We start from the raw sequence: 288358 nt of genomic DNA, 5'->3' as shown, positions 1-288358 counted from the left end.
AAAAATCAAGAACAAATCGTTTTACAAAATTTATGTGTCCTAAAAATGATTGCATTGATTTCTTGTTATGTGGCAAAGGAAGATTAGAAATCTCTTTTATTCTATCATGATCTATATATATGCCATCTTTGGATACAATAAATCTTAAGAGTTTTCCTTCATTTAGAGCAAATAATGATTTCTTGGGATTTAGAGAAATCCCATACCTTTTACATCGCTCAAAGATCTGTTTTAAATCATGTAGATGATTGGCCCTTTTCTTGGAAAAGATAGTTATGTCGTCTAAGTAAACAACAACAGACCTATTGATCAAACCTTTGAAGGCTATATCCATGGCTCGTTGGAAAGTAGCTCTAGCATTTATCAAACCAAAACGCATTTTTTGATAAGCATATGTTCCCCATTTAGTTCTGAATGTAGTTTTTAGTCTATCATCTGGATGCACCAGTATCTGGTTGTATCCTATAAAACCATCAAGAAAGGACATTAACTCTGAACTAGCTACTGATTGAAGTATCTGTTCCATTGTTGGTAATGGGAAATTATCTTTTTGACATGCCTCATTGAGATTTCAAATCTATGAAAATTCTAATATCACCATTCTTTTTTCTTACAGGTACCAAGTTTGAAACACATTTAGAATGTCTAATCGGGAAAATTATCTTAGCTTTGAGAAGTTTATTCAACTCTGCTTTGATTTGACTTTCCAGATTTGGGTGAATTTTCCTTAACTTTTGTTGTACAGGTTTCTCATCAGAAATCATTGGAATTGTGTGTTGAACGATTGAAGTATCATAGGTTTTCAGATCTTCATAATCCCAAGAAAAAAAAAAATTGTACTTGTTTAATAATCTAATGAAAGCGAATCTTTCTTCTGATGTGAGTTCAAGCCTAGATTGACATTTTGTGGTTTGGCCTCAGTGCCAAGGTTTACTAATTCAAACTTTAAAGTAGAACTGTGAAGTTTTGCATTAGTGACTTTTTTGAATCTACCTTTGATATCATAGAGTCTTCTAGCTTAACCACATATTTAGGAATAGAATTCTCATTTAGTATTTGTTTTAGCTGAAGATCATGATCGGTTTCATAAACGATCTGATCATTATAATTTTTTTCAGAAGTCGAGAAATTTAAAATGTCTTCATCATGATTAAATACTTGCCAATTGGTGACATTTTCTGGGACAAATGGCCGAAAAACTAATTTAATTGAAAACCTATCTGGACTATAATCCTCGGATGGAAGGAGCTCAGAAGCAACATTAGACAATAAATCAGCTGTTGCATTTTGAGATCTAGGAATAAGAGAAATATTAAATGCCAGAAAATGAGTTATGAGATCTTGAATAAGGGATTGATAATGTTTGAGACGACGTGAGAGACAATGAATAGTGTTCCTTACTTGTTTGATGACAATTTCGGAATATTGAATATTCAGGCCTATTGCTTTATAGAGCCCTTAGATCAATGCCTCGTATTCTGCAGTGTTATTAGTACACTCAAATTCTAGTCTGCATGATAGCATAGTTTTTTCCCCTTCTCAACTAACAAAAATACACCCTGCTCCTGCACCGTCATTGGATTTTGATCCATCAAAATATAAAGACCAAAATAAAGGCTTATCTACAGATTTATTTACAAATTCATCAGTAATACTAACACATCTTGAGGTATCAGTATGAGGGAAGTTTTCAATTTGTGATGTGATACTATTAACAGGAAAATGCGCTTGTTGAACATTAAAATTTCCAAAGAATGACTCAAATGAGTAATTTCCAAGAATGTTGTTATTGAAAGCTACAAGTTGGTTTTCTTGTTCAAACTCCGTTACTGTATGGGTCATGTGATTTTCCCAATCTATTTTGACTTGATTAGGTTTCCCTTTATAGTGTTGAAAATAGCAACAAGAAATGCTAAAAATAGAAGTGCTAAAAATAGCATTGCTAAAAATAGCAGTTTGGGTACGAGTGCTGGATTGGGCAACAGGGAATGAAAAATGGAAGTGCTAAAAATAAAATTTCTATTTTTAGTAGTTCGGAATGGATTCCTATTTTTAGTCAGTCCCTGGACTAAAATAGGAAGTAAAATTCGAATTTGAACTTAGCAGTGGTTTGAAAATAAATAAATTAATTCTCCATGAGTCAATTAGTTGTGAAAAATCAAACATGAAGTCTATGTGAGGACATGCAACAATTTATCTATTAATTGAGGAATTTATCCATCAGTTAAAAAGATAAGGATGAGTTCTAATTTGAGATGTAATTAGTTGGCTCAATTATCTAAGTCAAGTCTATTTATAATTGATTTAAACAATTTGTTTAAATTAATGTGAGTTCAGTTAGTTAATGCTTGCATGCAACTATTGCACTTCAGATAACTGAATATTCTCTCATAAATAACTCATGCATGTCAGTTCAGAGAAAGACCCAGTTGAGATCAGAGGAGGGACAATGTACTATCAGTTGGATGGATTTTTCCTATAAAGGAAAATCATCCAAGCAGAAGGATTAAGGTTCCTTGAGGTTTGTACAGTTTTACAGGGTGTGAGATCAGTGTTACACTAACAGGAGGATCACCCAGGAAAAACTGCGCAAGGAAATAGGAGGCTTGGAGGGTAGAGGAGAAGGCTTAGGAGAAGTCTTTATTTCCTGTGAGCATCCAGGAGGATTGCACTGAGAGCTGGCTAGCTGTGAGAGTTAAGGCTTTGTGTAATCTTGATGTATTTCCGCCTTCATCTGTGAGGATTGTGCTGAGAGCTGGCTAGCTATGTGAGAGCTAAGGCTTTGTATAAATCCTATGTGTGATAATACAGAGAGTGGGGTTTTATGCTAAGGCCTTCCCCGGGTTATATCTTCTGTGTTATGTGTGATTGATTCCTTCTTATCAGTTATATGTGTTCTTATTGATGTTGCTCATGTTCGATTAAGCTTCCGCTAAATTGGTTGTAGAAGTAGATCAAGTATTTTGCTTTAGTATACTACATTATCAGGTGATCTACAGGTGGGAAATTCTACATATAGGGAAGCCACATGTGAGACCAATCAGTGGAAATGTAACCATGGAGTTTCTCAGACCAATCCTTGCTTAGAATTAAACCATAGAACTCAGGGATATCAGCAATCAATATATCAATTCTTTGAACTACTCTAGGATCAGCTGATAGCCTAATGGTAACTGAATTAATCTCTCCTAAAACTTGAACTTTAGTCTAATCTAATTGAACAATATGAACTGCATATTTCTAGGGCTCAATGTTTAATTTAGAGCAAACTCAGGCTGGCATTATGTTTGAGGAAGCCCCTGAATCTATTAGACAATTATGTAGATTTCTATTATAGATCTCATAAGTCAAGAGAAAAGGAGTATGAGAATTAGACCTATCTCTGATCAAAACAACATCAGTAGCATCTACTTTATCTGATGGTGGTTTACCTGATCCTTTAGCTACCTTGGATAATACATTGGTTGCAAGAGGAGAAGAAGGTACTACATTTAACTTTTTAAGTAACAATTTTTGTTGAGTTTTTAGCTTGCTAAGTTCGTGTAAAGAAATATTTGCTCGGGTCTTCTTCATGTCCTCCACAATGTTGTAATCCATAGAATCAGGGAATACTAATGTTTTAGATGATGAGGGTGGATTGGAGGATGATGGCTGATTTTGGGTAGGCACAACTAGAGTTTTCTTCATGGGAGCTTTGTCTTTAGTAACAAGGCTTGAATTTTTCTTCTTTGGATTTGTTTGAATAGGATTTGATGTATTTTTACTTCTAGTATTTACTGGGAGAGCTTCCTGTTCACTTTCATTGTCATAGTTGGGTAAGATAAAGTCCCACATCCCATGACATTCAATTGTTTCCTCTTCTTCCATTTCCTCTGATGATAAAACTATGTCTTCATCTTCATCATCATCTTGATCTGATTCTGCATTAGATATAGCATTAGGTGGTTTTGGTTCAGTTGACTGATTTCTTCTAAAGTTTCTAAATGGTTTTTTAGTAGAAGTTTCAGCTACCTGCCTTTTTATTTCCACCATTTCATTAGACATAGTTTTCAAAACCTTTTGTAAACCTTCCATGTCATATGGGTATTTAACTGTTTTCTTTTCTGGATCATCTTTGAAAGTAACCTTTTTGTATTTTCTTTCTTCAAGAGCGTTTTTTTTTTTCCAAAGCGATGATACGTTTCTTAACAGCAATCGCTTCCTTCATATTTTTTGTTAATGTGGGTTTGGCAGTCCTATCAACTAAACTGGCTATGTTTGAAGGTAAAGCATATATATACAATTTGCTTCGGACTTCTTCACTAGGCTTGGATGTTGCGGGAATTTTATTCAGCAGTTTATTAAATCGGGAGTTGAAGTGTTTGATGGGTTCCTTTGATTCAGATTTCAGATTGGAGAGGTCATTAATCAAAGTTGTTGTGGACCTATCATCTCCAAACTTGGTTAAAAACTGCTCCTGAAAAGCATCCCAGCTATTATGGATCTTGGTGGTAATGAAAAATACCACGATCCAGCTACTCCTTGTAGAGTGCATGGAAATAGCCTAGCAACAAAATCTTCTTCTGTTACCCCATTAAAGTTTATTAACAACATGAAATTGTTTATATGTTCTTCAGCTAATATGCCAATGTCTGGATTAAATTTTGGTAACCATTTTTCAGGATGAGCTGGTAATTGACTCAAGGGTGCAGGCATAGTGACAGCTCCTGGATTTGTCCATGGCCTTGGTTGAGGTTGATTATGTGCCATTGTCGCACTAACATCAGAAGAGGGTGAAGAGGCAGTTGAAAGTGATTGGGTAGAGGATGTTGAAGTACATGTACCCTTATGGACTATGATCTTGAGTTGGGGAATCAATGGATGACTTTGCAATGGTTTAGATGGAATCGATGATGATGAAGATAGAGTCTTATTATCAGACTCTAAAGGTGTCTTCCTAGCTCTTTTTCTACTTGGAAGAGGAAATTCAGTTGGTGGAATGCCAAGCTTTTCACTCTGGGATCCTGTAAGAGGCTGGGATGGAATATATTGCAAAGTCACACTGCCTTGGGATAACTCAGACTGTTCCTAGGATATTGAAAACCCTTGGAGTTTATGAATTAAGGTCTGTACTTCAAGGGGTTCAAGAGAAGAATTGTCAGGTGTGTTTAAGTTTTCAGCAGCAAGTGTTGTATTTTCCTTTTCAACTTCTTGCTTAAAAATAGGAGATTTAGATGCGAAGGAGAAGTTGGAGGAGATGGTGAGGGGATTTTACTCTTAGAATTGACTATGGATTTGGATTTACTTACCATTCATAGCTCAGGCCCTCCTTCTAGCACCGAAAATGTTGATGCCTCTAAAATCTTAGCACCAACATCGGGAATAACCACCCAATCCGGACCTTAGTACAACTCCTTTTTCGTTTGGTGTGGTGGTTCCAACTGGATATTATGGGACCAGTTTCCCATATAATGAATGGTTTGATGGATGATTGGTTTATAATTTATAATAAGGATAGTAAGTGCTTTAACCTATGACTCCAAAATATACAAATATGCTTATCTAAACTCGGGTAATGTATTAACAATGCGATTTCTGATTATTTCGAACAGACAAATAGTCATATAGATGAATTATTAATCAATAGAAAGATGCATTCATAGATAATGATTACTTTGTTTAAGAAATTAAACAAAGTAATTATTAATAAAACATATCGCATTCATAACAATGTATATCGCTGACATATATCTTTTAAAATATAACAATTCTAAATCTTCAGAAATGACATGATAAAGAATTATTTGAAAAGCATACATATATCAACAATAGCAACTTTTAAAAGAAATGCTTCATTACATAAGGAAACAAGACAAAAGAACAGTGATAAAAATATCGCATGCATTTGAGTCTTTCTGATGTAAATAACATTCTGATTCCACCTTCCAAGAGATACAAAAATGCAGGTCTTGAAAAAGTTTCTTCACAAAATTCTAGAACCTTGATCCACTACTCATAAAAAATATATTCAGAAGTACAAAAGTGAAACTTCTCAAGTCAAATCTTATACAAGTTGAGGACCCTTTCTTTAAAGACATGAAAGGGTTTAAATAATAAAATAAAAACTAATTGTCAATAAAAAGCGCCTTGAGCTGTTGAAACTACAAACATGAAAATCTGGGATTTAATTTATGAAAATATCAATGCGATAGCCTTTTAACTGATTCATTGTATCTGCTTTTGCTCTTGCATTTGCAACTGACAAATTGAGAGCATTTGCTAAATTTTCGGAGGGTGACTCAACCTAGAATGTAGTTGAGCTGTGTATGTAGCATTTGAAAGTTCGGGAACCATGAGATTGACAGCGTCGGCAAGGCATTTGGTGGCCATCTGCTGACTATGAAGCTTTTCTAGGAAAAACCAAAATGCATCCCAAGTCAAGTTTTGAACTTTACCGATTTGTTATTCTCTGCTGGCCAAATCCTGTTTCGATTGATCTTCTAGGGCTTTTGCTTTTGGGAGCTTTCCTGGAGAGCAATCGGAGATCAAGTTAGTTAGATATAAGCTGTCATTTACGAACTCGATCAGACTGTTCCTTGTAGCCCTGGCTTTAGAAGTAGCTCTTTTGGCCTTAATTAACTGTGATTCCCACTCTGAAAACAAGATTTCTTTGTGCGATTCTTGGATTTTCGGTAGATTAGCAGCTATGCCTTCTTCTAAACTTTGCCAAGAGAGAAATTTTGTTACCTTATCATCTGCATTTTCAAATTCTAGCCTGGTATCAACTGCTTGTTCAATGAGTGATGCAATGATAATGCACAATGGGTCAACCAATGATATCTTATGGCAAAGGATATTTAGTTTCTAAGATAAGGCTTTAGTCACTTCCAAGGCTTCTTTCTTGAATTCATCAACTTTCAGATAACTCTTGAAATTTTCTACCTGTAATTGCAGCTGTGAAATTTGTTCTTCTTTAGTTTTATTTTCATGTTGAATTGTCGCTTGAAGCTTAATGAGTTATTCATATAACTTTTGTTGTTTCTGAAGAGCTTGCTGATTGATCTTTTGCTTCTCCAGACTTAGCTGTTCTTTTAGTTGCTCATTCTGTTATTTTTTCTCTGCTAGCTGTTGCTCAAGTTGTCCAATCTTCTACTGTTCCAATGTCGTTTGCTCTTCAAGTTGGGTGATCCTTAGATCCTTTTCCTTGATCATTTGGCTAACTTCGGAAGCCTTGTCCATTGTAGTGGCTATATAGGCACCTGCATACTGAGACAAATTTGTTAAATCCTCAGAAGGGTTGACTTCTGAGTCTTTCCATACCACATTCATTAGTTCAGCTTGAGGAGTTGAGAGTGTTCCCTAGTCAATTTTCCTCCTTTTCCTTTGTCTTTTGACCACAACCCTATGCTTTGGACTGTAAAATACATCCAGGGGTGGTATTTCCTCTACCTTCAATACAATTTCTTCAGAAGGATTCTTTGGAATTATTTCAATGTCCTGTTGAGTGTTCACTGTGCCAACTACCCCTTCAATTGTAGTATTAGTAACAATAGGCTCCTGTGTTGTGGTCGATTATGGTGTAACGATGTTTTGGGAGTCATTCTGGTTCTTGATCATTTGATCGAACTGCTCCCATTCCTTGATTAAGCTGGAATCAATATTTACATCGGAATCTAGGAGCTTGCTTGTCTTTTCATTTGTCTGCTCCTTTTCGGGACTCTTATCCTTTTCAAGACTTTTCTCCTTTTCAGGATTCTTCTCTTTTTCAAGACTCTTCTCAGTAGTTTGTTCTTCACTATGGCCTTCTTGCTACACCATAGGGGTAGTGGCCAATAAATATAAAGGTAGTGTTTGTAACCTCTGTGCCCTGAACTGCATAAACTTATCTCTCCCCCCTTCTCCTAATTTGATTTTTGCTATATGTTTCACCCGTGAAAATAACTCAGCCGAAGTGAACAAGTAATCATATTCATCTGTCTCATGTTCAAATTTGGCAAGTTTCACCTGACTGGTGAAGTTGTAAGCCACTGCTCTTGGATGATACTATCTCTTAGGAATGACTGCTAACATCAAAATTTTTATCTTCTCCATTTCTTTCTCTGCATGTTTGAAATCATGCAGTGTGTAGGTACCACAGCAGAGGGGAAATGGAGGCCACAATTGTTTCTTGGACTCTTTGAGGTTCCTTGACATTCCTGTTTCTGTTATTTGGTAAGCTATTTCTCTGGCCAATAGTTTATCAGGAATGTACAAGGGTAGAACATGTGGATCTATAGTGCTGCCAAAAAGTCTGACATAGGTGAACATTTCTTCATCGAACCAACTGCCGATTGATGTTAGGTCAATGTTGGCCTCATTGAATAATCGAGGAACATGTTTGTTGAATATAGCCTGATGGACGGGTAAAACAAAACCATGGAAAATTCTATATATATGATCTTTATAATGGGCCTTCCACAAATACTTATGATAAATGTGAATAAGGGTTGGGTCTTGAGGCATCCATTTCCAACCTAGAATGGGGTAATCAGAATTGAAACAGATGGTATCCATGATGTAGGCACTCATATAGAAGAAATAGGTTTGTAGGCGTAGTTACAAACCTATTTCTTCTATAATCAAGGATTTGGTTGGCCATTTTATCTAATAAAATGGTTGCCCAATCCATTATATAAGAGTTGATTTTTGCTTCCATTAAAGGCGCCATTTCTATGGAAAACCTAACTGAATCAGAGACTCCAAGGAGTCTACATATCATAACACCAACATAGAAATAGGGAGATGCTAAGGAGTCTACGGAGTACATACCAGTGGATTCATGCTTATGCTTGCTTGGGAAATGCCTCCATTTCCTGATAGGGTCCGACTCTACATCATTCTCCTTAGCGAAAGCTTCTAAAAATGCTTTGTTGTAATGTTTCTAGGGGTCCAGAAAATGATACATCTTATTGACATCTTCTGCCCTAAATGTCCTGAACATCCTTCCATTGGTTGTATAGAATTCTTTGTCAGTTACGTTGATACTTCGATAACCCATCTCACTAGGTCATTGTATGGTAACACTTTCGCACGGGCTGGTATACTTTTGGAGGAAGGAGCTGGCTAAATCGTAAAGAGTATTTTATGATTTATCAGTTGAACCAGTTGTTGCTCCTTCTTCTTCAACTTTGCTTGGATTGTCAGGTTCGAGTAAATTATAAATACCCTCCCATGAATTCTTGTCGAGGCCTGCACAGGTAGTGTCAGCTATCAGTACCAACTTTGCTAGTTCATCTTTTCTTACGACGCGGGCCTTTTCTTTCTGAGCTCTCTTAGACATTTTTTTTGGATTGATGATTTTGGATTTGCTCTACAAAACGAAACAGAAGGACGTAACAGTGGAAAAACTTGTTCAAAGCTAATACGCAACACACAAGGGTAACAACAATTAAGCGCAATAGATGCTACAGATCTATGATATATTAAGTCACCATGGATGAAATCCTTGAAATATTCAACCATAACTGCTTCTTAATGATTTCCCCGTAACTTCCAACGTGAAACTTTAATGTCGTAATGATATGTCGCTTCACAAATTTATAACGGTCCTTTTTAGAATGGGTATCGTGACTTCCCAATCAACGATTAGCGCTAATCACATATCGTAGATAGGGAGTTACAAGTTTCGTGCTTAAATGGTTCCTTTGCATAATTGCAATTGTGATCAGCGATGAGCTGGCATGGGGAGGCGGCATGCTTTAAAACTTAATAAATTGTTTAAATTTTATTTATAATGATTTATAACTTTAAGCGCACATGTTCGCGATATTTCGTGTTTTTCCTTTTATCAAAAGTGTGCTTTGTGATAATAAAATCACATCAGAATATTTCAAAGGAGCTTTTTGGGATGTGTCTTATGATTTTAGCAATGCGCGATTGTGATCGGTTTATCGCATCGAAGGTTTTATATGGAAGACTTGGAGCGATTTGTTGATGAGAAGCGATATGCGATTTTCCAATAGAGTTATCACATCGGCGGATCTCAATGGAACACTTTAAGTCCATTATTGAAATAAAGGATGTGCGCGATGCGATATTTTCCCTTTATAATTGATTTCGTTTGATAAAGCTTTATGATAAGGTTTTATTATAATTCAAATTGGATCAAACCTTATCAAGAGGACTTTCATGTGTTTGATATATTTACAAATTGCAACTGTGGTTTAACCTACCCTAAAAGCGAGTTTTTATATGACTTATTCTAAGTTTAATTTTCAAACATTTTATTGCTTTATTTATATTCTAATGGGTACCCATTTCATATTAAAGTTTTTTATGAAAAAATTTGAAATGGGGAGGGTTGTTGTATAGCACAACAAAAGGATAGCCAGGAAAAGGTGAAGAGAAGACAACTATAAGGAGCCTCTAGTGTAGTGAAGAAGGAGAAGTCTAGACCGAAGTCAAAAGGATTCTTTCTAAGGTGGAAAACAGTCACACATGTGAGAAACAGAGGCATATTTACAATCATAACAACAACATTACAGTCCTATATTTATCTTTATTTGGGCTAGAAATTTCGGCCTACAAGACCTCCTAGTCAAGTGAAGAAGACTCTCTCTCAAGCGAAGGTGAAAGGACCCTAATTGAAAAGGATACCTTCCACGCGTGTGAAAATTTAAGGATGTTGTATAGTCACACCAAGTCTACATCTACATCTCAAGAAGGATCTCGATTGGTCAAAAAAAGGAAGATGTTTACATGAGTAAAGGATATCACTAAGCATAGAAGAGAAGAATCTCATCTAGCTCACATAATCTAGGTATATCTCCAGTCAAAGAACGAAGAAGGAGGACAAAGTGTCAAGGAGAAAAGTGTGAGAAGAAGGAAGACTAAGTGCCGGGAAACAAAGTGCAGAAAGGAGGAAGGACTTGACTTGTGCTTGGAGGACATTCTAGTCAAGGGTCTAGGGTTTGGAATTGATCAATAAGAGGCTTCAACAAGAGAAACTTACCAAAGGGTTTTCCTCTCTAAGAGAGAGAGGTTTTGGCCCAGGTAGAGAGCCAACATCTTGTGTTCTTGTTCTTACGTTTTTGGTAGCAGTTTGATGAAGTAAACACACATGAATTAATAATAATAAGAATAAGATTAAGCTAACAAGATAAATAAAAAAGAGCTTCACAAACTATTATCAAGTCAAGAAGAATCTCACTATACATAACTACTCTTGATTCTTCAACATAATTGATATTACCTTTTTTCTAAAGGATGAATATAAAGATAGACCATGGAAGTTGGAGCTACAAATATCATAGCTGAAAGACAAATGGCACCTGAACCTGAGGATTACATAATTGTATTTAATTTATGAAGGACGCTTCAACAGATTCAATATGTATCATTTCCGCTTCCTCCCTCACATTATTGGACATGTCAGGATGAATAGCCATTTATTTTATTGATGAGTTTTAAGCATATGTATGTGTGAGTTAGGGAAATACCATATGCTTCATCCAACTTTATTTATCACAAAGGTTTGATTAAATTATTAATTGAATTTCATTTAATAAAAATCAACAAAACGTGGGAGCATTTTCTCATTTTGGGGGGTTTTGTAGACACTGTCTTACCAAAACCTAAAGCCACTGATAAAAAGAAAAGGAACAAGTAATCTGTTGAACAACCCTAGACCCTAGAGCAAGGGACTTCATCTTTCCAAACTATAATCTAGAAGAAAAAAGTGATGATAGATACTCCACAATCTATTTTTGTATGATTAGTTTTGCTATGCTAATAACAATTACATATTTTTACACATATGCTTGCTTATTGCTTCTTGTGCTGAGGTTTCATTAATTGTTTGTGCATACAATCAGGTAAATTTCCTTAAGTTTAAAATGACATTCATGAGAAAAATAGCTTCAAACACAAATACTGAACAATAGACATTCAAAGTACAACAAAACATCAAAGAGACACTTTAACACAGTGTTTTGATGAAGGAGTTCACCCCTCCTGGGCTACATCTCCTTGGTCCAACTTCCATGGCTTGGGCCTCTATATTAGCTCAATGTGGAAAAATTCTATTTTACAAAGCTCTATGGCTCCTGATACCTGCACCACTGTGTTAATAATGTCCAAATTAGCCAAGAACACCTCCTCCTGAGCTCAGTTTGGTCAAAAATTGACTTCTCTATGACTCAAAGAGTCTTTTCCTAGAAAAGCTCCGCTAAATCTAGAATGACTCCAGTTAGCACGCTAAATTTGGAGGTAGGCCCGAATTTGGGGGCACCGCTAAACTAAACTCAGAGTTAACTGGTTTTTAAACTGTGCTTAATTGCTTTAAACATGGATTGATTAATTTAAATCCCACGATTAGTGTTAACTGCAACCCTTATATCCGACAATTTTTGGTGGGCTGTCACATGTGACGTTAAATAACCCGCGTAGTTTTGGAACCGCCACCTAACCATTTTATGTTACCACCTTTGTGTTCACATGTGGTGCATTAAACCATCGTGGATTTGGTTTGGATAGCCGCCAAATGTCACTGTCCAATGGCGATCTTGGCAAGTACCCTTATCGATGTCACTGTGACCATCGATGGTGACATGTTTCTCAAAGATGAAGTCCAATAGCAATCTTGGCAAGTACCCATAACATGCCTCAAATGACGACGTATTTGTGGAAGAATGCTTTGCCCTATTGTATGTATGGTGTATGTAATGCAACTGGTCATCCCACAACTTGGGTTGTTTGTTGCAATATCCTCTAAGAAGATGAATAACTGTTCGATTGACCACCTTGGTTTGTCCATCTGTTTGTGGATGAAAGGATATACTCTTCTTCATCTTTGTGTCCATCATGTCCCACAAATTTGACCGAAAATTCCCAACAAATCGAGAATCTCAATCACTTACAATAGAAGTAGGAAGACCAAAATGAACCCAAATTTTTTGGAAGAAAGATGAAATGTTTGTTCAGTTGTAATTTTCTTTTTACATGGTGTTAGTATGCACATATTATTGATCCTGTCTATAACTACATACAAGTAATCATGACCTTTCCTTGAAAATGGAAGACCTCCTACAAAATCCATTGAGATGCTCTCCCATGGACATGAAGGTAACGGAAGTGGAGTGTATAAACCAAGTTTCTTATTGCTAGGCTTACTTGTAGAACATAAAGAACATCCTCTTATAAAACGAGAAACATTATCCAACATGCGTGGCCAATAACAATACCTTTGAAGATTCGCTATTGTCTTGCCTACACCAAAGTGTTCAACAATCAATGAAGTGTGCACCTCCCTTATGATACTATTTCTTTCTCCCTGTGGAATACACAACTTTCCCAAGTGATACAACAAATTGTTATGTACATGATAATCCAACTCTTCAATTTGATTTCCTTGACTCAAGCTTGCATATACTTCTTGAAAGTCACTATCATTTGCATATTGTTCTATGTAAATTTCATGCAAAACAGAATTATGCTTGAGTATAACGGATGAATTTGCAATAGGCCTTGAAAGCATATCAACTACCTTATTGTAGATTCCCTTTTTATACCTGATAACCAAATGAAATTGTTGTAGAAAACCCATCCATCTGAAATGTCGTGACTGCTGCAACTTTGACTGTGACTGTAAATACTACAATGGTTGATGGTCGGTATGGATGATGGTCTCCTTCCCCATCAAATAGTGCTTCCATTTCTTAACACTTTGTACCAATGCATAAATTTCTTTGTCATATGTGGGATAGTTAGTTACAACTCCATTAAAGATTTCAGAATTAAATGAAATGGGCTTACCATGCTGCAATAGAACTGCTCTCATGGCATAATTTCTTGCATTCGTTTGAATCTCAAATGGCTGTCTAAGATCCGAAAGAGCCAATACCGGTGCTGAACTTATCTTTTGCTTCAAATCATCAAATTATTTATGTTGTACATCTCCCCAATGGAATACTTTCTTTACACTTGTCAATGCATGTAATGGAGCTGCAATGGAAGAAAAATTAGTAATAAACTTTCTCCAATATTGTGCTGCCCCTAAAAAGCTTCTTGTGGAGCTATAAAAAGGGTCTCTTTCACCTCTAATTATCTCACATTAGTATGTCAATCTGGGAGTGTTTGGTTATTACAAAGAGTGACTCAATCCGAGGCTATTTGTCAGAGTAATGCTAGTAGTACAGTGTTCTTAAAAATACAAGAGTAAACGGATGCTTGCCTATAACTAAATTACTTCAAATGACTAAAGCACACACTCTTAAAACTAGGCACCGATCAGTCAAGGGTTTGGTGATGATAACCTATCCCTTTGGAAACTGACGGAAAGGAAATAGAAGCAAGGAAAATCACACATTCAGAAAACCAAGCAACTTACCAGTCAAGGGTTCGGCAGCAATAGCCCATCCCTTTGGAAACTGATGGAAAGGAAATTAGAGCATGGATCACGGGTCTGGGAGTGAGGCAATGAATGTCAAGGCTCACTACAGCCTTGGATCATCTCTCACACCAAAATAACAAATGCAAGTAAATGGAACAACAAATAGCAAAATGGAACAGCAAATAAAGAATTGAACGGCAAATCTGGAATGGAACAACAATAATAAAATGGAACAGCAATCAAACAACTAAGTCTCGCGAGTCATAACCAAACTTAATCTATTAACCCAAATGCACTCTTCACAATCAAATATCAATCTCTCACTCTTAAGGCAAATCAAGCAGAACTCACTAATGGAACAGCACTAACTATTGATAAGTTATGGAACAACGCTAATAGATCATACACACGTAACAATAATATGATCAATCTTAATTTAACAACATTATTTCTGAATACAACTTCGAATGAATCTATAACGTAAATGTTCAGTACAAGAACTCTGTAACGAGACAGTAATAATATTCGGCCAAGACTAATAATCATTCAATCAACTCTGAAAGGATCAGTAATATAATGCAGAGTCAATACACAATTCTATCTGTAAAAACCTTAATGGATTAATCTTAACAGAGCATGTAATGGCGATTCATAAAGCATATCATATTACCAGATAACAACAATAAGCAAACCACGCAGAAATCAAATTGTAGTGGTACAGAAGCAAGTTTCCTCCAGGGCCGGGCCCTTAGCCTCAAGGGTACACCGCTTTGAGTTAATCCAGATGCAGAGATAAGGTAATCACCAAGTTTATATTAACGCATAAGACAAAAGTACAATGAACCAGTTCTCAACGAGACTCGATGATCAAAGTTGATCTTTTACAGAAAATTACATAAAAGTATATATCTCTCCTAGGTTAACGGTGCTGTCCCTTTATATAAAGGTGACGGCGGAGATGTCCAAGTAACAAGATAAATAAAGAAACGATCCCTCAGGATCAAAGATCCTGAGGGATTCGCCAAACTATCAATCCTTAATCTTTTCTTTTCTTCTCCGCCGAGCTGGTGTCTTCTCCTCCTTTTCCGGGCTGATTTGCTTTGATCTGCTTAGCCTTGTTTGTATTTGGTTTCCCTTCAAAGGGATAGCAGTTATCTCGTCTTTATCTTTTCCTTTGGAACGACAACTCTTCGTTTTCACCCTTTACTGCACAGAAGAATAACAATTATCAGTGATTAAGTCTTACATATTAATTCACATGTTTTGTTATAATTCTTTATTGTTTTCCAGATTCATGATGCAAAAAGGTTTACAAATTCTACTGAAAAGCTATTGAAATGATCATCAAAAGCATACCTTTTTGGTACTCCACACACCCCCCTGCTTACCCTGTTTCATGCCCTCATGAAAACATTGTAGTTGACATGCAAGGCAGTGAGAGAATAGGCTGGAGAAGGAATCTCATGCGGAGGCCTACAACCATGATGAGTGACTAGATAGTCAAAGAACTGACCTGTTTGACCCTCAGGCATCTCATACAGGGCTTGATATCCGGGTGCAGGGTGCCAAATAATTGGACTGCGAAATCTATATCCTAACCAGGATGGCCCTGCTTTCAAAATGCTCTCGCCATAGAGGTTCAAACGGTTGGCATCTAATTCAAAATTCTCATACTTAAACGGTTCCCTGAGCTGGATGTTTGGATTAGAGATTTGGTACCGAAATTTGGCTACATCAATGGCGAGGTCTTTGATAGAAAGAAAATACTCTAAACTTTGTCGAATGAGTGCCTCATGCATAGGTCCTAACGTTTCAATGACACCCGGAGTTCTCATAAGGTTTCTATGTGCTTTCCATAACTGCACTGGGTCCCTAGGCTCAGCCCTTACCCACAAGTCTAGGCCATTTTCCTGCCTCTGGAAAGTGTTATAGGCTTTGAGCCATTTAATCTGATTAACCCCGAATGAGATGAATGCTTGCAACTGAATATCCCCAACAAAAGGACCAGGGTCCAATTCAATCTCCTGATCTAGCACGAGGTTATGCAAATAAAATTCACACAGCAATCTCTGGACCTTCACCCCATAATGTTTACAACAGTCTATAAAGTCATTGACAGTGTTGATTTGTATAGGGGCGCCTGCTTTAACAGCTTTTATTTTTAATTGTAAATATCGTTCTAGTAGAAACAAAGCATAGTTTTTGGCAGGGGCCCTACATGATAAAACGTCATTGTATAAAGAACACAAGGTATCCATCTGCTTGATAACAGTATCTAGCCTACGGGTTACCTTTGCAGCTTTCTCTTGTTCCTTTCACCACCCTTCAAAGGCCTGGCTTTCAGATTGATTGACGTTCCTTAATTGCTGCTGTAACTCTTCATATTTCACACGGGGGACCGTTTGCTTTCTAAGTTGTTCAGCTTCTTGCTGGGCTTGCTTCATCATCTTATGCAAGGTTCTTGTCTTCAGATCTCTTTTCCATAGGTCAGTGGAGGCCGGGATTTTTACCTGAACTTTCTTATTACGTTGTTTGGAGTTCAGAACCCTTATTACCCCTGAGGGTGGTGCCTCTGTCTGGATTTCCTTGTTATCCTTTTCTTTTTTAACACGAATATCAGCTTGCTGCTGTTCCTTTTCAAATGGAACAGCAGTCTGTTCCTCAACATTATTTGGAACAGTCGTCTGTTCTTCAGCAGGGTTTGGAACAACAGGGCGATCGTTGGTCCTTCGCCTTTTTTCCTTGCGGGATTTTACTGCAGTGGCCCTCTTTTTCTTCCCTGCAGTCTTCCTTACCTTCTGGTTTGCTTTCAGAATTCTAATTTGCTATCGGAGCTGGACTATTGTATTTAATAATTTCTGTCGTTCCTTTCGCAATTTCTTAATTTCCAGCATTTCGTTAGAAGGGGTAGCAGGCTGTCTACTGCGGTCTGGACTAGTCTCTAGATCTTTCTCCTGGGGTGCTTCTTCGCTGTTCTGTTCTGGCTGTTCTGGGGTAGGAACCTTAGCTGGTTCCGTCTCTTCCTGGACAACTGCTTGTTCTGCTCCTACTCCCTCCAGAATTTCCTCTGGTGACTTGGGGACAGAGTGTTCCCGTTCAGTATCTCTTATCTCTGCTTCATCATGACCAGGCAGTTTTCCTTCTTCTGCCTCTACTGCATGTGATTTTTCAGACGCATTTTCTTCTTGGGGTTCGCCGTGGAGGTCTGCTGGACTGGAAGGTTGGCCATACTCACCCATATTGGCCAAAACTGCGGCCAATTCGTCTTCTCCCACTGGATCTTGTGGTGGGCTACCTTCCTGCTGTCCTATTTCCTCCTCTTGCTTAGATTCGGAATGCTCAGCTTCTGTTTCTGTTTCGGAATTCTCAGCTGCTTCCTCATTTTCCTTTTCGGATTGCTCAGCCCTCTCTTCAGATTGCTCGGCCTCCTTTTCAGATTGTTCTATCTCTACTTCTAGTCGTGAGGGTTGCTCGTCCTCGATTACCACTGGCTGGCTGGTGCTCCCCTGGAGCTTTTCCAGCCTTCCTCTTATTCGAGCTAACCGGGCTGATTTTCTGGGCCTCTCTGGCTGTTCGGGTGTATCGGTGACATGCTTACGCTTTGCCGATTCCTGGTGTATTTCTGGTTGTTTAGATGCACTAGCAACATGTTTTTGTTTTACCAATTCTCTGCGTTTTTCCGGACGTTCTGGTGTGCTTGTAGAATGTTTTCGTTTTGGGGATGGTGCTGTCACTCCCCCCTCAATCATTGCAATCAGTTCATCCCAGCTGCTTTGCTGCTGGGTAAGACTATGACTAACTACTAATCGAATTAATCCATGGTGACTGACGACTGACTCTACATGCTGTGCCTTTTTTAGGCTTCGTGCAGCATCATGCAGTAATGAATTCAGAAGTGCAGGTAGATTTACAGAGCATTTTTGCTTTAAAACAGCTAAGAGCTTAAGATGTCGTGGCCTTACCACGTCTTTCCTCCCTTCGCAGGTAATGTAACTCTGAACTGTTCTTGCTAATTCGATCCAGGGTTCTCCAAGGGTTGCTGGCAGAACTCCCTTCCCCTTAATTGTCAAGCTCTGGCCTTCGTCCTGGAAAATTTCCATGATCTTCTGTAATCTTTCCTTCTTTAGTGTCCATACTGGTCCGGTGGCCGGTAGTCCCGAGACTTCTGCAATTATATCGTCGGTGACTGCTATCCGCTTCCCCCTTATTGTGGAGTGGTTCTCTTGCAGGTTCTGCATAAATTCCGTCGCTACTGTTTCATTAGACTCCTGCAGCCGACTGAGATAATTCAGCCACCCTGCTCTTTCCAGGATCTCCTGGGCAGCAGCAAAGACTGTCAACTTTTGAGGTTCGCTTCTAATTGCCCTTCCTCCCATGGTTTCACTATGGATCCTCAATGGAACAACAACTGCTTGTGCTGTTTCAAACACAGAGAGGGTGCTAATCGCAAGCTTTGGAAAAAAAGAAACACAAAGTATGCAAAAAAAAAGGATTATGAACAACAGCTTGCGTAAAAATAGAAATGTCATGCCGTTAAGCCATGCCATGTCGTCGTACGCTATCTTTCCCGAATAGTGAGCTGACACGTAGTTCAGGGAATAATGAGGTTAACCTCCCCCCCGCAATGTGATAGGCTGTCCCAGCCGTCAAATAAAGGAGCAGCACCCGATCTACAACCAAGTCATAAAGGAACAGCGTGTGGAATTATGCCATGTTTTAGAAAGACAACGAATTACCGAAATCGAGGCGGAGAGTTGATCGCATATTACGTAAGAGGCTGCTGTGATATGATATGAGGCTAGGGGATAGGACGTCTGTCGTACTTGCCAAATCTCAAGTGGTCATTGTCACTTCCTTTGCCATGATTGGTGGTAATAAATGTTCATGCGATGTATAAATCAGGAAATAATATATGATTAGTTCCTTAGGATATAAGAAACAAAAGAGTATTAGTATCTTACCCATTGGAATAACTAATGTGACTTCAATACCATTAACAGTGCTCTGCTGCCGACAGGTGTCCATAACCTTGGCAGAGTTGTTTCTTTTGCCCCTGGAACCATGATCCTTTGTGTATACTTAGGAATGTTGTTATGTCAAAGTGTAGGCCATTACGCTGGCTTGATGACCAGTTAATCATAATGCCATTCACGAGAAAGGAGTGAAAGATGGGCAGGCCGGCTCGTGATGAGACCTCCTGTTCCAAGGTTCAAATTTATTTTTTTTGATATACCTTTTGGACCATATCCCTGGTGTGGTGGCCATAGTGGGAATGCCACTTCACTTTTATCCTCATGATCATGGTAAGCTGGCTCTTGATGAGACCCCCTATCTTGCATTTGACATCTCATAAATCATGTTCACACACATTTTTTTCTTTTTCATAGAGTCTTTTCCTTATTTATACACAAAGGGTGGTTCAACACTCCTTAAGAGTAGGAATGGTGGAAGAAGTCTTATCATCTCATTAGGAATATATAAGCCCTTTGCTCTTATTCCTAAATAATAATCAAAGAGGGTTAAAGGGATCAGCATTATAAAGATAACCAATCAGAGCAAAATTAGTAAAACAATGACAACAAAAGATAAGAAATAAGTGTATCCTTCCTTTTGTCCTCTTACCAATGCAAAGCCTTATAAATATAGCGATTTATGATTTGCGGATTTCGGTATGTTGTGATTTTATATTCATTGCATAAGTGCATAGCTGTATTTTAAAGATTTGAAAGAATATGGGCAAGAAGCATCCTCTTATTGAGATCAGCAAAAGGAGTAAGTTGTTTCACAAAGAGAGCAAAAGTATGCTAGTGGTGTTCCTCTTGGAAAAAGACGAAGAATGTAAATGCAAATGCCGTTCCTTTTGAAAAAGGAACAAAAAAAATAAAAAATGGTATGAAAAAAACACTCAAAATGTCGTTCCTTTGAAAAAGGAACAACAACAACCAAAAATGTTGTTCCTTTGAAAGAGGAACAACAAAAGAGGCAAAAATGTCGTTCCTTTGGAAAAGGAACAACAGAAACCAAAATATGTTGTGCCTTTAGAAAAGGGACAGCAAACACACCGCAGCGTCGTTCCTTTTGAAAAAGGAACAGAAAAAATCCAAAATGTTGTTCCTTTAGAAAAGGAACAGCAGAACAAGCAAAGCCGTTCCTTTTGGAAAAGGAACAGCAGAAAATCAAAGATGTTGTTCCTTTGGAAAAGGAACAGCAGAAAATCAAAGATGTTGTTCCTTTGAAAAAGGAACAACAAAAATCGAAAGTGTTGTTCCTTTTGAAAAGGAACAGCAGAAAATCAAAGATGTTGTTCCTTTGAAAAAGGAACAGCAGAAATCGAAAGTGTTGTTCCTTTTGAAAAGGAACAGCAGAAATCAGAAAATCAAGAATGTTGTTCCTTTTGAAAAGGAACAGCAAAAAAATCCAGAATGTTGTTCCTTTTGAAAAGGAACAGCAAAACACGCAAATGCCGTTCTTTTAGAAACAGAACGGCAAAAATCAAAATTTTGAGAAAGCAAAAAAAACATTGAGTTCAAACATATATACAAGAACATCTTGAAAAAAAGAACTTATGTACAGACTGTAAAAAAAGAAAGGAGTGAATTCCTTAATGAATTACAGGTGAGGAAGATTTCTCTTCCTCTCCTAAAATCTCCATATCAGTGTCTCGACGTAGCTGCTGGCAGAAGGACTCCCGAGTAAGTGGTTTGCGATAGAGACGAACTCGGTGGCCATTCACTTTGAAGGCGTATCCAGAACCGTCAATGGTGATTAACGTGATGGTCCCATTGTCATGCACCTTCTGGATTTCATATGGTCCCAACCAACGAGTCTGGAGTTTCCCAGGGAAGTCCTGAAATCGAGAGTCGTATAACAGAGCCCAGTCTCCCTCATGGAAGACTTTGTTCTTGATGAGCGCATCATGCCATTTAGCCCGCTGCTGTTGAATCAGTGCTGTATTTTGTAGTGCAGAGAGCCTAATTTCGTCCAATTCGTTGATCTGCTGTAGTCGATTGATTTGTGCCTCGCTTAGATCTAGGCCAACTTCCTGTGTGGTTCGTAAGGTTTGGATTTCAAATTCTATGGGAAAAATAGGTTGTTTTCCAAACACTAATTGATAAGGTGAGTAACCAGTGGTGCTTCTCCATGTTGTTCTGTAAGCCCACAGTGCTTCAGGTAGTCTAGCAGCCCAATCACGCCTATGTGACGCAATGGTTTTCGTTAGGATTGATTCTATTATCTTATTGCTGCTTTCTACCTGCCCATTCGCTTGTGGATGATATGGAGTAGTAATTTTATGTTGGACATGATAATTGTTGAGTGTTGCAGCTAATTTATTTCCAATAAATTGTGGTCCTCCATCTGTAATTATTTCCCTTGGAAGGCCATAACGTACAAATAGATGGAACAGGAACTGTATTACAGAGTCCTCTGTGGCTCTTGGCAATGCTTCTGCCTCAACCCATTTGGTGACATATTCTGTTGCCACCAAGATATATGTTTTCTGATTTGATGATGGGTTGATGGGGCCAACGAAATCAAGAGCCCAATGCTCGAATGGTTCAATGACTAATTGTGGCTTCAGAGGCATCTCGTCGGCTTGACCAAGTCGTCCTGCTCGCTGGCAGCTGTCACAGGCTTGGACAAATTTCTTTGCATCTTTGAAAATCGTGGGCCAATAGTATCCTGTCTGCAATACTTTATGTCCAGTTCTACACTCAGCGAAGTGTCCACCACACGGTCCATCATGACAGGCTTTTAGGATGTCAAAGATTTCATCTTCTCGAACACATCTCCTGATATGCATGTCTACCCCTGTGTGAAACAAATAGCCCCCAATCCACAAAAATCGAGTACTCTTCTGAACAATCCGCTTGCGCTCATTAGGGGTTAAGTGTTTTGGTAGCTTACCTACTGCAAGGTAATTGGAAACATCAGCATACCAGGGTGTTTGAACAGCAACAGCAAACAGGTGCTCATCTGGAAATTGATCTTCAACTGCTGCTGCATCGATTGGTTTTGGTATTCTTGAGAGGAAATCGGCTACAGGGTTTTCTTTGCCAGGCCGATCCTTGATTGTGATGTCGAATTCCTGCAATAAAATCAACCATCTAGTTACTCTGGCATTTGTGACAGGCTTATTTGCTAGATATTTAATGGCAGAATGATCTGTATATAAAATAACAGGATAGCCTGTAATATAATGTCTAAACTTATTGACAGCATGTATCACAGCTAGGAATTCTTTTTCGGTAACAGTGTAATTTAATTCAGCAGGGGATAAATTTTTGCTGATGTAATAGATGGCATATGGTTTTTTATCCTCTTCCTACCCAAGGACTGCACCAATGGTTGTATCTGAGGCATCAGATGATATCTGGAATGGTAAATCCAAGTTTGGTCCTCGAAGTACTGGGGCTGTAGATACGAGCTTCTTTAGATCCTCGAAAGCATAGTCACATTTTTCTATCCACAGAAAATCAACGTTACCAGTTAGTGCATATAAAGGTGCAGCAATGTGCGAATAATGTTCTATAAATCGTCTATAATAACCAGAAAATCCAAGAAAGCTGCATACCTCTGTTTGAGTAGTAGGAGTGGGAATAAGCAAAAGTATTTGAATTTTGGCCGGGTCTACCTGAATGTCGGCTGCTGAAACATAGTGTCCTAGGATAAGTCCTTCGATCATCATCATGTAGCATTTTTCGTGGCTTAAGCAAAGCCTGGTAGCAATGCAGCGTTGTAGGACTTTTTCTAGGGTGTCTAGTGCTGGATCAAAATCATCTCCATATGGTGTAAAATCATCCATATATACTTCAAGTCCATCATTTATTAAATCTGCAAAAATGCTAAGGATAGCCCTTTGGAATGTGGCAGGAGCATTACATAGGCCAAAGGGTAGAACTCGATAGGCAAATGTTCCCCAAGGACAAGTAAAAGTAGTTTTGTCCTGGTCTTCAGGGGCAATCTGAATCTGATTGTATCCACTGAAGCCATCTAGGAAAGAAAAGAATTTATTTCCTGCTAAAGTATCTAATACTTGGTCTATGAATGGGAGAGGAAAATGATATTTTTGTGTTGCTTTATTTAGTTCCCTGTAATCCACACAAATTCTCCATTTTCCATTCTTTTTTGGTACCACCACAAGCGGAGAGACCCATTTACTATCAGAAATAGGATAGATAAAATTGACATCTAAAAGTTTCTGAAGTTCAGCTTTTACCACATCCTTTAGATGAGGATTAAGTCTTCTTTGCGGCTGACGAACAGGTCTGGCATCTTTTTCTATATAAATGTGATGTGTACATAATTGGGGATCAATTCCTTTCATATCAGGGTAATCCCATGCAAATGCTTCTTGATATTTTGTTAACAGATGGATGAGCTTCGTTTCTTGTTCAGGTGTGAGATTGGCATTGATGTTTAAAGTTTTTCCCGGTTCAATTTCCACAATTTTACTATTTGTAACAGAAGTAACGGGTATCGTTTGGTCATGTGTATCTTTCAAAGGATCTTCTTCTAATTCATTATCAAATGCTGCTTCTATCATGTGACACTGTGCGCGGGATCTAGATTCAGTTTGACTGATAAAATTATTAATGGCATCATCTTCTGTTTGATCTTTAAAATCAAGTGCCTCTTGTATAGTCAATGGAGATCTAATGTTATCAATAAGGTATGATACAGGGTGTTTATTAGTTTTGATTATTGTGACACTTGGCTGCGCTGGAGGATATAAAACTAAATTTTTGATATTCGGTCCTCTGGTTATAGTCATATTTCCCTGCCGGCAGCCAATGTAAGCATTGGCAGTGGCGAGCCAAGGTCTACCTAGAATTAACAGGTGTCCATCAAGTCGGGTCTTTGGATTGATTATCAAGAAATCGGTTGGATATTCCCAGGAGTCTACAGAGACCATGACATCATGTAGAGTACCCTCTGGTCTCACCACAGATCGGTCAGCTAGTTCTAACATAGTAGAAGTGGGTTCTACCGATGTAATGCCAAGCTTTTGGCAAGTAGCGGCTGTCAAAATATTAATTGCGGCTCCTAGATCAACTAAGTCATTAGACAAAGTCTGACCATAAATTTGAACAGTTACAATTGGATTTCCTGGGTCTTCATATTTAATGGGTGTTTCTTTCCCGGACAGTAAATCAGATAAAGTACCGACTACTTGGACCCTTGGATTAGTTGTTGTATTCCTCCTCGGTTTCTTGATGCACAATTCTTTGATAGTTTTTGCATATATAGGAATGTCTTGAATGGCTTGGAGGAATGGGATTTTTATGTACAGATTTTGTAATTCTCCCAGAATGTCAAAGTCGGGATATTGTATGGGTCGAGGGATGACCAATCGTTCTGGGAATGGAGGAGAGGATGTGGTTGCTTGATTATAAGTTTGCTGCTTGTTTACATCCTCTTGTTGTGACTGTTGTTCTCTAGGTAACTGATCTTCAATATGAACTGTTTTATCTCCCTCAGTTCCAATTATACGTCCAGATCTTAACTGAAGATCATTGCACTCCCTCAGATCGGGTCCTATTTCTGGTGATTCGATGATTTGGAGAGATTGGACCGGTCTGTTATTTGGATTGGGATTGGGTTGAGCTGGGAGTTGCGGTCTCAAATTAGACTGGGGATTTTGTTGTAAGGCTGGCAGAGTAGGTTGAGGGAGCGGAATAGTTCCTGTTGGCTGGTGCATCGGTCTTTGCCAGTTTGTCTGCCAGGGTGAACTTTGTGAAGTAGGGGGAGTCCATTGTGGAGGATATGGGCCATTTTGCCAATATGGTGGAGTGTAAGGAAAATTCGGCCAACCAGATTGGCTTGTCTGATTCAGCCATGGGTTTGAAGAAGGAAACGATTGTGGTGACCAGTTTGAAAATGGGGGTTGAGATTGATTTTGCCACATACCATATTGTTGAGCATTATACTATGGAGGCTGAAAAGAAGAGGTTGGGTCTGGAAACATACCAGATTGTCTCGGCTGCCACTAGCGACGCTGGTTGGTCAAGTACACCAATTCTGGTTCTTCTTCCGCTTCCTTATATACCGCTTTCAATCCAGGAAGTGAGGGGCAGCTCTCTGTAAGGTGATCTTTTGTACAGATGGCGCATGTTTGGACTGTATCCAACGGACATTCTCTGTGGCTATGTTTTTTTCTGCATCGGGGGCAGAAGATCGCCAAATTCTGTTCTGCCTCCATCTGCTTCTGTTTAGCCTGCACAATATCAAGTTGTGTAGTTAGTGTCCCCAGAATATCAGTTTTAAAATTTTCTAATAAATTTTTGATTTCTACACGTGTTACTCCTTTTGTTGATACTTTGTTATCTCTTGCAAACCGATCATATTCTGCCGGTTTTATTCTTGTGCTGCCTCTCGAACTCCTGATACATAAGTCAATGATGTCAGCAAAATTCTCTTGATAAATATCCCCTTTTCCCATGATGTTTAGTGTTTCTATCCATTGTTCCTTCATGCCCCTTATCAATTCAGTTTTTAATACATTATCAGGTAAAGGTAGTGATGCATAAGGGGATCTTTGTAGATTGTACTGAAAGCGTTCCACATATTCCTCTAATGTCTCATTCGGTTTAGCGGTCATTTGAAATATTTCATCTTTTAATTCTCTGGACCTACAATAATCCTGATATTTCTTTAGGAAGGATTCTTTCATTTGATCCCAATTGTTGATAACCCCACCACCTAATCCCATGAACCATCTTAAAGCAGCCCCTTTTAATGTAGAGGGAAATAGTTTCAATTTCTGGGGATCGGTGGTGTAATCATATCCCCTGCATAACACATCGAATTCGAATAAAAATGCATCCGGATCTTCTGATGTGAGACCGTGAAATGTAGGGATATGCTGAAGAGGGATAGCTTTCATGGGCGCATTTGCTGCAGAATCCACTATAGGATATTGTAATGTAGAGGTTTGAGCATTTGGCTGGTTTTGAGCCATAGGATCAAATATATGCCAATAACCTTCTGGGATGTCTAGGAGGGTATTCCTAGGTTGAGAGGGAATGGTTGGGGTAGTTTTAATAGCACTTCCCTTATCTGGGATAATGAGAATACCTGATGTCTGAGGAGATTGGATTCCTTCAACAATGATTTTTGCAGCACTCCCCTTATCCAGGCTATTTAATGGCTGATTTGTTTCAATAGGAGATTTTGGTTCCTCGGTTTCCCCTGTTTCTCCTTCTCCTTCACAAAAGTTGCTGAAATTCCCTTCCTGCAATAGTTCTGGAGCAGAATTTTCAATTTCTTGAAAGTCCTGTTCTTCAATTTGACTATGCACCTCAGCAAAGGCTACAGATGGTGATCCTGTGGCCTGAAGGGAACTAGTAGGCTGTTTAGAAATGATTTTCCTAGGGCCTACTGATGGCTGAGATTCTGTTTTCTTATAGATTTCGTCTATGAAGGTCGTTCGGCCAAGGGTCACCGGCCCCTTAGCTTTTTCGGGTTTGGATGGAGGTTTGATATTCTTTTCTATTTTTTTCTGCTTAGTCATGCACTCAAATGAACTACTATTCAAACAAAGCAAAAACAAATCTGTTAGGAAAGCGGACAGTGGAGCAGGGCTTTTACATGCTCCGCACGCAGGTTCTTACCTTCCGTTTTTAAAATCCAACTCTTCCCTAGCAGGTTTGTACACTACTCTGAAAAAAACAAATGGCTACACTCTTTTCCCCGGCAACGGCGCCAAAATGTGGAGCTATAAAAAGGGTCTCTTTCACCTCTAATTATCTCACATTAGTATGTCAATCCGGGAGCGTTTGGTTATTACAAAGAGTGACTCAATCTGAGGCTATTTGTCAGAGTAATGCTAGTAGTACAGTGTTCTTAAAAATACAAGAGTAAACAAATGCTTGCCTATAACTAAATTACTTCAAATGACTAAAGCACACACTCTTAAAACTAGGCACTAATCAGTCAAGGGTTTGGTGATGATAACCTATCCCTTTGGAAACTGACGGAAAGGAAATAGAAGCAAGGAAAATCACACATTCAGAAAACCAAGCAACTTACCAGTCAAGGGTTCGGTAGCAATAGCCCATCCCTTTGGAAACTGATGGAAAGGAAATTAGAGCATGGATCACGGGTCTGGGAGCGAGGCAGTGAATGCCAAGGCTCACTACAGCCTTGGATCATCTCTCACACCAAAATAACAAATGAAAGTAAATGGAACAACAAATAGAAAAATGGAACATCAAATAAAGAATTGAACGGCAAATCTGGAATGGAACAGCAATAATAAAATGGAACATCAATCAAACAACTAAGTCTCACGAGTCATAACCAAACTTAATCTATTAACCCAATTGCACTCTTCACAATCAAATATCAATCTCTCACTCTTAAGGTAAATCAAGCAGAACTCACTAATGGAACAGCACTAACTATTGATAAGTTATGGAACAACGCTAATAGATCATACACACGTAACAGTAATCTGATCAATCTTAATTTAATAGCATTATTTCTGAATACAACTTCGAATGAATCTATAATGTAAATGTTCAGTACAAGAACTCTGTAACGAGACAGTAATAATATTCGGCCAAGACTAATAATCATTCAATCAACTCTGAAAGGATCAGTAATATAATGCAGAGTCAATACACAATTCTATCTGTAAAAACCTTAATGGATTAATCTTAACAGAGCATGTAATGGCAATTCATAAAGCATATCAGATTACCAGATAACAACAATAAGCAAACCACGCAGAAATCAAATTGTAGTGGTACAGAAGCAAGTGTCCTCCGGGGCCGGGCCCTTAGCCTCAAGGGTACACCGCTTTGAGTTAATCCAGATGCAGAGATACAGTAATCACCAAGTTTATATTAACGCATAAGACAAAAGTACAATGAACCAGTTCTCAACGAGACTCGATGATCAAAGTTGATCTTTTACAGAAAATTACATAAAAGTATATATCTCTCCTAGGTTAACAGTGTTGTCCCTTTATATAAAGGTGACGGCGGAGATGTCTAAGTAACAAGATAAATAAAGCAGCGATCCCTCAGGATCAAAGATCCTGAGGGATTCGCCAAACTATCAATCCTTAATCTTTTCTTTTCTTCTCCGCCGAGCTGGTGTCTTCTCCTCCTTTTCTGGGCCGATTTGCTTTGATCTGCTTAGCCTTGTTTGCATTTGGTTTCCCTTCAAAGGGACAGCAGTTATCTCATCTTTATCTTTTCCTTTGGAACGGCAACTCTTCGTTTTCACCCTTTCCTGCACAGAAGAATAACAATTATCAGTGATTAAGTCTTACATATTAATTCACATGTTTTGTTATAATTCTTTATTGTTTTCCATATTCATGATGCAAAAAGGTTTACAAATTCTACTGAAAAGCTATTGAAATGATCATCAAAAGCATACCTTTTTGGTACTCCACACTTCTTACCTCTGTAACTGTATTGGGCTTGGGCCAATTCAGAATGACCTCAACCTTAGAGGAGTTGATCTTCAGCTCATCTCCTCCAACAATGTGTCTCAAATATACTAAATAAATCTTGCCAAATTCACACTTCGACATCTTTCAAAACCATTATTCTTTTCTCAAGACATCAAGTACTTTGTTACATGCATGACATGTTCATCTCTGGATTTGTTGATTATGAGAATATAATCTAAGTAGACAATGACAAAATCATCTATAAATGGTCTCAACACATCATTCATTACCCTCATGAAAGTAGCTGGATCATTTGTACGACCGAAAGGCATAAAAATCCACTCAAACAATCCTTGTTTAGTTTTAAATGTGGTTTTCCAAATGTATTCTTCAGCTATCATAACTTGATGATAACCACTTCGTAAATATAACTTAGTGAAACACTTTTCATACCTCAACTGATCAAGAAAATCATCAATTCTTGAGAGTGGATAATGATTCTTTACTGTGATTTTGTTCAGTGCACGGAAATCCACACACATGTGCCAAGTTCCATCCTTCTTTGGCACTAAGACAATGGGCGAATGACATGGCGAACTAGATGGGCATATGATACCTTTGTTCAACAATTATTGAATTTTCTTTTTGATTTCCATGCTCTCCGTAATAGACATGCGATACATGCCAATGTTCAGAAGTGGAACATCCTGTTGCAACTGAATCTCATGATGAATTCCCCTCTTGGGAGGTAACCCCTTTGGTTCTTGAAACATCTTGTCATGCTTGCGTACCACATCAAACAAATCAGATTTCAATTTATCATCACAACCTTCAAAAGATTCATAATCAATATCATTCTTTTTCTTGATCATGAGAAGCACAAAATTTTTACTTGCATTTACTAGTCTCTTCATCTGGCCTGCATTAGCCATAGAAATGTTCAACCTTTTGCGATGGGCTCTCACTATGTACTCCACCCCATTCTTGAGCAATATGTATTTGTTGTCATGGTGATAAAGTATGGCTTTTCTATCATACAAATAAGGACTACCCAAAATGATTCCTGAGATGTCAAGTGGAACTAAATCTAACTCAACTTCATCAATGAAACTTTTCAGTAATGGCAAACTTGAATAAACACTTTCTTGTAACCTGTAAGTTTGCATTGTTAACTATCCAACCCAATGGATATGGCTTATGATGAGGTACAGTTTCAAGGTTTAGTTTTTAAACCAAGTCTTCTAAAATCAAGTTTGATTGTGACCCACTATAAAATAATGCATCAATCTTTGTACTATTTGAAATCACTCTTACATGAAACAACTCTATTCTTTACTCTTCATTTGGAGTGTTGTTTTGACTATGTGATGAACTAGTGCTTGCAACCATTTCTTTTCCTTTTGTAACCATGGCTGAAATCTTGGTTTCATCACTAAAATATGAACCAAGGTCATGTTGTGTGGTAGCGGTCATCTTTTGTTTTCCCTTATTTTTTTGTTTCTTAGGCCTTAATTCGGGATGAAATTTCCAGCAATAGGCTTCATCATGCCCCTTTTTGGAACAATGTTTGCATGTGATTTTCTCCCCTTCTTTCTTCACACTTGAATTGTTCTTTCCGTTCCATTTTCCTCCCTTCTCTTTCTCCTTTTCCATGAGTGGATTCCTCTTACTACCCTCTTCCTGAATGTTCTTTCCTCTAGATTCAAGGTACGTGGCTTGCACTCATACCTTATTATATTGTTTGGATTGAACATAAGGATAGTATGTTTTAGATAGGAATGTAAACCCCCAATATATTTCAGCAGTGTATCTTGAGAATTCAAATTCACTCCTAACAAAAAATCCCTTTTCCTAAACTCTTGTATATAATCTTGGACTGTTTGGCCTTTAAGTTGCCTAAAATTTTTCCAACTCATAATGGCTTTTTGCATATAGGCTAAAGGATAAAACTGTATTTTAATTGCAGAAACAAATTCAATCCAAGTAATGGATATCTTACCATGGATTCACATTTCCTCTTGAGTCTTTGATTCCCACCAAACTAGTGCATCTCCTTCTAACCTTGATGAAGCCAACTGGATCTTTATGTTATCTTCTTGAAGGTTTCGAAATCTGTAGTATACCTCCAACTGTCGAATCCAATTATCCAACTTTTCTGCATTCACCTCTCCATTGTACATGGGAAGTTTGAATTTTATGTCCAATTTAAGTAAGGGAGTCTTTCCTTTTGGGGTTTTTGAATGAGTATGGACATTTTCAGTGGTGGTAGTGGAAGATGATGTTGTGTGAGATGATGAGCCTTAGTATTGCAAGACGAATGCTGCAACTCCCAAGGCTAACAAGTTGAATTATCAACCCAGGGTTCATACAAACTTAAGAGGTATCAACACTATATGTGCAACATACAATGTGTCATTCATTTGTTGTCATGAGAGAAAAGAAATGTTGCCTATTTGCAGGAATGAAAGACTGAATTTAAAATTCTTGTAAAGTAACATGAAATCCTCTATCTACTTATTAACACACTTTGCTTGCAAAATAACCCTATTTTAACCCTATTTGTCACATGTGATGTTTTAAGTAATATAAGCATGAAATCTGATCTAAAGAGTACTAACTGTTGTGTGCATGTGTAAATATAAAAAACTCATTTTATTAATCTTTTTGCTTTATAAATGCAAATGTTAATCTTTCCTTGATCTTTGGCAATGGAGACATGTGTGGAGGTAGAGGGGTACAATGATTTTGATGGCTTGGAGGTCAAGTAGGGGCCTAATCCCAGCTTCAATGATGATTTTATTCAATTCGGGTTCAAAATAGGCCATTGCAGGATTTCATACAAGATGTACTAGTTCTCCTACAGGATGTCCTAGTTCTCCTACAAGATGTCCTAGTTCTCCTACAGGATCCCCTGTTTTACTACAAGATGTTACATATTTAATATACAAAATTATAACTCATCGAATGACCATGCAAATCAGATCCAAATTGGATGGGACAAATTTTTTTGTTGACTATGATGTCTTAGGTCCCCATTCCAAGTGGAATCACTCAAAAATACCTCTGTTAACCCATGCTACAAAATAGCAGAAAATTACTAGTCGAAAATCTATAAATTTGAGAACTAGTGAGCTAGTAAATCTATAAAATGCCTAACCTAATCAAGTGAAAATTCAATGGGGTAATTTTTGTTATGAAATATAATGTTTTTTTCATCAAATGCAAGTGGAACCAACTCGATTGAAGCTCATTAGAATGCTCTAAAAAATAGTAGAAATTTATTGTTCTTTTGCTAAAAAGGAGGTCCAAAAATCTAGATTTGGGAATAAGAAGACTAATCCAAGCAGCTCAATGATTACTATGAAATTCCAAAGCTTTTCAAAGGATGAAACAATTTTTGTGATCTTGTAAAAGAAATTACATCAACCATTTAAATCAATCTTACAACAAGAAATCATTAATACTAAATGCAGAAATAGAAAGAAATAAAAAACAAGAGATGCATGTGATTAAGAAGTGAAAAGAAGGAAAGAAAATGATACAAAAGGGATCTGAGGCTCCTGGGATGGCCAAGCCCAAGGAAACTTAGAGACCTGTGGAGGAGAAAAATATTTAGAAGCTGAAAAATGACACCAATATTCATTACTTTCATCAATACAATTACATTCCTGTAAGAAAATACAATGGAACTGCAAAAATACAAGTTCTCTCCACAATAACACGAATGAAAATCTCCCGCTATAGGCAAATTCAACTTGGTACTTATAATCATTCCCCATGAATGGAGGAAGCTTTCCCCACCAAAATCCCTTGATTAGTGGATTGGTCCCCAATACTAGGAATCTGTATTAAATGGCAGGGAACACATTCCTAGATTTTCTCAATCATTGGAGTTCCATAATCTGTGCCATAATTCCATAACATCTTGTTGATTTATTATTTATTATTGCTCCTCCTATAGTAGAGAGAAAGTCCCTAAATTATATCCTCCTCCAAATCTTCATAATCTGCGCAATATTCTCATAATATTCCACAAAAATAAATAATACTAGGCACAAATATCCAATTATTCATAAACCTTCCTAGTGAATATATTAAAGTTAAAAATACATTATCTAATGCAGAAAGAGAGGTTTAATGTGTTGAAGGATGGTCATAGGACTTAATTTATTTCTAATTTAGAGGCCCATCATGAGATGATGAAGATGATGAGGAATATGATGAGGATGGGGGAGATGGAGGTGGTTTTCCAACATTCCCTTTGGAATCCTCATTCTCATATTTTTTATCCTCTGAGCTTATTTCTCCATGTGGAGGTTTAGAACTCTCTCCAACCATTGTAGTGTTCCTCTTTTCATAGAGGACTTTAACCATCTCAGTTAAAGTGAAGAAACCTTTTTTGAATTATTCCTCTTCTAAAGAAGGACCTCTAGGCTCTCTTTCTCCAGATATAATGGCTATGGATTCAATCTCAGAAATTGGTTCTGCTTGTACCTCTTCAATCTCAGTTGAAAGCAAAGCTTGAGGAGTTTCAAATGCAACTGGAATTGGAACTTTGGGTGGTGGAGATTGTGGCCTTGTGGTTCTCCTTCTTCTGGGCATTACCTCAGGAGTTGCAGCCAATAGATTCCCTTCTCCTTTCTACAACTTTAACCTTGTAAACATCACAATTTTTCAACCATTAAAACCCTAATTGCACAAACTCAAGCAATCAAGAAATTCAACCTTTGCTATGATACCAACTTGATCTGTTTTTATATGATTAGTTTTGTTGTGCTAATAGAAATTACATATTTTTAAACATATGCTTGCTTATTGCTTCTGGTGTTGAGGTTCCTTTAATTGTTTGTGCATACAATTAGGTAAAATTCCTTAAGTTTAAAATGACATTCATGAGAAAAATAGCTTCAAACACAAATACTAAACAATAGACATTCAAATTACAACAAACCATCAAAGAGACACTTTAACACAATATTTTGATGAAGGATTTCACCCCTCCTAGGCTACATCTCCTTGGTCCAGTTTCTATGGTATGGGCCTTTGTATCAGCTAAATGTGGCAAAATGATGCTTTACAAAGCTCTATGGCTCCTGAAACCTACACCAATGTGTTCAGAATGTCAAAATTAGCTAATAACACCTCCTTCTGAGCTCAATTTGGTCGAAAATTGACTTCTCTATGACTCAAACAGTGTTTTCCTAGAAAAGCTTCGCTAAATCTGGAATGACTCCAGTTAGTGCGCTAAATTTGGAGGCAAGCCTGAATTTGGGGGCACCACCAAACTTCCGCCAAAATAGACTGAGTTAACTTGTTGTTAAACTGTGGTTAATTGCTTTAAACACAGATTAATTAATTTAAATCTCGCGATTAGTGTTAACTGCAACCCTTATATCCTGAGGTTTTTGGTGGACTGTCACATGTGACGTTAAATAACCTGTGCAATTTTGGAACCGCCGCATAACCGTTTTATTTTACCACCTTTGTGTTCACATGCGATGCATTAAACGGTCGTGGAGTTGGTTTGGATAGCCGCTGGATAAACCACAAGGGTTTGCAACGTTGTGTTCACATGCGAAAACAACAAACCATCACAGAGTGGTGTGGTTAACTAACCATCGAGTTAATCATAGTCGTATGTGGTTAACGAATTTGCATTCACATGGAGGGGAGGGATGGCCTACGGGCTGGCCCTCCCCTAACTGCCCAACTCTATACCACTTAACTTTAAATATAAACCGCAAACCTATGGGGTAAGAAACACCCAGTAGCGAAGGTGGTTAAGGCGTATGGTTTGTGTGCAGGAGGTCGTGGGTTCGACCCTGACTTTCCACCAAATTTTTGTTGAAGTGAACTCTGTTTAGGCTGTTGGGAGGTGCCACATGGCGGCCTCCAGGCTTGCCATATGGCATTCTTCCATTGGTACAAAATAAACCAATAAGAATGTGCCAACACACCACCTGTACAACCCAATAAAATGATGCCACTTGTCTAGCTGTGATTTGTCTTTGACCAGGCCTAGTCACCTGCCACGTCAGCAGTACGAACTGTTGACTCTGCAATGACTGGGATTTTTTTTGCAAATTTCGCCTCTTTAGCAAAGCGATCAGAACACTATAACTTTCACATACGAACTCGGTTTTCGACGAAACGAGTTGCGTTATGATCATTTTTCTGAGACAAATGTGTTAGTTTAGGTTTTTATCCATTCTAAGAAATTTGATTTTTGAGCTAAATACTAAGCACCTGATCACTCCCGCTCCTCTAGTTCCTGAATTGGAAAGGGTTTATACGAGAAGAAGTGGAAGACTTAGAGAAAAGAAGAACTTGTCCCCTCCCCATATGCCTTCTCCTATAGAGGCTGAAGCCACTAAACCAACAGAGAAAACAGAGGTTGAAGCTACTGAACCTGAGACAGAGAAAGCAAAAACTGATAGGGAACCTACTTTAGCTAATATTTATGGAGGAAGAAGGCCACATACTAGACCATTGAACAAACTAAGGCTGAAATTTAAGCTTAAACAAAACCCTAAGTTGGCAGAGTAAATCATTGAGGTAGATGATACACCTAAAAAATATTTGATCATAAACAAAGAAAAACCTGCAAGTTCTAAGAGACCTAGGGGTCAAGGTAAGAAGCCTGTTGCACAGGCTAAGAAAACTAGGAAAGAGAGACAAAGTAAGGTTGATATCTTATTAGAGGCAACTAGCAGACTTAGCTAAACTCTTTAGAGCAGAGTTTTGTTTTGCCAACATTTTTCGAGGGAATTTTGATTGGGCGTTGATCCTAAACTGCCGTAGATATTCCATTGGACAATTTGTCACAATAGATCTGATAATATTATATTAAAAATATGAGATTTACACTATTACAGTTTCATTAAACTTTAATATATGTAGATTTAACTATAATTAGTGCATTCATGCGAATGTAAATTATGCATAAAAGTAGATAATGACAAAATAAACTCACACACACACATAAGACAAAATATATGCTCTCTTGGAAACCCTTTCGGGAGAAAACCCAGCTGGAAGGTGAGGTTGCTTCTCTCTCTTTCTCTGTCTGGAAATATGGTTGCAGGTACAAAAAATTAATGCCTATGGCTTGTGGGATGCTACAATGTACAAATCCTCTCTATGTGATCTACCTGCTATCTCTCATGGCTATCTTTACTTAGCTATGGAACAAATTTCTCTTGAAAGAATGGAATGCCTCTTCCTCATAGTGGCTCGGTTATAACACAACCCGATAGCCTACAAGTAGTTAATTTTGACTACATCAACTCTTACTATAGCATTACAATATTGAATCTTCTAGAGTATTTTACTTCGTAATCACATGGCTAGCCTCTTTCCCATGAATAATGGGGGCCGGCGCAGCATCCTCCCAAACTATAGGTGTTAAAACAGGAAGGTAAACTTCTGAGTGGCATAACTTTTGTATACAAAATCCGATTAATGCGCTTCTTGTGCCATTGGAAAGGTACTTGTGTGTAGAATAACATGAAGTGGTGCAGCGCTAAAGTGACAAAGTTTTACCCCCCAAAAACCGTCGTTTGATGCCTTGGAACACTCTTGGAAGGTTTCAGACCTCGTTTTACCAAACTGCGTCTCGCTGGAAAAAACAGTCCCGTGAGTTGATTCCTACACTTTTCTACTCCAAATGCATCCATATGGATGAAAAAAAATATAATGATCCAATCCAGATCAGGCACTAACAATTAACTTGTCAACATTTTTCTACTTCAAATTTGATGAGCATTGACAATTTTATTGTTAGAGCGATTTTGCCTCTATTTTTAAGAAGTGTTGATAGTTAGTTCGTGAGTGATCCCAGTTTTCTCCCAATTTCATGTATGCAGTTAGTTCATCAACATTTGGGAGAAAACTATTTTTGGAGGCAACAAGGAGCAATTTGGAGCAAATGTAGCCCCGAATGAAGGATTTCAGTACCAGATTCCCTTTTTTGCAGATCAAGGCCATATTTCAAGGAAGAGATTACCATACTAAGCATGATGATGAGGTAGGGATTTCAGAAAATATGGGCAAGGTATCAGTCATCTATTTTGATCCTTAGTTTCAACCATGTAGCATGATCTTCAGATACATAATATTTTTTTGTTTTTTGTTTTATGATGGAATGATGTAATGTATTTGGTTTTAATTAGATATTTGCTCATTTATTTTAGATTTTGTAATTAATTTTTTGCTAAAAACTTCGTTATAGTTTTATAAGTACTCTATAAAGTCAATGATTTTGAAAGAAGGGTTGGGAATTTTTGAAGAAGAAATATTGTGTGTTAGCCTTGATCAATATATTGCTATATACAGTGTTACATATTCATTTTTACAGAGATTCATGTGTGTATAACTTTTGATCTATTTTACCTCGTGGTATTTAGTTTCTTGTTATGCTAGATCTCTTGATCATTAAGTCTCCAGTACTTTGGATACAGAATTATAAACTGGAATTCCTTATAAATGCTCTAATTTATGTTATCAAATACTTTCCATGTCTTCTACTCTTATACTTATAACATAATTCTTAGTGCTTTGTTGTGAGATTCATTTTCCATATTTTGTCTCCACATCTTGATGGTATCCTGTCTAAGAAGTTATATTCTATCTTGCCTTTGTTAAGGGTTGTTTATGTATCCTGTAGTTAGCATCCTATACACCAGACTCCATGCCCAACAATCCTTGTTCTCCTCTTTCCTAACCAATTTCATTCTACAATTAAAATTTGGTCAGTGAGCTTAATGACCTGCTACTAAAGTGACCGTGAGTGGTAGAGTTTTAAAGAGAGATCCCCCTTTCAGGTTATAAGGGCTAGCTTTTAGACTCCAAAGTGGTTTGAGGTTACCTTAGATTTTTCCCTCTACAACCACAATTTCTTCTAAGTGATAACAAAATGTATAGATACAACATAGGTGGATTGTATGAATTGTTTTGAGTATATTCATTTCCTTCAGTAAAAAAATCTTTCTTCCTCCCCAGGGTAATTAGAACTATTATTTTATATATTCATTATAATTTGCACATATATATATCCATTTTTAATTAATAAACAAATTCAATGATATTTTGTATATTTTAGAATTTATATTTTTATGTTTAAAAGTTTAATATAATTTTGGAAAAATATTAAATTTGTGAACAATATTTATAAAACAATCAAAATTATTTCATCCTCTGCTTTAACATCATTTTAAAATCGTTTAGCTATACAAATCAGTGGATTATCTTACATTGACGGTCTCATTAAAACACCTTAAATCATTGGAATTTTTTCCCTAAAACACAGTCTAACCTAAATTATTAACCTTAAACACAGTCTCACCTTAATTATTAACCTGAAGCACAGTCTAACCTTAACTATTAAAATAAAAAGTAACATATATACATCTTAATTTAATAAACATCTTATTTAATCACTAAATACAGTGTAAAACCCCTGTTATTCACTAAAACCAAGATATATTTATATTTGATCGATGTTACAAAGCACACGGCCACACCTAAATATGTATCGTACAAAATTTTACAGAAATGATTGCTACGCTTCGTTATTCATACACCAGACCTTTCGCGGTTTTATTGCAGATGGAAAATTCTGAGCACCATTATTCATACACCAGACCTTTCGCGGTTCTATTGCAGATGGAAAATTCTGAGCACCATTACACAATATACAGATGCATTTATTCCTGCTACCAAGTACTTCCAGCTGGTTTTTATAAAGCATTTGCAGAGTCCTTATCACACACTAACTGAAACTTATGATCCAGTTCATAGTATCTCATTCTCTAACACGGGGGAAGGTCTGGAGGTGGCGGCTCCAACGTTGCCAAAGGACTGTCGCCGTTCCTCACCAGAAACACCATATTCAATCCCCACGTTAAATGGTCATCGAGGTGGCAGTGCAGAAACCATACTCCTGCTCACCCAACAGTAAATGTTATATTAAGTTGTGATATGTTATTGAATTAAATATCAACAAAACATTTGATTCAAATAAAATTGTTAAGATTAAATAATATTGTTAAGATTATGAGTAATAGTGTCGCACGAATCTTATAAGAACCGTGAGTACCGCTTGTCTTATAAGAACGGTGAGTACCGCTTGTTTCTACAGGTTTTATAGTGAGATGGGTCATTCGCATAGAATTAGCTGTTTCTACTTATATTTGTTAAAACTTTCATAAAATTCAGTTATTTAATTAGATGAATCTTATATGAGTATGATCGTGCAACATTCTTTAGTAATGTGAAGGTCACCAAATTCTGTGTGCAAAAATTTAGCCATGTTAAGGCTGGTGTAGCCTAAGTTGGGTGTCATCTTGGGGTGAGTTTGATAACTTAGATGCCTCTCAAATCAAAAGTTAAGCATGAAGTCATCTCAAGACTCATACAACTTAGCAAAAACAAAAACAAAAAACTTAGATGTCTCTCAAGCCAAAGGTTAAGCCTATCATCATCATCTCACAACTCACACAACTTAGCAAAAGCCACAAAAACAAATCCAACCATGTTAAGGCTGGTGTGGCATACCTCTCAAGCCAAAGGTTAAGGGTGCAGTTATCTCACGACTCACACAATTTAGCAAAAAAAAAAAATCCAACGATGTTAAGGCTAGTGTGGCTAAGGCTAGGTGTGATCCCTCGGTGATTTTGATGTCTTAGATGTCTTTCAAGATTAAGGTTAAATGGACAATCATCTCAAGACTCACACAACTTAGCAAACAAACAAAAAAAACTAATCAGGTTAAAGTTCTTAAAATTCATACAACTTAACAAACAGACAAAAAATAAATAATTTTAACTCTGCCCAAAATTAAATCTACACACAACTTAAGAAACAAAAAAAACCTAAAAAATTGGCTTTACTAAAAAGAGAAATAACTTATGTACCTTAATCTATACAATTTTATTTTATAATAATTTTGTAATTTTGTAATTTGATAGATTTAGCTTTGTTTCTTACGATTTTAAAATATTTCACAATCTATAAGTCCCTACCAATCTATACAATAATAAAATTGAAATGCAAGAACAAATTTTCTAAAGCATATTAGAATTTGCAATAGCTTACTCGCTTATACAATAATAAAATTGAAATGCAAAATTAATATAGATATATAAAATTGAAATGCAAAATTAATATAGATATATACCTGGATTGTCAGCTTTGAATCTTATGGCAACCCACCCGCTTACTGGAGCGATTACTGTGTTGCGCTGTGGAGGATCAACCAGATTAAACTTAAGCGGGTCGGTTACTGGGTTATAGTTCCCGAAACCTTGTCCCACCACGTAAAAATTGTAACCATGAAGATGCATTGGATGGTTCTCTGCCACGAAGATGTTTGTTGTCTGGAAAACCAGTTGCACTGTAGAATTGTAACGAAGCACTTTCACTTCTGTTCCAGAGCCAGGAACCCAAAGTCTTTTGGGTATATCCTCCGCTGTGTAGTTGAATTTAAGGGGAGGATCTGATGGAAAATCCGTGGTAAAAACATCATTAATGGCGAAAACATTAGCCTCAAGCAGGGCAATGTTGGGCGTTGTAAAGGATATGTTGTTCATGCTAGCACTCAGCCTGGTTCCGTTGGGGCCTTCACAGGTCTCCCCAGTGGCACAGGGAAGCAATCCCAGTCCAACTGTGGAGATGAGGCTTTCATCTATACTTTGCGGAACGTCCACTGGGTACTCTTGGGAAGCCAGGCTTCTCAGTGCTCTGCTAAATTTAGTGACAGTATCAGTGTCGTTGTAGAGTGGGAGGCTAGGCAGAATGGGAGAAGTAGAACTTTGTTGGCCCATGTACTCTAGAATTGCAGTCGTTGTGGTGTTGTCGAAATCACCAGCTTGCTGGTTGTTATATGCTCGGGATGCCATATAATACGTGCCAACAGGCTGGTCTGCAGTGAGAAGAACATCTGTAGTCTGGCCAGCAGAGATGACGAGTACATCTGTTTTGTATGGTTTGGTGTAGGAAGCATCCACAGCTACAACTGTAAATTCGTGGCCTGCTATCTTGAAAAAGTGCCCACTATTGAGTGCAGCATTCACGATTCGCAGAAGGTACGTTTCTCCGCTCTCTACAGGGGCCCGAAATGTTTCTGCATCAGAGGATAAATGTTTAGAAGCTGAATTTTATATTTCTGGAATATCTTGAAATCTGATAATCATAAGAGAGGTTAATTGTTCCTGGTTTTTTAGAATATTTTGAAATTTGACAATCAGAGAGAGATTTCCAAAATATTTTGAAATCTGAAATTCAGAAGAGAGATTAATTATGGGCAGATTTTGGGAATATTTTGGAATCTGACAATTCGACAAAAAAAAACAAAAATGAAAAAAGAAGAAAGAAAAAAAAAGAAGTGGTCAAAGTCAATTGTTTGACCCTCTCTTCACCCTAATTTCAAAACTCTGAAAATCTTGAAATTAGATACCCATGTTGGAATGGGGTTATTTTTTCTAATAAATTAAAAAAACTTTCTTTAACCAAAAAATAAAATACAATTATACATTTAATTTAGTTTAACTTAATTGCTATCTTAAAATTAAACTATTATTGAGAAAAAAAACATCCAACTAAATTATATATAAAATTAAAAACTTAATACCAGATGTGGAGCAGGGATACAGATCTCCTGGCTGTCCATTTATGGTAAAGGCATCCGATAAATTGGGCGCACCACCTGTCAGAACTGCTTGATTTATAACAGTGACAGGATCTTTATTCCACCATTCTCCTGTTCAATAACATTGAGATGAGACTAACTATCAAGGATACATCATAATTCAGAAGTACACTTTCTATTTTAATATATTAATATAAAAAATTAAAGATATAACATTTGTATATTGAATCTGATAACAACTCATTCTCTATTATGATTGGAATTACATAGCAATTCAGAAATATTCTTTCCCTATTTTAATAGGTTAATATGAAAAATCAAAGTACAAACATTTGTATATTAAATCTGATAACAGCTCGTTACCTATTATGATTGGAATTTCTGCTCTAGGTTTAGGAAAGGGATATGAGCTTCCTTTCTTAGGATAGATTACGAAAGCTCCATGCACAGTAGCTCGGAGCCATGAGACATGAGCATGCCACCACACGGTTCCTTCTTGTTCAGTAATGGTGAATCTGTATGTATAACGTCCACCAGGTTGAATGGGGCATTGTGTAATATATGCAGGTCCATCAGCCCACCCTGTACGCAACTGCTTCACTCCATGCCTGATACATATGACGATTAATCTTATACTTTATATCATTAAAATTATATATAACAATAATATATCTGCTCCTTGACAGGTGCTTGCTGCATTAGTGAAGTGTAATATCGATAAGATTTTTAATAATAATAATAATAATTTAAAACCATAAATATTTTAAATACTATGATGTTAGTAAATCTAGGTCATTCTTATTTGGGTTTGCAGATTTGGAACTATTCACAAAAGTTGAGAAACAAAGTAATTAGGTATTATTATAAAAAATGTAGATTTAAAAAATATTAACATGGACAGTAGTAAAATCAAACAATTAACTGAATAAGTTCAGTTGAGTTTTTCAAAATATAATAAACAAAATAAATGGGTATCATTATCAGAAAGCAGATTTAAAGCATATCAATGTAAACAACAGTAAAAGCCAAATGATTAACTAAAAAAGTCAAAACAATTGACCTCAAATCATGATTGCTTCACTCTTATCTTTTCAAAATTTCAAAACTTTCCAAAATATAAAATATATTTAAATTCAACTGTAAATGTGAGTTCTAACAATAAAGCTGCATAAACCTATACAACAGTTAGGTCAAACAATTGACCTCCTTACTGTATGTAACATTCTAAACAAAATTTGCAATAAAGATAAATTCAACATAGTGTAAACTGTAAGTTAAACAAAATTTGCAATAAAGATAAATTCAACATAGTGTAAACTGTAAGTCAAACAATTGACTTATCAGTTGGATTCTAATATATTATCAGAATTTGCAATGGAAATAAGTTCAACCCAAAGTAAACTGTTTACTTAGATTTTATTTTCAAAGTATTTCAGAATATAAAATCTGCAACGATGAATGTCAAATCTAACAGTAAAGCTGCATAAACATACCAATGAAGAGTGGCGTTGTACTGAGCATTGTTATAAACTGTAACAACAACGCTGTCTCCATTGTAAACATAAAGAGTTGGACCTGGGAACTGTCCATTGATGGTGATTATTGTATGCTGCTCGCACAGCCTGGTAACTGTCTTCGGTTCAATCTGTGTAGCAAAAATAAAATCATCGATATAAAGATGTGAAAAAGGGAATTGGTGAGCGCAGATTTATTTGGGAAAATTATTTTTTGACTTTAATTTAGTTAAGTGTAACAATTTATTTTTCTGTAAACATATTAGACTTAAACTTGGGTAAGAAAAATAACAACTATTAAGCTTAATTACCAAACTAAATTCAATTAACAAAACCATTAAATATTACTATTACTTCGGCCTATTTCCACCCTATTTCCATGCTTATAGGTGTAAAAAATAAACTTGAAAACAATTGAGCCAACTTACAGAGAAGATATAATTGTGGATTTCAGCGTTCGTGATGGCAGGTAAATAGACAACTAATGAAAGTAACAATACAAGCCTGCTTGAAGATAGGCATTCTGATTTCAGAGACATCGTTGCAGGAACCAGATGTCCTGTAAGCATATATTACAACAACAGCAAAGCCTGAAAGAGGTAGCTAACCAATTTCATTCACTGTCGGCACTGAAACTGATCAATGCTAAATAGAAAGTTGTGGGCAGGAACGGTGGAAATGATCTCGTCCTTTTATAAGGCATTTTCCACTGTGAGATTAAAAATCTAACGTGAGAATCTCCAATCAAATGCAATTTGACATGAGCTCTTCTTGTGGCTGTCATTTTAAGAAATCTGATCAACTGAGATTTAAAAAGCACTACGCATAAGTTGTCAAATTGAAATAAAAAATTGATGGGTGCAAACTCCACTAACGATTTGTTAAGGATTTCCTCGATTGTATGGCTGGTTTGTTTTTTCTCCAACTGCTTCAAAGCTTCATCTTGTAATGATGTTGAAAAAATAATTCAGGATCAGATAAGCATGAAAAATCAATAATTCTTCTGCCCCACACCGTCCTATTTAATGAATAGAATGTTCTCATCCTTCCCTTCCATCCTTAAAGTATGTGACATGTATAACACTTCAATCAATGAAGAAAAATAAAGGAATTATATATATACTTGAATTTTTATTTTATTTTAAATTTTATTGGTGGTAAAGGATATTATAGAACATTTATTTTAAATTTTATTGGTAGTAAAGGATATCATAGAAAATGTCTTGTATGGGTTATGAATTTGCATTCTACTATATTATATTTATGGAAACAAGCTTAATTTTTGGTATATAATGTAAGATTTTATAATTGAAATAGAAATCACATTGAATATAAAAATGAATTTCCAAATCCAATTATTAATAATTTTATTTATTTTAAATTTGATTGGTTGTAAAAGATATTTTAAGTAAATGACAAGTATGTGTTATCTGAATTTGCATTTTATCACATGAGATATGAATTTCCAAATCTAATTATTAATAATTTTATTTATTTTAAATTTGATTGGTTGTAAAAGATATTTTAAGAAAATGACAAGTATGTGTTATGTGAATTTGCATTTTATCACATGAGATTTATTAAAGGCTTAGTTTTTAGTGTATAATGTAGGATTCTATAATTGAAATAGAAATAAACTTGAATATAAAAATCATTTTCGAAGTGTAATTATTAATAATTTTATTTATTTTAGTTTTTATTAGTTGCAAAAGATATTCTAAGAAAATGGCATGTATATGTTATGTAAATTTTCATTCTATTACATGATATTCATTGAAGGTTTAGCTTTTGGTGTATAATGTAGGATTCTGTAGTTGAAATAGAATATACCCATTCCCCGTTGCATAACTTGCAAAGGACGCCTTAAGGAAATGGGATGTGTTAAAATGACACATGTGTTATGTGAATTTGGAATGGGCTACATGATTTACGGAAATTAGTTTTTGGTGTATAATGTGGGATTCCATGGTTGGAAGGGAAAAATACCTAATTCTAGATGGACATAAATTTAAAATACATATATGATAAGTATAATGATCATGGTTGGCTTTATTGCCTAACTATGTGAGAGATGGGCACAAATTTGAAATACAAATGTGATAAGTATAATAATCATGGTTGACTTTATTGCCTAACTATGTGAGAGATGGGCACAAATTTGAAGTACACATGTGATAAGTGTAACAATCATAGTTGACTTTATTGCCTAACTATACTAGTGAAAATTTGAAACATGTGATAAGTGTAGCAATCATGGCTGGCTTTATTTCTTAGCTATGTGAGTGAAGATTTGAAATATTAGTCTTGTTGAGCCAACTAACATCTAGTACCATATATGATGAGCATGCAAAGGGGAAAAAGTTAAACAATGATGTAGGATGTCGTTGTGAAACAAATTAGGAGTAGCTTCACTAATTTCCTACCCCATGTTGGACCACCACTTAGCATGGATACTTGTTGAGGTTGGCATCAAGGATGTTTTTTCTATACCCAAGGACTTCTATTTGACCTTGCTAGTCCATTTGTTGGTGGAGGATGTTTTCACTATACCTAGGGACTTTTGTTTAACCTTGCTAGTCCATCTATTGGTCGATTCAGACCTCAATCTCATTGAATAATGCAACAAGCTCAACCTCGAGTGCACAACCCAATGATATGGGTGATCCAGAGTCATGGTGGACTCTATGATTATGTTCAACCATCAAAGGGCTCAATATCATCAATGTGATGTGCTCAAGGGAGTTTATGTAGAGAATATATTTTTCATGGATGATGGGGGATGTATCTTTGTTCTCAAATAAAAAGTAGTGGATGTGGGTCCATTCGTAGTCAAATAAGTACATATGCTTCTATAATGGAAACACCTTATGACATAATAAGTTGCAAGTATTAGGAAATGTCCTTGAAACTTTATTGTGGATAATACAAAAAAAAATTGAGAACATCTTGTATGCTTCAATTTATCTAGTTTGTTAAGTATTTGTTAAATAGTGAAACAAAATGGGAATGGTAGAGATGAGAAATCAAGTTTTATCTTGAGATAGAAAGATATTAAAATCTAGAAAAGGACAATAAGATACTATAAACATAAATGTAAACAAAGTAAACTAAGAAGAAAAACTTTGCATCAAATTGTATATTTTTGCAATCCAAAACTTGCTTTAAGAAAACCATGGATCCTAGATAATAGTTTTTTTTGAATATAGATAAGCTTTTCTGAATTTGATCTTGCTTGAAAATACTTTGCATCCATATAATGAATGTTACTAACAACAATCAAATTCAATCGACATATGTAGAGTGAGCATATGATGGAAGAGATAGATGTCTAAGTGTTTTATATTCTGAGTTTTCTCTTACTTGGATGTTTCTCTTCTACCATGTTACACACTTCAACACATTGCAAATGCACTCCACAAGAGGACTGGACTACATAAATATCTTCCCATTCTCAAGGTAGGTAGGGACACAAAAATAGAGTGAAACATGTGAGAATGAATGATTAGGTGGGACTCCATTGGAATATCTCATGAGCACAGCTTCCACATTTATCAATGTAATTGATTTTGCATAATTTGAATGATATCAAGTTTGACTTCAATAACTTTGAATGATTTTGAGGTATGAATATCACATTGGGTATGATATTTTGCATAGAATCCACTAAAATTCAAATCCAAAGGAAGTGGGTTTCAAACTGTATTGAGTACATTTCTCTTAGAGTTCTTGTTCTAGATTGAAAAGGAATTTTAAACATCAAATAATGTCCATGCTCATACACAATAAACCATGTAAAATAAAATACAATAAATTTCTATACTTTTTTTCCATTGTGTTGAATCCCAAACAAATGCAACACTAAGATGATGTGTAACATATTTTCTTGTATTTATGCATTAACATTAATGGTCTCGGGATTTCTCATAGGACTAGGATTTTTTTTTAATCTATGCAATTCCTCACATGGTACGTATAAGTCTATGGAAATTGAAAGGAAATTGGTATTTTTCCTGTGTGATTTGTAAAAAGGCATGGGAATTGAAGGGAATAAAAAACAAAAGAGATGACAATGAATACACTTTGGTCAAAATCACATCTACAATTGCTACAATTGGAGATTTCTGCAACTCAAAATCTAGAACAAGCATGGGGGCACTTGCATCTTGAGATTGATAAATGACAGAGTCGCTACTAGTTGATTATGCGGATGAATTCCTTGAGCAATAGTATTCCCAAGAGCACTAGAGGTGTTAAGGAGTTAGTTTTATTTCATTTGAATCACAATGTGGTAAAGTGCTATGTGATTCCCAAATTTGCAGTGTTTCCCCACTATATAAATAGTTTGTTACAATGATGTGGCATGATCCCAAGGCCTCGCCAATCAAAGCCACTAGCATTGGAGCTCATTGCAAAGGCCTTATTCTAAAGAACATTGATTATTGGTGGAGAGGCATTAGATGTCCAACCTAGATTATATTTACAAGTAAGTTAATATCCCTTTGTATCATCTTTGAGACTATATCTACAAAGGTCATGTGTTGACAAGTAACATCTAACTTTAGTTACAAACATGAACCCAAATACTTTCCTTCATTCATTGCAATTTAATCTCTTCTCCAAAAATTGCAATTTGTACATATATGAATTGTCTATATTCTCGTAATATGTAATCAAAACTCTCATTATAATTTTTCATTTTAATTTAAAACTATATAAAATTTAAATGACTTTATATTTTTTGTATAGTAAATTCTATGTTTTATAGTGTATTTATTATTATTTCTATATCATTTATATTTAAATATTTGCATCAATTATATATATATATATATATATATATATATATATGATGTGTGGTTCATTGACACCGAAGATTGGTGGCCACTACGTTCACAGAAATTATCCAAGTAGATCCACCCGAAGGGATCACAAGCCTGTCAGGTCATTAGCAAAGCCTAACCCCAAGAGTATCAAAGTGAATTGATCCGTGACCTCCCATCAACAAGGGGCAAGCCTAACCCCAAGAGTATCAAAGTGAATTGATCCGTGACCTCCCATCAACAAGGGGCCTTGAAGACGGGAACTCAACCAATTGAGCTAAACCTTAGGGCTTTAAATCAAGGCTCTTAGCCAACACAACGATATTCATAAGCACAAAATCATTACAACAATAAACATTATAACTCATCATATCACTAATAAAAATATAAACTTAGATGAGAAAATAACATCCATTCCAACCAATCAACCCCAACTAACCTACGTAAATTTTATTATTATTTCTCTTTTCAATAGATTAAATACATTAACATTGTTTCTAACAATTATATTATATATGAATTATTTGTGTCCATTCTATCGTCCCCAGCCTAAGCTTTTCTCTCCTATATAAGTAAAGTAATCCGTTGACCATATAATGGTAATCCTTTATAGCTCATCCTAGCATGTGAACATCGAAGATGGAACCCCACACACACCCATATAATCTGAATTCAACTTCATACTTCTTCCTATTCCCTATTGTAAGATATAATTGATCTTATCCCGTTGAAGGCTATAAATGTAATCATTTATAACTTATGGATAGTCGCATGTGAACATCGTAGATGGGACCCCCACACACATATAATCTTAATTCAACTTTATACTTCTTCCTATTCCCTATTATAACATGTAATTGGTCTCATTTCCTAAGTTGTAATTGATCTCATTTTCTGAAGTAGTCTTATTAAGTAACGGCGTTCACACACGTTATACTATGAAAACTAGCTACACCTTCCCTCACTCTTAAGACCAATGTTTTAGTGGCATAGTATACTCTGACTTAAATATAATCAAGTTAAAGGATGTAGTAACATGTTTTAACGCTGCGTGCATGCATTGCAGATGGAATGCATATATAGCATAAGGTGGCTGGAATAAGGGAATTTTGTTCGAGACCTCCAACATTTAAGGGATATCTATCTATTTAATGGAATCTAATTATTTACTAAGTGAGAATTTGACTACGTTTAATCTGCAATAGTATTCTCTCAAGCACTGCAAGTATGTACGACGGCTAGGATTTTATGGGGCAGAGAGTCGAACCCCTGAACGCAAAGGCCAGTTGCCAGACAATCAGGATCGACATATGGTGACCAAGGAGTCTGGTTTTAGCTACATGAATTGATAGTGAAGGAGACCATTACCTGATTGCGAAAAATGTAGGTAAATATTATCTATCATGTAATAGTAATTGGTCTTGACTTCTATTAAGTTAACGATTGATATGTTGAATTTTAAAATCAGAATATCGCTATTGCAACTATTGCATATTACTAAGTCAACTATTAATTAAGGCAAGAAAGCAATGGGGATTTAGTGTTGTAGGTGGAGGAAAGCAATGGCGAATGAACGTTGTAGGTGGAGGCTGAATAAGAAAGCACGATCACCAGATCGGGGTCTCTCCATCTGGAAAGTGAGTTGTTCCAGATATGAACGTCCCATGCCTGAACTCCAGCAACTGCCCACCATCGAATGCTACAAAGAAAAGAGCCAGACAGGGTCCATAGAGGTGGAAACAGTGACTGCAATTATTGAACCGATGGCAGGCACCAACTTGGCAACCATGGAATTGAGGTGACAACATGTGGAAAGTAAATTGCTCCAGATATGAATTTCATGGATCAAACCCATGGTTATGGCCATCGAACAAATTGGACGGTCGTTATCAAATGGCCATGGATGGTGCACTAGGTCATGAGGGACAGTAAGCCATCCATCTGTACAGAATCTCATGCGTGCCAAATCTGAGGCCTAAGGTGATCAGGTTTCAAGAAATCGATGTGGAACGAGATTTGAGGTTTGATGATTGTGTACAAAATCTAATGGCTAGGACAACGCCCAATAGAACGTAAGGGTCACAGGGGAATATTTTAAAATGTAATTAATAAAAAAATTAAAAATTATGTAAATTTAAATAATAATAAAATCATAATTATTATTAAAAAATAAAAATTAAATAATAATAATATTAGTGGAAGTTTTATGGAGGGAGTTGTAGTGCAGATACATTTAAGATTTTCTCTTTAATTATATGTTGGGGAATATGTCTGGCTCGGAACAAGGTTATTTAGTCAGAAAACAAAATTGCACTCAAAAATATTTTTCACACTACCAAACATATATAATAAAATCATAATTATTATTAAAAAATGAAAATTAAATAATAATAATATTAGTGGAAGTTTTATGGAGGGAGTTGTAGTGCAGATACATTTAAGATTTTCTCTTTAATTATATGTTGGGGAATATGTCTTGCTCGGAACAAGGTTATTTAGTCACAAAACAAAATTGCACTCAAAAATATTTTTTCACACTACCAAACACATATATATATATATAGTTGGATTGAGATACAACTAATTCCAAATATGAATATGGGGGTTGAGATATTCTCCCAACCAAATCCCAAACTAACTCTAAATTTATCATGTAAACATTATATCCAAGTCCCTTCCTTAATGTTTACATGTCAAAATTAAGATCACAAAGATTAATACAAAAATTATAAATTACAATTCGCGTGTCACATGTGTCTGACTGGTCTTCCTCGGCACTTATCTCACTCTAAAGTTTCCCAGATAATGCTCTTTTAAACACGTAACCCTTCTCGTCTCCCTAAGATACACTACTTATATTACCATAATAAACATTATTTGTTCATATCTCCACGTGGGTATCTAACCTTATTTGGGCCCACCCCTTGTTTGTCTCTCCGCCTTCCTGACATGGAGTAATCTTGCTCCACCAGTGTTCATCAATCTTCCTTTAGTTGACCCTACGATAGGTCCTCCCATGCCACCTCCGTAATCGATTTAGTACTCTCCACCCCTACATTTGCCATCCTATCCACTAATGCGTTAGCCTAATGATGAACTAAGGTAAAATCCACAGTTTTCAACCCCTCCATGTGTCTCTGTATCCATTGGATTAACTGAGTGAGTCACCAATTCTTCGTGAATTTTCTCATTTGTGTGCCACATTGCAACAGACGTGTTGCTTGGATAGCTAGCACAAAATCCCCTTCAACTATCACATTCACCATTCCTTCCCTATGCAAATTTTCCAAACCATGCTCCATGTCCTGGAATTTTGTTGCATTGTTCGAATCTTGTCCCATATTGATGAAATATAGTCTTTGAATTTTACTTGTCCAGTCTTGAATGATCCCTCTAACCCTGCCTTGCTTGGGTTTCGTTTGGACGCCTTGTCAAAGTTCAATTTAAGGAAACCTTTCGAGGGATCCAACCACACTGCAGAGCCCAGTTGTATATGGTTCACTTCGGTTCTGTGGTTCAGACTGCTTAGGTAATCCATGTCAAAAAAATTTAGAATTCTCACTTCTTGAGGGGAGGTTTGAATGTCTTTGCGAATGATTGTCTCCTTAATCTAACAACGAATTTCCTCCATTAGGTTTGCAACTGGGAGCTTCTTATCACAGAATATGCGGTGGTTGCGCTCCTTCCAAACTGACCAAAGGATGAATCCTGGAATTAAATTCCAGGTCATATTCACCACTTCATTTTTAGTATACTACAACCACCATTTTTATGGTTTCTTATATGCTTTCCTTGTTTCAGTCAGTTTAACTAAAGATGATGGTCAACCACTCCCATAGGGATTCAGTATAGCTATGAGCATTCAAAAGATGATTAAGTGTTTCTTTTGCATTATCACAGAGACAACACCATGATGCACCTATAAATCCTTGCTTTACTAAATTTTCCCACGTTAGGACCTTCCTATGCAAAATCAACCACACAGAAATTTTAATTTTCAGCTAGTGTGGTTCCAACCAGACTTCTCTCCATGATGGGTCATAGGATTTGTTATGTCATGCTTTGAGGTATACCTTGGTTTTCTTTGGGTTAAACTCTCCCCCCTCTTTTTCTCCCTATCTAAGCTGATCTTGGTAATTGTTCACCAAGATTTTTCTTTTTCTCAATTCCTTTATGATATTCTGGATTGTTGAATCACTCAGGGTGGCTCGCTAAAAGATGTTTAGGTTCCATTGTCTCCATTTTTTATTCTCCAATCCTTGTGCCCAGAATTGGTGGACTTCCTTGTATCCTTGATTATTCATGGTTAATTGGAGGGGTAGTCATTCCTATCTATTTAATTTTGGTTATTGTTGCCAAGCATCCTCCCAGAATAGGGCTTCATTTCCATTTCTTAGTTCCTAGAAGCAATGTTGTTGTATGGTGTCTCTATTATTCCAAGCCAAATTCCATATAGCCGACCCCTGGATTGAACCCAAGAGCCTAACCAGGTCTTTTGTTTGGAAATTAGGGGCATATTTTGCTTTCCACAATTTTTCCCATGGAGTCTCCCCTCTTTTTAACCATCTCCACCACAATTTGGCTCCATTTATCTATTTGTTATCTATGGATCTTGGATCCCTAGGCCTCTTGCATCTTTTGGTTTACAAACCGTGTTCCACGCCACCAACACCCATTTTCGTTTTTCGTCTACCCCTCTCCACGAAAATTTTCTTTGGACTGCCCTGATTTTTTGGAGCACTCCCTTAAGCGCTGGCATGATGGATAGCATGTAACCTGGGATAGCTTAAAGCACCGCCTTTACTAGGACCATTCGAGTTTCCAATTTCAAGGCTCTTACCTTCCATCATTTAACCTTGTCTTCAAGGTTAGAGATTACTTTCTCCCAATAGGATTTCTTCCAAGATTGCATTGTTTGGGGGGGTCCTAGGTACTTTGATGGGAGGGATTTCCTTTGGAACCCTAAAATAACTATTAAGTTTCTCTAGATAACAATGTGGGTGTTTAAGAAAAAAATCATGGACTTAGAATGGTTTAACTCCATACTTGAAGCAACCATGAAGGTGTCTAGGATGTCTTTGAATGACAAAGCCTCCTTTACTATAGGAATACCATGAAACATGGTATCACCCACAAACCGTTGATGTGTTATTGTATGGTCATCCTCATGAAGCTTAATTCCCTTTATGTCTCCTTCTCTGTTAGCTGCTCCAATCGCCCTCCCTGGGCATTCCATAATTAAGATAAATAGGAAGGGAGACAACGAGTCCCCTTGCAAAATTCCTCTCGACAGAAAGAAAGGTTTTGTCAAGGCTCCGTTAATCAGGATTCAAAAGTTGGGTGATGAAGCCAATGCCATAATCCATTTGATCCAGTGTTCATCAAAACCAAATGCTTCTAACAATGATTCCATGTATTCCCAACTAATCCTATCATGAGCCTTAGACAAATCGAGCTGCATGATCATACCTGGCTTTTGTTGGGTCTTCAGCAAATGTATTATTTCATGCACAAGAACAAATTATCCATAATTTGTCTCCCCTTGACAAAGCCTAATTGTTCCTCCAAGATCATACATGGAAGAATTGTTTTCATCATGTTGGCTGCTAATTTGGATATGATATTGTATAGAACATTACATGGGTCTATCGGCTTGAACTTCTCTGGGGTGCTATCAATTTCTTCCTCAGGAATAAGGGATATAAAAGTAAAATTCAAGGCTTTGAGAATCATTGTTGACTCCTGAGAATCTGCCACCACCTCATAGATATCATGTTTAACTACTTCCCAACAGGCTTTGAAGAAATCAATAGTAAATCCATCTGGTCTGGGGGCTTTTCCATTAGCCATTTCATTCATAGCTAGGGCACTTCGTCCATGGAGACCGGCTTGTTCAAATTCTTATTGTGTTCTTTCATGATCAACTTAGGGATATGCCTCACAATCCTTTGGATATTCTCTCATCTATCCACTTGGGGTTCTTCTGCTATTTTTTGGAAGTGTTGAACCAATAAATTTTAAATATCTTGATGTGCTTCATAGGTTTTCCCCCTCTCATCCTTAATTCTAAGGATTCGATTTAAATTCCTATGTTCCATCATTGATCGATGAAAGAACTGTTACATAGTAATTTGTCACTAACCCCACATTCCCTGATCCCGGACACTGTTGGTCTGTGTTATTGATATATGCCTTGTGTCATGTTGCAAATTATGTGTCAATGTCTTCCTTGTCATCTCAGGAAGAATACCTTAGTTCACTACTCCTGGAGCAGACCCTTTTTTGCCTATGTTTTTGGGTTGTCGCGGGTCAACAGTTGTTCCACCCACGAAGATGGCTAAGATTGAACTAGCCCTAGCAAATTCTTCGCTATGTCTCTGTGTTGCACTCGTGACAAGCTGCTTTTGGCAAGTTTTTTAAACAAATCGTTGAAGCTTCAAAGTGTAATAACTTCATGGGTGGTCCTAGGGTTGGTTGTTGGATCATATGAGCTCACCTCTCTCCTTTGGGATGGTTGTTCCACCTTTTGTGCAACCTCTCAAAGGGATAATCTCTTTCTCCCATCTCTTATGGAAGCTCCTCCTCCTATAAATACCTCCTCCATGGCTGAGATCAGCTAGTTTTTTGTAGCTTCAAAGTTCAAGAATTTAGCAGTAGAGGTAGAGAGTTTTTGCTAGAGTGTGGAAGTAGCCTCTTATGTAACTTAGCTTGGGATAGTTTTGAGTGGAGTTGGCTTGATTGTAAGAATGTTCTAGCATCAACCTTTTGGGTAGGAGAGAGAGTTATTCGTCCTTTTGGGAGATATTTCATGAGTGAATGTTTGCAGAGACATGCTGACAGGACCCTTCGAGGAGACTTACGACGTCAAGGCTTGGTTGTAAGTTTTACTTCAGTTTATATCAATACAAATCAATGACTTATTTCCTATATCTTATGTCGAATTTCATATTGATAGCTTGTTGGACATTATCTTTGGTTAGTTGCAACATTTTTTCTTCTTTCCTTTCGCCTTTTTCACCATTTTCATCTTCCTCAACCCCCTGATCCTATGGGTTTTCTTCCGATAGGATTTCAAATCTATTTCTCTAAGATTTTCTCCCTCCCTGATTTCTTTGTTATTGTCTTCTATTAGCTCTACCCCTTGGGTTGGGTCTAACAAACTCATCTGCATCCTTTCAGTTTGGTTCTTTGCCCTATTCCTCCACTTTATTTAACGGGCATTCCCTTATCAGGTGTCCATGTTCATGGCATCTTCTGCATTTGAAAGGAATTTTCTCATAGTCCATGGGTTGTAGCCAAAATTAATCCCGGAACTCTAGTTTAATTGCTTCAGGCAGTGCCCCAAAAACGTCAATTTTCACACAGGTTTGTGCATATGATGTATATCTTCCTTATAGCATTGCTTCTGATATTTTAATAATTTTCCCCAATGTGTCTCCTATCAGCTTTAAAGTTGAAGGAAGCCAATAATCCAGGGGAAGGGAGTAAAGTTGGACCCAGATTGGGAAATTGGTAAAGATTTCCTTCTTCCGGGTGAAATTCTCCATCCATGGCCACATGTATAAATCGACTGATGCAAAAAAGTAAGGACCACCATCAAAGATTTGGTCTTTATCTTCCATATAAGTGAAGACCACTTTTAAAAAACCTTTAGACCCTAGATGTAATTTCCCCTCTCGGTTTCCAATGATGTTTGATCCTATTACACAAGGCTTATTTTGTGGGCCAAAGGCCCATAAACTTGCATATGAAAGAATATGACCTCATACGATCTCTAAAGGCCTAAGTCTCAGGATCAATGATTAAATTTGTCATGATCAGTGTTGTTTTTGGCTTAAACGATCCTCTGGAGCCTTTTTACTTTTGTTTTTGTTGTCGATCTACTTGCTTTCCTATCAAACCTCTATCTTCATCTCTTCTATGTTTGTTCCCACCTTCTCTAGCCATACCTTGGACATTCTCTTATATAACATCTGCCTGAACACTGAAACTTGTCTTGATCCCCTTTCCCTTGTCCGTTACCACACTCTGATAAGAGAGAGCTCCCTCCCCCTCTAAACATCATCAGCATCAAACCCTAGGAACCTCTGATCAGAAACCCTTCATCCTCCTGAGAACCCTAAAGTTCCATCCAAAATAAATATTTTAATTTAAAAACAATATTTTTAAAATTTTAAAATTATATTATTTTATATACTTTTACATTTCTTATATATTTATTATTATGAAATATAATTAATTTTAAAAATAATATCCAGATCGAATATTGTATATGCTAAAAAAATGTTATGAGAGATAGGAATTTAAAACAAGTCGGTTTACTAGTAAACGTTTATTATATATGTAATTTAAAAAATATGGTAATTATAATTAAAAAATTTAGGGGTAGTAGGAGGGGTTGAGGGATCTTTTTGCTTTGAGAATCAAGAAGAATATAGGCATGTTTGGGGTTTAGGTTACACTTCCGATAACTTTGTTAAAACTTATACCTTATATCAAGGTTTGAGGAAAATTGTGAATCTATGAATTCATAAGGTGATTGTTTTTATTGATTCCTTGAATATAATCCACCATTTTTATTCAGGATCTCTCCCCTCATAATACAAAGTTAATTCAAATTTTCAAGCTGGTTTGTCACTTGTATTAGTCTATCACCAAGACGGAATGTGTGTATGTTCTCAAATCAAACAACTCCAAAGTTGATCACACTGCTAATTTGGGGTAAATTCTAAATCAAGGTGAACTTTGGTGGCAAGGGGAAAATGAGGTATGTTCCCCTTCCTTATACTTAGAAATCAAAGCTTAGGAACAATTCCTCATGGTTTAATGTAACATTTTGATGCTTTGTAAATTTTAGTTTTTGTTAAGTTGTTATTGGTAATTTATAAATGGAATATTGTAGGTATTGCAGTGAAGGCCAGAATTCTGTGGATGGTCGTTGAGACCACATGGACTTCATTGGGGGAGCAATACCATACCATGTGCATTCATATTGAGGGATATATATTGAGGGAAAAATGACATAATATGTAAGAAATATATAGGGGTTAAATGGTTTTTATATTGGCAGGTATAAAAAATGGAGCTCAAAGTTAATGACAAATATAAAGGGGTATAAAAAATGTTAATGAAAAAATGGATACCTACAATATCTAGTGAAAGAAGGGGTTTTTTAAATTGGAAAGGTGCATTGGGTTCGTATTGGTAGGGGGTTAAATGACGTGATTTTTAGAGGTATTTTCCAATATGTAGTCAAATTAAGAATATTGTTTAATATGCCATGAATTCTCCTGATATGTCAAAGGTTCATTGAGTAAATCCCCCGTGGTTGAAACATAATCCATTCTAACCATATCTATTGGTTTCAACTTGCTTATGTAAATCATATATCTAATCTAAGCTTTATCTCAATAATTTTTAATAAAATAGTTACTATCTATTATTATTAAAAAGAAAATATAATTTAAAAAAATCATATACATATATATATATATATATAACCAAAAATTAAATTATAAGAAATTATTTAATTTTAGATATAAAACCAATATAATATGTATTCTTACTCCCAAAATGAAAATTAAATGTTAAAAAAAATAGTATATAATATTTTTTATTTTAAAACAAAAACAAAAATTGTTTTTATTTAATTAAGAGCTAACTTTCCTAAAACAAAATATACAGATTTAAAAAATTTATTTAAAATAAAAAATATATATATTTAACCAAAAATTAAATCATAAAAAATTATTTAGTTTTAGATATAAAATCAATATAATATGTATTCTTACTCCCAAAATTCAAATTAAATGTTAGAAAAATTAGTTCACAGTACTTTTTTATTTTAAATTTAAAATAAAACTAAAATTGTTTTTATTTAATTAAAATATATATAGATACTCTCATGAATTAGTGAGATTATTACTTCATAACCATTACTATTTCTACTCTTCTTATATATAAATGTTATATATAAATGTTTTCTTTCTGTAGTAATGTGAATTACTCTCATATTGATATCATATTGATAACTTTAATCTTATTTTTTTAGTTTTAATAATTTTATATTAAAATATAAATATAAATATTTTCCGTGAAAACTAAAAAAATCAATCATCAATACAACATTAATTCATAAAAATATCCAAATGCTAAACATTATAATTTTTCTCTCTTATAATATAATAAGAAATCCCTCCACCTGCAACGTCCCATACTCGAACTCCAGCAGCTGCCCACCAGGGAATGTTACAAAGAATAGAGCCACAAAGTGTCCATAGAGATTGAAACAATGTGTGCAATTATTGAATTGATGGTCTATGACAACTTGGAAACCATGGAATTGATGTGACGCAAGTAACAGATGTGAGTAGAAGAGAATATGATCCATGATCAATGCCTCAAAAAGTATATAATTGTCATCTAATAATATCCCATTGCCATGGTGCACACAAAAGTCATATCAGAGATAAGGGATAGGATAGTAAGCCATCTGTCTCTTGCAAAATTACATGCCTGCCAAATTTGAGATCTGATATCTGGGTTCAAGAAATCCATGAAGCATTTAATTGTCATCTAATATTATCCAATTGTCATGGTGCACACACAAGTCATATCAGAGATGAAGGGTAGTAAGCTATCCGTCTCTTGCAAAATTCCATGCCTGCCAAGTTTGAGATCTGATATCTGTGTTCAAGAAATCCACAATGAAACGAGGTTTAATGGTTGTTTACCAAATCTAATGATTGAGAGCGTAAAATGTCCCCATCACAACATAAAACACAGCAGGAGAATATCTTACAACATAAGTAACACAACCATATAAACAGATATACATATATATACATCATTAATATAAGGCCTAAGACACAGCAGGAGAATATCTTACAATATAAGTAGCATAACTATATGGTTGCTATATGGTTGATATAAGCTGATATACATATACATCAATGATTAATAAAGGATCAAGGTTATTTTATGTGTAATAAATTTAATCTAAATTTTTATGAATTATTTTTTTAATAAAGTTATATATTTATTTATATATAATTCAATTTATTAGAATTTAAGTTTTTGTAATTTTTTATTTATATCAAATATTTTTCAGATTAAATCACATATTAATTTTAAAGTGGAAGAGTTTAGAATTATTTATTGTGATTGATCATCAATTTATTAATATTAATTTTAATATTAAATTTTATTAAGTCTAAAGGCGAGCCTTTATAGTTAAGTATGAGAGGATATGTAAATATGTCTGTGTTCAATATGGATTTGACACATATCCTTCCTAAAATAAAAATAAAAATAAAATACATTCTAAATAGAAAAATAATGTCAATTATAATAAACAAACAAAAATATGTTATGAATGTAAATTAATAAACAAACAAAAATATGTTATGCATGTAAATTAATTTGATGTAAAATAATTATAACTAAAAAAAATGTGTAAGTAAGATGTTTAAACATTATACTTTTCAAAAATATAATGTTAACTAATATAATGTCTAAACAGAATTTAAATAAACTATTTGAAGATTTATGTTAACTGATTTATGTTGGTATCAGCTTCATCTATATTTATATATAGAAAAAAAAATGTTAAAAGAAAATATTTTGATTTCGTATATAATAAAATATTCAATGTGGATTATCAATAAAATATTTTTATACGAAATAATATTAATGTATATTTAAAAGTATATTAATAATAAAAAATTCATTTTAATTTGTGTGGATAAAATATCTAAATATACATGTTATGTAAAATATTTTAACGTCAAATATGTATATATTATATATCATTTAAAAAAAAATTATACATATACTAAGAAAAAAATAAGTTTTATGGTTAAAAAATTTTAAAAATTTATAATTAAAACATTTAAAATGATTTCAATCTTTTAAAATTTAGTACTCTATATATTCTATATAACATTTAAAAATATAATTTAAATAATGAAAAATTAAACATTTTCTGAACTCATATTAAATAAGTATTAATAATATTTTATATTATAATCAAAACCACAAAAATTCGTGCTGAGTTGGCTATTAACCTTTTAAATCCTAAAACCTAATTCAAATCCAACACCAAAAGGTCATGCCCATCGCAAGTGAATGTCTCAAAAATATTGAGATGTGAAAAACATAATTGGTTCAAATCCAACTCTAGATAGATGATACGAATTTCAGCAGGCTTACCCTGTTTTATTTGTAAGAGTCTGGCTGAATTTCGATGGGATAGATATTCATGAAAAAATTGTAAGTAATTGAGAGCTTTTTTTTAAATGGAAAGTGAGTGTTTCGAAATTTTAACTCTAAAAAGATGACTTGAAACCGCAAGGATTTTTAGTTTCTAGCATGCCAATGCAAATACTCGCCGCGAGCAGCCTCGATATGTCATAAGGATTAGGTTCAAATGCATGAAATATATAAAAATAATTAATTATTTTTTAATATAAAGATGAAATAAGATTGAAATTTATGTGGGTGATAAGGTGGACAAGACGCGCATTTAATAGAGGCCACATGCAGGCCATGCGCGGTCTTAAGGGTCACGCATGCAAGACGACATGTCTCTGGCCGCTAAGGAATAAATGGGATGGTATTCTCCAAAAGCAATTCAATACTCTGTCCGGCTCCTTGGTTCGAATGGAGAGAGCAGTAATGGCGGACGGGGTTCGAGGTGGCGGTTGGAATGTTAAAAGAGGCGGTGGATTGGCTCTCTATGCGCCAGTTCATGCTCAGTCCATCGTGCTTTGTGTGCAGGTTCGTGCTCGGTCTATGGTGCTTCTGGCTATAGTTCTTGCTGTCAGGGCCAATTCCCTGACTGTTTTGGGTAATCCTAAGCCTGGTCGGTTACTCAATTTCGAGCTGCTCTGTATTATTGGTGTCCCTGCAAACATGGTTAGGCCTCGACAGCGAATGCTCAGCCGTCGAGGTTCCACCCGTGGCGGGTCTTCGCGTCCTCCAGTTGATGCTTCTCGTCCCCATTGTTGCCACTGCTATTGCCACCGAACCTCTGAGGCCAACCCCCTTCAGACTAGCCAATTTTTGGACTCAAGCGCTCCTGATTCTGACCCGGCTTCCACGCCTGCCTTCGGTTCCGCCATTTTCAACTTTAGCAGTTCTCTGAATAGACCCCGAATCAGTGCCCATGTGTCGGTTCTCTTCCTTGAAGACTCTCCGGATGGTGGCGACTCTCAAGACAGCAGGGGGAAGCATCCTGTTGGTGGCTCAGAGAATGTAATGGAGAAGCCTGCGGATGTCAACATGGAAGCTCAGGAGGCGACGACCAGCAAGGGGGACATTGTCAACATGGACACTGCTCCCACAGCAGAGGAAGTGGAGAAATATGGATGGTGTAGGGTGGTCGAGGAGGAGCCGGACGAATAGCCGCTCATCTGTTCGGAGACCCGACCTCCCTCGCTGCTCAGGTTCTGTTTTGGTCTTATTGTTCATGTTTCGTTGGCTCATAGTCTGTTTAAGGTTTGTTGGCTCAGGGATTATGCTGAAGTTCTGCTGGCGCCCCTGCGGGGGATGTAATGTTTTGGTCTGGCGCCCCTGCGAGGGCTGTTTAGTTTTGGTTTGGCGCCCCTGCGAGGGCCGTTTATTTTTGGTCTGGCGCCCCTGCGAGGGTTGTTTATCTCTGGTCTAGTGCCCCTGCGAGGGCTATTCTTTTTGGTCTCAACTGTTCCAAAGTGCCACAACAGGCCTCTGGTTCTGTTGGTCTTGAAATGATGTAACTGTTTTCATGCTCCTGTATATAATAGATTAGTTTTAACGAGGAAAAAAAAAATAAGATTGAAATTTATAGTTATGGTTAATGTGGTATTTAATTTGTTAAAATAAGTTAATTATTTCTGCATGAGGAGTTAGTTCAATTTAGAGAGTCAGTGAATTGAGTGTTGAGTGTTAAATCAAATTGAATTAATTGATAGACGATTTTTAGCATGTGGGTGAATGTCAAGATATTTTAAGCGAGTCACTTCTCGAAAAAGTTGAATAGCATTTACTGGGTTTATTGTAAGTATTAAGTTTTGTGTGACCAATAAAAACACTGTAACTCACGTGTTTTTGAGTGAATTTGTATTTTGTATCGTATCAAAAAAATAAAACAAAATGAGTGAAAACAAATTAGCACCAGTCCGTGTGAGAGAAAAAAATATATGTTTTCTCGTGATTAATTAGGCCGATAGGCCTTCCTATTGAAACAGACTTTCATCGTTCTTTTCAATCTCAGGTTGACACCTGGCATCCATATTCGGCGGGCTTCTGTTTATTCTCAGTGCCGAGAACTTCCGGGTTTCCGTCCGTTTGGTAGCATCTGTCGTGATTTCTGTTTATTCGCGCCGAGAACTTCCTGCTTTCTCTGACTCTGAGCTCACATCTCTACACCGCCTTTGACCTCCAATCCAGATAGACCAAACCGTTAGATTCACCGCCTCCTCCAACTGTTGGAGGCTTCCATTACGACAATCTCGCAGCATTTACATTCACCGCCTCCTCCAACTGTTGGAGGTTTCCATTACGACAATCTCGCAGCATTTACAAACTTTGTAGCGGCTCCTTCAACTGACAGTGGCAATGAGAACACAAATAACCAACACAGGACTCGATGTGAATTTTAATGCAGGTACAGCTCTCTGTTTCCCAGGTTCCCAGGTTCTCAGAATTCCTCTGTTCTGTTCAAATTGCAGGTTAGTGCTCTCGAAAATGGGTAGGCTGAAAAAGAGCGCTCCAAGGTACAGATTAGCATCACTTGAGGTTTTATGGTGCATTTCAGTCCTCAAGAATACAGTGGCTCCAATGAAGGCAACAATCATAATCTGCAAAGAGAAATGGTTCTAGTAAGATATCCTTTAACCTTGTGCTGATGATTCTTATGTAAGATTAACATTTTCAAATAACGCATCAATTATCTCAAATCAGACAAAATTATAGTCTGAAGCATCTCACCTGTACAGTTTTAAAGATATAAAGAAAGGAATTCCGCTTGACAAGAAGCCATTCTTTTGCAAAACAGGCCTTGAAGATCTCTATTTTTGGGACAAGATTCCTATTGAACACCAACGCTGCTCTGTGACCTCTGTTCTTAGCATACGGGACTGATAACTCGTTTTGCGAATCCAAACCTACATTAAACTACTTGAATCTGAATACAAATTCCTTGACAGGGACATAGCGATAAGGCCGCCTTTTGGCTGCCCAGTATTGCTCTTCATCCTTCTTAGATGTAACCTATAACCATGGGATATTGGCGAGGTAATGTAAGTCTAATGTACGATTAGAATTAGAAAGCACCGATTTGATGAAAGAAATAAATATTTTGAAATTTTATAACCTGAATACCTCTTGTAGGAAGTCTGCGGTGCCTGCCTTTTCTTTCAGGACATTTGAAACCAGGACAGCCCTGGAATCCCCAATATTCCCAATGAAAAGGTAATCTCCCTGAGATCAGAAACAAATAACAACCCTCAAAATTTGACATTGAAGTTTTGAACTGCAGTTCTGAAACATGAACTAATTACTTATTATTAGAAGGATTAAACATGAACTAATTACTTAACTCTTTAAAATTTAACAACATAAGAGATATTCATTTAAGACAGATATTTGGATGCATTCAATATTTAACTTCTCCAGAATACAAGTCCAACTGGGATTCACAACAGAAGACTGCATCTGGCTTTGTTTGCTTGCTTGCTAGGACATTATGTGCCAACAGGTCTTATAGTTTTCAGATGTTAATTTTTTGGGCATTGAAAATGTACCATATTTTTCTTATAAATCTAAAACAGAAGGTATGTAGTTTTACCTCAGTACAAGGAACGTCTATATCTTATTTCAAGTTAAACAGCAGAAAACAGGACGAAACAGAAAGAAACGAAATTTCATTCATAACTAATACATATAAAATATATCGACTAATTGCAGATTACCTGTTTAACAACTGCAAAAGCAGTCTATAGTCGGACAAGACCTCAATTCTTTGTCCATTACTTTGTACGCTTTCAGGTAGGTATCTTTCCAGGCAGAAAAAAGACTGGACTCCTTTGTTGAACTGACTTGGCCATCACCACCCAAGTCATTTTGGCCATTTTTTGCCTTCTTTTTGTTATTGTATGTATCGGTAGCATTGATGTTGTTTGCTTTATCCTTGAAGGATTGCCAAAAAGAATGCAGTTTCACTGGTAATGAATCCCTGACCCTACGAGCAACAAGATGACCATAAGGACCATGGCCATCAAAAACCCCACAGAAGATTGAATCATCTGAAACAAAATCCTGTGAATGATAACAAAAGAATAATGAAAATATGAACTTTTTATTTCCAATTAGGACACAGCAAAATTTTGCTAAAAAATTGAATATCATTTGAACTGAAAAAGAACTCTGACCCATGAAAATTTCGAAACATTTCATTTGTGAACTCATGAGAAAAGAAGATTCACAGCATAAATGGCAATGTCCAAGAGTCACATAGTAGCCCTTGTTCCATTCATTACTAAGGGCTAGGATCCTTCTCGCACTGAATAGTGCATGCACATTGTTGCTACAGCATACATGTAGATTGCATATGTTACATTCTACATTCTAAAAAAATACCCTCTTGCATGAGGCACAGAGTGCTGTTTATTTTCTGCTGTTGTTTAGGAAGAGATTAGTGGAGAACAGTAAGAGATCAAAAGATACAAACAATTCTCAGTAAAACCAAAGACACACATATGAAAATTTAGAAAACTGAAGTTCTTATTTTTTGAAGAGCAGCATTGTTGGCTTTTTGTGAAGTGCATGGTGAAATTTTTCTGTCTTCCTTGGAAATCCTTGAATGGTTTCGGTTGCCTTAGCTGATAGTTATTGGTAGGTACTTCAAAGAATTCAACACTACAGGAGTTCCCTATTGTTCTCCGTCATCTTCTAACCAAATATTGCCAAAGTTGCAGTTTGCAGTGTAAATTGAGCATTTACATCTCAAACTACCATGGGGATTAATCTCCTGACTCTCTCTTGATGATTAGAATTATAACATGTGGGCATTCATGCCTTCAACGACACTGGTTGAGACTGATCTATATCGTCCATATGCAACATGCCCCCATGGAGATCGATGTAACAACCATCAACCTCAACCTACATAGTGTATGCACATTATTTTTTCATGGCGATTGATCCTATGATTAACTCAAATGCCTCTGTCATTGTCTGCAGAAGCTAGCTCTTATGGGGGTTACCTTCTGAACTGTTTAGATTCCACACATCATATCCACAGAGGATTGGATCTCTCACAATGGCGAGGTCTTCAGTATTTACATATAAACGTCTTCACTTCAATTAACGCCATGACCAAATCAACAAAAACGACTCCCCCAAGTTGTCGGCAATTTATGTCGTATGACAGGACAGAGTGACAAACCTCGCAGCCCACTGGATATATGGACTCTCAGTTCGAAGCAAACCTCAAGAGGACAACAAGTAAAAGGAAAAGGTCATAAAGGTTGCAGGGAAAACGCTAAATATGTAAGCAATTGTGAATCAGGATAGCATAAGTTTATTAATCTTTTATTAAAGGAAGCCTCTCTTTGCACTGCAGCCCCTTGAGGTATGTTTCTGTGAAGCATTCCAATATATATCTATATATATAAACTGCAGATACTAAATTATCTAGAAGTATGTTTCTGTGAAGCATTCCAATATATATATATATATATATAAACTGCAGATACTAAATTATCGTTTACCCATCATCGGGTTTAATAATTACATATGACCAGTAATGGAGAAAGCAAATGCAACAGCTAAAGCTATATCATTCAGCCATGAAATTTTCTTTTGTGGATGGAATCCTCCGAGAAGACTTAGAACAAAAGTTCTGGCCCTTTTAAAGGCATCGAATAAGTGGCTACTAGAAAAATTGAGCATAAAGAACAGTCCTAAACCTTGGAAATACTTCAACGTATTCAAAAAAACTTGTCTCATCTAACGTCTTCCCTTTTTTGAGGTTAGAAACATGAATTAAATGCCACACACACATATATCTTAGTCGAAGAGGTTAGTTCAGTTGGCTATGGCCAATGTTTTTAGGCATTTAACTAATTTTGTGATAGCAGGTGCCGGATTAAAGCCTTTTTGATCAAGTGTACTAGTCTATGTTCATGGGTTTATCAAGAATGCCATCCAAAATGTGACAAAGTATTCCTCAGGTTCTCATTAAGTTTTGCTTGGAAAAATATATAGATAAATACCTCAGGCTACCAAAACAGTGCCAGAACAAGAAAAATATAACTAATCACATAGTCTAGAAATCATTATGTTATTAGACAATAACAGTTAGAATTTATATTCTAAAAAACTGTGGCTAAACCATATAGCGTAGGTTTACAAGAAATATATAGTTTTAGGCAGACATACCCTAGAGTGCACAGATAAGTATAAATTATCCAAAAAATATTGTGGAGGCCTATCCATTTCATTCTACTCTGAATTCTGCATGTCTGCTGCTTAACATTTCATTGAGTATATATCTACAAATCAATGATTTTGGGATCAAATCCCACAAAGCAATTCTAGCAATTCTATACCTGCTCTTCAAATTCCTTCAAGCTTTTGAAAGCAAAACGAATGAATTATCAATATAATTTTACCATAATAAAAAAACAATTAGAAGGCGTTTAGCTAGCTCAAATTGCTCATCCGTTAGGCTTGAACCAACATCTCTTCTAGAGAAATTCAACAATTCTAATTTAATAATCCTATCGGCCTCTCTTTGTACCTTTTGGGACAATTGCTAGTGCTATAATACACCTTGTAAATTATACACAAGGATTTATAACACATGCATGTATCAGTGAACACGGTGTTACAAGCATTAAAGCATTAACGCTGTGTGGATCCCGTGAAATTTTGAACCGGTTAAACCATTAACGTTGGGCTCCCCATCGTGCAGGTCGTTAATCGCATACCATCCTCACGAGAGGCGGGTTAATCAACCAAACATTGCGAAGTCAAAAGTTTTAAAACTCACTTGGGTGTAATAAGGTTTACGTTATCGCTTTTCATAAAAGAAATTATGAGGTTTGCGCGAAGGTTGACCTAAGGTTGCTTTTTAAAAGTTATATAAAGGTCTGGTAAAACAAAAAAGGATTTTTCAAAAAAAAAAATTACGGGTTTATTATAAAGTTTCTTGTTTTTATCTATAAGGATTTTTTTATTTTATATATATATATATATATATATATATATATATATAATTAAGGGTATTATTGAAAAGGGTTTGTAAATGTTTTTAGTAAAAGAAGATTTTTTTTTGGAAAAATTTTAGGGTTTTTGAAGAGAAATTTTCTGAGAAATATGGTTTCCTCAAATTTCCAGCCCTAGTTCTTATTGTTTACAAGGAAGGATTATGATGTGTGGGCCATTAAGATGGCGACTACGTTGCAAGCACATGATGTTTGGGATTACGTTTAGCTTGGGTTCTCAGAACCCAAGGATGAAGCAACAGAACGAGCTCTCGATAATGTAGAGAGGGAACAATGGAAGAAAGACAAAAAGAAGAATGCACAAGCGTTGTAGCTTATCCAACAGGGAATGGACCGAGCAGTGTTCCAAAAGATTATGAGCACGTTTTCAGCAAAGGATGCATGGGATATTTTAGTGACAAACTATAAAGGTATGGCCAAAGTCAATATTGTTAAGTTGCAGAATACTAAGAGAGATTTTGAAAGTCTGCAGATGAAGGAGATAGAGGACATCGATTCTTTCATGAATCGGGTCATAACTGTCGTAAATCAGTTAAAGATTTATGGTGAAGAAATTAAAGATCAAACAGTGGTTGAGAAGGTCCTCAGATCTTTGTCTACCAAATTTGATGTTGTGGTAGCAGCCATAGAAGAAGCCAAAGATTTGGCATCATTGACAATTGATGAGTTGATGGGATCACTTCTATCACATGAGGCAAGGATAGACAGAAATAAGGATTCCACTTTAGAGACCGCTTTCAAAAGTCAAGTTTCTATTTCAAGAGACAGAGGTCAAGGTAGAAGTAGATCGAGAGGTAGAGGACGAAGTGGAAGATATGGTGGTCAGAGAGATGGCCGAGAAGAGCATGAACATGAAAGTGGAAGCAACTACAGAAGCTTCAACAATAATCAAAGAGTTGACAAATCAAAGGTGAGATGTTATTATTGCAATAAATTTGGTCACTATGCTTGTGATTGCAAGAAGAAGATAGTTGATCAAGGGAACCAAAGAGCTAATGTCACTACAGAGAGTACTAACTCCATGTTTCTAGATTCACATACCATTCATGAACCTTCTGATAATGTGTGGCTATTTTACAGTGGTTGCAATAACCACATGATAGGCAACAAGAATTTGGTTGCAAATTTGGATCAATCTGTGAAAACAGAGATAAAGTTGGGTGCTGACAAGACTATGGATGCAGATGGCAAATGAGTGGTTAACATTCTGACCAAGCAGGGGGAGCTAAAGACAATCTCAGAGGTATATTATGTTCCTAGTCTCAAACATAATTTGATAAGTGTTGCTCAATTGACACATAAATGATCCAGGTGGATATTGGTGGCCACCTGCCAAGTCCACTTGGACCCCCACCATTGTTTCTTTCAACTTTTCAGTGTCCTTAATTGTAGCACAGTTTACTATTTTTAGCATTTTTTTTGGGTCCTGAACTTCTGAAGTTGCTTTGAGGCCCTAAACGACATTTTTTGGGAAAACTAGGAGCAACATGGGTCCATGGACATTCTCAGATAGATCTTTCTAACGAGATATTGTGCATGTCAAACGGAGACCGTATGCTAAAGTTACGACCTCAGGAAGTTGATGTATCAATTTACCCAAACAGGGCCCACACTTTGGCGTTCCATCTTCTAGGATTAGGTTTTTGGATGTTTAGGGTTTTCCATTGTTTCTCAACAATAAATAGGCCTTCGAGCCTCATTGTAACACAGTTCGAAGGCATGTAGCCGACACATCTCTTCTCAGAGATAAGCTACCATCACCCTAGCTGGTTTATTTTCATTGTTGTTTGTAAACATATTTCAGTATTTTACAACAATGAAATGAAGTATTATTTCCGCTGCATCTCTGTGTTTATGATTATCTCTATAATTTGTTGTGTTCCTGTTTAAATTCGGATCAGTGGTATCAGAGTAGTCTGTTTTTTTTTTGTTTTTCTTTGCATGTCCCCAACGAGGTCGGGATATAAGGAGTTAGGGCTTGAACTGGTCAAACCTTTGCAAGACCAACCTCGCAAATCCCGATGGCCTCCCATGGTGGATGAAAATAAAAACAAGGGGGCAGGAGATCCTGTCAAAATCTTGCTTGAAGAAGCCCTCGAGTGACAAAGGAACGCGATGATGGACAACTTTGCCCAGATCCTTCAGCGGCTGCCCAAGGGCAATGCATCGGCTTCCAACAGCTACTCTGGAAACGCCACATCGTTTAAGGTACAAGTTAATTTTGAAATCCCCATATTCGAGGGTCAAATAGATGCAGATGTCGTCGATAAATGGTTAAATTTGCTAGAGGGTTATTTTCTGTTCATGATTTTTCTAGTCGAGAAAAGATTATTTTTGCTCTTCAAAGCAGCCCCCCATGTCCAGGATCGGTGGGAAACCTACTGCAAGCAGAAGGATGGAAGTACAGGCTCACTATTTTCAGCCGCACCCACTTGGGATTCATTCCGGGATGCCATCAAGGAGTAGAACTACCCTGTCAGAAGCTATGAGGATCAATACCTAAAGTGGACCACGCTGCGGCAGGAAAGGGACCAAGACGTGTCGGAGTTTACCAATATTTTCCATACCCTTTGCACAAAGTTGGGTATCAAGGATTCAGAGCAACGTTTGGTACTCAAATATCGCAGTTGTCTACACAAGTACATCCAAGAAGAAATAGAATTCCTGAACATCCCCTCACTCTACATGGCATACCGATATGTCGTCAAGGTTGAGCAAAATTTTAAATAGAAGAAGCGAGACTTTGGATCTTCGAATCCAAAGAAAGGGAAAGGTGCCCCCAAACTACATAACAAAGGACAAAGCCAAGGCGGGGTGGCCCAAGACAACCTGCCAAAGCTGCAAGCAAATAATAGCGTCGTGAAGCCGAAAAGGGACACGGGAAAGTGGTGTGAGTTCCATAAGAGCTCCACTCACAACACAAGTCAGTGTCAGGCCAAGCAGTCACTGGTGGCCGAGCTAAAGGTTTCAGATTTAGATGCATGTTCTGACTCTTAGTCAGAACCCGAAAAGGGGAATGAAAAAGGGAAGTAGATTATCGATGCAGAGCCCAATGCCACCGTTGCCACCACGAAGATCTAGAAGGAGGAACGCAAAGATCTAGAGGACGAGGAGCGTCTCTTCCACTCCCAGATGTGGGTAAAGGGCTCCCCGCTATAGTTCATTGTCGATAGCAGGAGCCAAAAGAACCTCATTTCGGTAGAGGTCGTGAAGCGGCTGGGCTTATCGACCACAGCACATCCACAACCGTACACCATCGGGTGGCTTCACCAAGGAAGGGATCTTCGCGTGAGCTAGTGGTGTTGCCTTCCATACAACATCAAGCCCTTCACGGATGAGGTATTATGTGACATTGCTCCCCTTGAAGTTTGTGATGTATTATTAGGAAAACCATACTTGTGGAAGCGACATGTTGTGTATGACTCAAGGCCCCGTGCTGTTATTGCTACTTTGGGAAATAAGTTGTACAGGATACCAGAGGCAGCACCGCCTACAGCCATCTCTTTGGTTACTGCAAAACAATGCAGTAAGCTCATTTCCAAAACTGTGAAAAAAAAATTCCTGATGATACGCCCTCAAGGAAAGAAGAAGACAGTGGCCACGACCTCCAGACAGGGCCCCTCCGCACGACAACTACAGATGGACAAGGTCGTGGAGGAGTACGAGGACATCTTCACCTCCTTCGAAAGGGTTCCTCTACACTAGCAGGTCAAACAGTCCATCGATCTGACCCCAGGTGCGCCACTACCCAATGGACCAATCTATCGGTGCTCCGTTCTGGAGAACGATGAAATCAAGAGGCAGATCCAGGAGCTGCTGCAGAAACGTCACATCCATCCGAGTTCATCACCCTGTGGGAGCCCAATCATGTTGGTACAGAAGAAGGATGGGACTTGGAGACTCTGTATTGACTATCGAGCGCTGAACAAGATCATTGTCTGTAATAGGTACCTGATCCCACGGATTGATGACCTCCTAGACCAACTGAAGGGGGGAAAATATTTCATCAAGATCGATTTGAAGTCAAGATATCACCAAGTACCAGTCGAACCCTCTGATGTGTGGAAGACTGCCTTCAAAGCCAAGGAGGGCCTTTTCAAATGGTTGTTTATGCCTTTCGGATTGACGAATGCTCCTGCAACCTTCATGAGGCTAATGGATGACATCCTGCGGCCATTCCCCAACTCATTTGTAGTGGTATACTTGGATGACATCCTAATATTCAGCTAGAGTTGGGAAGAGCACCTCCACCACATCCGACAGGTTCTCCAAACACTGCGGCAACATAAGTTATGTGCCAATTTGGAGAAATGCACTTTTGGCATGACCCAGGTTCAGTATCTGGGATACATTATTGATGAACAGGGGGTGTATGTGCATCCAGCCAAGATCCAAGTCATTCGGGATTGGCCATCTCCAACCACTCTAACAGAGCTTCGAAGCTTTCTAGGTCTTGCCAACTTCTACCGCAAGTTCGTGTTGGGATTTTCTCATATCACTTGGCCCTTGAGTCAAGTCACCAAGGGATGAGCGAAAGCAAAATTCTTTTGGTCTGAATCTCATCAGAAGGCATTCACAGAGTTGAAAGATCGCCTTTGCACGGCACCAGTGCTCGCATTACCATAATTGCAACAACCATTTGAGGTCGAGACAGATGCCTTTGACTATGCTATTGGGGCAGTCCTTACTCAACACGGGCATCCAATGGCATATCACAATGAGACACTTTCAGACACAGTCCGGAATTATCCCACTTATGACAAAGAGATGTATTCCATTGTGCAGGTCTGCCGACAATGGAAGCATTACATTTTGGGGAAGGAAACGGTCATCCACACAGACCACCAACCCCTACAGTTCATACAAACCCAAGGGAAATTGTAGAATGATCGCCATCAGAAGTGGTCCACATACCTACAACAGTTCCATTTGAATATCAAGTATAAGAAGGGTAGCACCAATAATGTTGCAGATTGCCTCAGTCGACCACCGATCATGGTGTTAACGACCGTGCTCAACTCTTGTGGACACGAGACTTCTAATTGGCCACTTCTCTACAAAAGTGACCCAGAATTTGGCCACACATACCAGACACTCTTGGAGGGTCAACATGTTCCAGATTTTCACCTCCAGGATGCCTTGTTATGCCATCTGGGTCACCTTTGTGTTCCTTCAAGTGAGCGTGCCAAGATGATTTGGGAAGCACACTACAGTCAGGCTATTAGGGATTTTGGGGTCGAGAAAATGGTGGCAGTACTGCAGAAGTATTTCTATTAGCCGTATCTTCGACAGGATGTCGGGAAGTACATCAGATCATGCATTGCCTGCGCGATTGCCAAACTGACCATCAAGAAGCAAGGGCTCTATACCCTGCTGCCTACCCCTAGTCAACCTTGGGAATCCATCTCCATGGATTACATGTCAGGCCTTCCTTCCTTCCACTAAGCATGGAAACAACTGTGTTTTTATGGTTGTCGACAAGTTCTTGAAGATGTCCATTATGGCGGCCCGCAAGAAGAATATCACAGTAGAAGCCACTGCTAAACTATTCTTTGAACGAGTGTGGATACACTTTGGGATCCCACAGTATATCATCTCAAATCGGGACAGCAGGTTCCTCAATGCATTTTGGTCTAGTCTCTGGTCGATGCTGGACACCAAACTCACTAAGTCCACAGCCTTCCATCCTCAAACTAATGGCCAGACAGAGGTTGTCAACGGGGTGATCGTACACATTCTGCACATGTACAACTCAAAGCATCCACGCACATGGGATGAGAGCCTCCCCTATGTTTAGCACAGCTACAACCGGGCTCTCCACATCTCGACTGGCCACAGCCCTTTTCAGGTGGGCTCGAGACTCCATCCACTATGTCCCATTGATGTGGCCATGCCATTTGCAACTACTCACACAGATTCGGCTCATGTCCAATCCGAAACAGATAAGGAAAACAACTTCATTGAGCACATCCAACATATTCACCAGCAGGTCCATGACATGCTGGAGAAATCAAATTCCAAGTACAAGCAGTGACATGATCAACATCGGGTGCTACACAAGTTTTAGGTGGGCGACAAATTATGGTTGCATTTGCAAAAGGAACACCTTACCGGAGCCTATCGAAAACTCAGATCACTCCGATATGGTCCTTACACCATTAACAAGGTTGTGGGAGACAATGCATTTGAGCTCAGCATTCTCCCATTCCTTGGCCTACATCCACTGTTCAATGTGGACAGCCTTTGGCCATACTTTCCACCATTACTAGACACATCCAACATTGCAGAACAACTCACACCCACAAAGTTAAATCCATATTGCATGAAACAAGATGCAACTGATTGGATCATGGACACACAGATCAAACACACTCGCCAGCAAAATATCCAACTGTATCGAGTTGTCAAAGCAGGCCAACTCCTTCACCAGGGAAAGTGGCTCACCAGGGACCAAGTTCAGCAGAAGTTTCCTCATCTCATGGAGGAACTCAACGCAATGGGGACCATTGCTTCCTGGGGGGGAGGAATGATCCAATTGGATATTGGTGGCCACCTGCCAAGTCCACTTGGACCCCCATCATTGTTTCTTTCAACTTTTCAGTTTCCTTAATTGTAGCACAATTTACTATTTTTAGCAGTTTTTCGAGTCCCGAACTTCCGGAGCCATTTTGAGGCTCTAAACGATGTTTTATGGGAAAACTGGGAGCAACATGGGTCCATGGACCGATGTTGCTCTTCCCAAAGTTGTATTTCTTGGATAGATCTTTCTAATGAGATATTGTGTGCGTCAAACGGAGATCGTATGCCAAAATTACGGCCCCGGGAAGTTGATGTACCAATTTACCCAAACGAGGCCCACACTTTGGCATTTCATCTTCTAAGGTTAGGTTTTTGGATGTTTAGGGTTTTCCATTGTTTCTCAACAATAAATAGGCCTTCAAGCCTCATTGTAACACAGTTTAGAGGCATGTAGCTAACACATCTCTTTTCAGAGATAAGCTACCATCGCCCTAGTTGGTTTATTTTCATTGTTGTTTGTAAGCATATTTCAGTATTTTACAATAATGAAATGAAGTATTATTTACAATGCATCTTTGTGTTTATGGTTATCTCTGTAATTTGTTGTGTTCCTGTTTAAATCCGAATCAATAAAGGATATAGAATTAGCTTCAAGGTCAAGAATGTGTTATATATGACAAGCCCCCAAGTAAGCAGTTGATAGCGAAGGTGCAAATGATGAGGAACATACTCTTTCATCTAATTATGAATTACAGTGATCATGTCAGTTCTTTTACAGTTCCATGTTTTGATGATTATTGGTTATGGAACTTTCTGTTTAAACACTTGCACTTTTCTGGTTTAAGATTGTTGCAGCAGAAACAGATGGTCAACGGGTTACCTCCCATCAAAGAACTTGCTAGTACTTGTGAGTTTTGCATGTTGGGAAAGCAACATCGTGAAAGTTTTCCAAAGGATGTTGCATACAGAGCAAAACAACCTCTTGAGCTAGTGCATACAGACTTGTGTGGACCTATGAGGACACAGTCAATTGGTGGAAGTTGTTAATTCCTCACTTTCATTGATGACTCCAGCAGAAAGACTTGGGTTTACTTCTTGAAGCATAGGTCTAAAACTTTTGCAAAGTTCAAGGAATTCAAAGCCTTAGTAGAGAACCAAAGTGATCGACAGATCAAGGTATTGAGGCCAGATCATGGTGGAGAATATGACTCAAAGGCATTCCATGATTACTGCAAACAACATGGAATCAGAAGACATAATACAACCAGGTACACACCGCAGCAGAATGGTGTAGCGGAGAGAAATAACATGACAATTATGAACATGGTAAGAAGCATGTTGAAAAGGAACAACTTGTCTAATGATTATTGGGCATAAGCAGTTGCATGTGCTATTTATGTGATCAACAGATATCCTTCAAATAGTGTGATGAACAGAGTACCAGAACAAGCATGGTCTTGCAGCATATCTCATCTCATAGTATTTGGATGTGTAGCTTATGCACATGTGCTTAAGGAGAGAAGAGGAAAATTGGATGATAAAAGTGAAAAATGCATATTTACTGGTTATAGTGAGAAATCAAAAGCTTACAAATTGTATAACCCTATCACAAAGAAGACCATAATTAGCAGAGATGTTGTGTTCAAAGAACAAGAGTCATGGAATGGAACTGTAGACAAAACAGTTGATGCACAAGTGCCACTGATGGAAGAAGATGATGTAGCAGAAAAGGAGAAGCAAGAATCACAGGTGAAGACACCAAACAGAGACACACCAACAAGGACTCCAAGATTTTTAGAGCAGCATGGATCTTCAAGTAGATCAACAGATCGAGATTCTCCTAACAATTAATCAGGTGATGAATCAAGCAATGGTAAGAGAAAGATGAGAATTCTGAAAGATATTTATGATGATTTGGATGTTAGTTCAAATTTTGCATTGTTGTCATTCCAACCTTCTTCGTTTGAAGAAGTAATCAGTGATGAAAATTGGATACAAGCCATGGATGAAGAAATTGAAGCTATTGAAAAGAATGATACATGGGATTTGGTTGATTTACCAAAGGACAAAAATCTCATTGACCTAAAGTGGGTGTACAAGTTGAATGAGAAAGGTGAAATTGATAGATTTAAAGCTATACTTGTAGCAAAAGGATTCTTGCAGCAAACAGGAATAGATTTTGGAGAAACGTTTGCTCCGGTAGTCAGATTGGATACTGTAAGAGCAGTTCTAGCCATAGAAGATCAGAACAAGTGGAAAGTATATCAGATGGATGTGAAATCAACCTTCTTGAATGGAATTCTAGAAGAAGAAATTTATGTGCAGTAGCCTCCAGGATATGAAGTTGAGAGTAACGAAGAGAAAGTTTACAGGTTGAATAAAGTGCTCTATGGACTGAAGCAAACGCCTAGAGCTTGGTATAGTATAATTGATAGCTACATGATCAAGAATGGATTTTGCAGAAGTAACATTGAACCTACCTTGTACACAAAGGTAAATGAGCATGGACAGATTTTGATTGTTTGTTTATATGTTGATGACATGATTTTTACAAGTGATTTTGAGATAGATGAATTTAAAGAAGCCATGATGAAAAAATTTGAGATGACAGATCTTAGTCTCATGAAATATTTTCTTGGCATAGAAGTTGAGCACTCTGAAAAAGGAATTTTATTTGTCAAAATAAATATGCCAAAGATTTGTTGAAAAGACTCAGGATGGAAAATTGCAAATGTATCCCTACATCAATTGCAACAGGTACAAAGTTAAGCAAGGATGATGAAGGATCAAATGTCAATCCAACTCTATTCAAAAGATTGGTTGACAACCTTTTGTATCTCACAGCTACAAGACCAGATATATGCAAGGAGTGAGTTTTATTTCCAGATTTATGGAGACTCCAAAAGACACACATTGGAGTGCAGGAAAAAGAATTTTGAGATACATAGCAGGAACTAGAGATTGTGGCATAATGTATGCAAGCACAAAAAAGAAGGATTTGATTGGATACACAAATAGTGATTTTGCAAGTAGTTTGGATGATAGGAAGAGCACTTTTGGTTATGTGTTTCATCTTGGTTCAGGTGTGATTTCTTGGGCATCTAAGAAGCAGCCCATTATGACACTTTCGTCAGTAGAAGCAGAATATGTAGCAGCAACATCAGCAGCATGTCAAGCAGTCTGGTTAAAAAGAGTATTTGATGGACTCAAGTAGAAACAACAAGGATCAACAACAATTTACTGTGACAACAACTCAATGATTACACTATCCAAGAATAGTGTGTTTCATAAGAAGAGAAAGCATATTGATACTAGATATCACTTTATTAGAGAACTTGCAAGCAATGGAGAAGTTCACTTGAAGAATTGTAATTCTAGTAATCAATTGACTAATATATTTATTAAGTCATTAGCAAAAGATGTGTTTGAGTTTCATAGAAGAAACTTGGGTGTTGTAATCCTAGCTGAGACATAAACCAGCATGCATGTTAGAGTTGTCACGAGTCATGTTTTAGTTTAGCGGTCGTAATTAAGGGGGAGTGTTAAAATAAGCTAATTATTCCCGTGTGAGGAGTTGGCTAAACTTAGAGAGTCAATTAATTGGGTGTTGAGTGTTGAGCATTGAGTCAAGTTGAGTTAAGTGATAGACGACTTTTAGCATGTGGGTGCATGTCAAGATATTTTAGGCGAGTCACTAGTCGAAAAGGTTAAATACCTTTCACCGGGTTCATTGTAAGTATCATGTTTTTTGTGATCAATAGAAGAGATACAACTCGTTTGTTTTGGGTGAATTTGTGTTTTGTCTCCTCCGCCTTTCCAACACAATCTTCCCAGGAAACCAGAATGATCAACATAGCCATGGTATTCAAAATGATAATATTTGCATAGCAAGCGAGAGGACAATATTATCTCAGTATCTAGTTTGATTTCTTTACTACCATATAACATATTTAATTTATTTTTTTCAGAGAAAGAAAACATTGATTTATATATTGTACCAATACATTTTCCAAATAAATTTACATAAAAGACTTCAAAAACAGAAAGAGAGTGTATTCTAGTTAAAAACTCCTCAACTCTTCTTTAATTCTTAAAATCTAATGATATAGTATGATAGATTTTCTATTAATTTAAATGTAAAATCAAATTTTCAATTATTGTAATTATTTAAAAAAAAAACTCATAAAAACGTCATTCAACAATGTAAAAGAAATCACAAATGCATGATTATGTTTTTAGGATAACTTCAAACATAGCTACAAATTTTGTCCACTTTTATGAGAGATGTGTCGCCAAATACATTAATTTGCATCCAATTTAATTAAAAAAAGGGCCAAAGTATATGACAATGTATATATATTTTATTTTGATGCATATATTTACCTTAATTTTATAATAAATTTGAAATTTATGAAAAAAATATAAATCATAACTTAATTTAAAGTTTTTTTTTTTAATAAACTCATAACATGTAAACAAGTGTTGCAGGGCAGCGTCGTCCTGCCACGCAAATTTGCAAAAAGATAGTATCTAATTGTTAAATTGAACCAAGTAATTACAAATGAATTTAATTCAAAAGTCTAACCATATATCTTATTCAAACAAAACAACCAAAAATTATTATTGTTATAATTTGCAAAAAAATCGTATTATCGTTTTGGCTTATTGTATATAACAAAATTATATACAACATTTTATATAAAATAGAGAAAACATCATGTGTGTTGTTGACTTATCTCCTTGGCTTAGCTTAAATAAAAGTAAAATCTAAATATTTATAATAATAAAATTATATAATCAAAAAAAATATTAAAAAATTAAAAAACTAAAACTAAAATCTAAATATTTATAATATAAAAATGATAAATATTTAATCACAAGTAAATTTTTAAATATTATTAATTGATTTTAGTTTGAATAGTTAAATAATATATAGTTATTATACTATGTGTATATATTTCTTTGGGGTTAGCTTGATTTGAATCTTGAATTTTATGTTTTACATAATACTTCATAACACAACGATTGCCAATTAGCTTTCTCAATAATATATAAATCATCAATATTACATATATAATTTTTATTATAACTTACAATTTAAATACACATCAATCAACTTTAAAAAGAAAATATTAACTCCAATTTTAAATATTTGAATACAATTTTTACTAATAAATATAACTGACTTATTCAAAATAAAATTGGTGAATAAATATATACAACTATTGCTATAATTTTTACTAGCCACTAAAACAAATAAATTGGTGAATAAATATATACAACTATTATTATAATGTTTACTAGCCACTAAAACAAATATCATTTTTAGAATAGATCTTAATGATTCGAATACAATCTTTGCTATATAAATTAAAACATATTTAGTTGAAATAAAAAAATAAAAATTACTTGCTAATAATTTTATGCAACCACTATTGAAAAAAATATTGATATACTTTTCTAATAAATTTATTGATCAAATATAAATAACAATATCTAAAACACACAAAGTAAATTTTAAAAATATTTGTATTTTTGAAATTATTTCAAATATAAAAATACAATGCTTGTAACAAATTTAACAAAGTTAATGAAAAGAAAACTAGCTAATAAATTAATACAACTGCTAATAAATTAATACTTCATAGCAACAATTAGTTGTGTGTTTCTAGAATTAGCATACAAATAACAATTTTGAGAGTTGATTGAGTTTCCAATTTTCTAAGGCATGTAATGTAGTTTGAATATCCGGTTACCATATATTGGATTTTTAAGGAAATTTAATTGACTTCATAAGTTAACTTCTTCCATTTTCACTTCATGCATCCATTTCATTTTAAACTTTCATTTGAAAAACTCTTTTCTATTCCATATTCAATAATTTTCAATCTTCATTATTTCTTAACTTTCAATTTCCTATGCTTAGTGTCTTCTCCCTCTCTTATTATAATTAAATCAAATTAGTTAACTATATTTATTTATTTTCATTTTTCAATTATTATTCTCTAATTTTCCATTTATAATAATGAAAAACACATATATGTATACTAACTAACTATCCTCCCTCACCATTTGCAACACTTTCTTAACCTAACCCGTGATGATGAGTGAAGTGAAACCAAAAGCATTTTGAAAATCGTCCATAAATAATATAAATTGAACACACAATAGGTTCCATTTGTATTTGAGTTAGTGTTGAGTTTCTCTTTTTAAATATAAGTTGGGCAGGAAAATTGGTATTTCAAAATAATTTAATTTGTTTTGTTCTATACTTTAGTTTGAGGAAAGAATGAGGTTATTGTTTGCTATGGAAAATTGTTATTTTCTATTAATGTAATTTTTTTTTCTTGTATTTTAGTTTGGAGGTAAGAATGAGGTTATTGATATTTTTATCAATCTTAACCCACATTTGGCTCAAGAAAAGCTCCCATTAACAATTTATTAAAAAACAAATATGTTACCACTGGGATTTGGACTCCAAAGTGAGGAAACTAATTTTCCTCTCAACAACATTTGGCTCAAGAAAAGTTCCCATTAACCATTTATTAATAAACAAATATGTTACCACTGGGATTTGGATTCCAAAGTGAGGAAACTAATTTTCCTGAACTAAACCAAATTAATTTTAATTAAATTTGACCATCGTTGTGACATTAATTTTTTATTCTGGTATATCGAACAGTTTTGACTAGAAAGGGTAGACCTCTTTACAAATTCGGCTCTACAATTCAATCATCTTTGGCTATGAAGCAATAAGTAAAGGGCATTTGTTTTGTCAAAATCATCCCAGGCTTACAACTAGCCTCATCCACAAAGACTACATGAACGTGGAGGTCACCACTAACAACACCAATGCATTAGCACTAAACCAACACTAATTGCATTAACATGAATTCACAATTGGGAAAGCCTTGGTAAACCACAATTATATCGCAGGTTAGGCTCTCATCTAGTTTTGAATAGGGTCATTATTATGACAATTTCTCTGACTTGTCATGAGACCACATCGGTTTCGCCTTATTCTAATTTACTCGCTCCAGAAAAATTTACTTGAAAATCGTGGTGTGTTCAACGATGCTTGAATTTAATTTAAGTAGCGAAAAGTGAATCTTGTTATGGATTAGTGAAGGTTCAAGCCTCATCGACAGGGAAAATTTTAAGAACCCCTAAATTTACATGTATAATAAATGGGCGAATCTCCATGGTATATAGGAAAAATGGAAGGCAATTTTATCAATAATATGATATGTGCATGGTGAATATTTTATTCAATTATAAAATCTTGTGTTTATTGAATACACAAATGAAATCATTGCATTTCTTTAAAATATCTTTTGAAATCAAAATTACCGAAATTACATATCAATAATCTAGTGGGTGTAGGATAAAATTCACTCTTGCCATTCACAGAAAGCATGAGAAAAAACCTAATACTATATATAAAACCAAGAAAAATTCAAATTCATCACTTCTAGGGACCTCGTAACCACCCTGCCAATGCACGAGTATGTTCTTGTTTGCAATTAGAAAAATTACCCAAATTACAATCTGTTTACTCCAGCATATGTTGGAAAGTTATAGAAGGACGACTAATGCAATCAATCCATTCCTTTTAGCCCTGGATTTGTTTCAGTTTAAAACAAAAGTATACAAATATACTTGTCCAATGTCTATGCTTAAACCATTCACGTTAAGATTTTTTTACAATATAATTTCCTAAGTCTATTTAATATCTTCATTATCATAAAAACCAACCTATATCCATCTTAACTCCACATCTACCACTCTTAGGGGGATGAAATCTATTTATCCCTCTGAGCACTTGGTAGACCCAGAATTAAGATGGATCTAAGATGATAGAATTTCCTCTTTAAATAGTCTATGCTCACATGAATACCATGGTATTACCATGGGTCAATACCATGGGTTATCATAAACCTGGAGCTTAAAAATTACTATTAGTAATTTATAAAAATTAATAAAATTAATAGTTGATTTTTATTTTAACCAAACTAAAATGTTTAACATACATTAAATTACAACATACATTTTTACTCTTGATCGGATCAAATATTTTTTCACTCTATGCTAGTTTGCATATCACGATATTTGATACCTCTCGGGGGTTAGTAGATCCAGAGTAAAGATGGATCTATGCTGATTTAATTCCCCCATTTAAATAGGCTACATTCTAGGTGAATACCATGGGTCAATACCATGTGCCATTTTGGTGAATACCATGGGTCAATACCATGTGCCATTTTTATTTTTATTAATACTAATATTAGGGTTAATAATGTTTTTTTGCATGGTATTAATAACAATCTAGTCCATGGTATTTGTCCCATAGTATTTTGCCCATAGGTTTCACCTAAATATAACGCATTTTTTGAGTGTTCGTAAATATAAGGTGACTTATGGAGTAAATATAAAAAAATGTTTTATTTGTTTACCATATCTCTCGTTTATTTATATTTTTATTAATTTACCATACCTCTTTTACAAATATGGTATTTGGCCCGAAGGGTTATGGACTAAATATAAAAAGAGGTTTTATTTATTTACCATGCGTCTAGTTTATTTATATTTTTATTTATTTACCATACCTTTTGAGTAAATATAAAAAGACGTTCTATTTATTTACCATACCTCCACTTTACTTATATTTTTATTTGTTTACACCCTTGCATGTATATAAGGTGACTTATGGAGTAAATATAAAAAATGTTTTATTTATTTACCATACTTCTCATTTATTTATATTTTTATTATAAGGTGACTTATGAGTAAATATAAAAAATGTTTTATTTATTTACCATACTTCTCATTTATTTATATTTTTATTAATCTACCATACCTCTTTTATAAATATGGTATTTGGGCCTTTGGCCCATATGATTCACTTAAATAAAACCTATTCTTGAAAATGGGCGAATGGATTCACTTAAATAAAACCTATTCTTGAAAATGGGCGAATGGAAGGTTGTAACTCCTAATTTCAAGGGCTAAATTTACCTTTTTTACCCTCTCCCTTAAAATAAGGTGGGCTATTTGAGGTGATTTGTAAAAATGTACTATGATACAAAATATTCGCCCACTAAAAATTTAAAACCCCTTAATTTCGCCAAAGGGCGAACATTCGCCCCTAAAATTTTCTATGCTCATCGACCATATTCTACATGCAGACTGCTCGTGTAAAACCAGAGAGAATTTGAATTCCAACAAATTTTATTTTCCATCGAAAATAATGAATCTAACATCATACGATAGTGTAAATATGGTTTCTTCTACAATGTGCATTTGTCACTTCTATTAAACATTTCTATTTATTGATCAAATAATCCATCCTGAATTTTTCCTGGACATGGCAAGCCATCAAAATGAAATAAATTAGTAAAGCCAAAATTAGGATCAGACTGCACGCCATTCTAATTGCAAAGTAAATGAGCGAATAATAGGGAAGTCACTGATGGCGCTGGACATGTGATAATAAATATGAGCGTTCACACATTAAAGTGGGTGCACCTTCTCACCATATCAAATAATCAGATGCTTGACAATATGCGAAGTGCTAACTACGCACCTTTACGTCAATCCCAATAAACATCCCACCATTGTTCAAAGTTTTGGCAAGCAACCTGCATCAGCGACAAACAAAGATATAATTACATAGAATCAAAATCATAGTTGTGAGACTCATCCCACAAATGATTGTTGGCCTCCCCTGCTTATTATGATCATGCAAAAAAACGCAAAGGAAAAAAATAACACAATGATAAAGATCATACCTATAGTGTCAATGATTTCTTGTTTCTCTGTTTATCACCATAATCTCAAAGCTTATTTTTCAACAAATGAGTGGTTACTTATTTCAGTCTCCTTTTAAAATTGTTCGGTCGGCCACACGAACTCGCTCCACCAAGGCAGAAGGGCAGTTTGAGTAAGTGTCAACTTTGAAGCACACCTGCTTCCTTGGGTTTTGGCCATCGTGAGTTGTTAGTTACTACCTAAATACAATAGTTGTTATCTACTTTGTGATGGATTTATGAGGTAAGGGGCATGTTTTTCTATTCTCTTTATTTTTTATTAGTGTAATAGACTTTAAGTTGTTTTAGTTTAGTTTTAAACATGGTTTAGTTATTATTTTATTTTTATTTTAATTACTTTTAATTTTTAGTTTGGTTTTTTTATTTTAATATTTATGATAATTTAATTTAGTTTAACTTTATAACTTTATTTTGACTCTTAGTTAATATAATTTTATAATTTTTTTATTTGTTAAGTTATTTGTGATCCTTTAGGCTTCACTTGTGACCCAGGGGCATCTAATTGCTCCCCCAAGGCAGTAGGGCAATTTGAGCAAGTGTCAACTTTGAAGCACACCTGCTTCCTTGGGTTTTGGCGGTCATGAGTTGTTAGTTCTGTCAAAGTCACGCAGTTTGAGCAAGTGTCAACTTTGAAGGGGCATCTAATCGCTCCCCCAAGGCATTTGGGCAGTTTGAGCAAGTGTCAACTGGGTTTTGGCGGTCGTGAGTTGTTAGTTCTGTCAAAGTCCAGCAGTTTGAGCAAGTGTCAACTTTGAAGGGACATCTAATCGCTCCCCAAGGCAGTAGGGCAGTTTGAGCAAGTGTCAACTTTGAAACGCACCTGCTTCCTTAGGTTTTGGCGGTCGTGAGTTGTTAGTTCTGTCAAAGTCACCCAAGGACCGCACTGCACACCTGCTTCTTTGGGTTTTGGAAGTTGTGAGTTGTTAGTTCCATCAAAGTCACCCAAGGACCACACTTGGTTTGGGCTAGCATGTCTCCTCCCACTATCACAGGTACAACCCCCGTGTGAAGTTTGATCCTGGGTCGTCTTTTGAATGAGGCCCATCCTCAACCGGTTGTGCTAGAGGGACTTGACTAATTAATTTTATATTATCATCTTTTAGTTTGGAGTTTAGTGCATTACACTTATTTAGTTATTTTTACTTAGCACAATAGACTTTTTAGTTGTTTTAGTTTAATTTTGTTACTTCAATTTTTATAATAATTTAGTTTAATTTAACTTCATAACCTTATTTTAATTCTTAGTTAATATATTTTTATATTATTACTTTTTAATTTGTAATTTAGTTTGAACTGTTCATTTTTTTACCTTATTTTTTAGTTTGTTTGTGTTATTAATTTCATCTAATTTTAGTTAATATTATCATAATTTATATCTTTAGTTGTTTTAGTTTAGTTTTAAATATGATTTACTTATTACTTTAGCTTTATTTTAATTACTTTTAAATTTTTAGTTTAGTTTTGTTACTTCAATTTTTATAATAATTTAGTTTAGTTTAACTTCTAACTTTATTTTGATTCTTAGTTATATACTTTTATATTATTATTTATTATTTTGTAGTTTAGTCTTAAATGTGATTTAGTTATTAATTTAGTTATATTTTAATTATTTTTAATTTGTAGTTTAGTTTTCTTAAAAAAAAATAGTTTAGTTGTTTTAGTCTAGCTTTGTTACTTCAATTTTTATAATAATTTAGTTTAGTTTAACTTCATAATTTTATTTTGGCTCTTAATTAATATACTTTTATATTATTACTTTTTAGTATGTAGTTTAATTTGAATTATTGATTTTTTACTTTATTTTTTAGTTTGGTTGTATTGTTAATTTCATTTGGTTTTAGTTAATATGATTATGATTTATTTAAATATAATTTTAGTTTTAAGTTGATTACATGATGTCAAGCATGATCCCCATGAAAATTGGTGAGTTCTCAGGGCACCTGTCAAGAACCCTGAAATAAGACACAAACTTTTAAGTCAATCAAATGCTAACAAATTATTATTTTTAATTAAAATAAAAAATACTTTAATGATTTATAAAGTTAAACATTAGAAGTTGTCATGGTCAATGCTAAACTAATAGTGGTCAATAGGAAAATCGATTGCTAGAGTCCTACATGGTCATGGACAATTAAGAAATAACAAGTAATATTACATCGAGAGCCATTCCATGTTAGGGTGGATTAGGTAAACTTGACTTAGGCAAGTTATCCGTAGTTTTATGCTCCAAGTTCATGGGCACTCATTGTATTCATCTTCAATGTAGCCTATTTAATGGTCGATCAAACTCATGTTAAATCATCTCAGTGGCCACTGAAAACAAACAACGATGTCTTTAGACACCACCACTTCTCTAGGTGCTTTGTGACCTCAACATCTAGTATCAAAGTTGAAGGTAATGATAGCGTGCCTAAGATAAGTAATGTTATGGTTTATGGAGTGGTTTGTGGAATAAGTCAATGTGGTGCAATAGTGATTTATCATAAGGCATTGTGTTGCGACGATATGATGAGAATCTGCTGCAAAACGAGGCCCAAAGGGTTAAAAATCCTAAGTTTATGGAGAAGCTAATAGACATGAGCAGAAAACCCTAAAATGACGCAGAGACTGCAAGGAAAAAGAAAGATTGTGAGTGCCTATGTAGTTCAATCAGTTGAGGAGAGATGGGCACCATCGGTGGTGTGCGAGCATCGGAGGGTGTAGGATGACAAGCAAATGGTGTTGCTAGAGCCAAATATGGTGGATCGAGTAGTAAAATGCGTGAAGAGTTGCGTAATAAATCAAAGTGTTGCAAGCCAAGGCTTGAGGAGTTGTAGTACGTGGTCTATGTGAGAAGACTAGGTAAGGAGAGCAATAGTCACAAATCGAAAGCGGACATCAAAGTAAGGGCCAAGCGGAGTAGAGACGGGAAAGACCAAGTTGTTGGTGAATAAAAGTAAAAAGAATTCAAGAAAAATGGGAGCCAACAAATCGCAAGTTGATATCGAAGAGATGTTGGCCCAGACATATTTGAAAGAGTCGTCTCTTTTTAAGGGACGATACTTGAAGATTGATGGTATCGATGGATGAACTAACATTTTATCATGGAGTCTAGGATTATGGCAAGTGTTTGAGGAAAAATGAGAACAAAAGCAGTAAGCATGTGCAAAACACTAGCACCAAAAATGTTTGTGGGGAAAGGGTGACAAAGATTTTGTCATTCGGTCTTGTGGACCCATTTTTGCCAATGAGGATGATGAGGCAGATGTTTGACAAGGTGGACTGATTTTTTTATAACGCTTTCATGGTCTTCTTCAAAGGGCGTATTTAGAGAAAACACATTCAAACCCTGTGGGACTGACATCAAAATGAGGTTTGACATGTGGGACTCTCAAAGGAGAATGTGAAGGAGGACGATGTTTTAGTGATCAAAGGTAACCATAAAAAACAAAAGAAAATTAGGAATAATGATTCTTAGTCACCAAGAAATTACAGCAACTACAATACTCGATTGGTGTTGCCTAAAAATAGTGAGATGGACAAAATAAAGGCGGAATTGAAAAATGGTGTTCTTAAGGGCAATCTAAACTCTGTGACAGAGGTGTTGTGGTTTAAGCAGGGTGGACAAGAAAATATCTTGGTTTATGTGTTTGTTGGTGGTTAATACAATAAGTGCAAACATATTTTGGATGCATTGGAGAAGCCACTGAGAAGAGAGTGTCCATGCTACAATGTTGTGATGGTTGTGATAAACATCCACCAAAAGGATGTGAGTTAGGCTAATGAGAGTTTCTATGGTTGGAAAGGCCAGGTTATGGATTGGGTTAGATAAAAAATCTGGGAGAGTGGTAGTATGGATGAAAATAATCATCTATAATAAAGTAAACTGGAATAATAATAAACATGGTTGAGACTATGGTATTTGTGATAATTATATTATTCTATTTATCATAAACATTATTGATCATCATTCCTATTCTAATTTTTTATTATGAAAAAGAAACAGCTAGTGGTGGTCCAAGTGCATTAATATGAGAAAAATTGGGGAAAGTTCTCCTCTAGGGAGTAATGAAAGAGGGTCAAGCTTCATTTAGTTTAAATATTGTGAAAACTATCTTGTTGGTATTCATGGGTTTTGGAGATTCATAACCAACCAACTCTTGCCAAGGTAAACCTAATATTGGAGCACAAGGACACTAATGTATGCATCACCATTATATGTTAATATATAGTAACCATTATTATAAATAAATAAAAAACGATACCATGTTATAACAAATTTGATCATGGTTTTTCCCTTTTTTTAGGAAAGAAAAATCAACGAGTTTTATATTATATAAAAATTGGTTTACATGTTCTAATATTTTGATATATTCAAAATGCAAGGTCAGGTCCATTGTAAAACATCATACTACATCATCATCGGAGTAAGATCTATGTCAAAATATAATTTTCCATAAATACATCGTCATTTGAAAAAAAAATCCCATGTGAATCACATACCAAAAGGGTATTGCACCTAAATATAGGACCTGTGGATCATAAAACTACAACCAAAAATATAAATCATGTCAAAAAACTATGAGTCTATGTAAACCATAGCCAAAAAGGAAGAGATCATGAAACAAGTAAGGGCGAAAGCATGGAGTTGGGTTACACTTTTTAGCAAAAGAGGGTGTGTTTGGGTGAAAAAAACAATGGCTCGATCGAGCCATTTAAGCGTTTGATTGAGCCTTTTTTAAGCGCTCGATCGAGCTCCTTGGGCACTAAAAAAATAGCTCAATCGAGGGTTAAAATCTAACCCTTGATCGAGATCGAGCTTTAGGGATCGATCGAGCTTTAAGGCTCGATCGAGCCCCTTTCTTTATATATATACTGCTCACACGGTCTGCATGTACCATTTGCACATACCGCGGGGAGCTCAACTAAGAGTTTAAGAGTAGCTCGATCGAGGTTATTGGAGCTTGACCGAGCAATGGAGCATTCAAATCAATCTCGCCAACATCGCAGAGGCTCAAACAAAGGTAGGTACTATATCCTCTATATTTCTTATTTAATTTTTTCAAAATGTAACTAATAATTAATTAAAAAAACAACTAACAGAACTATACATAATATACACATATAACATAGCATGTAACATAACTATAACTATTTCATAACTATGTAACATGTAATATAACTTGTTATTTAACATTTAAAACATAACATAAAATTAGTTAACATAACATTATATATATATATATATATATATATATATATATATATATAACATAACATAACATGTAACTATAACTAGATAATTTATAACATAAAATTTATATCACTAGATATATAATTTAACGATTATATTATAACATCATATATATATAAACAAAACAAAAAAATCTATAACTATTTATCATAATATAATTATTTAAAACATATTTTATATATATATATATATATATATATATATATATAACTAACATAACATGGTGTAATATGTACACTGTGCATAGCTATAACATAATATAACTATACCATTTAACATAACATAATTATTTAAAACATTATATATATATATGTTTCAACAATGCATAATTGAAACATACATTAAATCCATCATGAAAAATGTATTTCGTCTAGTAAATAAAAGCATTTTGACTCAAGTTTCTAATTTGTACCATATTGTTTCATTATGTAGTGCGTTGTACAAGAAACATTGTCTTCAAGTGCTTGCACCTAGTATATGTGATGTGTCAAAATCAAACATTAAAAACGTAAAGTCTATTGTAGTATTTGGTTGGCATGAAATTTTATTAGTTTTGTAAATAGGTTTATTTCAATTTTCTACATATATATTTACATATTTATGTGCTATGAATAAAATGCATTATTTAGAAATGAGAAAAAGTGTGAGGGTAGATTTGATCACTTCTTTCGATTGTGTTTACATCGAACTCAATGTACTTGATAAATTATCAAAAAATGGACTCTAAAGCTTAAGACTTCTTTGAATTAATGTATATGTTATTATGCTTCTAGTTTGTTAATTATGATATTCAAATCTACAATTATGCTCAACTCATTCATGTTAATTTGACATTTCTTCACCAGTTGAGTTATCCTTCTCTTTGCTCCTCTAACTAATTGAACTAGTCAAGTCCTACTAGGCTTGGTTATTTTTAGATTAAATCTCTCGACAAGTTTAGGATTAAGATAACTATGAATAGCTCCATAATCAAGTAAAATGATAATGGGATGGATATTTATCTTACTTTCAACTTCAATAATATGAGCATGGTGATCAGCCTATCTGTGGTCCAATAATTTATAAATTTTGGGCATGCTTTTTCCCATGTCTTCCATTGTATCAACTCCTTGAATGTGGTTTATAATCCTCATTTTGCCTCATTTGTGAGGGCAGTCTCTATACATATGTTCTCCTTCACAACCCCAACATCGAGTGGAATGAAATCTTAATCTTTTTCCTAATGAATTAGCTCCCCTTAATTCATTTCGGTCTGGTTGAGTTTGTTGATTTTCTTGGGAATTGCTCCTAAAAAAAATGAAGGCTTATATCCCTTCTTCCTTTACTCCACCTTGGCTCTCTTCTTGTCATCCCAAGTTTTCTGAATGGTTGGTTTATCTTTTCCCTACTCATAAAGGTAATCTTACTTCCTCATAGCTTCATCGAAATTCTTGGATTCATAAATTTGATTTGTCACCTTAGAATATTTGTATTTGAGAGTTTTTCATTCTTTACAAAACCAACATGCATCAGTAATTCAATGAATTTTCTTCCATATTCCTCCATTTTCATACTCTTTAACTTGAATTCAAAGAACTCTTAAATTTTTCTTTTATAATAATTCTTTGACAAGTACTTCCTTTGAAAGTGTCTCTTAAATTTCCTCCATGAGATCTTTTTCTCATAAAAGTATTTGAATTCCTTGACTTGTTCGCACCACAAATTTGTTTTTCCCTTCAAGTGTTAAATTCCAATTCATGCCTCTAATTTAAACAAGTAACTTTACAATTGGAGGTACTTTCTTATCTCCAACAACTAACCTTTAGCTTCCTCTCCCTTCTTATCATCGCCATCAAATGTAGGAGCTTTAATCTTCCTAATCTCACTTTACAAGTTATCCAAGTTGGTTTTCCTTCTTTGTTGTTTACTTGGTGATATTCTTGGACTATAGCCAGATTCTGAGGAAACATACGCTGATTGAATGTCTTGGTGAGAGAAGTTGTTGCCTAGAAACAGTCTTAGAATACCTTGAATTTCCAACATATTCCCCCTTAACATGTGAATTGTGTTCCTCTAACTTCCTTGAATCAGATTTCTTTTACATCCTCCTATATGAATTATTAATCTATGTAGAATCTAAGTATTAATTTTGTGGTGTTCCTTCATCAGCCTTTCCTTATCAACTTTACATTTGAGCACCTCCATTTTAATACTTCTCCAGGTCTCTATTCTATGACCTACCTTTTCCATGTCCATTTGACTATGTCTCAACATTTCCCATGCTAAAATTCATACCTCTTACCTCCTCTTCATGAATTTAGGAACCTTAACCATCTTCCATACTTTCGGTCATCATGTTAATTATGCTTCCATAGCCCACAAGAAAATTTCTTTTAAATTTCTATGAAATTTCCTATCCCAAACCAAAATTTTGGAATAACAAATTTATTCTTCTCCTCAATTGACTTTTATTTACCACTCATTTTCTCAAATCTAAGTTCTAGGGTGAAAGTTATGGCTTGTGAAAGTTTTGGCCAATTTTACCTAATTTTATCTATTCTACTATAGCGATCTTTAGCTAAGTTATTAGAATTCTATGTACCCAAATTTCAAATTTGGATCCATGGTTGTGTTCTAGTCCAAGATCTTTCTATTGAATGCTTATACGTCTCAATCTGAGATCTGATTACAGAGTTGCGCCTCCTAGAAGTGAACTTACACCCTATTACCTATATTTTTTGTCATAAATCCCTCATATTGGCTCCATTTTGCAGTGGTAATATGTCGTTTGAAAGCTCCCTATGATCTCTTTCATTTAAGCTATAGATATTTTATGTACCAATGGTAAAAACAATTTTCATGGGTTATCACTAACTAGAAACATCATTTAGGGCCTACAAAATTCCCTGCAAGTTGGTAACTCAAAAAGCCATTGAAATTTTCTAAAAGTTTATTAATTATTCCATTATTTTAGTATTTTGAACAAGTTCAAACCATTTGTAACCTTGCTTTGCAACTATTATACCATTATACAAATAATCTTTGAGTGTTTTGTTTCCTGACTAGCAAGTACAGGTGTGTACACACACACATATGTTCCCTAGTGTGTGTGTGTAAAGGCTTTACGTGAACCATGGGACCAAAGTGGGGACCGAAAGGTAGAAAAACTGGTTGCGTGTGCGCCAAGTGTTATGTGCTTGATCTAATTGTTGGTGTATTTTCTATTGTGAAAGTTGTTTTAAATTTAAGCATTTCAGTGTGTTTATGTTTTCTAGCTAAAGCATAGAACATACATGTGGTGCATGGAATTCTAACAAGTTTCTCTCTAGCTTTGAATTTCTTCTTCATATTTTAGGTTTTAAAGGTCAATTTTGATTTATTTTATGTTTCATTATGTATACACAACATATTACTGACACAATTATATAAATTACATAGCTCGTAAACGTTAATAGACATCAAAACACCGACATTATAATACATTTCATATTAGCCCCAAAAAAAACCTAAATTATAACTTTATTTTAAATTATTATTATTATTATAATAAAAAGAGTTTATATATATATAGGTATATAGAGACACACACACACTTAAAAAAAATGTAACGAGTTTCTTAACCATGGATATTCACCCCTATTATGGAGATTCTTAACTTGTAAATAAATTTTGTCACAATACCACGACCTAGTAATACTACATGCCCAAAAAACCATAACTCATGTTTATATGACATTTTTTTAATTAATCAATTTTTTTTTAAAAGGGTAAAAATGGCAAACTACTTTTGAGAAAATATCAAGCTTTGATTTATGAATACTAATAAACCATAACTCATGTTCATATGATATCTTTTTAATTAATCATTTTTTTAAAACGATAAAAATGACATAACTACTTTTGAGAAAACATCAAACTTTGATTTATGAATACTACTTAAAATATTTTAAAATACTATATAGAGGTTAAATTTCACCATCTACCTAATAATTATTGATAATTATATTAAAATTCTAGAAGTCCTATTCCAAAGCAAACACACTTATTGGCATAACCAAACCTATTATCAACTGCAAGGGTTAGCTCTAATGGTTAAGAGAGGCACGGGTAAAATTGCTAATTGTTGTTGATCATGCATTCAAGCTTTGATTTATGAATACTACTAAACCATAACTCATGTTCATATGATATTTTTTTAATTAATCATTTTTTTTAAAACGATAAAAATGACATAACTACTTTTGAGAAAACATCAAACTTTGATTTATGAATACTACTTAAAATATTTTAAAATACTATATAGAGGTTAAATTTCACCATCTACCTAATAATTATTGATAATTATATTAAAATTCTAGAAGTCCTATTCCAAAGCAAACACATTTATTGGCATAATCAAACCTATTATCAACTGCAAGGGTTAGCTCTAATGGTTAAAAAAGACACCGGTAAAATTGCTAATTGTTATTGATCATGCGTTCAACTCTCTTTAATTCCCTTACAACAAGGCCCTTATTAAAAAGCAACAATATATAAATACTCTAAAATTTAACCCTACTTCCATTCTATATAAAAAGAATCAATCAAACATATTATACAAAATATGTACCTTATGAGCCTCGTGCACATGGAACCTAGTTGGTTTATAATTTTACAGAGTTGTGATGATGCTAATAAGGACCCTACTCGATTGGGGATACATTGCATGTGAGGGCTCTGATAAATTCCCTGATAAACAGGCATGCTTTTTACTATTCTCTGGTTTATCTGGCAATTGATCCTTCAAATTTCTAATTAATATTCCATCCACCAAGGCCACCAACAGGACCCATTGTTTCTGTAAGAAAGGGTAGAATATGCAATGCAGTATGTTTGGGCAATATATTCATTTCATGTTTCCAGGATTTGACTCGATACCATTTCAATTTCAGAGGCTTGAAAATATTTCTTTTGTTTCAACTTGTGTAATCATCACATCATTTAGCGATTTGCTAGTTGGACCTAGTCTACCATCGTGAAGGCTAGAGGTAAATTCTTGATGTCAGATCCTTCATTTTTATTTCTTATTTATGGAATAGTTTTCGTTGCTTTAAGAAAATCTAAAGGTACAAGGAGAAGTCAACGGTGCTTTGGTTAATTGATTTCATTCTTCTTGGTGATCTTCATTTGAATGGTATATTAAAAAAAGGAATGAATTTAGTTGAAGTTTTAAATGATTATGGTGGAGTAATTAACCTTAAGGCTTGCCTAAATTAAAGAAAGTTCATCTTATAAAGTGCAATCTCATCGTCTAATGTTCCAGAATTGGATCTATGGGATGGTCGGCAGTTGGAACTTATATTGCAGAGAACTTTTGTCCTCTTTGGTAGAACATTCTAGCATGCAATCTTGTCAGATACAATTTTTCTTTTATTCATGTAATTACAGGGGCTCCAAATAACAGTGTTCCTTATGTGATGTGCATGCAGATTAACTTTGTTGTGCTACTTAGGAGCATTTAACTAGCTTGGTGTTATTAGAATGTAAACGTTGCCTTTAATCATGACTATTAAGCTAAATAGTATGAAGATATTGTTTAGTAATCTTCGGCAAAATCACATAATCAATTTTTTGTCGACGCGTTTCGAACCAACCAGTGTGGTTCATCGTCAGGACAAGTTGAAGGACAAGTTGAAGAACCACACTGGTTGGTTCGAAAAGCGTCGACAAAAGATTGATTATGTGATTTTGCCGAAGATTACTAAACAATGTTATGGATCACAGAAGTCTAAATTCCTTAAGTATGAAGATAATATTTAGCAGGTGTTCGTTTTATCCACATAACTGTGGAGATTCCAAACAACGATGTCCGTTATGTGATGTACCTGTACACTAAGTTTATTGCGCTGCACAGGAACAAGTTGGGATAATTAGAAATTAGGATGCATAGTCATTAGAAATTAGGATCTATATATTTTTTGTTGCATTGAACTTTAAGCTAAATAACATGAAAATATTATTTAACAGGTTGCACACATGTTGGAAAAAATGTCTTTGCCAAGAGCTTCTTTGTATGGTTTATGGAAGTCTTATCTGACCTCATAAAAGAGAGTCTGGGTGGGGGAACAAACACTGAATGTATCATGGCCTTCAGCAATGTATATAATAAGACTGAAGCCGTTGCAATTCTTAATTTCTGGTACAATCTTCAAACTCAATTTCCACCAGTGAAAGAGTAAAAATATTCTTCAGCGGGGTATTCCATTACTGACACATCTGCATGATGCCCAGAATTCCTCCAATTCCTCTGCAACTCTTTTCTTACGACCCAAAATGATGGTGCTGTGATTAGCATTCTCCACTAAATTCAGCTTTGCTTGACCAATCTTGCACTTAATTGCTAAGCTGCACGTTAAAGGAACCACTCCATCCTGTTTTCCATGAATAATCATTACTTTGCACTTTGATTCCTTAACGATTTCCAAATACTTGTCCATTTCTCCAGCTGCCCCACATATCACATTGTGGAAGTTGTGCCAAGCTGAGTAGTGGGTATGACGAGTTAAGTCTTCAAAGACGAAATCCGGTTGTCTGAAATGAAACGTGGAGGGGTGGTAAGAAAATTGTACATATTACTCCAACAAGATATGGATTCAAACTAATCGTTAAATAGATCAAAGGTCATGCAATAGAAGCATTGAATATTTTGCAGCTACAAACCACAAAAACAGAAAATACTTCAAATAATGAAAAATTTCCGTATTAAATTGCTTAATCTTAAGGGCCATTCAGAATCCACTATTAACAAAAGATTCTCTTTCTCATATATAAAATGAATGAAGGTCCTCTTGGTGAATAATCAAGCAACAAGTATGAAATTGCAGAAATTTGGAATGTTGAAATGAGTTTCAACTTTGACAACACAGCAATTGCATAAAAGTGAATCTAATTGAACAGTAGAAATGAAAGCAGAATTAGCTGTTTATTTGTTAATGACTAGTTCCATGGAAAACCTCCCGATAAAATCAAGAAATCGCGATTTTTCAACTCGCCGATAAGTTTTTCCGGAGTTTTTCAAACTTAAAAATATCATGATTTAATCGATAAACTCGGAGATTTTATCATGATTCTATCCAAAACATAGTGATTCTTTTCCGGGCCGCATATAAGTTAGGGAAAATCGGATTTTTTTAACTCATTTTGCACTCAATTCTTAGCGATTTGACCTTGTGGAAAAAGGAGTTTGTCACTGCCGAGGTGGAGGAGATTTGACCAGTTTTGTCGCGTGGAAAAGCCATTCCCTATTCCCTTGAAGGGCAGAACTCATGGCTGATTATTAGATGACATGTACATTATTATATGACATGTAGATAACTCAGGATCATGATATACATTTATTATATTTTTTTGGGTTGATTTCTTATCTATTATATTTTTTTGGGTTGATTTCTTATCTCTTGAGCCAGGACTCAGAATTCAAGGTTTACTTCACTGTGGATATGTGATGTAGCACTAGACTTTTTACGTTCTTATACACTTATATATAATCTCTCTTTTCATATTTATGTGGCAATGCATTTATATGATGTTGTGGATACTTTAGATGCTTAAAAAAAAATGAATATTTTTGTAATTTTTTTTAATTTTGCTGATTTTTTCAATTTTCTCCCGACTTTTATGACTTTTTTAATTTTCAGACCCTTGTCGATTTATTTCCTTGTTTGACATTTTTCACATTGGTGACTAGCATTTGTGGTGCATGGTTCATCATTCATCTATACCCAACCCCTCCCCCACAAAGAAATCCTTTGGATATTTGATCAACCTTGCAGTGGAGTTCCTCATATACATGATGGAATGAAAGAGATGCTTAATGCTTCCTTAATGCTTCTTTAGATCTCTGGTCAGTCTTGCAGTTGAGCTCCCTATATACATTATGGAACGAAAGAGATGAGAATTGGCCTCTTGCCTCTCTGATGCTATCTAATAATGGAACAAAGATTAAATTCTTCAACAAACAGTTATCAATGCATAAACAATAAAGAGACAAGAGACACAAAATGTAGGCTATCTGTCAGGGCCAAAACCTCTCTTGTTTGAGAGGAAAACCCGCACAAAATTCTTCTTCTTATAGAGACTTCAATTGACAAATACTAAGACCAAGATCCTTGATCTTTTTGCCACTCCAAGACCAAGACATAAATTCCCTTTCACTACTTTTCTTTTGTACCCAAGTCAACACTTGATTCCGCTGCTTGTCTTCTCTATACTTTGACTATACTTCAGATTTTCGGTCTTTTGTTATTGCACTTATAACCGTTTTCTTGAATTCGGTTGCCCCGAAGCTCTGCAATATTTTCGGCTTTTCCTACAGTAGAAGATCCTTCTCACCTTCGCACGTGTGTCTGCAAACCAGACCTAGAAATAGACCTGTAAGACCTTAGTTCTCCCTTCCTTCTCGTTGGTTGTGAGGCTCTCTTCTGGATGATTTTTGCACTTCTTTTCTTCAGACATCAACCGAATTTCAAAGATGAGATGTCCAAAAATTTTGTCTTCTGAAATAGGCTGCGCTGCCTATTTATAGTGGTTGTTGCCTCATAATAAGCCGACTTATCCCAGAGTGAGTCGGCATGTCTATTTGTCATTTATTTTGAAACCAACTTGCTAGGAGATCCTTTGTGCTTGTCTTGGAGGGCTTGTATACTTAATTAATGACTCGTACAAAATATAACATGCACGAGAAGGGTCCTCCATACATGACATAGAATCAATTTGACTTTGTGACCAATCCTAATGACTCACAATGGGAGTCAAACTAAAAATAGAATTCCTTGCTCATGAAACCCATGAGACAAGTATTACAATAATAATTTTATTTTTCTTCCTTTTATCAATTACATAAAATCACAATTACACATGTCATTATGAAGACCAAACCTAGTTACATTTTTCAACACTCCCTCTTAACTAGGGAGGTATTCATAATAGTACTTGGTCATTCTCAATCTAAAAATTTATCTGAAAATTTTCTAATAAGAAGAGTCGGATTGGTAACCCATCTGTATAGCATCATATCAACCAACATTGTCACATAGCAAGGCCTTGACTAACAACTCTATCTCTCTATGAGATCTGAGCACAATGCTGGCAAGACCAATGATGTATAGACACCCTCATCATTGTCTCTCTCGGAACATACCCCACCCAGGTTCTCAGGGTGTGTTCCACCAGGACTATTCTTATCTTGGATTCCCAGTCCTCAAAGAATATCAGTCCTCAACGACTACTCTTATATTGGATGCCCTAATACATCCTCAAGGAGCATCAGATGCTTTCCCAATCATCCATTCTGTCTTTCCAAGTGAAGACAAGAATGATGTGTTTATCTCTCCCTCTTAATTAGGAAGGACATATCTATTCCAATAAAGGAATGTACTCATTCCTGCGGAAGGAATGTACCTAAGCTCCCTCTTGGCTTAGGAATTTCCCAATTTCTTCCAAGTAAGAAACTTGTTTTCAGGCTCCCTCTTAATTAGGGACCTTCAACAACTCCTTAGGTGGAGATGATGGGACAACCAGCTACTTGAAGAACTCCTCCTCATGATGTCATGAACTTCTTTTCATTATTTAGGAGTCTTCATGATTGGGACTTCTACATAGGGCACCGACCATCCATCACTTTCATTCACGAGTCAACCATGTCATCATCGAAAAGTGATCCATTAGTCCATATCTAGCCTTCCTTCATGCCATTCTACCTTCTTCATGCCATGTTTACTTAATGATCTTTCATCCTACTACATGTGCATTGGTGGTGGAAGACATCCATAGATCTTCACTTGGCAGCCCTGCATAAACTTATCTAGATATTTGTTCAAAAATAAAGGAATGAACATTAAAATCAACATGACATTTGTGATGGTCTTTCATCGTGACATCTACAAGTTCGCATCAGTATCCTGCATACATATCGACACATCTCCCAAAGATATGTATTGTCAAGGGTCTCTTTCTTTTTCAGACTTCATCAGAATCTTCATATCTTCCATCAAGATGTCCTAGTCAAATCTTCTTGGTCTTTCGAATGTTGATTGCCTTTACCATGGTTGCATATTCCATGATCTCTTCCTTCCTTTCGTCACACACCTCATTCCCAAGAGCTTCCATTCAGAGTTCCTCAATTGTTGTCAACCACCTCATACTTCATATGAGGGCATATTATGTAGATTTCATCTAGAGAATATGTGACTTTATTCTTGCATTCCTTTGAGGGAGGAGATCCTTTCTTTTGTTCATGCTCTCAAGATAGAGAATTGATCCATGTTACCTGCAACCATATGACATGACTTCCACAATATCAAATGTAAGCATACATAACTCATTTTTCCTTTTGGTCATCCAGACTTTCTGCAGCAATTTCCTTGATTGAAAGAGCTTCAATCCCTTGAACTGCATCACTTTTATGTCATCATACCATCATCCCATGAACTCCACAAGGTTGGAATTTTTTATGAAACACTTGCTTTTCCTCATGATCGGTGAACCTTTCAATGAAGATTCCATCAAAGAATCTTGAGGATCTAAAGTATCCCCATCAGCGGATGTTTCATTTTGACAGATGTATGATGAACCTTGTACTAGATGACCTTGCCATTGGTGTTTTCAATGAGATCCCCAAGAGCTATATCCTAACCATCTTTCATATTTTTCTATGTTGACGTCACGAGCTCTTGCTTCCAATGCTTCTATGATGTCTTGATGCATCCTATTTAGTGAATCATGATAGCCATATCTTACAATAGAAGACTTGGGAATTTGAAAGGAACTTAGTTGAGGAAGACTATCTCAATAGTGGAGATCTATTACTTCCTCCTTCTTGGATTTCTTCTTTTCAGCTTCCTCCACTTCCTCGGTGATGTGGGCTCTTCTCTTCTCCTTTTGTTATTGTCCTTCTTGAGCTTAGGACAGTCTCTTTTGTATTGTCCATATTCTTGACACCCATAGCATTGGATTTTGGCCATGTTCTTTTTCTTTTTCTGAGGACCAAACTTTCCAAATTGTCCCTTTCTTCTTGTCATTGCAGCATAAACTTGATTTTTCTCACCTGTTCCACATCACATTTTGGCCTTTAGTCTAGATTCTTCAATCTTGTATAGTGACCATAGATCCTGGAATGGAGTAGCTTCTTTCTTGCAATAAATACTTGAAGTAAAGTTACCCCACTCCTCCGATAGTGCATTTAATACCACTATAGTCATTTCACTATCAGACATGACTTCTCCTAGTTCTTGTAGTTGCTCTCGGATCTTAGATATCCTCATAAAGTATGAGGCTTTTCCATCTTCCTTGGACATCTTCAGCTTGTAGAGTTCTTGCCTTAATGATAAGACTTCTCCAGCAATGCTTACGGAATACAACTCTGCTAGTTTGTCATAGATTTCTTTTGACATTGCAAGTGTAGATACATATGGGATAAGGGGATCCTTGATGGATTCTATGAGAATACTTTGAGCCCGAACTTCCCATTTCATATATTTGGCAAGAGCTTGAGCATCTTCCTCTCCTGGTTTTGTGATAGATCCTTTGACATGATCCATGACCTCATTTTCAATGAGATTTAGATATGTACTTTTCTTCCATACAAGATAGTTTCAAGCCCCAACCAATTTGTTGCTCTCCTTGCAAAAAAGCATTTTGACAGATTCAGATAAGGTCGTATACTTACTTGATAGGATACTTCCTTCTCCTTGCTACTTCCTTGATGTTGATGATGATATTGAGAATAGAAAACTTCTCTTTGTTGAAGATAGTTTTCTTCAATAATGATCCTTGATCTCACAGAGAGGGAGATCCCTTTTGACGATGAACTCTTGTTGATGAAGATCAGTGATGACTTCTTGGTGATGTCTTTAATGGTAGGGAACTTGTTTCAATGAGAGAGAGCCTTAATGACACCGCCTTTTGATCTAGCTTCCTTTGGATGAATAGTCTTTAAAACACTTTAACTTGATTTGTAGATCTCTTCAATTTGAGTAGATGTAGGATTTTGGCCTTCTTGTCTTGATGATGATCCCAATACTTCTTTGTAGACTTCTTTGATCTAGGGTTATGATGCTTCCTTTGACTTCAAGATCATCTTCGCTTTGCTTCCTTCCCTGAAATTTGATCCTTGTGTGTCTCTTGATAACATGCCCTTCCTTGACTTAGTTACCTTAGCTCTGATACCATGTTGAGAAATCTAGGGCATAGCAATAAATGATTTCGTTGAGAGATAACTGCTTGTGAATGCTTTTTATAGTTAGATTAGATTCTTCTCTTTTGATTATTATTGTGTTCTTCTTTCATCAAACAATTATCAGTGCATAAACAATAAAGAGACAAGAGACACAGAATGTAGGCTATCTGCGAGGGCCAAAATCTCTCCTGCTTGAGAGGAAAACCCACACAAAATTCTTCTTCTTATAGAGATTTCAATTGACAAATACCAAGACCAAGATCCTTGACCTCTTTGCTGCTCCAAGACCAAGACACAAATTCCCTTTCACTGCTTCCCTTTTGTACCCAAGTCAACACTTGACTCAACTGCTTGCCCTCTCTATACTTCGATTATACTTCAGATATCTGGTCCTCTATTACTGCACTTCTAACACTTTTCTTGAATTCGATTGCCCTAAAGGTCTACAATATTTTCAGCTTTTCCTACAGCAGAAGATCCTTCGCACGTGTGTCTACGAACCAGTACTAAAAACAAACCTATAGTACCTTCGTTCTCCCTTCCTTCTTCTCAGTGGCTGTGATGCTCTCTTCTGGATGATTCTCGCACTTCTTTTCCTCAGAGTTCAACCAAATTTTAGAGATGAGATGTCTAAAAATTTTGTCTTCCAAAATAGGCCAAGTTGCCTATTTATAGTGGTTGTTGCCTCATAATAAGCCAACTTATCCTAGAGTGAGCGACGTGTCTATTTGTCATTTCTTTTGAAACCGACTTGCTAGGAGATCCTTTGTGCTTGTCTTGGAGGGCTTGTATACTTAATTAATGACTCATACAAAATATAACATGCCCAAGAAGGGTCCTTCATACATGACATAGACTCAATTTGACTTTATAACCAACCCTAAGGACTCACAATGGGATTCAAACTAAAAATAAAATTCCTCGCTCATGAAACCCATGAGACAAGTATTACAATAATAATTTTATTTTTCTTCCTTTTATCAATTACATAAAATCACAATTAGACATGTCATTATGAAGACCGAACCTAGTTACATTTTTCAACAGTTCTTTAGGCTGCTCCAACTTTGCCACTTCTAGCAGGCCTAAAGTCCTTAGGTCACTACACTTAGGACCCAATCTTGGTCCACTCTCACGCTACCCTCCAACAGTCCACGAGTGTCCAATACAAAACAACCAAACATCAACGATACATACCTCTCTACTATAGCATCTGCTCACTGGTTAGGGCATCCAACCGCTCTGATTACCCTTCCTCTTGGTTGCTAGCAGTCCTCTACAAACTGTCCTCTTCTAGGACACCATCCTCTTGCAAATCACATCAACTCAAGAGGGTGACAAAACTATCCTGCAAACTTTTGTTGATCCTCTTGACATACATGTAACTGTTGATGACGAATTTGCTTGAAGGATGTACCAATCACTCTCCCAATAGGACCTCCATCCAATCTAATCCAAAACATGGACCCAACACCTAGCAACAAAAGATAAATAACATAGCTTATAAACTGTTGTCCATGGACTGAAGTTTGATCACTAGTTATGGCACACCTGTGGCCCACATCAACGCTCCATCTGTGACCAAATCTCCCACAAAACACTACGGCCTCCTTGAATCTACAAGCCTTTGCCACTTGTTGTCTTGTTAGGCACCTACAACACCCTATTTAGGCTTGTTTAGCCCTCCAAACAACCACTACAGGTCTGTGGCCTAGTCTCCATGGGTTTGTGATCTCCTCAGTCTGTTCTAGCAATGAAAACCACTTCAAAATATGCCATGAATAGCTCCCTTCTCCTCGGCCTTGACTTCTACTTAACTCGGTTTGACAATCATGAAAGATGAACCCTAAAATAGGTATGTCCTCCTCCTTTGCTAAGCACCTGAGATCTACAGCTAAGTTTGAGGTATTTCTCCTTGTGTGAGTTGCCTTTGTGTTGCTCTAGTATGTGAGAAAATGCCTCCACACTTGACCTTTATTTATATGATGTCAAGTGGCTCCAATGAACTACCCTAGTGGGCTTGTCCAACTGTCATGAGGTCTAATCTTTCCCGACCTTAAACTTTTGCCACAAGCCCACACATATACTTCAAAAATTAATATCTTCACTTGTAGAACTATGATTTTGATGATTTTCATTGGCTTCGGATGTTATAGAGGTCCTCAATCATCTCCAACGATCAAACCATCAATCCTCATCACGGTTTCACACCCACATACTTGGGTGTAAAGCCATAGGTTTCAGTTCTTAGCCCACAAGTCACTTTTTGTGCCAATTCCTCCACAACCCTCTAGCCTAGGATTTGGAGTACATCCCAAGCTACAAATCTCAACACTCCTTCTTAGTGAGGGAGGTACTTCCAACATTAGGAAGATTCAATCAACATCATCATCGGCGACACTAGCCGATCTGGCATCCATCATTCCAGCGTACTCTATAGAATGAAGCCTGAAATATTGGTAGTGCCTCTGCCTCCTCTCATTTGAACTTGAAGACCTCAACACTTCCATAAGGATGCTCCCTCTGATGCTAGACTCCCTCTAAGTCTACACAATCTCCATTGGCTCAACCTGTCACTGATCTCGTGTTCTACAAGGTCAGTCCGAGTTGTGGCTTAACACAGGCCATCATCACTGCAACCTAGTCATGCAAGCACTCATCCTCCAGGATCAAACACCACTCGTGCACATCTCTCCAATCTTGGATATGCAACATCACGATCCAATGAAGAAACTAGCCTGCCAATCTACATTCCATTACATGAAGCAATCTCGATCATACCAATCTCGTCCATGCCAAAGCAATCCTCGACTTGTCCCAATAATCCATGGAAACTCATAGGAAGTCCATGATCAGTAACCTTCCCTACAACAAACTATTGGTCACCAAGCTCACCACCAATCCACCAGAATGTTGATTTTTGGTAGCATCAGATGTGCTCTAGCCATGGAAATTTGGTGGAGAGGCTAAGGCACATGAGATCTCCAAGACCCAGAAATCGTTTGGAGAAATTCCACCTGGATGAAGAGATATTAAAATAATTAATATTTTTAATGGGTTCCTAAGTCTAAACTTGGGAAAATAAAAATATTAATGTATATTAATATAATATGGGTGAGAAAGTTCTAAGTGATGAGGATCAAGCCAGATCTAATCTTAGTCGTTGATTAGGGACTTAATCTTGGTCGTTAAATCATCAACAGGAAAAGTATAAGAGGAGGTTTGAAGGTCAGTTGGAGACACACCAAGAGAGATCAAGAATTCAATTTTCTAGGGTTGGGTTCGCTGAGGAAATCGAGTTAGAGATCAGTTGCAGTGAGGGGCTATTCAGCAAGGGATTTTGATCCAAGGTTGAAGAAGACATATCAGAGAGGCAGCAAAGTGTCGGAAGAAGCAGCGCAGAGCCTAGGAGAGTTGAAGCAGAGGCTGAGGAGGCCAGCGCAGAGGACGCAGAGGGTCGTAGATGTTGAAGTTTCTAAGTTTACTTAGTTTAGAAACCCTTCATGCACTTTTTCTAATTTATTCCTACCTACTTGTTATTTTTCTTTAACAAGTTATTTACAAAGTAAATACTGGAAATAAACACCAATGGATGCTCAACATATTACAGACCAACAACTAAAAGAAACAAGAACAAACACACCGCATGACACCATTGATTTTGGACCAATGTCCCCGAAAAAACCCAATGCGGGAAAACCGGTGCAGCAATCTGAGGGTTTTCTTATTAAGCAATATCAAAGTACAATCTGGGTGTCGAAACTGGCCTACCCAACAGAGAATTTCCTTAGCAGCTATACCTCACAGTATGAGATAAATCTCCTGGCTGAAACCCCGGAAAACCCTTCCGACAGTTCCTCAACAGAAAACTGCTCTGCAACCCCAGCGTCTACCCAATCTGAACTGCGTCAGCCACTCCTAGCCCAATGCTAGCTCTGCGTCAACCTTTCTTGGCCTACGTCAGCCCCAGGAGGCCCTGCGTTAGCTCTAGGAGCCTCTGTGTCAGCCACATTGGCCCCTCTGGTGCTCTACGTAGCACTTGGATGCCTCTACATGGCCCGGCGTGAGCCCTTGCTAGCTCTACGTCACTCTCCTTGGCTGCTGCACTGCTCTCCTGGCACAATCTCTACCTTCTTTGTTACTCTATACTCAATGCCCCTCAGCTACTCTCCCGATTATTGATTCTATCTCTCTTGGCAAACCCCGCTCTATAGAATAAAATGACTAATCACTCTGGTGTCTTCTCCAAGTGACCCTCAAGCCTCCTCTTATACTTTTCATGTTGACATCTCAACGGCCGAGATTAAGTCCCTAATCAATGGCTAAAATTAGATCTAGCTTGATTCATGTCTTTTGGACCACTCTAACACAGATTCATATTAATACACATTAATATTTTAGTTTCCCTAAGTTTAGGCTTAGGGACTCCATTAAAAATATTAATTATTTTAATATCTCCTGATCTATTTAGAATCTTCCCAAACCCTTTCTAGGTATTGGAGATCTCATGTGCCCCAACCTCTCCACTAAATATGGTGGCTAGAGCACATCCGATGCTACCCCAAATCAACAGTAGAGGCTGACGCAGAAGCCATAGAAGCTGACGCAGAAGTCGAAAAGGGCTTCAGAGGCAACGCTAGGAGAGTTTGTAGGGCAGATTGGGAGCTAATCAGTTGACGCAAAGTTGAGGAAGGGTGACGCAGTTCCTGAAGGGTGACTCAGTTCTAGAGGAGTGCTTGGAGCAACTTTCGTTGTCTAGCACAAGGAACAGCCAGAATAACTGTGGGATTGTTCATCCGGTTGCTGATTTGCTGGAATATCTGTCTCCGGATAAAGGTACTACTGCCGAGGATATTCTCTGAAGGGTGAGCCATTTCTGACACCCTAGTTATATTTAGAAATTTGCTTACTAATAAAACCCTCATATATGTTGCACCGGTTTTTCGCATTGGGTTTTTCCGAGGACGATTGTCCAAAATAACGGTGTCCCTTGTGTTGTATCAGTTTATTTCATTTGTTGATCTGTATATTTGTGAAGGTTGCAATTGTGTTTACTTTGATGTTTATGTTATTAAATAACTTGTTAATGTAAAGAACAAGTAGGAGGATAGTAAACTGGATATTGCAGTAGGGGTTTCTGATGTGTTAGATTCAAAAAATTTCACATGGTATCAGAGCGATTGTAGATCAAAGAGGACTGAAGACACCAGCCAAAGAAATCTAAAAATTTGTGGCAGAGAAGCAGTTGTCCTGAGAGACAGCGTTGTTCCAGAGCTGAAGAGGAAAGAGAAGGAGTGACGCAATGCAAAGAGGGTGACGCAGAGGCTCACACAAAGCCTGCGTCAGCATTCTAAGCCAAGAAAAGGGCCACCGCAGAGGCAGAGAGGGGCAGAACAGGCTCACGCAAAGCCACATCATCCTTCTCAGCTAGGAAGGATTGACGCAGTTGGCCAGGAGGAGCATATTCAGCCTACACCGTGATTACGTAGAGCCTGAAGGGCTCAAGTTCTTCAATTGCCGACGCTAAGGGAGTTGTGCAGATTGTGATTTAAGGAGATGGTGGGACGCTGGTTCTGTCAATACAAAACAGTATCTAAGGAGACGGAACCAAGGTAGAGGGAAGCACTACCTCGATTGGCTAGAAATCCAGATCCATGTTGCAGAAGCAAAGGGGGTTTCAAGAGGAGTGATTCGACAGTTGGCAGGAGGATTTCCAAGAGGGAAATCAGGACTTAGAGGGAGTCTAGCGGAGGCAATGAACGGATTGAGGGATCATGACAGATTGGACGGGGCTTCCAATTTTGTCATCTGGAAGGCCAGGATCCTAGCAATCTTGGATAAACATCGCATCAACGACTATGCTTTGAAAACAGTTGTTATCCTAGTTGACCTGACTACAAATGAGAAGTATGAGGAGGCCTAGGCGAAGGCGAAATGCATGATACTAGACGGGGTCAAAGATCATGCCATACCACATATTGCTGAGAAGAACATAGCAAGAGAAATGTGGGATACCTTGACCACCTTGTACCAGGGCTCTTCCGTGCAATGGAAGATGTTATTGGAGAATCAGATGAGGTCTTGTCAAATGCAGAAAGGAGAGGGGATAGATCTGTTCCTTCTCAGGTTGCAAGGAATTCACGACCAGCTTACTTCTGTGGGTTCTACACCGGATCCAGAGTTTATGGTTAGGACTACTCTGAATGTAGTTTCCGAGGACTAGGAGACGTTTGTCCAAAGCATTTTGGGCAAAGCGACTCTCCCCAGTTGGGAGGAGACATGGGCAGCTGTTCAACAGGAAGATATCAGGAGGTTGACCAAGGCAGGGAGTAGCGGTAAGGGAGTTCGAGCCAAGAAAGAGGAGGAGGAGGATGCAGCTCTAGCATCAGCAGGACAACAAGGGGTTCAAAAGAGGAAGAAGAAAGACATCTCCAAGGTCAAGTGCTTCAACTGTGGGAAGTTGGGATATTATGCATCTCAGTGCCCCAAGAAAAAAGGCAAGGGAGAAGCTTCTAACTGAAAGGTAGCTCCAGCAAAGGCAGAGAAGGATGTCGAAACTGATGACGACTGTGCCATGAGTGCTCATGCGCCTCTAGAGAAGAAGGTGGGGAGACATAGAGTTGTAGTCGAGAGGACTACATGCAGGGGCAAGATCCTTGAGGTACCCAAACTATTGGATCACATCTGGCGACGGGAGCCCTTAACAACAGCAGCATGATGACAGGTGTCAGGTGGTGCAAGGTGTGATGGAGTGACAAGGCTGTGCTAGAGTGCATAAATCTAAGGCAGCGCAGTGGAGGTTGTAACAGTACGAGAGGCACAGAGGTGTTTGCAGCAGCGCAGTGGCAACAGAGGGAGCACAGGATAGCAGCGAAGGTAGCTTCAACATCATGAGGCTTCCAGACTGACCAGGATGTCAATATTTGGGTGAAGTCAATTACTTAATTCTCAGTAACTAAGTTGCAGTGCAGCAGTTAGCAGTGGCAGTGCTATGGGCAGCATGATGTAACATGTTGAGAGGGAGCTGCAGTACAGATCTAGCAGTGGCAGTGGCAGTGTCATGGGCAGCAATACAAGAAGCAACATTGCAGTGGATGCGAGGCAGCAGGCCAAGCATCAGCACAGAGGACCGATGCAGAGGATCAGTGTGATTCTTCTATAGTGAAGCATTGTTAGAGCACATTCCTCGCTAAGAGGGAGTGTTGATTTTTGGTAGCATCAAATGTGCCCTATCCATGAAATTTGGTGGAGAGGCTAAGGCACATGAGATCTCCAAGACCCAGAAATAGTTTGGAGAAATTCCACCCGGATGAAGAGATATTAAAATAATTAATATTTGTAATGGATTCCTAAGTCTAAACTTGGGAAAATAAAAATATTAATGTGTATTAATATAATATGGGTGAGAAAGTTCTAAGTGACAAGGATCAAGCCATATCTAATCTTAGCCGTTGACTAGGGACTTAATCTCAGCCGTTGAATCGTCAACAAGAAAAGTATAAGAGGAGGCTTGAGGGTCAGTTGGAAACACACCAAGAGAGATCAAGAATTCGATTTTCTAGGGCTGGGTTTGCTGAGGAAATCGAGTTAGAGATCAGTTGCAGTGAGGGGCAGTTCAGCAAGGGATTTCGATCCAAAGCTGAAGAATACATATCAGAGAGGAAACAAAGTGTCGGAAGAGGCAGCGCAAAGCCTAGGAGGGTTGACACAAAGGCTAAGGAGGCCAGCGCAGAGGACGTAGAGGGTCGTAGAGGTTGACACAGAAGCCGCAGAAGCTGACGTAGAAGTCGAAGAGGGCTTCAGAGGCAGCGCTGGGAAAGTCTATGGGGCATACTGGGAGCTGATCAGCTGATGCAGAGCTAAGGAAGGGTGACGCAGTTCCTGAAAGGTGACTCGATTCTAGAGGAGTGCTTGGAGCATCTTTCGCTGTCTAGAACAAGGAACAGCCAGAGTCACTGTGGGATTGTTCATTCGGTTGTTGTTCGTTGGAATATCTGTCTCCGGATAGAGGTACTACTGCGGAGGATATTCTTTGAAGGGTGAGCCATTTCTACCACCCTAGTTGTATTCAGAAATCTGCTTAATAATAAAATCCTCATATATGATGCACTGGTTTTCCTGCGTTGGGTTTTTCAAGGGACGATTGTCCAAAAATAACGGTGTCCCTTGTGTTGTCTCAGTGTATTTCAGTTGTTGATCTGTATATTTGTGAAGGTTGCAATTATGTTTACTTCGATGTTTATGTTATTAAATAACTTGTTAATGTAAACAAGAAGTAGGAAATAGTAAACCAAATATTGCAGTAGGGGTTTCTGATGTGTTAGATTCAGAAATTTTCACACAGAACTCCCAACCAATCTCACTGTCAAGCCAGTCAAGAGGACTCAAGACCACATCTCCATGTCTTTAGTTGAACCCTTTGCTCCATGATCTAGACAATCTCAACTCCCTCTGAGCAGCTTCACTGTGCACACTTTGATTCACTGGTCCTTCAAAGTAGCTCTGATACCATGTTGATTTTCCATGATACTGGAGTCTAGGATAGAATCTCAAATCACTGATGCTACCAATCCAAGTATCATAACAAGACCGCTTTGAACAACGGAATAATATACAACAGTAAATCTACTAGTACACAAAATATATACAATGTTTTACAAATTTATACTATAACCCAACTCCATTATATTAATCAAACTAATAATACAACAGTCTAGGGCTCTTGTACCAGGGATAATGGCCCTCGTACATCCACTGATACAAGACAACAATAGTTAGGGCTTGGTGTTTGTTGTGATGACCACCAATCTACCAACATCTTTGACCTACTTGTTGATGTGGTGCTCCTCAGCCCTTTTAGTCCATGTGTCTTGAATACATCTACTCGGTCATTCAGCTCTTGATCTGCAGCAACTCCAATCTACCTCTATCAATGAACCAACTCCATTAGGTCACTGAACTCGACTCCAATTTTCCCTCTAGTTGATCATAAGTGCTTATACAACCAACATATATGGTCTTCATGCTCACTGGTTTCTCCTTAGTCCTTCAAGGACACAACCCTTTAAGACTTCTTGCCAACTACTGCTCCTCAGCCACTTAGGGACTTTCTTCCCACTAGTGCCTTCCTATGTTGCCCGATGAAGACACACAAGTTGTTCTTTAGGCTACTCCAACTTTTCCACTTCTAGCAGGCCTAAAGTCCTTCTTAGGTCACTACACTTAGGACCCAATCTTGGTCCACTCTCACGATTCCTTCCAACAGTCCATGAGTGTCCAATACAAAACAAACCAAACATTAGCAATACATACCTCTCTTTTGTTGCATATGCTCACTGGTTATGGCATCCAACCACTCTGATTACCCTTCCTCTTGGTTGCTAATAGTCCTCTACAAACTGTCCTCTTCTAGGACACCATCCTCTTGCAAATCATATCAACTCAAGAGGGTGGCAAAACTGTCCAACAACCTTTTGTTGCTCCTCTTGACATACATGTAACTGTTGATGACGAATTTGCTTGAAGGATGTACCAATCACTGTCTAAACAGGGCCTTCATCCAATCTAATCCAAAACATGGACCCAACACCTAGCAACAAAGGAGACATAACATACCTTATAAATTGTTGTCCATGGATTGAAGTCTAATCACTGGTTATGGCACACCTGTAACCCACATCGGCCATTCATCTGTGACCAAATCTCCCACAAAACATTGTGGCCTCCTTGAATCTACAAGCCTCTACCACTCATTGTCTTGTTAGGCACCTACAACACCCTGTTTAGACTTTTTTAGCCCTCCAAACAGCCACTACAGGTTTGCGGCCTCGTCTCCAAAGGTATGTGATCTCCTCGGCCTGCTCTAGCAACAAAAACCACTCCAAACTATGCCTTGGACAACTCCTTTCTCCTCAGCCTTGACTGCTCCTTAACTCAGCTTGACAATCATGAAAGGTGAGCCCTAAAATAGGTTCGTCCTCCTCCTTTGCTAAGCACCTAAAATCTGCGGCCAAGTCTGAGGTCTTTCTCCTTGTGCGAGTTGCCTTGTGTTTCTCTAGGATGTGTGAAAGTGCCTCCATACTTAACCTTTATTTATATGATGTCAAGTGGCTCCAACAAATACCCTAGTGGGCCTGTACAACTATCATGAGGGTTGATCTTGCCCTAGATGACCTTAAACTTTTACCACAAGCACACACATATACTTCAAAAAATAATATCTTCACTTGTAGACCTTCGATTTCGATGATTTTTGCTACCCCTGGGTGCTCTAGAGGCCCTCTATCATCTCCATCAGTCAAACCATCAATTCTCATCACGGTTTCACACCCATATACTTGGGCGCAAATCCCACAAGCTTGGGTTCTTAGCCCACAAGTCACTTTTGTGTGCCAATTCCTCCATGACCCTCTAGCCTAGGGTTTGGAGTACCTCCTGTTGACCACTGGAGTGGAACCTGAAGATTATTTTGAAGACTCCATGCCCAAGGATGTACCAAATATTCTCTGCTTGTGCCATCAGAGATCATCATATTACCAGATTTTTTCAACTCTACTTCTTCTTCTTATCATTTTCTATTGTACTCAAATTCCACAATCCCTGCGGAGACAATGTAGAAGTGAGGCTAGTATGAGGAGTCGAGTCATGTAATAGGCCTGGGTGGCCTGGGACCTTGTCATCAAATGAGTATTACTCTGGGAGGTTTTTTTCACTTGGTTAATTATCATCTCCTTACGAGGACTTAATAATTAATTGAGTTTTTTCCTACAAGCATACCCCCAAAGCCTGAGTACGACTTGATGGCAAGGCCTTGGGTGAGTCCTAATGTCTAGAGTCATTTATATTACCATACTTGATCACACAAAAAATTTCGTGGAATGTGATAGCTCTAGGGGATCATTTTTTAATTTTTAAAATTTTCCGCAAGGCTAACATTGGAATAAAATTTGTATATGAAATGTAATAAGTGATGTCTAGAGAAGTTGTATGGGGTATGAGTAATAAAAATTACACTTTTCACCCTCAACTTTCTACTATGACACACTTTGAGGGGTTAAAAATGTGTTCTAGACCCTCAAAACCTATTTTTCCTAAGTTTAGTGGAAAATTGGTAATAAATTAAACCAGAAATAAATTAAATGGAGAGAAATAAATTGCTCCATGTGACAAAATGACTTGGAAATTATCTCAAGTCAAAGGAATGAATCAAAAGACAAGTTGGAGGATGATTTGGCACTCTGCGTCATTAATACATGGCCCACTCAAGGAAATCAAATTTCTTGACATAAATGCAGCAACGGGTGACTTGGAAAACCGAGTTTTTTGGGGAGTTAATACACATGGGAGGATTTTGAAGGGTATTGATTGAGATATTCTTGGGAGTTTCTCTCCACTTATGTTCCCTCTCTTGCACACTTGGTATTCATCATGGCACATCGAAATCTCCTCAAGGAGGGACCACACATTCTTCAAGGATCTATGCTGAGCTCATTGGAGGCATCTACATGAGGTGGCATCACATGGTTTGTTCTTGGAGGACTTAAGTTAGTTCCTTGATTACTTCGCACTTGGATTTGCTCATATTTACAGTGTGAAATTCGATTTTTCTTGAGGATCTCATGGTGCCACATATGGAATTCGATTTGCCTTGGTGTCTCTTCACTCCTCCACTTGGAATTCGATTTTCTCTTGGGATCTTTTTTGGTTGATATATTGGGATTTGCTCCCATATCTCTATATAGTAGAGCTTTGGACTCTCATTTTGAATCTTTTGTTAATAGCTATTGTGCTTGCGGAAGTGTTGCTACTTTGTATGCTTTTCAAGAGTTTTAATAAAAAGACTTTTGGGGTTCATTCATGGGTGTTCTACCTTTGAGCATGATGCATTGTCAGCTCTTGGTATAATATTTCTATGCTTTAAATTATTTCATTTTCCATATATTTTTGTAAACTTGTTAGTGTAAACTGCAAAGCTATCTTGTATTAGCATTTGATTTGAAAGTAGGCTCGAGAGTTTGAAAGTTCTAGTTTATTTTCAAATAAATTTTTAGAAGTTTCAATTCATTGTTTTCTTATCTGAATCTATATGGACTAATGTTTGATTTGAGTATTGTAAAAAAAATTGTGTTGGATCAAGCGTGAGGGGAAGTCTTTGGGAGACCAGCCCACTTTTAGAGCACTTTCAAAGGAACTCTCATTTATTATTTGGATTCACTTAGTATATCTTACGAAACGTGTCTTGCAGGTATTCGTTTGGGCATAGCTTGTATACAAGAAAATATTTTAAAAATTTAAAACTTTAAGATATTGCTTCATTGATTCATATTAGCTATTTGAGAGCTTTTCTAAGCTAAACCAAGTGATGGGGTTCACTCCCATCACTTGATTTGGTTTCTTGTATATTATTTATATTTTATTAAAGTGTTTTCATATTCTCTCTACACTAATTTGTTCCTTGATCTTGCAACACATAGGTAGAGTGTTGGTGACAAGAGCATCAAGAAAAGATCACACAAACTCTAAATTTTTCTCATAGGACCTCTAAACCCCTTTCAAAATCGAAATTTTTGAGGAGGCTGTGGATAAAGAGGAGGGTTGTTATTTGGCAAGGTCGTAGGATGTTTTGAGGAGGATTGACTCCTTGTTTTTTGCAACATTGCATTCATCTTTGGAGTCCAAGCCTTGGGGCATCAAGAGACACTTAACTTTTTCAATCTTGAGAGCTTTTCTCATTGTATTAACTTCATTTCTGAATTTGACCTTAAAGAAGGAGATCTAGAGCTTGGGAAACATCATTGAATTGTAAAGACTCATCTTGAATATTTACTTGAGACCTCTTGAAGGTTCCTCATCTTGTAACATATAATAAAAGTTTAGTTTTTTCTTGTGAGGGCTTGGGTTTTCACCCAAGGCATCATTTTCTCCTTGTGCAAAAGGAAAAACATGTGGGTGGTTTGATTTGGAGCTAATTTTCTTACTTTTCCATCTTGCATGCCTTAAAATTAACACATCACTTTCACAATTTCATTTTCTAAATTTGCTTTTGTTACTTATTTTCATGCTTTGCCATTTCAAGTTTAGTTTTCAAGCACAATTCTAAATATTACTTTTGGAAACAATTTATTTCATGCTAGGGATCTCATCTCAAGTAGCAAAGTTGATTTAATTACTCTAACAATTTGTTTCATGTTGGCCTCACAATAAGTTTATTATTTACATGCTCATTTATGTTATTTGCTCATTTTGCAAGAATATAAATTTCAAGTTTCATTGTCTTGGTTATTGGTTTATCCTTTGTCAAAGCCATTATTTTGAGCACATTTCCATTTACTTGAAGCAAAGCATTTAGTAATCTTACTTAATTCATGTGCAAGCTAATTTCCTTTTCCAAATGAGTTTAAATTTTGCAATTTATTTTGAGCACTATTTCCATTATATTTTTTTTTTCTAGGCTAAGACTAAACTAAGTACCCACGGGGAATTGAACCAGTGACCTATCGCAAGGAGTGCCTTAACAGCGCACCCATTCACCGTCAATCCAAAGCCCCGTGGGCTACTATTTCCATTATATTGAAAGCATTGCAAATCTTTATTTGGAAAATTTACTTGCATATCATATTAGGCATTTTAATATAGTTGCATCCTAACTTAATTTACCTTCAAGCATAAGCTTGGTTGAAAGATATTTTTAGGGACCCCTTTCTTTCATCAACTTGAGGGACATAAACCCTCTTATGTGGTTAACATGGTAACCTTGCAGTGATTAGAACCATAGTCTCTGCAGTGCCAGAGGCATTGGGTGTGTTGGGTAATCCAAGGAATGTATTGTTAATATAGTTGTTGTTGTCATTCTCTTGGACCCTTTCCACAACTCACATAAGAGACGTGCTTCAAAACAGTGGAAAGAAAGATCACATCTAGAAAAAGCATTTAGATTAAAAGTAACCAAGATAATTGCATCAAATTTTAGTTTAGGTGCATTTCATGCTAATACATTTTACTATTTTACTTGCAAATTATCCATGTACTTGTTATTGATGAATATGTTTTGAATTGAATACTTTATTTGGGCAAGTATCATCTTATTTATTTTTGCAAGTAAAGTTCTAACTTGTTTCCTTTGCAATTCATTTCCATATTTGCTTCATTGCATGCTTTGAATTTGTGAATGATCATATATTTTAAAAAGCATTTCTTGAAAGCATATTTTATATCTTGCATTGATATCATATCTTGCTAACATATTTGTTTGATTGACAAGATTGCTTATGTTTCAATTTGAAACACTTCATTTTATTTTGAGCAAGTATTATTTATTTTTAAAACAATATTTGAAGGCATTGGTTTTATATATGCTTATCATTATCTCATGTGTTGATGGTTATTAAAACTTATTTCATTTTATATTGCTCATCTTATTTGCTCACAATCTCAAGTAATCCTAATTTAACATCTCCTAGAAACCTTCTAACTTAGTTTTCCATTTAGGGACCACCCCCCTTAGCTGACCTAGGAGAGAGCTTAAACAGAGAGAGTTGGGAATAGGTGACAATCCCATCTCTTTAATTTGCCACCAACCACACCTTGTGGGGTTAAGGGCTTTTCTCACTAACTTAGGTGTGCATGACAGAAGACAACACCTCCCAAGCTACAAATCTCAACAATAGCAGAGTTCTAGAAAGGGTTGTGTCTACTGGAAGGTGGGTCGAGACAGGGAAGAAGGCTGACCGCAGAAACTACTGAGGCTATCATAGACTGATCTTTCCTAGAAACAGGGTCGAACTGTGAATAGATAGGCCAAGTGCCTAAAATTTGATGATTAGCCTAGACAAGGAACTTTTGTGAAGGGACAAAGGCTAGTTGAGCTAGGAAAATGTTGTTTAGGAGATCTATGTGTAGGTCGCAGGTGACCGCAGGTGCTCGCTACAGAGGGTCGCAAGGTGCCGCAGGCAGTACCTCAGGCAAGGCGAAGTTGTTAAGCATTGGTCACAGACCTAAGAATGAGGGTCGAGGACCTCAGATGTTGTAAATAAGAGGGTTGAAGTACCTTAGGCCTGTGGAAAGGTCTAGAAAAAACTTAGGAAGAAGGCTGAGGGTCCTTTGTGGGTACTTTATTTTCATGCTTAATAAATTTTTAGTGGATAAGCCGAAAACGTTATTTCTTGGGGATAGATTTGATAGGATTCCATATCCTTAAGAAGAATACATCATACCTGTCCAACATTGGACAGAGGGTGGAATGCTAGCTACATGTCCAAATGATTCTTACTTGCATGCAATAACTGAAAGAAGCATAGATTCTAGAAATGATAATCACACTGCCTATGTTATTGGAATTTGTGTTGCAGATGCCTCAACAATTAGATTCATGCTAGGTCAGTTGTTAGATGATTCAACAAGGAGTTGTTTATGTTCAGTGTTTTCTAAAATAAGGCATGTAAAGAATATCAATCCCAGTGGCATTCTTTCTATCGAAATAGAAAATTTTTTGAGCAATGAGACAAGGAAGCCTTTACTTAATAATTTGATTCCAAGGAATGAGTTTTGGGATGTTGAAACATCTCTTATTGAGATAAAGAAACTTTATGCATTATTCAGTGAAAGATCAAAATCAAGAAATGAAGTTACTAAGAAAGCTAAATGTGTTTATAGGGATATTGTAGAAGATAATAAAATATAAAGTTTTTCTGATGTCATTTTCCAGGTAGTAAGTGCAGGGGAAAATGGGTAGCTTGCTCTCTTTGCATTTGGAGGTTGGTTGTCTTACCTACGACAGGTTTTGCTAGATCAAAGTTTGCTAAGTTTTGGCAAACTTGAGATCCTTCCTTGTTTAGATTTTGTTACTATGTAGTCTGCATCTGATACGAGAAATCTGGTATTTTCTTGCTGATATGCTCATCTTGTTGAACCTTACATGGTCCTTGATGCAACTATTTTGGAGAATCTTGAGATTCTTGAGAAGAACCAAGATGGAAGCTCTTCAAGAACTTTTTTTTTGCACAGATAAATCATTGAGTAACAAGATTTGATAAAATGTTGTTATGAAAATGGCTTGTGCAACCTCTAAGGCGTGCAGAGCGAATCTTGGAACATCAAGATGTCACAACAAAGTTAAAGGGGAAGGTGTTATAGTATTGATGAAGAGCTATATGGGAGTAAACAAAGCAAGACTGGAGCACTGCATGCAAGTGGAGTTTGTGTGATGTACATTTGGTTCATCTCCTTGATAGCATATGGAATGACTTGGTATTGATGTCAACTTATTGTTGAGCCCTTGATGTGACTAGATAGCTTAATGAATCTGCAATATGAAGAAACCCTAGCCCTTACAAGCCATGCAAGAAAGAAAAGCACCATGCATTAGCAGTTGATGTTGAGGACGAGGATGAACATTTCAAACTTGATAAGATTGCAGATGGATTTCAATGATCTCTGCAAGAAGGAAAGGATCAAGAGGTAGTTGACAATTCACTACAACCCTTAGCAATTTCCTTCTTAATCAAAAGATAAGTACTTCATATTCTTATCCCTTAATTATTATTATTTTTATTCTTTGGTTAGCCTCTTGTCTTTGTATTTTTTGTTTGCTTATGATTATTTCTTCCATGGCCTCCTGAATAAGATTTGCATGTACATCATGAAGGCTACTAAGGCAATGATTATGGCAGTAGACAGTAGCATCAGGAAGAACAAAGTAAGGCTTATAACAAGAGGGTTCTCCCAGTGAGAGGAAGTGGACTACAAGGATAATTTTGCTCTAGTCACTAGATGATCGAGATTTTTTTGTATGGCCTACGGACTCGAGCATCGACTCAGCAAGACTAATTTGTGTATGAGAAAGAGAGAGATTGTACAAACATCTACGATTGTGCCAACTTATTGAAAGATCTTCTAGTCCCGATGGAGTAGACAGTCAGGCTAAGTGGAAGGATGTCATGAGTCGAGATTTTTAAGATGCTTAGGTACAAAAGGCCTCTAGAAGTTGTATGACTTCTTTGAAGATACCATGTCAATAGCAAAAGGACTTGCTTACATGACAGAGGGGAAAGCAATAGCAAAAGGATTTGCTTACATGGTAGAGGGAGCAACAGTAGAAAAACTTGCTTACACAATAGAGGGAGCAGCAGTGGCAAAAGGACTTGCTTGTGAGGCAAAGGAAGCAACCTGGATTACCTCAGACGGATCTGCTTCAGTGTTAGAGAGAGCTTCGGAAGTTTGAGATGAAGGATCTAATCATGTTACACTATTTCTTGAGATTGGAGGTGCATCAGAGCCTACATAAAATCTTCCTAGGTAAGAGGAAGAAAATTATCCAGTTTTTTCTAGGAAATTCGATATGATGGACTGCAAGTCCATGGCTACACTAATGGTGACCAATCTAATGAAGTAATGTGATTTTGACTCTGTGGATCCCACGATGTATAGGAAGTTGAATGGATCCTTGATGTACCCGGTTTACACCAGGCCAAATATTTGCTTTACAGTGAGCACCCTAAACCAATTTATGGTTGAGTCGAGGCATGTATAGTGGATAACAACAAAGCATGTGGTACCTGTGTTGTACAGTTGGATGTGGCTTAAGATATGTCTCGGAAGGTGAAGTGAGGTTGCAGCAATGTACAGATTCAGGCAAAGGCAAAGCATATGGCAGCCAGAGATGGGCCTCCAAATTAGACATAAATTAAGGCCCATCTAACCATCCTTCAACACATTAAACCTCTCTTTTCGCATTAGATAATGTATTTTTAACTTTAATATGTTCATTATGAAGGTTTATGGATAATTGTATATTTGTGCCTAATATTATTTATTTTTGTGGAATATTATTAGAATATTGGACAAATTATGGAGATTTGGAGGAGGAAATAATCTAGGGACATGCTCCCTACTACAGAAGGATCAATATTAAATAATAAATCAACAAGATATTCTGGAATTATGGCACAGATTCTGGAGCTCCAATGATTGAGAAAATCTAGGAATGTGTTCCCTGCCATTTAATGCAGATTAGTATTGGGAACCAGATCCACTAATCGAGGGATTTTGGTGGGGAAAGGTTCCTCCTTTCACGGGGAATGATTCTTAACCATTTTGTACAAGTACCAAGTCAAATTTGCCTCTAGGGGTTGATTTTTCTTAGCCTTCTTGTCGAGAGAACTCGAATTTTTGCAACTGCACTTTCATTTTCTACAGGGATGTAATTGTATTGATGGAAATAATGAAGATTGGTGACATGTTCAGCTTCTATATGTAAGTTATTTTGCAACATCACAAGCATCATTTCATCATTGAAACAGTTTTGGAAGGTCATAGTAATCATTGAGCTACTTGGATTAGTTTGCTTATTCCCAAATCTAGATTCTTGGAAGTCCTTTGTGGCAAATAACAGTTAATTTCTGCTATTTTTTAGAGCATGATAACGAGCTTCAATCGAGTTGATTCCACTTGCATTAGATCACAAAAACATTCTAGTTAATTAACAAAATTATCCCATTGCATTTGCACTTGATTTGGTTAGGCATTTTTTAGATTTACTAGCTCACTAGGTTTCAAATTTTTAGATTTTAGACTAGTAATTTTCTGTTATTTTTTAGCATGGGTTAACAGAGGTTTTCTTGAGTGATTCCACTTGAAATGGAGACCTAAGACATCCTTGTCAATAACAAAATTTGTCCCATACAATTTGGATTTGATTTTCTTGGTCATTTGGTGAATCATAGTTTCCTGTAGTAATCTTGTAGTACTCTTCCAGAATGTATATACTTGCCCAGATTTGCTCAAAAAGATTGGTTATTGTCCCTTAGGGTTGAATCAAGACACCTAAGCTCTAAATCAGTGATTAGGGAAGACTAAAGACCACCTAGGGCTTGCCTTTTTACCCATGCAAAACATTTCAGCAATTTGGGTTAAAGGGCAAATTTATGAATTGGATAATACAATGATGATTTTCTTGATTGCCACATCCAATGAACTCTGTTAATAGATCTAAACTCTTTGAAATGTAATGGTTGACATTTAATCCATGATCTCTACATTATGCAATTAGAATAAGTTTATTTCCTTGTATTTTCTTTCTTGCAATAGGGTAAGGTTTCCATTTCGAGCATTTCATTTTCTGCAATTAGTTTAGGATTTGATTTCATTACATGCACTCCATTACATCATGACAGCAAAGGAAGGACACATTGTATGTCACACATATAGTGTTGAGACCTCTTAAGTTTGTACGAACCTCAGGTTGATAATTAAAGTTGGTAGCCTTGGGAGTTACAACATTCTTGTTGCAATACTGAGGCTCATCAGCCAGTATCACAAGTCAGGAAGCAGTTTGGCTTGAGAAGCCAAAAGGACATGGTTTGGTCACTTCATCCGATACATGATGCAAAGAGGGGAAATAGAGCACCAATACATATCCACAAATGAAAAATTGTGGACATACTTCAAAGACGAGCTTAGTATGATGCTGAATGTCTCCCTCATTGGAAGGGAATGATGAGGTCTTTGCAGGATTGGGTAGACCATCTCCTGAAGCCATAAAAGACTTTGGTTGGGTCATAAAGGACTTTGACCAGGGGAGATGGATACATTCACCTTTGAAGCCAGAAGGACTTGGCTAGGTCATAAAGGAATTTGACCAAAAAGGTGAATGGCCCAAGGCAATTACAAGGGAAAAATACAGGATTGGACAAATCTTCTCCTTTGAAGCCAGAAGGACTTGGCTAGGTCATAAAGGACTGACCAAAAGGGTGAATAGTCCAAGGGTAGATTCTCTTATGAGAAGCTAGAAGGACTTGGCAGGGTCATGAAGGACTTTGACCAAAAGGGTGAATGGTCCAAGGGTAGATTCTCATATGAGAAGCTAGAAGGACTTCGCTGGGTCATGAAGGACTTTGACCAAAGGAGATAAATATATTTACCTAAGGAGCCATGGACATTGACCAAAATTAAATGGCCCTGGATACTCACGTGCGAGGAGTTACATTGCCCACTCTAGGATGGAGTTATCTATAGACATGCATCAACATGACAAGCTCATGAACTTTTCTTAAGGTAGGAGAAATTTCAGCGAAGGGAAATATGTTGCGGTCGAGGAGAATACCTCCCTAGCTAAGAGGGACTGTTGATTTTTATGTAGCATAGGGAGGTATTCCCACATGCCAAGAGGCCTCCTGAGTCGGCCTAGAAGAATTATGAAAATTAAAATAAAATAAATTTATTTTTGGGTTTCATGTAGGCTCAAAAGGGACAAGTCAGCCCCACCATGAAAGGGTGTGTCCCTTGGGGCAAATACACCCATTCGACTTGTATATATATAGATGATGTGGCACTTCATTTGATCACTCACTCATCATCATCTCTCTTCTATAAAAGACACACATGTGAGCAAAAAAATGAAGTGACTGAAGTTTGGACTTGGTTTTTGGCACAATTAAAAATCATTTCTCCTAGAAGAAAAGTTGTTGGGTTTTCTCCCAAGTTTGGGTTTCCCGAGGAAAATTTTGTTGTCTCTATTGTGCATGGCTGTCTCTTTATGATCTTACTGTTTTCATTGTTGAAATATTCTGTGTATAATTGCTCAATAATATTAGTGGCATAAGATAAATTGTATAAATATTATTATGTAGTAATTATTAGATCAGAAGATTAGTTTCAATTGATCATCTTGTGGAAATTTCAACAACTTTTAACTTGATCTCATGATTGTCACTTAAGAAGATTATGCCTCTAGCTCCACATTTGTTGTGGTTGCCTTGTATAACTCCATCAAAGTAGCCCCAAGCCATAGATTAGTCTATCTCCAAGGCCTTTGATCCTTTCTTTTTTGGCCTCCAAAAGTTTCAACTTTCAATATCCCTACTTTATGCATATCTAATCTGATCACAAACTTGTATGAGAATAATTTCTTTATTTTGATTTCTTTTTTGTCTTTATAGCCTAATATCCCATATCATTGTACAAGGCAATGATCTGTGCCTTCTCACTAACTATCCTTGTGCCATTTTTCCTAACATCTATGTTGATTACTCCCTTCCCACTTTCCTTCAGTTGCTAGTTTCACAACGTCCTCCCATATTTCCTTTTGTAAAAATGCATGAACAATAGTTCAGTAGATTCACACCCCTTTTAACACAAGATACACCACCCTACACTTGGCCACACCTTCCTTTTGTTAGATATCCCATGTTAAGGCCAATGTTGCAAACATCCTAATTTTATTGCAAAATCACAATATTTTGGCCTAGCCAATGTTTGCCGATATTTTGGTGGTATCTTAATTTTGTTGATGTTTGCTGGTTTTTACTGATATTTTCTCAATTTTTATGATTTTTTGGTTTTCCATATCTTCATTGATTATCTCTTGATTCCAATATTTGCAACGTTGGTTAAGACTGCCTTGGACAACAGTTAGCCATAAAAAGATCTTTGTTTTTAATGGGCATATAAACTTCCAAATTACTTTCCATCACCATAGATTCTCCTCTTCCTACCCCATAACCTAATTTAGTAGTGAATACCCTTGAATCTTTATTTTTGAGCCATATTAATTCTCTTGCCTCCATATTAATCGCGGCACTATCCTTGAGATTCTATATATATTGTTTCCACTCCTTTGCTTGCTCTCCTTGTTATCATAAGTATTCATTTGACTTCCCACCCTAATTCCACAATGAAGTTGTGTTTGGATTTGCTGCCTCTACTAAATAGAATATTTCTCTTTTTGCCATAGCAGGTCTTAATTCTTTAGATAGCTTGTAGAGATCTATAATTCCTAGCCAAGGATCTTCTCCTATTCTGAGCATATTTCCTCTGCCAATTCTCTAAGCAATCCATGTCCCTAGTAAATGAAATTCCTTGACTAAAGTATTCCACATAACTGATCCACTTGAAAACAATTTTGGTTTTTTTATCCAGTCTTTAATTGTTCCAAGTTTAATGTAATATTTTATGATTACTTGTCTCCATAACCCCTCTAATGTACAGTGTCCCCATAAACTCTTTGCAACAAAGGCTTGGTCAAAGAAATAGATATTATTTAAGCCCCACCCTCCTTGATCTACTAGCTTAGCCACTATTTTCCATTTTAGTAGAGGGATTCCTTCCTTTTCCCTTTTTCCTATCCATAAGGAACTAAAGCATTGTTTTTCTATTTTTTTCCAGCATACACTTTGGAATGTAAGCTAATGAATGTCAATATATTGTTGGTATTTTCAAACCTCTAGTATAAAATGCAAGAAAAATAATGACAAAAAGGATATGATAGATCACTTAGACAATACAAGATTTTTACATGGAAAAACCTTGATAGTGTATCATGGAAACATTCACAAGGCAAGGTAAGGTATTTATTTCTCAAGAAGAAAATTATAATCAAACTTACAATTGACTTCAATCTCTTGGGCTAGATAGAGATATCAAGCTCTGTTACATTCATTATACAAACTACCACCAGTTTCGTAAACCAACACTATTAAACAAACCACCAAATATTTACTTAATTAAATTTTGGTTTTCTTTTACAATTTCTTTTAATTTTGTTGTCACGAATTCTAATGATATCCACCTTCACAACAAGTTATTTGATACTTTGCCCAAGCCCATTCATCGCCTTCTCTATAAGCCAAGAGAAGCCAAACACCACAACAACTTCTCTAACATTGGTTTTGTAAACACGACTGCATAGTTTTCTTGAGTGTGGACCTTTTTAAGATCTACTTGTTCTTTCAATCTCACCCATAAGACCCTTCAACCACATTGCCTCCACGCAAGCATGTGAGACAATGATATATTCTACCTCAGTAGTGGATAAAGCAATTGTTCTTGAAGCTTTGACATCCAAATAAGAAAACCTCCTACAAGAGTAAACACATAACATGATGTAGATCTCTTGTCCAAATCACCGGCAATATATGAATCAACATAAATGTAGATAGAATCACCATAATCATTCAAGGTGATGCAGTAATCACTTGTGCCTCTAAGATACAAAAGCACCCATTTCACAGCATTCCAATGCTCTTTTCCTAGATTTGCTATGGATACCCACTACATGTGAAATATCTAGTCTAGTGCATACCATTGTATACATCAAACTTCCCACTGCATTAGCATATGGTACATGACACATAATCCTTTTCTTCCTCACTACTAGGACATAAACCTGAAGAAAACTCAAAATGAGAAGCTAAAGGGATATTTCCAGGTTTCACATTATTCATTTCGAATTTCATAAGTATTTTCTCGACATACTTATGTTGTGAAAATCTAAGCTTATCATTTTTCTAGTCTTTGTGTATTTATATGCCCAAGATTTGTTTTGTTGCTTGCTATATCCTTCATTTTAAAGGTCCTAGCCATTTGAGCCTTCAACTTGTTGGTCTTGTCCATGCTTTTGCTTGTAACAAGCATACTGTCAACATATAACACCAAGATAATGAATATACCATTCAAATTTTTGAAGTAAACACAATGGTAATACTCACTTCTAGTATAATTTTGGCTCACCATAAAGGAATCAAACTTCTTGTACCATTTCTTGGGAGACTACTTCATGTTGTACAATGATTTCTTGAGCTTGCAAACTAGCCCTAACCTTCTTTTGCAATGTTAAGCAAAACCTTTTGATTGTTCCATGTATATTTCTTCGTCCAAATCTCCATGTAAAAAAGTCATTTTAACATCTAACTACTTTATCTCTAAATCAAGTAGAGAAACTAGTGCCAATACAATATGAACAAATACAAGCTTAACAACTAGAGAAAAGATTTCATGGAAATAGATACTTTCCATTGAGAGTATTCCTTTGTTACTAGTTTGGCTTTATAGCTTTAAAATTACAATGAATCCCTTTCTTCAATTTGTAGATCCACTTACACCCAACGACTTTTCTATCATGAGGAAGTTCTACTAGGTCCCAAGCTTTGTTTTTCTCCAAGGCATCCATCTATTTTGTCATTGCCACCTTCCATTTGGCATTACTGATATCACCTATTGTTTTTTGATAACAAGAAGGTTTCCCATCATTAGTAAGAAAAGCAATAGATGAAATACAATTGGTATACTCTTTAGGAGGATTTCTCTCCCATGTAGATCTTCTCGGTGTTGGTTGTGGAATTTCTACATTTCCTGAATATCTTCAACATCTATGGATTCTTTATCATTGAAAGCTTCTCCTTATTCCTTGTTTCTGTAGATGGTTGAATCTCCAACTTAATTTGTTGATTTAGTGATACTTGTTCCTGTTTCAAATCAACTTCTACATTGTCTGATTTAATGAGAGAGGAATCATCAAATATTACATCTCTGCTAATGATGATTTTGTGAGCAGTAGGATCCCACAATCTATATCCCTTAGCTATATCATGATAACCAACAAAGGCATATTTCTTTCATCTGGGTTCTAACTCAGAACATTGAGTTTTAGGAGTAAGAGCATAAACTTCACAACCAAAAAATTTTAAATTTGAATAATTGTAGGGATTCTCTGTTTATACCTCTTTAGGAATTTTACAATATATTGCAACTAATGGTGATCGATCTACAAGATAACAAGTAGTAGTTGCTACTTCTCCCCACAACTCTTTTGGTAAATTGGCATTGTTTAACATGCTCCTCGCTCTTTCTAGAAGAGTCTTGTTCATGCATTCTTCCACGCCATTTTACTGGGGAGTATATATAGTGGTTTTCTATATTTTAATCCTAACTTCTTTGCAATATTTTTTGAATTCTAGAGATATGAACTCGCCTCTGTTATTCGTTCTTAAACATTTGATTATCCCACCAGTGACATAATCAAGAATACCTTTACTAATATGGTTGCTTACTTTAAACTCTTGCCTACACTGCTTCCAAATTATACAATGTTTGCAGAAACTCAAATTCAAATACTTTAAATTTGGAACTAATTTGCAATTTATCAACACTTGTAGCCCTTTCTTGGTCATATGACCCAATCACTAATGTCATAAATGAGTAGATTCATTCACCTCCTTAGATACCACCATTGTTTCATTTATTTGTGTACTTCCTTCCAACTTGTAAAGTTTTCTAGTGTTTCTAGCATTCATAACTACCAAAGCACCCTTTGACACCTTTAGTGATCCACCTTGACCTGTAAATTTGTAACCTCCAGAATCCAAAGCTCCCAAAGAAATATAATCTTTATTTAGTTCAGGAAAATACCTAACCTCTGTCTATGTCCTTATAATACCATAAAACGTTTTAATTTTGACGCTTCCAACCCCAACAATATTACAAGAAATGTTATTTCCCATCAGAACAATTCCACCATCAATAGCTTAATATGAAGAAATCCAACTTCGATGTGGACACATGTGATGAGAAACAATAGAATCTACCAATCATTCTTCATAGCATTGTGGAACAATACAAATAGACAAAACTTCATCAGTGATACCTGGACCTAATTCATCTGGATTTGCCTTCATTTTGGAGTCCTTAGATTCATGCCTCTTCCAGCAATCTTTCTTGAGATGCACTGACTTGTCACAATGCCAACATTTTAGTTTACTCTTTTTTCATTTTGACTTTGTTCTAAATGTACCTCTCGACTTCTCTCCTTTTTCTCTAGACTGACGTCTAGCCACTGTTGCATATGGTGTGGTTTCAATATTGGATTTCCTCTACATCTCCTCAAACAACAATGCTCCAACAACAAAATCATAGTCAAGAGTATCAGTTGTACTAAAGCTAATGGAAGCGACTAAATGTTCCCATAATTCAGGGAATGAACACAACAATGTGACTGCCTTATCTTCCTCATTGATGTTAACATCCATACTAGTCAACCAGCATATAATAGTAGTAAAAACATTCAGTAGGAACACTAGGAGAATGTATCCCTCTCTGAGAGGCAACACTGTTGATCGAGAACACTGAGCATATGCTCTCCCCCATTCTTTCGACTAGCCATGGACTTGGTGAGGGGGGATGAGCAGCAAGGCTCTTGGGTGTGAGGGTACTCCTTAGAGCCATGGACTTGGTTGAGTACATGCCCTAGTATGCATCCTACCCACAAGTCACCTTTGTGTCTTTATTGACCAAGGGCCATGGACTTGGTTAAGCTTGTCGGGATTTCCACCCATCTGGCCAGTGGGTGAGGAGACTTAGGTGTGTGTGATCTTTACCAAAGTTGGACATGACTACCATGGACTTGGTTAAGGTAAATTGATCTCCTTAAGTATTGGATGCAGGTATTCTACCACTTGATCACTAAGGATCAAGTTGGGTGAGGATTAGTTAGTGGACATAGGGTGTGTGTGATATTTACCAGGGCCATTTATGATTTCCATGGACTTGTTTGTGGTAGATCGATCTCCCTTATTGTCAATGTGATCATTCTTCCGAGGTGAGATGATATGAGATGAGATGATGATGCAACTATCAGCTTTCCTTATGTTGAGACATGTACATCTAAGATGACATCTATGATATACTATTTTAGGTCATGGGGGTTGACCTAGAGACCATAGGGTGTGTGTGATCTTTACCAAGGTCATATATGACTGCCATGGACTTGGTTGTGGTAAATCGATCTCCCTTATTGTCAGTTGTGGATCATTCTTCTTCTATGGATCGAGCCACCATTGTTCTGATGTGATCTATGGTGCAACCTGAAGAATACCTCCCTGGCTGAAAGGGAGTGTTGAGATTGGACTCTGATATTATCTGCTTTCCTTATGTTATGACATATACATATAAGAGAAAATGAAAATAACTCCCTGGCTAAGAGGCAGTGTTGAAATATTGTAGCCTTGGTCGATATTTTCATCATGTGATTAAATTATGAAATTGTAATTTTGAATTTATAACTTCCCTCCAAAATATTTCAGCGTCATATTTTTCAAATTGGCTAGGCTCCTAAAAGCCCCGTTATACCTCCTCTAAAGCCCATATAAAGAACCCTTTCCTCTATCATTTACACATTGATTTATCTTCACATCAACTCTATTCTAGCAAAGGAAAGGAAGAAAAAGGAGGGCCAAAATTTCAGGAGGAGGGTTTGGGATTTCTTATCCTTGGATATTGGTTTGGCTATCATCTTGACGTTGCTTCTACTATATTGATGAACTATGAACTCTCTCTCTCTCATATAAAGAAGAATTTTTGGGTTTTCCCCTTGTGGGTTTTGCCCTCGCCTTAGGCCTAATTTTTGTGTCTCTTGTCTCTTGGTTTCTTGGTGTTTCTATTGTGATTTTCTACTCCTCTTTCATGCTTATGAATGAATTTTCTTATTACTGCTTCATGATGAAAAATGTTAATAATGATTGTGTTATCTACATAGTAAAATTGTTCTAGCATTGCCCTATTAAAATTTAACAATTGCATGTTGTTTCTTACCCAAAGAAGAAATTGTCCCTATATTGAGGCCAACAACATTACCTATAGTAGACGACCATGTTGTAGGAAACATTGGGCAGGAGGTCGTTTCCACGAAAAAATGAAACTGAAACATGGAAACAGGTATGGTATGGCCTTGAAACATGTTTCATTTGTACTGGCAAGATTCATGAGGCTAAAACATGGCCCAATACAACCTGAAACGTGTTTCAATGTCGTACGACCACATTTCCGGAAAAAAAATAACATTTTTTTTAGTTTTTTTTTCCTTTTTTCATTTTTCTTTTTTTATTTGGCGATTAAAATATTGTGTATCATCTTCTTCAGCTCCACCATCCACTGTTGATCATGCTTCTTCTTCTATTTTTGACGAGGATTATGATGATGAGGATGAAGATTGAATTGAGACATACATACATATATATATATATATATATATATATAATAAACCTCATTTATCAAGGTTGTTTTTGGATATTGTTGCTTTCATTATGTGATCATTCATGAGTAAATGTGATGTTAGTATGTTTCATCATCATGTGACATGTATAATTGATAGACTTATAGTTTATGCATTGACATTGGACAATTTAATCATAATGTGATAATGTATCATGTATGCTTTATGATTGCACATAATATTTCTTAAATGTCCTAACATATATATATATATATAGATATATATATCTATATCTATATATATATATATATATATATATATATATATATATCATGTTTCCTTGTTTCTAAAATATAGGGGGGTCATATTTCATACCCGTACCCGTTTCCTCGTATCGTGCAATTTAGGTAGATGACCTATCATCAATTAAACTTGATCAATCTAAATCTAAATAACCCTTAAGTTGGAAATCCTCTCCTTTACCATATAGGATGTCATACTCCAAGGAACCCCCCAAAATCCTCTTGGATGTCATCCAATAATTAACCTTAGGAGCTGTAATAAATTTGGAAATATAGTTGGATGTAAAGATCAAATCAGGGTTGTGGGGGAGAGACTCCCCACCCTTCGAATTGCTCCCAAAGTGCGCTCCGAGCGGGAGTGAATTGGGAGCGACCCGAGAGCGCGCTCCTAAAATTTGCTCTCGTCGCACTCCCGCAAAAAAAAAAAATTGCTCCCTGCTTTTTTTCATAAAATTTTTGTCACAAAGATGTTCCAAACACAATTGTTTTTCAAAGAAACAAGATTTTTTTAGTAGCGCAGCCTAATATTCAATCTTATGGCCCTAGTATTGATATGCAATTCATGACATCCCTAGTACGGATAAGTAAAAGTGACATTCTCCTTTATCTTTACTTAAATTTTTAACATTACCATGAAATGACTCAGGATGTTTGAGAGTGGTTGCAACCTCATTGGATTTCAAATGGAGAAAGTAGAATTTTAGGTCTCACTCAAAATCCAGCAGACTTATCAATTTTTCAGGATTTCGGGATTGGAGGGATTACAATGTTTCCATTGGTTTTTGTCATGTACTAGGGTATGGGACTCATATTTAATCAAGAGCACCAAGCCCTTTATGTACCTTCATGTTAGTCACATTGGTTTTCGAACTCCTCTATCATGACCCTACCAAAAATGTACCCATCACTCAAACAAAATCTTGACTTGACATGCTACATTTTTTCTATCTTATGTTAATTGCTTAGAGGGTGATATTAATCAGAAAGATCCCAAGATAGACAATGATTTTAATGATATGTAGCTATTTGTTGTAGCATGATTTTTTTGGATGCTAGAGGCCATCTAGAGCCTATTTGTTGGCGTATTTTCAATTCAGAGATGGATTACACTCAATATTATTTTGGTTATGTGCACCCTCACATGCTATCTAAATGAGAACTTGTAACTTGTGGACGTGGTTGATGAAGATTATAACTTCCAGATGATTGATGTTATATGTTGTAATCCATGTTTTTATGCTTTTTATATCTAATTCATCATTCTACATGCTTTTGTTGACATATATGCATAAAAATATATATTGTACAAAAATTCGCTCTCAATTTGCTCCCAAACCGGGAGCTTTTGAAAATGTCGCTCCGCGCTCCCGCTCCCTGCTTCTGCTCTCGCTTCCAAGTAACCTTGGATCAAATCTGAATTGGTGGTTGTAAGATATATCACCTTATGCATCGTTTGTACATTGACTCATTTGCCAGTGCTAAGTGAGAAGTGGTTGATAAATTTAGTCCAACCTCCATAATTGTATAAGTTACCTTACAATCAAACATCCTAAATTAGTTGGACTTGATATGTGTCACATACACATAAACACTACTTGCTAAAATTTTACACCTAAGCAATAATTGTAGGACGCCTAAATCAATCATGTCAAAATATAAACATAAATCATATTTTAACTTCTGAATTGTATCAAGCTCACTACCCATGGTGCTTATGGCATCTATATAAACTGCCACAATCACCAAATCATCCTTTTTGCTTCTGCATGAAAATTTGGATACAGAAGGCTTCTTCTTAATCCAAATCCTATAATATGTTTACAAATTTTTGAATACTATGAATTTGGAGCCTATTTCAAATTGCAAAGAGATTTTATCACAAAATGTTCCTTGCTTGCTACTTGGGACCCTCGTGGTGTTGAAATATGTAACTAGGTTCGCCCTTCATAATTGTTAAAAATATGCAACTGCGGTCAAATTTCACTTTGGACAGCTCATTTTATGGAGATAATAATTGCATTAAATTCCTCTTTTCGAGAGGACCAAAATCGACGTAAAGATCACTCAAATCGGATAAGGGAAAGTATATTTATGAATAAAAAACCACATATGCATATTTGATAAGGTTGGCCCTAAAGCAAAGTGGACCCTCTTGGAAGGCTATAAATACAAGTGACCTCTACCTCATTTGGACACAATCATGAGACACTCTTCTATCTTGGTTTTTAGCTAGCACGAGTTTGAGGCTCGTCCACGGAAGAATAGGTTCGCTCTGAGGTGAAATTACAAGGTCCAAAGATCACATTTAAGATCTAGGGTTTTGGGCCATAGTCGCAGGCACAACACAGGAAGGTTTCGACTACAGTCGCTCCCACAGAGGCTCATGAGTGCAACTGGAACCTTCCAGTCACACAGACAACTCACTGTGCATGCGACCGAGAGTTAGGGTTTTCACAAACATAGTCGCTCGCTCACCACAGATCAGATTCGGCCCTAGTCACTCGCTCGCTAGGGTTAAGGGTGCAACTCTGCTGCTAAAGTCACTCGGATGACTCCTCCATGCGACTGGAAACTAAAAGATGAAATCTCAGTTATCCGAAGATTTCGCTCAGTGACCTCAGGATTCGACAGTTGACTGCAGTTAGTGACAATTCAATACAAACTTTAGAATCAGTGTTTTGAACATAAGCTTTATTTGGTTTATTTCATTGATGTTGTAGTTGTTTTTGTTGATTAGCCACATAGATGAAGATATGGATCATTGTACTCTCTTTTGCTGAATCATTTGATGACCATCTATAAGAAGAATAATTAGCAAGGGTTTTCCCCATAGTGGGGTTTTCCCTGGTCTCCAACCAATCCTGGTGTCTCTATATGTGAATGTTTTTCTTCTATTGTTCCTTTATGTTTCGCTGCATTGATGATGATGATATTGTTTTTTCTACATAGTGGCATATGTTGTTGAATAATGATGTAAATCTGAACAATATTTTGATGTTATGGGGTGAACTTAATGTGTTAATGAAGAAATGCAATTATCAAAGCAAAGAACAATATAGCCCTAAGAAAAATTAACATGGTATCAAAGTTGGGCTGAAGAAAAGTCATGAAGATCACGCCCATCAAGACACCTTTGATGGAAGCAAGAGAAGATGGAGGAGACCTAATACAATTCTAAGGTTTGAAGAAAACTTTAGACAATTTGTGTATTAGGGTTTGATGGATATTATGAAGTTAGGGTTTGAGAGAAACGAAACGCTAGTTTATGGCAAGATTTGAGACTATGCTTGTTGGACACAAAAATGAAGTTTTGTGCATGAGATCAGATGCTCACCTGAAGGATGTCAGTCCTACATATGTGGAGCAGACATCAAAAAGATCTGTGAGCTGGAAAGTTTGAATGATTACTATAATATGAACATGAAGACTGAACTAGTGTTTGCAGATGACAAGGACATGCATATAGATATGTCATTATGATTTAATTATTGAAGTGTGTGCTACAAGAGTTTGACATGATTTGGTTGATTGATATAGATGAATTGTGTTTGGAGTCTTGACATGATGCTTGATAATGACTTAGAACTTTGACTTGATGTTGAGATATATTCTGGACTATAGATCTCTCTATGATAATGAATTTGGGATTTGACCTAATGACTAATGATTTGATTTGACGGCTGATGATTTTGCCTTGATGACAATGATATATGAGCATAGTGACTTCCAATGACATATGGGTATTCGAAAATGGTTTTGTATTGCCTCGTTCCTAGCACAATGGTTGAAGTATTGATAATTGTGATTTTGTATGAAGATGGAACCTGCATGACTTATCCTTGGTGTATGCATTTGCATCTAGTGACAGAAATGACTTGTTTCATATTGCTTATGACAACGTGTTGACATAATAATAGATGAAGTCATGACTTGATGAGAGCTCTACCTGTCACCTGGTCTAAAGAATCTGATATTGTGATATTGTGATGATTTTGGTATTGGTTCTGATTTAACATCTAAACTTTGATAAGCTGACTAAGTTGATTTGATTGAACAATATTGATTTATGTGAGGCTGAGCACATAGGTTTGGAAAAGTGTTATGGTTGCAAAGAGCTTTGAATGAAGCTAGCTCCCCAATCTAGATATGTCTGTGTTGACAGTTATCTGGTGAAGTCAAGAAGATGTGATGATTCAAACCTCTACTTCAAAAGTGTTCCAAGGTATGACTTTGATTTTGGTTTTGGTTTTATATACTGATGGTCTACTATTGACAGGTAATGAGCCTCTGATGATCCAAGTAAGAGGGAGATGGCTTCTGAAGCTCGAAATGATGAATCATGGCATGATGAATCAATTTCTGAAGTTGGGAAAAGATAATCTATATTGTGAAGCAGTATTGGAAAGTGGAAACGCAAATCCTTGGACACTCCGATTGAATTTCAAGATGTTGTGAAGAAATCTTGTTGAACTCAACTTGGCAACCGACAGTTGATTGAAGCATTGATGTTCCGTTTTGAACATATATATATATATATATATATATATATATATATATATATGATGTGCATAGAACCTGAGTCGATTGAGCTGCTTCATACACATTGAGTTGCCACCGAGCACCCTTCGAGATACTTGCATGAGACGATCAATTTTGATCTGAGATATTCATCCTACAATATGTGGTTGCATGAATGTACTGATGATGTTTGGGATTATTATTGATGAGCACATTTGGATGCTACTTTAGTATGAGATCTGCCATGATATCTTGGATGAGAGGTCTGTAGCACGATCGAGGTTGAGTACAATGTTGCTAGCATGGCTAGCTATGAGGCAGGATGAAGAAGCTCCTTAGAGAGTCGTCTGAACAGTTATGGATATGACATGGATACATTGCAATGACAAAGAGTGGGATCCGATTGGCAGAGAATCCCATATATAGTTGGGACCGAGATACTTTCATATATTGAGACAATGCAGTTGTACGAGACAAGCTTAGGCTTGTGGTTGGCACCTCCTTGAGAGGGAGAATGAATATGGTATCCTTTTATGATTTATATGATTATTTATGATTTCTAACATGATATTTGATTCAATGACCTACATCGAACAGGATAGTTGTTATTGCTACATGATGATCAAGCTAATACCAGATATGAGTATGATGAGAGCATCGTTGATCGAGGACACTGAACCAACTCTTCCTCCCTTGTTTGAGCTCCCAGGGTGTGGAATTGAGATAGAGGGCACCTAGGGTTGAGGGAACTCTAGACAATAGGGTATCACCCCTATCTTCATAGGGTTGGAGATGCTACTTCCCTATCTTCATAGGGTCGTAGATGTTGCTCCCCTATCTGGTCTATGCAGAGTATACCCCAGTTAGCATCATACCCACAAACAAGGCTTGTTGGGAATACTACTCCCTGTTTGGCCAATGGGTTCAGAGTTTTCTTCGGGTGTACAACCCAAGTCAATTATGATGCAGGTGTTCTACCACATGACTGCTTAGAGTCATTGATGGGAAGATCGACAGGCAATATGATTGGGTTGATATTTGCTCCCCTATCCATTTCGGGGTTAGATTGAGATCCCCGATGTTATTCCAGGGTTGAGATGTGCTCTCCTGTGTGTTTGGATATCCTATTGCTCGATATGGGGTCGTAGTAGTAGCTCTCCCATTAGATTCAGGGTCGAGATGTGCTCCCCGATGTGGTTCCAGGTTAGATGTGCTCCCTGATGGTATGCTCTCTGATGATGATACAGATGGAAGCTTTAGCTCCCCACCGATATTCCCGAGTAGTAGCCCACTGACAGAAATACCGGGTAGTAGCCTGATGGAGAGAGGGTGGTAGACTGAGCTCCACTCTGATGTCAAAATTATTCTTCTTTTAGATTCGAGAATGTTCAGCACATGAGCAGGGAAAATCAAGAGATAAGCAGGAATAAGCAAGAGATGAATCGAGATGAGCATTGATGATTCGAGATGATGAGATACTTGAGATGGGACATATGATGACAGGATGAGATATTGATTGATGGTCAGATATTTTCAAGTGGAATACTCCCTAGTTGAGAGGGAGTGTTAAAAATGCAACTGCGGTCAAATTCCACTTTGGACAGCTCACTTGATGGAGATAATAATTGCATTAAATTCCTCTTTTCGAGAGGACCAAAAATTAAAATCAACCTAAAGATCACTCAAATGAGATAAGGGAAAGTATGTTTATGAATAAAAAACCCACATGTGCATATTTGACAAGGTCAACCCTAAAGTAAAGTGGAGCCTCTTGGAAGGCTATAAATACAAGTGACCTCTACCTCATTTGGACACAATCATGATGTTGATTTCTGGTAGCATCAAATGTGCTCTAAGTCTCAAAATTTGCAAGGAGACTTGGACACATGTATTCCACAATACCCAGAAATCGTTTTAGGAAATTCCACCTGGAGATGGTTTTATTAAAATAATTAATTATTTTTAATAGGACCCTAAGTCTAAACTTGGGAAATTAAAATAATTAAAGGATATTAATATAACTATGGATGAAACTTCTAGAAGAAGACGAAGATCAAGTCCAAATGATATGAGCTGTTGATTAGAATCTAATATGGGTCATCGGTTCTCAACTGAAGGATTATAAGGACTTCGATGGGCATTTGGAAAACACACCAGGCAGACACTTAGTTACCCGAGGAAAATCGATTTTCTCACTGGTCGAAGTTCAGCAAGAGGAAATCGATTTAGTGGGAGAGTTGTAGGTGAGGAGGAGAGAGAGGGTAGCAGCATCAGTCGAGAGTGCAAGAGCAGAAGATGCAGAGCAGAGAAGGGACAGCGTAGAGGTTGTGACGCAGAGGGACAACGTAGAGGCTGTGACACAGAGGGACAGTGCAGAGGTTGGCGATGGGACTGTGCAGTCCTCACGCAGAAGTTGACGCAGTGAGATGCAGAGGGGGAAGCAGGTCCTCTCCTTGATCAGAATGTTGCCGGAAGTGTGAGAGAATTGTCAGTAAATTTCTCACAGAGGTTCCTCTTCTATTCTGCTGGTTGTATCTTGTACATGAGATTTTTGCTGAAGATTAATAAAGAAACCCTCATCTACTGCATCGGTTTTCCCGCATTGTGTATTTTCAAGGACAATTGTCCAAAAATAACTGTGTCATTGTGATTATACTTGTGCTAGTATTTTTTTCCTTGTATTTACTTTTGTAGTATTTTAATTGTGAAGGCTGCAGTAGAATTTATTTCGATATTTGTCGTAGAAACACTGTGAATAACTTATTTATGAATTAATAAGTAAAATAAATAATATCAGTCACTGCAGTTGGATTTCTATCTAGAAATTTTCACATGGTATCGGAGTTGAGATCGTAAGTAAAAGAGCTCAGAAGCAGAGGAAAAGGATTTCGAAATTACTGCAGTTTCAGCAATTCGAAACCCCAGAGGTAGCGCAGTTCGAAAGCCAAGGAGGACGAAGTTTTGAGGAGAAATCGATTTCTCTGAGTGAGTCGACAGAGAAATTCGATCTCCAGATCGAAGCTTACCAGAGGCAAAAGGGAGCAACGTATTTTTCCTTGCAGAGTAGATCTTCAACTGGGACACAGATATTTTGCAGCAGTTGTTGGGGCAGAAAAGCGTCAGAAATCAATAGGAAAATAGCACAAAGAAGGATGGAAAATCAAGATGTCTCTAGATTATCTTCTAGATTAGAAGAAGAATTCGCATGCTTGGCAAGTTCAACATCAGCAGATGTTTGGTACATTGACAGTGGGGCTTCAGCTCATATGAATGGAGTACAAGAATATTTCTTGAGCTATCAAGAAGAGAAAATGGACTTCCAGATTACTGTGGGAAACAGAACAAAGTGTACTCTAGTATGGAGAGGCACCATGGCATTTCAGATGGAAGCAGGAACCAATATCTGAGCCACTAATGTTTTGCATGTGCTCGGGTTAGGAATGAATCTGATTCCAGTGTCCCAATTACAGGACAAGGGATACGATGTATACTTCATTGGAAAGAAAGTATATGTCAAACATCCAAGCTGGAAGAAGAAGAGACAAATTGAGCTCGAAGCAACAGACTTTATAGGTTGCAGCTCGAGCCTCCAATGGCACTAATAAGCAGCAATCTTAATGGTGAAAAGGAACTGAATGAACTATGGCACAACTGAATGGGACATTTACACCATGGAGCACTGAGGATGCTAAGAGAGACTGTTACAGGAGTTCCAGTTCTTAGAGCATGATGATATATGTAGAGGATGCATACTAGGGAAGTACGCTAAAGCATCTTTTTCTAGGAGTAAAAATAGAGCAGAGGGTGTATTGGGATTGATACACTCAGATATCTGTGATCCAATGTCCACAAGAGCTCTTAGTGGTGGCGAATACTTCGCCACCTTTAATGATGACCACTCTAGAAAAACCTAGATCTACTTCTTAAAGACCAAGGATGAGGTCTTTGATTAGCTCAGATAGTTCAAGGCTCTCATTGAGAACATGACAGGGAAAAAGATAAAGGTATTGCGTTCAGATACTGGTGGAGAATATACAAACAAAGACTTCACAAATTTCAAATTTCTGTGCAAAAGAGGGCAACAAAAGAGAATGGATAGCTCCATATAATCTGAAGCAGAATGGAGTCGCAGAGCATAAGAATAGAACCATTGCTGGAGAGGCAAAGGCTATGTTGTATGATCAGGATTTGCCTAGATTCTTATGGGCAGAAGCTTGCAACACAACAGTATATATCGATAATAAAACTCCGCATAGAGCTTTGGGGAAGAAAACACCTGAAGATGTCTTCACTGGGAAGAAGCCGAAAGTCAGTCATCTTGGTATATTTGGAAGTGTGGCATATTGTCACATTCTAGACGAGAAGCATAGTAAACTAAATCAGACTGCAGAAAAGGGGTACCTCGTAGGATAGAGCGAGACATCGAAGGCATACAAATCTACATTCCTAGCAGCGGGAAGATTGTAGTAAGACGAGATACGAAGTTCATGGAGGATAGAGCTTTCAGGGAATCCTGAGAGATGCCAGCAGAAGATCAGTCAATAGATATTCCTTTAGTCCAGCAGCAGCAGGGGCAGCAAGGAGTACAAGCAGGAAGATAGACACCTCGAACTAGCACAGTGACCAGTACCAGTATTTCCTCAGAAGAAGTAAATCCAAGTAGTTCTCAGCAGGTGGAACAACAGGAACAGGAGAGGGATTTGATCGAGCCTCCCACCACCACTGGCAGAACTAGTAGAGAAGTATGACAGACATTGAGGGACGCAAAGGAGTTTGTCAGAGCTCCTAGAACCGAGAAGAGGCAATGTATACAGCCTGACAGGTACCAAGCCTTGGTAGCACAGGTTGAAGAATCCTCTAACTCTCAGGAAGCCGTACAACACCAAGTATGGGTGGTTGCCATGGTAGAATAGTATAGTTCTATCATGATGAATGATGTCTAGGAAGTGGTACCTAGGCCAGAGGATAGATCAGTTGTAGGATCAAGGTGGATCTACAAGATCAAGTATGCTGCAAATGGAAGTATGGAGAAGTACAAGGCTAGGTTTGTAGCAAAGGGGTATGCACAAAAAGAAGGGATATACTATGAAAAGACCTTTGCCCCAGTAGCCATATATACCTCTATCAGATCCGTTATATACCTAGCAACTCAAATGGGATGGGAGATTCACTAGATGGATGTCAAGACAACATTCTTGAATGGGGTGATAGAAGAAGAGCTGTATAGAACAGCCTGAAGGCTTTGAAACTCATGAGAAGAGAACTCATGTATATAGGTTAAAGAAAGCCCTAGGCTCAAGCAGGCACCCAGAGCATGGTATGGTCAGATTGATAGTTACTTGCAGCAGTTGGGATTCGTCAAGAGTGATGCTGATCCCAATCTCTACTATCTAATGGTGGAGAGTGAACCACTTATTCTGATATTATATGTAGATGACTTGTTTCTAACAGGGTCATCTAGGCTCATAAAGGACTGCAAGAAGAATCTTGAAGCAGAATTCGACATGAAGGATATGGGGTTGATGCATTATTTTCTAGGGTGGAAGTGTGGCAGAAGTATGGGGAGATCATCCTTGGACAAGGAAGATATTCTACAAAGATTTTGATGATATTCAAAATGCAGGATTGTCGGCCCATGGCTACACCCATGATCACCAACTGGAATAAAATAGATGCATTAGGAGATAAGGAGGTGGACCCCACCTTGTACAGACAATTCATTGGGTCGCTCATTTCTCTGGTCAACGCTAGGCCAGACATTTGCTTTGTTGTCAACACCCTTAGTTAGTTCATGGTGGAACCGAAAAGGGTGCATTGGACAGCAGCTAGGCACATTCTTATATATGTGCGTGGAACAGTCGAATATGGGTTGAAATACACCCGAGAAGATGACGCCAGATTGAATGGATTCATAGATGCAGATTGGGTAGGTAGTTCAATAGACCGGAAAAGTACCTCTGGGTATTGCTTTAGTGTTGGATCAGGAATGATCTCTTGGTGCAACAGGAAGCAGAAATCGGTAGCTTTAAGCTCGGCAGAAGCAGAATATATAGCGGCCAGCATAGCCACGTGCGAAGCTATATGGCTTAGAAAACTGCTTATGAGTTTGTTCAGGAAAAAGATGGAGGCAACCAGTATTTTCTGCTATAATCAAAGTTGTATTGAACTCTCTGAGAATCCAGTGTTTCATGATCGGTCGAAACACATTGATATCAAATGTCACTTTATCAGAGATTGTGTTCAGCGTGGGGCAGTACAATTGCAGTATGTCTCCACAGGAAATCAGGTAGCAGACGTACTCACAAAATCTCTAGGAAGAGCTAAGTTCATCCAATTTAGGGAGCAGATGAGTATGGTAGAGAATCTGTTTCAGTGGCAAAAATAGATGGTTTCTCAGTTGCAGTGGTAGAAAGTTGCAGTACAGATGCAATGTTGGCAGTGGCAGGGTCAGCAATAGTACGAATGCAACATTTGCGTAGTAGTTGGTGGGCAATGATGTCAGACATCAGCATCGCAGAGGGAGATGTTACAGAATAGGGTGATGCTTCAGTAGGGTGCATTGTTAGAGCACATTCTTCGCTAAGAGGGAGTGTTGATTCCTGGTAGCATCAAATGTGCTCTAAGTCTCAGAATTCGTAGGGAGACCTGGACACATGTATTCCACAATACCCAGAAACCGTTTTGGGAAATTCCACACGGAGACAGTTTTATTAAAATAATTAATTATTTTTAATGGGACCCTAAGACTAAACTTAGGAAATTAAAATAATTAAAGGGTATTAATCTAATTGTGGGTGAAACTTCTAGAAGAAGACGAAGATCAAGTCCAAATGATCTGAGCCATTGATTAGAATCTAATCTGGGTCGTTGGTTCTCAACTGGAGGATTATAAGGACTTCGATGGGCATTTGGAAAACACACCAGGCAGATACTCAATTACCAGAGTAAAATCGATTTTCTCACTGGTCGAAGTTCGGCAAGAGGAAATCGATTCAGAGGGAGAGTTGCAGGTGAGGAGGAGAGAGAGAGGGTAGCAGCATCAACCAGGAGAGCAAGGGCAGAAGACACAGAGCAGAGAAGGGACAGCACAGAGGCTGTGAGGCAGAGGGACAGCGCAGAGGCTGACGTTGGGATTGTGCAATCCTTATGTAGAAGCTGACGCAGTGAGACGTAGAGGGGGTAGTAGGTCCTCTCCTGGATCAGAATCTCGCCAAGAAGTGTGAGAGAACTGTCAGTAAATTTCTCACAAAGATTCCTCTTCTATTTTGCTAGTTGTATCTTGTACATGAGATTTTTGCTGAAGATTAATAAAGAAACCCTCATCTATTGCACTAGTTTTCCTGCATTGGGTTTTCCCGGGGACAATTGTCCAAAAATAGCTATGTCATTGTGATTATACTTGTGCTATTATTTTTTTCCTTGCATTTACTTCCCGTATAATTTTAATTGTGAAGGCTGCAGTAGAATTTATTTAGATATTTGTCATAGAAACACGGTGAATAACTTATTTCTGAATTAATAAGTAGCAAAAATAATATCAGTCACTGCAGTTGGACTTCTATCTAGAAATTTTCACACATGAGACACTCTTCTATCTTGGTTTTCAGCTCACATAGTTTTGAAGCTCGTCCGCGAAGGAAAAGGTTCGCTCTAAGGTGAAATTGCAGGGTATGAAGCTTGCATTTCAGATCTAGGGTTTTGGGCCATAGTCGTAGGCACAACACAAAAAGGTTTCGACTACAATCGCTCCACAGAGGCTCATGAGTGCGACTAGAGCCTTCTAATTGCACAGACAACTCACTGTGCATGCGACCAAGAGTTAGGGTTTTCACAGACACAGTCGCTCGCTCGCCATAGATTAGATCCAGCCCTAGTTGCTCGCTTGCCAGGCTTAAGGGTGCGGTTGTGCTGCTAAAGTCGCTCGGATGACTCCTCCTCCATGCGACTGGGAACTAAAAGATGAAATCTCAGTTGTCCGAAGACAGGGTGCGGCAATTGACTGCAGTCAGTGACAGTTCAGTACAAACTTTAGAATCAATATTTTGAGTATAAACTTTGTTTGGTTTATTTCATGGATGTTGTAGTTGTTTTTGCTAATTAGCTGCATAGATGAAGATATGGATCATTGTACTCTATTTTGCTGAATCATTTGATGACCATCTATAAGAAGAAGAATTTGCAAGGGTTTTTCCCATAGTGGGTTTTCCCTGGTCTCCGACCAGTCCTAGTGTCTCTATGTGTGAATGTTTTCCTTCTATTGTTCCTTTATGTTCTGTTGCATTGATGATGATATTTTTTTATTTATACATAGTTGCATATGTTGCTGAATAATGATGTAAATCTTAACAATATTTTGACGTTATGGGGTGAACTTAACGTGTTAATGGAGAAATGCAATTATCAAAGCAAAGAACAATATAGCCCTAAGAAAAATTAACAACAGAAAAATTAACGACATATGTAATTGTGATTGTATGTATTTAATGAAAAGAGAAAAATAAATTTATTATTTTTGTTCTTGAGGCATGGATTTCATGCTCAAGGGAAATTTATTTTTAGGTCAAGCACCCATTGAGTGCTTCTAGGTTTGTCATAAAGTCAATTGATTCATTGTCATGTATTGAAGACCCATTTGGGCATGTTACATATTGTAAAGAAAATTTTATTGAGTCAAAATCGAGTCAAAAGACCCTCCAAGACCTCATCATGGCACAAAGATCAAGTCAGCCTACATGACGAGACAAGTCGGCCTCAAGATAGCAATTTGTACCCCTCACAAGCCTATGAATAAGAAGGAATTCGACCTCATTTGGACACTCACTCAAGCAAGTTCAATCTCCAAAAGATAGAAGCTGGAAAAGGACGAAGAAGGAGAAGAAGAACAAGTTCGAAGTTTTGGGCCTCTCTCTCTCTCTTTTGTTATGGTTTCTATAGTTACTAGGCAAGACGAAATTCTGAAGTTGCATCAAAGCTGGGAAGTTGCATTGAAGTTGTGAAGCTGCAAGGTCAAAGCTGTGAAGCTGCTTCTAGGTCGAAGTTGTGACGCTGCTAGGTCGAAGCTATTGAAGCTGCATCAAGGTCGATGTTGCAAAAATTATTGTTGGGGTCGAAGTTGTTGGAGAAGTTACTGGAATGTCGAAGTTTGTCGCTGTAAGCCATTCAAGAAGGAAAAAGTTGACTTGGTTTTGGAGGGTCTTGGTCAAGGGTTATAGGTCTTGTAATTCATCAATTGAAGTTCTATAAGAAGAGAAGAATTATGATGGGTTTTCCTCTCAGTTGGAGAGGTTTGGCTTTTGGTTGGTCGCCTACATCTTGTGTCCTATTGTCTCATTGTTCTTTATGATTTGGTAGTTGTTTGATGATAAAGAACACTAATAATAATAAAGGAAAGAAGAAGTTAATCAAGTAAAGTAAAAATACATCACAAGCAGTTATCAAAGTAAGAGAAATCACCTAATCTAGCTGCCCTAGATTTCTCAACATGGTATCAGAGCTAAGGTGACTTCATCAAGGAAGGGCAGCAGAAAGAAGGATACTCAAGGGCTGAAGTATGAAGAAATCATCTTGGAAACATCAAGAGCATTAATCAACAAGAAGAGTTCGATCAAGGAAGAGAAAGGAATCTAATACCCAGCAAAGGAAGAATAAAGAAGAGCGAAGCATTTTCTGATCTGTTTTGGGCTAATTCTCCTCCACTCGTGCGAAGGTTAGGGCATCATTTGTAGCAGTGAAAGCCAAAAGTTTCAGTCACTCAAAGGAGTCAAAGAAGGACTATTTAGCAAGCCAAATTGTCAAGAGGAGTCAAGGTCAAGCGAAGTCAAAAGGAGGCAAATCTATCCATATTCCAACCACACGTGTGACCTAGGGTTTTCGTAGAAAAGGCTGAAATTGCAGACCTCCTACAGCAAGCCGAAATTCTAAAGAAGGGCCGAAAATTTGAGGTTGTGAAACAAGTTTGACTAGTGTTGACTTGAAGAAAAGCAAGAAAAAGTGTTGTCATCATCAAGGAATCAATGTGATCTCCCTTTAAGCCAAGGCTAACTTTTGAAGAAAGAGATCTTCACCAAGAAGACATCTTCTATTATCTACATCATCATTAGAATCAAGAAGGCATCAAGTTGAAGATTTCATCATCTAGGAGTATCTTCACTTAACAAGAAAGTATTTTTATATCTATATTTGAATATGTCAAAATGACTTCATATTGCAAGGAGAGCAACAAATTGGTTGGGTCGTCAAACTTTCTTGCATGGAAGAAGAGGATAGATTTGATCCTCATAGAAAATGAAGTCATTGGTCATGTTAAGGGTTTAATTGTTGAACCGCCAAAAGAAGAAGCTCAAGCTCTACAAGATGAAGATATCAAAAGAAGAAGGAATAGCCTCATACTTTATGAGGGTGTCAGAAATAAGAGATCAACTCCAAGAGTTGGGAGAAATAATTTCTGACAAGGAAATGACTACCATAGTGCTCAATGCACTACCAAAGGAATGGGGCAACTTCACATCAAGCATCTATGGGAAGAAGGAAGCTACTCCATTCAATGAACTATGGTCATTGTGCAAAATCAAAGAAACCAGGCTGAAGGCAAAAAATCGATGTAGGATCAAGCGAGCAAGCTCAAGCTTTTTCTACCATGGCTAGAAGAAAAAGGGAAGTTTGGGAAGCTTGGTCCTCAGAAAAATAAGAACATGTCAAAGGTTCAATGTTATGGCTATCATGAATATGGGCACTACAAGAGAGATTATCCAAAGCTCAAGAAGAGCAACAACAAAAGAGGAAGGGAAGAAGCCCATATCACTAAAGAAGTGGAAGAAGCTAAAAAGAAGAAATCCAAGAAGGAGGAGGTAAAAGGTCTCTACTATGATTGAGATAGTCTTCCTCACCTAGTTCTTTTCAAGTTTTTGTTTCAGGTTTTCTGTTGTAAAGTATAACTATCATGAGAAGCATGATATGATGCATCATGTTAGGAGATGGCATCATAGAAGCATACAATTGAAAGCAAGAGCTTGTGACATCATCATAAAGAAGCATGAAAGATAACTGAAATAGAAGTCTATGGCTGTCACATATAGAAGGATGTAGCTCTTGGTAACCTCATTAGAAGCATAAGTAGTACTTATGGGAAAAAGAAAGTCATCTAGTATAGATCTCATCATACATCATTCAAAAGGAGCATTTGCAGGATGAGGATGATCAAGATCCTTTGTTGGAATCTTCATTGAAAGGTTCACCTATTGGAAAGCAAGTGTCTCGCCGAGAATCCAACTTGTATGGGATTCATGGGATGATGGTATGATGTCAAAAGAAGTGAAGCAGGTCAAGATATTGAAGTTCTTTCAATCAAGGAAGTTGTCGAAAGAAGTTTGGATGACCAAAAGAAAGAGATGAGGTATGTATGTTTGTACTTGATAAAATAGAGTCATGTCATATGGTTGCAGATATCATGAATGAGTGCTCTACCTCAAGAGCATGATCAAAAGAAAGGATCTCCTCCTATGAAAGGATGCATGAAGGCATGGTTCACACATTGACTAGATGAAATCAACATAATATTTCCTCGTATGAAATATGACGTGGTTGACAAAGTTTAAGGAACTATGATTTAAAGTTCCTAGGAGGAAATGTGTGAATAAAGAAAGGAAGAGATCTTGAAAGATGCGACTATGGAGAAAGCAATCAACATCCAAGGACTAGAAGATTTGACTATGATATTTCCATGGGAAAGATATGAAGATCTTGATAAAGTCTGAAAAAGAAAGAGACCCTTGACGTTGTATATCTTTTTGGAGATGTGTCAATATGTATGCAACTAAGAAATCGGATTTGTTGAAAACCCTTGATGTGTCCTGAATCGGGTGAATCATACACAATTTGGTGGGACACATGTCCTCCGATTGTGTCTGGTCGTGTCCGGGGAACGAGTCTGTCGTGTCCTGTTTCTGGAACACGTGTCCCCTTGAATTGCGTGTCGTGAGGCCCATAAAGGCCAATTTTGGGTCATTTCTCCCTCACTTTTCTCTGTCTCTCTTTCCATGGGTGTGTGGGAGTGACTAGCAAAGGGTTTAGGATCATTTTGGAGGCGATTCAAGAAATGGGTAGGTGCATTTTGTTTCTATTTTTTTGCATTTATATTACAGAAATTTGCATGTGCATTTTTTTAGAAGTTTGTGAATTTTTTTAGAAGTTTGTGCATTTTTTCTTTATTTTTTTACAGCATTCATTGCTCAATCAAGGGCAGCAGGGAAGGGGAAAAGGACGGAGAAGAATGTCCCCATTGGAGATGCCCCTTTTGTTCCAATTTCATCAGGGTCTGCAAGTGTTCCCTCTATTGGAATTGGGGCTGCAACAGCAGCGTTAAATGTTGAGGGAAGAATTAATTTAGAAAGACAGCAGAGTCAAGAAAACAAATATCCCTTGTTGAAATATGTCAAAAGAGAGAAGGGCCAGGGAACAAGTTGAAGGGAGGCGGCAATGTTGCTTGGAAATGCAACTATTGCAAAAATCATTTCATGAGCACTTATTACCATGTGAAAGCTCATTTGTTGGCTTTATCAGATTGTGGAATTACAACATGTACATAGATGTCCTCAGCTAAGAGGAAAGAAATGGAAAAATAGGCCAATGTTGATATGGAAAAGGTGGCTGCAACATCTGAAAGAACAAGAATGATGATCCCCTTCCATTCTTGAGGAAAAGCAGAATTTCCATTTGACAGTTTTGATGGGGGACAAGCAGCAAAAAGAAAGGCAGTGGCACTTGGTCCAATGGACAAAATTTTTCAAAAAGAAAAATGGGAAGAGCTTGATCTCACCATTGCATTCTTTTTATATCAAAACTTTATATCCTTTAATGTTGCACGCTCACCTTTATTTATTGAGATGTGTTGAGCTCTAACTCAAGGGGCTCCATCAGAGTATGTGCCTCCTGGGTCAGAGAAGCTTAGAACCACATTGTTGACTAAGGCAAAGAAAGAGGTGGACACAATGCTTGAGCCTATTAAATCAGCATGGCCAACATTTGGGGTTAGTATTGTTTCTGATGGATGGCCAAATCCAGAACTCCACCCACTCATCAACTTCCTGGTGTCTTCCTTGAATGGTCCAGTTTTCTTGAAATCAGTGGATGCACCTGGACAATACAAGGATGCACAATATATGGTGAGTTGTTCATTAAAGTTATTGAAGATGTGGGTGTTGATTCTTGTGTGCAAATCATTACAGATGATGCACCTGTTTGCAAGGTTGTTGGCATGATTGTGGAAGCTAAATATCCACAAGTATTTTTGACATCTTGCATTGTCCATTCCTTGAATTTAGCACTTAAATCTATTGCTTCTGATGTGCTTTGGATTGGAATTATTATTGAGGATGCATGACATATCTGCAACTTTGTACAAAATCATACAAATACCCTCACAATATACAAATGCACCAACCTATCATTATTGAAGATTGCAGATACATGGTTTTCCTCTTCATTCATCATGTTGAAGAGGTTGAGGGAGGTCAAGACCGTTCTTGGACCCATGGTTATTTCAGAGTTTTGGTCTTTTGGAGGAAGACAAATCAAGTAGCCTCAAAAAGAGTGAAGGACACAATGTTAGATGATGCTTGGTGGGAGAGGGTAGATCTACTTATTAAGATCATGGACCCTATCATTGCTTTGCTACGATTTGCAGATACAGGCCAACCCATCATAGGAGAAGTTTATGAGGGATGGGATTCCATGGTTGAGTCTGTGAGGACCATTATTTTACAGAGTGAGTGCCCCGAGTATGAGACATCATTAGAGGCCTTCTTCACCACCATACAAGATATTCTTGTCAGCAGATGGGACAAGAATTGCACACTTTTGAATTGTTTGGCTCATTCATTAAACCCAAAATACTACAGCCATGAGTGGTTGAATGGTGGACCTTCCTGCAGATTCCCTCCTCACATGGATGGTGAAATTTCACAAGGGAGGAAGGATGCATTGAGGTGGATTTTTCAAGATAGACCATCCCTTGATGAAGTGGAGAATGCCTTTGCAGATTTTTCCACTAGCACTAGTCGATTTGCAGGATATGATGTGATTAGAGATAGGGGGGCTAAGAAGCCCTATTCTTGGTGGGCAAGTCATGGGGCAACAAGCCCTCCTCTATAGCAATTAGCCATGAGGCTCCTCTCTCAAGTGACTTCATCCTCTTGGTGCGAGAGGAATTGGAGCAAATATGGGAATTTGTATAGTTTCAAGAAGCGCAAGCTTGAGCAATCTAGGGAAAAGACAATGGTGTATGTGCACACCAACCTTCGTCTTATTTACAGGCAGAGGGATGAGTGGTTGAAGGGAAAGACAAAGATGTGGGATGTCTTTCCTGATGATATGGGTTTGGAAAACAGTGTTGAGTTGGCATTGGCCAACTTGGATCTTAATGAACCAGTGCTAGAGCCTGTCACTTTTGATGATGGTGATAATGTTGAGGGGTCATCCTCCACTCTAGCAGATGCAAAGATGACATTGGATACAGAGGAGGAGGATACAACAGAGGAAAGCAGTGGTGACCATGATGATGACAGTGACGCTGATTTTGATGATGATGATTGATGACTCATGAGCTACCTACTACCTTGAGGCTTGTAGTTGTTTTGTATTTTCTATTTCTATTTGCCATTGGCATTGCTACTACCTATGTAACACTTTTTGATTTTGAAGACTTAATGAAAAAACCGCAGTTTCTTGTCTTTCTCCTATTGGATCATTGATGAATCTGTCACAATTGTATTTGTATGCATAATGTTACTTTGTATGTTATTAAAAATTATATATTAAAAACTTACATCGCAAAGGTAAGTTTGATTTAATATTCATTCTTGATTTTTGAACAATATCTGGATGGGCTAATGCAGGGCTACCAAAGGAAGAGTTGTAGATGTCATCTACAATTGATACTCATGTGGTAGGATGAAAGATCCTGGAGGAAACATGATGTGAAGAAGGTAACAAGGTATGAAGGAAAGGCCCGATAGGGACTAATGGATCACTTTCCGATGATAGAAAGGATGACATGACTAACGCGATTCTGATGGATGGTCGATGCCCTATGAAGAAGTCCCAAAAGATATAGGCTCCATAACAAAGAAGAAACTCATGACATCAAAAGAGGGAGTCCTACAAGAAACTAGTTGTCCCATCATCTCCACCTAGAGAGTTGTTGGAAGCAAGTCCCTGATTAAGAGGGAGCTTGGGTACATTCCTTTTATGGAATGGTTTGGTCATCCGTGGATAAGAGGCAGTGAAAGATATGGTTCTCTTCTTCATGTGTCATACACTAGACCAAGACTAATAGCCGTAAGTATTAGTGAAGGCCATGAGGAGAGATGGACGCATCATTCTTTTCTTCACCTGGGAAGATAGAATGGAGGATTGGGTAAGCATCTGGCATTTGATACTCTTTGAAGATGTGGTAGGGCATCCAAGATAAGAGTAGTCGTAGAGGACCAATATTCTTTGAGGACCAGGAATCCAATATAAGAATGGTCTTGGTGGAACATACTCTAAGAGAACCCAGGTGGAGTATGGTCTAAGAGAGACAATGATGAGGGTGTCTATAAATCATTGGTCTCGCCAGCGTTGTGCTCTGATCTTGTGGAGAGATAGAGTTGTTAGTCAAGCCCTTGCTATGTGACAATGCTAAATGATATGATGCTATACAGATGGGTTACCAATCTGACTCTTCTTATGGGAATTCTTCAGATTGAGAATGTCCAAGTACCTTGTATGGATTATGAATACCTCCCTAGTTAAGAGGGATTGTTGAAATATGTAACTAGGTTCAGTCTTCATAATCACATATGTAATCGTGATTTTATGTATTTAATGAAAAGAGAAAAATAAATTTATTATTTGTGTTCTTGAGGCATGGATTTCATGCTCAGGGGAAATTTATTTTTAGGTCAAGCACCCATTGAGTGCTTCTAGGTTTGTCATAAATTCAATTGAGTCATTGTCATGTATTGAAGATCCATTTGGGCATGTTACATATTGTAAAGAAAAAATTATTGAGTCAAAATATTGTCAAAAGACCCTTCAGGACCTTGCCATGGCACAAAGATCAAGTTGGCCTACATGAAGGGACAAGTCAGGCTCAAGATAGCAATTCGTACCCCTCACAAGCCTATAAATAAGAAGGAATTCAACCTCATTTGGACACTCACTCAAGCAAGTTCAATCTCCACAAGGTAGAGGCTGGAAAAGGACGAAGAAGGAGAAGAAGAACAATTTTGAAGTTTTGGGCATCTCTCTCTCTCTCTCTCTTTTGTTAGGGTTTCTACAATTACTGGGAAAGACAAAATTCTGAAGTTGCATCGAAGTTGTAAAGCTGGATTGAAGATGGGAAGCTGCATCGACGTTGTGAAGCTGCAAGATCAAAGTTGTGAAGCTACATCGAAGCTGTGAAGCTGCATCAAAGTTGTAAAGCTGCAAGGCCAAAGTTGTGAAGCTGCAAGGTCGAAGCTATGAAGTTGCCTCTAGGTCGAAGTTGTGAAGCTGCTTCTAGGTCGAAGCTGTGAAGCTGCTAGGTCAAAGCTACTAAAGTTGCATCAAGGTCGAAGTTGCAGAAATTGTTGTTGGGGTCAAAGTTGTTGGAGAAGTTGCTGGAAGGTTGAAGTTTGTTGCTGGAAGTCGTTCAAGAAGGAAAAATTTGACTTGGTCTTGGAGGGTCTTGGTCAAGGGTTATAGGTCTTGGAATTTGTCAATTGAAGTTTTATAAGAAGAGAAGAATTCTGATGGGTTTTCCTCTCAGTTGGAGAGGTTTTGGCCCTAGCTGATTGTCTACATCTTGTGTCCTATTGTCTCATTGTTCTTTATGATTTGGTAGTTGTTTGATGATAAAGAACACTAATAATAATAAAGGAAAGAAGTTAATCAAGTAAAGTAAAAATACATCACAAACAATTATCAAAGAGAAATCACCTAATCTATCTGCCCTAGATTTCTCAACATGTGGCTGATACATATACACTTCCTCCAAATCACCATTAAGGAAAGCATTCTTTACATAAATTTGATAAATTTTCTATCCATAGAATGTTGTGGTGCCTCACCTATCTAATTGTGATCAACTACATTGTTGGAGTGAATGTTTCCTCATAATCCATTCCCTCATATTGAGCAAAGCGTTTTGCAACTAGCATTTCCTAGTGTTTGTCCAATGAACCATTTGCATATATTTTGCTCTATAAAGCCATTTTTCAGCCCATGGGTTTCTTACTTAAAGGTAACTCTTTCAACACCTAAGTGCTTTTTTCCATGAGTGCATCACACTTGGCCTTCATGGTCCTTTGCCACTCATCACACCCTTTGGCTTATCATAATTTTGAGGTTCAAAGGAACTATGAACAACTGATACACCACAAAATTAACATGCTCGACTTGCTTACCTTTTCTCAAAGCTCTTCTTCTTTTCCCTATCTCTCTTAGTTAAGAAATTTCTTCCAACCTCATACCTTTCAAAATGTTGTAGTACCACTATAGCCTTTGTTTTTCCAATTCTACCCCCCAAATCAGTATTGTATCTCACTTGATTTGGTGTTATTAAAAGCCCTTGAGTAGGATGTGCGGCATGCACAACTATCCCCAATGACTCTTGGATTCCTCTGATTATATACCTTGCATCACGGATGATTTTTCATTTTCCAACCAACCATTATCATGGATTTTCTGAAGAAAAAAAATACAATTTTTCATCTAAAGTCACATCTCTACATAGGTTACCTTGTTAATGGCGATATCCAACAATCTACAACTCTTAGATTGTTCACTATAACCACAAATATTAAGTTTCTACGTTTTGCATCTAATCTTGACTTCAATTGTAATTAACACATATGCTACAAAATTAAATATTTTCAAATAGAAAACGTATGGTTTTATCTTAGAACAAGCCTCCTCTACTGTGATGTCTTACTATACTTATGTATGACTTCTATTGGGAAGATGCATTGTAGTGTGTAACACTTCTCCCCAATATTTGTTTAGAACTACCCTACATAACACCATGCATCTTTACATCTCAACAATTGTTTCGTTCCACCTATCCACAACCCCATTCTGTTGTGGTGTACCAGTGAAAAAATTGTTGTTTAATGCTTTCCTGTTGCAAAAATCACCAAATTCATTAGAACAAGATTTACCTCCATTATAAGATCAAAAGACCTTTACAGTCCTTCTAGAATCATTTTCTATCGCTTCCTTAAGTTCTTTGAATTCAATAATGCATAAAATTTCTTCCTCAAGAAATAAACCCACATTTTTCTAGAGAAGTCGTCTACAAATGATATTGTGAATGCTTGCGTCAGTCCACAAATGCCAAAATGCACCAAATGCAACACTAGTGTATCCCTCCAAATTTTTCTAATTCAAAAGCTACTTCATGTAGCTTTCTTTCTAAAAATGCCTCACATATATCTTCCTTCTTGTACATCTTGATACCCACCAAAAGTGGGTGACCCCAAGGGAGAAATTTTCTCCTAGTTATCTCTTGAGCCGGCAACCAGAAACCCCTGACAACCAATGATGTAGCCGATACATTGTGCCATTTGATTTCCGCCACCTGCATCAGTTGTATATTTCCTCCTCCATTTGTTAAGAGCATATGTTAGAAGGTGGGCAATCTGACCCAAAAGGTATGTTTTCATTGTGCAATCGAGTGCTTATGCTTGTTTTTCGTGGGCATTTTGCGCATGGATTATTGGGTGACTTGGAAGAAGGAAGGGTTTTCAATGTGATTTTGTTCCCTCACCTTAAATGGGGGATTAATCCCAATGTTATCAGAACCGGATCGGAACCGGTTGAACCGCATGGTCCCACTGTTTTTGGCCCAAAACTGGTCTAAACCAAGCCTCTGAACCAAAATAGGTCGGTTCGGTACCGAATGGGCCTATTCCACTGAACCGGCCAGTTCAAAACTAGTTTTGTGTGGTTTGTACCTTCCTAGGTCAGCGTAAAAATTTTGCCCCTTTTTTAAATTTTTGGATTTTTTTATTTGGTTGGCCCACTTATAATTCTCACCTAGGCCAGCCTAATATTCAAGCCTATAGTCCTATTGTTTCTATGCATTTCATGATAATGTTAAATTCTTAAAGTAAAAGTGACATTCTCCTTAATCTTTCATTTCCATCCTTTTACTTGAATTTTTTACATTACGGTGAAATGACTCAAGATGTTTGAGAGTGATTCCAACCTCATTGGATTTCATACGAAGAAAGTAGAATCTTAGATTTCACTCAAAATCCACCAGACTTAACAATTTTTCAAGATATCAAGATTACAGGGATTGCAACGTTTCCATTGGATTTTGTCATGTACGAGGGTAAGGAACTATTATTTAATAAAGAACATTAATCCCTCTATGTACTTTGATGTTATTGGAATTGGTTGTCGAACTCCTCTATCACGACTCTGCTAAAAATGTACCCATCACTCATACAAAATTTGGACTTGACATCCTATGCGTTTTCTATCTTATTTTAATGCTTAGAGGGTTATACTGATGACAAATATCCCAATATAGGCAATGATTTTGATGATATGTAGATACTTGTTGTAGCATCATTTTTTTTAGATGTTAGAGGCCATCTAGAGCCTATTTCTTGATGTATTTTTTATTTAGGGATGGATTGCACTCGATGCTATTTTGGTTATGTGCACCATTAGATGTTATATAAATAAGAACTTTTGCTTATTTGTGTATAAATTTCTTGGATTCATATAGATGCACATGTAGATATATGTTTTTCTTTAAAATATGAATATTTTATGTGTTTTATATAAACCTTTTTTTTCCAGTTTTTTTTTATAAACCTTTTTTTTCCAGTTTTTTACCGGTTCTGACCGGTTCCTGGTCCACAAGGTTTTTCAGTTCGATCATCAGTTCGGTTCTGATAACATTGATTAATCATCAATCCTAGTATTGTGGGATCTCGCCTATTGGCCTATGGCTTTAGGAATGGCACTACTTGGGAAACCCCGACTTTGGTAGCATGGTCCCATTTTCCCGTTCCACATTTTTCCCCCGCCGCACATTACAAGCCCTATTTCATCATTTTCCTTATATGGGTACACAAGGCACTGACATACCCCCTCCCCTTGTCCACATATCTAGGTCGGGCCTAGAAACGTTGCCTCGCAGGTTGATGCAGTTAATCCACGGCCCAGATGAGGATGTGTCTCACCATGAGAGACAACAGGAGGGCTTGCATCATTCTTCTAACCCTCACAAATGGGATACATGCTTGTTCGATCCATTTGGAGACCCATGAGGATGTTTTGTGCCCCCATAGTGACTTGTGGGCACCACAGGTCATTCGCTTGGATATCAAGGGGCCAATCCCTTTATCACCATGTTTGGAGCTCATTCATTCATCTTAAGCACACATTGGACTCCACTAGGCCTCCTCAATGGCCCTTCGACCTATTGTATCTATTATTTTTCCCTCTTGGGAACTTATTTTTGTATTATGGAGCTATCTTGGTGGGCTTGTCACCAAGGAATGTTATTTTTGCACATTATTTTATTAGTTGGGGCATTATTAGGCCTTATTAGGCAAATCAAACCCCTTAGGGAGGATATATATTGATGTGATGATCATTTCATTTGATCATCACTTGGTTTTGGACTTGTATCTCTTCTTGAGAATTTCGCTAGCCTTATTGATGGACGAATTGGAATCTTAATGCATTTTGATGTTTGGAAAGACTTGTCTCTTATCTTGGAGCTTTGATTTTTGTCTCTATTGGTGATTGGAAAATTTCGCTATACTTGTAAGTGTCTTTTACATGGTTTCTTTCTCATGTCTTACACTTGCATAATATATGGAAAATTTGTGCTTATGAAACTAGTATAGTTGCCTTAATGAAATGCGAATTTCTTCGATCTTGTCTTTGTGAGGGATTTTTCATATGTTTATGCTAAGTATAGTGAATGAATGTCCTAGGGGTATAAATTTCCCTAGTAACCTAATTGTTGCCTCTAAGGCCATGCGAAGTTGTTGGGGAACTCCTTGATTGGGTATAAGCATCTTTGAATATTGAATCATATTGACTCCATTTTTCCCAATAGGCTAAGCATTGATCTAGTCCTAGGTGATCACTAAAACGAAATTTTTTCTCACCTCCTTTTCCCTTTTCCAAGCCCTAACCCTAGTAGGCTACCTAGGGCATCACACAAAATCCTTTGTATCCATCCAAAATTGATGAAATTGAGTCTAGAGTTGCGTTGGTCTATCCTTGAGGGGTCCTCCAATTTTGAAGCTATTCTGGCGATGGAATCTCAAGTTTTGGCAATCCCTAGATCGCAAACCATTCTCCCTAGGTTTCATTTGGTTAGTGGCTTTATCAAGGATCATCGTATTAAAGTCTCAAGTCAAATCCAATCTCTTAATCCTTCCTCTCCTCCCCCACTTGGTCGAGCCCCTTTGTTTGAAGTTTCATCCTAAACCCTTGACCTCATTTGGGTCCACTAGGGATTCTTTGTGGTCCCACAACCTTATCACTCCAATTTCACAAGGATTGCTTGAAACCCTATTCTTCTAGGATTCTTAGGTCTAGGGCACTTCTTACCAAGAGATAGTCCTCAACCCTTGGTATAGGTCTCTCTCTAGCCCTTCTTGGAGAGCCATTTATATTGCTTCTAAAGTAAGAAATCCCTATCATCAGAGTCTCTCCTTTGAATAGGCTCCTGGAATCACTACCTTTACACCATTGTTACATTCCTCCTAGTGATTTCCCTAATACTGGGACTCCTCTCATAGGTGAAAGTTCGTAAAGAGCAGGGAGCTTTAGTTCAGGTGACAGTGGGCTATTGCTCCATTATTGCCACTTGACCTAGTAGTTGCTCTATAGGAACCCCTCCTAGAACCCCTGCTAATTTGAGAGGTAACAATATCTAGACACAAAATAATAAGAGTTCGAGGAGAATGAGAAGAATGATTGAGAGAAGAGAGAAGGCTACTTTCTTTGCTCGAGACAATTCGAATAGGAAAGTTGGTCATCCCCTGTATTTATAATAAATTTCCCCCTTCAATTCATACAAAGAATAATAGGAGGTCAAAGTCTCCATTAATTGTGATTGATTTGTATAGTTAGTCGAATTGAGCTCTACCTATAGAAGAAAACTAAGTTAAGTGGCCCTTGCTTGAGTTGAACTGAAGAATCTCCAAGTTGTCATTGATAAAAATATCTTTGAGTAAAATGTAGCTAATTCGGCTTGGCAAAAAGATTTTTGGAATATTTCAAGTAAATTTCCACTATGATAAAAACATCCTCAAAGCAATTTTGGCATAGGTCGAGTTGTCCAATATTATCTCAAGCAATTTGGCTTGGCATAACTTTAGGAGGTCAAATTGATATGCTTTTTTATCAAGGAAAAAAGAGAGCAAAATAAGGAGGAAAAATAGGAAAAGAGGAGAGTAAAGTGGAGAGGAATTAGGGGGATGAGGGGGATAGAAGTAAGAGGGAAAATAGGAAGGGAAGGGTGAATGGTGGAGGGAGAATATGAGTAGAAATAGGAAATAAAAGAGGAGTATAAATAAGAGAGAAGAGGGGAGGGAAACACACTAGTAGAGAGAACATTATAACAAAGGAAAATAAAATTGTCTTTATTGCCATGTCAACTCATGTGCTCTGCCACCTCACCAATGACTCATCTAAATTCTAGCCACTTGTCCACTCACAACTATTGCCACATGTCAACCTCTTATATTGCAACATTACCTTATTATAAATAGACATGCCAAAATAGCAGTCCCCCAAAAAATAGGAAAAAGTAGGAAATGCTCAAAATAGATAGGGGATCTTGCCATATATAGTATGCCTAAAAATAGGCATTACTAAAAATAGAAATATGTTTGCATTTCCACATTATTATACTCATTACACTCATAATCTAATGGGGAACCAAAATATGTTATCACTGCTTCCATGCAAAGACAACTAAAAATAGAAAGTGCTCGAACTCTAACGAAACCACCACCATTTGACTTAGAACTTTGTGGGGAGTTTGAATATGTAACCACAACTACCATTTGTTGACTGCTAAAATAGAACTATCTCAGATTTGGATGAAAACACCACCATTGGACTCAAAATGCAATAGGAAATAGAAATGTGTAATCAAATTTGACATGTGACGAGTGCCAAAAATAGAAATTCCTTGGAATCTTGTGAAATCATACTCAGTGGATTTGTCTTTAAGGAATCCAAATCTATGATCAAAATTGACATGCAAGTACTACTAAAAATAGAAAGTGCTCACATGTTTCCCATAAGTAGCTCATCGGACTCAAAATCTCTCAAGGATTCAAAACATACCATTATCTCTGACATGCGAGTCTCCGAACAAAACTTGCTAAAAATAGTAAGTGTCGTGCATGCCACTTGGAGAAGCCTCATTGGAATCTTGAATTCGTAAGGACTTTGAATATGTGATCAATATTGTTGTGTCGTCCTTGGAACTCTACCTTCCACAAAGTAGGGGACCTGCTAAAGATAGCAATTCTCTCTAATTTGTGCAAAAATGTGTCTAAATCATCACTAAATCAATCTTGTAACTAGTCTCCCTAGAACCAACCCCCATCCCATATATGCATATGTGTCTAAATCTCCAACCTGATGAAATGTGTTGGTTTTTAACCCTCAAATTTACGATGAGAAAATTTAGGAGTTAATAGGCTATAGACTTTATTCCTTCTTGTTATATGATTCCTTGATGTTACTAAGGAAGCCTCCCTTGTGTTGGATTTATCCTTCACTAAAACGAGGGAAGTGATTGCTAAGGCGACAATGGTAACACTTCCATGTTACAATTGTCTTAGCCCTAGTGAAAGGATTTGCAATAAGATGCTATATTTTAAGATAATAATTTCCACGTGCATTTTCCTACCAAGTGCACCAATAGCTTTGTTTTCTTTTCCTTTTATGTGCTTGATCTCAAAGTCAATTTTTCACAGACATTCCAAACATCTAGTTTTCTTGGCATTTAAATCTGGTTGCTCAATTAAATTCTTTAGGCTATAAATATGGCCAGTGCTAAGCTCAAATCTTTTTCCCATTAAATAGTGCCTCCACTTTTTGACAACATGCACTATTGCAACAAGTTCCAAATCATGGGGAACATAGTTTTCTTATGTTCTTTTATTTTTCATGACTCATAAGATGCCACATGACTATTTGCATAAGAACTCCACTAAGCCCTTCAATGCATGCATTTGTGCACACAACAAAATTATTCTTTCGATTTGCAATCTTCAAAATTAGGGCATTACAACTAGGAAGAAGCTTTTTCAATAGCCAAAATCTTTGCTCACACTCTTACATCCATTCAAACTTGATCCCCTTCTATTGCAAACAACTGAACAAGTAATTGAGTGTGCAAGTTTGGAGAATCTCTTAATGGATATTCTATAATAAGCAATACGAGTCTTACATCTATTATCTTCTTTGGAGTGAGACAATTCATTATGGTCTCAATCTTCTTTAAATTCACAAATATTCCCTTTTGAAATAATGTGACCTAGATAATGAATTTGTTTTTGATAAAAATTACATTTGTTTAGTTTTGCATACAACTAATGTTCTCCTAGCACTTGCAAAACCATTCTCAAATGTTCCCCATGCTCATATTCTCCAGAAAAATGAGCACAAATATCTAAGTAATTGCTGCAAACACCATTTATGAGACACATTAAGGTAGCTAGAGTTCTATATTTCTTTTTCAAAAACTTTGGTGATCCCCATGGAGATACACTTGGTTGAATGCCTCAATTTCCAACATCTCTTATAATTGCTTTTTTAGCTTCAATAATTTTGAGGTGCTCATTGTATAGGGAGACTTGGACACTGGTGTATCTCTTGGCACAAGATAATGGTGGAATCGATATTTCTATTTAGAGAAAGTCCTAACACTTAACTAGGGTGTTATTTTTTTGTAGCTCAAACAAGTGTTCTAGTCTCGAGAGGTGTCATTGAAGCTAAAGACAGAAAGGAGTTAATTATCTCCAAGCCCATGTAACTTTTCTTTAAGGTTTGTTGAGATTGCAACAAGATGATGGAGCTTAGTGAAAAGAGTCGCCTTCACTAAGTGGGCCCGCAGGCTATTTTTGGCGCAAGTCTATTTTTAGACTATGTCTATTTTTAGACATATGGATCATGTCTATGGATTGCAGGTTGTTGTTTATGGATGATTGATCAAGTTGGGAAAAAATAGATGGACTTCTATTTTTGATGAAAGTGTGAGTGATCAAAGTCTATTTTTAGACTGGCTGTCAAAAATAGAAAAGTCAAATATTATTATCTCACAATAATATTTGGACTATAAACTTAATCTTATTCTCTTGGAGCACTTCAGTTTGAGCTACAGAGGTGGCACATGCAGCTGTCAGAAGGAAATACGCTTTTCTTATGAGTCAGTTGAGTTGTTGCATGCATGACTTCAGTTAGAACTCAATCAGTTGAGTTTGGTGGAGTTGATTGTGGAGTTGATGGAGTTGTGTTCAGTTTAGCTTTGTTAAACTGGTTGTATTTAGTCTAACTGGCAAATAGACTAGAGATGAGTTGGGTGAATTAGTTATTAATTAATTCACAAGTTATTAACTCATAATACAACTAATGAATACATCAGTTAACTCAGTTGCATGTCAGTGCATGTTCAGTTCAACAGGGACAGGTGGTAGAGAATCAGATTGCTATCAGTTGTGACTATAGTTGTGCACAAGATCTTGCACAATCAAGGGATTGAGTATGCCAATGAGTTTGCTCATGTATTTGCCCACATTATAGCTTGTGCTCACGTCCAACAAAGAGTGAGTGACTATTTTGCAGGTGAAAAACGAGTTTGGTGAGCCATTCTCATCAGTTCTTGAGCAGGTATTGAGTTGTGGAGGCAGGCAAGCAGCGGGGGAGATTTGGAGATCAAATCTGAGTTGTATTGTGTGTAGCATGAGGAGATAGTACTGAGTACTTGGGATGAGTATTGTACTATGTATTGTTACATGATTCAATCAATATAATATACAGATAGTTGGGGTTTTTAGCGAGATGCTTTCCCCGGGAACATACTGTGTTAATGAGTTTGATTGATGCTTCTATGTGTGCCTATGAATGTTTCTGCTTCTGTAAATTGATGATCAACATAGAGGAGATTATGTATTATACATGTTCCGCTTATAATTGTATGATCAGGATAATCTCTGTGAATATGTGTTAAATTATTCAAAATTTCTACATGGTATCAGAGCGAGCTAGATAATTGTAGAAAAAGTTTCTACATGGTATCAGAGCTGCTTGATTTGTAGAAGAGATTTTTACAGGATATCAAGTGAAGATTGATCATCAGATCTACTATTCAGGAAGTGTTTACATTCTATTTCTTCAGGCAGAGTCTGTAATCGGGCCAGGTAGCCTCTGGATTCATCCTTCTTTTGGAAGGTGAGATATCCGGTGAATGCCCATACAGTCAATCTCTGTACGAGAAATATTGTGTTCTCACGAATTCTAGATCGGAGGCGGTTGAGTTTGGAGCTGGTGGAAATCAAATTTGCAGCAGTGTTGTTGAAATTTCTTTCAACGGATTGCAAATGTTATTCCAAAGCAAGAGCGACCTGGCGCTCAAGGATAAACTCAGTAACAATAAAGGTGAGAATGGATCTTCATCAAAGGTATCTGATGAAGAGAATTGCGCTTTGGCTGCCAAAGCAAAGAAGGGGAAGAACAAGAAAGCTTCTCATTCCGGTGCGAAAGGCAAGAAGCAGGACATGTCCAAGGTGAAGTGTTTTCACTGTCACCAGCACGGACACTATGCCACTAATTGTCTGCAGAAGAAGAAGAACAAGCAGGCTGCTGGATCTTCAGCAGGAGAGGCTCTAGCCTCACAGTTTGAGCTTGATTTTTCATTGATCGCATGCTTGGTTTCAAGTGTGATGGGATCAGTGTGGTTCTTGGACAGTGGTGCGTCTTTTCACATGACGGGAGATAGAGATTTGTTCTCTGATCTGGAGGACAAAGATCTTGGAGTGCACATCGAGATGGGCGATGATGGTAGATACAGTGCGACCGGTATCGGTACCATTTCCTTTGAGAGGGAGTCTGGTAAACCCTTTGTATTGAAGGAAGTCATGCATGTTCCAGGATTGAAGAAGAATCTCATCTCAGTGGCGATGTTAGAAGACAAGGGGTATGATGTTGTTTTCAGTGAGGGAAAGGCCTTCCTGCGCAGCAAGACAACTGGTGAGACCCGGAAGATAGGGGTTCGAGTGAGGAACCTTTATCAGTTGCATGTAGATGGATGCACAGCAATGGTAGGCAAGGTAGAAGGATTGGTGAGCCGGGATGATGGCGAGTTGTGGCACAGGAGATTGGGTCACCTTCACCATGGAGCCTTGAAGATACTGCAGCAGATCACTACAGGGCTTCCTAAAGGCACACTTGCGCAGTCAGATCAGTGCAAGGGGTGTACTTTGGGGAAGTTTGTGAAAGCCACCTTTCACGAGAAGGATAGTCGCGCCACGACGATCCTTGAGAGAATTCACACAGACATGTGTGGACCTTTCTCAGTTGCTTCGACAGCAAAACACAGGTATTATGTGATTTTTGTTGATGATTTCTCTCGTAAGTGCTGGATCTTCTTCATGCAGAAGAAGAGCGAGACATATTCAAAGTTCTGTGAATTCAAAGCATTGGTCGAGAAGGAGTCGGGGAAGAAGGTGAAGGCTCTTAGGAGCAATAATGGTGGTGAATACATCTCGGATGAGTTCAAGGATTTCTGCAAGACAGAAGGGATTCGTAGAGAGCTCATAGCTCCCCATAACCCACAGCAGAACGGGGTAGCTGAGCGGAAGAACAGAACAATTGTGGGTGCTGCACGGGCAATGTTGCATGATCAGGGCCTACCCCTTCACTTGTGGGCGGAAGCATGCAATACAGCAGTTTATGTGCAGAACCGTTGTCCTCATAGGATACTTGGCATGAGTACACCTGAGGAGACTTATTCTGGTAAGAAGCCTGATCTTTCTCATTTGAGGATTTTTGGTGCTAACGTTTACATGCATGTGACGAAGGATGCCAGGAAGAAGTTGGAGCCGACCGCAGAGGTTGGGATATTTGTGGGGTACACTGATACGCCCCACAACTATCGTGTGTATTTGCCAGACAGTGGTAAAACTGTTGTGCGACGGGATATAAAATTTCAGGAGGAGAAAGCCATGAAGTGTTCGCTTGAGAGGGAGCTACACTTGCATGCAGATGAGGAGCTATTAGTTCCTAAGGATGAGCTTCAGGACGTGGATCAGCCACAGGACGAGGTTCATGAAGTGGAAGAGACCACTCATGCAGCGCCAACCATCAGAGGGCGAAAGCACTTGACAGAAGCTGAGCGACTGGCTCAAGATGCAGAGAAAGTTGTAGGACCACCTACAGCCCAACGCAGGCAGAGACAATCACCTGATCGGTACACTGGATACATGGCTCTTATGAGCAAATGTGTTGTGACTGAGCCATCCTCTTTCGAGGAAGCTGTGGAGGATCCCGCATGGGTAGACGCCATGGTGGAAGAGTATGATTCTATTGTCAGAAACAGTGCATGGGAGATTGTTCCTAGACCGGAAGGGAAATCAGTGGTGGGTTCGAGATGGATCTACAAAGTTAAGCAGGCAGCTGACGGGAGCGTGGAGAAGTACAAGGCAAGATTTGTTGCCCGGGGCTTTTCACAGATTGAGGGGCTCGATTATGAGGAGACCTTTGCACCTGTCGCAAGGTATTCTTCCATACGGATGATTCTTGCTCTCTCAGCGCAGATGGGATGGCACATTCATCAGATGGATGTGAAGACTGCGTTCCTCAATGGAGTCATTGAGGAGGAGTTGTACATTGAGCAACCCGAAGGCTTTGAGGTCTTCAGCAGCGAGTCGCATGTGTGCAGGCTCAAGAGAGCGCTGTATGGGTTGAAGCAAGCACCACGTGCTTGGTACACACGGATAGACAGCTATTTCACAGGACTTGGATTCTCCAAGAGCGAAGCGGATCCGAACCTATACCAGATTGTGGTGGAGGGTAAGTTGCTTATCATTGTACTGTATGTTGATGATTTGATTCTAACGGGTGATGAGCTGTTGATACTGTCATGCAAGAAGGATCTTGCTACAGAGTTTGAGATGAAGGATTTGGGCCTCCTTCACTATTTCCTGGGATTGGAAATATGGCAACGCAATGGTGGACTGTTTGTTTCTCAGGGCAAGTATGCTCGGGAGATACTGGAGAAGTTCAACATGCATGGCTGCAAGCCTGTTGATACTCCTCTTCCTGGAGGTTGGAGGAAGGAGGATGCCACTTCGGGAGAAGAAGTGGATGCCACTGTTTATCGACAGTTGGTGGGGTCGCTGATGTATTTGGTCAATACACGACCCGATATATGCTATGCAGTTAACCAGCTTTCACAAGCTATGGTTAAGCCTACCAAGCTCTTCTGGAAGGCGGGCAAGCATGTATTGCGCTACTTGAGAGGCACATCGGGATATGGTTTGTGGTACAGACAGGAGGATGAGGTGAAGCTATGTGGCTTCACGGATGCAGATTGGGCAGGGAGCCCAACGGACAGAAAGAGCACATCAGGAGGGGTCTTCAGTATCGGATCGACAATAGTTTCTTGGTACAGCAGGAAGCAGAGATCTGTGTGGATGAGGATGATCCTGGTCGGGTTGTTCGGGTCCAAGCACATCAGGTACCATCATATCAGAGATTGTGTGCAGCGGAGGATCATGTTACTTTCGTACATTCCAACGGAGGATCAGGATGCTGATATTCTGACGAAGGCTCTCACCAGGAGCAAATTCGAGTACCACCGAGGCAGGATAGGGGTTGCTGATAATCCATATCTTGTCGAGAGGGAGTGTTGAGATTGCAACAAGATGATGGAGCTTAGTGAAAAGAGTCGCCTTCACTAAGTGGGCCCGCAGGCTATTTTTGGCGCAAGTCTATTTTTAGACTATGTCTATTTTTAGACATATGGATCATGTCTATGGATTGCAGGTTGTTGTTTATGGATGATTGATCAAGTTGGGAAAAAATAGATGGACTTCTATTTTTGATGAAAGTGTGAGTGATCAAAGTCTATTTTTAGACTGGCTGTCAAAAATAGAAAAGTCAAATATTATTATCTCACAATAATATTTGGACTATAAACTTAATCTTATTCTCTTGGAGCACTTCAGTTTGAGCTACAGAGGTGGCACATGCAGCTGTCAGAAGGAAATACGCTTTTCTTATGAGTCAGTTGAGTTGTTGCATGCATGACTTCAGTTAGAACTCAATCAGTTGAGTTTGGTGGAGTTGATTGTGGAGTTGATGGAGTTGTGTTCAGTTTAGCTTTGTTAAACTGGTTGTATTTAGTCTAACTGGCAAATAGACTAGAGATGAGTTGGGTGAATTAGTTATTAATTAATTCACAAGTTATTAACTCATAATACAACTAATGAATACATCAGTTAACTCAGTTGCATGTCAGTGCATGTTCAGTTCAACAGGGACGGGTGGTAGAGAATCAGATTGCTATCAGTTGTGACTATAGTTGTGCACAAGATCTTGCACAATCAAGGGATTGAGTATGCCAATGTGTTTGCTCACGTATTTGCCCACATTATAGCTTGTGCTCATGTCCAACAAAGAGTGAGTGACTATTTTGCAGGTGAAAAACGAGTTTGGTGAGCCATTCTCATCAGTTCTTGAGCAGGTATTGAGCTGTGGAGGCAGGCAAGCAGCGGGGGAGATTTGGAGATCAAATCTGAGCTGTATTGTGTGTAGCATGAGGAGATAGTACTGAGTACTTGGGATGAGTATTGTACTATGTATTGTTACATGATTCAATCAATATAATATACAGATAGTTGGGGTTTTTAGCGAGATGCTTTCCCCGGGAACATACTGTGTTAATGAGTTTGATTGATGCTTCTATGTGTGCCTGTGAATGTTTCTGCTTCTGTAAATTGATGATCAACGTAGAGGAGATTATGTATTATACATGTTCCGCTTATAATTGTATGATGAGGATAATCTCTGTGAATATGTGTTAAATTATTCAAAATTTCTACAAGGTTCACCTAGGAAAAATATCTTAATTAAGTCAATTAATGATTTTTTAAATATTTCCTAAGTCTAACATAGGAAAAGTGAATAATTAATTGATATTAATTGGGATATAGTCGATTTTCCTCTAGAATCTTGTAGAAAGTTTCTAAGACGATGTTATGCAACCAACTCTCAAAATAGAAGAGCACAACAATAACAATAGTGTGCTTTTATGAGGCACAACAATAACAATATGGGTGCTATATGGGCACAACAATAACAATAGGGGACTACACTAACAATAACAATAAGGGGGCAACACTAGTATTATAGGGACCTAACATGCCTTGCTCCTTCAAAAAAGTGTTGTCCTCAACATTTGAGTAGTTCTGGATGTTTCTATATAAAATTCTCATTCTCCCATGTGAAACCTTCAGCGGGTAAGTTTTTCCACTTAATGAGATACTCTGAAATTGATCGATTATGTAGCTTTCAGGTTCTTGTTTCGGTGATTGCTTCAGGCTCCAATATGATTTTTCCTTCTTCATCTAATTCTAGCAATACTGTTTGAACTGGGAGCTTATCACCGATAACCTTCTTTAAGCATGAAACATGGAAAACTGGGTATACTCGGGAAGATGCAAGCAACTCCAATTTGTATGCCATAGTACCAATGTTTTGTAATATCTTGTAAGGACCATAGTGCTTGGGTGATAAATTATTATCCTTCTTAGCTTGCTTGAGGGACATTTGTTTGTATGGTTGTAACCGTAAAAATACCCAGTCACCTACATCAAAACTTCTTTGACTGCAATGCTAATTTGAGTGTTGTTTCATTTGATTTTAAACCAAAGTGAGGTTATCCTTTAAGAGTTGGAGAACTTGTTGTTGATTCTCAATGTGATCTTCCACTGCTTGAACCTTAGAATTTTCTCTTAAAGATGATGTGATGGACGGTGGATGATATCCATAAAGTGCCATAATTGGCGTCATTTTTGTTGCAGTATGAAAGGAAGTGTTATACCACCATTCGGCCAGAGGTAATTACTTGACCCATTGTGTTTGTTTATCGGATACAAAGCAATGGAGATGTCCTTCCAAACATTTGTTCACTATCTCTGTTTGCCCGTCAGATTGAGGAAGATAAGATGAGCTATGAGTTAATTGAGTACCAAGACAAGAAAATAATTTCATCCAAAAATTTCTAGTGAAAATGGGATCTTTATCACTTACAATAATCTTTGGGTTTCAATGTAGATTTTGAATTGTTTCCATAAATGCAGTAGAAATTGTACTAGGTTTAAAAGGATAAGATAATGCACAAAAGTATTCATACTTGGTAAGTCTATCAACTACCACCATGATGACACTATTTCCTTCAGACTTGGGTAAACTTGTGATAAAATCCATTGAGACCTCCTCCCAATGCTGACTTGGAATGGATAAAGGTTGTAACAAACCCGTGATCTTAATTGTCTCAAATTTATTTTGTTGGCCAACCAAATATTCTACCACAAACTTTTGAATATCAGATTTAAGGTCATCCCAAAAGAGTTCCTTCTTAACCCTATGGTAAGTTTTTAAAAATCCCAAGTGCCCTCCTAAGGGGGAGGTGTGCAATTCCAAAAGAATCTTTTGTTTGAGTTGGGAACTCCTACAAAGATATAAGCAATCTTTGCTCCATAATGAATCATTGTTCTAGATAAATGTATCTGATGTACTAGGATCTTGCTACAACTTTTGAATAAGTGTCCACACTTCTTCGTCATTCTTCCATTCATACCTTGCTTCAGTTATCCAATCAGGTTGGATAATAGAAATGGCACAGAAAAATACTTCCAAATCCTCATCATTTCTTGAGAGTGCATCTGCAACAACATTTTTCTTTGTTTTTTTGTAGATGATTTCAAAGTCATAACCCAATATTTTTGTGACCCATTTTTGCTGCTCTTCTGAAGATAATCTTTTTTCCAAAAAGTATTTAAGAATATCGTGATCTGTTTTTACCTTGAAGTGTCTTCCCATTAGGTAAGGTCGCCATTTCTTTAGTGCATGTAGTATTGCTAACATTTCCTTCTCATAAATAGGTTTGCCTAAATACTTTCCCTTGATTGCACAACTTTCAAAAGCAATGGCTCTTCCTTCTTACATTATACAACACCAAGTCCATTTCCTGAGGCATCACATTCCACAATAAAGGCTTTTCTGAAATCTGGCGTAACTAAGACCGATGCTTGGCACATTGCCTCTTTAAGATGTTCAAAGGCCATAGTTGCTTCTGGAGTCCAAGAAAATGCATCTTTCTTCAGTAATGTTGTTAAAGGATTTGCAATTCTCCCATAATTCTTAACAAACTTGCGATAATACCCTATCAACCTGAAAAATCCTCGAAGATGCTTTAGGGTTGTGGGGATTTTCCATTCCTTAATGGCTTTAATTTTGTTAGGGTCTACCTTAACACCCTCATGAGATAAAATATGGCCCAAATATTTCACCTCTTGTACTACAAAGAAACATTTGGAGGTTTTTGCATATAATTGTTTCTCCTCCAACAGTTTGAGCACCTTGTCAACATGTTGAACATGATCCTTCCAAGATTTGTTGTAGATTAGTTTATCATCAAAAAATACGAACACAAATTTTATAGGGAAGGGTTTGAAACTGGAATTTTTCAAACCTTGAAATGTGGAAGCTGCATTAGTAAGGCCAAAAGACACGACCAAAAATTCATAATGACCTTATGAGTTTTGAATGTTGTTTTCGGAATGTCTTCAGTGTTCATTCTAATTTGATGATATCCTAAATGAAGATCCAGCTTGGTGAAGTAAATTTCTCCATGTAATTCATCCAACAATTCATCAATGACGGGAATGGGAAATTTATCTTTAATAGTGAACTTGTTGAGCTACCTATAATCTAGACACATATGCCATGATCCATCCTTCTTGTACACCAACACTACTGGAGCAGAGAAAGAACTTTGACTTGGTTGAATTATACCGACCTCTAGCATTTCTGCAACCATACGTTCAATTTCACTCTTTTGGGCATAGGGATCTCTGTAAGGCCTAATCAATGTTGCAGGAAACGCCCCCCCCCCGGATCTAACCCCCAAAACGCGATCCATATGGATGCGTGGGGGAAGCGCCTCCCGAAACATGCTTCAGAAAAACCGAAACGCATTTCGGTGCTTCCTAGAAATTTTAGGAAGTGTTTGCCCGTTTCAGTTTTTTCTGAACCGCGTTTCGGTTTTTCCGAAACGCGTTTCGGACAGCGCTTCGACCGTACAAAGCATCAAGCTTCCGAAAAAAATTATAAAAAAATGCAAAAAAATATAAAAGAAATATATATATAGCAAAAAAAATATTAAAAAAATATAAATATAGCAAATTCTCCCTCATGGTAATGTTAAATTCTTAAAGTAAAAGTGACATTCTCCTTTATTTTTCATTTTCATCCTTTTACTTAAATTTTTAACATTACCATGAAATGCCTCGGGATGTTTGAGAGTGGTTCCACCCTCATTGGACTTCATATGGAGAAAATAGAATTTCATATCCTATTCAAAATTCAGCAGACTTAATAGTTTTCAGGAATTCAGGATCAATGGAATTGTGGCATTCCATTAAATTATATCAAGTATGAAGGTATGCGATTAGCATTCAATCAAGAGCACCAAGCCCTATATGTACCCTAGTGTTGGTGGTGTTAATTGCTGAACTCCTTTGTCACGCCCTTAGAAAAAAATTACCTTTCAATCAAGTCAAAATCATCGATCAAGCATGTTAAGCTTTTTCTACCATATCTTAAGTCTTGGATTAGGTAGTTTGATCAAAATTGGGCAATGTTGACTAATATCCCTATACAATCAAGGTAGAGGCAAAGGCTAGACAAGAGGAGAAGAATCTAGATTCTCGATGGTTGATGCATCTAAATGGTTGATGCTCGAATAATTAATCATTAATGTACAATGGATGCTATATCTATCTTGATTTATGCAAAAATATGCATGTTTTCATGTCTTCTACAACTAATTTGGTATTTGGGATGTTTGTTTTGAGTATAAACGCAAAAAAATAAAAATATATATATATAGCAGACGCTTCGCTTCCTAGATTTTTGGAAAATGACCCTTCCGCGTCCCCGCTTCTAAAAAAAGTCCCTGTTTCGTCCCCGCTTCGTGCAACATTGGGCCTAATGTTTGGAGGAACACTTCCTGGAATCAAGTGAATAGCATGATCATAATCATGAATTGGTGGGAGGCCTTTGGGAGTCTCAAACACATTGGAATGATTGTCCAGGAATTTTTGGAGATCTGGAGAAATAGATGATTTCGATGCTTGAACCTCTAGTGAGCATAATTGTGCAATTACGCCCTGTTGTTCTTTCTTCAAAAGCTTTGGCATGCCGTTAGAGTTTATTATCTTCCCTAGTTTCACTGTGATACCTCTTAATTCAATTTCCTTTCCTTTCCTTCCCAAAAAAATTCCAAGAAAAGTTCTTGAAAATTAAAAGCTATCATCCCCAAAGATTGTAACCATTGGACTCCTAATGCAATATCAGCACCACCCATTGGAATGGAAAGCATTAGATTATTCAATACATATTCTCCCATGGTTAGCTTGATATTATGGCACTTTCCAGAGCAACCTCTATTTGCAACCATCACTTGACACTATGGTGTTGGATATAGAAAGCAATTCAATTCCTTGACTATCTTACAATGAATAAAATCATGGGTACTACCCGAATCAATCAACACTATTACCTTTTTATTCTTCATATATCCTTCTATCTTAAGAGTATGAGGAGTGGTAATTCCCGCAATGCATTACAAGATATGGTCGAGTTCATTTCTTCTTTTTATGGGGTTGATTCCTAGTGTACATCCTCTTCTTTTGATGCTTCTTGTTCATTTTCTTCCACCTCTTCACAATCTATGTAAAATAATTTCTTCTCAACACACTTATGACCTTTAGTGTATTTGCTATCACAACTGTAACAAATCCCTTTTGCTCTTTTTTCCTTCAATTGTTGTGGTGTCATCTTTGTAGTTGTGGAAGGCTAGTAGCAGCAATGCTTCCATCTTTACAGTTGTGGGTGGTAGACTTCCTTGTTGCCATAATTTTGCTTTCAAATTTTCTTGTTACATTGAATGTCTTATTCAATGAATCGAGTTCCCAAAGGCGAACCTCATGTTGGATGTTATCCTTTAAAGTCCCTATGAAGACATCAATCCTATGCTCCTCTAGAATATCATTTACCTTGATATTCAATCTTTGGAAGTCCTCAATGTGCTCTGCCATTGAACCCTTTTGTTTGAGATTTATTAATTGGCTAAAGAAGGTGTTGTTTTTTGTATCCTCACAATGTGCTACCAATTCTTTCGCAAAAATTGTCCAAGTGACAATTGATTTACGAGAGCAAAGCCATCGATACCACACAAACTGATTTTGTTCTAAATATAAAGATGCAATGCGTACTTTTTGTGTGTTCGATACATCATGTAGATCAAAAAATTGCTCCATCTATAGTATCCATGTTATCGGATCCTTGCCATCAAACTTCCTCATATCGATCTTTGGAATGTGGTTAGTTTTCAACCCACTATGGGAGTCTCTAAAATCATAATTTATTCATTTTATCCTCATCATGATTTTCGTGGAGTACCTTGTCACCACTAGGAAGAATTTCGTATAACAACTTTGTCAAACCTTCCAAGTCCCTTTTTATTTATGTTTTTAAACCATCCTTCAAACCTTCCATCTTGAAATTCATCATTGCTTCCGTGTTAGATTTCAAACCATCCATCTTAGCTTCCAGTTCATTTTTGGTTACTCTTTACGAGAGTGAAATTTGTTGCACTTGGTCTTGTAATTTCGATATATCATGCTGCAATTCTTCCTCTTCTTCATGCATCATAGAAGAGCTTTCTGGTTACTTACTAGGTGTGTCCATTTTTTTTTTTGAGACATTTTGGAATCAAACAATGATATCTATGCTTCACTATGCCCTTTGAATCACTTCCGACTGATTTTTCAAACAAAAGTTATGTAAAATTTAAAAAAATACACACTTTTTTATTTCTTTTTAGGATCTTGATATTGAAACTATTTTATCTCTGTAATTTCAGATCTCCAAAGTTTGAACGTTTGTCCTGTGGTAGCCCCCAAATTCTTCTTTCCAAACCCACAAGTCAGACCAAGATTGAATTCTTCAAGAAAGAGTTATACCCAATCTCCCACAATGACCTGATTATAGACTGGTTCAGTAGAGCGAACTTGTACGGAGTGCCACGTGTCACTGTTTCAACCTTCGGCCCTGAAAATGATACACAAAAAACTACAGTTCGTTCACTTTCATTCACTTTTATGAAATTCAAATTCGATGCTCGAAGAGAAAGTTATGATGATTTTCCCTAGCTCACCTGTTTGATATGAAATTTTGAAGCCTACAAAAACCCTAACTTCCTCAAATCATATCTCGATTATAGATTGGTTCAGTAGAGTGAACTTGTACGGAGTTCCACGTGTCACTGTTTTGACCTTCGGCCCTGAAAATGATACACAAAAATCTACAGTCCGTTTACTTTCATTCACTTTTACAAAATTCAAATTCGATGCTTGAAGAGAAAGTTATGACGATTTTCCCTAGCTCACCTATTTGAGATGGAATTCTGGAGCCCGCAAAAACCCTAATTTCCTCAAATCATATCTCCAAAAATATAGAAAACCAAGATCTGAAATTCATACACGACATTCGCCAATATTTTGGCTCCACGTGATTGCAATTTCAGCTTTTGAAGTCTCGCAGAAAAAGCATTATAGCGAAAATGCCAAGATGGCCTGTTTGAAGAAGCGAAACCCTAGAATCCAAAGCTCTAATACCAAATGTTATGCAACTAGCTCTCAAAATAGAAGAAAAGATAAATCAACAGCTTAAAAATTATCCTCTTGGAGGGGGAAACCTCTTTTACATCACATAAATGCACAATTCTTGGATGATACAAATGACAAAACCTCCTTGGTATATATGAGTCTAGGGCTTCATAATATAATTAGAGATTACATAACAATAATAATGTAAGGGCACAACAATAACAATAGTGGGCTTCTACGAGGCACAACAATAACAATATGGGGGCTACATGGGTGCAACAATAACAATCGAGGGCTACACTAATAATAACAATAAGGGGGATACACTAGTATTATAAGGACCTAACAAACGCGCTTAGCCATCGATTAGATCAAGTGAACTTCTAATTGTGACCATTCATTCTTGAATGAGAGATTATAAAGTAGATCAATGGGTAGCTTTGGAGATTGTATAGATATTCAAGTGGGTGATTTTCAGAAGGCACTAGAGGGTTTCAACAGTAGTGATTGAGCAAAGATTTTCCAAAGATTCTTGCTATCAGTTTATTTTGCAGGAGGTCGAGTTTTTCCCAATGCGGTTGTGAGCTTCAGGAGGAGACCGAATTGCTCAATGTATTCGCAGGAGGAGGCCAAGCTTATTTGTCGGAAGGCACTACAAGTCTTCCAGAGGTCAAATTGAGTCTTCCAATGCTAGTGTGAGTTCACTGGAAGTCAGTGTGAATTTGTTGGACGCCATTCTAGTCTTCTAGAAGGCAGATCGAGTTTGACGGAAGATAGTGCTAGTTGCCAAAGGAAATGTGTGTTGCTAGAGGTAATGTGAATTGCAGAAAAGGGAAGTTGTGGGGTTTTCTAGATTATCACTATGAAATTTCACTATTGCAACAATTGGAAACTATTCTTCTCATTGAATATTATCATGTGCAATTTATTTGCTATTACAACAAACAACGAATAAAATCACTACTGCAATTTTCACCAAAAATAAAATGCACTACAGAAGTAAAACTAGAACTGAGAAAATAATGCACACACAATAAAAATGACACTGTTGTTTTTGGACAAATGTCCCAGGAAAAACCCAACGTGGGAAAACTATTGCAGTAGATGAGGGTTTTATTATTATTATTCAACAACAAAATCTGAGTACAATATTTGGATGCCAAACTAGCAATCCTCTCCTCAGAAATCACTAGCAAAATATTTGAGATATTTTTCTCTCTCCACAAGCAATCCTGGCCTAATATGGCCCCACAATCAGTTCCCAATCTGCCTCTACATCAACCACTGCGCAAGCAAAACTAGCACTGCTTGGAATAACTATTATTTGCCTCTATTGACTGTCTCCACCATTGAGAAGGATTCGTTGACCCTCTAGATGAATTTTCTCGGCACTACTACATCATCGATCTCTCCTTTGGTTGAATTGAACTACCTCCTTGAGGTTTTGCGCAACCTCTCTGTGGAATAACTCAGTCTCTTTCTGCTGACTCTTTCGGCACTGGAAAATCCTCTGGAATCACTTTGTTGTTGCTCCTCAATTTTGCTACTCGATCACTAGCTTGAATTCTTCCCTATTTGAATCTCTACTTTCTGGGAAATTCAATCTGTCTTGATCTTCCTCTCACTCGATGTGTTTATCTTCATCCCCATCGTCTTGCTCTTATAATCTCATGTTGGTAAACCAAAAACCATGATTAGATCTCCATCAACGGCTAAGATCATTTCAAACTCAATACATGTGATTTTCTAGAGCATTCTCACTTTTCCTTAATTAATTACTATTAATTAACCAGTTTTCATAAGTTAGACTTAGGAAAACTTTAAAGGATGGCTAATTAATTAAATTAAGGTGTTTCGCAAGCTTACCTTGCGAAACCTTTTCTGGGTTTTCAAGACCTTGTGTTCTTAGCCTCTCTGACACAAATCGAGACTAGAACACTTGTCTGAAGCTACAAAAACTAGCAAGAAGAAGTAAAGAAATATATTTCTAGAGCTTTGCCAGTGAGAGGCAAGCAGTTGTATTTCTCAATAACAGATTATTTACTGAAGATAATAATAAAATCCCTCATATTCGAAAACTGGTTTAACCCACATTGGGGTTTTTCCAGGGACGTTTTGTCCAAAAATACCGATGTAAATTGTGTGATTGGTCTCTCACATATTTTCCTGCATTTTCATTTTGTGATTGTTGTTGTTATGTTGTTATTCGTTGCTTCCAATAAATCAATTAATTTGTCGTAAATAAGTGACAAGAAATAATTAACTGGTTAATAGCACCTTCTGGGTAACAAGAATTTCACATGGTATCAGAGCAGTGAAGTGTTGAGGTTATTTGTGATCTAAGTACAAGGGTTTTATAGGAGAAATCAAAGGCTTCACATGGGTTATTTTAAATGTTGTCAGAACCGGACTAGTCATCAAACCGGTAGATCCCTTGGACCGGGTATCGGTCAGAACCGGACCGAAACTAGTCAAAGAACTGGACCAAAAAATTGGTCAACCAAAAAACACATAAAATATTCAATTTTTAAAGAAAAACATATATATTCATGTGCATCCATATGAATCCAAACCATTTATACACAAATGAGAAAAAGTTCTCATTTATATAGCATGTAAGGGTGCACATAACCAAAATAGCATCGTGTGCAATCCATTTCTAAACCAAAAATACATCAACAGACAAGCTCCACATGGCATCTAGCATTAAAAAAATCATCCTACAACAAATACCTACATATCATCAAAATCATTACCTACATTGGGATCTTCGTCATCAATATCACCCTCTAAGCATTAAAATAAGATAGAAAGAGCATAGCATGTCAAGTCAAGATTTTGTTTAAGTGATGGATGCTTTTCTTAGTAGACTCATGATAGAGGAGTTCGATAACCAATGCCACTAACATCAAGGTACATAGAGGGCTTGGTTCTCTTGATTGAATACTAGTTCCATACCCTTGTACACGACAAAATCCAGTGGAGCGTTGCAATACCCCCAATCCTGAAAATCTGGAAAATTGTTAATTCTGTTGGATTTTGAGTGAGATCTAAAATTCTACTTTCTCCATATGAAATCCAATGAGGTCATAACCACTCTCAAATATCCTGAGTCATTTCATGGTAATGTTAAAAATTTAAGTAAAAGGATGAAAATGTCACTTTTACTTTAAGAATTTATCATTACCATGAATTGCATAGCATTAGTAGGGAAATATTGTCAAATACTAGGCTTCCCTTGTCAGAAACCATTGTTTTTTAGAAACAAATTGTGTTCAAAGGGTCCTTGGCAACAATGTACAAAATCAGTCAGTTTGGTATTGAACCGTCCAAAAGCAGTTCAGGTCATTGGTCCAAACCGGTTTTGGCCTCAAAATAGTCGGACCGGCTGGTTCAGACTGGTTCGATTCGATCCTGATAACACTGGTTATTCTTCTCCAGATCTATTCAAATTTATTGGGGTTTATTGTTCGAGGGTTTCATAAATGGCCTCAACTAGTTTGAGGGATCAAGGCAGACTTAATGGTGCATCAAACTTTGGTGTCTAGAAATCCAAAATCTTATTATTGTTGGAGGAGCATGGAGTGAAGGAATATGCTACGATAGTTGTAGCCATACCAACAAATCTGGAGCAGTTAGCAGTTTACCGGAAGGAGGATGCCAAAGCTAGGCGCATAATCCAATATGGGGTTAAAGATCACATCATTCCCCATATTGTAGAATTAGATACAACCAAGAAGATGTGGGATGTCATCCTGAAGTTGTTCCAGAATGCTACTGTAAACAGGAAGTTGATCCTCAGAGAGAAGCTAAGAAACACCAAGATGAACAAAGGAGAAGGTGTAGTCAGTTACCTCACTAGGATCAAAATTGTCAAGGACAAGTTAGCAGCTTTCGGAGAGAAGATAAGTGATGACGATCTCATGAGAACTGCCTTAAATGTGTTGTCAAAGCAATGGGATGTGTTTGTTCAAATAATTAATGGATGATAAGACCTACCTGACTGGGATAGTTTGTGGAGCGACTTCACTCAGGAGGAGCTTAGGTTGAGTCTTGTCAATGGCAGCAATAGTAGAACCAGAAACATGAGGACGAGAATGTTGCTCTAGTAGGAAAGGGAAAATCCAAGGAAGGCTCAAGCAAAGAGCCTAACTCCAAGGGAGAGAAGAAGAAAAAAGACTTGAGTAAAATCAAGTGTTTTGGATTGGTTAACATGGTCACTATGTCAGTCAATGTATGAATAGAAACAAAGGTGACAAGAAGAACAAGCAGTAAACAACAACTTTAGCAGATATTGACGAGCTATCTTCAAGACTTAAAGATGATTTTGCTCGCATAGCTTGCTTATCTAGCTCTACCTCCACAGGAGTCTAGTTTATTGACAGTGGGGTTTCGTGTCATATGACAAAGGTTAGAGAATATTTCTCCAACTACAAGGAAGAGTAGGTTGACTTCTCGATTCAGAAGGGAAACAAGTCCAAGTGCCCTCCAGTTAGGAGAGGGACAATTACCTTTTAGAGGGGAGTTGGGCAAGAGTACTCATTTTACAGATGTGTTTCATGTACCACTTTTAGGAATGAACCTGATTTCAATTTTTGCTCTTTAGGATGAGGGATATGATGCCTACTTTTGAGGACAGAAGGTGTACTTAAAACACCAGAATTGGAAGTCAGTGATTCAAATTAGGGTCAAAAGCAACAAGTTATAGGTTATAGTTGGATCCTCCAAAGACACTGATAAACAACAATAGTAGTAACAGAGATATGAGGGAATTATGGCATAGGAGGATGGGACATATCCATCATGGAGAACTTAAGTTGCTCAAGGAGACTGTGATAGGAGTTCTAGAAGTAAGCACAAGACATGATGACATGTGCAGAGGGTGCATGCTTGGGAAGTTTGTGAAGGCGGTATTTCCAAGGAGTGATAGTAGAGCCAAGGGCATACTAGACTTGATACATTCTAATTTTTTTGGCCCATTGTCCACAAAGTCTCTCAAGGTTATGAGTACTTTGTGACGTCAATGATGACTTCTCCAAGAAGACCTGGATTTACTTCTTGAAGACACGGGAAGAAGTCTTCAGTCACTTCTAAAAGTTCAAGGCTCTTGTGGAGAATTCGAGAGGCAGGTAGATAAAGGTTCTTAGGACAGATAATGGAGGCCAGTACATTGAGAAATCCTTCAAGGAGTTCTGTGTGAAGGAGGGCATTAAGAGATCATGGACAACTCCATATAGCCCACAATAGAATGGCGTTGCAAAGAGAAAGAACAGGACAATAGTTGGAGTAGCGAGGGAAATGCTATATGACCAAAACATGTCTAGATATCTTTGGGCAAGGGCATGTAGTACAAAAAATTACATTTAGAACATGGTCTCGCATAAAGTGTTGGGAAAAATGACACCCAGGGAGGTATTTACAGGGAAGAATCCAGAAGTCGAACACTTCAGGATTTTTGGCAGTATCACATATTGTTATGTTCCAAACGAAAGCGCACCAAGTTAGATTTGGCTACAGAGAAGGGATATTTCATTGATTACAGCGAAATGTCCAAGTCATACAGATATACATTCTAGGAAGCAGGAATATTATTGTGAGATAGGACATAAAGTTCCTAGAGGATAAAGCATTCAGGAGATCTCGCAAGTTGTTAGCAATTGATCAAAGTCATCCAGCAGAAGCTCCAAGGGATGGATAAGGATCTCAGGCTTAGGGCACTAGTATGAGCACAATGACTAGTACAGGTGCATGTATAGGTGCAGAGGAGAGTTTGCGGCAGGTGAAAAAGCAACAACATGATGAGGACCTTAAAGCTCCACCCATTACTAGTGGGAGAAGGAATAGAGAGGCTATTCAGATGTTGCGAGATGCACAAGAGTTTGTGGGAGCTCCTAGATCGAGCACTAGGGATAGGAGACTGCCAGAGAGATATTCAGGGTACAAGGCATGGGCTTCCTGAAGAGTGAGGCGGACTTGAATCTCTACTATTTGATGTTAGGAGGTGAGCCTCTGATTCTCGTGTTATATGTGGATGATCTATTTCTAACTGGGTCACCAAGGCTCATAGAGGATTGTGAGAGGGATTCCAGTTCAAGATGAAGGATTTGTGGCTAATGCATTATTTTCTAGGTCTGAAGGAATGGCAGATATATGGGGAGATCTTTCTTGGTCAAGGGAGATATGTTATGGAGGTCTTGAAAAAATTCAGAATGTTGGATTGTAGACCCATGTCTACACCATGATAACCAAATAGAAGAAGATTGATACGTCTAAGTAGGAAGCAGTGGACCCCACCTTGTATAGACAGCTTATTGGCTCCCTCATGTATCTGGTCAACACAAGGCCAAGCATTTGCTTTGCGATCAACACTCTTAGTCAATTCATGGTGGAAGGAAAGAGGGTGCATTGGACAATAGTGAAGCATGCGTTGCGATATCTACGAGGTACAATTGAGTATGGGTTGAGATATACTCGAGGTGATGGTGCAGGTTGATGGGATATAGAGATGTAAACTAGGCAGGTAGTGTAGTGGACTGAAAAAGCACTTCAGGATGTTGCTTCAGCATTCGATCAGGGGTTGTCTCTTGGTACAGCATGAAGCAAAAATCGATTGTGTTAAGCTCTGAGGAAATGAAATACATGACAGCAAGCACGGCCACACGTGGGACCATATGGATTTGGAAGTTGTTAGTGGTATTGTTTGGCCATAGCATAGACACGACCAACATCCACTATGATAATCAGAGTTGCATCAAGCTATCTGAGAATCCAGTCTTTCATGATAGGTTGAAGCACATCAACATCAAATACCATTTCATCAAAGATTGTGTACAGCATGGATCAGTTCGACTATAATATGTTCCCACATATTAGTAGGTTGCAGATATTCTAATGAAGGCCTTGGGTAAAGCAAAGTTCGTTTTTTCAGGGACAAGTTGGGTATAGTGGAGAACACCTTCCTTGCTAAGAGGGAGTGTTAGTTTTTTGTAGCTCAAACAGGTGTTCTAGTCTCGAGAGGTGTCATTGAGGCTAGAGACACAAAGGAGTTAATTATCTCCAAGCCCATGTAATTTTTCCTAAGGTTTGCCTAGAAAAATATCTTAATTAAGTCAATTATTGACTTTTTAAAATACTTCTTATGTCTAACTTAGGAAAAGTGAATAATTAATTGATATTAATTGGGATAAGGTAGATTTTCCTCTAAAAACTTGTAGAAAATCTCTAAGACAATTTTAGCTATTGATTAGATCAAGTGAACTTCTAATCATGGCCATTCTTTCGTGAATGAGAGATTATAAAGGAGATCAGTGAGCAGCTTTAGAGATCATACAGATATATTTGAATGGGTGATTTTCATAAGACACCAGAGAGTTTCAGCAACAGTGATTAAGGAAAGATTTTCCAAAGATTCTTGCTATCAGTATTTCTACAGGAGGCTGAGTTTTTCCCAATGAGACCATGAGATTCAGGAGGTCGAATTGCTTAGTGTATTCGTGGAAGGAGGCCAAGTTTATTTGCTAAAAGGTAGTGCAAGTCTTCCAAAGGTTAGATCGCATCTTCCAATACCTGTGGGAGTTCACCAAAAGCTAGCGTGAATTTGCTAGAGCCCATTCGAGTCTTCCAAAAAGCAGATCAAGCTTACCAGAAGCTAGTGTGAATTGCTAGAAACAACTAATGCGAATTGCTAGAGGCTAGTGCATGTTTCTGGAGGCAATGCAAATTGCATGAAACGGAAGTCATGGGGTTTTCCATATTAGCAAAAGTAAAGAAATATTCTTCCGGAGCTTTGCTAGTGAGAGGCTAGTTGTATTTCTCAATAGCAAATTATTTGAAGATAATAATAAAATCCCCTAAATCTGAAAAATGGTTTCCCCACATTGGGGGTTTTCCAAGAACGTTTTGTCCAAAAATACTAGTGTAAATTGTGTGATTGGTTTCTCGCATATTTTCCTACATTTTCAATTTGTGATTGGTGTTGTTTATGTTGTTGTTTGTTGCTTGCAGTAAATCAATTAATTTGTTGTAAATAAGTGACAAGGAATGATTAACTAGTTAATAGCACCTTCTGGGTAACCAGAATTTCACATAGGGAATATGTCACTAAAATTTTGCAATACAAGGTAGTCTTCAAGCTTGGGTCCTTTATCTTCTAGTGAATCTAATTTATGGATTACATACAATTGAAATCCTATTCTAATACGTTTCTTTAGTTGGGTAGTTGAAATTTGCCTAACGAAAAATTGCCTTTGGTATGCCCTTTATTGATATTGAGTTTCCATATACATCAATGCACTCAAAGTCTTGTTGTAGGAATCAAGTTTAACTCAATGTGTTTCCAACTAATCCATTTTGATGTGGACATCATAAGAACCAAGTAGCAAATATTTTTATTTTTCAATGTGAAGAGTCCATTAAGCTCTAGTGGACATCTCTCCACATTTTCACTGACCTTTCTCTTGGTTCTAGATGGTTAGCTAGACTAGCCATGACCTACTATGCTTGCACTTTTTGAGAGAACAAGTTTGAAAAATCATAGCAGTCACATAACTTTGACTAGATCCATAATCAATTAAAATGGAAATAAATTGCTTAGCAATCTTACCTTTGTTTTCAACCATAGTTGATTTGGCGATCTACTTGGTAGTGTTCTGGTGCAGCATAGATCCTGGGAAAAATTGTTGCTACATCCTCAACAGCGGTACCCTCTTGAATGCTATACACATTTCTAACACTCCCTTTGCGATAGGAACTGTTGAGATTTGTAGCTTGGGAGGTACTCCAAGCCCTAGGGTTCGGGGTTTGGAGGAATGAGCTCCAAAAATGGCTTTGTGGGATTAGAACCCAAGGTGTGGCCTTTGCACCCAAGCTTGTGGGTGTGAACCCACAAGGATATTTTGACACTTGGCACTTGGAGGATGTAGGGGACCCTTAGAGGAGCAAGGGGGCACTTAAAACACCAAGAGATGCCGTATTGTTTGGGAGATATTAAATTATTTGTATGTTGGTTGGCATTGCACGAGGAAGTCAAGTCGGCTAGGGTAATATGTGCCCTCATGACAGTTCATGTAGCCCCAAGGAGATGCATATAAATATGAGGATTCATTGAGGTAAAGAGAGATCCAAGTGCAATGAAATCACAAGGAATACATCTATGTTTGAGCCACAGATCAAGGCATACTTAAGCAAAGAAGACAAGATCTTAGGGTAGCATCTTTTATTATCTGTTTGGATGTCGAGTGGATCTTAGCAGTAGGTTGAGGCTTAAGGTTGATTTTTGAGTTGTGTGATTGAGTTTTGTGTGTGGACAGACCTCGTAAATGGAGTCGCAAATCCCTGAACCATTGTAGACCTAGGCTGAAGTCTGTAGCAGCTTGTGGAGAGGGCTGAAAGGCCTAGAAACCAAGTGCAGATCAATCCTTGGAGTAGCAAAGGGAATAGGTGTAGGAATTTACAAGGTAAGTTCCTCAGAAAGAACACCAAAAGGAAACCGCTCACAACCAGATCACAGATCAATACACCAGTATTTTTGACGTGGTTAAAACCCTCAAAGAGGGAAACAGTCCACGGCCTGCACCAACGTGGCTACTACAGGCAATTTATTAATCAAAGAATGAAAATTTACATAAGCTTCTCTCATGCACGGATTACCCGAACAATGACCCTCCATGCGCTTTAAATAGAACTCATGGACCAATCGGGTGTCAAGCCACGGATCAAGTGTCGGTAATACCGAGGAGAGAGTGAACCGTCGGATCACTACATATCGTGACCGTCAGATTGTAAGTTACAAAATGTACAACGGTAAAGAAACACACTTTACCTAACTCTATACCTAACTCTACACTAGACCAAGTTGAACTTAACTATATCCTATGTGTCGGAATATCCTAACATCCCCCCTTAAGAACAACTTGGGATAGGATTGAAAGATTTACAAATATGACACAATAGGAGAAGGAAGGAGGCACTAGAGCCTATCCCCCCTTAGTGACAACTTCCTGAACTCCAAGCATATATCGAAGTTTAGTGAACTTCGCCTCTGTGAGAGCCTTTGTGAAGATGTCTGCAACCTGATCATCTGTTGAACAATATTGCACTTCAAGAACATGGTCATGAATGAGCTTTCTGATGAAGTGCATGTGTAGTTCAATGTGTTTGCTGCGCTGATGCTGGACTGGATCTTTGCATAGCTGAATGGCACTTTGATTATTACACCAAAGTGTGGTTGGATGTTGCTGCTCAAAGCCAAACTCTGATAGGATCTAACGAAGCCACAAGGCTTCCTTACTAGCTTCCACGGCACCACGATACTCTGCTTCTGCTGACGAAAGAGAAATGGCAGCCTGTTTCTTACAAGCCCATGTAATAGGTCCTGAACCAAGAGTGAAGACATAACCGGCAGTAGACTTCCGATCATCAGGGTCACCAGCCCAATCAGAATCAGTGAAACCAACTAATAGAGGAGCTTCTTTGGCACTGTAATGAATCCCAAACTGTACTGTACCTCGAACATAACGAAGTATTCTTTTAGTTGCTTTCCAATGACTTTCACGGGGGTTTTGCATAAAACGAGCAACAAGGCCAACAGCAAAGGAAAGGTCAGGACGAGTATGGGTTAAATACAAGAGTTTTCCTACAAGTTGACGGTATAAGGTAGCATCAACTTTAGGAGAAGTACAAGAGACTGAAAGTTTGACTCCAGACTGAAAGGGAGAAGGGGCTGGCTTACAGTCTTCCATGTGAAAATGACGAAGAATATCACAAGCATACTTGGACTGGGAAAGGAAAATACCCTCCTTGGATTGCAAGACTTGAAGACCGAGAAAATAGTGTAAGTGTCCTAAGTCTGTCATTTCAAATTTCTTTTTAAGGCTGGACTTCACATGGTTTATAAGGTCGGGATCACTACCAGTAAGAATAAGATCATCAACATAAAGAACAAGGATGATAAGAGAGTTGCCCACTTTCTTGGTGTAGACAGTATTGTCAGAATAACACCTAGAAAAGCCAGATTCTAAAAGAAAGCTATCCATTTTGGCAGACCAAGCCCGAGGAGCTTGCTTGAGACCATAAAGGGATTTCTTAAGTCGACAAACAAGGCTGGAGTCTGTTTGTATGAAGCCAATGGGTTGTTCCATATAGATTTCTTCCTGCAAGTCCCCATGCAAGAAGGCAGATTTAACATCCATCTGATGGACTTCCCATTTTAAAGAGGCAGCAAGGGAAAGAACAAGGCGGATAGAGTTCATTTTGGCAACAGGGGAGAAGGTTTCAGTGTAGTCAATGCCTTCAACCTGTGAAAAGCCCTTAGCAAAAAGACGAGCTTTATGTTTATCAACTTTCCCATCTGGTCCATACTTGGTTCTGTAAACCCATTTACATCTAACAAGTTTGCGTCCCTTTGGTAGAGGAACAAGATCCCATGTATCATTTGCCAACAATGAATGATATTCTTCATTCATAGCTGCTTCCCAATGTGGATGGCCTGAAGCTTCTGCAAAAGTGTCAGGATCATGATTTACTGGAGCTTGAGCCAGTAAAGAAGAGGCTCTTTCAAACTGAGAACGTGTACGTCGTTGATCTGTAGGATCACCGGCAAGATCACCTGCTGCATCCCGAGTAGCACGGACCCATCTTGGAAGTTGAGGATCCTGAGAAGGTGGGGGAGGATTATCATCCTCACTTTCATCATCTGAAGAAGAAATGTTTTCAAAAGTAGAAGAGATAGGAAGAGGTGGCACATCCGCCGGACTAGGCTCGCAGGCCGATTTATTTTCATCAAATTTTACATCTCTTCTAATGATAACATTTTTGGACTTAAATGGAATAAGTCTATAACCTTTTACATCTTCAGAATATCCAACAAAAGTACATTTCTCACTCTTAGGTTCTAAAGCTTTATGCTTTTCATCTGGAATATGGGCCCATGCTTCACTTCCAAAAACACGAAAGTGACTTACATCTGGTTTAATGGAACTCCAAGCTTCTTCTGGAGTGATATTCTCTAGAACCTTAGTAGGAGTGCGATTGATTATATAATTTGCACAATTAATTGCTTCGGCCCAAAAACTAAGACTGAGTCCTTTAGATTGCAGCATACAATTAGCCATTTCCTTTAAGGTGCGATTTTTTCTTTCAGCTACACCATTTTGTTGTGGAGTGTATGGAACAGTATGTTGCATTTGAATTCCATTTTCGGTGCAAAAGTTGATGAATATGTTTTTAACATATTCTCCACCATTATCAGTTCTTAGCTTAAGAATTTGATGTCCAGATTGATTTTCAACAAAGGCTTTGAAGGCCAAAAAAGTGTTAAATACTTCGCTCTTGAGTTTTAAGAAGTATACCCAAGTGCGTCTGGAGAAATCATCAATGAAAGTTAAGAAATACTTGTAGCCAGAGAATGAAGCAACAGGAAGTGGACCACATAAATCAATGTGCACAAGCTGTAAAGGGGCTGAGGCGTGCCAAGAGACACGTTTGTCAAAACTGTCCCGATGATGTTTTCCGAGTACACATCCGGAACAAACACCATCTCTGCAAGATACCATAGGAAGACCTGTCACCATATTTTCTTTACATAGATGCTGAAGGGAGCGATAGTTTAAGTGACCAAATCGCTCATGCCAAAGTTTGCTCACTTCATCATTATGAGCAACAAATACTGAGGGAAGATTTGATGACCCAAAGTTGTGAAACTTATACAACCTTGTGGAATCATCAGCAATACCAGTAGCTAGAATCTATTTAGGATCTCTTAGATCCTTGATTACAACATCATTAGGTGAAAATTCAACAATTTTACCTTCACCTGAATGAGTTATCTAATATACAGATAGAAGGTTGCAGGATAAGGTTGGAACACATAATACATCATTAAACTGACCATTGTCTAGATGAACAGTTCTAGTCCCGACAACATTAAGAGATCTATCATCACCAACATATATATTTTTGGTGTTACAATCATTTAAAGAAGAAAACATGGCTTGGTTTTTGGCCATGTGATAAGAGGCTCCAGAATCAATGAGCCACTCATGAGAAGGAGAGGAAGAAGATACATTTAATGCATAACCAGACTGAGATGATTGACAACGACATGCAGAAAGTGCCATTCCGGAAGTTGAAGTTGAAGTATGCTCCACATGGATGTTATGTTTCTTCATTGCGGCTTCCAAGGCTTCCATCTTCTTAAATCATTTAGATTCTAAGTGGCCATCTCGATTACAAAAGTTACAATGTCTATCAGTCTTCTTCCATTTGTTTTTATTGGTCTTATCATTTTGCTGAAATGATCTTTCATTTTGAGGTTGAGTTGGTTTAGGACCATTCTTTTGAGGATATGACTTCTTAGGATTCTTTGAATTTGGTTGCTGCTGGGCGGCTAACGCTTTCGTGGAAGAGTTTCCAAGATTAAGAAGACCAAGGTGTAAGAGTTTTTCTTGTTCTCTTATTAAAGAATCACAAAAAGAGTCAAAGGAAGGGGCCTTGTAGTCTTTTCCTTGACAAATGAAAGCTTCCCTTGTAGAATGGAAGGTGGAAACAAATACAGAGTAGGCTGGTCCCAACTTAGTAAGGATGGAATAAATAAGGTTACTATCTTCTTTCTTAACCTTAACACCTTCCAAAAGATATCTAAGGGTCTTGAATTTGGACAAGAAATCTTCAATGCAAGAAAAATTATTAGGATCCAATGTAAGCAACTCATTTTCAAGTTGATGGGCTCTAATTTCATTTTTAATCCCAAAAACTTTAGTGAGTTTTTCCAATGCTTCATGAGGAGTCTCAAGTTCTGCAATGTGGAATCTAAGATCAGGAGAAATAGACATCCCTATCAAACCACGTGCTTGATCTTGTCTATTTTCCCATTTTGCAGCCTTGTCTTCATCTTTTGGTTTCTTCTCTTGGTCTGTGGCTATTCTGTAGAGACCTTTACTTCTAAGTAAATCTTCCATGTAGGCTATCCATTGGAAGTAGTTAGTGCTGTCAAGAATGACTTGGCATGGACTTTCCATTTTTAAAAAAAACTGATGCTGAAGATGCTGAAAATAAGTGTTCCAATGGATAGATCTCGAAAAATTAGGCTGTTTTAAAAAAAACGGCTCTGAAAAAGGCTTCCGGATGAAGAAGTTATGGCTTTTTGAAAAAAATTTGTTGAAGTTGCCAGCAAAGTACGCGAATGTGCGGGAATGAAAAAATCTGCCCCCACAAAATGGAGACTTGAACCCAAGACCTCTACTCTCTTAAAATAGCTTTGAACCAATTGATCTATACAAAAAATTTGAGAGAGAGAGAGGGGGGGGCCTTGGTTTGCGTGCTTGCCTTGAGAAAGCTATTTTTCCCTACAAAACACAAAACCCAACACGAATATGCAAAGAAAAACGAACCTTGCGGCTCGAAGTTAGCTTTAGCCAAAAAAACTAGATATTTAAAAAAAAAAAATCTCAAAGTTAGCTTTAGCCGAAAAACTAAATATTTTTCTCAATGTTTCTGATTTTCCGAGATCACACTAAGGTGCAGGGAAAAGAGCATACGCATGAGAAAAATCCTTCCTTTCAGTTTCTGATTTGCCCAGATCGCACAGAGTCGCAGGGCAAAGAGCATACGCAGAGATGAAAGGTATAGATCCGGTTAAAAAAAAGGGCTAAATAAACCGAAACCGAAATAAGAAGAGAGAAAATAACAGTAAACTGCAAAAACACTGTATACCTCCCGATCTGAAAAATGACGCAACTAGGGCTACCGGAAACCTTTTCGCGTGAAACGAAAGGGGTTCCTCACTGGAACAGATGCTCCGAACGCAACAGAGCAGTCCTCTCGGCCCGAAAGCAGTCAGAAACAGCAGATCTAGGAAACGACAGCCGCATGCAGTTCTACCGGCTTCAGATTTGGATCACCAACGGACGCGACCCTCAAATAGCTCTGATACCATGTAGGAATTTACAGGGTAAGTTCCTCAGAAAGAACACCAAAAGGACACCGCTCACAACCAGATCACAGATCAATACACCAGTATTTTTGACGTGGTTAAAACCCTCAAAAAGGGAAACAGTCCACGGCCTGCGCCAACGTGGCTACTACAGGCAATTTATTAATCAAAGAATGAAAATTTACATAAGCTTCTCTCATGCACGGATTACCCGAACAATGACCCTCCATGCGCTTTAAATAGAACTCATGGACCAATCGGGTGTCAAGCCACGGATCAAGTGTCGGTAATACCGAGGAGAGAGTGAACCGTCGGATCACTACATATCGTGACCGTCGGATTGTAAGTTACAAAATGTACAACGGTAAAGAAACACACTTTACCTAACTCTATACCTAACTCTACACTAGACCAAGTTGAACTTAACTATATCCTATGTGTCGGAATATCCTAACAATAGGAGCCTAGGGGAGGAAGGTAGCAGTTGTAGGTAGGCCTATTAGAGCTTGTAATTAGGGTTGATGTGGATTGTAGGTTGCCCTAACTAGACCACAAACCTGATAGAAGTAAACATCAACTTAGGAAGAGCTATGTAATGATGTATTTAAGGTTGATTTGTTGCTAGAGGATAGGTCCAGATTGGACAGAGGTGTATAGGGCATCTTGTGGTTGTTGGAGGACAACAAGTAGGTATTCAAAGTAGCCCTAGATCAGCTTGCCAAGGACATTGACAACTGGAAGGAAGGGTGAAAATTTGGGTAAGCTCAGGATTGATTCTTGAAGGACAAAGGAAGGAGGTCAAGGGAACATATTACATCAACCCAAGTTCATTGTTGGAGAGGGACATCTTGCAGTGATAGGTGGCAGTCCTCCAACCCGAATTTTGTATTCATTGGAGTAGCGCAGGAAAGCATTAGAAGGAAGAAGCCCCAAAGGAGCTAAGGAGCAGCTGTGGGCAATTGAGAGTTGTTCACAAACGATGTTGTGAACAACTCAACAGGAGTCTCTAAGTGTTGATGCATTGATGGACTAATGATCAACTAGGGAGCAGTAAGTGAGTTGTGTTCAGTGACCTAAAGGAGCAATACCATTGATAGAGGAAGGAGTTGTAGACTGGGAGTAGAAGACCAGCAGTTGTGTTCACGGTACGATAAGAGGAGTTGTGATCGTCGACTACATCAGCTAGATTTTCAGAGTATCTTGTTCTTGTATTCTTGTACTCGTGGATGTATGAGGGCCATTATATCTAGTACAGGAGCCCTAGATTGTTGTATTGAAGATTGTTTATATAACGACGTTGGGTTATTGTAAAATTGTAAAAAGTTGTCTATATTTGTGCACTAGTAGATTTACTATTGTATATTGTTCCGTTGTGCAAAGTAGTTTGTTGTGATACTTGGATTGGTAGCGTCAATGATTGTAAATTTCTAACCTAGACTCTAGTATCGTGGAAAAACAACATTCATTAACATCCATTATCGTGCGATCTATTTTACTAGCCATTAACTTTAGGGTTGGCACTACATGGGAAATAATGGTTTTGATTGCGTGGTCCCGCTTCCCGACACCATATACATCACTCCCTTCTGTTCATTCTAACCCCCTTCATCATTTTCCCATCCGAGTCTATAGGTGTCCATTGGGTCCATATAGGGTTAGCCTCTCCCTCCCCTTGTCCACACCTTGGGTCGGGCCTAGAACGATGCCCTGGAGGTTGATGCAGCTAAAAATAAAAGAAAGAGCATAATTTGGCCACTCTCAACAAGAAATGTACCACAAAATGCAAAAGATGGTCAAGATAGACAAATTTAGCACATGGGCAAAAGCCAAACATGAGCTCTACCCCTTATTTATGGCCATCACCCTTGTTCCTATGGCCCTAGATGAGCCCCCTCCACATTAAGGGACCCATGATCATCCCAACCCTTGGTGGGCAATGAAATGCCCCACCTTAAAGGTGTGTACCTACTGTTATATTCTATACATCATGCTCTCATCCCATGGAGCCCCGAGCAGTAATGAAGAAAAATCAATCAAAGACAAAAGGCATATGAAGAAGGGTGGAAAAGCAAAGGTTGGGGTAACTCATGTGGCACAATTTTCTCCCTCCTACACTCATATACCTCGGTGTGGGCTTCCCTAATTATAGCTACCCTTGTACCATTGTATGTGACCCCAATCCCCACTTCATACCATCATTATTTAACTTTCCACCTACCACCTGATGGATGTACCCCCTTTAAAGGCTGAAACCACCTAATATGGTCCTTAGCTAACCCCCTTATTGAGCTTGGAGACACTTGTGCATGCCAAAGCCCACTATGGAAGGGCATGCCCCCATGAAGGGCCCCATTGATTCCATGATTTGTAAGCTCTTTTACTTGATTATTCTAATGATTTGTTGTATTGGAGGGCAAGGGGACACATTAGATCTTATGCAGGATTACAAGTGGGCCTCCATTTGGGGATTGGTCTCCCTATACGGGGTCCAAGCCCTCCAAAGGGCCACATGGGCACTTGTAGGGTGAGCGTTGAGAGCCATAGGCCTCCACCATAGCAGAGAGTACTTCATGGATCCCCAACACCATTCAGTGATTGCTTGTGTTCCACCTTTTTGGATGAGGATGATGCACTTGGTTCACCATGCCCAGTCGGCTCCACACTTGCACCATACACTTGGCAGATGTTCCAGGGCCTAGATGAGGATGTGTCTCACTGTAGGAGACAAAGGGAGGGCTTATGTCACCATCCTAGCCCTTACAGATGGTTTATAGGCATTATCGATCCACTTGGAGACCCATGAGGATGTCATATTTCCCCCACACCCACTTGGGGCACCACATATGACTTGCTTGGATATCAAGGGGCCAACCCCTTGTCCACTATGTTTGGAGTCCATTCTTTCATAATGGCACACCTTGGACTTCATCAGGCCTTCTCAATGGCCCAACGAATCATTATGTTGATTATTTTGCCCTCTTAAGAGGCTTATTCTTATGTTATTGAGCTATCTTGGTGGGCTTGTCACCAAGGGATGTTATTATTACACAATATTTTATTATTTGGGGCTTGATCAGGATTAATTAGGCAAATCGAACTCTTTAGAGATGATCTAAATAGATGAGAGGTGATTCATTTCTCTCATCGTCACTTGGATTGGATTAGTATCTCTTGAGAGATTTTCGCACTTTTTGTTGGGATAACTTTGTGGAGCTTTCTTGATGCACTATGATGTTTGGATTTTCGCAATTGTCTTTGGAGCTTCTTTCTAATGCAAAATTGATGAATGGATATACTCTCTCTCATGTAAATCAAATTTTTTATGCTATTCTTGTTATCTTACTTGTCAAATGCATGTATCTTATTATCATTGTTCTTGTATGGGTTAATGTAATGCGAAATTCCTCTGGTACCTTGAACAAGTGATTAAATGCATGTGCTGATCTTTGACGGATTTGGTGAATGTTCCTAGAGGCACCCCTTAGGTTGAAGACCTCGAAACTGTCTCTTTCACAAATTTAAAGTATAAATCCCTATTGACGTAGTTGTTTCCCTTGGAGAGGCTAGCAAAGATCAATTAGGGCTCCTTAGCTCATGAAAATTCTCAATCTATGGGTATCTTGACTCCATTAAGCCTAAGCAATAAGGCATTGATCCCTGTATCCCTTTGGTGGTCAAATTTACCTCTCTTTTCTTCACTTTTCCAAATTCTAGGCCTAACCCTAGAGGGTCACTTAGGGCATCAAGCAAAATTCATACTAGCCATTCAAAACCCTTGAATTTTGGTCCACTATTACGCTGGGACTTTCTTAAGAGGTCCTCCAAATTTGAGGGAAATCCGACAGTGGAATCACGAGATAGAGCAAGCCCTAGCCATGAGACCAATTCGTGCCCTATGTTGATTTGGGTTAGTGTCCTCACTTGTATCATTGCATTCAAATCTCAAAAGAAAACTTATCCTGTGATCCTTTTCTCTCCCCCAACTAGGTCAAGTCCCTCCTTGGTTGATCAAATCCATACCCTTGACCTAGTTTGGGTCCACATGGTTTCTTTGTGGTCCCACAACTCTACAACTCAAATTCCACAAGGATTACATAGAATCCATTTCTTCACAAGGATCCTTCAGCCTGGGAAGCCCATTGTCAAGGCATATCCTCCAACCCTAGGTTTAGGCATCCTCATATCCCTTCTTAGAGAGCCAATAATCTTTCTTTCAAAGCAAGCAAGCTGATTACTTGAGCCTCTCTTGTGATTTGTAAATAGGCTTTAAGAATCACACCATATCTTATCATTGATCCATCTATTCTTGTGATTCCTCTCGTAACGGGACTCCTCCCATTGGTGAAAGTCCGTAAAGAGCAGGGAGCTTTAGCTGGGGTGACAGTGGGCTATTGCTCCATTGTTGCCCCTTGACCTAGTAGTTGCTCTATAGGAACCCCTCCTAGGACCCCTGCTGGTTTTAGTGGTAACAATACCTTCACAAGCCTTCCAAATTTAGAGAAGAAGAGCAGCTCCTAACAATAGAGAAAAGAATTTTCTAATAGGCCAACAAATCTTGAAAATGAACCCTTAAATCAACTCCAAACTAACCCAAGAAATTCTGAAAATTATCACTTGAAACAGCTTCAAATTTTCCCAAGAAAATCTGCTCAACAACTCTCCAAATCCAACCCTTCAGCCAGCTCTCCAAATCTGCCCAATAAATTCTTCAAAACAGCTTTGCAAACAGCTCTCCAAAATAGCCCAAGAAACTCAACTCAAAAATTCCAAATAGCTCAAATGAATTGTGTGAGTGAAATGGAGAGGGGAAACCTATTTAAATAGATTTAGCAGGGCCCTGGGGTTAGGTATTTTGCTTGCACTTTTATTATTTTATTGTTTTTTATTAGTTTGAGTTTTAGTTGTCTCTATGCAGAGCCATAAGACATCATACAGAACTGGATGGTTCAGTGATTTAAGGTTGATTTGGTACAGAATTGGAAGGTTCCAAAACCAGCCATTTCTTGTTCCAAACCCTAAACCAAAAGGGTACAACCCTGGAACTGACCAGACCAACTGGTTTTACCAATTCCAATCTGGTTCTGATAATATATCCATTGATTCCATTCACTAGTAGGGTCTTAGCCTTGAGGTCCGCACTAGGGATCGATACTAACACATTTACAACATTTACATATTATGACCTAATACATGCCAAGGGTCAAAACTGGGGTAGTACAATGCAATTTAGCTTGTACTCGCATCAATGTTAGTGTTCACTTTTGATGTTTCTCTAAGTATGTGACCCTATTTCTTGGGGCATGTACTATGCTCTCTTTGTCTGTTAAGTTCTGAGCCTATCTTGGGCTGTCTACCTATTCATTGTACTTGCCTCACTTGCATTCCACACAATTCACATGTCTGTTCTCAAGATTTGCATATTGTTCTAACTACACCTCAACGCACTTGTTTTGAGGTTTGTGCCCACATTCATTTCTCTTGGCACACACTCACTATTGTGCCCTCTCCTCTCAGATGTTGTCTTTGCTTGACTCCACTACCCTTCATGTGCCAATCAATTCGTTGGCCATGATTGCTTGTTAATATGCCCACGTTAAATCAATTCTTCAATGCATTCAAATGCCAAACACTATTGTGTCTTTGATACCATTTTGGAAAATGTAAATAACAATAGTATAAAATGTATACTAGCTATTGAGGGAAACCATTTGAATGCAATACATCGTTTTCCCAAAAGTCTCTTATGTGGGTACATAAAGGGAATCACTGTTCACTTCATATTCCTAAAATTAGAAAATAATTAAACTAATCTAAACTAAACTCACAGTAAATTGACTTTATTCCAATGTATACTTTCTAACTTAAATACTTGAACTAACATGACAATTAAATATATACTTTATCACAGAAACTGTGATATGAACATGGCATGCTTTCAGGTCATTATTGGAAACATAATATCCAATGATGTTGGAAAAACATTCAGAATATGAATGATCAATGTCTAGGAGGACCTTTGAACCTCTAATCTTCTGTGAGAAGCAACAACAAAATGGGCATAACAGAAAACCTTACAGATGTGCATTTGGAGCGACAACTGAAATGTCAAAGGTGTATAAAGATGAACAAATATATATATATATATATATATATATTCAGAGAGAGAAAAGGTCCTTTTTTTGTTCTTCAGCAGTGTGCTAAACACCTGAGTTCTCAATTCTAAAATGTCTAGTTTACACCAATCATATAGCAGAAAATAGGCCTGCAAACATGATACCCTATTTTCTGCTGGGTCCAAAGTTCTGGTATGGAATAGTATGATAGGAAGTGTTGATTTCATTTTAAGACCCAGCATAGGGTCTATCGTATTGCCTTCAGGTTGCCTAGCACTTACAAATTATCCCCTTTGTAAATAATACGCAATATTTCTAGATGTCCTTGCATATTTCTTATTGCACTGTGGATGAAGCAGCAGATGGAGGCCTCCAAATTTTGTTTGACTTGTTACAGATCTCTTTACAGAATGCATAGAAAAACTGTAAAAACATCTCTTAAAAGTGATTGTCCTTACTTTTGATTGGAAGAGAACATTTTATCGGTGACATGAATTGTCTCTGCATTTTATAGGTAGTCCTGATTTGTTAGGAAAATAAGGGTTGGGATTACAGTAAGGACTTCAAACCGTTTTAAATTATGTAGGAAATATTTAAGGATTTTCAGGACAGATACTATAAAAGATATACTAGTCTGTAGAAGCTAAAGCATAGATGTCGAATTTATTTTATTTACTAAAATTTCTGATAGATAGGTATTTTTATGTTCTATTTATTTGGAATTGGTAGGGACAGATTATAACATTACATGGCCTTGCCTTACCTTAATAGCCAATGGAAATGATTTACTATAATGAACTTTATAAGGAAGATTTCTACACAAATTTTGATTATTTTTTGAACAAACCATTTCATGCTAGGAAAGATTAGAACCCATGCACTGAAAATAGTACTATGAAGTATCACGGATGTCTCATGGTCAATGTAATCAAAGGTATTGGAGATCATTAATGATAATGCTTTTGGCATGGCTCCAAATTTTCATACCTTTGCTCTTAAAGGCTACGAGATCATCCTTCTTGGTGATGGGTTGCCTATCTGAGAAATCTCGTAAGGATTAAATGAGTTTATTTTTCAGTTTGTCAAATGCTTTATGCCTGCTGCATGAAAAAGCTGCAAATAAATCTCTTAAATGAGATTGTCCCTACTTTGCTTGGCAGAGAACCTTCCATTGACTCCATGAATTTTCTCTACATTTCCTACGTAATTCCTATTCCTTAGGAAGATAAGGGTTGGGAATGACTTATACCTGCTGGATTGCAGTTGCTTCAGAATCCATTCCCATACTTGGTGGTTCTTGCATACTATCAAACAAACAGTTCTACCAACATGCTCATACCATGACATGATTGAAGACCCAAATGTTAAGAATGGCCAGATTTTTTGGGGTGCTATATTTTTCAGTGTGAATTGGCTTGCTTGCTCCCCTGGTGGTGCTGGGAAATATGGCTGCATCAGAACATTCACATTTAATACATCATTACAACAAAAATAAAACTATCAACTTAGTTATAGATAAAAAGCTAGCAAAAGAATAAGGTTACTTACTGGTGACAAAAGTGTAATTGACTTCAACATATCCGGGTGCTTAGCAGCCAATGCCAGAGAAATTATGCAACCCATTGAATGAGCGACTAAATGGAATGACTTAACTTTGTACGGTTGAAGCACTGACTGCTCTATCATCTCTACATGCTGTGCTACTGTATATGAGCAATTTGATGGCTTGGGACTTTTTCCAAATCCAAGAAGATCAACTGCAAAGAGCCTGTATGCTAGTTTTGTAGCTTCAGATAAAGAGGGTAAGATTGTCTCAATCCACAAAGATGAGGAAGAAAGAAACCCATGGATAAATATGACATTTGATTCTGAATCAATCAAACTGCCACTAGAAGCACAAGTACTGGAACCTGTAATCACAAGGAAAGTGATAAGAACCATCAAAGAGTACACTGAAAAAAATAGTGGAGAAATAATTGCTGATATCCAAGAAAATTTCAGAAAATGATGTTTTCATAAGTCAACTAGTTTCAGAAGTAGCGATAAGGCAGGAGATTTTATCAGAAAAAATGCATATTCCCATTGTTTTTGGAATGTAGCAAAAGTCAAATCTGAATAGAGAATGCTGAGTAGTCCACCAGAGAGTTTGGGACAAGCCTACCGAAGGTTAGAGCTGTCTGCAGAGGAGTTTGAACAAGCACACAAAAGACTGTTTAAAATTCAACTGGAGAGTTTGGGACAAGCCAACTTAAGGCTGCTGAGTATTCAACCACAGAGTTTGGGGTGAGACCACCAAAGGCTGCTGAGTAGTCCACCATCCCTGTGTGTAGGATCCATCCAAGTTCCATCATGGAAGTGGAACTCCAGAAGGAAATGGATCCTGAGCCCATGAAATGTATCCTATGGAGAATGAAATGGATCCTGAAACTCGCAACGATACCAATTTCTGACCCAAGGATACCAGAGAAGTCAGTTTGTAATGAAAAACTCCCAAAACCTTGAATACCTAAAGGCTGAAACCCTGTACCTCATTCCTTGTCAAGGTCTGATCTATCCTTATATCAAGGTTTGCTCTCAAGGTCTGATCTATCCTTTATGTGCCACACTTTCGCTTACTCCACTTATATCACACTGTTATTTAGTTCTGCCATAGCCTTCAAGAAATCTGGAAAACACTATATTCACTGCTGATATGGATATGTGGATGTGGCTAACAAAAACACTGTTATGACCTGCTCCATGCTCATGCTGAAATGGTCTTCCAAATTATCAATATCTATGATGGTTATAACTTATAACTTATCAAATTATCAGCTATGCTGCATGGATGTGGAGTAATATGCATGAGAATTCTCTTTTTTGTCCAAACTTATATTTCTATTGTTGTGTTTCTTGAATGGTTTTGATTTTTAACTTTGATTTTTTAATTACAAAACTATTTCTTATATCTTTTTTGTACTTGCCATTTCCCAACTGTATCCAGATCCTATCTTTTCAAAAATCTGGTATATCTGTATCCTAGTAACTTCGGGGAATAAGCCAATCAATGACAACAAAGTAGTCCACCACAAAGGTCATATTTGGTATGCTAACTCTTGGTAACAAATGATTGGTAAATGTTTAAAAGCACATAGCTAAAAATAAGATAGGCGGTTTAACATCAATTGGGTTTATCTTGGGTGGCTAGGAGGAATGATTCTTATTCTCCCTGCACAAGTTCAATTCCTGCAAGTGATATGATAAACTTTGTTGTAATGGTTTCGAGCCTTATTGTTGAGTCTGAATAGTCCCTTGAAGACCGAAACATGAATCCTCATATGGAATATAAAATATTTAAAAGGAAAAAAAAAAAAAAAAAAAATATATATATATATATATATATAGGCAGTTTAACAATGTGGGGGCAATAATTTTGTTCTCTGGAACCAGTTTTTCAGTGTAAGGTCCCTCAATGCAATGGATTCTCTATGTACAAGTTGTTGATTTCTTTCTCTATTGTTATCTGCTTTCTATGTTTCCTCATTTTTCGTTGGTTGTTTTACATGTTATTAAAGCAAAGCTCTAGTTTGAGAACAAGGTCTTAGTGAAGCATAGAAATCAATTTACAGTTTGTGTGCAGATGTTTGAGAACAAGAAATCTGCAGTGAATTGGTAACAAGAAGCAATGACTGCAATTGTTAAACGTCACATTAGCAAGAAATTTGAAAGATGAAATATGATAATATAAAATAATTTTATTAATGTCCAACAAATGACTAAGAAATGGGTAACATTACGAGATTGTACAACCAGGCAATAATAGAGTATGGAAATGTCCATAACATTCTTGTATGCTAATAGCAAAAAAGGAAAGATACTATTAACAATAAAAGAAAGAGAGAAATAGAAAGATATAGGTAAAGCAAAGGAGGAAAACCCTATGAGGCGTGAGGCCCTATCACAACATCCTCATCATCACTAGAAAAAAAGTACAAGTAGAGGTGGATTAGGTCCCTATCTATAACTATGAAGGTACCAATGCAAAGCTTAATGATGTCCTTCATAGAGTGCCTAAGGTTGAGAGGGCTAGGTTGCGCAATCTTGGGAGGAGCTTTGAGGAAAAATGAATTGTCTCTCCTAATATCATAGGCCGAGGAGAAGAACCTCCTAATAGAGATTTGGCTAATGGGACGGGTACAATGAGTAGTATTTGCATGGTGCAGGCTTAGTCTTCTAGTTTGAATTCAAATTTGAGTTCAACGACTTTGATGTTTGTTGAAAATTTGATAATGAAAATCCCCTCATTAAATTTAGTGTTAAATTAGACATTGTACAAAATTTAAAATTTTAAAAGTATATATAATAAAATGAAATTAGAAATGAAAATTTATATAATTAAATAGATAAGAAAATGAAAATGAAAATAGAAATAAATAATATCCTAGCCACAGACTGGAAGTCAAACCTTGGTTGCACGACGCAAACTACAATTGCGAGGGTGTCATGGGATGAGTGGAGTATGTAGTTGTGGGGAGGAAACTTGTCAGGTAGAGCCACAAAGGAGTCTACGACTAGTGTGGAGGTAAGTTGGGTCATGGGTGCAACATGGGGGGAACAAGTTGGAGCTTGGCAGTGGATCAAGCAGATTTTCATCAGAGTATGCAGTTATATGGATTGTCAAAGGCAATGGGAATTGTTACCCACCAAAAGTGGGTACCCATAGGAGAGATTTCCTCTAAATCATCTTCTTCCAACCAGAAGGCCCTAACAGCCACCTTGTAGCCGATGTGATGTGCCGCCTGCATTAGTTGTATGTTTTCTCACCCGTTTGTCAAGAGCACATGTTAGAAGGTGGGCAATCCGACCCAAATGGTGTGCTTTTCATTGTGCAATCGGGTGTTTGTGCTTGTTCATGTAGGCATTTTGGCATGGATTATTGGGTGATTTGGAAGAAGGAAGGGCTTTGACCGTGGTTTTGTTCCCTCATCTTAAATGGGGTTTAATCTTCAATCCTAGTCCCATGGGGTCTCCCCTATTGGCCTATGGCTTTAGGAAGGGAAATACTTGGGAAACCTCAATTTTGGTAGCGTGGTCCTGTTTTCCCATTCCATATTTATCACTTCCCTCCGCACATTACAAGCCCTATTCACTATTTCCCTTCTCTGAGTCCACATGATCAATGGGTCCTTAAGGTGCTGGCACATCCCCTCCCCTTGTCCACATATCTGGGCCGGGCCTGGAAACGTTGCCCCAGAGGTTGATGCAGCTAAAAAAAAGTTAAAATCATACCATGGCCAGAAGCAAGAAACAAAAGAAAAAGAAAATCATAAAATGCAAAAGACGGTTGTGACATTAATAATAGCACATGGGAAAAAGTCAAGCATGAGCTCTACCCCTTATCATTATGGCAATCACCTTGGTTCCTAGGACCATTACTTGTCCCATCACATTGTTAAAGTAACCCATGCACGTACCAACCCCTGGTGGGCGATGAATTGCCCCACCTTTAAGGGGCATGATCTCATTTCCTAAAGCTCCGAGCAGTAATACAAAGAAAAATCAAGAAAAGACAAAAGGCAAATAAAGAGGGATGGAAAAAAAAAAGGTTGGGGTAACTCATGCAACCACGATTGCTCCCTCCTCACATCTGTATACCCAATATTTAGACTTCCTCATTATTGCTACCCCTTGGCCAATGGCAACCCCATCCATTCCATCATTATTCATATGTCACCTATTGATTGAAGGATGTACTTTCCCCTTAGCGGTTGGGAACTCCTAAGAGGGTCATCTATTAGCCACTCCTACCTAGGGAGGTAATACTATTACGTGATCAAAACCCCAAATTTGGAAGAAAATCCCTATATGAAGCCTCAATTTTCCCTTGGTTAAAAAGCTTGGTTCACTTAGATGCACTAATGATTAATTGTACCTAATGGTGAAGATGCAACATTAGACATTGTGTGATTGGCAGGTGGTGTCCATTATGGGTTGGGCAAATTAACTGGGGCCTATGTCCACTAAAGGAACATTATGACACCCTACAAGTGAAGCATTAAGAGCCATGGGACTCCTACTACTTGCAAAGCATCACTCAATTCCATGGGCACCTTTGGCACCACAACAGTCTGTATTCTGCCCCATATTATTCATGAGATGGTGCACTTGGACCAGTTTGCCCCCAGTTGGCTTAGCAGTGTATACACGGTTTGGCAGCTAAACTGAGGCCCAAATGATGTTGTCTCAACTGTCACCCCTTGAGACATGGGAGGGCTTGTACCATCCTCTGAGCCCTCAACATTGGAGTAGAATCAGGCTATTCTATCACTAGGAGACCCATGAGACCCATTTTGTGCCCCAAACATAATATTGGGGCCCACATGATGATTTCCATAGAGATCTAGGGGCCAACCACTAGAGGATGATTTTTGGAGCCCTCTTCACTTGGCTTAGCACTAGAGGAGCCCAACGCATGCCTCAAAGAGGCCCATGCATGCATGACATCAGCATATCGGTGCTCTTGTGGGTGATTTCTTATGTTTTTGCATTGGATATGAGGTTGGCTTGTAACCTCAATTAGTTTTTCCCATCATTTTACAAATACAAGGGGCTTTTAAGCCAAATTAGAGTTCATTAGACATGTATAAATAAGAGAGAAATCATTTGATCCACTCATCATCATCTCTTGGACAATTCGACCTCACTAGAGAAACTCACACTTGTTCCTTCTTGGCTATTGGAAATCTTTGGGTGCATTTTGATGTATGGAAGCTTTCTTGGATTATCTTTAGAGCTATTTTCTTTGGATTATGGATGGATATACTACATGTTATCTTGTAAGTTCTCTTTGTTGATGAATTTTATCTTGAAATTGGCTAGTGTATGGAATTACTACTTCTAGATAATGCTAATATGTGCCCTAGTTATTGAAAATTAATTTTTGAAAGGCTATCTAGTTGAGAATTGCATATATGATTCATTGAATAACATGTAATGAATTTTCCTAGTGGAGGAAATTTTTAATCTCTCCATCAAACTCCATTTTCCGTAGAAGTGGGTAAATGTTAGAAATTGATACCCAGGGCATCGATTTTTAGCCTCCTTAGAAACAATTGAGCTTATCTTGAGCATCCTAGACTCTATATGCCCAAAGGAAAAAGCACTAATCTAAGTCCTTGGTGGTCAACCTTACTTCTTATTCACAAATTCTCTCTCTAAAATTTCGGTCCTCTTAAGGTAGAACTTCTAAGTTCTAACTAGGGCTTAGAGTGAATTGCCTTGGGAGAGGTTTTATGGGAACTTGAGAGCCTAAACATCAAGCTTAGGGTCTAGGCTACCTATTCTCCAAGTTTGGTAGGCATCCACTTAAGTTTACTCCATAAAATTGTTTGCCCTAGGTGTTGCCATAAGAGGGGAACCCTAGTTATTCTTCCTCAACTTGGGTTTTTTTTTTAAGGTTGTATGAGCTTAGTACTTGTTGAAGTATATCATAAGAAGCCTTTTCTGATCATTGCCTTGATCTTGGGAGAACCTAGAACCGTGAAAATTCACAAAATCCTAGACCTTGTGCATTTTATTCCTAGATCTCTCCTTGAAAGTGAAGTACCTTTTCAAGCATTATACCATAAAATTAAGCTTTTTTTGGGAGACTTCTACTCTATCACCTTATACCATACCCTTAGAATACCTTTCATAGGTGATTATATCCTACTAGGAATCCTCCCATAGGTGAAATTCCGTAAAGAGAAGGGGGCCTTGGCTGTGGTGAAAGTGGGCCATTGCCCCATTGTTAGCACTTAATCTAGTGACTTGTCTTGTATGGTTTCCCTCTCTAAAGCCTGCTAGATTTTGTGGTAAACGTAATTACGTTGTCTTGTATGGTTTCCCTCTCCAAAGCCTGCTATATTTTGTGGTAAAAGTAATTACGTTGAGTAACTTGCGCCGAGAACAAAAGAAAACCAAGGCACGAAAACAATGAGGAACGACAGCTAAGGTTTAAGTTTTTTTCCTCTATCGAATTTCGAAGCCAAATTGAACAAACTCGAGATCTTCCACTAATTTTATTTCCTTGAAGTTCCAATTCGAGCTCAAGATTAGGTTTGGCTTGAGATTCACCAAATCTGGGTCGAATTAGTTCAAATCACATTCAAATTCAATGAATAATCTCAAGGAAAAAACTCACTAAATCCAGTGACACAGTGTAGGTCTAGTTTTGAGGTCTCCTCACAATGAGGTGCCTATCAGTGAAGGGGGGGCAAGTCCATAGTGATGAGATTGATAGTGTTAGATCTAGAAATGCCATGCAAAGTCTCTCTTCTATGGATAGCCACCTTACAACTGTGAAGTGCTAGGTATCTCAACCAAAGGTAGCAAAAGAGAACTGCAAGGGAACCCACCAAGTCCTAACACAAGTAGTGGAACTTCCCCTAAATCTCAAGGTAAATGGGACATTTGAAAACAAAATGATCTTCAAAGTTGATCTCCTAGAGATAGCACAATTACTAAATCCTCTTGAATCAAGGGATGTGGTTGTCCATCTTGATCCATAGATGGTGGGAGAAAACTCATAATTGGCGGAGGGCGATTTTGAGGCCATGAACCCAGTGGCATTAAATGTAGTTAGGATAAACAATGAGACCATCAAGCAATTGTTTGAAGTGCTCTTAATTAAAGGCCATCTTGGATCCTACGCTTTCAAAGGGATGATTGAAGTGATTTGAATGTATGCCCAATAGACGTCATCCCTAATAGCCATATTGATCTTTCCTTAGATGGGAAGGAGATGACCAAGGGCATCCAAAGAGTAACTGAAGGGAGGGATACACTCAACAAAAACATCAATGCTCTAAAGAAGTGAAACTACCTCAGAGAACCAATTCAGTTTGCACCTAAAAAGGGCAATCTCCTTGGAAGAGTGAAGAGAAATCGGGATATCTATCGAACCCAAAATCAAAGTCCTTAGAGTACAAATATTGTGAAGGAAGAAAACGAATCTGAAAATGTTCTTCAAGTGCAAAGGATGGGCCTTGTTACCCATGCATATATAGGGGTAACCATAGGAGAAAATTTTTCTCTTAAGATGCCGATTTCTAGCCCAGAGTCTCACATGATCCCTAGATAGTAGCTTCTTAGATGCCTCTCACCCACTCATTAATCAACTCATCCACTTGATTAGGATGTTCCTCTAATGTAGGTAGGTTAATGACCATGAGGTACATTAGCCATTGTTTCATATGAAGTTCTTACATTCAATGTTTTAGGAATCTAAGTAAGGATCATGGTGTTAATTTTTAGGGCTAGTTTGTTCTTTGTTGTAGATAATTGCATTTCTAAACTTTTTCAACATTTTCACATTACATTCACCCCATAACATCATATCATCATTAGAGAGAACAATAACATCAACAATGCAACGGAGCATTAAGGAACAATAGAAGAAAAGCATACACAATAGAGGCACCAAGATTAAGGTCAGAGACCAGGGAAAATCCCCACAAGGGGGAAAACCCAACCAGATTATTCTTCTTAGATATTCATCAAATGTTCAACTGAGATACAATGTACAAATATCATGAGACATAAGTCTTTCATCATCAATCACATTACGCCACCTAGGGCCAATCCTAGATCATACTAGATCCTCATAAGATAGTAGCAGACAAGTACATCAAAGAGGCAGTTACAAGTCCTCCTCAATGTTGCCTCCATATCATTGTCCATGCATCATTGTTATACACATTATTGTCATAAGGCATTGTCACACATCTCAGTCATAGAGGCACTATCACAACTATCATAAAGGCATTGTCATATGTCAGAGTGTCACTGTCATACACCAAAGTTTACTACCATGTATTCCATATCAAGATCACAGCCATGTCTGCCATATCAAGGCCACTGCCATACAACAAGGTCACTGCCATACAAGGTCACTATCATGACATTCATCAAGGCCATTGTCACTGCCATACATTAAGGCCACTGTCATATCAAGCTCTACCATGCATCATATTACTGACATAATGAATACTGTCATACACCAAAATTGTCGATGGATCACTATCATATATATATCATGGTCTCTAGGTCAATGTCATAAATCATAATCATTAGGTCACTGCCATTAGGTCACAGCTATATATCATAAGGAAACTTGCCAACAAATAGGAACAAGTATCTTTACTCACTATCACAAGATTATGCCATACTTTCTGGCCATACATCACTGATATATATTACAAGAATTGCAGCTCAAACATCTTTATCACATAAACTAGAAATATTGCCCAAATATCACTAGATTAGGGTTCATAAGTCTTTGACATAGGGCTGCTCAAAATAGGCCACAACAGATCTCACAAAGGCTTCTCAAGAAACACATTAAATAATCAAAATGTTAACATAAAAGAACTGATCTCAAACTTTGCAAGACGTCACCTTTCAGAGCACCTCTAAACTGAACTTTGGCCTATGGTACATACGTCTGTGACTAGGGCTTTCTCAGACAAATTAGACTTGCAATATCCTTTTTCCAACCTCTGAACTAGCTGTGTTGATCCCTAGAGACTTGCGGCCTCACTTCAGCTACTCATCATTCCTCACTGCATACAAATACAGATCTTATTTTGGTGATTCGACCCTCCAATAGGTACAAATTCGCTGTGTCTAGACCACACAAAAATTGATACAAGGAATATGCCTAGAACTCAGTTCTCTCACATGCCCAACTATCGACAAGATGCATAGAAATATCCCCTCTATTTCGGCCATCAAGAAGCCCCAACTCTGTCTGCTTCAAACACCAAAAGAGAGCCAAACAACTCGACCTTTTCTCTACCACAGATCTGCTCCTCAAAGTCTCGACTACCTCAGAGATAGATGACACAGAAGTTTGAATTCAATGTGCCCAAATGGAGGAGGGTAGACACCTATGTATAGTTGATCCTCCATGTGAAGGGCCACGACTATTAGAGCAAGCCGACTTGTAAGTTTGAAGGGAAAAACACAATATTCAAATTTTCTAATAATATTTAAATATATTTTCCACATGCTTGATGATTACTTGCCCAAGTAAATTTGTCATATCAATTAATAATAAGACGAAAGTCAAATAATAATTTCCTTTACCCAAATTTAAATTCTCTTTGGGGCAAGATGGGCTTTTCTTTGGGGTAGTTGGGTTCCTATGGGAAATTCATCCCATAGCTGCCCCTATTTTCAACACATGGGTTGAAATCATATAATGGATCATGATTCTTGGATGTTATACTTGTTGTCACCTTGGTGGTCATCTCTTCCTTCAAGTAAAGTGCAAGCACCTTGGGGTTTTTCTTTCACATCCTTCATAGTTAACACTTGTCATCTGTCCTTGATCCCTTGTCCTTTCTTGAATCTTTGTTTGGTTGTTCCCTGTTTGCCTCATCCTATAAGAAGAAGGGCTTGAAAATGCATAGAGGTCGATGCAGCAACAACAAAAAAAAGAAATTAAGAGCATATGCCAATTGTTAAAATGCGAAAACTAGTGAGGGATGAATATAAAATCAAAAGCCAAATTAAATTGAGCTCTACCCCCTCATGTGAGGCCATCACCCCAGTCCCATACATATCATGCGTATCAAAGTAAAAGGGACTGGAAGAAAACATCGCAACCCCAGTGAGCAATGAACTACCCATCTTAAAAGAGGATTTAAAAGAAATTAATGAAAACTTGCTAAGCAAGCCAATCAAAGCAAAGAAAAAGGCTAAGAAAAGGGTGGAAAAGGAGTGTTGAGGAAAGGTTGACTCGGATAATGCAAGCACTCCCTCCATAAGGGCACTCATGGATGATGGTCCTACATAACCCATGTATAAGACTATCAGACCTCTCATGTAGTCAACCTAGACCATATCACTTATCACTCACACCTATTGATTGAAGGGCCGGCTTGGGAATTGTTCCTCCCCTTAGGGCTAGGAGCACCTAATAGGGGCATTTGATGATCCTCCCATACTTAAGTCTAGCAACTTAAGGTCTTAAGCTAGTGTGAAGTTTGAAAAATATACTTTGTGTGATATACTTACATGGCTTTAACATTGAATATGGTCCACTTTTTATGCTTTAATGACTCTTGTGTCCATGCTAGTTGATCTTACTTGATTCCTTGACCTTGTACTTGATGATGATTCAGTCATGGTCAAGGTCCTTTGGCGGATGTTGACAATGCTTCTCCTACACTTGATGGATGATGACTGCGCACCCTTTGGAGATCCTTCCACTTCATGATGGACATTACAAACTTGATGCAGAGCGTTGGGATCGATGATGACTTAGCATGCCTTTAGAGACCCACCTCCACCCTTGGCACTGTGGACGTTACACATTGGAGATAGGACCCTGCTCCCACATAATGATGTTCTATCCTATTGCTTGACATGGGGCTTCAGGAGGATGATGTTGGGCTTGAGAGGGAATTTTTTTATGATAAGACATGACCTTCAACAACGAGACATGCCCCTTGGACTCTTCATTGCATCTTTTAAGGATGACATCACCCTTTCGAGGCCTCTACACTTAGATATGTGGCCTTTTTGAGGGCATTTTTCATGTTTTATCATTATATTTTCAAGATTTATGTTATTTTGGGGGTCAGCTTCATGACCTATCCATCTTGTATCATGGATTTGTTATTTTTAGGGGCTTTTAGCCTAATTTGAACTAAAGCGTTTGGTTGCCTTAGTATATAAAGGGAAGCGCTAGGCTCATTTGAATCATTACACAACTTGAGAGACATACATCTATTGGATTATTATTCTTTTCTCTAGTTTCAAAATGGAGTACTAGTTGAGTGACTTACTTGGGGACTTTATTAGTGTGGATTTGATCTCTTTTTATGGATCCTTATGGGGAATCTTGGATGAATGCATGGTAAATCTAGTAGGTTAAATTCTTTTATCTTGGCTAGCTTCTTAAACAAACACTTCTTCCATGTCTTTGAGGAAGTAGCGAGTTAGCTTGTTCCCTTTATTCATCTTTGAAAATTGAGAGACGATCCAAAACCCTAGGGTGAGTAGGTTAAATTGCCCTAGTTCTTTTGATTCTTGTATCTAATCTAATTTTTGCCCAATTTTGTTTATTCCTAGATTTCATTAACCCTAGATTGAGAAGACACTAATCCTCTCTCTCGTGACAATCAATTATACTCTTGAAATTATTTCTTTTATTGTTTTAAGGTAAATCAAGATTTTATTACAACAATATCATATATTTTCAGCAATTACCGATTTGGATGTTATTGTCCTAGTGTTACGAATTGTTTGAAATGCATTGGATAAGTAAAAGTTACATTTTACGTGCATTTTCCAAACATTAATTAGGGTTGACGTCAAGGATTTATTTTCTGTTATATGCCTATTAACCATTGAAATTTGATGTATTTTAGTCTCTTATTTACTCTTTATCTTAGCCCTCATTTTACACATTATTATCATAGTTTTTGGGGCTAAATTTGTTGTTGTCATAAATTGTTATATTGTTGCAAATTTATGATAGCTAAGTGTAAATCCTTGTTTGTGTATGTTTGGGAACCTATCTTTTCTTTATTGGTTGACCTAAGTCCTTAAAGAGCCATAGGAACCTTTGAACCCAAATCTGGAAAAACCTCTTAAATCCACCTTAAACCATGAATTCCTATGTTTATCCTCTAGTGGAAATCATTGTTCAACCCTTAGGAGGCACTTAGCTTAAGTTGATTGGGTTATTTCATCCCTAAGCTATACTAAGGAAGCCTTCCTTGTCTTGGATAGTGCCCATCACTAAAATGACCGGAGTAGTTGTTGAGGTGACAGTGGTGACACTCTCATCAATGCACTTTGTTTAAGTCACTTAGTGAGGCTTTGCACTAAGTTTCTAGATTTTGTATCATGGGGAAATTCCATGTGCAATAGATCATCTATCAAAGCATGATAGATTGTACTCTCTCTACATGCACCCAATCAATAGAGAACATAAATGGTCATTGTTACCCTTCAGTCACTTTAGTTGTACCTCATTTTCTTTGCCAAAAATGTCCCAGCATATGAGTACATCTTGTGCTTATCTATACAATGTTAGAGCCCAAAGTACTATGATCAAATTTCACATCATGATTATTTGTGTTATTGTATCATGATCAGCCAAAAGTGTGACTATTGTATCTTATGCATTGTACTAGATTGTGCTTATATGATCTATGTAAAGTGTTTTTTTTGTCTAGGTGGTTTTTTAAGACCCTTTGAAGTTTTTCATGACCTATCCTCTTAGTCCTCATTTCAAGACAGTCCTTGCCCTTATGGCTCATACTAAGCATCTCTTGGAGGTCATTTATGGTTGAGATGGGTGCATGGGGTCTTGGAGTGGATCTACTAGGGCATATGACATACGGAACCCCTAGGTTTTTCACCTTATCCTTATGTAAAAATGTTGTTCATGCATTGTAAAGGTTGTTTTAACTAGAGAGCAAACTTATCTTATGTGTACGCGTGGATCTCCTTATGTATTTTTCACACTTTGGCCTTTATGATCATCTGCTTAGCACTTTGGGGGGTCATAATATGTATCTATCATTTGAGGTTGGTCTACATATTTTCATGTGGAGACACAACTTCCGAGGTAGCTCACACCACCCTAGGAAGTTTCGCAGCTCTCAAGGCACTTATCACAATGCCCTGGGCATTTTGGGGCTATTCTTTATGCACTTGGACTATCCATGCCATGCCACACCATAGATCTTTTAGTGCTCAACCTATTCACACATTTGGAGGTATGTGTGACATAGCTTAATCAAATGTCCACCTTGGAGGATGCATTACTTAGCCATTGGGGTTTTTATTTGACACATGTGGACCTTCTTAGGGCCTCCTTGACTTGAGGATATGGTTGACATGATCTAAGGAGAAGGTATACATTAGATGTAATGTTCCAAATTGAAATTTGCAACTAACAACAGACACATGAACTAGGCTATAGCAAATAAAATCATAAACACATATGCACCATCAAACACACCAAGAAGTTGGGCAAATAAACTAAGCCATTTTATTAAATTATGAGTTGTAAGGAGTACATATAGCAAGGAACAAGTGCACCTGGGCTTGCATAAGCAAGCTAGAGCAAACCCAAGTGGAGGAAATTACCCCAAGAGCTAGGAAACTTCGGCCCAATATCCTTTTGCGTAGACCCAGAAATTGGCAACTGCTGTTGCACTAGAAATGTTGAGAATGACCCTCTATGATGCCCGGAATTACCTAAAAATGCAGTTGTAGCTTCTCCCAAAAATACTCATCCAAACCTAGAAAGGAATCTGCCCCAAACCAACCACCCGGAAAACCCACAAAATGGTGCAATTATCAACTAAATAATAAAACGTATTGTTGGACAAAAAGGGATTTCTGGCCTGAATATTGCCCAAAAAAATATACAAATTTAACCCCAGACTCCTCAACACATCCACAAAAACCCAGAAAGGGTTTTGGCTAATTCTGACCTTCCAAAATTGCTCTATTTTGGCACTACGCCCTCCTGAACAAAGACTGCGTCCCCCAGTGATGAAATCTGCTGAAATCCTCCTTATTTCTCCTCAATCTGCAATAGGAATGATAAAGGAAGTTTTCCCGGATGTTGGGGAGAAGTCTCACATCAAATCCCGACACAAGATAGCTGAAATCAACTCCACAAAAACGTTGTCCAGTGACCCCCTGCGCAGGCCCTAGGAAGATAAATTTGTTCCTCTCAAAGGCAACAATCTCCAGCCTTGAAATTCTCCACAAAGTTTAGTCTTCCCCTGGAGCAGCTTCTCTAAATTTCTCTCAGCAAACACCCCCTGGAAAATAACTAAAATAAGTGGCACGAGTTCCTCTACTGTATCCTCCCTGGAGCACGAAATAGCTGAGGAGAATGGCTGAAATATGCTCCCAAAATTTCACAAGCCTCCCTTCAAATGTAGCAGCAAATTTAGCTCCCTAGGGTGGCACTCGAAGTCCACCGAAAGAAGGGTGAGTTCTCCCCTTGGAGAACTTTGAGCTAAACAACACTTGTAACCTAGCTAAACAGCTTGAGCAACAATGTGTAAATGTCAAATTATCAAAGGTGTCAATTGTTGCCCCCAACCTTCTATTTATAATTGTTGCCTTACTTTTCCTTGTGGGTCCCTCCAAATATTTCGACCTCCCTTCACTAGCAATTCGATTTTCTCCCAAGTGGTGCGTATTTCTTGTGGGTGTGGCCCCCACATTCCACTAGCAAAATAATTTTCTATTTCTCCTAACTCCCATACGCCAAAAATGTCTCCAATGCTCAAGTTACAAAATTGTGCTATGCTTAGCACCTCCCCATTAGACTCCATTAACTCCCTCGGATGAAAAATCAAAATTGGGGACATTACAATCCTCCCCAACAAAAATTGCTTGTCCCCAAGCAATGCTTGAACAAGCGCCCTCTTTGACTGTGATCCCCACTGTCACTGCAAACTTCACCAGGGTCCCTAATGTGCCATTGGATCGTCCTTGATCTCTATACTGTCCTATAGTGAAATAAACCCTCGATACCAAGATCCCAAGCCAACCTGATCAACATGAAGCACCCATTGCTCCACCCACCATCCTGTCGGTTATAGGTGTTAGAAGCCCTCTGTCTACTGCCAATATGTAGTGCATCTCGACGATGTAAAACTCTGTCCAAATCCTCATGAAGCTTCCCTACCGAGTACACCATCTCATGCACTATGATTGTGGGCCTCTAAAGATACAACCCACTCCCTATGTGAATGAAGTCTCCCTTGCATGAGCTCCTCCTAAAATCTTCTGGCTGGCCAACTTGCCATGCCGATGAAGTCCCCCACGCCATCAATGCATCACTGAAACTCGATGGAAGATCTGGATGACCCTCCCCTGTAGAAACTAGCTCACCCCTACGGGTAGCTGAACTGCTAAGTATTGTGACACTAAGGTCCCATGTCCATTGCAGCAAGAAACTGTCTTGCTGACCCCGTGACACCTTGGTCATCATTGACTGCTTAGCATGCTCGTACCAGAGCCTCCTCTCCCATAGCTCTCGACCATTATCTATGCGATGATCAAGGCTAGGCCCAACCTGCCAAAGCGACTCAACAGTGCCAGCACCTACCACTCCATAGCAGGCCTCAATCCTAAGCAACAATTTTCCTCGCCCTATGGTGAGGGCTTTGGTGATCCCGCGTGTGTCTGCCTGTGAATGAATCAATTTGCCTGTCATCCTGACCATGCCCACTGAGGAGTGGAGTATCCCAGCAATCCACTGGATTCCTGGATCCCATAACCATACTAGAGGTCCAAAACCCCCAATCCTCTTTGCATGTCGTTGTGATATGTGGTTGGCTCTTGGGACCCCTCTATGCCTTATCCCTGACTCCTGTAGGTATCCAATAGGTAGGCACAAAGCATCAAGGACCTGTGCCACGAATAACCAACTGCTCTGCGCCTACCAAATTACACAGCAAGATCTGTTGTCCCAGCTCCAGATGATGTGCTCGAGTATCACCGAAATCCTAGGCATAATCTTGCCAACAATGACTACCATCCCCAGCACCTCATGCTCACCTAATGCCTCGAGTTGTCCGGCTAAAAAAGCACCATGCAACTCCCTCTCGGTCACCTCCCAAGTGTGAGCCTAGGGGTGGAACATAGGCTACCTCGACAATCAACCACGTTGTGCCTAAGCTCGTATTCGTCGACTCTTGCACCTACCAAATGTCTCAACGGGAGAGTCTCCTCCTAGCACATCACACGCGGTGTCTCCTCCAATTGCCTAGGGTGAGCCTCCCATGCCCTGCTGCCTGAATGGAAAGTGTCAAGGGGCAACAACCAAACACTTTGCAACTGTAAGAAACACCAGAGGAGGATGGGTAGGTATGTCCCAAAGGGTATGATCAAGAGTTTGTTGGAATGCTCAAGAGTAATCCTACGGACGACCCTCTCCCTGTCTCGAATCTCCTGATAACCCCCTCGAAGCCCTATCTCCACTAAACATGGTGTCCTCATTGATCCTAGGTGGGTCGCATCGTTATTTGTGTGGGAAAATAAATTGTTAATTAATTTACATTTAGTAGAAAAATTTCCAGTTGTTGCAATAGTTGAAATTTTCACATGGTATCAGAGCGAGGTTGATCGGATCAGTAGCTCAGAGACGAAGAGGGAGAAATTCATTGTTTAGAGGGAGCAGCAGAATAATTTCTCCAAGGGCTGCACAAGGCCTAGCCAAGCAGTGGGAGTGGGAGGGCAGAAATTTGATTTCCAGTTGTAGTGGCAGGAAAAGTTTGAATTTCTCATAGCAGATAAGATAAGATAAGATAATTTTATTAATGTCCAACAAATGACCAAAATAGGTCAATGGGACTGTCGGTTACAATGATTACATCATGCCAAGCTGGTGGACCAAACGGTCCCCTTTAACATTTCTTTTAAAAAGCAGAAAATACATCTATAATCTAAGTAAATGTAAATGTAGAAGCTAGAAGCTCCCGGCTTCGAAACAAAGCGCTACGATGAAACAAAGAAGGAGAAGAAGAAAAAGGGTGGGGAAGGAGTCTCTTGTCGAATTCCTACTCCTAACATCCGAGGTCGAGAGAAGAAAACTTAGAGAAGCTTGTCAAAGTTTGTTGTCTTGTGGGTATACTGGTTTGTCGTTGTTGTCGCCTGGAGGTTCTAGTGCGCCTCCCAGGGGTGGATCCAATCTTGGAGCGCTAGTGCAGTTTGGTGGGTCGGCCCCCTCGGTACTGCACTAATCTGGTCTCAGTATCTGTGGGTCAGTCAATGGTTCTTTTGGTGCCCCGCTTTGGCGATAGTGCCCTAAAGAAGTCCGTGATCTTCTGCGTGGTGTCCGATCTGGTGGGGGGCTGAAGAAAACGAGCCCGAAATCTGAAGGCCTCCAGGAGATAAAGTGCAACGCATCTCGGATCAACATATCTGAGGAAGCTGGTCAAAGTCTGAGAATACCTGAACAGACAATGGAAATGACCTCGAATCTCGTAGTAAGCAAGGCATCCGAAGATGAAATGTGTCTTTGTCTCTATCTCCTGTAAGTGGCAGAGCTGGCAAATCCTAATTGCCCTATCGATGTGATGATTTGTCTCCACCCAGAGTCTGTGGAACCCAACTCTGAACTTCCCGAGGGGGATTCTAAGGGCATGCATCCAATGCTGGAACATGTACTGGGGTCTAATGATGAGCCCATCCCTGATCTCCAGGCAATGCTCCGCATAGAAGGCCATTTTTGGACGCAACCCATTGGGAGGATTGGTCCATGTAGTCTGAATGTATCGTCTGTAAATATCCTCCTTAATGATTTCATTCAACTCTTGCTGATTGGGAAGGAGGTGGCCTGGAGCATTCAGAGAGTACTGAAAAGGAGGGAGATGGTCAATCTGGACTCCTGAAGCCTCAAGGAGCTCTGTCACACCGATGTACCAACATTTGGATCGGCCTGTCTGCATACGGGCGATGTTCTCCGAGGAGCAATATGCTAAATATGGGTATCTGTATCGACCCTTCCTCGCGTCTGCTAGGCCTTGGAGTCTGTGCAAGAGCGACACTAACCTGAATATCACCTCCAGGCAGAAAGGTTGAGCCCCGAACTCTGCTAGAATGATGTGCTAAGGAACTGTTTGCTTGCACCTAATGATACGGCGAAAAGGAGGGTCTGGACTCGCTCTATTGAAGCCCAGTCTGACTCTAGGAGAGAGGGACCCCAAACCTCTGAGCTGTAAAGTACTGTGGGGCGAATAAAAGTGTTCATGATGCTCATTTTGGACGATATGTCCTGGAAATGGTGCCGGAAACACTATCTCTCTAGAAGGACTAGGGAGCCATACCCTTTGTTGATCCGAGGCTGAAGGGTTGGCCATAGGCTGAAGTGAGGCCCTGAAAGCTGAACTCCCAAATATGTATAGGTGTTGACAATCTCGATCTCTTTTCCTTTAAATAGGAAGTGGAAGTCCGAGGTTTTCTTGACTCCATTGAAGACAGTCACTTTGGTTTTACCCAAGTTCACAGTTAGATGCCTCCGGCCACAAAAAGCTGCGAGAGCATCCAGTTGTCTCTGAAGGCCTTCTTGGGAGGAGGCAATAAGGGCAATATCGTCTGCAAAGAGGAGGATGGAAATCAGGACCTGGTGAAGAAGACACCCATCTGTACCCTGGATATGCTCCCGGAGGACGGACTCAAGCTCATCGATATAGATCCCAAATAAAGTAGGAGAAAGGGGGCATCCTTGTTTGACTCCAATGGTGCTTCGGATGAAATCTGACATTCCTCCGACTGTGCAGAGACGGCCAAGGACGATCTCATAGAGGCGCATGATAGCTGTCAGGAGAGTCAAGGAGATGCCAATCTCTCTTAGTCTCTGGAAAAGATCTTCCCTCAGGACTAAGTCAAAGGCCTTCCGGAAGTCAAAAAAGCAGCAGTACACTTTAGAGGATTGATGCCTAGCCTCCTCAATCACCACACAAAGAGTAAGGACGTGGTCGATCGTCTGGTAATCTGGGCGGAACCCTGCTTGGCCCTTAGCCCTGAGTTGTCTCTACTTAAGGAAATGGGAAAGTGTCCTATGGAGTGTTGTAGCATATAGCTTGGAGAATGTGTGCCCAACCATGATTATCCTGTAGTTGTTGGGGTCGGAAGTAGGCCCTGACTTGTGGATTAGGTAGATAATGTGGTGTGACCAACCATCCGGAAATCCATCCCGAACCACCTAGTTGAAAAGGTCCACTAGATATCCTACTAGGGGACGAATTCCATGCTTGAAGAATTCTGCCTGGAAGCCTTCTTCGTCTGCTGCTATTCATTGTCCATATTGCCTCTCTGATATCTTTGTCAGAGAAAAGGTGGCAGGAGGTGGGGGGGGAAGTAACCTGAATCAGAGGCTGCCTAGGAATGTCATACAGCTGGGAGGTGTGGGAGAACATTGAGGCAGGATCAAGGTCGACAGGGGTAGGTAGGCACCGAGAAAGGATGGTCCCCCAGAAATCTTTAGGGGAGCAGAGGAGGAGAGTAGGAAGAGCCTATCTCCTATGGGCAATGAAAAGGCGCTTCTTGCGGTGAAGGAGGCGGCGGTACGCTGAACAGAGGTCAGGGTATGTTGGTAAGGAGTTCCGGAATGCGTGTCGGAGGTCCTGATGCATAGACTTGCATTCCTGGTCATACCATTTATTCATAGGGCAATTTCCCTGTTTGCGGGAGGTGGTGGCGGTACGGGTAGAATGGGGGAAGGATTGGAACGCAACTTCCCAGATTACATATGAGAGGCACTGGTATTTGTCCTTGGCAGAGCTGAGAGAGGCGAACTGGGACTCCGATGGGAGTGTCTGTCTGAGGATAGAGGAGAAGAGATCAGGGTTACCCTCCTTAAATCGGAAGGTGGTCCTGGGAGGGCTGCGGGGAAGAGTAGGAGATAGATTCGGGAGGTCAAACAGCATAGAGAGTGAGAGAAGCGCATGATCTGCGAGAGGGATGGGGATGATCGAGAAATTTTTTATGTAAGGGAAGAGATCTAGATTTGCAATAGCGTAGTCAACCACACTTGCCCCGCCTCCAAATGGTCTGCAGGTAAAGAAGTGTGAGGACGGGAAACAAGGTAGGCCATTCAAGATTACTAGCTCATGAGATTCTCCCAACTGTAGCAGGTATTTCCCATAGGCTGTGGTGGGTCCCAAGTGATCCTCGGAGGTCCGGTGCATGCCGATCGTGGTCGGGTCAATCCTCGAGTGCAAAATATATCCTCTATCCAGTCGTGCATAGGAGTCTGGAGGTCTTTGGTCCAAGCATTGAAGTCCCCCGTAAGAATGACGTCCCCTACTGCCCAAAACCTGGTGATGTCAGAGTACAGCTCTGTAAAAGGGTCTCCGTCTGAGCTATTGTGAATAGCATAGGAAGACAAGATAGGTGGGAAGTAATAGACTGCAACATAAATGTCTCTCGGAGGTGATGTTCTGGCTCTGATCTGAATCCACATGAATCTGGCATACTCATCGGTCGCAACCACTGATACTATGCTCCTGAGGCTATCACGAACGAGGCAAGCAACACCCCCCGATCCCCTGACACCTCCTGAACTCCGTGTCTCCTGTCTGCAAACTGCGGTCCACTGGTATCCTGTAATGTCTGGGAGAGGTCGAACTGGGCTCGCATGAGTCTCGGTAACCAGGAGGATGTCTACTGAGCTAAGGGCTTCATAAAGTAGGCCTGGTGAAGACCAGAAGGAGCCATTGCCATTCCAGCAGTGAATCGAGAGATCCGTGCCTCGCCTCCTCTCCGCTCTGGCTCGTCATTTGGGGCCACCTGAATGGGATACCCATCCTGGGGGGTGTCCCGAATAACTACCCGAAGGCTTCTAATCACCGCCCATTTTCCTGCCTGTCTTACTGCTGCAACCTATTCCCTGGCCTATTTCAATTCAACTACTTGAGCTCTTGTGAGGTCTTCATCCAAAAACACTTTATTCGGAAGGGAGAATAGCTTCCGCTTGGCTCGGAGTACCCGAAGTCTATCCAAGGAGTCATGGAACCTGAGGAACAGGGTAGAGTCCTGCCCTATCCAAGCTTTGTCCAAGGTTATGTCTAGTATGTCGAGAGTGTCGCACAGAAACCTGTTCCCCAGTTCCATTGGGTCCGCTGAAGGGGGAGGTATAGGGAGTCCTCTTACCTTAAGATTTAATTCTCTTGCTCGTCGGGTTCTTTCCTCCATAAACTTTTCCTGCACTACTTCTTCCACCACTATGAGCGAAGGGGCCTTGTCCTTTCCTTTGACCACCTGTGCCCATGTGTTGATATGCGACCCCGTTTCCTGTTTAAAGGACATTTGTTGGGATCTAATTTCCTCCTGTTTGTTTTTAAGATCGCTAATCTCCGCCTGTAAAATTTCGTCGGGATTCTGCCCCGCACTTTGTTCTCAGTATGCCTGCAGTGCCTTTCTGATAGATACGTTCTCTCCCTCTACCGATAGGATTCTGTTTGACAAAGTGCCGATGTCGGCTCGCAGCCCGTGATTTTCCGCCTCTAGGTGTTCCATTTTCCTCATAATTTGTTGAAATTGGGATGTCCAGAAAGCAAAATCTGTTTCTAATGCAATATCGGTGGGGTTGTATACATTTTCACCTTTGTTGTGGCACTGCTGTAAGTACTTCAGCGGACCTTTGTTGTTGAAATCTATGGACGGTGGAGTTTCGGCTTCCCCGGGGTCCTTGTTGTGTTGCTGCCCTGTCATGGTTGGAGCAGCTGATTTTTTTCAGGGCTGAAAGTCTCTAGGAGGCTGAGTTTTCAGAGGGCCGAAACGTAGATGGCAGGGTCGATGGTCGCTGTGTGGCCAAGTTCGAAGCAGTGGCGAACGTCCACGGCGGCAGCGATGGTACCTTCAACCGCAATCAGCAGTTTTAACAGTGGCGTGGATGGGTCAAGTAAAGCCATGGAATCTCGACGGAAACCTGCAGAGGAAGTCGAGCAACAAATTGTGGAAGAGTCGAGCAATGGATGGGTCAAGCAGTTTGGCGAAGGACGAGGTCGATGGATGGCGAAGGACGAGGTCGATGGATGGGTCAAGTAGTTGCGTGGATGGTGAGCAGTTGCGTGGACGGGAGAGCAGCTCACAGGAGCTACGGGAGTCTGGACGGGAGGTCACAGGAGCCACGGGGCCTGGACGGGAGGTCACGGGGAGCACGGGATCCCGAGAGAGCACGGGAGCAAACGGGGACACGGGAGTAGACGGGAGCATGGGAGCAGACGAGAGCAGACGGGAGCAGGCGGGGGCATGGGAGCACGGGGGCAGACGAGAGCAGGCGAGGGCACGGGATGTCATGGGATCCCGAGAGAGCACGGGAGCACGAGAGCAAGCGGGGGCACGAGAGACAAGAGGACACAAGATGTGGCGCTAGTAGGTTGAGGTAGAGCTGGAAAGTATTTCCGGAGAGCAATGCAGCAGAATAGTTGAGCAGTTTTGAGCGAAAGAGGAAGAGAAAGTGCACACACGAAGAGAATATCTCTTAGAGGGTTTCTAGTTTAGAAATTTGATTTTCCAGTTGTCGTTGGCAATAGCTACAAGCCAGAGTTTCTCACTCTAGAAGGGAGTTTGAATAGCAGATTCAGCAGTCATGCAGGCGGAAAGAGGGAGTTCCCAGTTCAGATTCGAGATGGCCACAATTAGGCTTAGAGATCAAGATAGGTTGGAGTGAGCCTCCAACTTCATCATCTGGAAGGCTAGGATGTCCTTCCTTCTAGATGAATATGTAGGTTTTAACCCTGTATAGAAATTACTTGCATACGAATTCTAAAACACAAAAAAATAAACAATGCGAGAGCATAACACATAAAACACATATACACAGAGATTTCCCCTAGATCCCAAAACCGGGACTACCAGCTTGATTTTTCATTATGTTGCTTTCAATTTTACAATACATATTTATACATGCCGAAGCATCCAACACCATGGACCGAAAACCATCGCGTCCAAAACCATGGACCGAAAACCATCGCATCCAAAAAACATGTGCGAAAATCATGCACAAAACCATAAGTGGGTCTGCCCAACCTAACATAGGGTCCAAAACCAAAATTTCCAGGGCGCTGCGCCGGACCCCATAAAGTGGGGTTACGAGTACCCCTCAAATATCCTGTGACCGGCCCCCCTCTAACCCCCGGTGAAGTACGTGGACTAGTCGTGGAAAGAATATAACACAACCCAACATTCTCCCACTACTTGTTTTCTTTCCACAGGGGGCCACAAGAGAGCTTAGTCATTTATCCAGCCCTGCAACACCCATTGTTTCTCTACACCAAAAGAACTTCTTAGAGCTCACAGATTTTGTCAATGCATCTACAGTATTCTTCAAAGTGTCCACCTTTACCAGCAACACCTTTTTGTCTTCTATCATATCCCTCACAAAGTGATACTGAACATCAATGTGCTTTGTCTTTGAATGATATGCAGGGTTCTTTGCCAAGAAAATTGCACTTTGGCTATCACAGTCTATCCTTATAGCTTCTTGTACTAACCCCATACTTGAACACAATCTCTGCAACCAAACTGTTTCCTTGCTTGCCTGAGTGGCTGCCATGTATTCTGCCTCTGTAGTTGATAGTGCCACTACAGATTGTTTCTTACTCATCCAACTAACTGCACCTCCAAATAGGTTAAACACATACCCACTTGTAGATCTTCTCTGATCCAGATCTCCAGCCCAGTCTGCATCAACAAAGCCACGAATATCCAACACTCTATCCAATCCTCGTCTTCCTTGGTAGCACAAACCATAATCACTAGTGCCGCGCAAATACCTGAAAACCCGCTTCACTGTTGTCCAGTGCTCCTTCCCTGGTTTTGACATAAACCTGCTCAACACTCCCACTGCATGTGCAATGTATGGTCTAGTATAGACCATTGCATACATTAGGCTACCGACTACACTTGCATATGGAACACGGGACATATCCTCTTCCTCTTCTTGTGTCTTGGGACACTGTTCAGCAGATAGCCTTACACCTACAGGAATAGGAACCTTCACTGGTTTACTATTCTGCATATTAAATCTCTGTAGTATTGTCTCGACATACTTCCTTTGGTTTAACCAAAGCTTCCTCTTTGCCCGATCCCTTTTAATTTCCATGCCCAAAATATAGTTTGCAGCACCAAGATCTTTCATGTTGAATTTAGAGAACAATTGGGTCTTCAAATCCTGGATAATTTCTTTATCATTTCCAACCAGCAACATATCATCCACATACAAGACCAAATAAATAACACGATCACCAATTAATTTAAAATACACACAGTGATCCGCTTTGCTTCTGGTGAAGCCAAGTCCCCGTATAAATGTATCGAATTTCTGATACCACATCCTTGGTGACTGTTTTAACCCATACAGAGACTTCTTTAATTTGCATACCAGTTCTTTCTTACCCTTCACCGCAAAGCCTTTAGGTTGCTTCATGTAGATCTCCTCTTCCAGATCCCCGTGAAGAAATGTTGTCTTCACATCCATCTGTTCTACCTCATAATCAAAAGCAGCAGCAACAGATAATAGCACTCTAATAGAAGCTACCTTCGCAACAGGAGAAAAAATATCACCAAAATCAATTCCCGTCACCTGGGAATAACCTTTTGCTACCAACCGAGCTTTGTATTTCTCCACCTTTCCTCCTGCATTTGTCTTCTTCTTGAACACCATTTGCTGCCAATGGGTTTCCTTCCAGCCGTCAACTCCACTAGATCCCAAGCCTCATTTTTGTGCAAAGATGCCATTTCATCAACCATGGCCTCTTTCTAGAGTTTGCCATCCTCTGAATCTATTGCTTCCTTCACAGTTCTGGGATCATCATCAGTAATAGATAAAGCAAAATTTGAACAGAAAGCAGATGAACTATACCTTTCTAACTGTCTTCTTTCTTGAACTGATCTTCTCAGACCTGGAGTTTGTGGCTCTTCATCTTCTGATTCCTCCTCTACTGTAGAGTCTGATTCTTCCTCCTTTAGCTCAAACTCTATCTTCTCAGGTTCCTTTAGTTGGACTTCATGTTTAATAACATCTTTCACCTCTCTAAACACCACATCTCGGCTGTACACAACCTTCCTTGTTACTGGGTTCCAAAGCTTATAACCCTTTAAACCATCCTTATACCCGATAAAATGCACTTTTCAAATTTACTGTCCAACTTGGTTCGTTTCTCCTTTGGAACATGTACATATGCATCACATCCAAATACCCTCAGATGTGAAAGAGAGGGTTTCTTACCAGTCCATACCTCTTGTGAAGTTTTATCCTCCAATGGTGATGAAGGTGATCTGTTTACCAGGTAACATGCAGTATCCACCGCCTCTGCCCAGAATTCTTGTCCTAACCCGGCACCACTGAGCATGCTTCTTGCCCTTTCCATCAACGTCTTGTTCATTCTTTCTGCAACTCCATTTTGTTGAGGTGTATATGGAGTAGTCCTCTGCCATGCTATACCACACTTCTTACATAATTCTTCAAATTCCTTGCTGCAAAACTCTCCACCATTATTTGTCCTCAACACCTTTATCTTCTTCTCTGTCTGATTTTCCACAAGAGCCGTAAATTCTTTAAGCCTGTCAAAGACTTCAGATTTTTTCTTAAGGAAATATATCCATGTATTCTTTGAGAAGTCATCTATAAATGATACATAGTACACAGACTTACCCAGTGATGGAACCTTCATAGGTCCAAACACATCACTGCGCACAAGCTCTAATATTTGTTTCACCCTCTTACTACCAGAGGGGAAACTCACCCGATTCTGCTTCCCATATACACAATTTTCACAGAAATCAAAATCCAAAGAGCTATTACTTATACCTTCTACCATACCTTTACCATGAAGTATTCGAAGGCCCTTCTCTCCAATATGTCCAAGCCTTTGATGCCACAGCATAGTCTTCTCTCCAGAGACCACTAGATCTTCTGCTCCACTTTCAGGAACCACAGAACTATTGCACCCATCAATAACAGTGCTACCTTGCAGCTTATAAAGAGTTCCAATCCGAACTCCCCGCATTAATACCAGTGCTCCCCGAACCATCTTGCAGGTATCCTTCTCGAACACTGTTTTTACACATGCATCATCCAACTTGCTTACAGAAGTCAGATTTCTGGCCAATGCAAGAATATGCAGAACACCCGGAAGTGTTCTAACCCTTCCACCTTGCAACTTCAACTTTACTTTTCCGCAACCAACGATTCTAGCCTTCCTATCATCTCCTAAGAAGACATCACCACCATCGTATTTCTCATACTCGCAAAACCATTTTCTATGGGGAGTGAAGTGAAAGGATGCACCTGAGTCAATTGACCATGCCTCATGATCTACATGTGTACTTGAAGAAGCCAAGTACACATCCCCACCTTCATCTGAGGTGGTTTTCGCCTCTGCAGAAGGAGCATCATCAGATCCATTTCCTTTATCAGGAGCTTTAGATTTACAGTCCCTTTTGTAGTGCCCTTCCTTTCCGCATTTCCAGCACACCACCTTTACAGGTTTTCCTGGAGATTTAGATCTCCCTCTAGATTTAGATCTCCCACTCGATGACTTATTTTTGTTTCTGTTCTGGGACCGTCCTCGTACAGACAAAGCATCACCATTCTGGCTCTCCATATTTTTCCGTCTCATCTCCTCCGTCAGCAAGGCTGAGACTATTTCATCAAACTGCAAGGCAGTTGCATTGCTACCTATTGCAATAACCAGACTATCCCACGAATCTGGTAGAGAACATAACAAACTAATGCACTTATCTTCATCTGAAATTTTAATATCAACAAATGTTAACTGACTTACCACAATATTAAATGCGTTCAGATGCTCTGTCACCGAGTCTCCATCTTTCATCCTCAGGTTATACAACTTTTTCTGCAGGAACAATTTATTCACCAGAGACTTAGATTGGTACAAAGTCCCTAACTTGTCCCACAAAGCCTTCGCCGTAGCTTCCCCTAAGACATTCAACAATACTGAATCTGAGACATACAATCGTATTGTGCTCTTTGCCTTCTGATCCAACTTCTTCCATTCTTCATCGGACACTCCCGTTGGTTTAGTACCCGGATCTACCGTGATCCACTGATCTTTATCCACCAACAGATCCTCCATCTTGAGTTTCCACAACTCAAAACTTTGACCATTAAATTTATCGATCTCTATATTTCCACTGTTCGTCATCTTCTTTCACCACCAGAATCGATCTTGCAGATCTCCCACTGAACAGGGTCTACCACAGGCCCGAGCAAAACCCCTCAGCAACAAAGGCATCCCCTTGAAGCCAAAACAGCTCTGATACCAAATGTAGGTTTTAACCCCATACAGAAATTACATGCATACAAATTCTAAAACACAAAAAAATAAACAATGTGAGAGCATAACACATAAAACACATATACACAGAGGTTTCCCCTGGATCCCAAAACCAGGACTACCAGCTTGATTTTTCATTATGTTCCTTTCAATGTTACAATACATATTTATACATGCTGAAGCATCCAATACCATGGGCCGAAAACCATCGCATCCAAAACCATGGACCGAAAACCATCGCATCCAAAAAACATGTGCGAAAATCATGCACAAAACCATAGGTGGGTCCACCCAACCTAACATAGGGTCCAAAATGGGGTTATGGGTACCCCTCAAATCCCCTGTGACCTCCTCCCCTCTAACCCCCGGTTAAGTACGTGGACTAGTCGTGGAAAGAATATAACACAACCCAATAGAATATGCCCTGAAAACATATGTAAATAATGTAATGGTAGTTCCCCAAGATGCAAATCAATTGAAGGAGTACATGAAGGAAATGGCGAAGGCGAAGCGGTTGATCCTGGATGGAGTTCGGGATCATATAGTTGCACATATATCTGGCAAAGGCACTGCCAAGGAGATGTGGGATGCTCTCGACCAGCTATATCAGAATACTTTCGAGCAGCGGAAGATGTTCCTGCAGGAGAAGTTGAGAAGCATCAGGATGCAGAAGGGTGAAGGCATAGATCCCTTCCACCCCAGGATTTAGGAGGTCTATGATCAACTTGCAGCTGTTGGGGATGCACCTCAACCGACAAAGCTTGTACAGCTGAGACTGAACCGTGTCTCAGAGGAGTGGCAAGTCTTTGTCCAAAGTATCTTGGGCCAAGACAACTTACCTAGATGGGACAAGATGTGGTCAGACCTACAACAGGAGGAGTTGAGGCGAGCTCTATTAAAGAGCACCATCAGCGGAAGCAGTAGCAAGGGCGTGAAGGGTGAGAAGGAAGAGGAGAATGTGGCCCTTGCATCAAAGGGTCCCAGTCAGGGACAAGGGGAGAAGAAGAAAAAGGACCTATCTAAGGTCAAGTGCTTTAGGTTTGGCCCGTTTAGCCACTTCAGTACTCAGTGTCCTCTCAAGAAGAAGGACAAGCAGGAGAAGCAAGACTAGGCGACAACGTCCGTAGAGATAGACAATTTGTCCTCTAGGCTAGATGAATATTTTGCTATGTTTGCAGCTATACCTCCAGGAGTGAGGTGGGGCGATACGGAGCTATAGTCCCAGAGCAACACAGAGGTTTGGGGAGGATCCTTGAGGTGTCCTCTTCATGGATCATTACCTTGCTACAGGGGCCCATAGTATTCAGTAGCAGGATGGGTCAGTGTCAGTGATGCAGTCAGATTACCCGAGTGACAATTGCAAACTAGTGGCAATTAGGCGCTGAGGAGCGCAATGCAATGTTGACAACAAAGCAGGAGGCTTAGTAGCAAAGTCATCAACAACGTAAATTCTTCAATGAACAGTGCAGTGGTTAGTAGCAGTCAGATGCTCAGGAGACAGAGGCAGCATAAGATGCAGTTGATTCAGTATTTAGTATGCTTCTCAGTTGCAGTTGTTGCAGTTGCAGCAGCAATAGATGAGAGGGAGTTGCAGTGCAGATACAGAGTTGGCAACAGTATAGCAGTGTCAGCAGCAACACAAATGCAACATCAGACTTGCACAATGGTTGGTGGGTAGTGACAGGCAGTCACAGTCGCCAGACATCAATAGTGTGCCAGAGAGTGATACAAGATAAGGTGTTGTAGTAGTAGTGCAGCACTATAACATCTTCCTCGCTAAGAGGGAGTGTTAGTTTTTGTAGCATCGAAGGTGTTCTAGTCTAGAAAATTTGTGGAGAGGCTAAAACATAGGAGTTCTCCATAACGCATAAATCGTTTTTGGAAACCTAGAAGTGTCTCAATTAGATTATTAGCCTATTTTTTAATATTTCGTAAGTCTAAACTTAGGAAAAGGGGTTAATTAATCAAAATTAATTGAGAAAGATGTGAATCATATACAAACTCACATGGATCGATCCAGATATGATCTCAGCCATTAATTAAGGTCTAATCTTGGTCATTGGAGTCCCAACTAGAGATTATAAGGGGAGGTTGATGGGTAGATGGAGAATACACACTTGAGATCAATTTCCTTAGGCAGTTTGATTTTCCAAAGAGCAACAACAGTTGTCGGAAGAGTTAGAGCTAGAGAAAGGAAGCAAAGACAGAGAGGGGCAGGGGCAGTGATCTAGAGGAAGTTTACCAAATCCAGAGAGTACATTGTAGAGAGGCAGACATAGCCACAAAGAGATTGACACAGGGGCTGCGCAGAAGTCTCTAGAGGGCAATTCGGTTCAACTAGAGGAAGTTTTGTTTCAGAAGCTAGTGGCCGTAAGAATTTCCAAAGGGCCAAGTCAAAGGCTTCCAAACCAACGCAATCAGTCAGAAGCTGATCAGAGGCAGTTCCAGGCCAGCGATTTTTAGGCCTGTACAGAGTTTAAGCAAGGCCTGCGTAGAGGCAGTTGGAGAGCCAGTTCGATTGGCTTGATTGAGCCAGGATTGCTTGTGGGGGTGAGGAAAATTCTTAACTAGATTTTTTTCTAGTAATTATCTCTGTAGGATTGCCAGAATTCGGCATCCAGTTGTACTCATAATTTCTCAATACTGCTTAATAATTAAAACCCTCAGTTGTTGCACTGGTTTTCCCAAGTTGAGCTTTTCCAGGGACATTTGTCCAAAAATAACTTTGTCAAATTTATTGTGTGTGCGCCAGTGTTTTCTTAGTTTCCAGTTTATATTCCGCAAAATTTAATTTGGTGAACAGTTATGAATTATTTGTTGTTTGTGTGGGCAAATAAATTTTCAATTAATTTACAATTAGAAGAATAATTTCTAGTTGCTGCAAATTGCAATAGCTGAAATTTTCACATTAACCACTCGAGTGAACTGACTGAGCTAAGACAACTCTGTTACTATTTGAGTCAAATATGACTTTAGATGGAATCTACATGTCATAAAACTTAAGTTCGCTTTATAGAAATCCACTATTTAGGAAGTCTATTATACATGAGCAATAGCAGAACTTGTCAAACTCCGCCTAGCACATGCACAAAAACAATATGTTAGAGATTTGACCATGATGTTTGATCTTTCATAGTCAATCTCATGTAAAGTCTTATAGGATGACTGCATAACAAATTGTTGATAAACTCCTAGAGAACTACTCAGATTAACATGATGCTTAAACGAGGTTATGGACCGCACAAACACATTCTAGAGGATGGCAGGAACTACTTTAATTCGAAGCCCATTTAAAGCTTGCTTTGGATTTTAACAAGTGACATCACTAGACATTGTTTATCCAATTCCACCTTTTGAAAATGCTTATGCCACTATGAAAATATGCACTTTTAATGGTAAGTTTCCATGTTCTAACAATAGATTTACACATTTCCAAAGGCAAAAATTCATGACCAATGTATGTCCATGGGACTAGACAGTACACCAAGCCATAATTGTGACATGGAAATGTTGAATGTTGTTGGGCCCATCGTTTTGAATTTTGAAGACATCCATGTTGTGGCAATATGGAGGATAAAGTGGCACAAACTCAAAAAACAAAACAAGCAATAGTTGCACCACATTGAGTACCACTTTGAGTAGAGACCATTAGGAGCATTAAGGAACCTCACATTGAATGAAGATCAAAACTAGAGCATTAGGAAGGATTATAGATGACCGGGAATGAAGAGACAAAAAGAGGAAGACACTTGATTAAAGTAGAAGGAGATAACAACAACTTAATTGAGCTAAGAATGGGAGAAGGATAATGGCTTCGCATAGTTCTAAATATACTTTCCCACCTTTGGGCACAACTATATAATGTAAAGGCTTAGGCTTGAAAAGGATGTTGGTTGTTGATGGTTAGAGGGTTGTTGTTTGTCAAGTCTTGTAATTGGTTCATGGTTAAGAAAGCAATCCATTTTTCTGTAATGTACTCTAAGTGCTTGCAACTCTAAGCCACTCAAGTAAATGTATTGGTTGATCTTCGATATTAAGGGGATGGGACCCTTGTTCAAACATTTGGTTGTCTTCCTTATATGTGGTGATGATGCATTTTATTGTTACCTTGTAATTGTGTTAATGAATGACCATTATCTAATTTAATTTATGTTGCACACTTAAGTGAGATGATAATGTTGGTTATGATAGTTCAACATTCATTGGGTGCATTGATATAAGTTGCGATCTAATGAGTATTGTTTTCATAATTGTTAAGGGAAACTATGTATAGTGGAGTGAATTTTAGCAATGACAACCACGCTGCATGAGCCTAGCATTGTTGAAAAACATAACTAGGTTCGATCTTCATAAAATGTGTTTGTCAAAAGAATTTTTATTATTGTTACAATGACTTATTAAAGCATGGGTTTCACGCTTGGGTCATCATTTTATTAGTCAAAGTCCCCATTGTGGACTCCTAGGATTAATAAAGAGTCAATAGAGTCATTGTATATTTTATGAAACCCTTCTTGGGATTTCGAACAATGTAAAAATAATTATTTTTGAGTCAATAATGAATTATGTAATCTCCACACCAAGTCGGCCTCAAGAAGATCAGGTCGACCTCATAGGAAGGTTATATATACAAGGTAGTTTGACTTCATTTGAGCATCTCACTCTCTCGAGCATAGTTCAGTATCTAAAGCTAGAAGCTGGAAGCTGGGAAAAAGTGTGAAGTTGAAGGAAGGAGCTAAAAAGAGTGTGAGTTTGGTCAAGGAGGAAGAGAAGAAGAAAATCAAAGTTTTGGTGTCTCTCTCTCTCTCTCTCTCGTGTGGGCTGGTTTAGGAGATAGATGTCTCCTAGTCAAGGTCGACGCTGTTGTTGATGCCGGAAGTTGCCAAGTCGAAGTTGCTAGGGTTGAAGTGCTATAGCTGCTAAGTCGAAGGTTGGATCGAAGAAGGAGAGGTTGCGTTGGTGTGGAGGAGGTCTTTGTCTAGGTTGAAGAGTCTCAAGGAAAGTTATTGAAGGAAGAAATTTTGACTGGGTTTTCCCCTAGATAGGGGTTTTGCCCTGGCATAGTGCCTACATCTTGTGTCTTGTGTTTTTGTGATCTTCATGCACACATAATCTGGTAATTGCTTGATGAAAGATAATATAACAAATAAGTAAAAGAAGCCAACATAATTCACAAGTAATTATCAAGAAATAGAAATCTAACCCTAATCCTACTAGCATTGATTTCTCAACATGGTATCAGAGCTAAGGTCAAATAAAATTGAAGATCAATTCATTGGCTTGAAAGAAATGATTACTCCCTCTATGATAAGAATGGGATTCAATTCTACAGGAAGATGGATCAAGAAGATTGTCTACTACTTATTCAACAAGGTCAAAAGTCAAGGGTTCTTAGCCGCACTTACAGGATCACTTAATGATAATAATGCATGGATCATTGACAGTGAAGCATTAAGGAATATGACAGGGGAAAGTAAACAACTACAAACTCTATTAAAGGAACCATCTTCCCATGCAGTGGCATTGGGAGACAACAAAATCTATGTTGTTAAAGGCCTAGGATCAACATCTTGAAGTTGGAGAATGGAGCAAAACTACATCCCAACAACATACTATATGTTCTATGTTTGAAAAAGAATTTGCTTTCAATTTCTTGCTTAGAAGATAAAGGGGGTAGAGTTGTTTTTTGTTGATTCGTGTAGCTTGGGAGGTACTTCAATTCCTAGGATTCAGGGTTTGGAGGGCAAAGCACCACAAGGGTAACTTGTGGGCTTGGAACCCAAGTGTGGGGTTTTGCACCCTTCGGGATTTGGGCCAGAGCCATGAAGAATTTAAGCATGAGAAAATTTGAGGTGATAAAGCTTGCCATGTCGATTCCAATGCTCCAAAGATCACTCAAATCAGAGCTCTAGAAACAAAGTTATGAATTTTTGAAGTTGACAATTAATTATGGACAGTCAAGTCATGTAGGCTTGGTCCAAGAGACATGTCTCTTCATCAATTCGTGGAGCCCTTCATTTAGTGTATAAATAGAAGGTGGAGTGGAGACATTTGAACATCTATTCAAGCAACACAAGAGCCCATTAATGAACTCAATGAAGGGAGAGAGGCACCTCTACAATAGAGCAGCCAAGGAGGAAAAACAGTGAGGAGTACAGGGCATCTTTTTGAAGGGATCAAACTACTGTTAGGAAGGTCGAGTGGCTAGGCTAGAGGGCCGAGGCTGAGGGGAGCAGATCTGGGTTGTTTTGGAGGTCATATGGTGGCTGGAAACTCTATCTTAGCAAGTCGTGGGAGCTGGGAGCTACCTGTGGTAGGCTGCAGGCCCTAACCCCACAGAAAAGACACTGTGTGGGATTGTGTTGGGGTTAGTTTGATCCCTAATCAACAGCGTGGAGGTAGAGGATTTAAGCAAGGGCAGACCACAGTTTTTAAGGGTTGTTAGGTGACTTACTTAAGGGTTGTTGCAACATGCGGATGTCCTAACCAGTGATACTCAAGGAACAACAGCAAAAGAAGGGTTAGAACAGTGGAATTTGTCTTGTGTTGGGTCATAGTTTTGACCAGATTTGGATCAGTTAGTATTGCAGCATGTGGGTGCTATTTGGAGGACCTTCCATGGTGGGGAAGAGTCCATCCTAGGATCAGAATCTATAGTGAAGTATTGGGAATGATTGGTCTAGTGGAGGGTAGCGTGCTGATAACCCAAAGTAGCCTTAGACGAGCTATGTTGAAGTGACGAAGAGGCGCTGAAGATTGGGTGAATTTTGGTGTTGAAGTGCAGCACCTTGATGGACAAAGGTCACTGCTAGCCTGGCATTTTGGAGCTCGGGAATTAAGCTACCCAGAGAGCAGATTAGATCAGCCTATGTACATGCTACAGAAGTGACTTGCAGCAGTGTTAGGTGGCAACCCTCCTAGAGTCTCGATGTGTTGTCCTTTGAAGGACTAAGGGGCAGCTAGTGAGTAGTACAGAAGCAAAGGACCAGCAGGACAAAATACAACATCAAAGTTGCAGCGAAGTTTGTCATTGTATCTTGTATACCATAGACTATTGTATTATTCAGATTGGTTTAATATAACGAAGATTGGGGTTGTACTATTGTACAATTTGTTAAAAACTATATATAATTGTGCATGTGTGATTTACTGCTTTATATTTCAGCTGTGCAAAGTAGTTCTTGTTGAGATTCTTGGTTTGGTAGCATCAGAGATTTTAAAATTCTAACCTAGACCCAAGATCGTGGAAATTCAACATGGTATCAGAGCGTGTCTGAGCTACTTTGGAAGTCAGTGAATCAGAGTTGTGCACAGCGAAGTAAAGCTTAAGAGGGAATTTGTCACATTGTAGGTGACAATGTCGAAGTTGCAGGCTGGTATCCGATATGAGGATACGTTGGAGGGGTTGTCCAACTATAGTCCATGGAAGGAAAGGATCAAGTTGGTCGTGCAGGTCAACAAGATCTAGGAGTTTGCCGAGAAAGCCATCAAGAAGCCAACTGACCCAAAGGAGATGGAAGTGTATGAGTATTTGGATACGAGGGAGAGATTGATCATCCTAGATGGTGTGAAGGATGCCCCAATACCTCATTTGTCCGGGAAGAACACCACACATAAGATGTGGATGGCTCTTCAGAATTTATTCCAGGATAAGAACGAGAACCGGGCATTGGTATTGGAGGATAAGTTGAAGTCTACCAAGATGATAAAGGGTGAAGGCGTGACTTTGTATCTGACGAGATTGTCTCAGGTCCAAGATGAGCTTGCTGTTGTCGGTGTGGCAATTTCAGATGGAGATATGGTGAGGATTGCCTTGAAAGGGTTCACCAAGGAATGGAAGCCCTTCATCAAAGGGATTGTTGCCAGACTGGAATAGGCTATGGGATGACTTCATTCAGGAAGAGTTGCGAGATGAGGATCTTCATCCAAAGAAGTCTTTCAATGATGACGTGGCACTTGCAGTATGAATGAAGGGTAAGCAAAAGAAGGACTTGAGTAAAGTCAAGCGTTTCAACTGTGGCGAGATGGGTCATTATTCGTCAAGATGCCTGATGAAGAAGAAGGGAGATGATGAGAAGAGGAAAGGAAAGAAGGTCGTCGATGTTTCCACTTCAACTGAGATAGATGATCTCACTAGGAGATTGGAAGAGGAGGACTTTGCTATGATTTCTCATTTCTCGCAGGTACTATCAATGAGGATGGATGGTACGTGGACAGTGGTGCGACGAAGCATATGACAGGGTCATAGGTGGTTTTTGAGACTCTAGCTGAATGGGACTTGAAGTTGCACATGGTGTTGGGCGACAAGAGTCAGTTAGAGATCCGAGGATCGGGTATTGTGCCATTCATGATGGAGACAGGACATGTGATGCAGGTCTAGGATGTATTGTTTGTACCAAGACTCAGATATAGCGTGATTTTCGTCTCGATGATCGAGAGGAAAGGGTTTGAGGTCTTGTTCCAGGATGGGAAGGCAAGACTCAGGCCCAGAGGCTCTAAGTCCAATGGGATTGTACTCGGAGTTAGAGAGCATGGTCTCTACAGGTTGACGAGCAAGCCCCTGGATCACGAAAAGAAGCAAGTGGAGCAGGTGCAGGTTCCAGAGAAGCAGGAGCAGGTGCAGGTGCAGGTGCAAGCTTTAGAGGAGCAGGTACAGGATCTCAAGAAGAAGGTTCACCTTCCCGAGAAGGTCCAGATTCCAAAATCTTAGAGGGAGTCGAGTTCGAGAAGGAGCTTGCAGATTCAGAGGGAGACTCTACAGTCCAAGAAGAGCACATTGTCAGTAGGGAGCAAGGGTGCTCCTACAACAACCAAGAAGTAATCATGGAGAGAGTGGAAGACGTTACAGGATAAGAAGAAGCAGGATGCTTCCAGTGACAGTGACACTTCCGAGAAGGGCGTAGTTCACAAAACAGGGATTGCTGCGATTATGAGCACCAGGAGTTGGGCAAGTGTTGCGAGTAGTGATGATGATGATGAGTTACTTCCTAGTCTTGGAAGTACCTCCCTCGCTAAGAGGGAGTGTTGATTTGTGTAGCTTGGGAGGTACTCCAAGCCCTAGAGTTCAAGGTTAAGAGGCAAAGCGCCATAAGGGTCACTTGTGGGCTTGGAACCCAAGCGCGGGGTTTTGCACCCATCAGGATTTGGGCCAAAACCATGAAGAATTTGAGCATGAGAATATTTGAGGTGATATAGCTTGGTGTGCTGATTCCAGCACTCCAAAGATCACTCAAATCGAAGCTCTAGAAACGAAGCCATGAATTTTTGAAGTTGACAATTAATTAATGACAATCAAGTCGTGTAGGCTTGGTCCAAGAGATATGTCTCTTCATCAATTTGTGGAGCCCTTCATTTAGCGTATAAATTGTAGGTGGAGTGGAGGCATTTGAGCATCTATTCAAACAACACAAGAGCTCATTAATGAACTTGGTGAAGGGAGAGAGGCACCTCTCAAATAGCCGCAGCCAAGGAGGACAAACAATGAGGAGTTCAGGGCATCTTTTGAAGGGATCGAACTACTATTTGGAGTGCTGAGTGGTTGGGCTAGAGGGCCGAGGCTGAGGGGAGCAGATCTGGGTTGTTTTGGAGGTCATATGGTAGCTGGAAACTTTGTCTTAGCAGGTCGTGGGAGCTTGGAGCTACCTGTGGTAGGCTGCAGGCCCTAACCCCACAGAAAAGACATTGTGTGGGATTGTTTTGGGGTTAGTTTGAGCCCTAATCAACAACGTGGAGGCAAAAGATTTAAGCAAGGCAGACTACAGTTTTTGAGGGTTGTTAGGTGACTTGGTTAAGGGTTGTTGCAGCATACGGATGCCCTAACCAATCACAGTCAAGGAACAACAACATAAGTAGGGTTAGAACAACAGAATATTTCTTGTGTTGGGTCATGGTTTTGACCAAATTTGGATCAGTTATTATTGCAGCCTGTGGGTGCCATTTGGAGGACCTTCCGTGGTGGTGAAGAGTCCATCCTAGGAGAAGAATCTATAGTGAAGTATTGGGCATCATTGGTCTGGTGGAGGGCAGCATGTTGATAGCCCAAAGTAGCCCTAGACGAGCTATCTTGATATGACGAAGAGGAGCTGAAGGTTGGGTGAAGTTTGGTGCCGAAGTGCAGCGCCTTGATGGACAAAGGTGACTTCTAGCCTGGCAATTTGGAGCTTGGGAATTAGGCCTACCCAGATTGCGGATTAGATCAACCTGTGTACATGCTACATAAGTGACTTGCAGCAGTGTTAGGTGGCATCCCTCCTGGAATCTCGATGTGTTGTCCTTTGAAGGAATAAAGGGCAACTAGTGAGCATACAAAAGCAAAGGACCGGAAGGACATGATACGACACCGACGCTGCATAAAAGTTTGTCATTGTATCTTGTATACCATAGACTGTTGTATTACTCATATTGGTTTACTATAACGAAGATTTGGGTTGTACTATTGTACAATTTGTTAAAAACTGTGTATATTTGGGCATGTGTGATTTACTGCTTTATATTTCCGCTATGCAAAGTAGTTCTTGTTGAGATTCTTGGTTTGGTACCGTCAAAGATTTTAAGATTCTAACATAGACCCAATATCGTGGAAATTCAACACTTTTGTTGATGGAAAGGTCTTGGTTTGGGGAAAAGATTCAAGTATTGATAAAGCTAGGATTATTGGAGTTTGTGAAGGAAGTTTATATAGAGTCATTACACCACCTCCTCAAGCCCTAGTTCATATGGAAATCTCTCCTATTGAGCTATGGCATAGAAGATATGGTCATCTTCACTACAAGGTCATTCCTACTCTTAAACATCTAGTTCATGGCATCCTCGATATCAAAGAAGATTGTGAAGGAGTTTGCAAGGGATGCTCTTTGGGAAAACATACAAGAAAACCATTTTCAAATAGTGAAACAAGGTCTAAAAAAATATTAGACCTCATACATTCTGATGTGTGTGGGCCCATGTTTGACAAATCACTTGGAGGTCATCTTTACTATGTAACATTTATTGATGATGTGGCTCTGCCTTTGCAAGAAAAAGGATGAAGTATTTGAGAAATTCAAGTTTAGATGAGAAGTGGAAACCCTAACTAAAAGAAAGATAAAAACTTTGAGATCTGACAATGGTGGGAATACACTTTTAAAGAATTGATTGCATATTGTAAAGAAGCAGGAATTAGGAGGGATATTATTGTTCCCTACTATTCCGAACAAAATGGAGTGGCCAAAAGAAAGAATAGGCCAATTGAAGAAGGTGTACGAACAATGCTACTTGATCAAGACTTGCCAAAGTTTCTATGGGGAGAAGCAACAATGACAATCATATATATTCAAAATAGAAGTCCTCATAGAATTCTCGATAATATGACACCCAAGGAAGCATTCACAGGAAAGAAGCCAAGTGTGGACCATCTTTGAATCTTTGGGAGTCCTGCATATATCCATGTTCCAAAGGAAAAACGAAAGAAGCTGCATTGTACAAGCATCAAAGGGACCTTCGTTGGCTATAGTCTCTCCTCAAAGGCATATAGAATCTACTTCAAGGAAGAGATACACATGGAAGTAAGCAGGGACGTTATATTTGATGAGAATCAAGCCTACAAAAGATCGAAGGATATTCCTATTGATTCTGATGACGAAGATCTACCCATATTTGAAGAAGAAGAAGTACAACCTGACAACCCTTCTATAATTCAAGAGGAAGAAGAAGGACCAAGTGAGCCTATTCAACATGTGATCATACCAAGCACAAGGAAGAGGCCAAATTGGTTAAAAGCCACTCTTGAAGATGTTGAAGGGCATGGAGCTATGAAAGGAACCTTTAGGGAAAGCAAAAGGCCAAAGAGATATTCTGGATATGTTGCATATATGACAAAGACTAATTGAAGCATAACCATCTACATTTGAAGAAGTTGCTCATCAAGAAGTATGGAAGAAAGCTATGCAGGAAGAATATCAATCCATCATGAAGAATGGGGTTTGGGAAATCATTCCTAGACCTAGTGACAAATCGATTGTCACCTCAAAATGGATCTACAAGATCAAACACGCTGTTGATGGAAGCATAGATAAATACAAGGCCAGATTTGTTGCAAGGGGTTTCTCTCAAAAGGAAGGCATAGATTATGAAGAAACCTTTGCACCCACTACAAGGTATAATACCATTAGATCGGTATTAGATCTTTGATTTCGTTGCCTGCTACAATGGGATTGGACATCCATCAAATGAATGTAAAGACAACATTTCTGAATGGGACCATCGATGAGAAAGTATACATTGAGCAACCCGAAGGCTTTGAGGTAAATGGCAGGGATACTAATGTTTGTAGACTCAAGAAGGCCCTGTATGGTTTGAAGCAAGCTCCTAAGACATGGTATGCAAGAATGGATGCATACCTTCTAAGAATTTGGTTCGTGAAGAGTTTCGTTGATCCAAACCTCTACATCAAGGTTGTGAATAATGAGCCAGTCATTATTCTAATGTATGTGGATGATCTATTCATCACAGGTTTTGAGAGAAGAATACAAGAATGCAAGAAGATGTTGGTAGCTAAATTTGAGATGAAGGATCTAGGACTAATGCACTATTACCTAGGTCTGGAAGTATAACAAAATCTTGGGGAGATATATTTGGGGCAAGGAAAGTACATCATCAAGTTGTTGGAGAAATTTGGGATGATGGATTCCAAGCCCGTGACTACTCCTATGATCACCAATCTCAAGAAGTTGAGGAGTTCTGACTCAAGACTCGTGGATCCTACCTCCTATTGTTAGTTGGTAGGTTCTCTGATGTATCTGGTAAATACTAGGTCAGATATATGCTTTGCTGTGAACATCCTCAATCAGTTTCAGTTGGAGCCTCATCATGATCACTGGATAGCTTCCAATCATATATTGAGATATCTTCGTGGTACAATACATCACTGCCTAAAGTACAATAGCAAGGAAGTCAAGTTGATTGGCTTCACAGATTTTGATTGGGGTGGCAGTGAGACCAATGGAAGAAGCACTACCGGAGGATGCTTTAGTTTGGGATCTGCCATGATCTCATGGATGAGTAGAAAGCAAGATCTTGTTGCTTTGAGTAGTGTTGAAGCAGAGTACGTGGTTGCATGTGAAGTAGGAAAGGAGGCTATATGGTTGAGGAAGCTTCTGACAGATTTGTTTGAGAAGCCTCTAGATCCTACTATGATTAATTGTGATAATCAAAGTTGTATCAAGATGTTTGGAGATCCCGTTTCATGCTAGGACGAAGCATATCAACAATAAGTTCCACTATATTAGGAACTTGGTGTAGGATGGGATCGTGAAGCTACAATATGTCCTGACAGACGATCAGGTAGCTAAAATATTAACAAATCTCTTCCCAATAAGAAGTTTGAATATCTTAGAAGCATGCTTGGTTTAGTTGATATTGTTGATTTTGTTGATCATGATAAAAGTTTGGAAGAGATTTGTTGAGGCCTTGTGTGTGAAACACCTAGGAGGCCATCTGGTTGGAACTATATGTTGATGTCTAGTTCCCCAAGTAGGGAGGGTGGCATTGGTCATGGAGCTCTGACCTCAAATACACACCTAGATCCCTGGGTTGATGGTTAGAAAGTAAGCCTGAAGTTACCTAGAAAGGCTGAAAGCTTTAGTCCATCTTAGACCCACTTGGATAGATTGCCCTAGTCAGAAATCTAGTCCATGGCATCGTGGTGCCTAAACCTTTGAGAGACCTCGGATAGATTGTGTTGGTCAGGAATCTAGTCCATGGCATTGTGGTGCCTGAACTCTTCATAGTTCATATAGTTTGGTATCTTCCGTATAAATACCTCCCAAGTTAAGAGGGAGTGTTGACAAATGTAACTAGGTTCGGTCTTCATAAAATGTATTTGTCAAAAGAATTTTTATTATTGTTACAATGACTTATTAAAGCATGGGTTTCATGCTTGGGTCATCATTTTATTAGTCAAAGTCCCCATTGTGGACTCCTAGGATTAATAAAGAGTCATTAGAGTCATTGTATATTTTATGAGACCCTTCTTGGGCTTTCGAACGATGTAAAAAGAATTATTTTTGAGTCAAAAATGAATTATGTAACCTCCACACCAAGTCAGCCCAAGAAGGCAATTCGACCTCATTGCAAGGCTATTTATATAAGGTAGTTCTACTTCATTTGGGTATCTCACTCTCTCAAGCATAGTTCGATATCTGAAGCTGGGAAAAAGTGTGAAGTTGAAGGAAGGAGCTAAAAAGAGTGTGAGTTTGGTCAAGGAGGAAGAGAAGAATAAAATTGAAGTTTTGGTCTCTCTCTCTCTCTCTCTCTCTCTCTCTCTCTCTCTCTCTCGTGTGGGTTGGTTTAGGAGATCGAAGTCTCCTAGTCAAGGTCGAAGTTGTTGCTAATGCCGGAAGCTGCCAAGTTGAAGTTGCTAGGGTCGAAGTGTTGTTGCTGCTAGGCCGAAGGTTGGATCGAAGAAGGAGAGGCTACCTTGGTGTGGAGGAGGTCTTTGTCTAGCTTGAAGAGTCTCCAGGAAAACTATTGAAGGAAGAAATTTTGACTGGGCTTTCCCCTAGATAGGGGTTTTTCCCTGGCATAATGCCTACATCTCGTGTCTTGTGTTTTTGTGATCTACAAGCACACATAATTTGGTAATTGCTTGATGAAAGATAATATAACAAATAAGTAAAAGAAGCCAACATAATTCACAAGTAATTATCAAGAAAGAGAAATCTAACCCAAATCTTACTAGCATTGATTTCTCAACAAGTATGACCCTTAGTCTTGGCACAGTGCTTTGGGTGAGACCTTACCCTTCTTGGGGATTAAATATGACAATGCTTAGACCACAATGGTGTTGGAAAATGTAACTATGTTAGATCTTCCATAATGTACTTGAGTCATTATGTAATGTACTTGTCAAAAGAATAAAGAAAAGATTTTTATTATTATTATTATTATTGTGACTTACTAAAGCATGAGTTTCATGCTTGGGTCACCATGTTTTAGGTCAAAGTCCCCATTGAGGACTTCTAGGATTTATTCTGAGTCTATAGAATTATTGTACATTTAAAGAGACCCTTCTTGGGCTTTTGAATCATGTAAAAAGGTTAAGTATTGAGTCAAATATGAATTATGGAACCTCCACACCATTTCAGCCTAAGGACCCTATTCGACCCCACAAGAAGCCTATAAAAGGAAGCACATTGAATTCATTTGGAGCATCATTCTCTCATCAAGTTCGAATTCTCTTGTAGCTAGGAAGAAGTGCGAAAATCTCTTGTTGTTGGGTAGAAGTGTGAAGTTCTCTTGTAGCTGGGAAAAGGTGCGAAGTCTGTTGTCGGGAAGCCGAAGTGAGTGTGAGTTTGGGGAAGTCTAAGGAGATAAGGAAAATTTAAATTTTGGTGTCTCTCCCTCTCTCTCTGTTTCGTGCCCTAGATTGGGAGATCGAAGTCTTCCAAGTTTCACTGTTGCCAAAAGCTGTCAGTTGTCGTAAGTTGTTGCATAGTCAAAGTTGCTGGGAAGAGGTCGAAGATCTTGGAGGCTGACATGGTGTGGAGGGAAAGTATGGTCTTGGCCTAGGGTGAAAAGTCTCAAATAATACAATTGAAAGAAATAATTATCTTGACTGGGTTTTCCCCTCGAGGGGGGTTTTGCCCTGGCATGTACCTACATCTGGTGTCTATTGTTTTATGTGTTGCTGCTTTGGATATTGCTTAATGAACTAAAGATAGAAGATATAAAGAATCGTAATAATAAGAAACATCACAAGTAATTATCAAGATCAAGAAAATCTTTACAACCTTTTTGATTTTCTAACATGGTTTCTGTTGACCACTACCGGTCAACTACCCATAGCAGTACACCCCCCTTTTTCTTCGCAAAAAGGGATAGCGCTTGATCGACATGTCCGTGCCATTCGACAGTGATCGTCGACTTGATCATACTATGTTGTAAACCCAGTCTGCATGTGTGAATTGTAAATAATCTTAGCAGATATGAGTCATGTATGTAAATTTCCTAGGTAGACCTAATTTTCTAGTGATAATCTACGTTCCGGAAGGTTTTTCGTCTCACTGATCCATGATCGGCAGAGTTTTCCTTCAGCCTAACCCCAAAGCCGGAATGGATTTTGTCATTAGAATCTTAGGAGAATCCTAGTGTGTTAATCTGCTAGATTATAGTTGTGTCGCAGAACTGGGTGGTTTATGAGGGTCTATGTCAGATGGGTTTTCCCCCTTGAGATGTAAAGTTGTAAAAGTCATAATGTAAAGTGTCTTGAGGGTTAGAAAATGTTTTAATCCCCTCATAAGTCCTAAGTCCTAGGTCCTAAGTGATTTTTCCAAAGGCTAAGTTCAAGGATCCATTTAAAAATTAATTAAAAATTAAAAAAATAAATAAAAATAATAACTGAAAAATAAAAATTTTAAAAAATAAAAAAAAAAATTAAAAAAAATAAATAATTTTTTTTAATAAAAATAATAAAATAAAGTAAAAACCTAAAAATAATAAAATAATAATATTTTTGAGTAAATAAATGCAGAATTTCAATTTTTAATTCATTAAAAAATTCGACGGATGAGATTAAGAGATGTCTTGATCCTCATCGACGGTCGAGATCATTTTGACATGGATCACTCGAACTAGCTGTTGGGAATTTTTCCTTTAAATAGGGTGCTAGGGGTCATTTGAGATCAGATTTGATCTAAGAGTCTAGTACTAAAGAAAGCTCTCTTGTAGTCATTTTTTGTGCAATAAAGAAAGACTTTGGGGTTAAAAATCTTGCTGGTGTTACTCTTCTGAAAATGCTGTAAGATTGTTCTATTTTTTTCTGCATAATTTTATTTTCAGCCATTGATGATAGCTTAATGAAGATTGATCTAGGCACAGGTATCTTGTCTGATCTTTGGGGTTTGAATAATAGTTTAGATTCTGAAATATAGTGGCAGGTATCTCCATTTGATCGGGGTTTCACTATTGTTTTCTCCTTCTATGTTAATGGTTGATTTTAAGCTGTGCAGGAAATCCTTTTTTCAGATTACCGAGCGTTAGGGGAAGTTCTCGGCTGAACCAGCCAACTCCCGGGTTGTGTTTTCTGAAAGAGCCCAGCCAGTTCTTGATCCCGAGCTTATCATTCAAAATATTTTTTATGAATGCATGCAGGATTTTTTGAAGCGTTTTACATTAAAATTAAATTCTGATAATATTACTGTGATTATTGATAAATTTGGCTGATTAAGAGCTTTTAGTTTGTAAATACTGTAAATTTTTTGCTGGGTTTAGGGTTTTTAGTTTTGTTTTATGCACATATCATTTTTGGGTGATCTTTTTTTTCCAGGTTGCAGGGTTTTCTGAAGGTTTCCGAGGGTTTAATCAGATCTTTGTTGTTCCTCAGGGTTTCATTGTGTTACAAGGGCATTTTGAAATTTTTTTTGGAGGCAAATCTACATTTCCACAATCTTAAATCGCTCAGCTGCACAAGCCATACTCTCCTCTGCATGAATTTATTTTTTTTGTTACGCTGGCCATTCCAGCTTCTACACATCTCTCACGTTTTTTCTCTACACGCAGTCATTGCTTCTCCCTTCAGCCCCTCTCCACACCTGCAAAACATATATAAAAAAAAAACGTGGCTATCTCACACAGCTTTCAACGCTGTCATCCCTCACCCTTCACGCTGTCCGTTTTCTCCACGCACCTGCATATAACAAAACGTTGTCCCTCACAGCCTCCATCTGCATTCAAACCCCACGCTATCTATCCCACGTTTCCACAATTTCCTGCGCTCATTCTTCAAACTCGCATCTATTGCTGCCTTACGCACACAGCTGTCACAGGAAGCTGCAAGCAATCGAACCTCATCTGCCTACAATCCGTTGTTGCGTCTGCCGCCGTCAAACCTTTCAAACCTGCGCAACAATGACAGCAAACGACAAGCAGAAATCGAAGTTCGTTTTGCGTATTAGTATATCATTTTTATGATCGGTCTTTCAGGTTCAGCGTAAGTTGTTTCTTTATGACAATGCGTTAAAAGCTAAGTTTAGTGATGCGTAGGTTTGTACGTTTGAGCCTTTGTTTAATTTAGCATTTAGATCTTAAAATTTTATGTGATTTCATAGGGTTATCAATATAATTCGTTTAGTGTTAGTTTTTTTTTTATTGTTAGTTCTTGTTTACATAGAATACTTTTTTTAGTTTTAAAAAAGTAAAAATAAAAAATCATGAAAAGTTTCAAAAGTTTAGTTTTAACTCTTAGGACTTTGGTTTTAGATTTAGATTTAGGTTTATTTTGTTTAGTCGTTTTAGTTTTAAAAAATAATAATAATAAAATAAAAAGTATATATATAAAAAATCATAAAAAAGTTTCTTTAGTTTAGTTTTAACTTTTCAAATAACATTTTAAAAAAAAATAAAAATATGTATCCAAAAGCATAAAAAAGTTCCGATTTTCATTTTTGTCTTATGATTAGGATTTAGAGTTAAATTTTGATTTTCTTTTTTTATTTTATAACTTAGTGCATGTATATATTATTAGCCTAAGTTTGGTTTTGAATCCTTCTTTCTTTTAGTTAAATTTTAGCTTTGACATTTAGAATTTAAAGAGTTTAGTTTTACTTTACAAAAAAAAAAAAAAAAAAAAAATATTAAAAATTAAAAATTTTGAAAAAGCTTAACAAAAAAATTGAAAAATCATTTTGTTGTCTTTTTGTGATATTTTTCTATAGCTAAGTGCATTTAATGTTTATTTATAAGTTGGCTATGTGAAAGTGGTGGCGGCCAGCATTTAAATTTTATGATCTTTTAAAGCATTTAATTTTTCTTGAAGTTTAATCGCTGGATCATCGTTAAGGCGTTGTGCATTAGTGGAAAATCTTACATCGCTTGGGTTTTTTGCTTATAAATGATTGTTAATCATGGAATTATAAAGTTCATATTCATGCAGCTTTCGATAAACAATCGTTTAATCATTAAGTCCATAAAGCACTGGTTTATTAACTTAATAAAATCATTTTAGTGCTGGTTGTCCTTCGTGTCTCCCAACCCAACTGATTCACAGTTGGTCATCCATTTTCCTATAGGATCTACCCCCCTTAGCCATGGGAGACAAGCTTAAACGGAGAGATCGGGGATCAGGTGACAGCCCCCGGTCTGAGCGTTGTCGTGACAATCTGTGCGACAACATTTTTTGACGCCGTTGCCGGGGAAAGAGTTTTTCTGTCCCTTGTATTTCAACGACATTCATCATTCATCTTCTCATTTGAGTTGGCAGATTCAACATTTTTTTGGGGCATCATTTGGATCTTTTCATCACCTTCTCTTTCATCATATCAGCAACTACTCTTTGGTTCATTTCTTGTTTAGGTGGCGACTCCATTTCTCTAATTTTTTCCAGACAAGAAACCTCCATCATATTAGCTTGTTTGTTGCCTTTTGGATCCTAGAATTAGATTCATTGTTCAAGTGGCGACTCCACTTCTTTCATCTATTGATTTTCTTGCGCAGTGATCTCGTTCTATCATCCATTTGGTCCCTAGTTATTCGTCATGGATTATTCATTTAAACCATGTCATTTTACTAATAATCTCCATGATTTTCCGAAAGAGGCCATTTCTAAATTATTTTTGTTCTCAGGTGGTGATTCAGTCGCTGTTAGACAGCATTTAAACAGGTTTACTTGTGTAATGATCATATATTGTAGACTTCCTCAATATAATTATGAAGATGTCAAGATGCGTCTATTTGTCCATTCTTTAAAGGGTGATGCTTTGAACTGGTTTAATAATTGTCCTGAAGATTCTTTCACTTCTTTGCAAGACATTGTCGATGCTTTTAAAGATAGATATGGTGATCCAGATAGCTCACCTTGTGCCCCTAAAATTGTGCAACAGAATGAAAGTAATCTTGTAAAAGGTCCAGCTGTCGATGAAAGATTCCAAGACAATTCTTCATATTAGAATGTGCCATCCACCTGTACCATTGCAGATCCAATCTATGATAGTGGAAAAGCAGGGACAAATTGTAAAAGCAGTGTTGACAATGAAAAGGAAGATCAGAAGCAAATTATACAAGAACTAATGCGGCTGGTAAAAAATATGGAGGTCAATCAAACTAATTACGCTAATGATGTGAGAACTATATGCACCCACTTGGAAAAACGTAATAAGGAGATGGAAATTATACAAAATCAATGTGCTAAGGAAATTGAGGCCATGAAAACTAATCATGACACAGAAATTAGTTTTATGCAAAGCAAGTTATCAGGCTTAGAGGAAAATATGACAAACATGCAAGCAAATCATAAGGAAGAGATAAACTCTATGCAGTATTGCTTGATGACCATAAAGGAAAAGAACGATAAAGTAATAAAAGATATGGAAGAAAACCATGCCAGGGAAATTAGTGCTATAAAGGTTGAACACTCTAGTCAGATGGATGCCATTAAAATACAGTTTCAGAAATTTCAACAGCAATCGGAAGATGAAAGAAACCGAGGAATGTCAATAGATCAGAAGCCTCTGTATCTGTTACAGCAAGCTCCATCTTGTTATGAGGTTCTTTGTTCCATTGAAAATTGCCTGGATGAAAGGGAAATTAATAATCAGATTGATAAGTCACACGATTAATCCACCAGTCATTGAAGATCAAGTTATAACTCATGGCACCTGTGAGATTGGTCCATCATCCTTGGCAGGGCAGATGCAGAATGAAGAAATACATGTCACGCATATCTTGCATACTTCATCTGAGAGTTTTGAAGCAAAAAGTTCCACGTCATCAATAATACAGCCTACTAGGAAGAAAAAGAGCAAGAGGAAGAAAATGAGAAGAAGATTTGATGCATCAGACGGCCGCAAGCAGCTTGATTTTCGGATAGGAAAGAGTCCTACCATATGTAGAATTGGACATGGCACATCCGACAAGCAGCCGACAGATTTGCCTGAAAGCAGGCAAATGCTCAGGATACTCTATATTGAACACATCTGATGCCATGGGGCGTCCCCTGTATTTCTAACCTTATTCCTTGTTTTCATTTCTGTTTTAGGATTAGATTTACTTTTCATGTTACTAGATAGTTAATAAATGAAGAGCTTTTATCTTTCCTGTGCTTAATGTTATATGATGATTTTTGGATGGACGCTACTTATTTCTGTTGTGTGTTGCGCGGATGCAGATTCTGGATTCTCACGTTCCTACAGTGCAGCAACGTGTCCCCAAGTAGAGCCAGATGTTGACCACTACCGGTCAACTACCCATAGCAGTACACCCCCCTTTTTCTTCGAAAAAGGGATAGCACTTGATCGACATGTCCGTGCCATTCGACAGTCATCATCGACTTGATCATACTATGTTGTAAACCCAGTCTGCATGTGTGAATTGTAAATAATCTTAGCAGATATGAGTCATGTATGTAAATTGCCTAGGTAGACCTAATTTTCTAGTGATAATCTACGTTCCAGAAGGTTTTTCGTCTCACCGATCCATGATCGGCAGAGTTTTCCTTCAGCCTAACCCCAAAGCCGGAATGGATTTTGTCATTAAAATCTTAGGAGAATCCTAGTGTGTTAATCTGCTAGATTATAGTTATGTCGCAGAACTAAGTGGTTTATGAGGGTCTATGTCAGATGGGTTTTCCCCCTTGAGATGTAAAGTTGTAAAAGTCATGATGTAAAGTGTCTTGAGGGTTAGAAAATGTTTTAATCCCCTCATAAGTCCTAAGTCCTAAGTCCTAGGTGATTTTTCCAAAGGCTAAGTTCGAGGATCCATTTAAAAATTAATTAAAAATTAAAAAAATAAAATAAAAATAATAACTAAAACATAAAAATTTAAAAAAATAATAAAATAAATTAAAATAAATAAATAATTTTTTTAATAAAAATAATAAAATAATAAAATAAAGTAAAAACCTAAAAATAATAAAATAATAATATTTTTGAGTAAATAAATGCAGAATTTCAATTTTTAATTCATTAAAAAATTCGATGGATGAGATTAAGAGATGTCTTGATCCTCATCGACGGTCGAGATCATTTTGACATGGATCACTCGAACTAGCTGTTGGGGATTTTTCCTTTAAATAGGCTGCTAGGGATCTTTTGAGATTAGATTTGATCTAAGAGTCTGGTACTAAAGAAAGCTCTCTTGTAGTCATTTTTTGTGCAATAAAGAAAGACTTTGGGGTTAAAATTCTTGCTGGTGTTACTCTTCTGAAAATGCTGTAAGATTGTTCTATTTTTTTCTGCATAATTATATTTCCAGCCATTGATGATAGCTTAATGAAGATTGATCTAGGCACAGGTATCTTGTCTGATCTTTGGGGTTTGAATAATAGTTTAGATTCTGAAATATAGTGGCAAGTATCTCCATTTGATCGGGGTTTCACTATTGTTTTCTCCTTCTATGTTAATGGTTGATTTTAAGCTGTGCAGGAAATCCTTTTTTCAGATTACCGGGCGTTAGGGGAAGTTCTCGGCTGAACCAGCCAACTCCCGGGTTGTGTTTTCTGAAAGAGCCCAGCCAGTTCTTGATCCCGAGCTTATCATTCAAAATATTTTTTATGAATGCATGCAGGGTTTTCTGAAGCGTTTTACATTTAAATTAAATTCTGATAATATTACTGTGATTATTGATAAATCTGGCTGATTAAGAGCTTTCAGTTTGTAAATACTGTAAATTTTTTGCTGGGTTTAGGGTTTTTAGTTTTGTTTTATGCACATATCATTTTTGGGTGATCTTTTTTTTCTAGGTTGCAGGGTTTTCTGAAGGTTTCCGAGGGTTTGATCAGATCTTTGCTGTTCCTCAGGGTTTCATTGTGTTACAAGGGCATTTTGAATTTTTTTTTGGAGGCAAATCTACATTTCCACAATCTTCAATCGCTCAGCTGCACAAGCCATACTCTCCTCTGCATGAATTCATTTTTTTTGTTACGCTGGCCATTCCAGCTTCTACACATCTCTCACGTTTTTTCTCTACACGCAGTCATTGCTTCTCCCTTCAGCCCCTCTCCACACCTGCAAAACATATAAAAAAAAAAAAAAAATGGCTATCTCACACAGCTTTCAACACTGTCATCCCTCACCCTTCACGCTGTCCGTTTTCTCCACGCACCTGCATATAACAAAACGTTGTCCCTCACAACCTCCATCTGCATTCAAACCCCACGCTATCTATCCCACGTTTCCACAATTTCCTGCGCTCATTCTTCAAACTCGCATCTATTGCTGCCTTACACACACAGCTATCACAGGAAGCTGCAAGCAATCGAACCTCATCTGCCTGCAATCCGCTGTTGCGTCTGCCGCCGTCAAACCTTTCAAACCTGCGCAGCAATGACAGCAAACGACAAGCAGAAATCGAAGTTCGTTTTGCGTATTAGCATATCATTTTTCTTATCGGTCTTTCAGGTTCAGCGTAAGTTGTTTCTTTGTGACAATGCGTTAAAGGCTATGTTTAGTGATGCGTAGGTTTGTACGTTTGAGCCTTTGTTTAATTTAGCATTTAGATCTTAAAATTTTATGTGATTTCATAGGGTTATCAATATAATTCGTTTAGTGTTAGTTTTTTTTTTAGTGTTAGTTCTTGTTTACATAGAATACTTTTTTTAGTTTTAAAAAAGTAAAAAAAATATATAAAAATAAAAAATCATAAAAAGTTTCAAAAGTTTAGTTTTAACTCTTAGGACTTTGGTTTTAGATTTAGATTTAGGTTTATTTTGTTTAGTCGTTTTAGTTTAAAAAAATAATAATAATAAAATAAAAAGTATATATATAAAAAATCATAAAAAAGTTTCTTTAGTTTAGTTTTAACTTTTCAAATAACATTTTAAAAAAAATAAAAATATGTATCCAAAAGCATAAAAAAGTTCCGATTTTCATTTTTGTCTTATGATTAGGATTTAGAGTTAAATTTCGATTTTATTTTTTTTATTTTATAACTTAGTGCATGTATATATTATTAGCCTAAGTTTGGTTTTGAATCCTTCTTTCTTTTAGTTAAATTTTAGCTTTGACATTTAGAATTTAAAGAGCTTAGTTTTACTTTACAAAAAAAAAAAAAAAATTGAAAAAGCTTAACAAAAAAATTGAAAAATCATTTTGTTGTCTTTTTGTGATATTTTTCTATAGCTAAGTGCATTTAATGTTTATTTATAAGTTGGCTATGTGAAAGTGGTGGCGGCCAGCATTTAAATTTTATGATCTTTTAAAGCATTTAATTTTTCTTGAAGTTTAATCGCTGGATCATCGTTAAGGCGTTGTGCATTTGTGGAAAATCTTACATCGCTTGGGTTTTTTGCTTATAAATGATTGTTAATCATGGAATTATAAAGTTCATATTCCTGCAGCTTTCGATAAACAATCGTTTAATCATTAACTCCATAAGGCACTGGTCTATTAACTTAATAAAATCATTTTAGTGCTGGTTGTCCTTCGTGTCTCCCAACCCAACTGATTCACAGTTGGTCATCCATTTTCCTATAGGGTCTACCCCCCTTAGCCGCGGGAGACAGGCTTAAACGGAGAGATCGGGGATCAGGTGACAGCCCCCGGTCTGAGCGTTGTCGTGACAATCTGTGCGACAACAGTGTCAATCGGTATAGAAAGAAAAAAGCAATCTCGAGCACTTGATCCATTCATAGGTCCCATCTCAGGGAAGGAGCCTATTATATTCAAGGAAGATGTCTAACTCAATCAAGGGTGAGAACAAACTTGAAGGAGCATCTAACTTCAGATCCTAGAAGAAGAGGATTGACCTAATCCTCGAGAAGAACAAGGTGTTGGACTTGGTAAAAGGAAATGTGAAAAAATCCTACAGAAGAAGCCAATGATGCTGACAAAGCAAAATTCAAGGATCTAGAATTGGTGGCTATGACTCTGATGGTAGAAGGGATAAAAAGGCAATTTTGTCCCATTCATAGCTAACATCAATCATGCTCAAGAGATGTATGAAGCCTTGTCGAAGTTGTTCACTATTAAGAACATTGGTCAAGTAGCAAGTTTGAAGAATGAGCTGAGGACTACGAAGATGACTAAAGAAGATATTGTGGCAACCTTCTTTGTGAAGATAAGTATTTCATGTCTTTTCAGTTTTGGGTTCATGTACTCATTTAGTTTTGATTATATTAAATACTAATCACCTTTCTCTCTCTTTTGTCTTGACTAGGAAAAACATATGAAAGAAGGAGGACTTCTCAAGACAAGGTTAGTCAAGAAACAAATGTATGCTTTGAATACATTGGATGAAAGGATTACTCATTTGATGATCCATTACTAACTTTGTTATGACTAGCTGTTTTGAATCTTAGTGATTCTTGTTTGGGTGATTCATCTCTTGATAAATCTACCCACCCCACTCTCCTCTGATTTTGTGGAACCCTAACTGAACGGTATGCTATTGTGAATGTTTGAAACCCTAAGCTGATTAGGGATATTGTGAAATGATAGTTGAAGTTTTATTGATGATGTCATGTTTGGGATTTTGGTGTGATCGGGAAATCCTAACTTGTTAGGATTGAATGATAAGGTCTAAAATCCCGAAACCTTTGAAGTTTTGGTAATGTAGGGTTTTCTATGTTTCTACATTGGAACCCTAGTTCATTAGGGTTTGGTGGAAGGTGTGAGCAAGACCCTTATATTGTCTTAGAAATGTTTTCTTGGTATGAATGTGGCTGTCTAATCAAACCCTAGTGTAATCAAAATGATTGTGGTCTAACTCTTATTTGATATTGTTGTGAAGTTGGGTTTGACTAACACATAATATGAAATGTATTTTTCATGGTGATAAAATCTAGGCATATTTATAGATATGTCCTTTTGGTTGAAGTCCTAGGTTGGTCTAGGTCAAATGCATTTATGTTATTGGACATATGATATGCTTATGTATGGTTATGAATTCCTAGATATGTGTGCTGACCTAGTCATTGATGGTCATGAGTCTTACGATTTAATGAAAGTCCTTATCTAAGATTCTAGGATGATGATATCTGGAAATCTGAGGTGTTATAGTTAAACACTACTAAAGTTAAAATTGTCTAGTTTGTGTGATATAACAATCTGAAATTTATTAGATGATTGTTGAAAATGAAAATCTAGGGTTGTGCAATTAAATCTTAGGGTGACATTGTCTAGTGTGAAATGTAACAATCTGAGATCTATGTTTATAATGATTGTTGAGATTGTGGAAATAGAATTCTAAGGTTTTGGAATTAAACCTTAGTCAAAGTAAAAACTCTGGAATATGATGCTTTGAGATTTGTATAAGTTTGGTGAATTTGTGAAAAATAGGTTTTGGAGTTGAACCTTAGTTGAAGTAGAAATCTCTGATGACTGTAAACTATATGATTTGAGGTTTGTGAAGAGATTGTTGAAATTTGAATTTTTTGGTTGAGTATGATGATTGCTCGGAAATCTTGGGTTTGCAAACTAGTCCTAGTAGTAGTTGGTCATGTTAGTGACTAATTGATGGTTGATTGAAAATCTAGGGGTTTCAAACTAACCCTGGTGGAAGCTGGTCAGGTTAATGACTAAGTTGTGATTGACTTTGATTGATTCTTTTGTATGAAATCTAGGATTTGTATGAATCCCTAGTGAGGAGTCTAACATATGTATTTTGAAAGGTTGTTAGATGCTTTGAAAATCTATATTTGTGTAAATTGTTTCTAGGGTTTGCTATATGTTGTAGTAAGGTATGTCATACCTTTGGAAGACACATTGAAACCCTAGATGGAATGAATGTTGTTATGAAACGGTCTAGGGTGTATAACAAAGTCCGTAACAAGATGTTGAAGAGTATATGCCTCTTGTTTAAAAGTCTTGGTATCTGATTTGTAATGCTTCTGTGATTCTAATATGGCTAACTTCATGCTTCTATAGATTTGGTTATCTAAGTTGTGTAGGTACACAATCTTCAACTTGGTGAAGATGCTCAATGTGACAAGCAAATTATGTAGGTACACAATCTTCAACTTGGTGAAGATGCTCGATGTGACAAAGCAAGTTATGTTGGTACACAATCTTCAACTTGGTGAAGATGCTCGATGTGACAAGCAAGTTATGCTGGTACACAATCTTCAACTTGGTGAAGATGCTCGATGTGACAAGCATGATGAGGATGATTATAACTCTGATGAAATGGTTGGAAGCCACGAAATATTCTCCAATGACGAAAAGAAGAAGTAGAACTCCCTAAGTTAAGAGGGAGCTCGAATGGAAGGAATCTCCCTAGGATAAGAGGATGGTTGAGAATATTCCTTGTATAGGAATGATTAGATCCTCTCTGGTTAAGAGGGAGTGTCATAAATGATTCTATGCTTCATGTGTCATGCACTAGACCAGGACTAACATCCATAAGTTTTAGTGAAGGCCATGAGTAGGAGAAGGAAATTGGAGAATGCATTTTGTGGTGTTGTTGAAGGAAAGGAAAGCAGAATCCAATTGGAGAATATGTTGATGCATATGAAGTAGGAAGAAAAACATATGATTGAGGAATCTTCTGTCAAAGATTCGGTTGATAGTCCTACTACGGAAAGTTGAGAAGCAACATCTGTTGTCTGTAAGACCCCGGAGGTTTGTATTTGATTATGTAGATGAAAAAGTGTATTATTGATTGGGGTTGTGTTCAAGGTTGTGGGGGAGCGCCCCCGCTCCCAATTCGCGCTCCGGGTGGGAGCGACTCGAGAGCTAGTCGGGAGTGTGCTCCCAACAAAAAAAACGCTCCCTAGTTTTTCGAGAGCATTTAGTCTTTTTCACAAATTTTGTTTTGCAGTAATATTCCAAATGCAATTTTTTTTCAAAGAAACAAATAAGTTTTGAGTGGGACAACCTAATGATCAAGCCTATGGCCCTAGTATTAATATGTGATTCATGGTAATGTTAATCTTCATTTTCATCCTTTTACTTAAGTTTTTAACATTACCATGAAATGACTCAGAATGTTTTGAGAGTGGTTTTGACCTCATTGGATTTCATATGGAGAAAGTAGAATTTTAGATTTCATTCAAAATATAGTAGACTTCTCAGTATTTCAGGATTGGGGGTATTGCATTGTTTCCATTGGATTTTGTCATGTATTAGGGTATGGAACTCGTATTTAATCAAGAGCACCAATCCCTCTATGTAACTTGATGTTAGTGACATTGGTTGTCGAACTCCTCTGTCATGACCCTCCTAAAACTATACGCATCACTCAAACAAAATCTTGACTTGACATGCTATGCTTTTTCTATCTTATGTTAATGCTTAGAGGGTGATATTAATGACAAAGATCCATATACAGATCTAGAGGTAATGACAAAGATACCTCTGGATATTAATGCTTAGAGGGTGATATTAATGACAAAGATCCTGATTTTCCAACAAGACTAAAAAAATAGACATTTCTCGTGGCGGCAAGAGGCCCAAGCATTAGAAATAGATAATAGATTTACTTGTCTTTTCTAGTTTCTAGTAGTTTTTATAACTTTTGACTCTTTCATATTTATTATGATATTTTTATAAATAATATATGACAATTTAAGTTTGAAGTTGGCAATTATAACTCATTAGTAATGAATTATGAATATGATGCTTCGTGAAAGTTGTTTCATTTCATTTTATAACATTTCATTTCATGTTAGATATTATTTGTTGTAATGTCTACACTTAGCTTAAAAGTACAACTTTGGTGATCAATGATAGTAAATGTTATATATTGAATTTTGAAACCTTGAAACTTTAAGATTGATGAATTATGAGACTCAATATGTTGTATGTTACTATGTTACTAACTTGTAGATGTGGTTGATGAAGATCATAACTTCTAGATGATTGTTGTTATATGGTTCAATCTATGTTTTTTATGTTTTTTTATATCTAATTCCTCATTCTACATGCTTTTGTTGACATATATGCATCAAAATATAAAAAATATAAACTATATATATATATATATATATATATATATATATATATATAAAAGCTCCCAGAATCGCTCCCAAACCGGGACCTTCTGAAAATGTCGCTCCCGCTCCCGCTCCCAAGTAACCCTGGTTGTGTTTGTACAGATAAACCTCTCGAAGGATTTGATAGCATGCTAGTTACCAATCAATTTGATTTGGAGAGACTGGTCATTCTTGATCTGCTGGATCAAGGGGCGTTGAGGCTTTGTGAGTGAAGCATTGTCTCGAAGGACATCTGGCCAGCACATTATGTTGATTTCTAGAAGTTGGAAAGTTGGTGTTGATCAAAGAGCTTTGTTTTGGATACACACCTAGATTTTGGGTTGATGGTTAGCAAGTAAGCCTGAAGGTACCTAAAGGGGTTGAAAGCTTGATTCCATCTTAGTCCCACCTGGATAGATTGCCTTGGCCAAGAATCTAGTCCATGGCATTGGGGTGCCTAAATATTTGAGTGACTGTTTGGATAGATTGCCCTGATCGGGAATCTAGTCCATGGCATTGTGGTGCCTAAAATTCTTCATGGTTCATATAGTTTGAAATCTTCCATTGTATATGTACATTATGAATACCTCCCTAGTTAAGAGGGAATGTTGGAAAATGTAACTATGTTCGGTCTTCAATAAAGTACTTGAGTGATTATGTAATGTACTTGTCAAAAGAATAAAGAAAAGAATTATTATTATTATTGTGACTTATTAAAGCATGGGTTTCATGCTTGGGTCACCATGTTTTAGGTCAAAATCCCCATTGAGGACCTCTAGGATTTATTCTGAGTCTGTAGCATTATTGTACATTTAAAGAGACCCCTTCTTGGGCTTTTGAATCATGTAAAAAGGTTAAGTATTGAGTCAAATATGAATTATGGAACCTCCACACCATGTCGGCCTAAGAGAAGATCAAGTCGGCCTAAGGACCCTATTCGACCCCATAAGAAGCCTATAAAAGGAAGCACATCGAATTCATTTAGAGCATCATTCTCTCATCAAGTTCGAATTCTCTTGTAGCTAGGAAGAAGTGCGAAAATCTCTTGTTGATGGGCAGAAGTGTGAAGTTCTCTTTTAGCTGGGAAAAGGTGCGAAGTTTGTTGTCAGGAAACCAAAGTGAATGCAAGTTTGGGGAAGTCTAAGGAGACAAGGAAAATCGAAATTTGGGTGTCTCTTTCTCTCTGTTTCGTGCCCTAGATTGGGAGATCGAAGTCTTCCAAGTTTCACTATTGCCAGGAGCTGTCAATTGCCATAAGTTGCTGCATAGTCGAAGTTGTTGGGAAGAGGTCGAAGATCTTGGAGGCTAACATGGTGTGGAGGGAAAGTATGGTCTTGATCTAGGGTGAAGAGCCTCAAAGAATACTATTGAAAGGAATAATTATCTTGACTGGGTTTTCCCCTCGAGGGGGGTTTTTCCCTGGCATGTGCCTACATCACGTGTCTATTGTTTTATGTGTTGCTACTTTGGTAATTGCTTGAAGAACTAAAGATAGAAGATATAAAGAATCGTAATAATAAGAAACATCATAAGTAATTATCAAGATCAAGAAATTATTTATTGTCTTTTCGATTTTCTAAGAAATGGATCCCCTCCGCTAAACATTGATGCGGACCCTAGTCTAAGATCAAGCTAACAAAACTACTCCTAACTGATTATAGAACTACATATTCTGTGAGTAGAAAGGGATAAACCCATACAAAAACTAAATGTGAATGCATCATCGTGCAAAAGGTTAAAAGAAGGGGGCCACTACTATTCACCAAAGGTATATGCACAGTGGAGGAGCAACTACCTTCGTCATCATCTATCATTGTGAAAATACCAATGCAAATTTTGATGATGTCGTTTAGGGAATGTCGAAGGCTTAAAGGACCTAGCTAGGTAGTTTTTGGGGAGGCTTGATGTGATCTATGGAAGCTTGCCTGACATCAAAGGTTGGAAAGAAAGATTTAGTGATGGACGCTTGACTACTTGTACTAGGCTCGAGGGAATTCTTACACTAAGAGTAACTAAAGTGAATGTGTATGTGGCTTTCTCTGAGACCAAATATAGCAAATGTGTATGTGGCTTCATATAGGTTGGTCATTATTTCTTAATAGACTAAGAGGATGTGCACTATCTCACTAGCCTACTCTTTTTTATATACATGGCTAGTGTGTTTGAATAATATTTAATGCCTCCAATCGCCAATGTAGGCTAGGGGAAAGAAATGATCAACTTGTTGGATATAAGCCTGGAAGTTAAGGTGTATTTTCCTTGAGTAATTGTCTCATAGATATAGAGAGCCAAACAACTTTGATCCCAATAATAAAGGAAGATAGCAATAGATTCTCCTGAATCACGATATAGACAAGGATATCTCCCTTGGATTTCATAACATATGGGACACTTGAAGATTTAATGCTCCTCTATCTCAATCTCTTGTAAATGATACAATTGATATATTATATCCATTAAGGGACTGTGGTCGTTAAAGTCCACATATAGTTGGTGAGAAGATAGCCTCAACTAACTTGGTGGATCATGAGGTCATGCAAGCAAGGACATGATGGAGAGAAACAAAAGGAATTCTATTACTTGGCCCTAATGGTTAAAATCAATTAGTGGCCACATTGCAAATAATTCCTTTCCAACTATTTTGAAGGAGAAAGAAACCCCTTCTAACACAGTGGACTACTTGCAGATCTTCCGTGAAGCCTTTGGCTTGAAACTATAGATGACCTAGACTCAACTCTTTAGTTTGAGCCAAAAGTAAACATCAGATTAGTTGGCAAGCCAATGATGGGCCTAAATGTAGTTGGGTTAGGTATTTAAGTTTCTAGGAATCCCCTTGATTTCCATGCATCCTCGAATGAGCTTTGGGAGGATGTGCTTCAAAGAATAACAAAGAAGATTGATAATGGATTATTAAGCCCATGTATCTTGCTGTAAAAGTACAACTCTACACCAAGGTTCCTTCTATTACAACTTACCAGCGATTTGAAAACTTACTCAAAATTTTCATTTGGGGGCAAAGAGTTTTCATAGAGAAAATTGGAGCCTTTGTTGTGTGCCTAAGCATTGTAGAGGAATGGGAACCATATCCACCCATACTCAATCTTAGGCCCATTTTAGAAAATGGGTTATCAAGGTGATTGAAATAAAGCTTGGAAAACCCTTGTAAAAAATTTATTAATATCAATGCCCTAAACCCATAAATCTTTCTATTTACCCTGCCTTGTTATCAAAAGGATTGTTTTAGCAAAAGCATATCGAAAGACTAGGAAGCCTTTAAGCATAAATTGCTCTGAAAAAAATAATTCTTGAGAATAGGTTTTCCTTGTAATGAATCACTAGTTGTTCTCTATGCAAGAAAACCACTAGTAGAATCAATCTAGTTTTAAACCAAGAGGCTCTTCAAAGGATGGAATAAAACTACCAGAGATCTATATGATGCTAAGTCAAGAGATTGAAATGATTGGATAGCAATTCAAGTTAAGTTCAATCTCATTAATCTCAATAAGCATATTATTGAAAATTTCTAGAGTTTGATACTTGATAATATTTTTTTGAGGCCTAGAGTACAAGGGCCACAAGCTTGGTGGTGAGGCTAGAAATGGAACACAAAGAAGAGTTTTAATAAGTACAAGTTGACAAATGGTTGGCTTTCAGACCTGGTTTGGATGCAAAGTTAAATAAGGTTTGGGGGCTTAAGTCTAAGAAAAAGACATGACTATACATACTGAAGGACATCTAGAAAGCTCCTTTGGAGTGCAAGAAGACATGTTTTTTTTGGTTCTTAGTCCAAGCTAGCCATATTGTGGGTCAAAATTAGGGATTTTGTAACCTAAATGCCATTCATGTGGAAAAAAATGAAATGATGAAATATTTGTTCTAGTCTTGTAGCTTTGCTAAGTTTGCCTAGATTTGGCTCCTATGTTTTGTATCCAGTTGCTCCTATTTAAAATCCCCTAAAAGTCATTCCTTTTAGAGGATTCACTTTAGTGGGTTTTTGAGTTTAATATGTTATGGCAATTGATTACAGTTTATATTTTTTATCACCTCTAGAAAACACTAAATGAATTGATCCGAACTTAAACAGGAACGCAACAACTTACAAATATAATCATAAACACAAAGATGCAGCAAAAAAACACTTCATTTCATTAATAGAAAAATATTGAACTATGCTTACAAACAAAATGGAAATAAGATAGTTCGGGCGATGGTAGCTTATCTCTGAGGAGATATGTGGTGTCTACATGTCTCTAAACTGAGTTACAAGCTCAATGGCCTTTTTATTATTGAACAATAAGGGAAAACCCTAAACAACCAAAACCCTAGCCCAAGGAGATGTAACACCAAGAGTTTATGGGCCCCGTTGGGGTTAGTTGGGCAACCAACTTCTCGAGGTCGTGACTTGGTCATATTATCTTCGTTTGACGTGTATGATACCTCGTTGGAAAGATCTCTCTGAGGACTACAGTTACAATGTTATTTTCATAACAATCTCTAAAGGAATTTTGCCAAAAAAACGCCATTTAGGGCCTCAAAATGGCTCCGAAAGTTCAGGACCTGAAAAACTGTCAAAAATAGTAAACTGTGCTACAATTAAGGAAATAGATGAAACTGACTGGGGGGTCTAGGTGGAATAGGCGGGTGGCCACCAATATCCACCTGGATCATTCCTCCCCCCTTAGGAAGCAATGGTCCCCATTGCATGCAGAGCCTCCATGAGGTGAGGAAATTTTTGTTGAACCTAGTCCCTGGTGAACCACTTGCCCTGGTGACGGAGTTGGCCTGCTTTGACAACTCGATATAGCTATATCCTCTGTTGCCGAGTGTTCTTGATCTATGTGTCCATGATTTGATCAGTTGTGGCCTGTTCCATGCAGTCCGGGTTGAGCTCTGTTAGTGTGAGTTGTTCTGCAATGTCATATGTGTCCAACAATGGTGGGAAGTATGGCCAAAGGCGATCTACATTGAACATTGGGTGCAGACCAAGGAACGGTGGGATGCTGAGCTCAAAGGCATTGTCACCGACGACCTTGATGATGGTGTATGGCCCATATCAGAGTGGGTGAAGCTTGCAATGGGGTCCAGCAAGCCGCTCTTCCTACAAATGAAGCCAAACTTTGTCGCCCACCTGGAATTTGTGCGGCACTCGATGTTGATCATGGCGTTGCTTGTACTTAGCATTGGATATGTCCAATATATCATGGACCTGTTGGCGGATGTGTTGAATGCGCTCAATGAAGCTGTTAGCCCTTTCAGCTTCGGACTGCACGTGAGTCGAATCTACCTGAGTGGCTGCAAATGGTATGGCCACATAAATGGGGCATAATGGCCGAAATCTCAGCCCTAACTGAAAGAGGTTGTGGCCTATTGAGCTGTGGAGAGCTCTGTTGTAGTTGTGTTGGACATAGGGGAGACTTTCATCCTATGTGTGTGGATGTTTCGAGTTGTACATGCACACAATGTGTACGATCATCTTCTTGACAACCTTTGTTTGGCCATCTGTTTGGGGATGGAAAGTCGTGGACTTAGTGAGTTTTGTATCTAGCATCGACCAGAGACTTGACCAAAATGCACTCAGGAATCTACTATCCCAATCTGAGATAATGGACTGTGGGATCCCAAAGTGTACCCACACTCGCTCAAAGAAGATCTTAGCAGTGGCCTCTGCTGAGATACTCTTCTTGCAGGCCATTATGATGGCCATCTTAGAGAATCTGTCGTCGACCATGAAAACGCAATCGTTGTCGTGCCTAGTAAAAGGAAGGCCCGACATATAATCCATGGAGACAAATTCCCAAGGCTGACTAGGAGTAGGTAGAGGAGTATACATGCCTTGCTTCTTGATGGTTGGTTTGGCAATGGCACAGGCGGTGCAGGATCTAATGTACTTCCCAACATCCTGATGAAGTTTTGGCCAATAAAAATACTTCTGCAATACCACCATTGTTTTCTCTACTCCAAAATGTCCAGCGACCCGATTGTAGTGCGCCTCCCAAATCATCTTGGCACGCTCACTTGAAGGAACACATATGTGTCCCAAGTGGCATAACAGTGCATCCTGAAGGTGAAAATTTGGAACTTTCTTCCCTTCCAGGAGTGTCTGGTATATGCTGCCAAATTCTGGATCGCTCTTGTAAATATGCGGCCACCCCGAAGTCTCGTACCCACAGGGGTCGAACACAGTCATTAGCGCCATAACCGGTGGTCTGTTGAGGCAATCAACGACATTATTGGTGTTGCTCTTCTTATACTTAATGTTCAAATGGAACTGTTGCAAATAGGTGGACCATTTCTGATGGCGATCATTCTGCAACTTCCCTTGTGTCTATATGAACTATAGAGGTCGGTGGTCTGTGTGGATGATCATTTCCTTCCCCAGAATGTAATGCTTCCATTGACAGCAGGCCTACAAAATGGAATACATTTCTTTGTCGTAAGTAGGGTACTTTCAGACTATGTCTGAAAGTGTCTCACTGTGGTAAGCCACTGGATGCCCATGTTGAGTAAGTACTAAGAACTGCCCCAATAGCATAGTCAGAGGCATCTATCTCAATCTCAAATGATTGTTGCAGGTCTGGTAATGTGAGCACTAGTACAGAACAAAGGCAATTCTTCAACTCGGAGAACGCTCACTGTTAATTTTCCAACCAAAAGAACTTTGCTTTCGCTCCGCCCTTGGTGACTTGACTTAAAGGCAAAGTGATATGAGAGAACCCCAACACGAACCTACGGTAGAAATTGGCAAGACCCAAAAAGCTGCAGAGCTCTATTAGAGTGGTTGGGGCTGGCCAATCCCGAATGACTTGTATCTTGGATGGGTCCACATGTACACCCTGCTCATCAATGATGTACCCCAAATATTGAACCTGGGTCAAGCCAAAGGTGCATTTCTCCAAGTTAGCACATAGCTTGTGTTGTCGAAGGGTTTGAAGGACCTGTCGAATATGGTGGAGGTGCTCTTCCCAACTCTAGCTGAAGATCAAGATGTCATCTAAATACACCACCACGAATGCATTGGTGAAGGGCCACAAGATGTTGTCCATCAGTCTCATGAAGGTTGCAGGGGCGTTCGTCAATCCGAACGACATGACCAACCATTCGAAAAGGCCCTCCTTGGATTTGAAGGCAGTCTTCCACACATCGAAGGGTTCGATAGGCACCTGGTGATAACCTAACTTCAAGTCAATCTTGCTGAAATATTTGGCCCCCTTGAGCTGGTCCAGAAGGTCATCAATTTGCGGGATTGGGTACCTATTCCGGACAATGATCTTGTTCAGCGCCCGATAGTCAATACAGAGCCTCCAGGTCCCATCCTTCTTCTGTACCAATACAATCGGGCTCCCACAGGGTGATGAGCTTGGCCTGATGTGCCCTTTCTACAGTAGTTCTTGAATCTACCTCTTGATCTCATCGTTCTCCAGAACACTGTCGATAGATCGATCCATTGGGCAGCGGCGCACCCGGGGTCAGATCGATGGAGTGCTTGACCTGACAGTGTAGAGGTACCCCTGTGGGTGAGGCGAAAATGTCCCTGTACTCCTCCACAACCTTGTCCATCTGTTGTTGTTGTGCAGAGGAGCCCTGCCTAGAAGTCGTGGCCACAACCTTCTTCTTGCCTTGGGGGCGAATCATAAGGAAAACAAATTTCCTGGTCTGGGAAATGATCTTACTGCATTGCTTTGTAGTGATCAAAGAGATGGCGGTAGGCGGGGCTACCTCCAATATCCTGTACAACTTATTAGCCAAAGTAATAATCACAGAGCGAGGTCTAGACTCATATACAGCATGTCGCTTCCACAAGTATGGTTGTCCTAACAATACATCAACTTCTTCAAGAGGAGCAACATCACAAAATACCTCATCCGTGAAGGGCTTGATGCTATAGGGAAGGCGGCACTGCTAGCTGACGCGAAGATCTTGTCCTTGGTGAAGCCACCCGATGGTGTACGACTGTGGATGTGTTGTAGTCTTTAGGCCCAGCCGCTTCACAACTTCTGCTGAAATGAGGTTCTTTTGGCTCCCACTGTCGACAATGCATTGTAGCAGAGAACCCTTCACCCACATCTGTGAGTGGAAGAAGCGTTCCCCCTTCTCTGGATCTTCAAGCTCAATTTTTTGGATCTTTGTGGTGGCCACAGTGGCACTAGGCTCTGCATCAATTATCTGCTTCCCTTTGTCAGTCCCCTTATCGGATTCTGATTCAGAATTGGAACCAACGTCTGATTCAGAAACCTTCAGCTTGGCCACCAGTGACTGCTTGGCCCAACACTCACTTGTATTGTGAGTGGAGCTCTTATGGAACTCACACCATTTTCCTGTGTCCTTCTTCGTCTTCGTGGTGTTGTTCTTTGCTTACGGCTTCCGCGCATTGTCTTGGGTGGCCCCACCTTGGCTTAGTCCCTTGTTTTGTGGTTTGGGGGTGCCTTTTCCTTGCTTTGGATTCGCATATCCAAAGTCCTGCTTCTTTTGTTTAAACTTTTGCTCAATATTTATAGCGTACTGATACGCCATGCTGAGCGAGGAAATGTCCAGGAACTCCATCTCGTCCTAGATGTACTTGTGTAGACAGTCGCGGTACTTGAGCACCAAATGCCACTCAGTATCCTTGATACCCAGCTTCGTGCGAAGGGTATGGAAAGTATTTGTGAACTCCAACACATCTTGGTCCCTTCCCTGCCGTAGCGTGGTCCACTTTATGTATTTATCTTCATAGCTCTCGACAAGGTAATATTGTTCCTTAATGGTGTCTCGGAAAGCATTCCAAGTAGGTGCTACTGAAAATAGTGAGGGTTCACTCTCGTCCTTTTGTTCACAGTAGGTTTCCCACCAGTCCTTGACGTGTGGGGCGGCTTTGAGAAGTGAAAACGTAATCTTTTCCCGATTGGAAAAGTCATGAACTGAAAAATATCCTTCTAATAGATTTAACGATTTATCTACGGCGTCTACATCTATCAGGCCTTCGAATATCGGAATATTGACGTTAACTTGTACCTTAAAAGGAGTGGCTGTTGGAGGAAGAGGCATTGCCTGTGGGTAGTTGTCGAAGGATCTGGGCAAAGTTATTCATCATCACGTCCCTCTGTCGCTTGAGGGCTTCTTCAAGCAACATTTTGAAAGGCTCTCCTGCCCCCTCGTCCTTCTTTTCTTCCGCCATAGGAGTCGTCAGGTTTTGCGAGGCTGATCTTGAAATGGTTCAACCAGATCGAGCCCTAACTCCTTATACCCTGACCTCGTTGGGGACATGCAAAGAAAAACAGAGAAAGAACAGACCGCTCTGATACCACTGATCCAAACTTAAACAGGAACGCAACAACTTACAGATATAATCATAAACACAGAGATGCAATAGAAAAACACTTCATTTCATTAATAGAAAAATATTGAACTATACTTACAAATAGAATGGAAATAAGATAGCTCGGGTGATGGTAACTTATCTCTGAGGAGAGATGTGGTGGCTACATGCCTCTGAACTGAGTTACAATGAGGCTCAAGGACCTTTTTATTATTGAGCAATAAGGGAAAACCCTAAACAACCAAAACCCTAACCCGAGGAGATGTAACACCAAGAGTTTATGGGCCCCGTTGGGGTTAGTTGGGTAGCCAACTTCCCAAGGTCATAACTTGGTCATATTATCTCTGTTTGACGTGTATGATACCTCGTTGGAAAGATCTCTCCAAGGACTACAACTATTAATGCGATTGCCAAAACAATCACTAGACGAATTTTGCCAAAAAAACGTCATTTAGGGCCTCAAAACGGCTCAGGAAGTTCAGGACCCGAAAAACTGCCAAAAATAGTAAATGGTGCTACAATTAAGGAAACAGATATCCACCTGGTGGCCACCAATATCCACCTGGATCATGAATATATATTCTCAATGCATATCACAACACATATTTTACTTGATATGATGACTTCCTAGTTGTGCCCATATGCATTTGGAGATTTGGGTACAAATAAGGAAGGTGTAGATGGAGATGACACATGTACACTAGTTAATGGGGTTCTACACCAAGGCACCTTGCACCATGAGTATGGTCCCCCCAACGAGCACTCTTTGACATATTGAACAATTATATAGATTTTGCTAGCTAATGTCCTCAACATAGCTAACGTTGGTGTGTAAATTACCATAGAATGCATAACAAGCTTAGATTTGATTGATAATTTCTTTGTGTGTTTCCCATTATTGGATATTGGAAACCAAAAATGGTAAGAAATGAGGGTAAACGATATTCACTCAGAAACATAGTAATTAATGCTACATGTACTGGGACATATCTCTCATTTCTTTAAAATACATTAAAATTTTGTTCTTGTGGGATGACGGGGTAGTTGGCACAATGGGATGTTATTGCTTCCACCCTAAGTAGCCGGATTCGTCCTAAACCCCCTACGAATCCCGAATCCAGCGAATCCGACACGATTCGATCCAGATTCATGTCCAATTCATATGACACGTCGTGTCCTTTTCCGACACGTCGAATCCGAGGTCGTGTCACGATTTTGGGAATCGTGTCCTGTTTTCCAGGACTCGCTAGGCTCAAAAAGTGACCTGCACGGGTATGAAAAGGCCGCATTTGGTCATTACAGCCACGCATATTTTCATTTGGCAAGTGTTTTGGCAGCGTCATGATAAAGTCTAGGCCCTAGTATTGATATGCTATTCATGGTAATGTTAAATTCTTAAAGTAAAAGTGACATTCTCCTTAATCTTCATTTTCATCCTTTTACTTAAATTTTTAACATTACCATGAAATGACTCAGGATGTTTGAGAATGGTTCCGGCCTCATTGGATTTCATATGGAGAAAGTAGAATTTTAGATTTCATCCAAAATCCAGCATACTTATCAGTTTTTCAGGATTTTAGGATTGGGGGATTGCAATGTTTCCATTGAATTTTGTCATGTATTAGGGTACGGAACTCGTATTTAATCAAGAGCACCAAACCAGGAGCTTCTGAAACTGTCGCTCCCGCTCCCGTTTTCGCTCCCGCTCCCCGCTTTCGCTCCCGCTCCCAAGTAACACTGTTCCTGATGATATGGGTCTGGACACCAATGTTGAGTTGGCATTGGCCAACATAGATCTCAATTATCCAGTGCTAGAGCCTATTAGATTTGATGACTTAGAGGGGTCAACCTCCACACCAACAGCAGAGGCAACTATGGATACAGGGGAGGAGGAGGATGCAGAGGAGAGCAGTGGGGACCATGATGATGGGGACAGTGATGCTGATTGATGCCTTGAGGCTTGTATACCTGTAGTTGTTTTATATTTTCTATTTCTATTTGCCATTAGCATTGCACCAACACTACCTATGTAACACATTTTGATTTGATGACTTAATGAGAAAACTATAGTTGTCAGTGTGTTTATCTTACTATCTTGTAGTTGTAAGTTATCTTTCAGTTATGAATTATGAATCATGATTTAAATTTTTAATAGATTTATCATTTATGTGACTAGTACCACGGACATTTATTTGAATTTTGTATGTACTATGCATGCTAATAGCTATAGATGAAGATCTATGTTTGAAATCAATAAATTTGTATCATTAATTAAAATTTGTGTAAGAAATATGATAATATCTAATTTTTAATATATATATATATATATATATAGATAATAAAATAATATATAACGTGTCCTGTTCCGGAGGGTCAGCGTGTCAGAATCCGACACCACAAATCTCGAATCCTACGTGTCCCGAATCCCCGCATCAGGTGACTTAGCTTCCCCCTGGTTTCAAATCCCACAGGGGACATTTTTGGCTTCTTTGCCCTTGTTATTTCTTTGTTATCTTTGATACCATTGATTTTGTGGCCTTAATGGGGCTTTTATTTTGGGCTTGCATGGCTTTAATTATGATATGAGAGGATAGCTTTGATCTCAACTTAGTGCTTGTGGTGGTTGTTATTGTATGTACTAATAGAAAAGTCAAAGCATTTCATTTAAAACAAAATGAAAAATTTTATGGGCCAATGGTCTACTCAGATATTAAATATCAGAGTACAAATTGACAAACTCAATCTTAGGATCTCTTCACTTGCTCTCTTGGTTGTTGGATGACTCTAACACTCTAGACTTTGCTTAGCTAACCCAAATTTAATGTCTATCCTCCAAATTATTCTCATGATTGAATCCTTGACTTTTATCTGGTCTCAAGCCATCATCTTCATATTCAATTGTTGAGATCCTCCTCTGTGTATTTACTTCATCTTCCCATGTGGTACAACCTTTAATATTCCTTCAATACAATGTCACTCTACATTGATTTCTTTAGTGCCACTCCATGTTCATCATCACGGTGTACCAGCATGTTGTTCCAAATTTATTCTATGCACCTTCCTAGTTTGTCGTCTTTGTCATGTTCCTTTCTAACATAATCAGCACACTCCATCATAAATTCTCACGCACTTCCTTCATGCATGCTAAAACAACATGCTACACCATATTGCCTCTATGTGTACTTAGCATGTCCCTCTCATGCTAATCCACTTGCACTTTCTCATTGACTTAGTGTTGTTTCCTTCTAACAGACATTGTCTATGCTTTTACTTTGAATTTGCACGGATGCTCCTACATCATGAAAGAAGAGGTTGTGGGAGCTAGTCACGCTAATGCATGGAGGAGAGGGAAAATGTTAAGATACATTCTAAAACACTAAGATGACAACTTACAAATTAGCTATGATAATGTTTACACATGAATAAGCAATTGCCTATTTCCAAAGCAGCCTTAGTTAGCCATCCTTGAGTGATGTGCTTGGGGCTCGTTAATGTTTTGAGGCCAAAATCAAGTCAGCCAAGGTGTGCAATGATCTAGTCAAAGTTGATCATTGGGTTATATGTGGTTGATCATTAGGTTATATGTGGTCTTGCTAATGGTAAAGTCCACTTTAATTACCCAATGTGTATTTGGCAATAGGCATGCACTGGATAGGGTTCTTGCATATCTTAGAGGCGCGTGAGGGTGCACTGTTGGATGATGGATCTCTCACCTAATTGTGCACCCTCGAGTGCATTGGGATATGTGAAAACCTTGTCGAACACTTAAGGTTTGCCATGTGTATTTTGCACATTCCCTCTTAGTGGGGATCTAGAGCTAACATAGCACATTGAATTGTCACTAAGGTTGTGTAGGTTGTTAACTGATGGATTGGCACTTAAGGTGCTTAGCACGGTTGCTAAAGGTCTAGTACAAGTGAGAGTTTGGCACCAATATAGCATCAGTGCTTTATGTAGTGCAAACGCTAGTACTTTTAGCCAAATGTTTATTTGGCACAACAAGCAATGCTTTGGTTGTGGCATGAAATCATTCTAGCATGAAAAAACCATTTGGGGCGTTGACATAGTTTGCCGAAGTTGCATATGGATCAAAAAAGTATGCTTCTTGTTTGAGTCTGATTGAACACATTTTCAATATAAAGAAGCATTTAATGATTGAAAAATATGAAACGGATCCAAATGAAAGAGGGTAGAAAAATCCAAGGATACGTGCTTCACAGTTAATGATGAGAGAAATATAAAACGGATCCAAATGAAACGAGAGAAAAATCCATGGATACGTGCTTCACAGTTAATGATGAGAGAACCTGGAAAATATAATGGCCTTCATTGAAACAGTGGTAATGTTAAATCCCCCATTTAAAGTGAGGTTCATTAAAATACATGATCAAAGTGAAAAAAATTGCAATTAAAGGCCCAAGTATTCTAATGAAGAGTTTTATCATAATAACAATGTGACTGATGTTAATGGCAGATGGCATAAACTAAACTCTCCTTTTTATATATATAATAGCAGCCTGTTCTTTGAATCCTGAATGATAAGAAGACAACTCTGGTAGGATCCTTCACCTATGGAAGAGGCACCATAAAGCAATGGTTGATGGAAGATTTGAGGAAGATGTATCTTTTAAAAGAGGCTAGTTAGATTTGAACATAGTTTCATTCCTTTGCATTATTGAAGAATAGATTTCGATTAAATTTAGCATGAGAACAAAAAACGATGGCCGACTCAATCCCACCTGATTAGTGGACAGTGCAAGGGGATAGAGCCCTTACATCTTGCTATTAAATTATTTTCCTAGGTTGTTAGCTCGTCTCAATGTGAGAGGAATTTAAGCACATTCTCCTTTATTCAATCATTGAAGATAAATACGCTAGTTGCAAAGAGGGCCAAAGAGTTGGTTTACATTCACACCATCCAACAACTACTAGGGTGAAAGAAACCAGCTTATTTGCATTGGGATGTTGATGTAGAGTGAAAGAAATCAGCTTATTTGCATGTGATGTTGATGTAGAGGATGCATTGCAACACGAGGAAGATAAGGTTTGGCAAAACATATATGTCTGAAATTGTTCGCTTATTCATAGAAGAGGAAGCAAGTGAACCACTGTTACTGGACATGATGATGATCTAGATCTTGGCACCACCTGAGGAGTTACGAGGCAGTTGATATAAGCCATGATGTTGCTGATATCATGAACATTAAAGAATGAACATGTTGGAGTCCCCATTTGGATTTGGTATTGAATCCTTTTTATCTGTTTTTTTGTACTTCTATGGTTTTATGTTTGAGTTGAAAATATGAATTTGATAGATAGTTGTTACCAAAGAGACTCAAAAGTTTTCTCCCCATTTTTGTAAACCTTGTCCGGGCATTCCGTCTATGCCTCCCAGTTTCCTCTCATTTCCTGTTTCAAGTTCCAAGATTTCAGTTACATTTCTGGACCCTTGTTTACTTATTTATAGGAACTCATTTCTGGTTAATGATATCTACCCTGCAGTAAAACAACTAATGCGGTATGAGCTGAGATATATACCATAAGACTTTAAGGGAAATGGAAGATATATCCCAGTATATAAAATATTAATTACTCTGTTGCTGAATGCATATAGTTTACCCTCATTTCGGCCTAATTGTTAATAGCATGTGTTTCCTCCCAAGAGGTCACAGGTTCAAAACCAGAGGGGTGTACAGTATGTATGCCTTTGTAGACTTAGCAGTCAAATCGCTGTACGGAGGTGGGTCCCTTGTCCCAACACAAACAAGAGGGTCTTATACACCAATTTGTGTCTGGCTTGGCGTGACTTTAAAATAGAATAATAATAATTACCATTTCCTGTTTTCAATTCCCAATACTTGGAAAGGCACAAAGAAATTATCCACCCACTATAAGCTTGCAATCTATGCATTCTATGGTACTTGACACGCCGACAATTATGCTAATCAGTTTTGTTTAGTTAACAAACTGTCATAAAATTCTCATAAAATTCTATGCATTCTATGGTAATTTACACAATGACAATTATGCTAACCAATTTTGTTTAGTTAACAAATTGTCATAAAAATTGGAGAAGTCTAAACATGAGATGTTTTTTATTTTTTCGTTGGAATTTGGCGATACACTTTTTTGGTAAGATCATGAATTTAAGTTGTTTAAAATGCATTTCTGAGTGTATAAATGGATACAATTTCTGGTAAGATCATGAATTTAAGTGGTTTAAAATGCATTTCTGAATGTATATATAGATTCAACACCCTGAAAATGCCCTAGAACACTAAATTTCTACATATTACATTACTTAAACTTAATATTCCAAAAATTCCCGCAGCCAAAATTAACCGGAATAGTTGCCCGGAAAAAGCGAAAAAGTCTAACGTTTAGACTACATCATAAAAATCTGGCAGTAGAGAAGCCCAACTTGTTTCCACCATAAAAATGGACTTAAAAAATTAATTTATTTTTAAGAAAATAGGCCTTAAAGTAACCAAACTGTGGTACACAGCTCAGAAGGTTTCCCTGGCCATACCCAATACTTACAAAAAAGAAGTATACTAAACAATGTTCATTGTGCATAATCCAAGCTGGAAACTGCTATACCCACTCGTAAAAACTGTACACACATATAGACATATATTTCCATGGATAGCAAGGTTCCCCACACCCAGGGGATGGATACACAATGTATATACAACCAACATTCATAAAAAATGAAATGCATATACATACCTTGTCCCGCCAAGAAAACGTACAGTTTCCCTTTGTCTGACGAACTCCACGAAGCACATCTCTGGCAACAACAATCAGACCATCTTCCCGCTTTTCTAACTCTAACACTCGGATTCTCCATTACAGAACTCACGGCTTGCATTGAATTCCGCCCAGACTTTCCTTTGCCCAAATATTTAGTAAGATTCTTCACCCAGCAGACCAAGTCCCTTACAGTATTCTTCCTATAATACAGAGTTTCAGATACATTTTCTGAGTTTACGGAGTTGATGAATGGGTGTGAGCAATAGCATGGACTCCAATGTTTCTCCAGTAGATAATCGGTCAATCTGTACACAGTACAAAGTATAAAATCTAACACGTCTAACAATTTAAAAACAACTAAACTGAGTACTGCTACTAGAGCTTCCATGAACTTCACTCGAATTCTTGCAGAAACTGTATCGCCCATGCTATACTCTGGAATGCGACTTTCACAACTATTCTTCTTAACTGCTATTGTAATCTTTAAACAAGCTTTGTTGCCACATTTTTTATATCGGAAAAGGCCATCAAGCTCGTGGTTGAGGATAACGCCGTAACACAATTTGTCTTAGAATTTACTCACCTATGAATTCAATGAGTGTGGTTTTTTAGTCAAAAGGACAAATGAATAGCCACAGGGATAAGGAGTGTGGCCTTTTAGTCAAAGGACAGATAAATAGCCACGGAGTCCTTTCATTGTGGGCCATCAATATAGCTATAGTTTCATTAACGTACACGGCAGTATATACAGTACAAAATTCAACCTTTAGCATATACTGCCTGTGCCTGCATTAACGGAGCTATAGCTCCAAATATCTTAGTTGCATTCATTGGGAAGGCTTCTGTAAATCCAGGGTTGCTGACCTTTTACAGTGATACATCCCAATCATGTGATGCCAGCTGTTATGAAATTCTTTGGTTTTTTATTTGGGTGAAAAGAAAGTACAATTATGTGATGCCACGTGTTATGAAATTCTTTGTTTTTTTTGGGTGAAAAGAAAGTACTGAAATATTGTTGAACCCCCTAAACCTTTCTTGCAGAAGTACTCATATAGAAGTTTCTGTTTCTCAATAATCCTCACAGAAAGATATATTCAGCTTCATGATATTGACTTCATGATATTGATTGAATGATGAGAAATAATTGCTATTTGAAGATCTGGTCTCAATTTTTATGCCCTTTCCCCATCGTATCAACAATGAGAATGGAAAGAAGCTTCCCTCACAGTATAAATGTTGAGGATGGAAAGAACGGGTAGTTGGGCCCTCTGTCGTTTCCACCATAAAGGCTGGAATTACTCCTATAAGTTGCTCAAATCAACACAAATTTATTATAGATTATTTAGTATTAAATAAAAGAACGTAATAGAGAGTTAATTTTTTCCAATACTGTCTTTGTTGGTTGTGAAAGGAAGAGATTTTATATGAATAAATTTAGACTCTGTAAATTTTTTCCAATATTTCCAACACTTTCTTTGTTGGTTGTGAAAGGAAAGGATTTTATATCTATAAATTTAGAGTGTGTAAATTTAATGATTATGATGGAGTGTTATTTTTTTAAAAGGTGATCAAATTTATAATAATTTAATTGTTAATTAATGATGAATGTGGGTAGCCTAACTTTTATTATTAAATAGAAATTTAAGAAAAGTATTTTTTTAATTTATAATTATTTTTTAATTTTGGATAGTTAATCTACTTCTTTATATTTTAGGAAAATAAATTTTTATTTAATTTAATATATATATATATATATATTTCAAACATAAAATATATAATAATAATAATAATAATTTATTTTAAAATTTAATATATTAAGTTGGTGCATAAAGTTTCTTTGTTTGTGGGATTTCACTATTAAAGTATATGGAGGTATATATTCTCTATTTTTTTAATCTGAATTTGTAGTAATCTTTTATGAAGAAATATATGTTTTGTAATATCTTATGAAGAAATATATGTTTGTTATTATTAGATCCATTTAAGTTGTATGATAATTTAATATTAACACAATATTTTAAATAAATTCATAAAATTAAAAATAGATTTGATAAGTGAGAATTGTTTATATATATATATATATAGAGAGAGAGAGAGAGATAGATAGATATATGCAATGTGGTTCATGGATCTCAGAGAAGTGACCACTACGTCCATGGAACATTTGTACCAGGCATATCCACTCGAAGGGATCATTACCTGTTGCCTCAATGACGGAGTTTGACCCAAAGAGTGTCAAGATATTTGAGCTTGTGGCCTCTCAATAGCAAAGGTGCTTTAACAACAAGGACTTAACCAGTTGAGCTAACCCTCAAGTTGATTCCTCTTAGTTCTTCACCTCACTCCTCCTCTGGTTTTCTGTGTGATATTCTGACGTTGGAGATGCTTAATGGAGGCCCATCTCCTACATGTCGGCCGCCCCTCTAGCTGGCAAGGTAGGATGTGGAAAAAACAAACAAAAAGTGTGTAAAGAGAAAGGCATAAGAGCCTAATCTTATTTTAGGCGAAGGGGTAAAACTCAACAACATTTCACGGATGGAGGAGACAATTGTTGTGGGAAGGCTCTCAGCAATCATATGGTCATGATTGTGATGAGAAACTAGATTGCAAAAAAAATCTCTCTAATTCTGGGTTATTCACCTCGGTGACTGATTTTAGCCAAGGGTTGGATGGGGTGGCTTACAAGATCAAAGGAGGAGGCGGGAAAGCTTCTCAAGTAGCGATAGCAATGGAGCTCCCAGACCCTCTTTCTAAAATGATGGTCAACTAAGTTTAACACCCATTCTGAAAAATTATTGATAGTGATGGTTCCAGTATGGGTGTGTCTTCTAGCACTCCCACTGCAATTCTAATCAAATGAGGTTTTCCGAGAAATTTGAAATATTATAGGGTGTTTTTATGAAGTCAATAAGTCTTATTTGCAAACCGGTTATATAGCTATGGCCAGAAATCTTGTTGGGGTGAACCTGGTAGTTGGGCTTCCCAACTCAATTTCCAATTAACTTAGAACAAAAATCCACAAACAAGCCCTAGATTATGAAGGGATCTCATTCAAGTGTATGAGGTGTCATTCCTATGGGAACCTGGGCAAAGATTACAAATTTGGTTGTTTGCAACAAATCTGGGTTAAAAAGTTGCCAAGGGTTTATGATTCAAATGACCCCCAAATTGAAAATTCATGGGGAAATGACTTGGGTCTTGGGAATGAAGCCTCAAACCCTTCTCTAGTCTTAGTCGGCTAGAACATCTCGAAGTAGGAAGTCCCTGTAGTGGCAATCAAATCCCCTCTGATTTAGGGTCAAGAGAACATGATCGAACATTTTACAACTTTCAGCAACTCAGTGTTGGGTTTGAGTTCGTCCCTCCCCCCTCCCTCTATTTCTTTTGATTTTGTTTCATTGCAATCAATGCAAGTTTCTTCCCTGGTTCCCCCTATCACCCGTTCCATCTCTTCTCTTCAAAACCTCTCCTTCCCCCCTCCATCCTCCTCAATCCCCCTTTGTCCCCCTATTTCCCCCTCAACTAGTCTCTCCTCTATTTCAAATATGGAGTTTTTGTCGAGTGCCTCTCTCCCCTCCCACTCTCTTCCAATCTCTCAACCTTATGGTTTGTGCTCTTCAGACTTCATGCAAGACATCGGGGAAACACATTTATCGAAGTTTGTTCCTGAACCTGGAGATGGCCTAGGGTTCCTATATGATCCTATGCCTATCAAATCGAGCTAGGGAAGAAAATCCCTCATGTCCCTCTCCATGAAATAAGCATCTTCGAAGCAAATATTATGGATCCTATGCGCAGCTTGGAGGCGGCGATAACTAAGGTTTGACCCTAGCCAAGCGTTGCTTCACCTCCCTCGTGTGATGGGTGATTCACCTCCTGTTATTGTCTTTGCCAAAATCCCAACTTTCTTTTTCTCTGTGGAGGACATCTTGTCCCTCTCTACTTCGATTGTTGCATCTTCCTCCTCTTCGGCGATGGCTCCCTTAGGGATCAAAAATGTGGCTCAATCTGTCTCGGCTTCGAGCTCGGCTTTTGGCTATCATGTGGCTTTAGGTGTTACTTCCTCTAGCATGTTGCCCTTGGACCCTTTGCCGACAAACATGGCTGCGAAATCCAACTCTGGTGGAGATTTTAGTGACACTCTAATGTCCGCCTTTGCAATGTGTATCTCGGGCGACATCCCACCTTCATATTTGGTGAGTTCCAAGTCGTCAGCATCCCATTTGTCCTTTAGTGAAGATGTAAAATTATCCTCCAACTGCCCCCCTCGTGGACCTCCTTCTATGTCAACTCGTGAATTTTTAGTAACCCTTGTTTCTGGTGTTGAAAATGCAACAAGATGATGGAGCTTAGTGAAAAGGAGTCACCTTCACTAAGTGGGCCCGCAGGCTATTTTTGTCGCAAAGTCTATTTTTAGACATTTGGATCATGGTCTATGAGTTGCAGGATGCTATTTGTGGATGATTGGTCATGTTGGTAAAAATAGATGGACTTCTATTTTTAGACATATGGGCAGTTTCTATTTTTAGACTGCCAGGCTAAAAATAGAACAGTCGAATATTATTAGCTCATAATAATATTTGGACTATAAACATTATCTTATCCTCGTGGAGCACTTCAGTTCGAGCTATGGATGTGGCACATGCAGCTATCAGAAGGAAATACGCTTTTCCTATGGGTCAATTGAGCTATTGCATGGTGGACTTCAGTTAGAACTCAAGTGATTGAGTTTAGTGGAGTTGATTGAGGAGTTGATGGAGTTGTGTTCAGTTTGACTTAGTTGAACTAGTTGTATTTAGTCTAACTGCAGAATACACTAGTGATGAGTGATGTGAATTAATTGTTAATTAATTCACTAATTATTAACTCATAAAGCAACTGAATAATACATCAGTTAACTCAGTGCATGTACAGTTCAATGGAGACAGGTGTTAGAGGTTGAGATTGCTATCAGTTGTGACTATAGTTGTGCATGAGATTTGCATAATCAATGGATTGAGTAATGCCAATGAGGATTGCGTGGTTCAGCCAAGGGAAATATGAGTTTGCTTCAGCCATTCATCATTATTCTCATGCAGGATTGCGCAGTGGATGTAGGCAGACAGCGGAGGAGATTTGAACCTGTGACTTGATTCAGATCTGAGCTAGTTTGTGTGTAACAGGTGGAGATAGTGTTGAGTACTTGTGAGGAGTATTGTACTATGTATTGTTACATGTTCTCAATCATTATAATATACAAATAGTGTGGGGTTTTTCAGCTGTATGCTTTTCCCAGGTTACATACGGTGTTTATGTGCGCATGCGATTGATGTTTCATTGTTTTTAATGCTGCTAAATTGATGATCAACGTAGAGGAGATTATGTATTGTGCATGTATTCTGCAATAGTGCATAATCGGGATAATCTCTGTGAATAAATGTCATATCATTCAAAATTTCTACATGGTATCAGAGCAGAGTTGATCATCAGATCTATTATTCATAAAGTGTTTACATTTTATTTCTTCAGGCAGAGTCTATAATCGGGCCAGGTGGCCTCTGGATTCATCCTTCTTTTGGAAGGTGAGATATCCGGTGAATGCCCATACAATCAATCTCCATACGAGAAATACTTTGTTCTCACGAATTTTAGATCAGCAGCGGTTGAGTGTTGAGCTGGTGGAATTCGAATTTGCAGCAGTGTTTTCTTGGTATCAACGTGGCAATGTCTTTCAACGGATTGCGATTGGAGTATGCTCTTGAGGGTAGCTCGAACTATATTGCATGGAAGGACAGGATGGAGGCGGTGTTAGATGATAATGGGCTGAAGGAGTTCATGGAGGCTGATGTCCCAAAGCCTACTGATACTGCTCAAGTTGATGCTTGGCAAAAGAAGATAGCAAAGTGTCGAAGGATTCTGTTGGAGGGCGTGAAGGATCATATTGTATCCAGCCTGCATGGAAAGGCTTCTCCATATTTGATGTGGAAAGCGTTGAAAGATTTATTCCAAAGTAAGAGCGACCAGAGGAAGTTGGCGCTCAAGGATAAACTCAGAAACATTAAGTGTGAGAATGGAGACAGTATGCCCAAGTATCTCACGAGGTTCACCCAATGCCGGTATGAGCTGGGAAGTGTGGGGGTGACTGTCGATGATGAGGACTTGGTGAGCTTGGCTCTCCTTGGTCTTCCAAAGATTTGGCATTCCTATCAGGACTCTGTCAATGGTTGGGAGAAATTACCAGGATGTGAGAGACTTTGGTCGGATCTTGTGCAAGAGGAGATCAGGCGGAATACCAGGGACGGATCTTCATCAAAGGCATCTGATGAAGAAAATTGCGCTTTGGCTGCCAAAGCAAAGAAGGGGAAGGAGAAGGGTTCTCTTTCCGAATCCAGTTCTTCCAATGATGGGAAGAAGGTTGACAAGTCGAAGGTGAGATGCTTTTGTTGTCATGAGTTGGGCCATTATGCTACTAATTGCCCAAAGAAGAAATCCAAGAAGGGATTCGAAGAAAGATCTGAAGGTGAGGCACTTGCTTCACAGTTTGAGTTGGATTTCACACTCTTCGCATGCATGGTTTCATCCATGGTGGGAAGTGGTTGGTTTCTTGATGGTGGAGCTTCTTTCCACATGACCGGTGACAAGAGTATGTTCAGTACTTTGGAGGAGAAAGATCTCCAGATACTCATAGCGATGGGTAATGATGAGAAGTATAGTGTCTCAGGTGTAGGCACGGTTATTTTTCAGAGGGAGCATGGAGTTCGCCTTACTTTGACCGATGTCAAGTATGTACCAGGACTGAAGAGAAACTTGGTGTCGATCGCGATGCTGGAAGACAAAGGCTATGATGTAGTCTTCAGTAAGGGAAAGGTTTTCCTTAGACACATCATCACTAGACAGGTGAAGCAGATTGGTTCATGGGTCAAGAACATGTATGCTCTTGAGGTTCAAGATGCATGCAAAGCCTTGAGCAGCGAGGCAATTGATGGAGACTTGGTGGTTGAGAGGGAGCATATATTACCTCTCAACATGCAGAGCCAGAAGAAGTCTTAGACGATTGTGGAGGAGCCACGATTGGTGCAGCAGCTTCAGGAGGTTGTGGAGCAGCCACAACAAGGGAAGCTGAGAGGAGATCGAGTAGAGACATCTACTCATGCAGAGACCTCCAGTAGGGGGAAACTTTGAGCCAGGTGGGCTGAGGGATCACATGCAGCCATACCTCTAGGTAGGAGGTGGGGTGATGTGGATTGATCGTCCCAAGGAGGAGGGGCAAGATCCTTGAGGTACCCAACCTCTTAGATGAGACCTTGCTACGGGAGCCCCAATGTGGAGTAGAAGGAACTGACTGATTGGGTAGAGACAGATGTAGATGGAGCGGCAGAGGGAGCGATAGTGTAGGGAATCCCAGGACAGCGCATAGCTAGCAGGCTGCAGCAATGCGAGAGGCACAAGTGTTTTGCACAGTGCTAGGTGGCACAGAGAAGTGTGCAATGGTGCGAGATGCATGGAGATGTTGCAGTAGCGTAGATGTCAGAGAGGGAGCACTTGTCAGCAGCAGGTAGAGCTTCAGCATCAAAGTATGTTCCTAGCCCAACAGAGTGGTCAGTTGGGAGTGTTTTTGTTCCAAGTGTTATTGGAGCAAGTGGACCGGGCAAATGTGTTGCATGTAGAACATTCCAGAGTTGCAGGATAAGGATTGCAGATAATCCATATCTTGTTGGAGGGAGTGTTGAAAATGCAACAAGATAATGGAGCTTAGTGAAAAGGAGTCGCCTTCACTAAGTGGGCCCGCAGGCTAGTTTTGGCGCAAAGTCTATTTTTAGACTATGTCTATTTTTAGACATATGGATCATGGTCTATGAGTTGCAGGATGCTATTTGTGGATGATTGGTCATGTTGGTAAAAATAGATGGACTTCTATTTTTAGACATATGAGCAATTTCTATTTTTAGACTGCCAGGCTAAAAATAGAACAGTCGAATATTATTAGCTCATAATAATATTTGGACTATAAACATTATCTTATCCTCTTGGAGCACTTCAGTTCGAGCTACGGATGTGGCACATGCAGCTGTCAGAAGGAAATACGCTTTTCCTATGGGTCAGTTGAGCTATTGCATGGTGGACTTCAGTTAGAACTCAAGTGATTGAGTTTGGTGGAGTTGATTGAGGAGTTGATGGAGTTGTGTTCAGTTTGACTTAGTTGAACTAGTTGTATTTAGTCTAACTGCAGAATACACTAGTGATGAGTGATGTGAATTAATTGTTAATTAATTCACTAATTATTAACTCATAAAGCAACTGAATAATACATCAGTTAACTCAGTGCATGTACAGTTCAGTGGAGACAGGTGTTAGAGGTTGAGATTGCTATCAGTTGTGACTATAGTTGTGCATGAGATTTGCACAATCAATGGATTGAGTAATGCCAATGAGGATTGCGTGGTTCAACCAAGGGAAATACGAGTTTTCTTCAGCCATTCATCATTATTCTCATGCAGGATTGCGCAGTGGAGGTAGGCAGACAGCGGAGGAGATTTGAACCTGTGACTTGATTCAGATCTGAGCTAGTTTGTGTGTAACAGGTGGAGATAGTGCTAAGTACTTGTGAGGAGTATTGTACTATGTATTGTTACATGTTCTCAATCATTATAATATACAGATAGTGTGGGGTTTTCAGCTGTATGCTTTCCCCGAGTTACATACTGTGTTAATGTGGCACGCATGCGATTGATGTTTCATTGTTTTTAATGCTGCTAAATTGATGATCAACGTATAGGAGGTTATGTATTGTGCATGTATTCCGCAATAGTGCATAATTGGGATAATCTCTGTGACCCCTCTTCTCTGGATAATAGTTCTTGATGCACCTGTTATCGAAGTTCCAAGTGTTGTTGAGACCTTAAGTGCGGCTAAATACTTTTCTGAAGATGTGAAGATGGATTAATATGTAGGTTATTTGGCTTGTGGCCAACACTAGTGGACCTTCACTCTTAGATCTCAAAGTAGTGGAATCCATATATTTTAGATGAAGTGAATATGTATCCCTGGCAAGAGGATTTTTCATAGCGGTTTTCAACAAAGTTGAAGACAAATCTTAGATCTTGAACTTTGGCCCATGGTTATGGGGTAGTGTAGGGCTCTCCATGCAGTCACGGTTTCCCTCCTTCGATCCCCTCATGGCTCCTTTCTCTTCAGCTCTGCTTTGGGTAGGGCTTCCCAACCTTCCTTTACATTGGTGGAATCTTCCCTCTTTGACTGCAATTGGTAATGCATTAGGAAAATTCTGTTATCAAGGGGTAGATACAAAATTCTATCTAAAGCCCACATATGCTCGCATATGTGTGGATGAATTTCAGTAAAGGATTCCCTGCTGAAATCAACCTAAAATGTCTAGGATTCTCATGGATGCAAAAATTGGACTATGAAAATATCTCATTTCGATGTAGAGGTTGTTATGAGATTGGGCATTCCCTCAAATCTTACACTATATCTAGGAAAAATGAAACAAATAAATCTAGACAAAAACCTCAATGGTGGGAGGGAACCACTTTAGAACATTATTCAATCTCCAAGGAGCTTCCTCCCGTAGACTCTTTTAGAGAGGACAAGTTGCAGCAGGATTCAACCAGCTCAGCAAAAATCCAAGATAAAATGAGTTCAAACGTGAAAGATCATGTCATCCCTTCCAAGGAACGCATAACAAGTGTTACTCCAAGCACTCCGATGGTGAAAAATCAAGCTTCCTTGTCCCCGGTGTGAGATCACATTATTTTGGACAAAGGTAAAAAAATTGTAACACCCCCTCCTCCTAGGTCCACCCAAGCAACCTTCCATCTAGGGTAAACATGCGACGAGAGAGGTTATTATAAGGATTCAACTTCCTTGGTGACCTTAGGGAAATGGAACCGACGGAACATATCAAACAAACCCATCCACATTAGCAACAACACCCTTAAGAGACATGTCATCCACTCAAACATCTTGTCCCTAAGTCCCACTAATGATTTAAGCCTTTTAACCCCTAGTCACTCTCATGCTATAGGCATAACAGTGTCCAACAACCCAAAGTAGTTCTCATAGGTCTATGTGCCAACAACTATGGACTTTTCTCAGCAAAGTTGTGCCAGTAACCCCGAGATTTGAGCCACTTTTCTAGCCCAGAATCCCAACCTCTACCCAGAACTTGCTACAACCTTCAGAATCCATCAAAGACATGATAACAATGCTGATAAATCAAAAATCAACCTCGGGACTAGGCCCGAGCATCCCCAACTAGGACTAACATGCTATCAAACACTTGCCATCAATGCAACCCACTGGTCTAGGATATAAGACGGAGCATAAATGACTGAAATAAATTAACATAACCAGAAGGATCACCTCCTTCTCCATGGAGCTATTATATCGTCAATTAGGTCTTGCATCCATCCATTTAACAATTACAAGTAAATACATGAAATAACCATGACATGAACAAGCCATTTAACCATGCTTATATCCAGTATAAAACCATATAAATATCAGAGATATGACAACCATTAAATCCACATATAACTTAGTGCAAAAGTAAGAGAACTTAGCTTTTATTAATCATAGGCAAATCCAACTAGGTTTGGGACTTCCACGTACCACCCGACCATATACATGGTTGAACCAAATCTCTCTTTCAACCAGTCACCCTCGTGCCATATTCCAAGTATGAATGTGGGATCTCATAGAACAACAAATCCAAGAACAACCAAGGGAATCCAGAGGTTAAACCACCTCCACCATCACCAAACCGTGATCACACCAAAGTCAGTGCTCTAATCACAACCGAACCGAACTTGGAATTCCATCCAAAATCCATCACTATCCTTGAGGATTTTTTCGTCCCCTTGTCTCTCAGGATTTACTGCAATCCAAACCCGAATCACTAGGCCATAAACCGAGACGAGTCTCTCAGGCTTTACTGCAATCCAAACCCAGATCACTAGGCCCTAAACTGAGACTTCTCCCTCAGGCATTACCGTGTATCCCGCCAAAACTGGTTAAGGGATTCCTAGGCCTTTGGGAATGTAACTTGAGACCTCTGCCCCGTATTCTAAAATCCATCTGGAAACCAAAGCTCAAAACCGAGATAAACATCCCAACATACCATGGCATCGGGAAAAAGGCAAGGCTAGGTTGAAAACCATTTTCATAACTCGACAAAATCATGTCAGCGAAAACAAGAGAACCATACACCAACATGCAAAGCGATGCATGTCCAAACCAGCTAGGAAATCACACATGAAAAAGGTTACCTGCAAGTATTCCTACTGAAGCTGCTTGATCCTTCTCTTCTTCCTTGATCCTTTATTTCCTTCCTTTCCCTTTTGCTTGCTTTTTCCTTCCTTGATCCAAAGTTAGAGTGCTCCAAGAAAACTCTAAGTGACCAAGAGTGAGAGAGAGAATAATGAGAGAACTCCAAACTTGAACTGACAAAAGGTTACCAACTGATCCTCAAAATCCTTTCTATAAATGGGGCCTTTATTTTCTTCAATTTCCATTATTTTCCTTTAATTCCTCCTCACATGCAACCTATGACCTTTCACCTTACTTTTCTCCTAATTTCCTTTATTTTCATAAATAAATGTGCCAAAAATGCCTTTTTGCCTTTTAATGCCTTTGCCTTAGCCTTTGCCAAATTTCCTTAGCCAAAACACACATCCAGTGATGCCCACTAGGATATCTTTTCCCAACATTCAGCTTGGAATAATTGTCCCTTAACCATGGTATTATTTTTCCTTTATTAACTTTTATTACATGAACTTTTCACCAAGGTTGTTACAGAACCCTCCCCCTTGGGGAACACCATCCTCAATGTTAAACCACACCAAGACCTCAGCAAAACTACTGAAAAGCAAACATATTGCCCATGGAGCTTTATAACTTAGCTCATTGTAGTATTTACAATGAAATACCTACTCAAAAGCAAAACATCATGACAACATGACAAGATAACAACCATAATAACATGACACCCATACCGCTTATTGGAGCTTTATAACTTAGCTCATGGTGGTATTTACATCCGTATACATATACATACATATACCATAACGTCAGCAAAACATATGCCAAATATATACCATCATCAAACCAAAACTACTTTGCCTCAACCGACAAGCAATGAAAAATACAGGGCCCGCATTTGATCTGCCATCTCCCATGTAGCTTCTTCAGGCCCAAAGTGCTTCCATTGCACCTTAACTTGCTATATGGCTCTGTTCCTGAGCATGAGATGTTTTCATTGCAATATGCACTGAGGCTCTAGCTGGAACTCTCATTCTTGCTCCACCTGCAATACAAACCAATAAATAACAGGATCAACATCCTTTATATACTTCTTAAGCAATGAAATATGGAAAACATCATGGACTTTCATTGTTGTAGGTAATGCAAGTCAATATGCCACCAGTCCAATCCTCTCAAGGATCTCAAAAGTCCCGCAATATCGTGGTGCGAACTTGGCACATGAACCAATCCTCGAAGATCTTTTCTTGGGTTTGATGCGCAAATACACATGCTCCCCAACCTAAAACTCCTTGAATAGCCTGTGTTGATCCGCATAACTCTTCTATCTATCATGTGTTGCCTTTAGATTCTTCTTTATAACCTGCATTTCCTGCTCCATGTCTGCCAACATTTTCGGTCCAATAAGTACATTGTTCATTGTATCACTCTAGTGGATGGGAGAGTTACAACTCCACCCATACAATGAATCGAAAGGACTCATCCTAAATGACTCCTGATAACCATTGTTGTATGCGAACTCAACCAATGGAAGATACTCCTCCCATTTCTTCTGCTGGTGCATCATGTACATCCTCAACATATCATCTAAGATCATGTTGACCCTCTGTCCATCTGTCTGCAGATGATAAGTTGTACTGAAAGCCAACTCTGTGCCCAAGATTTCAAATAGCTCCTTCCAAAACTTTGAAGTGAACTTCACATCCCTGTCTGGCACAATCTTCTTTGGAACACCATGCAGTCTCACTATCTCTCTCATGAACACATGTGTTAACTCACTGGCTGAATATGTAGTCTTTACTGGAATGAAGTGAGCTACCTTGCTCAACCTGTCAACCACAACCATAATAGAATCATGCTGCTTTACTGTCCTCAGAATACCTGTGATGAAATCCATGGAAATGACCTCCCATTTCCATTCCAGAATCGCTATAGGCTGTAGTAAACCACCTGGATGCTTACATTCTGCCTTGACCTGCTGACAATATAAACATCTAGCCACGAACTCTGCCACTTCCTTCTTCATATTCAGCCAATAGTAGAACTTCTTTACCATCGTCAACGTCTTATGATATCCTAGATGACTTGAGTATGGATTGGCGTGAAACTCCCTCAAGATAAGCTTCTTGAGATCATTGCAATTCGGCACATAGATCCTGTCTCTAAATCTCACCAAACATCTGCTGTGAGACGATAGTCTACATCCTGATCACCTGTACCTGCACCTATACCTATACCTGTACATGTACCTATACTTGTGCTCTATTGTAACCTGTGCCTAATATCCATGTATTTGTCATTTCGTTGTCCTGCCTGTAAGATCCTATCATGTATTTCTGTCCCATAAGAGCTCATAGCTACTATATGATTTACTTGTACCTTCCTGCTAAGAGCATCCGCAACCCAGTTCTCCTTCCCTTTGATGTATCTGATCTCGAAGTCGAACTCACTAAGGGTATCCAACCATCTAGCTTGCCTGGCATTTAGATTCGGTTGATCAAACAAATACCTCAACCCACTATGATTGCTCATCAATGTAAACCTCTTGCCAAGAAGATAGTGCCTCCACATCTTCAATGCGTGTATAATCGCTACTAGCTCAAGATCGTGCGTCGTGTAGAAATTTTGAATAATTTAACACATATTCAATGGAGATTATCCTGATCATGTACTAATGCGGAAAACATACACAATACATAAGCTCCTCTACGTTGATCAAGAATATAGCAGCATCAATAACAATAAAACATCAAGAGCATTCACACATTAACACAGTATGTATCACGGGGAAAGCATCTCGCTAAAAACCCCACACTATCTGTATATTAATGATTGAGTCATGTAACATTACACAGCATAATACTTCTCACAAGTATCTCCACCTCTGTTACACACAATACAGCTCAGATCTGATCTCCAAATCTCTTCCACTGCTTGCCTGCCTCCACTGCTCAATACCTGCTCAAGAACTGATGAGAATTGCTTCCCAAACTCGATTTTCACCTGCAAAATAGTCACTCACTCTTTGTGGACGTGAGCAAAGGCTAAAATGCGGGCCAAATACGTGAGCAAACTCATTGGCATACTCAATCCTTTGATTGTGCAAGATCTGGTGCACAACTATAGTCACAACTGATAGCAATCTGATTCTCTACCACCTGTCCCTGTTGAACTGAACATGCACTGACATGCAACCGAGTTAACTGATGTATTCTTTAGTTGTATTATGAGTTAATAATTAGTTTAACAACTCATCATTAGTCTATCTGCAGTTAGACTAACTACAACCAGTTTAACTAAGTTAAACTGAACACAACTCCATCAACTGTACCTTCAGTCCACTAAACTCAACTCACTTGAGTTCTAACTGAAGTCATGCATGCAACAACTCAACTGACTCATAAGAAAAACGAATTTCCTTCTGACAGCTGCATGTGCCACTTCCGTAGCTCAAACTGAAGTGCTCCAAGAGAATAAGATTAAGTTTATAGTCCAAATATTATTGTGAGATAATAATATTTGACTTTTCTATTTTTGACAGCCAGTCTAAAAATAGACTTGATCACTCACACTGTGATCACTCACACTTTCATCAAAAATAGAAGTCCATCTATTTTCCCAACTTGATCAATCATCCATAAACATAGACATGATCCATATGTCTAAAAATAGACATAGTCTAAAAATAGACTTGCGCCAAAAATAGCCTGCGGGCCCACTTAGTGAAGGCGACTCTTTTCACTAAGCTCCATCATCTTGTTGCAATCTCAACACTCCCTCTCGACAAGATATGGATTATCAGCAACCCCTATCCTACCTCGGTGGTACTCGAATTTTCTCCTGGTGAGAGCCTTCGTCAGAATATCAGCATCCTGATCCTCCGTTGGAATGTACGAAAGTAACATGATCCTCCGCTGCACACAATCTCTGATATGATGGTACTTGATGTGCTTAGACCCGAAAAACCTGACCAAGATCATCCTCATCCACACAGATCTCTGCTTCCTGCTGTACCAAGAAACTACTGTCGATCCGATACTGAAGACCCCTCCTGATGTGCTCTTTCTGTCCGTTGGGCTCCCTGCCCAATCTGCATCCGTGAAGCCACATAGCTTCACCTCATCCTCCTGTCTGTACCACAAACCATATCCCGATGTGCCTCTCAAGTAGCACAATACATGCTTGCCCGCCTTCCAGAAGAGCTTGGTAGGCTTAACCATAGCTTGTGAAAGCTGGTTAACTGCATAGCATATATCAGGTCGTGTATTGACCAAATACATCAGCGACCCCACCAACTGTCGATAAACAGTGGCATCCACTTCTTCTCCCGAAGTGGCATCCTCCTTCCTCCAACCTCCAGGAAGAGGAGTATCAACAGGCTTGCAGCCATGCATGTTGAACTTCTCCAGTATCTCCCGAGCATACTTGCCCTGAGAAACAAACAGTCCACCACTGCGCTGCCATATTTCCAATCCTAGGAAATAGTGAAGGAGGCCCAAATCCTTCATCTCAAACTCTGTAGCAAGATCCTTCTTGCATGACAGTATCAACAGCTCATCACCCGTTAGAATCAAATCATCAACATACAGTACAATGATAAGCAACTTACCCTCCACCACAATCTGGTATAGGTTCGGATCCGCCTCGCTCTTGGAGAATCCAAGTCCTGTGAAATAGCTGTCTATCCGTGTGTACCAAGCACGTGGTGCTTGCTTCAACCCATACAGCGCTCTCTTGAGCCTGCACACATGCGACTCGCTGCTGAAGACTTCAAAGCCTTCGGGTTGCTCAATGTACACCTCCTCCTCAATGACTCCATTGAGGAACGCAGTCTTCACATCCATCTGATGAATGTGCCATCCCATCTGCGCTGAGAGAGCAAGAATCGTCCGTATGGAAGAATACCTTGCGACAGGTGCAAAGGTCTCCTCATAATCGATCCCCTCAATCTGTGAAAAGCCTCGGGCAACAAATCTTGCCTTGTACTTCTCCACACTCCCGTCAGCTGCCTGCTTAACTTTGTAGATCCATCTCGAACCCACCACTGATTTCCCTTCCGGTCTAGGAACAATCTCCCATGCACTGTTTCTGACAATAGAATCATACTCTTCCACCATGGCGTCTACCCATGCGGGATCCTCCACAGCTTCCTCGAAAGAGGATGGCTCAGTCACAACACACTTGCTCATAAGAGCCATGTATCCAGTGTACCGATCAGGTGACTGTCTCTGCCTGCGTTGGGCTGTAGGTGGTCCTACAACTTTCTCTGCATCTTGAGCCAGTCGCTCAGCTTCTGTCAAACGCTTTCGCCCTCTGATGGTTGGCGCTGCATGAGTGGTCTCTTCCACTCCATGAACCTCGTCCTGTGGCTGATCCACGTCCTGAAGCTCATCCTTAGGAACTAATAGCTCCTCATCTGCATGCAAGTGTAGCTCCCTCTCAAGCGAACACTTCATGGCTTTCTCCTCCTGAAATTTTATATCCCGTCGCACAACAGTTTTACCACTGTCTGGCAAATACACACGATAGTTGTGGGGCGTATCAGTGTACCCCACAAATATCCCAACCTCTGCAGTCGGCTCCAACTTCTTTCTGGCATCCTTCGTCACATGCATGTAAACGTTAGCACCAAAAATCCTCAAATGAGAAAGATCAGGCTTCTTACCAGAATAAGCCTCCTCGGGTGTACTCATGCCAAGTATCCTATGAGGACAACGGTTTTGCACATAAACTGCTGTATTGCATGCTTCCGCCCACAAGTGAAGGGGTAGGCCCTGATCATGCAACATTGCCCGTGCAGCACCCACAATCGTTCTGTTCTTCCGCTCAGCTACCCCGTTCTGCTGTGGGTTATGGGGAGCTATGAGCTCTCTACGAATCCCTTCTGCCTTGCAGAAATCCTTGAACTCGTCCGAGATGTATTCACCACCATTATCGCTCCTAAGAGCCTTCACCTTCTTCTCCGACTCCTTCTCGACCAGTGCTTTGAATTCACAGAACTTTGAATATGTCTCGCTCTTCTTCTGCATGAAGAAGATCCAGCACTTACGAGAGAAATCATCAACAAAAATCACATAATACCTGTGTTTTGCTGTCGAAGCAACTGAGAAAGGTCCACACACGTCTGTGTGAATTCTCTCAAGGATCGTCGTGGCGCGACTATCCTTCTCGTGAAAGGTGGCTTTCACAAACTTCCCCAAAGTACACCCCTTGCATTGATCTGACTGCGCAAGTGTGCCTTTAGGAAGCCCTGTAGTGATCTGCTGCAGTATCTTCAAGGCTCCATGGTGAAGGTGACCCAATCTCCTGTGCCACAACTCGCCATCATCCCGGCTCACCAATCCTTCTGCCTTGCCTGCCATTGCTGCGCATCCATCTACATGCAACTGATAAAGGTTCCTCACTCGAACCCCTATCTTCCGGGTCTCACCAGTTGTCTTGCTGCGCAGGAAGGCCTTTCCCTCGCTGAAAACAACATCATACCCCTTGTCTTCTAACATCGCCACTGAGATGAGATTCTTCTTCAATCCTGGAACATGCATGACTTCCTTCAATACAAAGGGTTTACCAGACTCCCTCTCAAAGGAAATGGTACCGATACCGGTCGCACTGTATCTACCATCATCGCCCATCTCGATGTGCACTCCAAGATCTTTGTCCTCCAGATCAGAGAACAAATCTCTATCTCCCGTCATGTGAAAAGACGCACCACTGTCCAGAAACCACACTGATCCCATCACACTTGAAACCAAGCATGCGATCAATGAAAAATCAAGCTCAAACTGAGAAGCTAAGGCCTCTCCCCCTGCAGATCCAGCAGCTTGCTTGTTCTTCTTCTTCTGCGGACAATTTGTGGCATAGTGTCCATGCTGGTGACAGTGAAAACACTTCACCTTGGACATATCCTGCTTCTTGCCTTTCGCACCAGACTGAGAAGCTTTCTTGCTCTTCCCTTTCTTTGCTTTGGCAGCCAAAGCACAATTCACTTCATCAGCTCCCTTTGACGAAGATCCGTCCCTGGTACTCCGCCTGATCTCCTCCTGCACAAGATCTGACCATAGTCTTTCCCATCTTGGCAACTTCTCCCGACCATTGACAGAGTCCTGATAGGAATGCCAACTCTTCGGAAGACCAAGGAGAGCCAAGCTCACCAAGTCCTCATCATCGACAGTAACCCCCACACTTCCCAGCTCATCTCGACACTGAGTGAACTTCGTGAGATACTTGGGAATACTGTCTCCCTTCTCGCATTTGATGTTTCTGAGTTTATCTTTGAGCGCCAGCTTCCTCTGATCGCTCTTGCTTTGGAATAATTCTGTTAATGATTTCCACATCAAATATGGAGTAGCCTTTCCATGGAGGCTGGACACAGTGTGATCCTTCACGCCCTCCAACATAATTTTTCGACATTTTGCGATCTTCTTTTGCCAAGCATCAGCTTGAGTAGCATCAGTAGGCTTTGGGATATCCGTATCTATGAATTCCTTCAGCCCGTTATCATCTAATACTGCCTCCATCCTGTCCTTCCATGCAATATAGTTTGAGCTGCCCTCAAGAGCATACTCCAATCGCAATCCGTTGAAAGACATTGCTGCGTTGTCACCAAGAAAACACTGCTGCAAATTCGAATTCCACCAGCAACCAACTCAACTGCTTCCGATCAACCCTCGCTTGATATCCTGTAAAAATCTCTTCTACAAATCAAGCTGCTCCGATACCATGTAGAAACTTTTTCTACAATTATCTAGCTGGCTCTGATACCATGTAGAAATTTTGAATAATTTAACACATATTCAATGGAGATTATCCTGATCATGTACTAATGCGGAAAACATACACAATACATAAGCTCCTCTACGTTGATCAAGAATATAGCAGCATCAATAACAATAAAACATCAAGAGCATTCACACATTAACACAGTATGTATCACGTGGAAAGCATCTCGCTAAAAACCCCACACTATCTGTATATTAATGATTGAGTCATGTAACATTACACAGCATAATACTTCTCACAAGTATCTCCACCTCTGTTACACACAATACAGCTCAGATCTGATCTCCAAATCTCTTCCACTGCTTGCCTGCCTCCACTGCTCAATACCTGCTCAAGAACTGATGAGAATTGCTTCCCAAACTCGATTTTCACCTGCAAAATAGTCACTCACTCTTTGTGGACGTGAGCAAAGGCTAAAATGCGGGCCAAATACGTGAGCAAACTCATTGGCATACTCAATCCTTTGATTGTGCAAGATCTGGTGCACAACTATAGTCACAACTGATAGCAATCTGATTCTCTACCACCTGTCCCTGTTGAACTGAACATGCACTGACATGCAACCGAGTTAACTGATGTATTCTTTAGTTGTATTATGAGTTAATAATTAGTTTAACAACTCATCATTAGTCTATCTGCAGTTAGACTAACTACAACCAGTTTAACTAAGTTAAACTGAACACAACTCCATCAACTGTACCTTCAGTCCACTAAACTCAACTCACTTGAGTTCTAACTGAAGTCATGCATGCAACAACTCAACTGACTCATAAGAAAAACGAATTTCCTTCTGACAGCTGCATGTGCCACTTCCGTAGCTCAAACTGAAGTGCTCCAAGAGAATAAGATTAAGTTTATAGTCCAAATATTATTGTGAGATAATAATATTTGACTTTTCTATTTTTGACAGCCAGTCTAAAAATAGACTTGATCACTCACACTGTGATCACTCACACTTTCATCAAAAATAGAAGTCCATCTATTTTCCCAACTTGATCAATCATCCATAAACATAGACATGATCCATATGTCTAAAAATAGACATAGTCTAAAAATAGACTTGCGCCAAAAATAGCCTGCGGGCCCACTTAGTGAAGGCGACTCTTTTCACTAAGCTCCATCATCTTGTTGCAATCTCAACACTCCCTCTCGACAAGATATGGATTATCAGCAACCCCTATCCTGCCTCGGTGGTACTCGAATTTTCTCATGATGAGAGCCTTCGTCAGAATATCAGCATCCTGATCCTCCGTTGGAATGTACGAAAGTAACATGATCCTCCGCTGCACACAATCTCTGATATGATGGTACCTGATGTGCTTAGACCCGAAAAACCCGACCAAGATCATCCTCATCCACACAGATCTCTGCTTCCTGCTGTACCAAGAAACTACTGTCGATCCGATACTGAAGACCCCTCCTGATGTGCTCTTTCTGTCCGTTGGGCTCCCTGCCCAATCTGCATCCGTGAAGCCACATAGCTTCACCTCATCCTCCTGTCTGTACCACAAACCATATCCCGATGTGCCTCTCAAGTAGCGCAATACATGCTTGCCCGCCTTCCAGAAGAGCTTGGTAGGCTTAACCATAGCTTGTGAAAGCTGGTTAACTGCATAGCATATATCAGGTCGTGTATTGACCAAATACATCAGCGACCCCACCAACTGTCGATAAACAGTGGCATCCACTTCTTCTCCCGAAGTGGCATCCTCCTTCCTCCAACCTCCAGGAAGAGGAGTATCAACAGGCTTGCAGCCATGCATGTTGAACTTCTCCAGTATCTCCCGAGCATACTTGCCCTGAGAAACAAACAGTCCACCACTGCGCTGCCATATTTCCAATCCTAGGAAATAGTGAAGGAGGCCCAAATCCTTCATCTCAAACTCTGTAGCAAGATCCTTCTTGCATGACAGTATCAACAGCTCATCACCCGTTAGAATCAAATCATCAACATACAGTACAATGATAAGCAACTTACCCTCCACCACAATCTGGTATAGGTTCGGATCCGCCTCGCTCTTGGAGAATCCAAGTCCTGTGAAATAGCTGTCTATCCGTGTGTACCAAGCACGTGGTGCTTGCTTCAACCCATACAGCGCTCTCTTGAGCCTGCACACATGCGACTCGCTGCTGAAGACTTCAAAGCCTTCGGGTTGCTCAATGTACACCTCCTCCTCAATGACTCCATTGAGGAACGCAGTCTTCACATCCATCTGATGAATGTGCCATCCCATCTGCGCTGAGAGAGCAAGAATCGTCCGTATGGAAGAATACCTTGCGACAGGTGCAAAGGTCTCCTCATAATCGATCCCCTCAATCTGTGAAAAGCCTCGGGCAACAAATCTTGCCTTGTACTTCTCCACACTCCCGTCAGCTGCCTGCTTAACTTTGTAGATCCATCTCGAACCCACCACTGATTTCCCTTCCGGTCTAGGAACAATCTCCCATGCACTGTTTCTGACAATAGAATCATACTCTTCCACCATGGCGTCTACCCATGCGGGATCCTCCACAGCTTCCTCGAAAGAGGATGGCTCAGTCACAACACACTTGCTCATAAGAGCCATGTATCCAGTGTACCGATCAGGTGACTGTCTCTGCCTGCGTTGGGCTGTAGGTGGTCCTACAACTTTCTCTGCATCTTGAGCCAGTCGCTCAGCTTCTGTCAAACGCTTTCGCCCTCTGATGGTTGGCGCTGCATGAGTGGTCTCTTCCACTCCATGAACCTCGTCCTGTGGCTGATCCACGTCCTGAAGCTCATCCTTAGGAACTAATAGCTCCTCATCTGCATGCAAGTGTAGCTCCCTCTCAAGCGAACACTTCATGGCTTTCTCCTCCTGAAATTTTATATCCCGTCGCACAACAGTTTTACCACTGTCTGGCAAATACACACGATAGTTGTGGGGCGTATCAGTGTACCCCACAAATATCCCAACCTCTGCAGTCGGCTCCAACTTCTTTCTGGCATCCTTCGTCACATGCATGTAAACGTTAGCACCAAAAATCCTCAAATGAGAAAGATCAGGCTTCTTACCAGAATAAGCCTCCTCGGGTGTACTCATGCCAAGTATCCTATGAGGACAACGGTTCTGCACATAAACTGCTGTATTGCATGCTTCCGCCCACAAGTGAAGGGGTAGGCCCTGATCATGCAACATTGCCCGTGCAGCACCCACAATCGTTCTGTTCTTCCGCTCAGCTACCCCGTTCTGCTGTGGGTTA

The 288358-nt window shown here is 38.5% G+C and overlaps 2 protein-coding genes across 2 annotated transcripts; both read right to left on the bottom strand.

Annotated features, from left to right (window-relative positions):
• Positions 1-38293: 38293 nt before the first annotated feature.
• On the bottom strand, positions 38294-43589 carry LOC149165329 (laccase-12-like). The gene is made up of 6 exons (XM_089431118.1): positions 43340-43589; positions 42891-43042; positions 41761-42005; positions 41380-41508; positions 39928-40872; positions 38294-38691 (listed from the first exon to the last, which is right to left on the bottom strand). The coding sequence occupies exons 1-6, from the start codon at positions 43478-43480 to the stop codon at positions 38561-38563; spliced, it is 1743 nt and encodes a 580-aa protein (XP_089287244.1). The 5' UTR covers positions 43481-43589; the 3' UTR covers positions 38294-38560.
• Positions 43590-94489: 50900 nt separating this feature from the next.
• On the bottom strand, positions 94490-266822 carry LOC149165328 (putative lysophospholipase BODYGUARD 4). The gene is made up of 4 exons (XM_089432288.1): positions 266078-266822; positions 193912-194273; positions 193613-193812; positions 94490-95127 (listed from the first exon to the last, which is right to left on the bottom strand). The coding sequence occupies exons 1-4, from the start codon at positions 266526-266528 to the stop codon at positions 94785-94787; spliced, it is 1356 nt and encodes a 451-aa protein (XP_089288414.1). The 5' UTR covers positions 266529-266822; the 3' UTR covers positions 94490-94784.
• Between the last annotated feature and the right edge of the window lie 21536 nt (positions 266823-288358).

The sequence above is a fragment of the Pinus tabuliformis genome, chromosome 5_1, assembly GCF_031772625.1.
Source record: "Pinus tabuliformis cultivar Carrire ecotype Pingquan chromosome 5_1, CPIR1, whole genome shotgun sequence".
In the NCBI taxonomy this organism is placed as follows: Eukaryota; Viridiplantae; Streptophyta; class Pinopsida; order Pinales; family Pinaceae; genus Pinus; species Pinus tabuliformis.
The sequence above is the reverse complement of the archived record's forward strand: the minus strand, read 5'-3'. Positions and strand labels throughout refer to the sequence as shown.

Excerpts from the sequence above, each read along its gene's own strand:
- LOC149165329 (XM_089431118.1), bottom strand. The coding sequence starts at position 43,480 with ATGCTTACAGGACATCTGGTTCCTGCAACGATGTCTCTGAAATCAGAA. Across the intron at positions 42,006-42,890 it reads TACAACGCCACTCTTCATTG|GCATGGAGTGAAGCAGTTGC; the intron begins GTATGTTTATGC and ends CATATGTATCAG. Across the intron at positions 41,509-41,760 it reads AGAAATTCCAATCATAATAG|GAGAATGGTGGAATAAAGAT; the intron begins GTAACGAGCTGT and ends GTTATTGAACAG.
- LOC149165328 (XM_089432288.1), bottom strand. The coding sequence starts at position 266,528 with ATGGGCGATACAGTTTCTGCAAGAATTCGAGTGAAGTTCATGGAAGCT. Across the intron at positions 193,813-193,911 it reads CAATTACACTTTTGTCACCA|CCATATTTCCCAGCACCACC; the intron begins GTAAGTAACCTT and ends GTTCTGATGCAG. Across the intron at positions 95,128-193,612 it reads AAGCAACTGCAATCCAGCAG|ACAACCGGATTTCGTCTTTG; the intron begins GTATAAGTCATT and ends GTTTCATTTCAG.